The 288358-nt window shown below is 38.6% G+C and overlaps 1 protein-coding gene across 1 annotated transcript; it reads right to left on the reverse strand.

The window, feature by feature from the left end:
* Positions 1-594: 594 nt before the first annotated feature.
* On the reverse strand, positions 595-154831 carry BEGAIN (brain enriched guanylate kinase associated). Its single transcript, XM_051622581.1, is given in 10 exon segments — positions 595-2696; positions 5926-6009; positions 9258-9365; positions 52109-52175; positions 56784-56802; positions 56805-56839; positions 58436-58597; positions 72554-72643; positions 109752-109780; positions 154809-154831. Coding segments are annotated over 9 exon segments (1953 nt in total). The 5' UTR covers positions 109766-109780; positions 154809-154831; the 3' UTR covers positions 595-1322.
* Positions 154832-288358: the final 133527 nt, after the last annotated feature.

Genomic DNA, 288358 nt, shown 5'->3' on the forward strand with positions numbered 1-288358 from the left:
TATCTCTTTTTTGTTTTTCTCCTTTTCTCTGTTTGCTCTTTCTCTTCTGTTACTGTCCAAGTTTTACACTCCTTAGTGGTGAAATGGTGAGAAAAAGAAAACTCTATGGAGGAAAAGCAAAAATTACAGGTAAAATCTTCAGCTTCTCAGAACCAGGGGTGAAGTTCCCATAGGCTACAGAACGCCAGACTTTCCTTATACATTAGCAAAATCTCTTTGTTAGAAATACCAAGCTACCTATGAAAAAGGCAACTGTGGGACATAGCAGTCCTAAAAGACCTAAAAGATTGTGTCAAACTGAAGTCACAAGTGTTCAAGTAATTTTCAGCCCTGCCTAGGGAATTTGAACCTGTTGGTAAACAGTCTGTTTTCCTTTTTAATTTTTCATGGGCTGATGAGAAGTTGTCCTTCTACACCCAGGGGCCACGGACTGAGAACCAGTGTTCTTGAGCCTACAGAGAAAGAGACTCCTTTAGAAAGCAATCTAAACCAGGAGCTTTACTCATTAACTTTTGCTGGACTGATGTCACCCAGAGCAATTCCATGTTGTATTGTCCTGGGTATGTTTTAATGAAGGAAAAAAACACCCCAAAATATCTCCACTGGTGTCTTTTATTAAGTAATGCAAAATACAGTATTAATTGTGACACTTCATGCATTTTAGACAATATAAATGCAAGCCTACAGAAAATGTGACAAAGAAACCCTCAATTACTTTTGAGGTAGTATACAAGGAAAAATAGGAAACCAGAAACACAGTGGATTAAAAGAACAAAATATTAGTATCACTTTGTGCATACATTAGTCACTCATAAATACATTTGTATGAAATAACTTAAGATACAATTCAATTCTTGTTAAAAAATATACTTCTTCAAATTCACCATTCTTGTTTGTTTTGTTTTCACATGACATTTTATGGTATTTTGTCAGGTGGATTTTTTTTTGACACCGCCGTCATTATTTTACCGTTTTCCTCCAAGAGCTTAGGCACAGATGGCCTCATGCACAAAAATAAATAAGAAACCTGCTTGAAGGGAAAAGAATTCTGCTCAAATAGCTTAGGATAGTCTAATAAATACCATTTTGCTTATAAAAATATTTCAGGTTTATAAAAGAGGGGAGGGGACGCTCTCCCACGTGGAAAGGATGTTAAGTGAAAAGTGCTGTATAACATTTTTTAAGAGATCCTGTTTTAAACATATAGTACCATTATGAATATATATTTTATAACAATCCTGTTTCTTAGAACCATATTGTTCACTAGAAGTATCAAACATTGTTTCCTTTTGTTTGTTGTCTTATTGCCATTTGGAAGATGCCTAGTTCAGAAGGGTTCCATATAATTGTGCTTTTGTAAGGCTGTCCTTCCGACTCAAACCAGTACTCCCAGTCCGTTGAAACTGCTGCTGTTTGCTGTGAATACCTGAATGGCTTCCTTGTTCCATGGAAGACTGGTGGATTTCTGAAGCCTCCATTGAACTCTGATTGAGGGACTCTGCTGAGCTGTTGGGGCTCACGTCCACGTATTCTCTTTTCAATACTGGGCTATTTTCAATGTTTTTGCTACTGCATAACTGGACGGTGATCCTTTCATTTTTTTGGTCTCTTGATTCTTTTGTTTTGTAAGTGGGCAATTTGTCCTGTTTACAGCTAGTACTGATGTCAATATTCAGGCCACTGTCTGTTCTCAGGAAGCAAGAATCCACAAGTCTGCTTTGGCAGATATCATCTCCCTCTGAGCAGCTATCTGCTTTGTAAGTAGCATAGATTGGGCTTGTTCTACTGTCTCCCTTCTTAATAGGACTGCTGTAGTACTGCTCTGAAAAACTACAGGGCGACAGCCTGTCAGTGTTCCTGTAAGAGTACGCACCAATGTCCTCCACACTCAATTGCCTCCATCGCCCAGGCAAGTCTTCTTCTGAAAGCTGGGTGCTCCTGCACTCGTTCCTCATTTTCTGATTTGCTAAAGCCTGCTGTGGTGCTATGGCTGAGAAATGAAAAGGTTCATTTGCATAAGGAGGCAGAGTCCTAGAGAAAGTGGGCGAGTTCTCATTGTCATCAGCAAGCTCCATGTGTTGCGCAGGTTTGGACTTGGCAAACCTAGGACTTCCCTGATGCTCATAACCTGCAGGTGACTTTCTTTCAAACAGTTCGTCTCGATTGCTCATGTAGATCGCTTGCTGAGAGGCTGTCAGAGTGTTGGCTTGAGCGTTCTCCTTCTCCTCAGATGTGACGCTGAAGCTGGAATAGGAGCTGGAGGTTGGTAAAGAAGTAATGTACTCTGGGAAGGCTTCATGAGAGAAGCTGGAATGGAAACCGTCTTCTTCAACAGTGCTGTCTGTGGAGTTCTGGGACCGCAGGAAGCCCACGTCTTTCACTTGTGTGTCCACACTCTGCCTCCTCTCCCTCCTCCTCTCCTCAGGGCAGTAAAGGGCGGTGTCACTGCAGTAAATGTCTGACTTGTACTGAGGCCTTTGCCCGAGTTTTCCAGCGGACTCCTGAAAACTGAGATCCCTTGTAGATGGGCTTGACAAGTGTGAAGACAAGCTGTTTGGATCTGGTTTTTCCAGCACTTTGGCAATGACACAAGTGGGTATGGTATCAGCGTAAGATGTGTGGCACAAGGGGACAGAAAGGCTGCACCCATGTTTTTCCAGATGGATGCTGACTCTTTCCTGAAAGTCAGATGGCAGCTGTAACATAAAGAGATAGCAAAGGGGACAGGAGAAAAGGGTACGTCAGTACTGGTGTCACCTTGGGCTTATTCAACATTGATAGACGGGTGCAGTTTATCACATTACATAGCCCACTATATATGGTTCTTTGACTAATGTGAGAGCCACAATTTAGGTGCATTTCTGAAAACACACATAATCAAATGATTTTCATTTATTAATGTTTGGAAATCTTTATCTGCTTTCCCTCATTTAAAAAAAATGGGAAACAGAAATGTTTCCCTCCAAGTTTATTCAGGTCAGAGAGGTGTATGTAAAGGATGTAGTAAACAACAATCTTAAGAAGGCAGGCAGGGAATTACAGCCTACAGCAGCATTTTCCAAACTGCCTGTATGGCTGTGATTTGCAGTTGGAGTGTGGGGGTGTGGAGGTCTCTGCTGGGGGGAAAAAAGAGGAGGAAGAGATCAGACCTATTCTGTTCTTTCTTGCCTTTCTTCGAGCTCATCTTTCTTTGTGCCAAATTGCCTTCTGCCCTCCAGCATTGCATTTGATAAGCAATGCTGTTTGAAGAGGCAGGAAAGTTTTTTTCACGGACACTTAAGCCAGTGGAACTGGCGGCTGTGACAGGAGTGTTCCTTCTGATAAGAAGCAAATTGAACCAGCTTCCCTGGCCCAGCAGTCAGACACTGCTTGTCAGATCAACCATCAACATCAGCCTCAGTGCTGTCCCCTCTTCCAGCAGCTCTTAGATGGCTCCATCTCTAGTTTCTTACTACACTGACAGAAATAAGAGCTAAGACCAGAATTTGCACTATAATTCCTGTGACAGACTAGTCAGAATTAACCTGTAACTCTGTTATGCATCCTAAATCATGTGGTTTTTAGAGAAAGTCAGGATCAGCTCCATGGACAGTGGTTCCATCTGTCAAGTGGACCAGAAGAGACTGAGAGACCACCTTCCTTGGTGCTGCTTGAAATTCTGGTAGGCAGTGCCTACACAGGTATCACCAAGCATGCTTGCCAGTCAAATTTTATCTGTCTTGCTCATTTCAGATCTCTATCAATGATCAGACAGAGATATGAGAGAGAGCTGCACGATGGCTGCCTCTCAGTAGTTCTTGCTGGAAATCAGAACTCGGTCTAAGTTTTGAGTTTGTGACTCCTTTGATATCCTTATTGATTTATCCCCCTTAGGAATTTAGACCTTGAATACTTGGCTGAACTCTGTTTTACTCTGCACTTTCTTTTCATAACTAGAAATCAAATTCCTCTTTACCAAATAATGAGTGGTCACCCCTATAGCCTGAACAACCTCACTTCCTCCCTAACCTTGTTTCTCTAGAGGAGACAACCTTACAAATACTGAAGTAGTCCTCCCTCGCTCTATTTTAGTAAAGAGAAATTTAAGGTCCTTGCTCCTTGTAATGATCTCACATTGTATAATATATGGAGCTCCTCTTTTTTCCTCTTCACTGTTAAGTTTTAAAAATTGGTTTAATCCCCAGAACTCAGTGTATTAAAAATATGGCATGTTATGAAATGACGTTCTTGTTCATGTGGAGTAGGATGAGTGATTTTTAACCAACAAACATTCCAGGATATTTTGGATTAATCATTATGTCATTAATTAGCTCACATCTTCCATTGGAAATAAAGAGTATGATATTGCCAATCTGCTGGCAGACAGCAATATTAGTCATAGTAAGTACAGATGGAAAAAGACTGAATAAACAAGCTGTAAAATATGGCTTCTGTAAATTGCCACAGAACTGAAGAAATACAGTTCATTTAATGTGAAACTGCTGTATGGGGCAGCTATTTTTGAGGTGCCTTGTAGCACGACTGTTTGATCTGTTTTATATACATTATTTAGATTAAAAAATTAATTATGAAAAAGAACATTATTTTCTGGGCATTGCACTGGAAACTAGAATTACTAAAATTATATTACTGTCACACTACTTTATTGTACTATAGTTTAGGCTTCTGCATAATGTACAATACTTTGTCAGGCAATATTTGCATTTGTAAGGAATTTATTGGCTGTGACAGCCATTCCCACTTGTTAAATTAATAAATACTTGGACTTATGAGTGCAAACTTTGCCTATTTAATTGAGCATATGACAGTCTGGGAAACTAGGGAGTTCCTACATTTGTGATAGTTTTCTGAAAGCAAACCACTAAGTACTTTTAAATTCTTAATTCTTGCTAATAGGTAGGGTGCTTTCAAGTGTGAATAATGTTATGATAATTCTTGGATATTAATTGCTAAGGCAAGCAATTAGTAGGACAAAATGACAGGACCAGCATAATGGTTAGTTTGGAAGTTCTATCTTAGTTCTGAAAAATAGTTCCTCATTTGACAGAAGAGCCTTGCCCTGTCTTTATTTACCAGGGTTGTTTAGTGCTCTAAAGCAGTCCACTGGCTTAGAAAAAATTTATAGATTCCACATTCAATTTTGCTTTATTCCACTGAAGAATTGCACAGGATAGACTATTTGGAGGGGCATTAGCCTGATGTGATTGAAGAAAGGAAGGCTTTTCTCAGTGACCTTCACTGAAGCAATCGACACAAGGAAGGTGCCATTGCTTTGTGTAGGGCCTGCATCCCTAAAGACAGTCTTGTTCACTGAGGTAATATTTGCCTACCCTTTAAGAAGACTGTTTCTCAAGCCTGTTTCCTTGGAAGCAAGGATTATTAATTAAAGTTTACACCTTGGAAATCAATCATTCGGTGCTCTGTTTGCTTTAGAAAAAGATATTTTTTCTGTCAGTCCATTTTAAAATTCAGATTTAGAAATTAGCTGGACTGGAAAATAGCTTCAGGAAGAAAATTGATTATATCAGAATCTCTGATGCCTGCAGCTTGTCAATTCCCTGCTCTCACTTGCCGCAACCCCCAACCCCCTCTTCCCCCAGCATTTTGCAGTCTAGAGTTCTCAGCACTGTGGTTTAGCTAAGACCTTTATCTTTCATGTGATCAGCACATGCTACCAGATAGCCAAGGTTTTGGGAAAGACAATACCTCTGAATTGCATCACTGGCTGTGATTTTGTCAGCACCTCCCTCAGCTGCACAGGACACCAGCAGGTGCACAAGCCCTCCTGAAGCTTAACAGAAGGGGGAGGGAAGGGGGGAATCAAAGCCTTAAGGGCAAAAAAGTCTGGAATTGATATGTGTCAAATAACCTGTTTTCCATAAAATATTTATTTATTTGATTATTCACCAAATTCGGTCACATTACCTCAGAAAGCTTATGTGCCCTGTCGTAATTCTTGCTGCACTGGAGCAACTGAGCAGCTAAATTGCAGTCCTTCCTATAGAGCTCCTAGAAAAACAAGAATAGCCTGGTTTTTAAAGTTTGCAAATCACTTGTGGCTTTCAACCTTTCTCCCATACCTGAGCAAATTTTAAAAAACTGACTTTGGGGAAAATTGGAGTATACATTAACTTTTAAATACATGTTTCTGGCATGGTCTTAAGGTGTTTCCCTCTTTTCTCTGTGAGGGCTGATAAAATTACTAAAAAATTAGTATTTTAGAACTGTTACTACAGAACAGTAATCTGAATTTAAAAAAATGGATACTTACCATTAGGAACTGGACTTTGTACTGTTAACATGCATGGTGCTATGAAGGGCAGAATAAATGTGATCTTTTAAGCAAAAAGAAAATTTAAGAGCAGAGTATTATCCAGCTCAGCACTGAGATACTACTTCAGAAAATGCTGAAACAATCATATGAGACTGTGGGAGAAATTCACTGCAGAAGTACACATTGTCTTTTTTTTTAAGAAGTCCTTTTCTCCTAATGGAACTTTTTTGCTGATTCCTGACTCCTTTCATATCTTGCAGTTTGCAGCTATGCAAATATATTAAATCTTACTGCAAATAGTTGATGCCAAGAAAAGGATATTTTCACTGGGTGAGAATTTACCATAAGAATTCTGCACAGGGAAAAAGAGAATATAAACAAGTTGGTTATACTATATTTATATTGAATGCCTCCCACAGCCTATTTAATGGGAAAATCCAGTACATAAATTTGCCCTTCATTTAATTTAACACAAGTGACTGTTACTGTATCTTTCAACCAGTATCTTTGGGTCCCTGGAGGTAAGAGTTGTATGTTGCTTCTCCTGATCTAGGTGCCATTAAAAACAAGGTTAACTTTACCGATGGCCCTATATGAGAAAGGCAAAGCATAAAGATGCTATGGACTCTAGGCTGTGTTAACCTGTAAAAATTAGAAAAAGTTTATAGAGAAAAGGTGTTGAATACTGAAACTATTTGTATTTTCTCTGGCACTGTTGTTATAACTTTATTGCATGCAGATTTTTGCTGTTCCAAGTGTTTTCTAAAAACTGATAGATGTATTCTATGAAAAGGAAAGGTGGAAATGTTCTGTAATAGCAGGTGCAACAAGATGTTCTTGAGAGTCTGTGAGGCATGTGGATAGTAAATGTATCAGTAGTTCATTAGATTTACATATTGAAGGGCTTTAGGTACTCTTGGTTTGTGGGGGTTTTTTTTGTGTTTTTTTTTTTTGTCTGTGTGAGCTTTTATACATGTCACTTCTCTCTTAAATGTACATTTATTTATGTAGGCCTTAAGTTTTATATTAGTACACACTGTTTTTACTCCTGAAACCAGATGCAAACAGTAGGAATCCAAGAATTCAATTTAGAAGAAAAATCTGTTGCATGAGCATGTGATTCTGGTAAGTTATAAGCACATTAAACACATAATATATTGCTGCAAAATGTATAGCACAGACAAGTACTCCAAGTGCTGTACAACATTACTAGGCCCACAAAAATAAGATCACTCCAAAATCTAATCCTTTCTTCAGAAGCTGTGAGCCTCTGTGAGTTTCTGTGCAGCAGTTGTCATGGAGAGTACAAAAACCATTTCTGACACTTTATTTTTAGCAGCTTTAAAAATTACTACAGAAAAATTTCATGTGAGTTGAATGTGCCACATGTACTTTGTTCTCAATATCCTTTAATGTGCATCTCAATGGAAGCCAGCCACATCTGTGGCAACTAGAACAATAACCAGCAATTCATACCAGAAGTGTTTTCCATAGCTAAAACATGTTTCTGCATTAAAAGCATCATCTTTCTCATCTGATAGAATAATAAGGGGAAATACAATCAAAAGAAGAAATATTGGCAGGACAGAATGTGTTCTCCACATGTAGGAGTTGCATACCTATTAGGTACCTAATGACATTTTTTTTCAGTTTTTTATTTAAAAATTTGAAATGAAACCTTTACTTTCATTAGTGATGCTACATAACTAAGGCCAGAATTTTGTCTGTGAATCTCAAGTATGAAGAAGTGGTTCTGTCATTTGAGGCTTCTGGGCTGTACTCTAATATTCAAAGAAGTTCAGAATAATTCCTGGAAGAAGAGTACTTAGTACTCCAGTCCAGACTAAGCAGCCTGTTAAAAACTATGAATATTGAAAATGCTTCTTCAAATGTGGGCTTAAACCTGAATCCATGAAGTAGTGTAATACTCACTGAAAGAGTGTTACAATTTTTTCCCCTTCTATTTTAAATCTGAATAAATCCACTTATTTGAGCTGAATTAGTCTGGCCATACAACTGTGTTTCTATAACCTAAGTGTAGCTTATTGCATTTACCCTGTTCCATTAGTTGCAGCTATTAGAGTTATGAAGTAACTGTCATTTCAGCACAATTTGTATAAAGGTAAAGGGTCTAATTGTGAACTCTTTGTTTCCGTTGGAAAGCTGTTAATCACATCAGCACAATTCACATCAACAGGTATATTAATGGAATCAAATGCTCCCTGCTATGATCAAGAGTTCATATGAAATATGGGAAGATTGAATGTAAGGTGCTGAAAAATAAGTGCTAAGAGAAACATGCCTTCTGCAAATGAATTTTGAATTAAATGTATAAGGAATGTCACAATAATGAACTAAAGGTCTACAATCTTCCTTTCTTTGCTGTCTTTATATATGTAGGTAAATTGTTACACATGAACTGCAGCTGGGGAAATCCTGGCTCCTGCTCCCTGCAATGACCTGAACAGCCAGGTGGGGTAAATCCTACCTTCTTCTAGTAGAGCTCATTTGTGCTGGGCATCCCATCTCAGCAAGCAAAGCAAAAACTGAAAGACCAGAGGAACTGAAGGAAACGTAAGGCTCTATCTACACTGTGCCCAAAATCCTTATGATGAATCATCAGGTAATACATGTGTTCATGTAAGGGTTCTAAGCATGTGCTTCTGCCAGTTTGCTGTACTAGACTGAAACCCATGGTAAAGTCATAGTGGGAATAATGCCATTTCTTAGATTTTTTTTTCCCATCAGTTTTAGGTTAGACATAAGGCAAAAATATCAATGAAATATCTCACCCCAATGCCATGGCTTAAGGAGAGCTGAATTTACAGAATGATGGGAACAACTAATATGAGTTTTAACTGTTGAGGCCACAAGTTACAATGTGTATAAACAATACAAAATTATTCTGTAATTCCATGGGAAGTGTGTGACATAATTTATTTCTGAATATAATCTCAAGATGCATCCATAATTCAATACTTACATTGTCTTCTGACAACTTATCTATTGTCACCTTGGCCTCTATTAAGTGATTATTGAGTGCAATTATTTCATGGCTCAAAGCCCGTTTTTCCTCTTCATAATGTTGACCCTGTGTAGAAAATGGAGTAGTCAGTATTTTTTTCTACTGTCAAAATATTTCAGGACAAGGCGCAAACACTGATGTCATTAAGTCCAGGGAAAAGCACAACTTTTTTTATTTTATTTTTTTCCATTTTCAGACAGCAGATGAGTCAATACACTTTGAAAATACAGAGGTCAACTTGAGCTCACATTAGGAACCTTCACAAAAGACTCTAGCTAGCCTGTGCAAAAGCATTCAATTGAGCACCAGCTATTCCTGCTTCATCTCAAGGCAGGGCTTCTAACCTGGAAGTGACTTGGGCTGCTCTTGACTTTTCCTACAAGAATGTTGCACTTGTACCACGTAACTTCTGTTCTCATTGATGGGGAAGAACAATATTTTAAAAGGAAAATAGCCGTGTTTGAGCCAAATTCTTTTTAGCTGTTGACTGTGTTGGCTGTTTTAAATTGAGGTTGTTAATTTCTCAAGATTAATGTTTGCCTGATTTCAGGGTTAACACTCATTAGCAGAATGTGACCCACTGTGGCATAACAGGAAAATAGTCTGATTCAAGCTTCTTACTGCCCACTAATTTAATCTTGTTACCAATATGTTGTAACACTTTATTATACATGCAAAGGAAAGTGCCACTGGCCCTTTCCATGCTGTGTCCCATTTTCATACTGCAGGGTTTATCATGCCACATCATATATAAATAATTTATTTGTAGCAATAATTTATAACTTTACCTGCAGCCTTACATTAGTATTAAAAAGTATGCTCTCTTCTGAATGATTTAGCTGAGATCAAGGCATCTTCATTGAGCTCAGAGCTGTACAAGACCATGATAACAAGAAGATTTGCCAGTTATTTGCAGGTGTCTTTTAGAAAGCAAAATTGTGACCAGAACAGAAAGGAAGGTAAAGTTTAATGTACATCCATTGTGTTTTGCAAACACAATCCAGTGACAAAGTCACAATTTCACAGCCTGTTCCATAATTTTTAAAGTAATTTGTGAAGGACTTTCTCCAGCAGGTCGATTGTATTAGCTACTGACATTTCCCAGATGCCGTATTTCCAGGGTCACACAAAAATCTTCCATCAACACACAGTCGGTTTTGTCAGCTAATTGACAGCCATGGGAGTTGTATGTTTTGAAGTCCAGACAAATATCAAGGTTAATTACCCAGCTGCAAAACACCAAGCTATATTAAAGAAGGGTGATTAAATTGGAAGTGACAAGTCTCATCCTATGTTGTTATTTAAAAAAAACCCACCTTCTCAATGGGTCTAAGGAAACCCACAGCTTGCTTTAAACAGCACAGATATGATTGAAGTCTCTTTGGGAAGGTCTGAACTGGCCTGTTTTAATGTCAGCTTTTCTACAGACCGTCTGTTCCCTGTTGTTGCAAGACCTCTGTCCTGACAGCCCAGCTGTGCCTGGAGGCTGGTTCAGCCTTGACACCTCTCCTGTTTTCCTTCCCATTGATCAGGTGCTCCTGCTGTCTGCCTGGATGCTGTATCATGGAAAGCCAAGGAGTACCTCTGAGAGCTTGCAAGTGCTCTAGACACAGTGATTTTAGCAAGACACAAGATCTTAGGGACTGTGGCTTTTAGTTAGGCAGACTGACATGGTTTTATATGAGGTCCTTAAATCTCATTGATTTTACTGTGAACTGAACAACTAGGCCCATTGTAAACCTCCTGAACATCTGTGCACCTCTAGAAATCTGTCTTGTTTGAGAGTATGACTGAAGATTACATTTTCAAAGGTATTAAGTTGTGCAATGAGGTAGACAAATGCTATATTGACATCTCCAACTACCAACATACCTGGGGAAAATGTGTTCCCTTAATTTTCCAAGTAATTTCATGATTTTGAAGGATCCAGCCTCACTGAGTAGAGACATAATCTCCCAAATAACCGTTTGTATTGAAGATTTTATTAATCCTTGTATGACAAGTTGTCATGAATGCCAGGGCAGCTGATGTGTAGGAGCCTCATTTGCTCTAAGTCTCTCTGATGCCAATGAGTGTTGTTCTTGTCTAACCAAACTGAACTTGATTCAATATATTTTACAGGTCAGGAAAGATAATCTGATCAAGGATCTTCACCACTGACAGGAAGGCATAGAAAGGCAGCAGGTTCAGGCTTTGGAAGCAGTACTTTCCATTGCATTGAGTAATGTTGAATCTGATGGGATTATGATTTCGTTTTATTTCAGTTATGAGAAATTTTGGGCTGATATTTTCCAGACATCAAGTGTGCCTTTAAAATTGTTTTTATTTATTTTTTTTGAACTGTTAAATTTTTCACAGTCCAAATTTATACTGTACAGGCCAGCAGATAGACACTAAAATCATAAACCTCTCAACAGTTCTGTGGAGGAGAAAGGAAGGTCAGTCCCAGTCTTCTCCATCAGTATATGCTGGCATTTTTCTCTTGAAATCAGTGTTGTTGACAGGAAAATAAAGTCTGTCCCACTGTGGCAAAATGATGATGGACATGACCCTGAAAGGCTTTGGCACATGGACCACATATTGTGTGTCCAACTTTATATGTTCAGGGCTTCAGCCAGATGTTATTGTGGCCCAGTGGTGGCAATAAGAGAAGCTTAATCCTAAAACCATTTTAGGGAAAATGGTGCAGCTGGAGGAGATTACATGGTAGTGCTGAATCACTGCATTAGAAGGATTGCTGGTTACTGGGGACTCCTGAGTGCTCCAGTTGCCATTGGACAATCCTATTTTCAGCATTAGTTACAGATGTCAGAGAGGGATGAAAGCAGGACAGAAATCATAATGTCAGTGCTATGATTAGGAGTTACAAATAGAAATGCTTATTTTACTTTTGGCAGATCCTTCTATGTCTGGTAGTTTTTAGATGCTTGGTTCTCCTGCTCTTCATAAGGCTGGTGACCTGTCCTCTCTCCTTTTGGCAGTGCTTTCCACTGTGCAGGTGCTAACAAACTGTCTCTCAAAACTCAATAACAAATTAAGTTAATGGTGTTATTAATATGCCAATAGCTTGCAGCTGGGCTGAGGGCTCCTGAAGTCTACTTCAAAAGGCCACAGCTATACACTGCAATGGGCTGAGCTTCTGGTGGATTCAGAAATCTGTGTTGGGTCAGCTCAGTGCATCTTGCCCCTGCCTCCACTCCTGGCACAGAGCCAAAACGAAAGAATGCCGATCCAAAGTGTCTGACTAACTTGAGAGAACTGCAATCACTTGCCCATGTCTGAGTCAGATCAAATTTGTACTGCTGGATGACTGGAGCAGTACACAGGGCTGGTATTAATATTGAGGGAACGAAGCTCTTGGAGCCCTTGCTCCTAGCCTGAACTTAGCATGAGCCTCACTGCTTCCTGCTCAGATCTGGTAAGGAATTAGGTATCTGCTTTTCACAACAGGATCAAATGATATAATAAAAGATATCTCTGTCCTGAACCTTGTTTTTCTTATAATTTGTATCTTTCATAGTAACAACATCCCTCATATCATCACAGATGCATAAAAGTATAAAGCCTGACTTTCAAGAGTGTTTAGTATTTTCTAGTACCTTTACCTGTTATCTGTGGTAGAAGTGAGATTAAAAGAGTTTTGGCAGGTTGATACATCATGGAATAATTAATAGATAAGTATGTTTTGGAAAGTAACAGAAGCTGCATAAAAATACCTGCTTTTCTCTTGTACTAGTGTACCCACAAAGGTTCATATTCTAGTACTTCAGCAGAAGTGGAGCAGCCTAAAAGTTGTCTGTCTCTCTGATAATGTTTCAGTCTTCCTTCAAAGCTTTCCAGCAGCTGGAGAGGGTCCTACCATAAAGCAGTGTCAGCCTATTAGTCCAGGCTAGACTGCACACTGTCATCTCTGCTGTCCTGCAGAAGCTTTGAGATATGTACAGACCTTTTGAAATCAGTCTCAGCTTTGTATATGAGCAGTACAGGTCTGTGGAAATGTCAGCCTTTCACACATGGCAAAGGGAATCTGTTCTTGATGTTGCTGTAAGGAACATTTCAATGAACTGCATTGCAATGCTACCATGAGAATAATATAATGGTAGTAGTGACCATCAGGGCAGGTCAGCAACATCCTTTTGGAAATACCCCTTAATAAGCAATGCATGAATGACAGACAGAGAGAGAGACTTGTTTTGTTACAAATGCCACCAAAGTGGCATTCCTGTATACTTGGACAGAGGTTTACTGCAATGTATTTTGAAATACAGGCTGAGCTTTTTTCCCCTTTTTTCTTTGCTGTTGTGCTTGTCCAAGAGGAAGACAGCACTTCATGGGAGAAATTCCCCACTGGTCCAGTAACAGTGTTAACTCAGTACTTTTCTTACAGAGCAGCACTTAAGACATTTTCATTGCAAACGTTAATAGGTGATGTAAGGCATCTGCTAAGCAACTGCAATGTACTTATGGTTGTGCTATGGATTGTAGTTGGTGGACAAGTGCTTGTGGGGATATGCTTCCAGAACAAGGTCTGTATATTTTAAGGTGACACTTTATAATCCTGTTGAGTTATCCTATGAAGGGTAAAACAGAGCAGTTGCAGATAACGCAAAACTGGGAGGAGTGGCTCATACAGCAGAGGATTGTGCTGTTACCCAGAGGGACATTGGCAGGCTGGATAAATGGGCTAACAGAAACCTGATGAAGTTCAACAAGTGGAAGTGCAAAGTCCTGCACCTGGGGAGGAACAACTTCATGCACCAATATATGCTGAGGGCCACCAGCTGGAAAGCAGCTTTACAGAAAAGGACCTGAGGATGCTGGTGGACACTAGGTTTAATATGAGTACAAGACAGATATGAACATACTAGAGACACAGCCCAAGAAATAGCTAGGGAGATGATTAAGGGACTCGAGCATCTCTTTTATGAGGAAAGACTGGGAGAACTGGGACTGTTCAGCCTGGAGAAAAAAAGACTCAGGTGGGTCTCATAGATGTGTATAAATATCTGAAGGGAGGGTGCAAAGAAGAGAAAGCCAGGCTCTTTTCAGTGGTGTCCAGTGGCAGGCCAAGAAAGAGGTAATGCACACCAGCTGAATGCCAAGCATTGCCATCTGAACAGCAGGAAACTGTGTGATTGTGTGAGGTTCTACTGAGCACTAGAAGAGGTTGCCCAGAGATGTGGAGTTTCAATTCTTGGATATATTCAAAAGCTATCTGAATATGGTCCTGGGCAACTTGGTCTAGGTGCTTGAGCAGGCGGGTTGGACCAGATGACCTTCAGGGTTCCCTTAAAGCCTCAACCATTCTGTGATTCTGGGAGTTCTGTAGCAAATTGCGACTATCATGCCTCACTTTTCTGCTGTGTTAAGTGGTGTGCAGCATGTAGGGCTGTTATGATATATGGCATTTTAAAATCTGCTTACTAGCAAATTCCGATATCCGTAATAGAAGCAAATGCTTCTATTGGTATGCAAATATGATTTAAGATATGATCAATGCATCTCTAGGTCCTAATAAAACAGGGAATAAGCATGCATTGAACATGATATAAGTTCACTTTGAACATGGTATAAATTAATGTATGTTTTTCCCTGGTATTTCGTCAAGACTTCAAACAGACCTCAGGTTAGACTTAGTGCATGTGAATGTATATTTTTTTGGAGTTAGCGAAGCAGCATCTAGTTATTAATAATAATTACACTAATAATGGGGGATGAGAGTGTGTTATCTATCACAAAAGAAAGGCACCCAGATGCTCCATACATTCTCAGTGACTGTTCAACTACAGTACTTCAAGGATGAGTAAGGATGAATTTGTTTTATTGCATCTCTCAGTGTATCTCTCATATCCTGTAGAGATATAAATAAATACAGTGATCCCTCATGAAACTGAAGGGGACAACATGCAATAGTGCCTATCACCAGCTGTGGAAACTTTTCACTGTTGCAGAGGGTAATGATGTACCTTAGGTCAAGCTAGTGTGCACTCTTTTCCCCTTCAGGTATGTCATTGTCTTTGCTGAGCAAGGCACAGTTTTGAAGTGTTCGAACTTGCTTGCAAAGTGGTAAATAAAAACTGGGTTGGTGAGGGGGATGACTAGGCCAGGGGCATATCTAACAATGTAAAGAAAACAAGAATGAAAAGTCTTGTGGTGGAAGCAAAACCTTTTCTTCTATCGTAACTCTTGAAGAAAACAGATGTTCTATTTATGGTGCTCCTGCATAGACTTAATGTATCCCATGTTTTAGCAACTGGCTCATAAAAAAGCAGAATGTGGTTTAGATTTGCGGGTATTGTTGGGTATTCTCTGCAGTAATTAATTATTTTAAGCATTCCTTTATGTTAGTTTCTGCTCTGCAGATCTTCATGTTATGATGATAGTTGAGATGTCTGTGTGTGTGCATATTTATGGATGTGTTTGAGCTCTAGCTGTGGATATCCCCCACTCACACTCACTAGCACCCATGGGCAGAAACTGCCATAAAACCAGAGAACTGACAAGATGAGAAGAAGAAGAATGGAAGACGTTTCAATAAATCATAAAACTGCATCAACTGATACCAGTTCATGACATGATCCTTGGGGTGTAGGATTTGGTGCTCATCATTGCTTGAGTGCACCATTGAACTTGTATTGCAGTTTTCATTTTACTTCTCTGCTTAACAATCCTATTTTGGTTCAACACTAAAATGAGTATGCCAGGCAGCTATTCACTTACAGACTCACCGAACCTGCAAGTCTGTTTCAGAATTTGCATCTTTACAAGTAACTGGAGAAAAAGAGCCAAACATTTAGCTAATTTACTAGGTAATTCCTTGTCAAGTTACAAACAAAACTGCAGGAATGTTTAGAAACGTATGCAGGGTCTGTGTCAACATCCTGATTGCACTTCACGATGTACCACTGTCTTATCTTTGCTTCTCACTGCAATAACTCCCAGGACACTCATCCTTGCATCAACAGCCTTTCATGGTGCTAATGGAGCCTGGCTTTTGGGAATGTCATTACATTATGATAAAGAAGAATGACTAATACATTATATTTGTTCTATGGTATATTAGATATTTATTTAAAGTGATTTTCTGTTTTCAAGCTGCCAAGGGTTTGGGCAACGCTGCATTTTTCAGAGACAAATGTGTGGCATTAAGGATTTTAAAATATTTCCTTTTCTTGTCGGATCAGAGAAACTATGTTGTTGATATGTCTTGTGCCAGAAGATTTACCTATTGCAAAAATCTATGTTATATTGGAGTTCTTCCATTAAAGAAGGGAGAGACAAGAATATTTTTTCAAGGCAACAGGCTTTTCTTGTGATGAACACATGGGATGAAAGGAAGCAATTACTGTATGGGGCTTGGGTTGGCTCAGGGAAAGAGTAATTTTTCTGCTCTTGCCATAGTTTAAGTTTTTGGGTTTTTTATTATGTAATTTTATCAAGGAGTTCATAAAAATAATTAGAGAATAATTATATGGTCATAGAGAAATGAAATAATAGAGGCTTCAATTGAGCTACTGGTAAGAAGCAAAATATTTTTCAAGGAGAAAAAGAAGTTTTGTGAATGGGTTTCAAAGGAGAAGGACCACTGATCCAAGCCACACAATGCAGGCTCATCAGGCCTGCAACTTGAAACTATCACTCTGATGACTGATTGTTTGATGCTCAGACTTTCTAGCCACACAAGTTCATCTGTGGGAACGGAGAAATTAGTGGAGACAAGAAATTGCTTAGACTCCACTTAATGGAGCAGGAGGAGAAAGTTCTGTCAATTTCTCTGAGTAAAGCAATAGGCTTAGGAAGGAAAATGTGGAATTCGGAACTTTGGAATATTATTTTTATTTCACGTTAATTTCAGATCTTTTTAATATGCAAGTGAATTCTAATTAGACATGACTACTTAAAGAAGGTCAATTTTACAACCAAACAACAAAACCAAGGCTAGACTATTTGCAGTACTTCACTATTTAGTACTTTGTTTTGCTTTAGGAATTTTGAAATTCAAGTCACCTTATGACATTTTTTTCTTAATAATTAGATATGTAGAAGAAAAATTAAATACCCCTTCCCCCTCTAATTTCTGTCTTAAAATAACTGTTTGGCTAAATGCTGTCTTGCAAATTTTTGTCTCTCTGAATGGTTTGCTATGATTTATGATGCTCCCATGGCAAGGCTGAATTATCCTCTCTAGGTTTACACTTGCACTTGAGAGCACAAAATTCATTCTTGTGCTGAGCCAGATTTGTGTCCGAGCCCTGCTTGGAGCTTCCTGGCCAGCTCAGAGCCAGCCACACAGCACTGCTCTGCCTGCAGCGCTTGTCACAACACTAACCCTGGTATTAGTCTCCTGGCTGTGTTATCCTGTAGGCTTTTGTCACCTGATTGCCCCAGTTCACATCTAGGGCTCTTGCTGGAATGGCTCCTTAGAAACAGGTCCACATTCTAAATGTGTATGCCTTTATATTCTGCTCTTCTCATCTCTTAGATCTGTTTAATATACATTGAAACAGCAACTGGGATATCGATTGGAAAAATCTGGTGAGCTGGCTGAAAAATTGCAAGTGCAGTAGAGGGAATAAGCACAATACACTTGTGTCTTTTCTGTGTGAATTACTCCCTTTTTTTTATTTTTTTATTTTTTTTTATTAGACAAAGTCTTTGGTATTTACTTTGTAAAATTTCATGTTGGGTAAAGCTATTTAAGGTTTGGTGGGTTCCTCCCACCCCAAATCTACCCCAATGCCTTGGGAACACTGTGAGAAAATCCCTATAAGCTCTTTTCAAGGCAGGGCAGGGGAAGTCCATTAAAGTGCTCTGTTCAAATATCTGGCCCTTCAGACTCTGCAAACCAATGTATTTTTGGCAGCATCCCAATTCAAGCTGCCACAAGCAAGTATAATGACTACATTAAATAACTAGTGTGAAAAAAAAGTGTAAGAAGAGTAACTATGTAAATTTTTGAACAAAGAGCATTCCTTCCAATCCTGCTAATATTTTATTCAAGTCTCCTCTGCCTTCTAACTCAGCTCTCTGCAGAGCTGTTTTGGTAGTAGTTGTTGTGGTTTTTTGTCTAGGTTTAACTGGCTCTTTGGAACAGCTGAAAAACCCTTGGTGGCGGGATGGATGGGCAGGAGTAAACTCTGCTGGTATAAGGAAAGGCTGCAGAATGGATCTCTTGGTGTACAGCTTAAGCTTTACTATAAAGGAAGTACAACATTTCCTCCCCATCTGACTGCTGGGATCAAATCCAAAGAAAATAAAACATGGGTCTATTTTAAGAAAGGATTTGTTCCCACAGGCAGATAGGAAGCTCACTGCTGTATATTCCTTACATTGCTGTTCAGGGTGGTCATTTGAACTGTTGTCTCCAGAGTTTGCACAGATGAGAGAGGCTCTGCCTTTGGTCAAGAGAAATGTCATAACATTCCTTCCATGTCCTAAGATGATTGCTATATAAATTGATTGTCTCACCTGAATCAGCTCTACTCTCCTCTGTGCCATTTCAGAGCTATTCTGGAATTTCATTTGTCGCCTTAACTATTGTGCATTATACTGTAACTCCACAGTCCTTTTTTTAGTAGTGAATCTGGTTCAAAAGGACTTTGCTGCCACACAGCAGTTCATGGCCCCATCAGCTGTGCTGACACAATTTTGTTGCCATCCTGAAAGCCAGGCAGGTGAAAAATAACCCTTTAAAATGGAAAAAAAACCCACCCTGTTTGGGAAAGAGGTCTTTTAAGCTGTCTTTGCCATTGAGAAATATGTACCATTGAGAAATTCAGTACCCCTGGTATTTCTTTGTGGCATTCAGACATCTGTCCCACAGACTGAATATCATTCAGTAGTACCTGAAGATTCAGTTTTCTTTAACTCTAGAGCTTTGCAAAAATTTGAACACTGATTTCTTGATACAATTCATTATAGCTATTCTTATATATCCTAATAATATTAAATCTCTAAGTTCCTATTTTCACAGCAGCTTATAAATGTTAATACCCTCCTCAGCAGAGGCTAAGGCAGACCTTCCCTTATTTATATGTCTAGAGAGTTGTTGTCCAAGTCTAAGCTAGTTACCTTCCTGCCTTCCTTCAATTGGCATAGAGAATTTTCAAGGCATGAAATTCCTCATTGTATAGTGATTTTTTTGAGAATTGCCAGAGGAACAGCTCTCCAACAGTGCCTGCTTCTCCCCACTGGCTGTTAGCAATGCTGAGGATAAAAATGCTCCAGACATTTACATGCTAAACACACATCTAGATTTTAGATATCCAAAATTAGACAAAGTGAAGCTTATTTCAAGTAACTAGCTCAATACCATAAAAACCATATTTGGCAGAAGCAAGGACTGAATCCATATCTCCCAGGACATAGGTCTTGTAGTTCACAGGAAGCTTGTTTTTCTGTGACTGTCTGTATGGAAGAGTGGTATGAGGTGATTTTACAAATAATGTGAGTATGGCTAACTTTGATTAAGTTGATTGGAAATGACCTGTTGCCAGTTTTGACGGGAAAACCTCAAGAAGTATACGATATTCTTCTCCCTTGGGTAACAGGAACTCTATGCCTCTGCATTTGCAAACACTTTCCCCCTTTTTTAACAGGTCTGCTTCCTGAGTGCACTCATTGTTCTTATTTTATCTGATTAAAAAGCTGATACCTAGCATATTTTCCCCTGTGAAGACATGTATCCAAGTCAGTTGTCTTTCTTTGCTACACTAAAGAAATACATTCTTTGAGTCTCTTGCTGAGGCAGCTTCTTTCCTTCTCACTCTTATTTTTCAAGTGTCAGTCAGCTTGAATGATTTTCCACATCCTTTAAAAAAATGTAAATGTCATAACTTCATCCACTGTCTTCAGACTGGATTTTCACTGGTCTGAAACAGTGGCAAACTCATCGTTTTACTCTATTCATTTTTCCCATAGTTACACCTGTACTATATTTGTCATCTTTGTCATGAGGTGCTGCTGGGAGCTCCTGTTGAGTTCCTCAGCCAGTGAGACTTTCAGAGTCTCTGACCTTTCCTGAGTTACTGCTTTCCAAAGTACAGCCCCCTCCTTCCATTTCCCCCTCCCTGATTTTTGGATACAGTCTGCAAAGCATCTTTGTAGATTTTATGCTTCTAATTGTCTCTGAGAAAACATATTTTGGCTGGGTGGGCACTTATTTAACCATGTTGCTAATCCTTTTTATCTCATTTTAGCAGTAATAACTCTACATCTATTTTTAGGACATTGTTGAAAACATTGATTAATGCTGAGATTTGTGTGAATCATGGGGATGTCCTGATCCAGCCCTCTGAAATGACGTTTTTATACTGGAAATACCCCAATGCCTACTACTTTTTGAGGTGGCTATTTAATAATTTTGCCACCAACTACTAACTGCTTTTGATGCTCTGTTATGGTAGTTTTGTAATCACAACCCTAAAAAGTGGTACTCATCATGTCTTATTATCCAGATACATCTATTCAATTGCCTTTGCTAAAGAAATTGTAATTTATTTAAAATTTTTCATAAAAACCCATTGGCTTCCATTATTTATACCCCTATGATTTCATTTTCCAGTAGCTGATCACGAACAATCACTTTGTGCTTCGTACAGCCTCTGTTTTCCCAATTCTACACATGACCTCATGGATGTTGGTACAGATGTTGGTACAGATGTTTTTCAGCCTCTCAGAATGTTCCCAACATTCAGAGACTTACTTAAAATAAACCTCAGCTTAACACATTAGTATGTATTTTTAATTTAGCCTGGAGTAGGAAGCTGGGAATCTGATCAGCCAGTTCTTTTTAGGACTCTTTGGTGCAAGCTTCAGTAGGCTGCTGTTTTGGTTTTTTTAAAATATTTTTACAAGTGTTCCCTAAGACATATTGCTCAACATTCCCCATAGGTTGCATTGATTTTTAAAGTTGCATTGCAATCAGCAGAAAAAAAATGTTCTGGCTTAAAGCCAAATGTGGCACAAGAGCTCTGCCTCCTGCCAAGTGCAGCTGAGTAAAGAGGGAAACATGCTATCTGGTTTCTGGCCCATGTGGCAAGGCAAAGACTTGAAGTGGTGTAAAATGCCCCAGTTACGTCAGAAGGACACATTTTCCAGCATAGGCAGCCTGTGACAGTGGCTTTGCAAAGCTGGTGTAAGAAGCACAGGACAGTTACACTATGTATGGCCAGAGGGGAGCTGTTTTGTATTTGGACAACACAGGGCCACAGAGAGAAAGTGGGGGGACTTTGTCCAGTATTATTGCCTCTGAGTTTTTAGGTACCTCAACAGTGGAAACATTTAGTACATCGCTGGATGTTGCATCAACTGATTTTGAAAAACTCTCCTGCAACGCATCAAAGATGGAAACTCTGTCTGTAATGAACTTTTCAGTCTAACCTCAACACATCTGAAAGTCTCACCTCTGTGCCCAGCAAGATCATGGAGCAGATCCTCCTGGAAAATCTGCTAAGGCACATGGAAAACATGGAGGTTGTTGGTGGCAACCAACATGGCTATGCCAATGGCAAATCATGCCTGACAAATTTGGTGGCCTTTTATAATGGGGTCACAGCACTGGACAAGGGAAGAGCAACTGATGTCATCTACCTGGCCTGGTGCAAAGCCTCATAGAATCATAGAACTGCAGAATGGTTAAGGTTGGAAGGGACCTTAAAGATCAGCAGGCTCCAACCTCCCTGCTATGAGCAGACGCTGCACACTAGGCCAGGCTGGACAAAGCCCCATCCAGCCTGGTCTTAAACACCTCCAGGGAAAGCATTTGATACTGTTCTGCATGATAACCTGGTCTCAAAATTGAAAGACTATTAATTTGATGGGTGGACCACTTGGTGGATAGGAATTGGCTGGATGGTCACACTCAGAGAATAATGATCAACGGCTCAATGTCCAGATGGAGACCAGTGACAAGTGGCATTCCTCTAGTGGGAGGTGTCCCTGCCCATGCAGGGGGTTAGAACTAGATGATCTTAAAGGTCCTTTCCAATCCAAATCATTCTATGATCCTATGATTTATTTTTTTAACTGTGGGGTTTCTCAAGTGCCATTGCTCTGAAAGTTAGTTACTTCTTATAACTAATTTAATCACTTTCAGACACAGCTTTCTGGGAGAAAGAAAAAACAAAACCCCAAACCAAATCAAAACTCTAAACTTCCTAGTAAACACACAGTGTTTAAACTAATTGGCTTTAATTTGCTCTTTTGGTAATTTTTTTTCCCCTTCTCTGAAGGTTGGTCCTTCAATCATGGATGCTGAAAGCATTTGACAGCTACTTTGTTTCTGCCAAGGGAATATGAAAGGCCCTGGGAGCCTGGTATGTAAACTATCCTCTGGAATTTAGAAAATTACATTTAAATGCCATAACTAAATCCTCTCTCACTGTCTAGAATAAAAATCTAATGGTTTATGGGGAAAGTAAATACTGGACAGGATGTTAAACCTCTGAATCTGTCAGAAAAGGAAAGAAAAAGATAGACATGCTTGAGAACAGTGCTGGTTGGTGCTTATGGCTTTGATGTTAGGAATGAGCTTTAGGGGGATTCTCTTTAATCATAAAGTTTGAGAAGGAATGAGAAATAATTGCCAGAGAATACTGCCACAAAAGTAAAGGTTGTAGGGCAGACCCAAAGGCACCACTCTAGAAAAGTCTGTGTCCTTCTCTTCCTTTGCTTGCCTTCTGATTTCTTGCACCCTCCATTTCACTGTTGTTCAAACATATTTCTAGAAACATTGTTTTAAATTCAGGGAAACTTTTAATCTAAGTAGCCCGAATTTGTCTTCAACTTTTGGTTTATGACTTTAGTTTGTGACTTGGTTTATTTGCTTTTGATTTCCTTTTATTTCCACAGGATTCTGTTTGAATGCATCCTCCACACAATGTGGTACATTGCATGTACTAATTGTCTTCAGAACTGACATCTATTTTACTGGTAATTTTGCAAGGCTTTCTGTTATTTCATGCTTTAATAATAGATCTGTAATTTGCTTTGTTGAGAGAAACATGCTAATGTGGAAGGACACTGAAATATTGCTGTTTCTCATTAGTGATGAGAAATTTGTGTCAAGGCTTTAGACACAGTCTCTGATTGTCAAAAGAGCTCTTTTATCCTAATATTTGGCTGTAGCTTGAATCTTAACAAACATCCTTTCCATCTTTCTAGTCCAAAATGAGAGAATGAATACTATCCCCATGCATGAATATATTGATGATGCAGCAATTGAGATGCTAAACTTCAGGCAACCAGACAGCTAGGAACTAATGTTGAATGTCCCTGCAGTAGTCTCAAGATTTAGCAGAAGTTATGGGATTCACTGTTAGAGGTGAGAAGATGAAGTACATATTTGAGAAAAACTTGTTTAAATTTCCTTCTCTGTGGAAGGGAAAAGTCTTGGTGTGCTCCAGAATCCAACTTTAGTAAATAGCTTAAAATAATCAGATAAATTTCAACTTGTAACCCTCTCAATTTACTTGCTATACCTGTAGGAAAAAACCAACCTAGTATAGATGTTTCAAAATGTATTTAAATATAGTTTAATACAGGTAAATGCGAGGAAAAAAAAGCAACTTTCATTGTGGGCAATGAGAGATCTATTCTATTTAAACTTCAAAACAGCTTGTTCTAACTGCTTGTGGAGATAAAACTAGGTACTATTGGAAGGTACAGAAACACTTCCTACCACCCTGGCATCATTTCAAAGTCTGTATTTCCCAGCAGATTAGATACAGGAGGTTTATTCTAAGCAATGTCCTAATTGCTATTTGATAGCTAACAAAAATACAACTTAAGAGCTGCCATGAGGTGCCAAGTCAGATTTTAGGTTGTCTAGATCTGTCTTCTGTGAAAATCCAGGCATTCATGAATAATTTAGTCAACCTGGTCAAAACAATGTGTCTTTTAATTAGATTTTCTATGCCAGGAGGGCCACTGTGATCAACTCATGTGATCCACCTAGCTCATGCCACAAAGCAATTCCTGTGTTTGAAGACTCCGTACTTTTTTTGTGCTAGTGAGTAACAGCCTGAAGATCCTGCAGAAAGCTGGCTAACATTTCATCAGATGCTTGTTGTCCAGTTGGAGAAATCTGAGTCAATATATGCCCTCATTGTGTCCTGGTGCAGAAAAAAACACCCTATCTCACTGCTCCATGCAGATGAAGGTCATTATGAGACCAGCTTGTCTACTCTTTGGGTTTGGAATTTTGTGAAAGCTTTGAGCTGTGGTGGACTGCTCTGAATGGTCACATGAGTCTGTCCAGTCTTGCTTGGGAAAGCGTTGGAAGGTGTCACCCCACGTTAGCCTCAGTGAGAAGAAAGGCTGCCATTGAATGAAGCCTAGAGTCAGGTCATTGACATGAGGGTGAATGGGAGTGTGTGGACTGTAGGAGAGGAAATGAAAAATGAAAATCAAACAGTGAGATCTTTAAACTGTACAACATATAAATTGTCACTATTTATTGCTGTCGAGTGACCATGGTCCTGCTAGAAGTTTAGAATTGAAAATCTTTATTCCTTCATAGGAACAAACCCTCATGTATTATTCAGAAGCCTAAAATATTCCTACTACAGGTGACTCAGCTTCTCTATGCTTTATTTAAAGAGTCCTATGGTATCAGTCTGCAGCTATGAAACTACAAACTATACTATGCTTTTTTTTAAACAAATCTCTAATTCTATTTGCAGTCATTGGAAAGAATCCTACTAATGGACTTCAGCAGTATGCATTTATCTGCATCTAGTTCTGTGGCTGTCTCCAGCAGTATTTTGAATATATAGTAGAGCTGAAGGTGACTCCTTTCTAATTTGGAGAATGAAAGCTGGAATAACAGTTGCATTTCTAATGCAAGGAAAGAAATTTTAAGAACGTCTAAGCTCTATGTTAAGGGTTTGTCTGAAAGATGTGGAACAGCATCAGAACTGCAGGTTAATATGCCCAAGTGTTCCGGGACCAGGAAGGAAGAGGTGGAAGTAGCACCGTGCAAATGTTTAAACTATCTACCAAGACAGAGCCCTATCTCCTGACTCAGGCTGGCATTTTAATGTTAATGTAATGCAGATGTTAAAAAAAACTGAACAACTTGAGTTATGGCTTCTCTTCAAGCTTCAAACAGAAAATCACTAACCAGACACCACACATTTCCTACCACTTCAACAACTTCTACATCTCTGGAAGCAGTGTATTTCTTTTGTGCTTGTCGTAGTGTTGCTTAAATAAATTTGACTTAACATTTAAAAAAATTAAGCTATTCCCTCTAAGATTAATTCTCCATTACTTGTGTTGCTAGAAGATTTTTTTCATATTATCCCTATAAAACCTCTCATCTATATTTCAAAACACAGCAGACAAAACAGATTTAAAATAGAACTTGTTTTCCAGGCTTAAAACTGAAAAGGGTTACTCTGTGCTCATAACATGAATGAGATGCACAACATTTCTTTCAAAAGAGCATTAAAATCCAATAATCTCATTGGGAGATACCGTTGTGCCAAAACAGAGTTGATGAGAGAACTATTTTATTAGCATACCTCTTGTTATGAGGATGAACAGGAATTTCCAAATTAAAGAGCCAAGTGTGTGTGTGAGCAGAATCCTTCCAGCCTGCACCTTTTCATAATACTGATGTTAATTTCTCTCCTCTTGCAAATCTCATTTTTTAAAGACACTTTTCAGTTCTCCTGAAAGTGGGGAAAAAAAAGATGATTGGCTGTTTCTATAGTAATTACAGAGGCTGCCACCTCCTGACTGCTGGGAAGAGCTGCTGGGTAAGAGTCAAAATCGAGTCAGAATAGAAAATGTGTTCATTTTTCAGCACCTCAACTACATGCAACAGTACTTATCGATGATAGTTACTATCAGGACTCATTCGCAAGGTTATTCTAAGTTGCTCTGTATATTAGCCTGTGCAAGATTCTGAAAGCCCTGTTGTCCTGGCATTTCTAACTGTGAAAAAACAAGGGTTAACAAATACTGAATATGAGTCTGTTCCCTCAAGTTGAGTATGAAGGAACTTTAATGACTAAATCTGGAAAATAAATGGCCTGAGAGTGCTGAGGAACTACTTAATATTCCTATCTTCTGAAATGCCTGCTGAGATCAGGACAAGTAAAATCTATTTTGCCCTTTAGGAAAAATTAAAAATCATGTAAATTACCAGGACAAGTAAAATCTATTTTGCCCTTTAGGAAAAATTAAAAATCATGTAAATTACAACAGTAATACTGGAAGAAAAAAATGCAGGTGCCATATGGTGTTGTGGCATATGCAAGCACTGCAAGGATGATCACTCACTGAAATGAATAGAAATTTACCACCAGGATGTTATTCCCTAGTATCACAGTCATGCCTGGGAGCCTTATTCATGGACTAGGATCCCAGTCAAGAGCAAAATGTCATGCAGAGAAGAAAAATTAAGAGATCCCAGCATCAGTGGGGATCACTGCAGACCTCAGCTGCTTAAACATACCTGAGCCAAATCCTACGATCTTGTATAAAGGTGCCTTGTATAAAGGTTTTGTTTATTAGGGGACCCCTTTAGGATGCATTCTGTTACACCTGTATCATCCCTTTGGATTCACCCTTAAAAGATGACTCTTATCAAAGACAAAGAATTCTCAGACCTCTTCAGCTGGTGCAAAATCCATCAGATTTCTAATGTGTCAGCTAATACATACATATTTTTTATGAAAAATGCTCAAAGAATGGTGGATGGGGGTAGATGCCTTCCACAGGACACACTGTCATGGAGATGCTGATGCTTACCTCAAAATGTGGTTACATGGTGGTATTCAGAAAAGGAGAAATTACTTTTTGTGTTCATTTTAGGCACTGTTTCTATGTCTTAGTCTGGATTTAATTATTCTGTATCAAAACTGAGTATGTTGGTAACTCACAGTATGTCCTCTTAGCCTTCATAATTCCTCTCCTGCCACTACCTCCTCTTTGCCAACAACCAGCTTCTGTAGCGTTTGCCTTAGCCAGGCTCACCCTGTAGCCAGATGGCTTTCAGCTGGCTCCCTAACTGCTGTGAAAAAAACAAGGAAACAGGGACCTCTTTCCTCTGGCTTCGACTACTTTTGTTGTAAGTCCTCAGTAGGCCTTTATTTCCATTTCTGGCACAGAACACAGTCCCTGAAAGACTATACGGTAAGAAAGAAAAGTCATCATCTGCTGAAGAGTCAACACACTCAAGTATGTGTATCCAAGGAGAGCAGCCCTATGACTGCAGACCACTTCTGAAAATTTGGCCTTTGTCTCTGCGAGGCACGAAGGTCTTTGAAAATCTGGCACCACACATATAAACATATTGAATACAGAGCAACGCTGAGAAAATGCTCTGTTCAGAAGAGAAATGCTTGATGTCAAAGGTACATTGGATTAGAAAGGACCCTGTGAGTTAATGAGTCCCATTCCTGGCCATTGCAGGCAGCTGTGCTGTAAATCCCAACCATAAACTGATCACGCTTCAGCATCGATGTAACTAAGCGGTGGCGCTGCCCCTAATAACAGTTCTTCTAGTCCTCTGGGGATTTGCAACCTTTGTCTAATATTCAGGGCAAATATATTAATGGCTGGTGTCTATCCATTTGTTATTGTAGCAGCAGTGTCTTTTCGTTTAAATAGCTCTTAGCCTGTGCTGAATTTATAAAAACTTAGACTGATGAGTTTATAGAAAGCAGTAAGGATCCCCGCAACCTTTATTCTTTTAGGCTAAACAAGCCAACATCTTTTAATCTCATTTCAGAAGATAAATTCTTCATTTCCTTGATTATTGTACTCCTGTTACACACTGAATTAATCTTCCTTGCATCTGTGTGCCTGGGACTGCATATTGTACTCCAGATGGCCTCATCATGGCCTTGTTCTCTGAAAAGACCTCTCAAGGGACATCTGAAACCAAATTACTTTCCAGAGCTGATTCTCTAATCAAGCCAGAATTTTCTTCCTTTCTGGCACCTTCAGTGGGCGATCCCTAATTTATAACAGATTTTTTCATTAGTTTGAGAACATAGCTTTGTCCTGCCTATGGGTGGGCACATATCTGAGCAAACTGTAGAAGAGCAGGGCCCTTGCTGTTCATATAGCCAGCGGAGAGACACAGCCAGTCACTCCAAGGGATTGATTCATATTCTATCTGATCCTGGAAGTGCCAGTCTTTCCCTGTTGACTATAGCAGTAATTTTCTTAAATAGGGTTACATGGTTATGTGGGCTGAGCCTGGCCAAAGATGTGCACCACACACCTTGTAGTGTGCACTGCAAAATGTCATCTTCCTGTGACCCAGGGACTTCCATGCTCTCATACGCGTCCCAGTTCTCATCACAGCAACACAATTGCTGCAAGTGATCACTGATTGCAGAAAGGCCTTATATTGGCTTTTTCTGACTGTAAAACTGTATCCTTTGTTCCCTAGAATGTTGAAAGTTCAGTGCCTTTTCTCTTGGCATGCTTGTATCCTGCTTCCACATGGTAGTTTTTTATTTCATATCTTCATTTGTACAAGATACTATTTTTGCTTTGTTTCACATGAGTGTCTGCTTCACTTCCTTTTGGGCTATCCTGAACACCATTTCTCCACTCTTCTTTTAGATTACTTCTTTTTTTCTTGTTCTGCTATTTGCATAGACATAGTTCTTTTTGGTATACATTTCACTTTCCCTTATGAAGTCTAACTCACTTTGAGATTTGAGTTTAAACTTTATTTCTATGCTTCATGAAACACATGTTTATACTTCCAAGCCTTTCAGATTCTCTGATTATTCAAAATGTTACCTGGGAGGCAGTTCCTCATTCACTTAATCTCATAACTATGTTTTTTCCCTGTAATTTGCAGTGCGTAATCTCGTATCTTTGATTTCAGGTCTTCCTTCAGCTTCCAGGCCTTTTTCACATTCCACCTTGAATTCTTGAGTCTAGTTGAACAGTCCTTTTAATTTCTCTGAATTATATCAGTCCAGATAAATATTCCTCTTAAATTCTCTGAATTGTGCTGTAAAATCCAAAGCCAGAGTTGTAGGTAGAAATCTGACATTATATTCTCTGTAAGGGATCTCTCAAAAAAAGCAATATTCTAAACATGGAATTATTCTTTAATGACAACTCTTTGAGTGTTTCTGCAGGTTAGTACTGGCTGAGCTTCTCAAACTACTTTGCCTTAGTGTGAATCATATCCCATCTACCACTGTGGGGACCTTTTCTGTGCACTAATATCATGGTGCCATTGTAGTGACTAAGCAATCTCCTTTAACTGCATTCCATGCTGTGTGTGGAAAGTGTCTTCAGTAGATATTCTGATAAAAAATAGTAACAAATAAAGAAGAAAAGAAATAAACTTGTGTTCTGTTGCAATTCTGTGGTTATATCTGTTCCCATGACAATCAGCAAATTACTTTCAGCCTAACTTGTGCCCACTTTTCTATTTTCTGGATTTTACTTACTTTTTTTCCATCTTATTGGGAGAATTGGAGAAGAAAACACTTGTGTCATGGGAACTGTTCTTCCAGGCCACTGACATCACTGTAAGATGAACAGTTTCTCCACTCTTCCTCTGAGTTTATAAATACAGCACAGACAAAGTTGAATGTCTTGACTTTGTGGGGAGAGAATGAAATCAAAAGTAGGTATTTTTAACCCAGATCTCAGTGGTCTAACTGGATGGCCTTCAACTAGAGTAAACCAATCTCACTGAAATTAAGACGTGTAAGATTTTCAAAAGGACTAAGAAAATTCAGCAGTTCATTTATTAGGTTTACGGCAAATGACTACCCCAGCTTTATTTTTTCTTACAATTTATTACCCAATTAGGCCCATTCCTTGGGCATATGTCCTGTCCTACTACACTGGAGACTCAGAAGAGGATCTTTAAAACTTAAGACTTGAGTTAAAATACTCCTGTGCAGATCAGGCCTGGAGTGGTGGAGCAGGCTTATGTTTCCTGGTGACATACAGCACATTCTGACCACTGGGTTTCAAGTGCTCATTTAAAACAAAACACAAGTTACAGACTTTGGTTGATAGATATTTGGTTAACAATGTAATTGTTCAGATGTGCTTGCTTGCATGCTCTTTCTCTCTGCTTGTCTTCTCCCTCCTTCTCCTCCTCTCCACTGACATTAAAGCTAACACCTTGGAGATTCATATTTGATCACCCAGACAAACTTCAGTGAGATGTGTTTGTTTTCTTTCACAGTTTATATCTTGGGATGTTTGGCTGAAGGTAATTTTAGCTCCTTGAACCATGTTAAAGCAGAGCTGGGATTTCAGCTATCCTTATAGGAACTAATTAGTAGGTCATAAAGCTGTCACTGGAAGCAAATCTTTACCCTCAATTTTGAAAACAAGGTAAATTGGCAATTTTTTTTTTCCTCCTCATAGGAGGAAAAAAAAACCCCAACCTGTTACAACACCAGTTCTATGTACCTTTTGATTAGGTTATTCAATCAAGATGCTTTTGATCTGAACATTATTGCTCTCTATTGCAGTCTGGAGGGACTGATCAGTCTGAGATTTAGCTTCCCATGGATAACCAGCAGCTCTTGGCTGCAAAGTAGGATGATCCCTTAAACTACCTGGAAAATTCTCTTAAGAGCTGCCTCAGAACATAGGGATTAATCTTGACTGTGTACTTCAGCTCCATCTCAATTCTTTAACTGTTTGCTCACTGGAAAATAAAAAAACACAACACTTTCCTGCCATTCTGAAGGGCTTTTAGGCAGGCATCTGTGCATTTCAAGCACATAGGAACTTATGTAGAATACAAGGGGGTGATTTAAATAGGGTTGTGGGAATAGCACTGGGAAAAGCTGAACAAATAAAATGGAACTAGTTCATTCATCATTTTAACAGCATTTAGCTTGCCTCATAAAGAAACTGGCAGCTTTTATTGCTCATACAAGGACTTACGCCACTGTTAAGGAGTGATGCTTCAGCTACTTCTGCTCTAAACTGCAGAGTGTGACAAACCTCAGTGGACTGAATTCTATTTACTACTTAGCACCTCAATGGTATCTAATAAAGCAAAGTGGAAGGACATTGTTTAGAAACAGCAATTGCAATATTTAAAGGCAGAAGAATAATGCCTTAAACAAAAACATTTGGCTCAGCATGTTGAGCTGTGAGGTGTTTCCAGATTCAAATGTGTTGACTTCATGCTGCATTCAAATAGCAGTCTTAAAGCTTCATTGAAACATGACTTCTGCTCTAAAAAGCTTGGGTGATGGTACTCAGTCACTGTGGAGAAATCTTGCAAGATACACTTCTAGATCTTCCTATGCCTGCCAGTGATTTTCACCCAATCCCTGCATCCAAACTTTGAAAGAAAAATCGAGCAGCACTGACAAACTATTTAGGCTCCAACAGATTCAGGACTTGTGCTGCAAAAAATGATGGGTGAGGGAAATATGTGAAATCCCTCTTTTTGGCCAAAAATGTAATTTCAGAAGCATTCCCTCCAGAGAACTGCTGTGTAGGTAGCTCCTGCATGCTTCTCCTTTGTGAAATGGGATCCCTGTGCTGCTGATGTATTCTGTAGTCTATTTTTGCTCTGAATCACTGCTGTACCTCAGGGGAACTGTTGTTCATTCAGGACAGATGGTGCAGAGAAGTCAGTGAGACAAGACCCAGATGACAAATCCCTGAGACACTTTGGTGCCATTTCTGATGCAGAGTGTTCAGTTGAGGTTGCAGTCACAAACATAATACCTTTGGATTACTTTGTAAGCATAAAGCTGAAGTTTGCCCTTAAGAATTTGACACTGAGAAAAAAATAAATAAAATCCAACACCATAATTTTGGAGATCAAACATCAGACTGGGGAATTTTCCACTGAAAAATAGGATGATTTTTTTCTTTGAGTCTTATAGGAGTCCTCATAGGTTTTTGTTCTCTGTTTCTACTAAGCTGAAATTATCCAGTCCTGCAGAGAGCATTGTGGGTGTCTGTCCTAGACATTTAAAAATAACATCCAAACCCTGATCAGTCTTTACTGAAACTTTTACTCATGTGTTTCCCCCTCACAAATGGCTTGTGGGATAGCTCCTAACTGAGCCTCTTGGGGTAGCAATTTACTAACAGGCTAGGTAGAAAAGGATGGAACAGGAAAAGCTGTAAGAGGTGGATATAAAAATATCCTAGTAAGGTATCTGACCAGGACGGAATGAAACACAAGCTGTTCCTCTCTCAGATTTATTTTGTTTTCATGGTTTACCCTTCTGGCCTATAGATTGCATCAGCTTACATTTTCCCAGTCAACTATTTTACTGAGACTAATAAAAGGTCTAAACAACACAAAAGTCATACTGATCAGGCCAGAGGTGCATCCAGCCTACTGCCTGTTTGAGAGCAGAGGTACCCAGAGCAATGTACAACAACAGAGCAAGCACACTGTTATAATATCATAGAATAGTTTGGGTTGGAAGGGACCTTAAAGATCATCTAGGTCCAACCCCCTGCATGGACAGCAACACCTCCCACTAGTTCAGGTTGCTCAAAACCCTGTTCAACCTGCCCTTGAACCAACGTAGCCTCCCGGTCTCTGGTAACTTGAAATTTAAGGTCTTCCTTACTTACAGATGATACTATACCAAAGCATTATCTTCTTATCACTTTCTGAATCTAGATATCTAGCATCCGTAATACCCTGTGGCAGGAAGATCTTTATCTAGGTGCTGTGTGGAAGTGCCTCCCTCTTTTTTGTTTTTATTTTTTTCTTTCCTAATTGTCACTATTTACTGTCATTTGTTGTCCTCTGGTTCTTTTCTTGGATGGAATGAGAAACCGTTCCTGGTTATTTTTCCTTGCTGCCCATGATTCCTGGTTATTTTTCCTTGCTGCCCATGACTTTTCAGATATCCTTTCTGGGATCCTCCTCTCTCTGCCATTTTTTCTACACACAGTAGAGTCCTGTTTGTGTATTTTTATTTTATATGGAACACACCCCAAACATTTATAATCATATTGCTCTTTGCTGTATTTTTTTTGTTTCTGATCTATCTTTTTTGAGATGGAAATCTATGCACCATACAAGAGCTTATGGATGAACTGTTGACTTTTACTATAGCATAATAATGTTTTTATTCTGTTCTTAAACCTTCAGAATATACAAAATAATTTTAAGCTGATGTTTTATGAGATGTATCAATTATATCTCAAAGCCCCCAGTAGTAATAGCTAGTTTCAAATCTCTTGGTGTGTGTGTGAGGTTAGAGCTGTGTTTCTGACATGTTGTCAATCACTTTGCTCAAAAATCCTTCTGTGAATTGTCTCAGTCTCCTTTTACCCACATACAGCTCTGAGTAGCTCACTCACATTCCCATAGGGGACTGCTCTCATCACATGGTCACCTGTCTTTTACAGGCTATCTCTGAACATGCACAGGCCTGAGACCAGATCTGACCCTCATTTCTCTTCATTGACTAAGTGTACCACTTTTGCTTTCATTTCCCACCATTTACTACCTCACCAATAGCAAAATACTAATTTATATCCAGCAGTAGCAGTTATATGATAATTATTTAACTACTCACGTCTTTTGTACTTTTCTACATGGAACATACATTTAAGGTACAGCAAGTTTATAACAACAACTTTGGTGCCTTTATTCTAGCTGCCAGTAAGCACTACAAGGGAGTTACCTTGACTTCCACATCATGTATTTCTGGTGCAGGGGATTAGAAATAATGAGTGTGAAGATATGAATCGGGAGATAGCCAGTTTGTTTAAACATAGAATTGTTGTTCCTCCCTCCCATTCTTTTTTATTTTGGAGAAGTCTTAATTTAGCTGTTGAAGACAACTTGGAAAGCAAAGGCTATGACATTGCTCCAGGATCCACCCATCATCTGCTTGGTATCCCATTCTGATTATGTGCACTGCCAACTTGAAGGCTTTAATTTTCATGTTTTGCTTAGTGTTTGGTTGGAGAGGTAGGAATAATTTGCTGTAATAATGGACTCTTCATGCCTGTAAAGTAAAATGAACACATTCATGGGCTCACTTCCTCCTGCTGTCTGTGCAGACTGCTTTATTCAAACTGATTTGCAGTGGAAGCTTATCTGTAGTTTCTGGCTGTGAGAGGAAAGGTAAATAAGCCTAAGCAATTAGAGTAATGTTCATGCAGGTGCAAAGAGCCTTCACAAAGCTCTATTTACTCTTGCCTTCAAGCCCCTTTAATCATCATTGCAGTTGTGCATGAGGCTTTTGTGTAGTGTGTTTCCCACATAGAATATTTGAGTGCTTCTGTTTCAGTATAGAAATCCTCAGCCTTAGAGACATATCTGGTACCAAAATAGCTCCTGGCATCTCCTCAGGCCTTGATGGAATGAGCCTCTTCAGTAAGGAGTGGACAAGCTGTAGTGTCTCTGAGGTCGTTCAGAGGTTTGTAATACTGCTTAGAAACACTGTAAAAAATAATAATATTTTTGATCTGTGTAATTGTACAAACAATAGATAAAGGCAGGAAATGTAAAATAGTGTGAATTGAAGACTCCTGAAAAGCATCAGCACTACATTGATAATTACCTGTACAGCTAATGAAGTGTAAACTCCTATGGAAATCCATTAACTACTGGAATTGTTTTTTCTGCAATTTAGTATTTTATATAGTTCTTTTTTCTGCTTTTGTTAGCTTGCTCTACCACTGCTGTAAAATTGAGCAGTTAAAATTATATTGCAAGGATTTCCCAAAAAAGCTTTATTCATATTGCAGAAATTCACAATAACAGCTTATTTCTTTCTCTTGTGGGGCATCCTAAAATACCAAAGCACAAAGTGAGTGATTTGTCTATTTGGGTTTACATTAATGGTGGCCTAAGGGGATAATTTCAGGCAGAAATGCTATAGTATTTTCTGCAGCAAAGATCTTGCTTTAAGGGAAGAAAAAACGCAAGGCTGTTGAACTGATGCCTGTTCTCTGGTAAACAACAAAAGAGCAATTTTAGCCCATTTAATAAGAAAAGCTTTAAGTGCAAGCAAATATTTGGGCAATGAAGGATATGTACAATTGACTTTGTTATAGATTTTAGGGTTTAAATATAATGTTAAATCAGCTAATATAATCTCTTCTATAAATCAGTTCATTGAATTCCAGTCTTGCACTAAGCCAGATAATAAGTGTTGGCCATAGAACGTCTGTAATGTCTGCAAATTTGCTTGTACCTCCTGTAAAAACAATACCTTGGGTTTTTCTGTTTTGTTTTTTTTTTAGTTTGGTTTGGTTCATATGGTTCCACATATAAGGAACACCAGTAAGAACACCTTACTGGTAGCTGTTTCTACATGCAGGCCATGAGTAGTATCTGAATCATTCAATACTTGAAGAGACACACAAGGCATCTGCTACAAGTGTTGAAGGATGGTAACTCCTGGCTAAGTTGATCTGTACTCTATGGGCTCACGTATTTTCACAGTTACATGTTCATGTTAACCTGACAACTGAAATATAAGATGTATTTGTCCTTTATTTTCTTGTTTGTACAAATATGTTTAAATTACCCTTTTTTTGGTAATGCAAATGTAAGGTGCTTTTTCAATTATGATAAAGAAATTAATCTTGTAGACACCTGTTTTCTTACTCTAATGAATTATTTGTCTTCCAAACCGTTCTATGATTCTGTGATTCTACACTTATTAAGAAATAAAAAAAATATCAGCCATTAGTGAAAAATACATCTGAGAGTGGGGTTGGCTAATGCAAGAAACTGTCCTTACATATCTTGGACATTTTTCATTCTTCATTATGGCAAAATAGGTGTCTGATTGTCAGCCCCAGATCTAGAAGGTTGCTGCAAGCATGCATCACTGATACATAACCACTGTTAAGCTTCAGAAAAGGGTGAAGGTTTTGTATACAGCACATTTAACAGAGGCTTAAGTGCAGCACTGTCTAGTTGAAAAGTACTGAGCACACTGTAATTTTTCTTTGTGAACATACAGCAGCTGGAGAGGTCGGCTCTGGGAAGGAAATCTAATGGACACAAAGAACGGTGGAAGATGTCTGGGAAAAATAATTGTGGAATCCATGGAGGTGATAGGAAAACCACCCATTGAAACTGACAAATGAGGCTGTGCTTCTTCAGATCCAGTTAAACAATGTGTCACTCAACCTCCACAGTCAAATATGAAATAGTGCTTTGAAAATTAGCATCTCCATAAGACATATCCTTTCTCTGGAATGCATTCTGTAGCCTCTGTTTGTGGGAAAAGTACTGCTGAGGTCACATGCAGGATAGCAGAATTCTCAGACTGGATTTAAGTGAAATACTGCTAAAACCCCCATGAAATGTAAATTAATTGGAAAGAGTTTAATTGGGATCACCAGTTTATGGGATATCTCCCAGGGAACTGATTTAATCTAATGAGAATGGATGGCAGTATCTGCTGATTAATAGGAAGAGTGTTAGCATCTGTTGAGCTTAATGGGAAGGGCTTTGGTGAGTTTCAAAGCATGGTCAAGGTTTTTCCTAGCTCAGAAGAGTAAGGTCTGCTTTTGTGTTACTATTGTCAGAAGAGATTCTATTTAGGAATGATTTTCATACAGACTGTTTTTCAGGTTCCCCAACTGTGATATGATAAGGGAAATACATATTTTTGAAAAGTCAGGCCTTCTGTCTTCCTACAATAAATATAATTAGAGATTGGCTGTAAGGTAGCTTGGCAGAGAGAGGAAAAGCAGTTCTGATGTTGATGCACACAGCAGACAAGATAGGATTGACAGAAGCTTGTGATACTTTAACAGCTATGTTCCTAGACTTTGTCTGCCTCAGTTGCTGAAAGATGATTCCTACACTGATCAATTCAGGGACTTGCTATTATATTTAGCTAATATGCTTAGTGTTACAGAATTATTAAAAACCCAGCTAGATAATGTATAAAATGTTGCCTTTGAGTGCCATCTCCAAGATGCTTGTACTGACTTTTCATATCCTTTCCCTTGTGTTCCTTTAAAATTCTGGGCATCCCAATTTACTATAATTCTTTTCTCATGCAGTGCATGCTGTAATAAGGTAGACTTTAATATCCAATGATGTTGGTCTTCAGTTATCTTTGGTTGCTTGTATGAAGTTATTTAGGTTAAGAGCTTTCACATCAAATTTGAAATATCTCCTGATACAATAATGTCCTGCTGAAAAGGTTTTGATTTAAGATCTTCCTCTGATTAACTTGGCTCATGCTTAGATCTTTGTACTGCTGAATTTTAATTCTTTGTACCATACCTAGGGATTCAGGGCAGAAAATTTTGTGTGCAACAGTAATACAAATGATTGATACAGCCTCTACCAAAGTTACCAAACTTGCTAATCTCTATTTTTGTAATGCTAATGTTTCCTATAAAATTGTCAGTTAACTCATCTTATATGGTGTTAAATAACCCTGGCTGCCAGAGCCAAGCTGTGCAGAAGTCAGATACACAGCTATTAAGCACATTAAAAGTAGAATATATCAACAAAGAACATTTCCCTTCCTCCTGGCATCTTTCACTTGGTGCAGGTGTTTGACTGTATTTTGGCAGTTGTAGAAAATCCATGGAAACAGGTTATTCTCCAAGGTGCCATTTTACTAAAAAGACAGGAGTTTATACCACTGTTCTGCTCCTTCTTAATTTCTGCTGTCAATTTCTGTTACTTCTTTCTACTTCACAATCTATTGCATTCTTCCTGTGTGAGACCAGAACTCCCACTGACAAACTGTGGTCATGGAGAAACCATTCCTCTTTTCCCTCTAGCCATCATTTTCTGGCCTCCAGCCTGCTCCCATTAAGGCTGTCAATCACCTGAAGACTTCGTGGATTCAGTCCCCCTGACTGGACTCAAAGCTTTCTTCCCTGACAGTGATACCCCTCCTCAGCCCACTGTAAGCATGATTCTTTACTTTTGTACCCCCACTAATCTCTAGAAAAATAGCTGGTCCTATTCTGTAACTGGGTATCTATGGAGACCACTTTTCTTGTGCATCTCATGCTCTGCTTTCAGCTTTCTTCTACACCAGTGACTCCTCATGCGTTACCAGGACTAATTTACAGCATACATTGCTATTCTAAGGGGAATGTGCAAATACAGGTTTCCTACTCCATAAGAAGTGGTGAAGATTTCTAAGGACTGAGCTTTTACAAACTGTATTAACAAAAATACCTCACCCAAAATCCAGCAAAAAGCAACAACCCCCTGCCAAGACCCCCCAGCCTGATATTCTCTGCATCAGCTGTTTACCAATAGAAGACTTTTATACTCCAGAAGAAGAGCTGTGGGGTGGAGCTTTGTATTTTGAATACAAAATTATGGATCTCATAAAAAAGAAGTATTCATCCAATTACTGAGTAGTTTTCAACACAAAAAAGTTTCAGCTAGGGGTTGACTTTGGTACCTTTTCCCCGAGTTTTGCCATTGAATTCTGTGGATGCAAGCTTATCCTTAGAAATAACTGTTGCATTTGTACTATGATATCTACATTGACACTATTAAAGCTGATCTTGTCTCTCTTCCTCTTCACGTGATTATTTGCTTAAAACTCACTTGATAGTGTAATGGCACAAATAGAAAGTCCTAAGAGAGTCAATAATTGAAAAGACAGTCAGGAATCTTGGTCTCCTCTAATTGCCTTAGGAAATCTTGATGTCATGAGCAAGAACTTCCCATCCTGTGGTACTGGAAAGCTCTGCAGAATTAATTAGAGCATCTGTTGATGCAGGAAGAGAGAACAGGGCCTGAGAAGGATGGGAAAAGATGTGTAGACACAGGGCTACAGCAACTCCCTTGAAAACCAAATGTGCTGCTACAAGGCTGAGCTGGCTTTAGTGTGTTTGGCTGAAGGAGGATTGCAAGCAAAGATGAGAGCAGCTAGAGAGGCTCAGGAAATTTGTAAGATGATCTTTATAGAAATGACCTTCCTCTGAGGCTTTCTCCAACAGTTGAGACATTAGGAGAGGATTATGTAAGCCCCTAGAGCTTATCAGATTCTGATTTAAAAACCCACAGGCTTTAAGCTACAGGGACACCCTTCAGGTTGTGCAAAGCCTTTGTCCACTTCAGGTTAAATCTGATCTCCCCTTTATTATGATTCAAAGCTTTTATAACCCTCAGGCCCTGGTAAAGGAAATGTTTTGTTTAAAAAACAGCTAAGCCAGGAAAGAGCAAAACATGAGATTTTGTACCCTGCTAAACAAAGAATCCTTAGGGGTGTTACTTGTACAGTCATCTATACAAGACCATCCCTCAGCCCAATATACTACCAAAAAGTTACTGACATTGAACATGACCTAGAATTTCAATCTTCTAGAAATTCTCCATGGTTCTCAGATTCCTTAGTAATCTGTATTAAAACCTCAAATACATGTTTTATATGGTAATTTCAAAACCCGAAACTGTTTATAAAGTGTTGCTAAGTTAAAACCATCTCTTTGGTTTTGAGTGTTCCATTTACTTATCTGTGTTTATCTATCTGTGTATCATCTTCATTTACTGTCAAAATACAAAATACTTTCTCATCTCATGATATAAAAGTATTTTATTTTCCTGAACACAAAAAAGCTCATTGACTTCTCCATTACAGCACTAAACCCAATGCACACTCCACCACTCCTAGCATGTAAGATACCAAAGTCATCATTTGGATTTCTTCCAGCAATATAAACTTCAACTGTCTTGTTGTACCTAGTATCTTACAAATTATTTACCTGTATCTTTTTGCTTTCTATATCTCTTTGTATTTTAGGGCTTGTAATTGGTATTGACTGCTACCAGTTCTTCTTTCCACTTCTTACTTGTACAGTTTGCATTTATGCAGAAATTTTTACTTCTTTTGAAGTTCTTTTAATCATAGCTTTCTTCTCTTTTATTCCTAAATGTGAGATCTCTTTTTAGCAAAGCAATGCAAACAATGATTGATAAGTGTTTGAAACCTCTTCTCCCAGATGGTTTTGCTCAAAATAATGATCAGTTTTGCAAGACTCACTTTTTTTTTTTTTTTTTCCCCCCCCCACCTTAAATACTTATATTGTTGGTTTGGATTTTATTCTGTGGACAGATATCAAAGGTAATAAATTCATGATCTCTTACCCTTAAGCTAAAACTCATTTCAGTTCAAAGATGGGTCCCTGTATTAATCATAATGAAGGCAAAGAGAGAATTCCTTTGTGTTTAATGCAGCATTTTCATAATCAGGAAATTGTCATTATTTTTTTTAACCACTTCTCAAGACTTCTGTGCTGGCTGTAAGTGACCATCAGCATAGGTCATTAAAGATAAAGATGACAGCACTTTTTTCCCCTGTGTGCTATAAGCAGCTGTTCATAGAAATACTGCACAACTCAGTGCAATGTGATCTGTAGCAGTCAGACCAGCATGTTATCTGCCTTGGTCTTCTATGAACAATTCAGGAATATTCAGGACTACCGTTTTAGAGTTGCCAGGCACAATACAAGCACACCATTCCCAAGCTCTGCAATCCACTTGATCCATCCTGAATGAGGTAATTTAACCATTTTAGTCACACATGTCTTTCCATGAGCTTCAGTTATAGTCCAAAACAAATGCACATGCATTGTATTCAATTCTTCTAGTTTATTACTAGATTCTTAATGCTGGTATGTAGACAGCTAGAGAGACTTTTTTCATACCCCTTGGTGACTGATTGTTTTTATCCTTGGCACCTTTATTTTATGTCAAATGAGAATATTTTCTTTTTTCCTTACAATCCCTTTTATGTTATTTAGGTTGATACCTGGCTGGTGTAGCTCATCACTTCCACAGATTATACTTTCCTGTTAACATTAGCAGAGTGCAGATAAATCAAGCATGGATCAGGACTCCACAGAGCCCAAATCTGCCACCTAAAACTGCATGCCTAGTTAGCAGCTCTCTTCCTGGGCATCCTGCTTTCTATCTTGTTTTACCTGTAAGAGAAGAATGCTCTCTGACCAGGAATCATTTGCATGGCTCCTGTCTGTCAGCAGTCTAATGGGAGCTTTTCTTTTGCAGACAAAAAGCTAGCTACTGGAAATTACCAGTAAAATTCCTCATTCTAATCTCTGAGCCTTTAGAATTCTGTTAAATCAGCTTAAAGAAGAGTATATGTAGTGAAACTGTTGGAAGAAGAAGACAGATCCCTGATCCTTTAGAGCTCTCTTCCAAAAGGGCTTCTGGCCCGTATTTCTTCTTCCTCATGGAATATATTCTCATTCTTTATTTTTAATATCTGGTTATTTACTCAGAAGACAAATTCCTGGAAGACGAGCATGGAAAGCTAAGCAAGACCATGTAGTGAAGGTTTATCAAAACCTCTTTGCAGCAGATAAAGCCAATTACGTGTATCACCATGGAGTAAAATAAGCTTTGTTCAAATTAATTTTCTCCCTTTGATGTTTCAGTTACTGAACTCCTGCATCATTGTAACTGGGAACCCTGAGATGTAGATACATTAATATAACTACGAACATTCACAGAGGAGCAGAGCAGGTTCTTGGGAGTGATCCAACAGATAGAAATTCCTCCAGTCAAGAGAAGGTGAGACACTTGCTTTCCTTGGCATAGAGCATCTCAAAGGGCTGCCTGCCCCTCTCCAGCCTACAGACTACTTCCCTCCCCAGGGCACTTTAGGAAGAAACATGTGGCTAGGAAAAAATAAATAAATAAGTAATGATTAAACAGACATTCAGCCCAAGAATAAAAAGTTCTGCTTTCTTTGACCTGCTGGCAGTATCCTGTGCAGGGATATCCTTCTTGCAGGGTGGGCTTCTTCCAGGATTCCAGTCAGGGACAGAGGTGTCACCACTCCTCGACTGGCTCCAGGGGAGGGTTTTGCTTTCTCAGCTTCCTCCTCATGTCAACCACATAAAAACAGATGGCTTGAGCTTTAGGTGTGGGAAATCTTAGCACAGCAGGTTGAGATGACCATATTTTGTACTCCTTACATTTTTTACTAGGCTGTTTTTGAAGATCTAACAAAACTGAATGTCTCACAGAGACACCTCTCCTTAGCATCTTGAGTTGGTTATTGAATGGCTGTACCCTATTAGAAGGAATTAAATCTTTCTTGCTAAAATAGTTTTAATAATTGATAGCTTAGAAGTCTCTGATAGCCTTTAATCTGCTTTCCTGGCATATTGTATCTAAGTTAAAGTTTTACTTTATTTGATGTCCTTTGTCTATGCATGCACTGACTTCTTAATATGTCTCTATATCCACACTAGAAACTGGAACGAAAAACTGATGAAATATTTATACAGGAAAGTATAGAAGTTCTGCAAGAAACTTTAAAATACTGGACAGTTTGAGACAAAAACATCCCAGTGTATTGCAGTATGCTCTCTTCAGTAGGTCCCACAAAACAGAAAACTGTGTTTTGTGCCAAAACAGAATCCACACTGCTCTAATATCACCCAACATTGGAACAAACTTCAGAGCTTACTTCAGCTGGTGCATAAAGATTCATTTAGTAAATTATGCTTTAAAAACTGTATTGAGAGACTTAGGTTAATTTTATTAAACGTTTTAATTCTGATTCTCTGCCTAGTATTTGGCTAACTGAAAAAGAACTATTTATTAATTTAAAGCTCATACAGCTGACTGATGCATGCTAATGCATTTTAGATTTAACAATCAGATCTTCCTTAATTGAATTGTGTTTGCTCAGACAAAGCATATAATTAAATCAAGTCTTTTCTAATCCTTCTCATGCCAGATTATTCTATGGTACATTGGGGAAGAACTGTCAAATGTGTGCATTTAGTTAATTTAAGCTCATTGAAAAAATCTGTCATCACATTATGAATACTTGGGATATTAATACTTTTCCTAAATAAAGAGATGGGTTTTTCCATACATATCTTCTGTAGCAATGAATAAGTGTATAGAGGCAGAAAGACTGAAAAATGGCTAAGAAGGAAAGTGTTTTAAGAAAATCCAGCAAGTTTATACCACAGATAGTGAAATCCACAACCCAAAGGACCAGCAAGCTATTCCAGCCTACTGCTCTCAAACACCTTCATGGAGTGGAGAGGGTACTAAGGCTCAGGAAAGGTCACTTGCTTTACCTCTGTTCCATATTACTTTGTCTGATGATGCAAAATTATCTGAGAGAAGACACAGCAAGCCATGCCAAGACATAGCTTAGAAATTACAGAGAGAAGAATGAGGAAATGCTTTACTGAGATTCCATGATGCAAGTGAAGCAACAAGTGGATTCCAAGGCATAAGCGATTAAAAAACCTGGCTTGAATGAAGGCAAAAACTTACTTAGAGTCAAGGGTGCATTTCAAGGTTGCAAGAGGATTTAGTAGTTTAGACATAGAGAGGTTTACTTTTTAAGTACTTTTCTCTGGTTGTTGTGGATCTTCTAGAAGAAGAAAAATACAGAAGTATAATTCACAGTGGGATGTTCAAGTTTGGCATTTTCTTCTTTTTATGATAGATAGAGGAACTAGAGCTATGGATGTGGTACCAATGAGTTTTCTCTGTCCATAACACTTTAAAAATATTTATTCCATGAAACAGAGCTATGGAAATAAACAATATCTTTTTCACTGATAGATGTTATACTGCCTCAAGTCTAAATTACTGACCTGATCTAATTTGTCCACCAAATTATAGAATTTATCCTTTTTAGTAAACGGCATTGACTGCTGATTAAAAAGATGACCTGCAGCAGAATCTGAATTCTCTTATTGATTTCCAAACAATGTAATGTTACCAAATGTAACATTGTGGGGCTGTCATGTTTTATCTGAGGATTTTGATCTCATGCTCTATGGCATTTCACTTGAAGAATTATTTGCGCTTTATCTAATATTCAACCTTGTACTAGAAAAGGTCTTACAAAGATTTGTTTCCTTGGCTACCCCATGTCACAAGCTTGAAATGTAATTCCATAGCAGTAAAAGGGAAAAAAAACCCCACAAAACAACACAGGTATATAATTAATAACATATCACAGAAAGAAATCAGGGTAGTGCTGTCAAGATTCTGCTTGTGAAGTAAAGGCATGTTTTTTGTGATTTGTAAAACATATGCAGGATGATTATTTGCCTTCCCAGTACAAACAAGTACTAATGTTGGTCTTTAATATTTCTTCGTGGGAGCAAACATGCATTGACTGAGGTCAACAGGGCAGGTCAGTTCATTTGACCACATCACTGACAGCTGTAGGGGTTTCCTCCTTGTTTGAAATAAGGGCAACCTCCATGGCATACACTGTGCAAAAGGACATATAATAAAAACTGATTCCATCTGCACTTCCTGCTAAAGGTCTGCTTGTCACAGTGTCATCTGGAAATATTCCTGAGCACCCTGAGCACAATGAGCACCCTGTCTTACATGAGCTGAGGGTAAAGGCACTTGTTGCGTTTTATCCAGCACTTTCAGAATGGAAATCTGAGCAGCAAATTGAAGTTATAAACAGAGAGGCATTATCTAAATTCAGTGAGTGCAAAAAAACATGGCCCTAGGCTAGGGAAGGGTCTGTCATACCTAGCTTGGGTTCTGCTGAGATATTCTCTTCTATATAAAACATGGATGAACAGGGTACCACTGCACATGCTAATTGCTCCTCTAGGCACATCTTTTTCAAGTGCTCCGGACTGTGCTTCAGGCACTAGACATCTTCAGTGGCAAAAAGTTTCTTCCCACTTTATAACTGTATTATCCTGCTGGCTTAGGGCCAGCTCTATGGGAAACCAGCAGATCTGCTGTTTATAATTGAACATAATCAGTTCGTTGCCCAACCACTCTGATTTCGAGACCAACTTGTTTGAAACCAGAAAGGTGGTTTTTCTTGCCATCACCTTCCTTGGTCTCCCAGCATTGCAATTATGTTTGAAAAAAACCCTTACTTATCAGTTTATTAAGAGCCTTTCTAAGCTGGCTAGTTACCTTCACAGGCTGTGCTCTTTCTGCTAGCAATATAGATGAAGCTGACAAAATGTGCCTATAGTCTTTCTAGGTACCTATTGTCTCCCACATTTCACAACAGTGGCATGCCTTTCCAGGGTAGAGTGGTAGGTGGATAATAAAATGCTAAATAAGTTATAGCTGGAAGGAGCAGAGATGGTGTTGATTGATGCTAATTCCCTGAAGTCAATGTAATAGTACCTGCTGAGGCTGTGTTAGTGACAGCGTGTTGAAAGAAGACATGTTAGTTTCTGGGGGAAAAAGAAACAAAAAAAGTTAAAGATTACAGATTATATCTCCAGCAAGTAAAGAGTACTGTGCTGGAGGTACATGCCACTTGTGATAACAAAATTGACCAAAGATCTTATGATCTTGATGAAATAGAATATAGAAACAGACGACAGAAACACCGTACAGGGAACTGGACTAAATGGACCAATACTCTGTTTGTAAATGCTTTTTTCTATTTCTTCTTTCTTTATTTATTTTCTTTAACTCTGATAAACCCCGTCTTTGCCATTTTCTATATATTTTTTTTAAACAGGAGATACATGGCTAGCAGCATGAATTAGATGTAAGAGAACCTTGAAAGTCCTTTGATCCTTTTTGTAGGCTGGGGATTTGGGTAGTGAAGACTTAGGATGTACTTGGAAATTAGTTCTTTGCTTTCTGATGACCTTGGCCAAGACACTTTGCTTTTCTGTGCCATATTTTCTACATTCGTAGATGACAGCAGCTTTCATGAAGGACTTTGAAATGTGGAGTGTCTGCTGTACAACACCTTTTCAGGCTTGTTCTTAATTGCTTTCACTTTGTGGTGAATTGGAAGATAATTACAAAGGGCCAAGGCATTTACCAGGAAGGCACAGGTCAAGGTTACTGAAGTCTCAGAAATATTTTGATTCCTTTCATCTGCTTTGAAAACAACAGCTTATTCTCTTCCCAGCTGGTCAGCGTGGTAGCCCTGGGGGGTGTGCTGAGAGACAGAGAGCAAACTATGGAGATCGGGATGAAGAAAACTATCAAAAAACTCCAGGTATCTGCAATGCATACCAGTGGCCAAGACACATGCTGAGAAGGAAAGAGTTCTGGAGATCTGTCATGCAGTGGAGAGGATTGTGGAAGTGAGAAGTGTCCATCATCACTTTATGATTTCCTTAAGCTGCTGGTGCTTGTGGAAAACATCCTACTAAGAACAAGACACAGAGAAGCAGCTTTTCCATGGCTTTGGAAAAATAGGAAAGTAGATCCCAGAACAGTCTCTCATGATGTCATATTGATCTAAAGCAAAGAGGAAGAGGCTGGACTGCCTCATGAATCTCTTGGGAAGAAGGATCACACTGCCAGCCACCTAATGATGGAATAACACCTGAGAAATTTATATTTATTCAGAGGGAGAGAAAGGACTAAGGATGTGGCATCCCGGTCCCAGGAGGGTTCATTTTTTCACAGAAAGAGTGGTCAGACACTGGAATAGGCTGCCCAAGGAGGTGGTTGAGTCACCATCCCTGGATGTGTTTAAGGGTCCCTTGGATGTGGTGTTGGTGGATATGGCTTAGGGGAGAACTTTGTAGAGTAGGGATGATGGTTGGACTCAGTGATCCCAAGGGTCTTTTCCAACCTGAATAGTTCTATGATTCTGTGATTCATTTGACTGCAAAATTGATGGATCTACTCAGGCTGAGCCTGTGTGTTAATATGTGTGGGTTTAAAATGCTGGTCTTACTGCATATTTGACAATGGTTTTATTTTTCTTTTTTTTTTTTTTCACCTGGGAAATGAGTGTGAAAAAAGTTAGTGAGAGATGGTGATCTTCAGTATAAAATTGCTGTCAGCATAAAAAGATGAAATTTAAAGGCCTCTTGGAAAAATGCTTTTCTTTCGACTGCTGTTTTTATAACTGACTTGTTTCTGTAGCATTTATGGTCATTTCCTTCCTTAGAAATGTTGTTTCATTCCAAAAAACACAGACCTTCTCTTGCTCCTGTCTTAACTAACCAACCAGTATAAATTTATCTTGAAATTCACAGCTGTCTTCACTGAATGTGAGTAAATGAGCCTGCCAGGTTGAGCTGACTAAACTTTTCTTGTCTTTGGGATGCAAATCCTTTTAAGTATATTTAGGTCCTCTCTATCTGATTTTCATGGGACATACAGTAGGAGCGGGAAGCAAGTTCTTCCTCATAGAGGAAAGAAAATGCAAAAGATGTGCTTCAAACCACTCCACTTAAAGCCACTGCCAAAGTCATCATCCATGCAGGAACCTAAACATACTGGGGTTTTGCTTTCCTCAGATTTGTGTCAGAAACAAGCTTTTTATCCATTGCCTTCATCTTTCACTTACGATTTAAGCCATATTAGGGAGTGACTGATAACTGTCATAGGAGACTCAAGTCCAATCTAGTGACTGGTTTAAATTCCAAAGCCAAAGATTTGGGCTCACCCTGGTAGTTAGATGCTTTTCATACCTTTCTGAAATCATTCATTGAATTCCTCACCACTTTCCATAATCTTTACCTTTCCAGTCTGGACACCCAGCAAGCTGCTTCCTTTAAAATAACATTCCCCTGAGACAAAGTCTCAAAGCAACACTTAAAAATTGCTCAGCTCATATTTACTTCATCTTTGGATTTCTCCAGCTGGAGATGTTTAGGTGTATATTACAGCCAGCAGACTGCAAAGACCCAGGTATTCAAGACCTGGATAAATAACTGTTAATAACATAGAGCATCAATTATTTGCTGTACATCTTAATCCTCCTCCAGCTCACGGGTAGTGGAAGAAACAGGATAAAACCAGTGCAGTGCTCAGATAGTGCAGTGATCATCCTTAACACAAATCCCTCTTTACTGCTGATTTATATAATAATTTCTTCTAAATTTATAGATGAGTCACAGCCCCCAACCTGCCCCAATGTAAGTGAAAACTCAGACATTGATGTGGTGTAGTGGTTTTCCTATTGATAGATGATAAAATGTATCGTGCACTGTGTGCAGAGGGACAATGCTGGCTTTGCAGAGAAGGGAATCAAAGCCCCAGTGGCTGGGGCTGTGCTGGGGAGCCTGGTGGGACTGGTGGAGATGCTGCCCAGCATCTCTTACACTGCAGGGTGTAGGAGTCCAGTCACATCTCTCATGTTGGACAGCATTCAGTATTGCCTGTGCTGTCAAAAGATCCTGAACCAGCACTGAGAGAGAATATACAGAACCAAACCCAAGAGGACTGGGGAACACCACTTTGAAGAACCAGAGGTTTTGAGTTGGCAGCAGTCATGGTAGAAATGGTTTGGCCAACCAACACAGTAAGGGTTTACAAAGTGGGTGAATTGATTTATCTGCTGGTTTCACTGGTAGTCAGAAGGCTCTGTTCCTTACCACAGGGCTGTCACCTTCCTTGTCCACCTCCAATGCTGCCTGTGTAGTTTTGTAGTAGATGCAGATAGCATGTGTTTTAGACCGAGCAAAGGTTTACATTCTGGCCTCAAAGGACTTTGCATGGGAAGTGAGCTCATACCATTGAGCAGTCTGGCTGTCAAACTGCTACTTTCTAGTTACAAAAGACATATTTATGGTGTTTCTGGAGAATATGGTCTCATGAGCTCTTTGAATCTGTGTTTCAGAGATCAGGTGTTTCAAGAACATTCAAAATGCAGGTGGAGGAGAAATGGGTGTGATTTTCATTAGTGATTAAGCTTATTAAGCAGCTATGATTAGGTGCCTAACAATTATTCCTGGATGTAGGCACCATTAATAATCTGGTTTGTGGCTTTAAAGGTAAAATTACAGAATCAACTAAAACTGAAAGCCCTAAAGCTTCAGAAGCTTTTTAAAATACATAGCTTGATTCCAGTGAGAATTACATGTGGGATACAGTTGGATTGAGATAGTAAAAATGGTTTCTCAGGATGTGGTTGGGATGACTTGCATAACCTACTTGTAGCTGCTGATTGAGAACAGCAAGAACACAGCAGAGCATCCTCAGGAAACTCAGCTCAGTGCCAGGAAAAGCAAGGATGACCAGTGATACATTGAGGTCTTTAATGTAAAAAGTTCTTTAACTGAGCAGTCCTGTAATGGAGTCACAGTGCAAAATTTAAGGACTCTGTTTAGTCTTTCCCCCATCTTAATGGAAGAAAAGTTTTAAAGCTAAATTATTTAAGAAGACAGCCTGTACATACTCTTGCTTAACCAGTGCTTTTAAGACTGAACAAATCTCTTCTAGTTAATTATTCTACAGTGGTAAGAACAGGAGTTTTATGAAGAGTGAAAGCAGAATTTGAGTTCTGTCCTACATCTACCTCTACCGTGTCATGTGTTCAGTCTTGCCCAGTACACTCCCCAAAGATGTCATTTTTTAGCTCTTAACCAGCACAGTCAATGTGTTTTATATTTTATATTTTTGAATTCTGATAACAGAGGTTTCAACTGGACACTATTTCCTGTTATCAGCAGTGTGCTTTCAATATTTTTGAATATTTCATAGATTAACACTGAGAAGAAAGCAGAGCCTAGAATAAAAATAATGGCTACTTCAGCTTCTTTTCTGTGACTGCTGATGAATTAATGAATAATTTTCACATTCTTTATACTAATAGCAGGTATGAAAGGTTTTAACATTCATGATACCCAAAAATATTAGCAGAGGGAGGCTGAGTTTGGAGTCCTAGATTAGTGGTGACAAGCTGGGGCCAGTCACTAGGAGAGGGGAGGTTGTGGGGTCACCTGTAAGGCAGGGAGAAAGTGGTCTCATGGAAGCATCCCAGGTCACTTGCAGGAAGGGGAAGAAAGGGACCACTGATCCAGGGGTCTTCTTTTTCCCTTCTTATTGCATTTGGATATATTAAATGGTCAAAACTTGAGTACGAATCTGAGTAAATGTATGTGTGTATATACATACATATGTGTGTATAGAGGGATGGGGTAGGGGAGAGAGGGACAAAGTCAACACTTTTGAGACTTTTGGATTTGTATAAAGGTAGAAAAATCAAAGGCTTTTGATTTTGGAATGTCAAACTGACTAAATTAGACAAAAAAAAAAAAAAATAGACACAGCTGTTCCTCCTAAGCAGGAAAGGGAGAGAAAGGTATCCAAGAGCCTAGACCACCATAAGCTGTTGATTAACCAGACCAGCTGTTATTTAAGCCGACTTTATCTGAAGTATTGAGAGGTTTTGGAGTGCCCTGAAAATCAAATTATTTGGCTTATCTAAATCAAACATGGTACTGTTTTCCCCATCTTTTTGTTTTTAATAGAGTTTCTATTTGACATTTTGTTTTGTTTTGTGTCTTCAGTTTCAGGGCTTCCGAAGGCAAAGCGGTCTGGAGGTAAGTGGTGCAGAGCCTGGTTGATCTTCTTCAAACCTCTAAAGCTACCTTCAATGACTGTCATATTAGTGGGATAAAGAATGGTACAGTACTTTGAGGAACCAGCCTTCCTTTTTCTGTGCTGTGCTCTGAAATGATTGCTCAGGATTTTAAGTGGATGCTGAAACATCAGTTTGAAAAGCCTTTCCTTTGATCTGAAACACCTGATAAAAAAGTATTTCTGAAGTCCTTCTTTCTATGTTTCCAATATTTTATTTAATTTAAAAGTCAGAATGCCTCTATTTTATTTATCTTTTGTGGCACATATGGAATAAATACGAGGTCACAGATGAAAATAAAATCCCAATGTGATTTAGGTAAAAGGAAAAAAAAACATGTAACAAAGGAGAAGTGAAGAAAAGAACAATAACATGAGATCAAATGTAATTTATGCTCGTATGTGTTTATATGTATTTATGAACAAACATGAGATATAACCCAGCTGTAACTCTTCTCTGTTGTAACAAACAGTTACAAAAACATCAGTATTCTATTCATTATCAGCTTCTAAAACAGACTCCTGAGATAAGAACCATGACATTTTCAAAAACTAATTTCCCATTTCTTAGTCTCTCCCATATGTTGCCATAATCCCTATTTACTCTCAAAGCACAATAATCTGTCCCCCTCATTTTAAGCTGCCCACCCACGCAAATGTTACATATGAGATGTGTAAATTGTAGCCTTATCCTTACAGCTGTACATCAGGACTCTGCTCCAAGCAGTAAACCACCTACTTCTGTGTGTGCACTGAATGGGGCTGGGCAGGACAATGGGCAGGGAACAATTGACCTTACTGAGCCAGGAGTGGAGGGAAACAGCTCAGGCTGTGCTCGTGACCTGAAGGTCTTTGGAAGTTATTTTTTTCTGTCAATATTACCCTTAACATTTCTTTGTAAATTTTCTCCTAGCAATGAGTGTGATGTCCCTGCAACATTACCAATGAGCAGGGCACTAAAGGCATTGCCATTTCATTTTAACATCAAAATATTTTGAATGAGTGGTGCTGTGTCTTATAATATTAGTCCTAGATGCAGAGCCCATAAATGGTGCAGTGATTTCCTCACTCAGTTGCTAATTAGCCTGTGATATTGACATTGCAGTTACAGACACATGTAGATCGGAGATTAATACACTGAGATTGATAGTTATGACAGCATATAAAAGTCAGACCATCCAAGCTCTATTACATCACTTAATTAAAGCTGAGTGAAAGCATCTAAGAAGCATGAGAAAACTTTGGGTTACCTTATTTAAATTCATTACTTAATGAAAACATAAATATTCTAAACCCATGAAGTTATTAACTAAATTAACCAGAATTATTTTAAAGGTACAACTTACTCAGCCAAATCACCAGCCAATGCAATCTCCATTTAGCTTGATGGAGTTATGATGTCAGACACAGCTTGAACTCTAGATCATGTTACTGATAAAATTATATATCTTTTTAAAGCATACTGAATTTGTAGCATGAGAGATTTTTTTGTTACAGCTACATACACATTTGTCCAATGACTTATGTATCGTAAAACCAAAATATTTTTTTTTAAAAATCACTTATGATAACTTACCATTCTGTAAAGTTTATCCTCCAGATCCTGATTAATTCTTTGTAAGGCTAGGTAATTGTTTTGTATCCTAAAACAAAGATGATATAATGTAATGGAATGCATTGTTTTTAGGTTGTTTTTTTTTGTTTTTTTTTTTTTAACCTGTAATTTTAACATCAGTACAAAACCTTGTCTTGCACTACTTGAAATCTCTTTTCATATCAATCTTGTTGCCAGTCAGTGGTTTCCTTTGAAATGCAATTGCCACCTACTTCCTAAGCAAAATTCTTTGTCACGTTTGCTTACTATTTTCAACGGCAAACTCCATCAGGAAGTGAAAATATGTTTGTAGTTCCGCACTTGTGTGCAGACATGCATCACAGTATGGGAACTTGCACAGAGAGATTGTAGCTTTACATCAGGCTCGGGAATAACATGTCAGGAAGCCTGAGCTGTATGGTTAGAAAGTACAGAAAAAGATTTATGGGGCTCTCTTAATAAGGAGAATGGCAGCAGAAACCTAATGACCATAACAAAAGCAACACGCAGGGATCACCACATGACTTGGAAGAGAATATTCCTTCTTTTGACAGAAGTCCAAGAAATTGCCTCATTTCAAGAGCTAAACACACCCTTGTTCTTCAGGAAATACATTTAGATAGCTTATTCAGGAAAAAGGTGAATGTTTATTTTTATCAATACTGAGGCATGAATGGACTCACAAATAAGACTTCCCTGTTCATTCCAGAGCAATACACCAAAGAAAACCTTCAATCTGCGTAACTTTAGGTTGCTTAGATGGTAACCTTGGAACTGTAATGAATGAACCATGTAACCTGTGTGGGAAACACTACTATTTTGGTAGTAGCTGTGCCTTTCTCCTCACAGAAGGTAAGGAGGGTAGCTCCTGTTTCTTGTTGATACACACCACCTCAGCAGGATGTATAACAATTGTAAAGCAAATGTTAGAACTTCAGCTGTGACAAGTTTGTCTCAATGCATCTATACATTTGTACTGGCAATCTTAGGTCAATGGGGCAAAGTATTTTCAGTGGTGAGTTGATTTTAGGTAATGGACAAGCGTGTCCACTATGAGTGAACTCAGATGTAATACATGCTCATTCAGCAACAAGCTGCTTCCTCTGGGAAGCCTGAGTCTGGGTGTAGTTTCCATGATGATCAGGAAGGGTTTGGGATTAAGGTGGTCTCTTTGACTGATTGTATGGTTAGGAGTGGCAGCTGAAATCAGAATGACCTGCACTGGAACCACACCATGGCTGCAAATCGAGGGGTCCAGCCCACTCTTTCCTGGCAGTGAAGCATCTCTCCCTGCTTCTGTTGCCATGGAGATTGTCTTTCCAGTTAAATGATCAAAATTCTCCATTCAGGGGCAGGCCAGTGGCTTGCAGTGCCCCTCACAAAGCATGCAGAGCTCCGCTGGGGCTCCCAGTAATACCATAACAACATGCAAAGGGACTGGGTAGGAGAGGTCTGTGCCGAGGAGATCTGCTCTGATAACGACATGCCCATGGGTGAAAATCCCTGGAGTACTGAGGGGTAGCCCAGACTCAGGGCAGCTGCTACAAATGTGCAGTGGAGGCCTGGGAGAAAGTTTGGCATCATATATGTTTTATAGAGCTGATGAGCAGAGATTTCCACTCTGTAAAGAGATTCTGTGGTAAAGTGTTAGCTAAGGTGGTGACCCAAAATAGGCGGAAAATCTGTGACACTTGTGCTAACCTACAGTTTGGTTATTACTCACCAGTTCTCACAGTGCCGTTGTGTAAATGTCTGGGTGACTCAAAAGATTGACCAAAGATTATGGATCTCTGCACTGTCCATGCTCCTGTTAGATGCAGTATGTGCTACTAAGCCTCTGTATAGACTCTAGGTATACTTGGTATTTTTACAGCTATTAAACCTGAGTCAACATAACAGAGAGAAACCTTAGGGTACCCTGTACTCAGCTTTTCATGGCAAAGGAGAAGGCAGAGAGGATCCTAGTAAACCAGTGGAAGCAAGAAGACTTAAACTGGCTTTGCCTGCAAACAGCTACTCAGCACTAATGTAGTTATGTTTTTCTGGTAAAGCTGTGTGCCTTCTTGCAGGGAACAAGGATTTAAAAAAATAAGAATGGGCCTGCTGGCTGAACACAGACTTGCCCCAGTATCTTGTCTATCACAGTCTGCAGTCTCTCTCCAGTAAGGCAAAGTAGAACAGGTTAAAAATGCTCTGCACCTATACAGCTTGTGGGCCAACTAGAGATTGTGTAAATCCAAAGTAAACTTTTAGCACCTGTTCAAGTTTTTTATAGCTCAGGCCTCTTTGTACCCCAATCTGTCCTGCAGTACAGAGCTACGTAGAGAGCTCTAGGAAGACATTGAAGGTTCCCTTTCCATATCTTTAAGAGCATGAATTACCAGCAGTAGTTAATTGGATATCTGGCTTAAGATGGTGGGAATGAATCACTGGCTTTGCTCCTCAGCTTCTGTTTTTCTCTTTGATGTGGATGACTGGAAGATTGTTTACTATTAATATAATTGTTCTTGGCTGACAGCACTTCCATGCCATAGTTGGTAGAGGGGTTTTGCATGAACTTATTACAATCTGCTTCTTTCCTTGTAACTTGTTATGTCTTTACCCATCAAATTATCCTCTGTTGTATGTTTAGGTGACAGTATTCCACAGACCTTAGCTCTCTAACATATTGATTTTGCACTGGAAATTACTGACCACTTCCCAGTAAAATAAAATCCTTTCTAAACAAAAAATCCACAGTAAGTAGGAAACTGAGCTTCAAAAAGTGTTTCTATTGAGAACATCATGAAAAGTTAGTCAAAATAAGCACAAACACGTGCACACATACACAAGCACATACACATGCACAAATACACATAAAACCAAGTTGGAAATCCAATGTGCCAAAAGAAGTGTCAGCAAATGTAGATGCCAAGGAAATAAATGGACTAGAAATATAGGGAAGAAAGGGATTTAAAGGGATAAAAGAGGACGACGGTAATCACGTCAATCTTTGGGCAACACTCTAAAATAAAAGAGAAGTAGGGAAAATTATTCCAATTTGAAAATTATCAGATGAGCAAATGGTATTTTAACCTTCTTCACAGAAAGAAGTATACCCAGATAGGTCGAACCATGCAAAGTATGAAACTTTTTAATATTGTAAATCTGACTTATTTGTAGATAAAGTGAAGAATAGATCAGATTGACTACCCTGTGAAACTGTTTTAAGAATATACTCCTCTTAATCTTTAACTTTATATTTTTGATAGCTTTTAGTGTTGTTCATATTATTAGGTGATACTTAGGTGTCTCCAGGTACATATATGTGCATGCATTAAGTGCACATTTAGATTCTTGAATAAATTAGGACCTGTTGAAAAGTATTCTGACCAAATTGAACATTACCTATCTGTGCACTCACCCAGCAGACAACACACTCCCCTCTTAAGACTGCAGATCACCACCAAAGAGGAAATCTGCAAAAGGCTCTGCCTCTGTGCTTTCACTCAGTCTCAAGCCTTCATAAGGCCATGAAATATATGTAAAGTGAAACACAGGCTTGGGCTGACTTTATCTACGGAAGAGAATTTCACCCAGAGTGCAGTTTAACTTTGACTGATGAGTGTTAAAACAGTAACTACTTGTTCAAAAAACCTTCTCTCCCTCTGTTATCATATACAAGTTACAACTTCCTTATGAAAACAAGAGAGTTCTCCCCTCATTTATTCCAAAGCTAATAGAGCCACAGGATTCCTGTTCAGAAGACCCTTCAGTCCATGAAATATCTTGCTTTTTGGTGAAACAATTCTGTTTGGGGACAAATCTCAGTGCTAAATATATGCTTGTACAGGTTTATTACTCATGTCTTAAAATTACTCTCTGGTAAGAGCTAAGATGGGGACCTCACCAGGTTGTCACCCAGGGTAGGGTCTAAAGCAGAAAACCCAGCATGATCTTTCAAGATCAGTTTACATTCCAAGACTGATATTTGATTATTTATTTATTTATTTTGTTTTAACTTTAAAACCCCCATGCTACTCATATCATACAGGACATCACTGTGAGGTATATGAAATCCCCAGTCTCTCTTCAGTTGCTTTTCAAAGCTGAACCAACACTTTAGAGTTAATATTTTGAAACCCACTCAACACTTCCCTGATCTTGCTCCTACTGGACTCAAAGCAAAAGACCACCTCTAAGTGTTTGTAGAGAGGTCAAAAATCTGCCAGTTGAGCCACATAAATGACTGCCCTGCTTGGGTAAGAAAGGGGAGGCCTAAAAACACAGGTAATTCTGGATAAACTAAGGCAATAAAGATTTTCAGAAAGTAGAAAAGAATGGGCATTCAGTCTCTTGGAAAAATTCTGCACCTAACAGTAACTGAAGTTTAATAACAAAAATGTTCTCTAGTACACAAGTGGGATTGTGTTACACAGGGTTTATTTATTAGGGGGGTTGAATTTCTCTCCCTGTGCAGTGAATAAAGCAAGAGACATATTATTGAAACTAATTATAGTTCCTTGTTTTTCTCACATTGATTTTCCTCTGTGACATGTTGCTGACACGCTTTTGGGTGACGGTTTTGTTTCAGACATTATCCTCCAGGTTGAGAAATCTAGTTGTTCAACTTGCAGTATCCCTTGCTATTCTCAATAGAAACATTTTTAAAGCTCACCTCATAAAATATTTTGGCTTCCAATATGATATGTCTTCAGGGGAGTAATCACCTGCCTGAAACATAATTTTTAATGTAAGATTTTTTGTGATATTTTACAGTGCTCCACTAGAATATTGTAAAGTCAGTTCTACTCATCTGAAGTTTGGTATGAGTGCTAGACATGTGCAAAAAAAAGACTTTCAGGCTTGAGTTTTGAAGGATGTTTAACTCAGCAGGGCCCAATGAAGACTGATAAGAGGCTTCCTTCTGACTTTAGCAGAAGTGGGATTGTCAACCCCTCTGCTAAACATGATGCAGGATGGATAGTAGCTGTCCCTGAAATAATGTTTCAGGAGGAAAGAGTACCAGCATTCCCTGTCCTTAAAGATGAAATAGATTGGAAGAAAAGTACATCAAGAGCAAAGCTACTTTCAATAGCTCTGCTCCAAGTGAAGTGATAGGAAAAACATTGTTGGAAAGAAAACAATATGGAGAGTCTTCAGACTGCTTCTGATAGATATACGTAGATTTCAAGTTCATCATGATACCTGCTTATTTTGGCCTTGTTTGAAGAAGCCTGCCCAGTTAGGGAAGCATTTAAGTTATAAGACCACACTAGGATGTTTGCTAATTTGAGATCTTATAGCCTCTTTCTGCTTAAAACTTGCATAACATAACATTGACTCTGTTTAATGGTTGTCTCAGGCTTTGGTTTGGTTTTTGCCTTCTGCAAAGGACAAAATATATTTCTTTAGGTATAGCCCTGGAATGATTAATTCTGAATATAATTTTGACTAATCCAATGAACTAAATCAAACAGTTCAATTACCCATATGAGTTTAGGAAAGTCCTCTCAAGAAATGCAAATACAGTGTTGGGCAAGTGGATAATTTTGTGTTGAGACGTTTTGCAAACAAATGAAAAAATGGACATTAAGAGTCAGTGGTGAATTTAAATCTAGATTACAGACCATTTTAATGAGTGCCAGGAATGTCAGGAGCGTATGATTATTATCATAATTTTTTCATTAACGTTAACTGGGCCCCTGATTTGCAATAGTGCTGTACCACAGCTTCAACAAATTCATAGGAGGTTTTCAATATCATTCCATTCTACTTGGGACTAAAAAGCTAATGATTTGCTATAGCATAATGTGAAATATCATAATCCTATTTGGATTTAACATAGCCTCAGCTTTGGATGATATAGGCCACATTCTCTTCTCTTGTACCAGTGCAACGGAGTGTAATAACTGAAAATTCTCAGCCAAACCATTAAAAAGAAATCCATCTGTGAATATGCAGTGTAAGTATATGTGTAGTATACTTATAGCCCTCATACGTGTAACACAACATGGCACTAACCTACATGTAAGTTTACACATATACAATATCCTGTATCATTCGTACTTACATAGGTATATTTCTATTTGCATGTTTGCTTTCAATACAGACACATCTTACATAACACTTGTAAATAACTTCATGTTGTATGTAATATATATTCAGAGAGATGAAATACATATATTGAATGTGAAAATACAATTTGTAATCAATTAATAATAAATTATGTATATTTGAGACTATATGCTTGTATTCTTACATACGACTTTTAACACAGCCACTTGTAAATTCCTAATAACTGTTTATTTCATAAAGTTAGTTACTAACCTTCTCAGCTTTTCAGTTACTTTTTCAAGTTCCTCCTGAGCACGTCTCAATTCTATTTCAAGATACTGACGTGTAGAATCAAATTCCGTTTCAAGCATTTCCAGCTTATGGGTAGTGTACGAGAGACGCTTTCGTAATTCCCCCTTCTGTTCTTGCAAAGTACTAGAAAAACAAAGACCACAGCTGTAGAATTTAGCTGCTCCCAAAAAGCTTTTCATGAGCCACTCTTCGACCAATTCCCTACAGCACAGGTTGGCATTAAGCCAGAGAACTGTGCTTAATAACTTGTTTACTGCACTTTGAAAATCTTCTGATTTAGGCAGTTGACAATCTTCCCATCTGTCCTTTCTAGCACATTCATTACTAATGTCTCATTAGCCATAATGGAATATTTTGTGAAAGAATCCTCATTAAAACAGAAAAAGCAGTCTAGAGTTTGGTTTCACAATGGAACTTTCATTTACAGTTATCTTAAAATACTATGACTAAAGTAGCAGGTAACAATAAAGCAGAAACTCTAAGTACACTGTGCAAAAATATGTCTTTGCCAGTATTCCAAGTTATAGTATATTTTGTGGATAAAGAAAATATCTGTCTTCTTTGATTAAATTTCCACCCCAGTCCCTTGCCATAACACTGCTAGAGATGTTATTGTTCAGCATTTCCTCAAGAGAATGGTAACCAATCAATATTGTAGTAATATTAAAATTATGGCTCTTTCCCAATTTTCCCACTCATTTGGGAGCAATGACTTCACAGACTTATATGTGGCCCCTAATTTTTCACAGTATTTTCACTAATAAAGAACTTATGCTGTATTTGTAAGCTAGTTTCAGTTACACTCCATGACAAAGCACTAGGCACAGAATTTGGAGAAAGGAGTATTTGGACTTGGTTGCTTTCTCGTTATTTTAGAGAAGACCTAAGATAGCATAAAGCCAGGAGATCCAAGCAAAATTTTTATCGTGAAGATAGAAGTGCCATCTGCAGTCAAATACTCCCTCTAGATGTGCAGCAATGGACCTGGGGATCCCTCTTCAGCTTTACTGGAGCCCGACTGTGTGACTACAGCTGAGCCAGACTTCTCTTGCCTCAGTTCTTGTCTGCACCTTGGAGATCTTTTATCCTTGTCTGTTTATTTTATAAGCTACTCAGTCTTCCAGCATGTTTACCAGTTGCACAGCAGGACAGGGTTCCAGTCACAGCTGGTATGTCTGGATGTCTGTAACTTGATTCAGATTCTGCAACTTCATTATTGAGCTGATCTCTAGTCTTCAGGTGTGAGCTCTGAGGCAATATAGAGCTGGTGTCTGCCATCACCTAGAGATAAAATTGCTACCTCTTGATGCACTCTGAATTGCCTTGCTTATTTTTAATATGATAAAAATAATTCTTCATAAAAGAATGGAAAATCTTGATTCCCTTTGATGTCAAGTGACTACTGCCATCAGTTTCAGTAGAATAATGTTTTGGGTCTTTAATTAGACAAGAGAGTTGGGAACAACATGCCATTCTTCAACAAAGACTTATTTGAGCTTGCTTCAGTGTGACTGCCTTCTCCCCACCAGTTGCAATTGAATCTTCAGTAAGGTAATGCAAAAGCTTTACAATTGTGGCTTACTTGATCCATGCAGCTTAGATCTAGGAAACAGTTTAATGTTTTGCCAACACAGTGCTCTATTTCAATTACACAGATTGCATGGTTACAGTTATACTTAGATTACCACTTGTAGTTATATTATCTTAAAATAAAATATTCTAAGTCAGACATTTAATTATGTTGCAGTTAATGCAATAATGTAGCTTTCATGTTTTACATAGTGAATAGATCCCCCAAACTATCTCGGGAAATGAGAAACTGAACCCATGCTGCTCATTTCCTCACATCCTCATTAATGATGTTGCCACATCATACTGGGTTTCACTTGCTCTTCCTCTGGCTTGTTTTTGCTGCTTATCTTGGGAAAGAAGAGTGGTCAGTTTTCTTTCCTGTAGCCTGGCAACTTGGAGTTTCTGCTGTGAAGTGGGAGTCAAAACAGTCAAAACAGTGAGTTAAAAGTTATTTGATCTTAAAATCTTCCGGTGCTTAAAAATCTAACCACTAGATTTTCAAAAAAGTAGAAAGTAGATCCTCCACTGTGATTCTGTATAAAAATGCCTAGGCTGCTACTCTATGCTGGGCAAGGGCAGATAAGATGCACTTTAGGCCAGATCAGGAAAGGTTACAACAGCTATTGCAGTTTTGGCCACAGGCAGAGATTGACCTCTGGGGGTTGGAGAACCCAGGGGGGTACAAATATAATGGGCATGCCAGGGATGTTTAAGTCATCAATAGCTGGAGACTGCTTAACAAAAGAGAAAAAAGAGAAAAGTTAATAGATTCCACTAACTTAATCTTCAGATTCCTCCTGTAGTACACTCTTGCTTTGGATCTCAGTTGTGTGAAGATTAGACAGGAGCAAAACAACTCATTCTTCAAACGAAGTTGCTTCTGCAAGTACTTGTGTGCCCAGAACTGTCTTTGAACCTTCTGTGGTTCAAAATGTGAATTCTGGGTAAATCTTGATCCTCAGGTGGAAGGCAGAGCTCGTGTGAATATGCTTTGGGGTTCAGGTCTGGATGGCTCGGCAGGTTTTAGCAACCTGAAGCTTGTGCCTGGGCTCCAGTTCAGCAAATTTTTGAAGGATAAACTTAACTTAAAGCTCAGCCTTTTTTCCCTTGGAGTTCACTTTGAAATGTTTGTATACTTGAATTCCTCACTCTAACAATAAATTTTATAATTAATTTCATTAAAACCAAGTCTATCCTATAGAGCTTTACTGAAACAAATCTACATACATGCACTATTTCATATAACACGTTGAACAGTAAAGCTGTAACTTTGTAAATCAATGTTAAAAAATTAAATAATTAAAAAAAGGTGATTAAGGCATAAGTTAGGCAGCTTCGAAGATCAAAGTTATTCTCATTCAGCAAACCATAATTCTGAAAAAAGCTCTACTCATTTTCATGCAAGCTGAAAGATCCTGAAGCCCTCCCAAAATTAGCAGAACTCCTGCTTACTGTGTTCTCTGATTCGTCTGATATACACAAAAGCCACTGGCTGTTTTTTAGAGGACTTATTATTTTTAGATAGAATCAATAACACTTGGTTTATGATGGGATTATTTGGGATGTAGCAGTAGGTATGTAACAGTGTGTTGCTATTAAAATACAAGTAAAAAAATAGAAAAAAAGAAATCATGTTCTGACAAGAGTGCACTGAATGGCAGGAAGCAGATAGCTAACTTTAAGCAATAACCCATTGAGTCTTATGCTTACGATTGGCACAAACAGGGAAATCTTCATGAATCTGGGACTGAAACCTTTGAACGGGTACTAATAGATACAACAGTAAAAGCAGATTTCCCAGGATTCTCAGGGTGGTTTGAAATTCTGCATGACTTGAGCCCCATCTAGATATATTACTGGTTTAAGGTAAAGCCTGTTGTTTTCTCTTGTTTACAGTTGTACATGAACAAACACATAAGAAGCAAAAGTAAGACAAGTGAGAGAAACAGTAGAAAAAAGAACATATGATGTGTCAAACAGGATCTCTAATAACAGGATCAGACGCTCAATTTTTGTTTTATACAAATATAAGGTATTTAATCAGCTTTTAAGTTTTTTGGTTTTGTTTTGTATTGTTGTTTTGTTTCATTTTCCTTTCTCATGAAACAGCTGTTCTTCCTCTGAAAAGCTTCCTCTTACTGTTAGCTTCCAGTAGTATCACATAACACGAATTCTCCTTCCTTATGCTGTGTTGTGTACATTCTTGTTCTAGAAGTCTAGGCTTTTCATAAGGAGTGTTTAAATTTTTTGTGTACCCCTGTAAGTATGGTAGTGGTAATGCAGACAGGGTTGAAAAGAGGGAAAAAATAAAAGGTAAAAATATGGAGACATGAAGTCAAGCACGTAACATTTCCCCTTTACTCCAAAACAGCCAGCTCCAGAAACTACCTAAATGTTTTTCTGCTTGTCACATACCTGTTCATTATAAAAGTTCCCTGCACTTTTTATTTTTTTTAAATGTTGGTAAAGCAATATATTTAATTTAATAATTTATCTTCTACGAGTTTGCCCTCACGTTTCAGGTTTGTTACAGGATGGGATCCAAAGTCCTGCAGAGCAGGATTTGAACCTTTCGCATAAGTGGTTCTTTACTTCTTCTAATGATCTCCAAAGTCCTGCTCCTGTGACAACCAGTTGCAAGTCTTTACCCATTTTGCTTCATTAAATTATTTCTCTAAAAAAAAGGACAGTAAGTACAATATTAAATATTTAGAATGGTGAAAGAAAACCTCTTAAGGGAAGCTAGTTTAAAGGTTATTAAAAACAGGTCTTCAGACCTTGCAAAGTATTATAATTGCCAATTAGCTATGTTTATACTCATTTAAAGCATGAAATAGATATGAAAACATATATTGGTGCAGAAATTTGTGCCCACAGACATTGTAACACTGCCAGTAATTGCTAGGTTTGAATTCTAGAGTTGCTCCTTGCTGGGGAATGTGAAAGCCTCTTCACTCAGGCCGTGCTCCTGCAGGGAGACACCAAGCCTGACTATTGAATCCCACTGCTGGAGCTGATGCTTAGCAACAATTCAGAGGCTGTTCAGGGGAGGTATTACCAGGTGGGAGTTAGCACCATGCAGGCTCTACATTTAGTGGAAAGACGTCTGTTTTACAGAAGAAAGATGAGAAGGCTGTGCAGAAAAGTTTAAATACCACCAGATACTCCTGGTATTAAAATTTTGCCACACCAGCTTGCACAAGTGTTGAAGGACAGATATGTTTGCATTTCTGGTGTCACCTCTCCCTCTCTGACAGACCTCTGTCCACAAAGGATGGTGAGTGGTCAAAAGGAGTCTTTTTTTGTTCTAGGTGTTCCTGCTAGCCTGCACATTAGGCTGAGCATCAGTGACACTGCGTGGCTTCAAGCCCAGAGGAGGGTACACGTGTTGATGAGCAGGACAGAGAAGGACAATGTGTGCCTATCTCAGCCTGCAGCCATCAGCTGGGATTCATCTGTAACATCACCTGGAGAAGCTCCAGGTGAACATATTTCCGCTGGAGCATTTTGGGCAAAGCTAAAATACCATGTGGCATTGGCTCTGTTCTGAAGAAGGTGTGCTAGAAAACAAGCAGGTTTTGATTTCACCTGTCTGATCTGCTGCCAGCTCATCTGCCTGGCAGATGGCCTGATGACAGAAGAGTGTTGGCATGAAAACTGGGGCTGTTCAGCTGCCTGAAGGCCAGAGGATTTCTAGAGCTTGTTAACTTCAGACAGCCCTCGAAGAGGATTCTCCCTGAGATGTTACTCCCTGAGAGATAATATCTATGGGGTTGCCCATCAGTGGAGTGACCTGGAAACCCCACATCTCCACCTGCCTGGTCAAACTGCTTTGGCAGCACTTTCACTTCTACCTGCCACACTGGGGCTTTGCTTTGTAGGTGGTTCTGCAATGTTGTTTGAATCCAGAATAAACCCATTTTTGAGATATTGAAATTCTCTCTGAATGAACTGATTACATTCCTTCACACAGCTCTAGGAGTGAGTAAACCAAAATATGATTAATGGTTTTAGGGGAAAATTAGCAATGAAAGGAATGCAAAATGAGGGCAAGTTAGATGCTTATGTCAAATATACTGAAAAAATATATCAAAGTTTCTCATTTCTGGGTAGTGAAACAGAAGTTTTAAAGCAGCTGTGAAAGACTGAGCCAAACTCATTGTATTCTGGGGGTAAACATCCACTGGGAGAAGCAACATGTAAGTAGGACCTAATCTGGTCTGAGGTTTGGGGCTCTGAGTCTTTGGCTTTGCCAAATATGGCTGGTGTTATATGGGTTGGGTGAATGAAGGTAAGGCTGACCTGACCAGAAGCAAATATCAATACTACTGGTCAGCTCTGGCTCCTGTTCTTAGTCAGTCTCAACAAGCAGGCATTATCAGGATGAGATTAATCTGACCTATTTTAGAAGCCTACTTTTAGATGAGGTGACGCAAATCAGGAAGTACCCATTTCCGTTGCTTACAAGGGAGTATAGTCAAGTAGCTCAGACGTAGACAACGGCATCTCTTCAGATAACTCCCCCTCTTCCTGACTCAGTACTGTGAATACGAGATGAGGCGATAGTATTCCCTTTCTTGTTTGCTAGGTCTGCATGGAGACCGACAAAAAAGAACTACTAAGTGCTTTTAAAGTGTTTATCAGATCTGTTCCATATCTGTGATGTGTCACATTCTAAATACGGGCTTCATAGGATCAGGAATTTGGGACCACTGATGGAAATTTTTAAAATACATTCTGGAGCAGAATTTCAAAATGTATATTTACTTCTTCCACCCAGTGGGTTTTTATCTAGAGAAAAGTCTAAAACAGTCAGCCTTACACAGGTGCCTGCTGTGAGGGAGTGTGAAGAGCTAGAGAGGCTCTCTGGGAAGGGCCAAGAGACCACCTGTGAGCCCAGCCATGCCATGCCAAAGTAGGCCACTAGTGCCAGGCAGGGGCAGTGATGTGATGGGCAGCCAGAGCGGCTGGGTTCAGGTTTGTGTACTTGCTTTTCTGGAAATACTTCCCCAACAGTGTGAGGGTGCTGTGGACCTCTGCAAAGAGATGGCCTGTTTGGCTCAGGGGGAGAAAATGGCCACATCCCTGATTTTGTTTCTGATCTTCGAATGGAGTCTATTACCACAGAGACAAGGGCAGCCAGCCAGCAGGAGGAAAGGCCCTGAGGGACCTCTTCCTGACATGCAGCTCACCCTCCCCAGAGCAGCAAGCTGAAAACAGAGAACTCTGGGGACTCTCACAGCTAGCAGAGACGCCAACAGGTCCTCAGTGCCACTACATTGTTACTCAGTGGAGCTGAACTGCATTGCCAACGTAATCTTGGGCCTACCAGGGAATTTTGGCTTCCTGCTGACTCATGTGTGGATTACCCAGGTCCTTTTATTCCAGCACAGCTCTGCTTCTGGTCATAGGGCATGGTTCTGGTGTGGGACATAGCTCTGGCACGGGTCATGCTAGATCTGTTGCTGAGGGTGGACATGCAGCAAGAAAGGTGCCCAAACCTCGTCTTTGGAGGAATAGATTCAAGATGATAATTGTGTCATTGAATCTGACCCCCAACAGTGTTTTTTAGAATTTTAGTTGTTGGAAAATCAAGTCCAAGAATTTTACAAGTGTTTTCTAAGTTAATGACAGACCTTTAATGAAGCAGTAATCGGGTTTCTATGTTAATCAAATGTTTATTATATGTTACATGTTTAGGGTAACCATATCAAAAGGGTAATGCCAAAACTATCTTCCTTGTCTGCAGCTTTTGTCATTAACCTTTTGTTTGCTCCATTTGACTAGGAGGGGGATGGGATTGAATGACAAAGTCTACAAACTACTGCAGACTTGAAATTAGTTTTATTGATGAAATCAATTATGTTGCTGCAGCTCAGACCCTCAGTCCACAAATCCCAAGAGTCTCATGCTCTTTATTCAGCAGCTTAATTTTTAACCAAAAATGCCTTGGCATTTACAAAAAAAAAGAAAAAAAGCCTTGGCAAATGTGTATCCAAGTTCTACAACAGGCATTTTCCTGTAAATTCAGGCTAACATACACTCTGCTCAGTTCATCTATTTTTTTGCATATTTTTACCAAGGTCTGTCAGGTTTTTGTTTTTATTTTTGTTTGTTTGTTTGTTTTGGTTTTGGTTTTTTTCTCCACTACTTTCAAAGTAGTTTTTAAATATTTGAAACTTTGGAGTATGAACAGTTTTCCTGTCAAATTGCATGTGGATCTGGCCTTCCTATAGATAAATATGCACACATATACACACACATATATATCTATTTGGTTTTGAGTATTAACAGTTTGAATTGTCTTTCCAGAAGTAATTTTCACAATAAACAACTGGAAGCTGGGTTTGGATTGTGAGAGGGAAGGCCTGTACATATTTTTCAGAACTGATGTGTGGGTGATACAAATCTGGACCTCAGATAGTTTCCAGATGACTGATGGACACATAAAACAAGTAACAGAGTCCTTTTCCTTTTCCTAGGTTCCAAGCATTCTGGCAGAATTCAAACTAGAGAAGAGGGATGCTTTATCAGAAACATTAAAGACAGTAATTTGAAAGGGAGGTGAGGGGGAAAAAAAAAAAAGAATAAAAAATTTAGCAGTTGAAGTCCAAAGTGTTGTGGAACCTTAGTGTGACAGCCTATTTACAGCACCAGGAGTTTTGACACAGATACCTGAAAGCAGAAATATCACTGGATTTTGAAAGATAGCTTTTCTTCACTTAGGATGGGAGTCCCTGGCTGTTGCATAATTTGTATAATTAAAAATTCAGACCAGGCAAGAGGTATTATGTGGTAAATACACCTAAACTGTATTTGGCTTATTTGTAAGAGTAGACAAATAAAGCTGAATTATGTGTTGTTGAATTATGTCTTGTTGTAACAAGAGCATTCAATATTGATCATAATATCAGGTGATTGAGATATGAAAATTGAGTTACATGGTGACATAAAAAAACCCTTAGAGGACCAGCTGTCAGCACTGAGTTGTATGAAGTGAGTGCCACTATTGTCAGTGGAACGTAGTAAGATTTTCGAAATATGCTCATAATAAAGACATAAAATTGTCCTTTGTTTAAAGGTAATATCCATAACCTAAGGCTCTGAATGGATTAAATAGAAATACCATGAATAAAATTACAGCTTTTAGAAACAGACACTAAAAGTGTTTTGATTACTTTAAATGAAATCTCTTCGCAAGCAATTGTGATTTGCTGCTGAAAATGAACAGTGGGAATGAACAGGCCTGCAACAAGGAAACAGATTATTGTGCAGGAATAGGAATCCCTAGGGAATCCAGGGTACAGAGCAGCTCATGGAGAGGGAAGAATGTGGCCTTAAAAACGGGATGTGCACTGTCCCCCAGGCACAGCTGCACTGGCTGGCCCAGGGCTGCACTTGGCACAGGGCTGCACAGAGATGGAAGAGCTGCGCCAGCTCTTTGCAGACTGATTTCATAGTTCTGCTAAATTGATTTGGTTCTGGAGTGGTCAAAACACCATTCTGCTTCCTCTTAATGAGATGACCACTTCTGGTTATGAGACACTTTTGAGGAGAAATACCTGAGTGTGGTTAGGCTGGCTGTATGTTAGAAATTAGTGTAATGCCCAGTTTCAAAGGTGACTAAATCAGAACGGCCAGTGTAGGTAGCAAGACCTGTATGATCCTGTCCTTCTTCCAGGCTGTTAGACTCTCTAAAGTCTGTGGGTACTGACTGATTTCAGCTCCTGCAGGTAGACTGAGAGTCACTGCCTTAAATGCAAGCTCTTGATTTCAGTAAGTGATCATACAGAGGTTTGAAGAGACTGTCCCTGTTCAATTTGTTTCTCTGTGCTGCTAGAAAATGAAGAGATGAACAGGTGTAAAATAGGATTACCAGAGAAGAGAAAGAACATGCAGTTCAAGAAAGAGTACATAATTTCTGACCTCTAAAGGTGAAAAGTATGTTTATTTTCTCATGATAATGGAGGATGCTGCTCATGTTCATGCCCTACTCTAAATTGTCCAAATAGTCTAAATGTTGCCAAGTGCCCTGGACCACATCTGAAATTAATCAGCTGGTGAAGCTGGGAGAGAAGGGAGTTAAATTCTGCCATGGCAAACTTCAGCCAGCACTTGTTCAAGAGGGCAGAGATGTACCTACCTTAACCATTCCTAGGGACCCATGAAGGGACCTTCATAACGCTTGCTGCCCAGACTCTGCTCTTGACATGACTCTGAAGAAGGTTCGTCTCTGTAAAAGCTGCTGTTTTTTGGCTTTCCTGAGGCATATACCTTTGCATAAAACATTGGGCTAAAAGAAATGGTGATTTACAATGTAGAGTTGTGAAAGTGTAAGAAAAAGCAGGTGAAGGGGCTGACTGCAACAAAGAATTTTTGCTGTAACAAAGGCTACTGGGGGGGTTGCCTCCCACAGAAAGTGATTTGAAGTTGCTGAACAGACGTTGCCTGCTTTTTACTGTCTGCCAGTATCCTAGCATTCTGTACTGCATCTCACTAGGGAATCCAGACTACTAAGCAGTGATGAGAAAGGAGAGGAAAAAAAACAGTGAGGTATTGAAAAATGAAGGCAGCAAAATTAGAGGTAGACTTCAATTTATTATTTGGAAGCCAAAGAGAGCTCTCCAGGTGATTGAGCAAGCTGCTTTTGGTTGCAGCAGCTCTCCTTACAGCTTTGAGTGGCCAGCTTCTCGATTGCTTTGGTTTGTAGTCATGGATAAGCACTCCCTCTGGAAATTACTGAAAGCAGCCTGCCACACCAGCTCACAAGCTTATAAAGTTATATTTTAATTGTGTTATTAAACCTTTCTCACTTTTGCTTTTGTCTGTTTACCTTCCTGATTCATCTGGATCAACCTGTGCTGGAAGAGGGATTTGGTTCCTCCTGAATTGTGCTGTTTATTTGTAACAGGACATGTAATGTCCAAAAGCAAGCTGAAATTTATCTTACACTTTCTATTCAAGGACTGAAGGTGGAGGTAGGGGAGGGGAGTGCTATAGATACGCTCTTGAGTAGTAGGGAAAGAATTTTGTTCCTGTTTTATTTGTTATATCCAGACATAGGTTGATGGACACAGGTTATCACCTCTGTTCTCACCTTAGCTATTTCCTTCATTTCCCAAACCTTTTCTCTTTCTTCTGATTTGAAATTCATCTTTGTCTGGCTCCAGGGACTCATTTTGGTGGGCTATCTTAGCACTTCCCATGAGAAATTTTATGGCAAGCAGTTGAAAAAATTAAATATAATCTTTTGGCTCCAGGAGCAGTCAGATAGAATTGCTACAGGGACTGGAGGGAGGAGCAACTGCAGATGCCACTGCTTTTTTTTCCTTTATAAGCAGTGAATATTACCCCCTTTGAGTAAATTACTTGATTTCCTTTTTAATTATATATGGTCACATTTGCATTCTCTTTTGTGACAGAAGTCATACAAGACAGAAACTCTTGTTGTATCTCTAACTTGAATCCATAGGTGCTGGCCTTTAAAAAAAAGCTGATGCTTGCCAGATGTTATTACTAAAGAATATGAAAGATAATGCTGCTGCTACTAAGAGTGAGACACAGCACTTTCAGAAACCATCAGTGCAATTCTACTGCAATCTCTGTTCTTTATCATTTAGCTTCCCTATCACACACAGCTGTATGACATTACTAAAGCAACATGCCACAAAGGTGAGCTCCAGGGACATTTTGGAAGAATTTCTGGCAGTAGAATAAATAATTCATTTATTAACACAAGAAAGTGATTAAAATATATCAATAAATCAATTAATACATTGATTAAATAATACATCTTAGGCTGGACACACCCAAATTCTCAGCTGTGCACATGTAATTCACATTCTGAGAGAAGCTATTACTACACACAGACTCATGTAGAGGGTGTTGAGCAGGAGCAATGGGAGCCACCAGGTGCTATCTGAATGAAGTTATTTTGCCTGAATATTGGCCTGAAAGATATTTTTAGTTTTCCTACAATAACAAACAATCCTCAGCTCTTTGATCAACTTGATTTAACAACAAAAGAGGAGAAGGAAAAAAAAACAACAACAAAACCAAGAGGAATTGCCATCTGTCATCTTTGGCTAATTATTTTGAGCTCTTCCTCATTTTATATACTGCAACACCCTAGTTTAGGACTTTTTATCTCAGAAGCCTTCTGCTCTGCAAGATTATAAATGAGTTCACCTCTAGGAAGTTCTCCATGACTCAGCATGTTGTGCTGTTATTTCATACAACCTTCCTCCCAACCTAATGTTATGATTTATGAGTTCAGTCAAGTCTACTTTATCCTGCTCCCTCAACTGAACTGGCTTTTCAGTGGAAGACTCCACTTTGCCGCCTTTTTTTGTGGGTATATTGGGAAGGAGGTGGAACAGGACTTCGTTCTTTCAAACTCCTATTAGCAGTCCAGCACCTTGGCATTGGAACTTCTGTAGTTTTTGGAGGGAGACATTAAATGAAGGAGATCTCTGCAAGGGTGGAAGGTCCAAATCAGACAGCAGGCATTCATCTGAAAAGATCCTTGAGGTATCTGTGTGAAAAGCAATACATAATGTGTTTCTGCAGAGGGGACCCTGGAGCCCTCTGCTTCCACCCACCTGTGGATGTAGCACCCTGCAGAGTCATGAAAAGTGAGGAAGCAGCTTCATTTTCTATAGACTTTCCCAGAAACTCCTCTTGTGCCCTGATGTGGATTAGCCAAACAGAGAACATATCGTTTTACCTTATAACTAAACTACTTCAGAATTCAGGGTGAATCGAGACTTGATTTTTTACCTCTCTAGCAGAAATATTTGTTACCTTCTCATTAGTTTTTTAAAGGCTAAGGTGCATCAGGCTGGGTAACATAGAATCTATCCTCATTTTGTAAGTGCTAACAGTTGTCATACTAACTATCTTTCATTTTCACAAACATCTTGATTTTTTAGTTGCTTCAGCAAACTGATGCTTTTTGGAAACAAAGTTTCCAGAATAATTTTTTTATGTCTAGATATGTTGAAACAGTGTGATTTAGATTAGAGTTAATAAACTGTAGGGAAACAAGTATGCTTTCAGAAACTACTAAAATCTCTCTATAAAAATGTAGATCCTTTTGAGCTTTTTAAAAAGTGGGGGAGAATTGAAATCTTTCAATGGCTGTTTATTTATTTTATGAAATGACTAAATAGCCTGAGCTGAACTGTTGGATTTGTGCATTTTAAGCTTTGGTATAATTAGAGATAAACTGTGGTACTGTTCTCCATAACAGTAAGCTTATTTTCTTTTGAAAATAAGAAAACACAAGTGCACAGTGATGGTAGGAAAAGGGTTTGCTTGTTGTTTTAGGTTTTTTTGAGATAGCCCTGCAAAAAGGCTGCTAAATGTCACCCGAAGGCTCTGAACTTCTCCATAGGCATCCATTTAAAACCAACAAACTCAGTGATTACAGTGTCTCTGTGAATCTGTTCTGATTTTAAGAGAGTTCCAAATATCCAATCAAATTGGAATCAGGGTCAAACATTTTCAAAAGCAGTTTTAAATGCCCTGATTATATTTCACTTTACTGGTCATTTCCTGTTTTTAACAAGGAGAAGCAACAGAACAAAGTTGAACAAAACCCAGGTAAATGTTGAGTGTGTGTGCAGAGTCTCAAGGGACTGGAAAACAGAAATTCGAATCACTTTTTTCAAGACTGTTGGTTTTTTTACTCCATAGAGTGTAGACCATGTAAAAAATAGTAAAAAAACCTCACATGTTTTCCTGCACTAGTAGCACTCTTTAAGATGAAAATTCACACACAATATTCAAAGAAAATCAGTAGACTGCAAGAAGGTAATCTAAAGCTTAGCCTGTGTTTATTTTTTAGAATCTGATTGATTTATCACTTTAAAACATATTTCAGTGTTTCATTTGTCATTGAAAACTATAGGATCAGTGAATGACGTTTCATCTACATACCTGCTGCTTGAAATAAAGTTAAACAACAAAGAACAAAGAGTAAATTCTGGAGAAAAGTAGGAGCAAAATATGGAGAAATGAGTCATTACTTAAACTTACACTATGTGTTACATAGAAATGTAAACTAGAATCAGTCATAACTCCTCCATCCTTTCAATATGTCTGTATTATGGCACTGAAAAAATCCATGCTTCAGGAGACCAAAGATTAATGTAATCTTGATAAAGGAGCAGAATATAAACCTACCAGCAATTAAGAGAGGTGGGTGAACTATGCAGGTATCTGTAGCATCAACAATTATATTCAATGCATCTCTATTATAGGAACTGTAGATTTTTCATCTTTTAAAACAACTTTGAGATTTTATACACAGTAATATACACATTAGTTATTACAGGCTTGGCTGAGGCAAGTACTATAAAAACAAATCTGCTGTCCTAGTTCAGAAAACACAGTGCAACTGAAAGATGAGAGACTACAGACTGATATGAAGAAATGAAACATTTTTACAGACATCAGAAAGTTGGAAAGAAAGCATAACTTCACAAAATATCTCTTATTAGTTACCTGTCCCAGAGAGTAGGTGAAGATTTTGCGAGCCTGCCCTGGAGAATTCTAGGTTGCCATAGGCAGGTTGGCACCCAGGAATTTCGTACCCTGCAGCATGAATAGAGGATAAACCATGGCTAGGGATGGCTCATAAGACATACGAGTGATAATCTAGCTAGATTTGCTGCATATTGGTAGGTTATGGCATAATTTGGCACTAATTACTATTCAGGATATCTTACTTTAAAGAAGTATTAAAACTACTAAGCAAGGTGATGTTACCCCACACACATTTAGTGATTTATTCGTACAACTACTGTAGGTCAGAATGGGCATCTAGAATTGACCTTATCATGGCTGTAAATGGCTGTTACTCCATCTATTTTACTGAAGAATCATTTGCCCTTAAGATTTGTGAATCAACCTTATATTTTTGCCTTGTAAAAACATCATTTTAATCAAATTTATGCTTCATTGAGAAAGGGTCAGCAAAATTCCTTCTGAGCACCATAGTGATAACATGTTTAACAGTTTCAATTAAATCTGGGCTGCTGTTCAAGTTCCACATACCAGGTTCCATGCACATCTACCAGCAGAAGAACAACAGCTGCAAAATATTTGTTGGAAATTAAAAGCACAACGAGAAGCAATCTGAACTGACAATATAAGCTATGAATAAAGCGCAGCAAAAGCAGATCCAGAGCTCAGAAAAAGACCAAGGATGCAGGAAACTTAGCTATTGGAACTGTAGCCCAACATTAGTATCAAGCAATGCTGGTAAGATCCAAAACATTCTGTTCAGTCCTTAGTCAAACAAATTCTCACTCAAGTCAAAGGCATTTTTTCCTGAGTAATATCTGAGTAAGGACTACAGTACTTGGCCATGCAGAATACCTCATACAGTATTGCTCTGTTCCTTTGCAATATCAGAAATGCAACATGATGTACCTTGAAGGATAAACTGAATAAAGGAATATTTTTTCCTCATTCAAGCATATTCCTATTTATGAACCAGAATTTTTGCATAAGTTTCCCTGTGGTCAGTGATCACTACACATACAGAAAATCCTACCTTCCAGTATTCACCACCAGTTACTAGTGGGTACTGCAAAGCAGGGACCTTTTGGACCTTCTGGACTGTGAACACATCTTTACACACAAGAACACGTTTCAGGAGTCTTTGAAATCTTAACTTGAAAAAAAAATATATCAGTGAATTCAGACACAGGTTTTTCCAAAACCAGTGGTGATTTTTCAAACTAGTACATTTGCTTTTTCCACATGCTTCACAGAGAAATCCTCCATTGTAGCTTTTTAATGAAATAACAAAATTTTCAAATTCTGAGGTGGATGAAATAAAAACATTGGGCTCTTCAAGCCCACAAAATTAATTCAATTTGGACTCTTGGAGCAAATAAGCCATTTGAGCAGGCAGAAATCTCTGCTGTCTTCAGATCCATCACCATCTCTCTTCGATGTAGACCTAATCTAACCTAGCTCGTACTTTTTACTGATATATAACAAATTGAACAATAGAATTGTCAAGGTTGGAAAAGACCTTCAAGATCATCAAGGCCAACCATCCACCCTACAACTCCTAACCATGAAACCATCTTATGAAACACCATATTCACCCCTTTTTTGAACATCTCCAAATATTTTACCTCCACCACCTCCCTAGGCAGCATGTTCCAATGCCTCACCACTCTTTCTGTGAAGAATTTTTTTCTAATGTCCAGCCTGAGCCTCCCCTGGTGCAGTTTGACCCCATTTCCTCTTGTCCTATCGCTGGTCACCAGGGAGAAGAGGCCAACATCACCTCACTACAACCTCCTTTCAGGTAGTTGTAGAGAGCAATAAAATAATCTTGACAAAATATTTTAAGGATATGAGATTGTGAGATGTTTGGACAGAGAGGAAGGGGTGTGAATTCCGTTGTAGTTATCTGCTCAGTGTTTTTCTTGACACCTTTTCAGTAGTAAGTCCTGTGTAATTGGTCCATAAAGGAGCTAACGCAAAGAAAAGCTCTCTGCTCTAAATGTTGTGGGTATTTCAAAAGCTCCTCAAGGTATTTAATAACATTATTTCTCAGATAATCAGTATCAGCTGTAGTCACTCTAGTCACATTCTCATGTGCAAGGTTGAAAAATAATTAGAAACTGTAAGATTTTTTTATTTGCCTGATATAGGACAAAAAAAATTGTCAGCTTCTTCAGTTTACAGGAGATATTTTAAATGTTGAAAAGAACAAAAAGAATATTGTATAGTCACAGTATACAAATAGTAGTTTACTACGGGGAAAACATCAGTCCCAAAGACCTGATGTTGAAATCTTTCAGATTATCTGATTCTAAGATGACTTTTTATTGTGCAGTAGCATGATGAAGTAACTCATGGCTGGATGTGGCATTTAGTGCCATGGTCTAGCTGATGTGGTGGTGTTGGTCATAGGCTGGACTTGATAATCATAAAGGTCTTTTCCAGCCTTGGTAATTCTGTGATTCTGTGTGATTCTGTGATTTCACTCCTCTTTCTGCAGAGCTTCCCCTATCCATTGCTGATGTGATTGAGACAGACTGCAGTGTCAAGTGAGGTTTGAATTTGGACATATTGTAGTAGCCTGTGTTTTCTTGTCTTTCCTAGATCATGCAGTATGTTACTTCAGATATTGTCTGTGGCTTCTCTGACAATAGCTATGGAAGATACTGACAGTCTTATAGCAAACTTGGGGAAAAAAAAAAAAAAGGTGGATTTCTCAGTGAAACACGATCAACACTTTATTTCACTGTCTAGAGAAGAACAACTAACAATTTATCAGTTTTGGTGGTGCATGGTGATGGATCCATTGTGCCTAGAGTAGACACATACTGACTGCTTTGTCTATTTAAGAAATAGCGTTATGAGAAAAATAAAAACAATGTCCCCTCTCTCCATATTTCATAGGGGAGGAAAATTTGTTGCATCTGATATGTCAAAAGATCCCTGGTTTGCATGCTACTCTTCAAAAACTCTACTCTTTCTATGCCAGCATATACATTATTATTTTATAAACACCAGTGCAAGTCTGAATGTTTTTTCTGAAATAACATTTTTCAGAAGTTTGAGAATTTCAGGGTTACTCCACTCGTGCATGGAGAACTTAGTGAATTTACTTTAGCAGTCTGTAAGCAAAAGCCACCCCAAATCCTGTACCTGTAAAAGGGAGAGGGATTTTCTGTAGAGTGGGAAAAGGTGTGTCATAGTCTAATTTTATCCTAAACTCAGTGTTAAGACCTGAAGGGGATTTGAAAGTCACCCTTAAACTGGGTTGCGCTGTTACAATTTCTGTACTTGCCCAGTTTAGCCCTATTTTACCCCAGTATGAAGAATTACAACACAAGAACTGCTATTTTTGCTTCTATTAGCACCACACAGCTATTTTAAGGTTATGCCTTTATAAACATTAATGAGCCCAGATGAAACACTGACAGGACAGGCTGGAAGAACCACAAGGACACCTTGGAACTTACTGTCACGACTCTACCTCCAGATTCTGTCCTTATTGAAGAGGCACGTGACAGTGATGCTGATTTAGCATCACAGACTTGCAAGATGCTGTCAGCTGTGCTTGCTACCTACTTTCCTACTACTCATGTCAGTGGAGGTAACTGGCTGTCATCTCCGTGGAACAAAGACTGGAGCTAATACAAATGTCAAACAATCCATTTTCTTTGAGGGGGTGGCAGTTCTGTTCCTAGAGTTAGCCAGAACTATCTATGACCATGGTATTAAATAATGTAAAACTGCTGCAGGGACTGCAACAGTGTGTCTTAATGAATATTTGAAATATAATTCCCTAATTGAAAAACAGGGTCCTAAGGAACTGTGCATCTTCTTAGTTGGGGTAAGCTGCAGGGACTGGACCAGTAGCTTCACCATGCAGACACAGATGCTAACAGAATACCTGGGAATATAAGCAGGCTAGGAATGTCCATTGAGCAAAAAAGGGAGAAAGATGATGGCACCATTTATGAGCTAATTTAATACCTATTTTCTCTCCATATAGGAATACAGAGAAGTTGCTCTGATGGATCAGTTTAACACACTTTAGGAGAGAGTGTTTCACTGGCAAAAGGCCTGCTGGCTTGGGCACCTCTTGGTGTCTTTCTGACCAGGCACAAGAATCCACCCTTTATTCTCACCCTATTTCCTGTACTTTTTGCCCTGATCTTCTACCAAGCTCCTGCCATGGCCTCTCTTCATCTGCATCTTTGCTCATCTGTACAATTCCCATCTAACATGTTTCTAGTGTTGCCATTGGTTCCTCTTGGATCATCAGCTGCTGCAATACTGAAGGTGAAGACCACTTCCATGTTCCCGCTTGGGAAGCTAGACACTACAGCAAGCTTCATCTGCTGGGAAGAGGGTTAGGGATGAAGTCTTTGTTCAGTCTTGAAACTCTGGAACCAAAAACACTTGAGGTTGAATCTATGTGTGGTTTGGTTGCCAACCTAATATGTCTTGATTAAACAGGTATGATTTTTTTCTTTTGAGGATACTTTCGAATTGTGCCACTTTGAATGTTTATAAAAATGTTACAGCACTTGAAACTACGTAAGGCTCCTTGAAGTATTTTATGTCCCAGCTCAAAACCAGGCAGGCTGAGGATTTCTTAATGAAAAAAGTAATGAGCTATTTTTTTGCTATACCCTCATTTTTTCCTTAGTGATATTTTCAGAAATTCGTAACACATTTTAACATAAAATTATGGCATTCAGAATTCCAATAGATATAGTTGAATTTTCCAAAGTATTAAGCAATCTGTCAGTGGAAAAAATTGGTTGATCTCAGTGACTGGTGATGTTACCAGGTCATCATGTCTACCTCACCTAACTATTTATCTATCTATATTTATCAAACCATGTGTTTTGCCTTTTGTGGCATAAATATGTATGTATACACACACACACACACGTGTATGTGTATATACATACTTTAAATACAATATTTTCAGAAAATATCTGTGGTAAATAATCTATAAAATCTTTAGAGTTAATATTCTGTTCTTGGACTATAAATATGTGGGTGAGTAATTATTATTGTATTAAGCACCTTGACAGAACAGTTGTGGTAGGATTGGAGCTACTTGCAATGTTTAAGTTTGTTGACATGCTAGCCAAAACACAAATTGTGTTTCATTCAGACACAAGACAGTTGGCTTAGTACAGGTGTATCAACAAAATTTAAGGATTTATGACTAAATGAATTAATGAGCTTTCTGTTCTCAAAACAGTAAGACCCATACCCTTTATGAATAACACTGCAGGAGATGACAAGCTAATAATTTTTACATAAATTTGTAACAGTTATAATCTAGTTTCAGCTCTCAAAAGCATCCCTGGAAATAGTCCATAATTTTCCAAACTTTTTCTAAGTTCATAACATTAATTGGATAATGTAGCTTGCATATGAACATCCACCTTTGGCTTGAATCCAGAAAAGTATTACAACAAAATTCAAGATTGTATGAAGTTTTGAAAACTTGGTGATCATTTCTCTTGGTATCACTGTGGTGTTTTAATGTGGCTATGAGTTCATATTTTGTCAGTCTTAAAATGCATGAAATATAATAACTGATCTGAAATTGAACAGCTGGCTGAGTACAATTTTACTGATGATTAGATTTGGGGGAAGAGAAACAGGTGCAGAAACACTCCCTTCTGCAACTACAGAAAAATATTACAGGAATTAGTCATTCAGTATCTGCATGGAAATAATCATGCATTGTTAATAATATTTCTTTTTGAAAGAATATTTCTTCTACTTAGGAAACTGATCATCTGCATACTGTGAAAAGCATTAGCTAGCTTGACTGTCTTGCATCTTATAAACCATTGGTATAGAATAAAACCAGTCACACTTTTCAGGGTTGTACTTCATCTTTGCCATACAACTTGATGATGGTTGATAGTTTGCATATTGCTTAAATGCATTCTGTTATTTCCTGTGAGAAACAATAGTCATAAATATACTGTGTATTTGCCAAAATATACCTGTTGTCTGTATGCATTCCCCACTGGAACTCCACTTGCTTTTATTTTTTCTGTGCCTCATGAAGTTTCAGTATTATTAGTACTGGGTCTCCAATAAAGTCAATGATAGCATCCAGCAGCTTCTCTGAGGCATTTATTTTGATGATGAACTTGTGTATGATGGCAGAACTCAGTTTTCGTGAGGAATGGTTTTCCACACGCAGGAAAACAAATATCAAATCGACTTATGGGCTGTCCTTTCCTCCATTTCCCCTGCCCTTTTTTTCTTCAGCTAGCTAAATAAATGTTGTTTATAATGTAATTAGCCCATCGTCAACCATTTCTCCCTGACTTTTCATCTGTCATAAATGCTTTGCTCCAGTGTCCCAGCAGCACACCATATTTTGTCCTTTTATATGGTTTGACTGCAGGCAATGTTTACACAGCTCCAGCCACCGTCTCGGAGTGCACTTAACAAAGTTTTGTTTTACAGAATCAAAGAATTATTGAGGCTGGGAAAGACCTCTGAGATCATCAAGTCCAGCCAATGACCTAAGACCACCACACCAGCTAGACCATGGCACTAAGTGCCACATCCAGTCTTCTCTTAAACTCCTCCAGGGATGGTGACTCCACCACTTCCCTGGGCAGTCCATTCCAAAGTCTAATCACACTTTCCATGAGGAAGTGCTTCCTAATATCCAACCTAAACCTCCCCTCGTGCAACTTCAGGCTATGCCCTCTTGTCCTGCTTCTAGTTGCCTGGGAGAAGAGCCAGACTCCCACCTGACTACAACCTCCCCTCAGGTAGTTGAAGAGAGTGATAAGGTTCCCCCTGAGTCTCCTCCAGACTAAACAATCCCAGCTCCCTCAGCCTATCCCTATAAGATTTTCCCTCTAGTCCCTTCACCAGCCTTGTTCCTCTCCTCTGGATCAGCTCCAGCACCTCAATATCTTTCTTGAAGTGAGGGGCTCAAAACTGTACACAGCACTCAAGGTGAGGCCTCACCAGTGCTGAGTACAGCGGGAGAATTACATCCCAAGTACTGCTGGCCACACTATTCCTGATACAAGCCAGGATGCCATTCGCATCCTGGACCACCTGGGCACACTGTTGGCTCATGTTTTGACATGGAGAACATCAGGGGGTAGCTGGCAACACCTATTCGTCCAAGAACACATCTGTGTTTAGAATGGAATTTTTATCAATCTTAATGAAACAAATTTGGGAAGATGGTTTGGTTTCCTAACATGGAACTGAGGACTGTAAATGCTTAAAGTATCAGCTGCATAAATTTGCAATACTTTAAAAGCTACCAAATCCTTTATTGCCAGTGTAATTCTCCCTTTTCCCCATTTTTCCAGTCTTTTTTGGAGCCTCCAAGTTTGGGAATTTTGGATAATCACTGACTCATTTTGTCATCTAGGAATTAACTATGTAAGAGGACTTTTCTAAATATATGAATATATTTACTGCAGAAATCAACTGTGCTTGTATTTATATTTCATACCTTTCCCAAAATCTGCTCTGATGTTTTTAAGTAGGCTTGAAAATGTGTGAAAAAATTCATACTGAATATCGAGTAGAATTAGCTGCACTCAGAATAGCAGCTCTTTTGTGCAAATACTGATCTGTGCTTGCACACAGTTCTAGCAATCTATGTGTGGTGCCTCCAGAGAATCTGAAAAAACTAGTAATTACAAGACATTCCTTCTAAAATGGCACTTACATTTAAGACTTAAATATACTCATTTCACCCCAAACAGATATCAGAAATTATATTCTATAGCTCCACAGCTTTTATTTGCTCACTGAATACATCGGCTGAAGTTCTGTTTTCTAAGCAGCTCCATTCAACTATTAGGTGACGTGTTTCAGCAAGAGAAAGAAGTGCTGGCATGCTGGGGAAAGGGCAGTGATGTCTCTGGGAATGTTATGCAGAATTTCAGCCTCAAGAGAGGGATTCAGTCATGAAGAAATGCACAGAAAAGGCTTTTTCTAAGACTGAAGAGGCATCTTAGAAAACAAACTCAAAAGCAAGGCTGGTCTAGATCAATCCAAGAAAAGAAAGACTGAGTGGGGATGTAGCTGCCATTATAAATATAAAAAGGAGGGGGAATATTTCATCTAAAGAAAAGCATTGGCTAAAGATCAAGTTAACAGAACTGGCCATGATTATATTTTCTTCTGGAAATTAGAATACTTCTAATGGCAGAACAACATGATTCTGGAGTAGCCTTCCAATAAGAGTAGCAGATAGAAAACCACTTAGAAGATGGAATAAGCAGTTGCCTGTAACTTCAGACAACTGGTCCAAAATGTCTGTGTTCCTAAATGTTTTTTTTCCCTAAAATTCCTCTTTCGCAAAAAGACTATTGTCAATAGATTTATTCTAACAATGGATCTCAGCCCTTCCAAATCTTACTCCCATAAGTTTTCAGTGGCATTCAAGTAAATTGGTACTTGTAGGAGAACAGAACCAACCACCAGCTCAGTACTGCCAATGCAGGAGTCAGAAATAGAAGAAACCTCACTGAGAAAGCCAGGGTCGAGTCCTAGCTTTTAGAATCTGATGTGACTAATGAATTGGTCATTTGATCTCTGCTAGCAATCCATTTATCAGTCCTAGAGTTTCACGTGTTTATAATACAAATGCAGTGCAACAGAACAGTTGTATTTTCAATTGAGAATACTAAGATTAGAAAGATAGTGTCTAGAGAAACATTCCGAGGAGATGCTTCCAGGCTGCTTAAAATCAATCAAAATTATGAGTATTTTACATCTCTTCAGCTTTTGCTTCTTGTTTGTCTACATAACCATTATCTCTTACCCCTGAAGAGAATGGGTGCTTTTGCTGTGGATAGATTTTTATGTTCCTTTGGCTGAGAAAATTAAACACGGAGTGGTCTCTGCTTCAGAAGTCTGCTCATGAGAGAATTGTTAAGTATGCATGTGAACAACTGCCCTAGAGTATAATCTGAGCTATTTTTGTGTTATATTTTGTTAGGTTAAAAGAAGGAACTGATTAAAAGAAACACACAAGAAAAGATACTAGATTTTAGATCAGAAATTGTTTCTCTGTCTACTCAGAAAGCCAGTCAAGTCCTCCTCTCCCGTATGCCACCATAGACTGAGATTATTTTTGCTAAATTCTTCTGTTAGTGAAGAAGTTATCCATCACTGACTGTACCTCCAATGAAATAATTTAGTGGAATTGCCTGGGCTGGTTGGCATGGAGTTTATCCCTTGTATATCTATACCGGTTCTCTCAGTCAATTTACACTCTGTGGGGCTATCTGAAATTGATTCTTCCTAGTTTTATATGTCTTCCATTATAAAGGATGGATTTTCTGTTGTCTTAGGCTATAGTACATTAATTTTGAAAACACTTATCTATGCCAGCCACTGTTACATTGGACTCTTGGATATGTCAAATAAACAATATGGTTCCCTATGTAGGGAAAATCAGATCACTTCCCTGTCGCTCGACTTACTTTCCTACCCTTATCCCTTCTCATCCATTTAAAGTACCAGATCATTGAGGGAGGGGAAAATCTCTCAGGATTCTGGGACAACAGCATGCAGCATAATGAATCTTTACCTCAGGATGAGACGTATAGCAATACAGGAAAGAGAAAATGAGAGGAGGATTCTAGTGGGGTACCTTGAATGGAGGGTCTTTTGAGAAAACAAGCAAAAGGCTACAAAGAATAATATCTGAGGGACAGCAGTCCATACACTCAGATTTGTTTGAGGTTAAATTTCAGATGAGCTGACAGGAAGATCTGAAAATTATTTAATTACCCTGAATACTATTTTAAACCTGACAAATATAAATTAAAAGGGTTGAATCAAGAATAATACAGGTAGCAGAACAGGCTCAGAGCTAAAGACAAGACAGAATTTCCCCACCCTGCGGATGAGTGTTGCCAGAGTGCAGTGCTGTGGTGAAGAAGCAGGCACGGTGCTCCTGCTTCTGCCAGAGCAAGGGACAATGCTGTTTCTGCAAGAGGGGTGAGCAAGAGCTTTCAGCCTACTCTTAACATCCTTTCCCTTGGCAGTAGCAGTGGCAGGTTTCCGGCAGAAGCAAAGTAGGCAGCTGCCCCAATAACCACATACTTTATCTATGTCTGGAGCTAGCTCTGCAAATCCCATTCCATTATTTCAGGGCTTGAATCCTATACTATACCTGGCACAAGGCCTATTCTATGCTTTAAAAGTACTTTGGGGAAAAAAAGATAAGGCAGCAAACCAAAATTGCCAGGTGTGACCAATCAGAGCACAATTAAATCTATTATGGATGGAAAGAATTATCTCCTTAAAAATAAATAAATAAATAAATAAATAAATAAATATTAGCTGTTGTGGAACATGTCTCATTTAGCAATCAAAAAAAGTATATGTTCAGTTGAGTCTTATTAGTGCTTGGCTAACTCCTGTCATGTGCTTCTTCCAACTGTCTCTTGCTAGAACTGGCTGTGTTTCAGAAAACAGACCTCATCCAGATGTACATATGTGAGTCACGGGCACAGGACTGCTCTATTCAGCATAGACAATGTCTCTCAATGATAACTGCAAGCTAAGATCTACTTTTAAAACTAGGGAGATATAAATGCAGACTGTATAATGGCAAGAATTCAATGACTTGTAATACACTTTTCAAAGGGAGAACACTGAGGATTAAAAGTGAGACAGGCTCTGAAGTAATACTTGGCTGAATTGCAGATCCTGTTTTCAAGACATGAATACAGAAAGGTTATTCTCTCTAACCAGTCTCACAGACCTTTGGGTCTCTGGAGTGCCCTGAGAGGTTGGACAGACACCAAGATGTTGGAGGCCAAGTGCTTGGGTTCCCCAGCACTGATGTGATTCCTCTGCAAGGCAAGAGGTACAGGTCCATGAAGGTGCTTGACCCTTTCATAGAGCTTCAAATCCACCTCAACCATACAGATGGGCACTACAGAGCTCAGTCCTGCAGCTGGAATCTCTTTGTAAGGACCCAGTGCTGATGGTATATATTGCACACTTTTGGTGATTTGAGCATGGAGCACTGATTTGTTTCAACTTAAGAGACCTCAGTCCTGCTTCTACTTTTTCTCAGCTTATACCCTTGTTGGGTGACTATCAGCACAGATTTCCATGCCACCCATTGAAACCTGGTATTGGATAACCAGGAGTACAAAATCATGAAGTCAGGAAGATAGAAAGAAAAAAACAACAGTTCTGTAGCTCTTGTTTCCTTGACTATGTGGTGTTTCTCTCTTTCTTCAGCTGTTAAGGACTCAGGGTTCCTTATTCAGGTGGTCTGAAAGTCCCCTCTGGGCTCAGAGATCTCTTCTGGAGGCAATGCAATGACTGGATTTTCTGTATGTTTGAGTACAGAATTAAGAGAGCTTTAACTTTCCCTAACTTTATACACACGTACAGCACAAGATCACAGAAAGGAATACAATTTCTGTTCTGCCTGAGCAGTAGCTACCCTATAGGAAGGGTGACAACCTTGAATGTTACCAGAGGCTACTCTGACTCACTGCTAGCTACTGTACCATGCAAATGGTCAGCGTCCAAGCTCTTGGTATTAGAATTCAGAAATTTTTTTACAACATAATTTTTCCTATTTCTCTGTTAGTTACTTCAGCAGTGCTAGTCACTTTCAATCTATCCATTCTGTTTTGGAAATAAGCTGCACTCTTCCATTGCTATGGGAAGGCTTAGGCTTGATCCTGGCAGCTCTTTTACACCTTTAGATGAGCAACCTTGAATACTCACAGGAGAGTTCAGTGAAGGTCTATATAGCTTCTTCTGACAGATTTTTTCTTCCTGACTCTCTTCTTCCTTTGCAAAGTGCATTTCAGTATCATATCTGAACTTCTGACTGGCAACTACCTTTTTGCTGGGAGGTGACATCCTTTCACAGTCTAATGCCTTGTGTCTTGTTCCTGTCTTATTTTCATGTAATCTGTTTTGAGTAGCTCTAGACATCTTGGCAGGAGGGCTGAAGCACACTCACTAGCTGTGTTCTTGACCTCTTTCTGATGAGACTGAAGTTACTCTGCTCCCTGTGGACCCTTGAATGAACAAAGTGGTAGGGAAATGCAAAATCATAGAATCATAGAATTGTTTAGGATAGAAAAGATCTTTAAGATCACATCCAACCATTAACCCAGCACTACCAAGTCCACCATTAAACCATGTCCCTAAGTACCACACCTGCACATCTTTTAAATACACCTAGGGATGGTGACTCAACCACTTTCCTAAGCAGCCTGTTCCAGTGCCTGACAACCCTTTCAGTGAAGAAATTTTTTTCTAATATCCAATCTATACACCCCCTGCCACAACTTGAGGCCATTTCCTCTTGTCCTAAACTTGCACCCTGGGAGAAGAGATTGACACTCACCTCAACACTCACTTTCTTTCAGGTAGTTGTAGAGAATAATAAGGTCTTCCTTCAGCCTCCTTTTCTCCAGACTAAACAACTCCAGTTTTTTCATCCACTCCTCACAAGACTTGTGCTCTAGACCCTTCACTATCTTTGGTGCCTTTCTTTGAACACTCTCCAGCACCTCAACATCCTTCTTGTCGTGAGTGGCCCAAAATTGAACACACTATTTGAGGTGCATCCTCACCAGTGCTGAGCACAGGGCAACAATCACTTCCCTAGTCCTGCTGGTCACACTATTTCTGATATAAGCCAGGATGCTGTTGGCTCTCTTGGCCACCTGGGCACACAGCTGGCTCATATTCAGCCAGCTGTCGATCAACACCCTCAGGTTCTTTTCCACCAGGCAGCTTTCCAGACAATTGGCTCCTTTGAATTGCTTTTCTTCTCAATATATTTCAGAAACATTTCAAACAAACTATTTGTCTTGAACACTTAGACTGAGGTAAGGTTACAGACATGGGAAACTGAGGGAGAAAAAGGAAAATTTTAACATTAGCTAGTGATGTGTTCAGGTAGCTGTGTACATTTCTGGTTTATAGGATGGGTTAAAAAGAATTAGTACATTGAGTATCAATAGTAAGTTTGGGAATAGCTCACAAAAAAACACGTTAATTGTATATACCTTGTAGAAAGCTGTGTGACTATTTCAACCTTTCTAACTATTTAATTAAATGTTGAGGAAAAGAAAATTATTTTGATTTGTAAGGGTTTTATATTCTGGTGTGAAAAGGTCTTTTCAGACAAGTTTTTCTCTTTGATTAACTCTTATGGATAGGGTGACAGTATTAATAGATTTTTCTATCTTTGCCTCACTGATGTTCAATCTCAGGTTTTTTCCACCTCTGCACTTTTTTAGATGGCAGTAATTTGCTGAAGGAATTCTTGGCAAGTTGGTGTCAATCTGATCACAATTAACAGTATGTTCCATTTCCATTTCCCTCCTTTAAATGAGGTTGAATGATGGTAGTACAAGTCAGAAAGGGGATTTAAAATAAGCTGAGGTCTCTCTAGATTTCTGTTAATACAAGACTCATTATTTTGTGGTAGGCAGCATATATTTTTTAATCTATCCCAACATTTTTCTGTTCATTTGGACCTGACAAGGCAAATGAGTAATAAAAGTGCAACAGGAAAGGCAGATGCAAAGAAAATGCAGTTGTCTGGATTTATTGAGCCCATCTGACTGTGTTGAAATTATTTTTTCTTCTTTTATAGCCATTAATATTTTTCAGGCCTGTTTGTATATGTCAAACACCACATAAATGAATAAAGAAACAAACCTTTCTTATGTGATAATGGAAATGATGTATTCTAAAATTAGTGCACCTACTGCAGCACAGAATAATAGATACTGAACAACTTGTTCTCTTCTCTGTAAGCTGAACTTAAATATAAAAATGAAATCTCACAGCTTGTAGTTAAAATGGGCAGTTCCGCTAATTCTGAAGGTGGGAACACATTGGCATCCTCACTAAAGACAAATAAAGAGAAGGCAGGTGAACCACTACAAGTGCTGAGGAGGTGGCACACAGACCAGATATATTGGGGTAGGGTCTCAGCAGCACAAGGTGCCACCAGATCATCAGACTCTAGTGGTAGCAGTGGGCTAAAGGAGTGATTTCCTGGGAGACTTTGACCTGCAGGTGGGCTGTGGGGACTGATCCCAAGGCAAAGAGGCTCACTCTCAGCATCTCCTCTCTCTAGCATTTGATGAGGACTGTCTGAAGCTCTTGAGATATACCACTAGGATTTGGGAAGGCTGCAGAAAGAGATGCCTGACATGCAAATCCTGAAAAGGCAGTCAGCAGCCTACTGTGTGTGCTGCTTTAGATGAATTGTGATGGGGAGAGGTCTGAGGAATCTCCATTTGGAGAGACTGGACTGACAGAGAAAGGCTAAAGGATGGAACACAAGACAGAGAAAAAGAGGAAACATTCCATTCTTCAACACTTTGCTAGGTAGTTGTGCCTCCTTGTACACCACAGTTGAGGTGTTTGTTACCTGGGGCAGATGTAGTCTCATCTGCCCTCTGCAAGGTTGGAAAGGAGCAGTGAGTGAGCTTTCAGGCACTTCATCCCTCTAAAAGCAGAGACCTCTACCCTCATGGAGCCTGACACAAGCAGTAAAACGTAGACACAAGGTCCCCTGCAGAAAATCTGTAGGGTAAACCCTGAACTCACAGGACTGCTGTTATTGAACCTACAGTAACTTATACCGGGTAAGCTTCTGGTAATGGTATTTCATGCTGCCTTAAAAAAAAGGATTATGTTATAGCTTCAGGTTTTTCCCCTCATCCCATTCATTTAGTGTGACTAGGAGTAAGAAAAATCTGATGTAGGGACATTTTAAGTATCTGCAGTCTTGGAACAGTAACTCTACAAGGAGGTATCATTGGTCTGAACTATTCCAGTATGTTAATCTAGACAAAAAGCTGTATTTGAATTTTGATGCTTAAGGTTGGGGCTGCTTGCAGAACCTTTGGCAAAATTTGTGCTTTTGATACTGAAGCGTTGATGGCAGATAGAAAACACATGTTCTTGTGCTAAATGTCAGACACAAAGGTTTTGATTAAGCAAAATCCTTTGATGGACTTTCCCTCCCCCCAGTTTTTGTACTTTTTTCATACTACATGGAAGTTATGCTTGTGTCACATGGTTAGTGAGGAAACCCCTGCATTTAACAAGATAGATGGTATTGGTTTTTCTTTGCTGTGACCCTGAAACGCTTTAGGTGTATGAAAATGTGAAATGTGTTAAATGAAACACTTTCAGATATGCACTGTAGTGAACTGGCTGCAAACACAGTCTTTGGGCCTAATATACACTGGCATGCTGGCCAGGATGTATAGCCAGTACATTGCTGCTGTTAAACACAAATACAACATGGTATTTTTACCTATTTTTCAAACATAAGAGTAGTTTGTAATCACTAAGGAGCAAATTATGGCTGATTCTGTATGGTAGTATAGCAGAGTATGCTTCATTATTTTATGAATGACATAAAACATCACTGGCAGTATTTGCAGAATGCAAGTGAAGTGCTTCATTTTTCCCATCTCCACCATGCTGGTGAACATAAGGCTTTGAAACTGCAGAACTAATGGAAAGATGGCATATATCATGACCCCAAATTATGAGCACCTTTAGACCTGTTGTTTTACATGAATGAGGTACAGCAATAGGTGTGTAATGGAAGCTCAACAGTGAATTACTTGGGTACTGCTGCCAGCGTTAAAGGTAAATTGGTTACTGCTCTAATTTCCCTTTCCTTTACTGTTCAGGATAAAGAAAGATCATGCTTGAAAGTATATCAGATCCTTCTTTTATCTTATAGTGTGAATAGACAATACCTCCCTCTGCTAAATTATCTGCCATCCAGTGCTGTCTGGCTGCTGCACCTTAACCCTCTCTCTCTTCGTTCAGCTTCTCACCCAATCAAAACTCACAGGCAATCTACACAGAAAAAGAAGCATAAAGAAGCAGACAAAAAATATTTAACAAAGTTTATGGTGATATAAGACTGAAACAAGTACTTTGGACCACGGACGTGTGATCCCTGTTATCATGTTCTATAATCCATTTAATCAACTGGTCAGGATTTTTCTTAAAATTAATTTTCTTTTAGTCTTTAGCCTAATTTTAAAGGTTAAAAATAGTCTTTCAATTGCAAGAGTAAATGTATACCTGATCAGTTAAAATAATTTGTTTTTACACCTGTGGTGCCCTGTAACTTCAAGCATCCATTTCCCTCTCTGCTTGTTAATAACTTTATTTTACTTATGAAGAACAAGATGGGAGTGGAGCAGGGGGGAAGGAGGCAGACAGAAAAACTACTTGGAAATAAATGAGGTTTAACAAGGAATCTCCAGGTAGTTGAGGTGTTTGGTGAACTTGGAGATTGACCTTTTCTTCTCATTTGTCCTCTTGCTAGTGTTGGTTTAAGACTGTTATATCTACTGACTTGGAGATTTATCTCTGTGAAAAAGGAATCACAGAAATCCAACTGAAGGGAATGTAAGGACAACCTGTAACACCTTGCAGGGGTGAAGTTAGAGGGAACTGAGTAGGTCAGGACAGGGTGCTGGCAGGGGTGGTGTTGACCAAGAGTTGTTTACTGCTCCCAACTTCAGGGCACCTTTATCACCACAGTAACAAAGCAATGAGGTATTTCAGTGCATCCTCTCTCCCCATAAAGGTGAGAACACTGAGACAAAGTGACCTGGGCTCAAAGCCTAGTGTCGAAACCAGGATGGGAGCTAGGAAATTCCTGCCCTGAATACAATGCTGATGTGCCACTTTCCATGCCTTTGTCATGCTTTGCAGGCAGGCTTGGAGAGGTGGCCAAGAGGTCAGGGGAGGTTCAGATTAGAAATTAGGAAAAATTTCCTCACTGAAAGAGTGGTGAGACATTGGAACAGACCACCCAGGGAGGTAGTGAAGGTTCAAAAAAGGATAGATGTGGTGCTTCAGGAGATAGTTTATTGGTCACGGGTGTAGGGCTGATGGTTGGACTTGATGATCTTGAAGGTCTTTCCCAATATTAATTATTTTGTGATTCTATTAAATGAGAAGGGTTTAATCAGAACTCACTTTTTTGAAAAAGCAGAATGTTCCCTGCACAACAAAGCTGCTTGCTAACCTGGAAGAGAAGAATCTATCCCTTGGATTAAGCTATGGTGCTTCCAAAGAAGAAGCCTGTTCTGTGGCAGAAACACATGTTGTAAATGCCAAATCACTGGAAGATTTATATTCTGCTGTGCTGTCTGTAGCACAGGCTACAACTATTTTTGATTAAAGTAATACATCTTGGCTGAGGAGCTGATAAGGAGAGTCAGATTTATTTACTTATTTTTCTACCTTGCAAATACTTTTTGTGTGACTTAATCCCTTCCAGTCCTAAGGAAAAGCTTTGATCTCATGTATTCTCATGAGTTGCACAAAATAATCTCAAATAAATTTTTGGTGTTGTGAAGTTTTTTGTTAGTATTAAGTTCTCTGCCTTCACTGGTCGAGTGAAGTACTCTAGGGCAGGCTAAAAATCCTGGCAGTGGATGGTTGTATTTGTTTGCTTCAAGCAGTCACACTGACTGCTGGACTCAGTGACAATTCTCTGATTTTTTTTTTTTTCTGATGTTTGTTATGGCTTGTTTTTAATAGCACAATCTGTTCTCTGGCAGATGTTTTTATAGTGCTACAGTCAAATAACCTTTCCTCTTGTAAGATGTTCACAGACTGAAAATGTTGTTCAGATCTGCATGCTAGGGAAACAGCATTTTTGTGAAGTCACAGAGTGAACACAAATCTTCACTACACAAAATTTGAACGAAAGACTTATTTCAGGCTGCTTTGAAGGCAGGATGCTGGCTGGGCAGGGATTTTAAAGATTTCCTTACAATGCTAAATCAATATGGGTTGCTGTAAGATCATCTTAGGAGGAGATTAAAGCTTCTGGCTTTCCAGATAGGTGCTTCTTATAAAACTGAAATTCATATGAAAAACATTTATTGAGAAAAGTGTTAGAAGACACAGTGATGGAGAGGCTGATTACACTATACTGGAAGATCTATTGGTTGGGCAGTGCATCCAGTTCAGGATGTTTAACCATTTTCACCTTTGAGCAGGCTGCCTTGAAGCCCTGAGTTACTTCTTGCCTCCACATGTCAGTAATGGAATAAATGCAAAGGGCTCTGAGGGATTCTTCAACCTGAAGAAACATCACGTACTACAAGTAATAATCTGTTCTAGGCGGGTGTGTACAGCTTGGGTAGTGGGGTTTTTATTGTTATTTTATTTTGTAGTATCAGGTCCTTAAAATCTGTGCCTGGAACCACACTATTCACATCTCTGTTGTAAAGCATGACTATCCTCTATCTGTTAGTGGTAATGGCAGTGCCTTAGCTATACTAGCAGAGGTGATTGGAAGGGATGTCTCTGTTAACATGAAGAATGCTACTGTTTGGTTCCAAGCAAAAACCAATTTTATACAACTGCACACCATCCATCAAGTAATTCTCTCCCTAACTCTGAGCTGTAGCTAATCTATGTATTTGCATCATCCCTACTAATGCAACATTTAAACATTTTCAAATTTGGTACTGAGAAGTGTTTGATGTTTATTTAACTAAACGGAGAAAATACAGACTATCCACTTTCATAAATGAATGAGCAAAAAATTAATCAAAGAGTAACCACATTATTCTGAAGTATTAGATCAACTAAGTTAAAGTGGAGTTTCACACTAAGATTAATTATGCTCTGTGCTTCCTGTTGAGTAATTATGTTCAATAAAAATCATTCCATTCAATTCAGTACAAGCTGCCATTACAGCGAGTATTTAGTGGTGTGTAATGGACTGAGATGCACATGGTGATGTGTTTTATACAAGAGATTTTCACAAGCCTGTTTCATTTAGTCTCTGAGAAGGGAATTCTGCATGTTCAGGGGTAATATGGAGCCTGGCTTACCTGGCTCTTTGGGAAGTACTTTCCCCCGGGCAGTGGCTCCCCAAATGGGTGATTCTTCCCCTCTCCCATGAAAGTGCATCCTAACGAAGTGACTGCTTAGGGACTGGGAAGCATGCTCAGAATGGACTGAGAGAGATGATTGTGTCAGGAATCACACAGAATCACAGAATCTTAGGGGTTGGAAGGGACCTCGAAAGATCATCTGGTCCAACACCCCCGCCAGAACAGGATCACTTAGAGCACATCACACAGGAAGAACACGTCCAGGTGGGTTTTGAATGTCTCCAGTGAAGGAGACTCCACAACCTCTCTAGGCAGCCTGTTCCAGTGCTCTGTCACTCTCACAGTAAAAAAGTTTTTTTCTGATGTTTACATGGAACCTCCTATGCTCCAGTTTACACCCATTGCCCCTTGTCCTACCACTGTACATCACTGAAAAAAGCCTGGCTCCATCTTCCTGACATATTTGTAAACTTTGATGACAGGACAGGAGTGTTATTGTGAGACTGTGGTGAGCAGAGGCAAGGGGAGCTTTTGACTTTCAGAAGCTTCTTGGGCATTTACTGTCATGACAGCTTCCCATCCTTGGTTGGCACAGAGGGACAGAGAGAAGGGTGTTCACGAGCCAATGCCGCCACAAAGGTGCTTTCCAAACTGGCTGGCTGGAGCAACCTCCTCTCTGAGGCTTCAAGTTTGTTCCTATCATCTGTTATCTACTCTGTTCCTTGCTGTTTTCCCTGAAGTCCCTCAGATCTAGTCCCCAGATGACCAAGCAGCCCTCAGATTGGGTCAGATAATACAGCCTATTATCCTGCACAAATGTTAACCTGCATACTACACTTAGTTATCTTAAGCAGCTTCTTTTCCACAATTGCATTTGTAGAGACACTTTCTTGATGGGTATCAGATAAAAAAAAAGATTCATAAAGATTTTTCTATATATTTTTATATTTATCACCCTTTAATTTGTTGGCATGAGAGGGATGAAAAGGTCATCAAGTGTTGGAACAGGCTGCCCAGGGAAGTGGTTGAGTCACCATCCCTGGAGGTATTTAAAGGAGGTATTTAAAAGATGTGTAGATGTGGTGCTTAGGGACATGGTTTATGGTGGACTTGGCAGTGTTAGGTTTACAGTTGGGCTCAAACTTAAGGGTCTTTTCCAACACAAACGATTCTGTGAAAATAGCATGTACTTGCATTTGCCCCCCTCCTTTTGGTTTGGTCAAGAAGACAGTATTTCTTCCAGTTGTGTGCTTTTCAGCCGGCTCTTCTCAGTCAGCTGCAGCACATACTCGTTCTCATTACAGTTGTGTCTCCTTTGATATCTCTTTAATTGGATGCAGGATACCTTCTCTGCTAGAGCAAAATGCCACAAGCAGACAAGGTGCTCACAAGTGAGCAAAAGCAGCCTGATCTGCAAATAACTTTCTTCAGCCCCACATAGATTTTTATTTTTATTTTTTAATTTTTTTTTCTTTTTCCTTCTCTCAGTTGGACAGATAAGACTTACTATTAGCACTGCGGAGTGCAAGCAGCTCTGGTTTAGCATTATTTTTAGGAATAACTTTTTAAAGTGCATTTTAGAAAGATTCTAGTGATAGTTAAAAATGGACGTTTGTATAAGCACGTGTATACATTGACAATGTAACCAAGCCCGATGCTTGAACAGTTGCAGAGCTGGGATGGTTCCTCTCTTGGAAACCAAGAGGAAGCCAGGAGGGTCTGACTGGGAGCCACTGATAAAAAAGGTGCATGTCTTAGAAAGCAGAGCTGAATGGAAAGACAGAGAGGGAACCTGGAGTGTAGGGTTCCCATCGCTGAATCCTGGCACTGAGTGCTCTCATGGGCTGCCCAAAGGCTATGGGCTTGGAGCTGTCACTCATAGGCTCTTAGATGCTGGGGTAGGGGAGCTGCAGTTGCTGAGCTTATTCATGTAAGTGCTGAATGTTTTGTTTTAAATTACATGCTTAAAATTTCCATTTGTTCCCATTTAAATATACTCCATTCAAACCTGCCAAGATTTGTGTTCTAAAATGGGAACTGATGTCCCATTCTTTACAATCACTGTATTAGCACTCAAATAGTCTTGCTACCCAGCTGGAGAGTCCTTGGAACAATTAGAGCACCTAAATATGGGAAATCCATATCAAGAATGCAGTTCACAAAGCAGAACTTTAAGTCTAAACAGTACTTCTGAGAATGGGGGCAAAAGATACAAATGTCAAAAAACCTCAAAGTAAAGTGCACTGTTTCTTTTCAAGTCAAAGTAAGTGTATAATTTCAAATGGGAAGAACTACACAGTACTGCAAGACCATATTTATCTAATGAAGACTGAATTAAGTAATGAGCTTTTAATGATGTAACATCAAATAACAAATATTAACTCATTACTCAATGACTGTTCTGCAGATTTAAATCTTCCTCTGATGTAGTAAAAGTCAATAATCTCCCACACCCTACCTGCACCTGCTATATTTGAATTAGATAACCACTTTATGAAGGCACCTCATAGCTTTCTATATGCTTAATTCACATTGTCTTTTCAGTCTGGAAAAGAGGTCTCCATTAGCCCCATTTTACAGATGAAAACTGGGGCCTAGAAATGTTAAAGGTCAGATTCATACAGTCATTTGAATCTTGAATCCCTTCTGAGACGTTTGCAGTATCTATTTTCCTGTTGGTTGTTTTTCAGAGGTAAAGGAAATTTATTAAACTTGTTGGTTCAAGATTTTTCCCTGCAGTGGTGTTTCCATCTTGCATACAGAGTTTCCTCTTACTAAACAGACCTTTTGGTTTCTTTAACCTTGGCCATTTGTACCTGTAAGAAGGAGACTGTGTGATGCCCCCTACAGCATCCCCAGTTTTCTGCCAACAGCTGCTGCTGTTCTCCTACTTCTCCTGTCCAAGTGCAGCATGGTTACCATCAGTGACTGGGCAGCAAAAATGCCTTAGGTTTTTCCATGTGCAAGAAGGCTCACTTTTAGTGTCCTCTAAATGACTCCTCTAGAGGTCTATGCAAGAAGAAAAGGCTCTGAAAGTTTCTTTGATTGATGTCTCAATCTGTCTTTTGATTTCTCCTGCTGCCTGTTTCACCTAGTTTCTGTCACTGATAATTTGCTTTTAAAGGTAATGGATAAGCTTGTGAAACATCCATCTCCTCCTTTAACAACAACTTCTTTTAGTGTATTAATGACTGAAAAGTTACATTTGTATTTAATACGAATTTACAAAGAAACCTTTACATAATCAACAGTTCTAATATTCTGACATCACTGAAGATATTAGAAGAATAAATCAAAGATAATTCTCCTGCTGCTGTGTGCACAAAATGGGGAGACAGATAGGGCAGAGGTCCCAGTACTGAGATGCTACACAACAGCAATTACCTTAAGATGAAAAGGGCATAGAAATGGTAGGCAAAGTCAGGCTTCTCCCTCTGAAGCTGAGACATGTCAGGACGAGGGGAACTCACTATCGAAACTGAAGCACGTTAATTGCCTTCATATCACACTATGTTTCATATTCCTTATTGGTTGTCAATTTTATGTTATTATTTTTTATACATAGGAAAACATCAGAATAAATTAAAAAAACCATATCTGTAGAAACTAATAAGTATTTTGATCTGAGTACAGTTGAGTCTCCTTACACTGAACTACTGCTATTAGTACTTTGATTGCAAGACTATATGCAGTGATGCCTCTCCAGTATCCCTAACCGATTTTAAGAGCCTGTATTTGTACAATGAGTAGCATTGGTTTTCCGGAGATCAATTTTACTTGGGGACAAATATGGGCATGTTTGAGTATCTGGATCCTTTTCTTTATACTACTGTACTGTGAAGAAGATAGAGTAATGGGGAGAAAAACAGTCATAAATGTCTTTTGAAATAATTTGTCAAATAGAGAAGTAGCAAGCAATGCCGTAAGAGTTTTGATTTAACTGAGGAATGTGTTTTGAAACACAGTCTGCTTCTTGGTTGAATGAAATTACTCATTTCAGAAAGAGCTATTGTTCTCTTGGAGCAACAACTGGGTTTTCTTGCTCTGTGTTCTCTGCTCTCTTTGTCTTAAGGCAAATAACTTGCAGGCACTTCCCTGGCTTTGACAGAAGACTGTCAAGACCTTGGAAGAGTCACATAACCACTTACAGTCTTGCCTTTAAGAAGGCAATAATGCTTGTAGGAGCCACAGAGGGTTTCTGAGACTTAGTTGACATCTAGAAGTGCAAATGTTCCTTTGTTGGCCAAACAAACCTACACAGTGCAGAGGCAGAAAGTAATGATTGCAGATTTATCTTTCCTCTCTCTCTCCTGTGCTTCTGCTCTTTGTTCAAGGAAGGGAAGGCAAAAAAGGCATGTTTTATGTTTCCTTCACATTACAAATCCAATACAACATTTAAAATTTTGATGCTTTGCATGCTGATTTGGGGGTTTTGGATTTTTTATGTGACTGATATTCAAGTACTTTAATCATTGCTTGCGTCACTCTCATTACGGAGGTAAACAATGTATTTACCTTTACAGTGCAGACAATGCTGTACAGCTGATGAGGCTCCAGAATCATTAGTAACTTGACCTTCCTGTCTGATTCATACTTATGAATCTAATAAAAAATAATTGCATGTGGAAGAGTCAATAGAGAAATAATGTAGCACACTTCTTTTGGTACACTAATTCCGCAGAATAAACCATGAGAAGCATTTCAGTCATTTACTATAGTAAGTGCTCTCAGCAGCTTCTGTATTTCAGCTGTTTGGTGCTCCAGCATGAAGATAATTATCTTGGTAATTAGTTATATTGTTATTTAATAGTCCCCAGACAATATTCTATTTTTTGAAGGAACAAGTCTTTTCTTCTATATCTTCCTCCTGCTTTACAAAAACTGTTTTTCTATGAATCGTTCTCCTTGACAATTTTATTTGTCTTCTGTTTACTACTTTTGGGGGTTGGACTAGATGATCTTTTGAGGTCCTTTCCAACCCCTAGGATTCTATGATTCTAGGATTCTATGATACTTTCTCCAAAAAAGATCCCAGTTATTGAAAGAGCTTCTGTTTAGCAGCTGCATTGATGGAGCTGCAGGAGGCTCCCTCTTCTTGTGTCTGTCTGTGAAAGCCACAGGAACTGTTCCTGAACAAGCAGGGCTGGCAAGGGAGTGCAGGTGAGGGGAGAGCAGCAGTTGACAGCAATACACACAGAGATACAGAATTATCCTCTAAAACCTGGGTTTCTTCTCACTTGGGCTTCTAGGGAAGTAGGTAAAATGAGGTTGGTGAAAGTACTGATGTTGAGGGAATCTCACATACTCCAGTTTGATTAAAAATAATCTTTGTTAGAGGTTTCATGAACCTAGGCAGGGAGTTTTTAACTGTTTGTAGAGTAAAAATGGTGAAAAACAACAGTATGAGAGTAGTAATCAAGATCAGAAAGAATGAGCTACTTCCTGGGAGGACTTGGTAGCTTAAATAAGAAATTAATCTTCCAAAAGTTGCTGGAGTGGGAAAAGTCTGGAGCTAACATTCTGCAGACCTAAGTCACCATTTGGGGATGGGAAGGGGTGAAGCTATTGGTGCAACATGAGAAGAATCCTACCAGAAGGTGAAGGGATGACAAACACCTGAACAAAAGACACAAGAGAAGGGAGAGATGGGGAAAAACAGTGAAGGCTTCAGAATTTGAGTGGAGGTGGCTATGACATCAATAAAATGACACTTCCCCCAATGTAACCATCTCTCTCAAAGTGATTTTTATTCCTTCTGTTTAAGAAGAACAGACTGTCATCTCTCTTTTTTTCTGTCTCACATCACTCCCTCTGTGATACTATTTCTTACAGCCTAAAGGGAAACAGTTTGTTTGCATATACTTCTTATAATAAATAACATAGCTTCTAGCTTATTTAATGCCTCCAGTTTTTGTGCTTTCTGAGTACTGATCTTGTTGCAATTTTCCTTTCAAACAACTCCAGTACTAAGAAGACAAGTTTTTTTCTCTAACTTTTTGTCTGTACAGAAGATGGTTTTCTTTGTGTATTTTGGTTTGGTTGTTTCTAATTTTTATTTTGTTTGTTTGGGGTTTTTTGTTTATTTGTTTGTTGGGTTTTTTATTTATTTATTGGGTTTTTTTATTTTGTTATGTTTTGTTGTTGGGTTTTTTTTAATTCACTTAGTGACTCAGACTCTGCAGAGTATCGTTCCTACTTCTCACCAGCTGGTGGTCCATATGCAGGTGCATCTCTACTCTTGTAAATACAAGTTTGAAGTCATGGTAACAGATCAGACCCCTGGTGGTTAATACTACAATATGTTAAAAAGTCAAAGGATGCAGAATGAGTGAATAGGCAAGTGGGATAAACTCAACAGTACTCTGCACAGTTGTAAGACTTTCCTTCCAAGGGGTTCCTGGTGATTTGCAGACATCAGGGTTTTTTTGCAAGTCTGACAGGGGTAGCACAGGCCTGTGATTTGGGATCCTTGGCATCTTGAGAAAAGCATCTGTGAGAGGCAGTGGCTCCCAGCTTCTCAATGTTGTCTACCAACATATTTAAGTTCTAAAATAGGACGAAAAAAATAGTCTGGCACATTGCCCATGAAAGATTGCCAGCTTCTAGCTGAAACTCTTCATTATTCTAGAAAAGGTGGTGAATGAAAGAAGGTGGAAGTTTGCAAGTTAAAACAAAAAAAACAGAAAAAAAAAAAAGAGAAAAGGGAAAAATATAGTCCAGGCAATGCATTGAACCCTGACAGTGCTTCAGAGAGAATCCTAAGGGCTGTGGCCGTAACCCATGTTTGTAGAGCAAGATTGTAAAATCCTTCAAAGCAATAGACCTCAGTCCACATTTTCAACTCAGTAATGTCAGCACCTTCATCACTTGCATTTCAAGCAGATGTACAGTCTCTGACCTGTTTTAATTCTTCCTTCCATTGCATACTTGCCCTTAATTTCAGCATTCATACCATGATTCCATAAGTCAATGCCCTTATTCAAGTGCTGAAAAAAATAGCATAAGAAAAGAAAATGCAACTAGTAGTTTCCTGTAAAAGAGCTGCCACTAGTAAAGGGATAACTGGTTTTGTTGATTTTACTGATTCTGCTGTTAAAAAAATACCTTCTGCCATTGTGAAAGTTGTAGTTAACTAGCATACAGTTCACTGGCACATAGGAAAGTTATAAGGAGGTAAGTTCTAAGTGGATTTGGAAAAACTTGAATAGTTTCTTCTAATAGTTTAGTCAGTTTGTGCAATGAGTCCATGCTGTAGAAGTGTGCCAGCTATTCTTCCAATCAGTGCAGACTTGTAGCAGGCATCATTCTGGATATGTGTGACAGGAGTATCACATAATTTCATGAATGTAAAAATGTATAAATAACATTGCCTTTTAGATAAAAGAATATTTTGCTTTCTCAAGTCCCTTTCTGATTCCATTAACCTCTGCAAAACTGTAGTTAACTCTTTTCAGCTTTTATGTGGGCCATGTACACCAACACATAATGTAAATGATCTATACATAATCAGGTAGGTAACACTCAAAAAGGAGTTGTAGTTCTGGGAAAAAATTGAGTCCTCCCATGATGCAGTGATGAATTTATTTATGTTATTTGAATTCAGCTTGCAACCATATCTATGTCTATTTATATCTTAAGATACTTTCTCAATGTTGTGTATTCAGAGATGGTGAATAAGGAGATGGGACAGTCTACAAATCCAGGCTGGCAATTTGATTGGAACTGTCTGCTCCGTGTGCCATGGTAATTGACAGTTCAGAGTTATAGGGACCTTAAGATGAAAAACCTGATAAACTTTGCATTTACTGCTCAGTAGGATTTGGAGACCCCTTCAGGGGATGGAGATGAGAATGCAAAGCAACTGCAAAACCTCAGTAGAGAAGTCCAGTCCACATTATTACCAGCCAAGTATTCATTAGAATTTTACTATCAACACTGTAAGGAAACCTTCCACATTCCTTGAATCCAAGTTGCAGCTGCTGTTGCTTATTTGCTGCATGTTCCTAGGTTATAATAAAAGTTGTTTTCCACAGTAGACCATGGGAGGCTTTAAAAAAAATGGTTTTAGATGAGAACAAATGTTCTTCAGTGTTAAACTGGCTAAACTAGATCTGTTTTTCTCAAATGGCTCCAAGTGCACTGTGTACTGGAATTAATGGGACATTTCTCTCAGAGGTATTCTTGCTTATAGTTACATGATATGCAGTCTGGGTTTGTAAAGAAAACCTCCAGAAGCTCACAGCATGTGAAACTCATCAGTTCTAGTAACTGAATATACTGAGGCTTTGTCAATTAAAAGTTAAAACACAACTAAAGGAAAGAAAGTTCTACAGTTAATGTAAAGATCTGCATCAGCAGCTCTGACAAGGTGGAGGGAAAAAAATGTTCCTGTCATCGGAAGTTATGAGAAACATTTGCATCATGTACAATAGACAACTTTACTCCTCTAAACTGACATTTGTTAGCAGACTACCTGTTTAGTGCTAAAATTTCATGAACTTTTAATTTCTCAGAAAAAAATTTTCATGACTTGGAGGTTGTGATTTTCTTGTAGATGGAGAAGAAGTGAAGATGAGGGGGAGGAGTAAGTGGCTTTGTTAACAAACTGTATAGGTCAGCTAAATTTGGCCCCAAAAAACTCATTTCAGTCTTCTCTATGACCAATTTCTTCCCTCTCCTGCCCATATGCTCTGCTGTCAGAGCTACCTCTGATGTTATACAAAGGCCTAATTAACCTTCCTTAGAGAAAAGCCAAGACTCTCCAATTTGGCCATTCTTTTACATGGGACTGGGGAGGCTTGTGTATCTCCTAGAGCTTTTCTTTTCTTGGTTCCTCCAATAGGGAAGGAGTTTAATAAATAACATTTCATATAAAGAGAGGACACAAACTGGCTACATCTTATGAAGAAATACAACAGGACCAAAGGAATACAAAAACATGTTTCAGAAGACTCCACAACTGGGAAAGCTATTTTAGCAAGGGGTTTCTAGCACGTACCACAGCAGTTCCAGCTGCAGGGCAAGGGGACTGCTTTGCCTTCTACAAGTGGGAAAATAGAAGCAAATGATGGGGATTTATATTAGCCATCTTTACACCTCCTGTCCTGCCTCAGCTTGCCAGATATTTAGGTGGTCCAGAGCAAAGGCTGGCACTAACTGGGCTATCCTATGCTACATTTCAAACTGAGGGCTGAAAATCTCCTCAAGAGCCTGCTTTTCATGCCTGTGGAACTTGGTGGCATTGGTACAGTAAGGACAGGGGTAAGCCAGGAAGATTTTGCTCTTCCTAAAGGCTTGTGAGGGGTGAGAAATAAAGTGGAACTGCTGAGGAAGGGTGACGCTGCTGATGCGGGTTGAGAAACCAGGTGCTTCCCTGAATGGCTCTGACTCACTCTGTTTGTAAGGCTGCAAGTGTGTGGCACAACTGGGGTACTAGGGTCAACTGCTGTGCAGACTTGGACAAAAATAAGTCAGCCCAGTCATGGACTCCTTCTATCAAAAGCCTTTCTATGAATTCAGCACTGGAAAGGTGTAGGACTGAAGGCCTATTTGGACTTGTGTAAAAACTTCTTCCTCTGTTTTTTTGACCAAGACAATAAAATTTTCCTTTGTGTTGAGCTATAGCATTGTTTTCCAAGTAATTGACTTAAATATAATTGCTGCTCTGTCTTTCACCACTCTACTTGCATTGCTTTGCAAGGCTTTGCAGGGCAAGTTTGCTGGATTTTTCATTTTTCACTAGCCTCAGAGTGTTTGACTTGCTTGATCTTTCACTCTTTAATTGTTGATTGCTCAACAACCTAAATCAGAATGTAAATACAAAATAAAAATATAGCTATTCACAAGTTGAGAGTAAATACTAAGCATACAATTTTTTAAAATTAAAATATAACGCTTCAGTGCATGTACTTTGTTACTAGTTCCCCACTGAGTTGTTAAGAATATTGGGTAAAGCTGTAAAACATTTCTTTTTCAGCCACTCATGGCTCTGCATTAAGTCTTGAAATATATTTGGTAGATGTTGGACTGTACTGCTTCTGATTAACTACCTGGAAATATTCCTTCTTTGTTACAGAATACCAAGAGGAAATAATATCTCAAAGGGTAAGTGACCCAGCAGTTACATATTTAGTTAGATATGAGTGTGCAAAGTCATTTGCCACGCTTTTAATGCTACTTAAATGTCATTTCAAGCACCTACAGCTGTAGGAATTCTTGGCAGTAGGACCAATTATACAGATATATAGACAATATCTTTTTATATCTGTAGACTGCTCTATACAGGCAAAGCATTGAAAACTGCTAATTTGTACAGTACATTGGTTCAGGGAGATTCCCTGAGTTAAATAGCCCAACATTGTATCACTTTTTAAGCAGAAATGCACAGAAAAGAGGAGTACTGATTTCTTATCTCTTCAAATTGCCTATTGCAAAAGAAGCTCTGGGGGGGTGGCGAGGAAAAAGATTATGTTGCCATTAATTGTTGGGAATTCCAACACAGCTTTTGGAAGGCCTTAACAAAGAGCAATTCCTTGAACTGATCCTCTTGTCTAAACAACAGTCACAGGTAACAGAAACATAAAATGTGTTCATTTGTCTGACCTGATTTGTACAAAAACTTCAAAGTTAAGGTCCTTTGCTCTGACATGGGTATGAAACTTGGTCTTGTTGAACAGAGCAGAAATTTAGAGCTGTTGAGTCATGAGGGCTCCTTGTGAACATGAGGGTCTTTGTAGCACGGTAGAGACTCCCTGAAGAGCTCAGTGGCTCCTGGGAAAAGCCTGAAGTGCCTCTTTTCTCCTAGGACACCCTCCTCCTCTTCCTAGTCCTTCTTTTAAAGATGGACGAAGTCAAGGCAAGATGATCAAAACTTAAAATTTGCTTTGAGTAGCTGAAATGGCATTTGTGTGGTCTTGATGTCCACGTATGTCAGCAGTCAGTCAACTACTGTTTTGCTAACAATATCCTCTCAAATCCCATCTGCCCTCCTAGGTGCAAGTCTGCTGCATGAGGTTTGTGTACGTTCTCTTACAGTTTCTCAGTTATGGTTTTGCTGACCTGGTGATAGCTGTGCAAACTCAGGATGAAAGCTAGCTTTTCCAGTGCTATTCAGACCTTTGCAAACACATATATGAAGAAATTCATGATCTAAGAGGCAATATAACTACATGTGACATGGAGGCCCTTTTTATCCTGATATAAACTTTGATACAAACCAAGCAATGCACAGGGTGTCTGTGCACAGTTCAATGAAGTGGATCTTGTCACTCCTGAAAGAGTTGAATATCCAGAGTTGTGCAGTTCATGTGAGTGGTAGGATGATCACATACATTTGAGAAATCTAGCAAGGAGTTACAGGCACTTATGATCCTGCTATCCCACTTGAGGGCTCTAAATTATACAAGCCTCGTATTCATGAATTAAAAAAAAACATTAATATAGCTCACTGTCTCCTGCCTATTTTTCAGCACATTGTACTTCATGCTAAGCTGGCTCCAGGTCATCACTAAAACATTAAGACAATTCAGGCCTTTCAATTTTTTTAATGTGAAAACTTAATAGTTTTGATATATTTCAGACACTTCTGATTTTTAAAGAACATTGAGTCAAATGTAGCGATACAGAGTTTTATTCGAATGCATTCTAGTCACTTGTGTGTAAATCAAGAATTGATCAGTAAATTAAATTGCCTAGGCCATGCCAGCAGCAGCAGAGCTGCCTATTGTAAAAGCCTGTAATAAAGTGTTGCAGACAAATTATCTCCTTCCTTTTATCAGTCTGTGTGCTATAGCAGCAACAAGCATTCAAATTATATTTGATTTCACTACAGAGCAAACTCAAGTGTGGTTCACAAACTATACTGCCCTTGAACCATCTGGGGTTTGCAGCTTGGAATCTCTTATACTCTTCAGTTTATAAGATTATTTTGTTAGTACTGCAGTCATTGCTACTATTTGCTTTATATGCCGCTGCTTTCACTGTTCAGCACACACCACCCAATAGCTTTGGTCAGACCACTTACATAAACCGAAGCCTAGTTGCTGCTAGCAATATAGGAGATGCAGAGAGCATCCGGTTTCTCCACCTTTCAATTTTTTGATCATCAATAACCATTCCACCTTTGGAGGAGAGAAACAAATTCAAAAAAACCCAACAAAAACAAACGAAACCCAGCCCTGTTCTGGAGGCTCTGCTCCTTATGTTTCAAAGTTTTTGAACTAATCACAAACACTGACCTTTTTTTCTTTTCTTAAATATTTGTCCAAAATACCCCCTCCATTTTTTTGCTTAACTATTTTTTTTTCCTGAGCAGCTTGTAGCATTGCTCAGTGATGCCATTTTCCTTTCAAGAAAGGGGTAGGTAGGCAGAGCCTTTTTTGTAAGCTTGGTATCACTAAGGTCCAGCCTCTTCCCCATGACTCACTGCAGCTCTTGGTTGATGGCATGGCTCATATCCTCCTACTTATTTTCTTGGTCTCTTCAGATGTTTGCTCAGCTCCAACTTGTCCCTGCAGGCCACTTAACACAGCTATATCTGATTTCATTCAAGTTGAATCTATTCTGCCCTCTGTTCCTGATGCGTTTCTTGTTTGCTGGACACTTTTACTCAACTCAATATTTACCTTGAGCTAAAAGATATTAAAAGACAACACCTGTTACAGCAGGTGACTACAGATGATTCCTTTCATTCTGGCATCACTGCCTTTTAGAGCGTTCTTCCAAGCAGCAGACAACAGTTCAGGATAGGAGGCTGCAGGGGCTGTAGGACAGCATAACAGTAATCCCCTGCCTCAGCTAAGTAGTGCTAATTTGACTGACTAGCACAGGGGACAGTACAGTGGAAATGAAATGGGATGGACAGGGGCAGGGCATATTGTCCCCCTGGCAACATTGATAAAATTCCCTTGCTAGTATAGGTGCTAGTATAGGTAGATCAGCATGACTGCAACCCAAACCATCCCAGTTCCAGGGCTATAGCTCCCTTGCAGGCTGTGAATATATCTTTGTGTGTCCATCACTGCCATTGTTTTGGTTGACAACCACCAATCTTAAAGCTGAGTGGGATCTAAGGGGGAAACAGGTGCAGTAAAGCTGTGCTGCAGTCATGCCTGGGAGTGAACAAACCAGATGTGCTGAAAACAGCACTACAGGGCTGGAACTGCTGCTGGGACTGCCTGGGAGATGAAAACACCTTGCAAAGCAGAGAATAACAAAACAGCTTTACCTGTTTGAATACGAGGAGGCAGCTCTCTTTTCCTTTTTTTTCTTTCCCCCTTCAAAATAGACCAAACACCCACCCAGTTAGGTGTCTTTTCTACCATAACTTCTAATGACCCCAAACTCATACCCCTTTCATCCCAGTCATTCTTCTGAGCCTTCCCTGTGCCCTCTTCTTGCCTGCGTCCTCAGCTGGGATTTGAAGTCCCAGCATTAGCTAGATCCTGCAGACACTGCTGAGCAGATGCTGGAGCTGCTGCTTGCACAGTCTCCCTGCTGTCCTGTGGCATTGTGCCTCTGTTCAAGGCAGTGGCTCCCAGCCCCTCAGCTGCCGATTTGAAATCAAGATCTTGAGTAAAGCAAACCATGTTTGTTGGTTAACTTTCTGGAAAAAAATCCTCTCCTTGTGTTCAAGTAATTATGGTAAAATTAATGTAGATACAGGCTGAGAGGAGGAATAAGGACAAGGTAAGGATGGCAGGAAATTGCAGTGTGTTCATTAGCATATGAAGAGGGCTAAATTTATACCAAGTGCAAGGAAGGCAGCATGATCTAGTGGGCATTTAGGAAGGTATTCTCATTTTCACTAAACTGCCACAGAAGCTTTTCCCTAGGACTGCACGTGCCTCTGATGTTCCTTTAGAAGTGACTGATATTCCTTCCATGTTGCAGATCAACTCAAACATGCTTGAGAAAAGTCTAAGGCTGAGCATTCAAAAGACTTGGATTGAGCTGCTGACTTACTACCAGCTGTGTGTGTGCAAAATAAATCACTTGGCTTTCATATGCTCTGAAGCAAGGACTTCAATAAAATGAACTTTGTTGCCTTACAGGTTTCTTGAGATATGGATCACCCTTATCAGAGACCCCTGGATGATTAGTAAAGTGGCACTATATTGCTACCAAAATAAAGTAAACCTCTGTTGGAGAATACCATTGTTACATTGCAATCTAGAAGGTCAGTTTCCTTACCAAGCACTAACTGTGTGACCTGGCAGTTGATGGTGGTGATGATGCCTCTTGATCTGTGTACTTTTAGATACATGCTTCAGCTTATTGTGGATCTTGAAAGTTTAGGATTAGAATATTGATTTACAGAGTTTCTGAATTGTCACTGAAATTTTAGGGTTGTATTTTTAAAAAGAGCTTTTATTGAACAATATCTGTCCCCTTACTAGGCATTTCCCATGGAATGAGATACTCTTCTGTGTAAGAAACACTGAGAATCTGGTCAATATTTATGTACAAAAAATATGTCTGGAGGTCTTTTATGCTAAACCTCACAACAATTACTCTTGAAAAGTTGAATGTTATAATCTGTATTTCAAGCAGAATTAAATGGAAGCAAAGAAAAAGCTACTAGGAGTTGCAATGGAATTGGGTTTTTTTTGCACATCTAGCCATGCTATGGATTAAATCTGACTTGAAGAAGTAGTTTCCAGAGTACTTGCAATTTTGTGCACCAGACACCACAGATCTGCAAGACCTCAGACTTGAAAGTCATGTGCTCCTCTTGACTGTATGCTCTGGAGATAGCAACACTGCTAAGAGTCAATAAGATAGTATAGATATATTTGGAATTTATTATAATTAACTAAGATTTTTAGCCCTTGTTTATAGAAATTAAAAATAATCAGATTTAAAAAAACCCCAAACCTGTATTTAAAACATTGTAATCAGAAGTAATTAATGTTTATAAAGTGACTGTATAACCATACACAGCCAACCTACATAAGTGCAGATCCTCAAGAGGTTTGTGATTATGTGATTAGTAGTTAGCCTTAGTTCCTGCCTAATATAATGGTACCTTGAGGTGTTACAAGCACTATGTACTGCTAAGAATTGCTCTCAGTGAAAAGACTTCATTGCAGTAACTGATTCTTCTAGTCAAAGTTTTAGCACAAAATAGCATCTTTCAGCCTCTAGAGGAAGTAGTCCCTGTGTCCGGCTAAATACTGACAGCCTCCTACCTCTGCTTCCTACTGCTCCTTCCACCTGTAATGCTGTCCTGGCAAGCCCCTGCTGAAAAGGTCAGGATTTGACATTGCAGGTCACAACAGCTTCTTGGTCTGCAAAGGGAATTATTACTGCATTACGTGAGATGAATTGCATCTTCCCAGCTAGATTCTGAGCCTAGGAATGAAACATTGAGATGTACTAGTTTGCTGTGAATTTGGGGATCAATAAGGCATGGGTCATCAGTAGATCAATTTTGCAGGCTCCTGTACTTGCCTCTCTGTCTGAATGAGCTTGGCCACCCCAAGTCTTGGGGGTGCACCAGATGCACTGGGTTGGAGAATGTGCAAAGCTCACCCAAAGGCTTCCAGAGCTGTGTTGTTAAAATGCTTGGCCTGTGGGCTTCCAAGGAGTGTCAGTATGGAGCAGCTCCTCTGAGAAGTGTGATTCTCTGCACCTGTTCTTCATATCTAAAATACTTTCTTATTTTGAAGTACACTGTGGAGTGCAAACCTGGATTTCTCTAATCTAGAAGGTTTTCAGCCTGGCTGCTAGGTTGTCCTGTGGGTATCCACCTTGCTCCTCATCTTCTATTTCTTGAAAAAGGCTTTGGTATATTTTCTTTTTGCAAATTCCAGACCCTCTTCTCCTCCTTCTTTTGGAAGAGTCTTGCACCCTCTGGTCTTCCTAGCTCTACACCACGTGTGGGCTCACTCTCTAGTTCTGAGGCCAGCACCCTCCCAGCTGGTGTGGGATGGCATACCCTCAGCTGGTTGCAAAAAGAGAGTGGATAAGAACCTGAGCCAAGGGTATAGGGTAGAACAAATTCAAGTGTCGTGTGAGAATGGCTGTTCCTGAAATGTTACACTGTTTTTCAAATGTGGCAAAAAAATCCCCAAAACCCTCTTTCCTCCTGGCCTGCTCTCTTCCCTCTTGCTTCTCTATTCCTTCCCTTGCCTTCAGGCTATCTCCCTTCACAGCCCCTCTGAAGGCACTGTGCCTTGAAGAGACAAGGTGTTCTGTTTTTCACCTGGGTGCCAGACTTGGATAGGTTTAGAAAAAATCTAATTCTCTGAGGTCTGTGGGTTCACCAGTATTTAAAATAGTGACTCCATAACTGAATCCTGTTTCCTTAAACTGTTGAGTGTTCTCTCAGTTTGCATCCAAGATTATGAGTATAGACAGGGATCCTGGAAAAGTTCAGGATGGAGCAGGGCAGCTTTTGCTCTGGCTCCTGCTGGAGCTCCCCCAGCCTTGCTCGCTGCTCCGCTCAGGAGCATGGGGAGCCCTTGCACCAGCTTGGGTACTGGGGACCAAAGTCCATCAGAAGAAACTCCTACACACAAGAAGTGTAAACAGAAAACTTCATTTACAGACTCTTGACACAGCCTAACTGACGCTTCTCTTGTTGGAGTAAACAGCCAAGCTCTCAATTCTTTCTGCAGGGCAGGATGGGCTATTCCATCCCTACAGTGCTCAAGGAGGCGTGAGGTGAGGAACTGCTGCGTGCCTGACAGCTGCAAAAACTGGAGTGCCAGGAAAACGGAGTGCCAGGAAAATGGAGTTTTATGGTTGTTTACTCTTGTCATAGCAAATTCTTTCTTTTTCAATACACTCCTGAGCTCATTCTCCTGGGATCTGCAGCCAGTTATTGCAAAATACTAAGAGCAGAGGCCAAGGCATACGCAGGGAAGCATTACAAGTATTATATTGTGTTTCTGCACATACGCTTATCAAGCAAACGTAAATATATATTTGCTTGCATCTTCAAAGAGAATAATTCGTGACATGAGTGTGCATAAACCATAGGTGATTTTGTTTGGAAATTTTACTAAATGCAGGACCACATACTGAGGTGTTTTCTCAGTCGTTACTCAGGAAAAACTCACAGCTTTAACATTATAATGATTATATGCATACAAAACCATAATACCTCACACAGGGGTTTTCTTTCAGCTCAAAACGTAGAGTACTTTCATTATCATGAGACACTACAAAAATTTACAACTGAAGCACTTTATAAATAAATGAAATTAGAAACTTTCTGACATGCATCTTCAAGTCCACTGTAAGAGACTTAACCTTCTCCTCAAATGAAAAACAGGATTTTGTTTGTTGCCCAAAAAGTCATTAAACACTCAGTCAAATCTCTTTTTCCCCAGTTATTTCCAAAATTTTAGAACTTTTCTACATTTCTTATAACTCAGGATAGCCATTCCAAAAATAAGGAATTTCAAAAGTTGTTCTTGGACCATAGTTGTTAGCAATTAAACTGAATCACTAGGTTCAGAGAAGGAATTTGAGCTTGTCCAACAAAATAAATTAAGAGTATGGCTGCTGGTTTGGGTTATTAAAATAATGTCCATAAAGTATTTAAAAGGTGGTAAAAAGTTCAGCTTTAGCCTATCAATTTTATAATACCTGGGGATTTTAATAGATAGAATTTTTTTTTTTTTAATTTATTTTTAAAAAATGTCTAGAATGCTTCTTCTTTCTTTTTCTTTCTCAACAACATACACAAAAGCAATATCCCCCAAAGCAGACTTGCACTCAGACATGAGATGGAAAACTTATGTTTATAAAAGCCATCTCCTTTTGCTTAAAACAGAGAGATGTGCTGAGAAACTGGTACAGAATGACAACATTTTAAACACAGAGGAGACAAGATTTATCTGGCTGGTATACAATATAAAGAAAAAAATTGAACACCAATGTTAGACCATTATATTAAAACAAGCCACAGTAATTAGATGCTTAGAAGTCAAGCCTATATTTTCTTCAGTTTTTTTCATGAATTATTGATCCACTTTCCCCATTAAATGGAGTGGCAGGCTCTTGCAGTAAATGGACAAGTGACTACAACATTTATATAATCAAATATCCTCCGCATCTAGCAATAAAGCATGTTTGTGTGTAAAACATCCTTTCTGAATTGACTTCCTTGCAAAACAGATTTACTAGAATAACCACATTCCTTTTCTTTTGTCTCTAAAACACAGCTTCCCTTGCATCATCATGCACTCCACTATTTTATACTGATTGTATTAAGCCTGTATCATCCGTGGTGCAACAGAACATTTCTTCTCTATAATGAGACGTAAATAAACTGTCTCACTTACCTTATTTTCTCCATCTCTGTCGCAGAGGCCTACAAGAAATCAAATAATAGGAGCAAGTGAATGAGAGAAAACATTCACTCTGCAGATTTATGCATAGTTAAGGGTTTCCAAATGGTTTTCGACAAGTGTCTACACAGCGACGGTAAGCGAACCCCACATCTGCATTAGCTGAAAATAACACTGACAGATGAACTGGGGAATAATGCAGCACGCTGCAGGAGCACTGTGTACCCACGAGCCATGGGCAACAGAATGACTCAGTTGTAGCGCTGAGGCAGAAAATGGGGAGGGAAAAAAAAGCCAGCAGCAGCAAGTAACAGGTTACTGTGCCTCCTGGGTGTCAGAGGAAAAGTTGAAATGCGGTGCTCCCCTCGGCACGGTGGGCATGGCAGCAGCGCTCGGCTGGCTGGGAAACGGTGGTGACTTCATCACACGTGAATTTTGAGTTCAATTCATCATCTTTCACAGAGCCTGGCAGATGGAATGGCTTTGCAAGAGACACAAGCTTGCCTCCTGGGTGGGAGGTTGGAGTAATCAAATCACTTTCCTCAAGTAATACGCTATCTTGACAATTAGCATCTCAATACATGGAGGCTTTTTCTTTAACCCTTTCACCACCACTTACCCGGGCTGTAGCTTACAACTCCGGGAACTCCGGTCCCTCTGCGCTGCCGCCGGGTCCGCTAACCCGCTGACAGCAGCCGGCATTCCCGGGCCCCTGAGCGTTCACATCCCGGCACAGCTGTGGGTGGTCATTGCACTCATCTGTCTGGTTTCTTCTGACCCTACAGATGCTGTAAACCCCTAATTCTCCATAGCACAGAGACTCATTAATCTCTCTGACACTACTTCTGTCAAGGCAGTTTTGTTAACCCTTTTGTTTCCATGTAATAATCATCTTGTATGGATCCTTAATAGCTGCTTCCATTTCATTTTATCACTCCACTGGCACAGAACCTCATCTGTCCTCCTGGTCCCACTTTATTTTAACTAAGGAATGAGCACTCAAAACAATCCTGCAATCTCTAGAGCCAGATAAATACCAGCACCACAGAATCTCTTATTTATGCTGAAGGCATTGTCCATTCATCATGGAGACTTTAAACCTTATTGATAAATGACTAGCAATCATATTGGAGTATGAAATAAATTAAAGATAAAAATAGAGAAATGTAAATTTAATCAGTTAACCAGCAGGAAATTTGTCAAACTGCCTAATAAAACATCCCAAATGACAAATTGTTGGTGGTTCATCCGGTCACTCATCTTCCCTTTTCCTCATCTATTTTTGATTTGTCCATTAGAAAAGTTGTCAGTCAGCTGTGTGTTTGCATGATCATTTCTGATGACATACAATAAGGATTTTAGGCTTTCACCATAACTTGGTACACAAGCAGACAGCTGCAGGAAAACCCCTTCTCAGCTTCCCTGTAATGGATGGAATACATGTTTATATGGTTCCTGCATGTCTGTTAGATGAACAGGGTTGTCCTTGGTAAACCCCAGATTTTGAACTTACAAATCTAACCTAGGGACCCATAATGGCCTTCTCTAATTTATATCTATTCATCAAATCCATGAGTATTTTGTAGAATACAGGAAACTGTTTAAACATTGCTAACCAGAAAAAGCCCACCGGGGCTTTCTACCTGCGCAGGGGAAGCTACTCTCAAAAACTGCCCTCGTCATCATGTTCCAGTCATTTTGGTGAGACTGGACACAGTTTTCTCCAGGGCCACTCACTATTGATTTGCCTTCAACTGTGGGAGTCACCTATGAAGACAGACAGAATACTTAGAATTTATTTCAATGCTTTTATCCACAGACGTAAGGGGAAGCTGCCTGGCCTTGCTTTTGCCTGGTGCTTTGAATATTGCTGTACACAGGGTTGGGCTGGGGGCTGTTTTGTGTGTTTTATGTGATTAAAGTGCAGGATGGAGAAGAGGACCTGTGGGCTGGCTTTTTGGCTACACTCATCTGTGAATGCAGGTGAGTCATTGGCCTCCAATCCTGACTGGAAATTAGTGAGGAAAAAAGGCACAGCAAGCGCCTGACATCAAAACAAACCAGAAAATTAAACCAAGCTTCTACTACTTCATAAGAACTACTCAACTTTTTTCAATATATACTTTTTTTTTTCTTTTTTTTTTTCTTTTTTTTTATGGTAGAGGGGCTTTTTTTACCTCCTTCCAGTAAAAGCTACTTGTTTTCTGGACTGTGGCCAATTTTTCTTTGGACCATCAAGGATGTTCTCTTCTACTTTTCCTGAAAACCTGAGCAGTGAAGAGAGGGCTCCTGTCTGATGTGGGAGCAATGAATTCAGCTCAGTCCTCCTTGAGGAGGATGCTCTGAACAAAGGTTAGAGCCCTCTCTGGGCTGTGGCACTGCAACAGTTCATTACTTTTTTTGATGTAGATTCACTTCTAGTAAATAAATAGGAGCACACAAAAGAACTGGACTCTGTGTGTTTTTTAGGAGAATGACCTACCTTTCAGCCTAGACAGTCAAATGAGCATATGGGAACTTGAGATGGTGAAAACAAAGATAAGAGCATCTGTAGAAATGTAGCTTTCATCCCAAGCAGTTTATCCTTTCACATAATTGTGCTCTTAGGAAGGTAATTTTCACATAATTTTCTTATTTTCTTTTCTTTTTCTTCTTCCATTTATTTTTCTTTTTCCTTTTTCCTTTTTTTTTTTCTTTTCCTTAATTACTTCTTTTTCCCTAAAAAATCTTCAGCAATTAAAAATTCTTTTAAAAGTCTGCACTTTTCTGAAACAGGTCTCCTTTCACAAGGTAATATTTTTACTCTGGCAAAATTGCTGTTCCTTGGTCAGATCCCTGCCATTGATACAGCAAGGAAGTTTGGAGGCTACATCATCCTCCTCTCTATGAAGGCTCCTATCTGAGAAAAATCTACTGAATTTATTTTAAAATATATTCTAAACAGCTCTGAATCTGCCAGTTCTGAGATCAATCTTGTCCTGAAAGTTTTGTGGGACCTATTTTATGCAGAACGACTGAAGTAAAGATTGGTATAAGAATGAGTTTTATGGTATGTCATTTATAAGTTGTTGCTTGGTAGTAAGTTAATTTATTTCAAGTGCTTCTTGGTGCCTGAACTGAGCTGTATGATTGAAGCCGTGTGATTTTTTTAAAAATAAAATATTTTTAATTAAGATCAGTAATTACTTTAATTACAGAAATAGCAGATGTGATTTAAATACCTGTTGGTTTATTTTTTTTCTCAACAATATCAATGCAGCTTGAATAATGAATTTATTTAATCAGCCCAGAAATAACAATTTTTGCTTTTAACAAAAAGATTGACCTGGGTGTATCAATATCCTAATTTTTACATAAAGTCTCCTACTGAAAATATTGAGACGAGTTTGAAGATTTTCCTTTTTACAGAAGTATTTGGTCTGGTAGCTTTGCCTGGAAGCACTTTCAGGTAATACCTAAGAGTACTAGTAGAAACTTGACTTGTTTCCGTGTACTTGAAGAAAGCAAGTGTATACCAGAACAACTAATAATATTTTCCTTTTTTTTAAGTGCTGAGCATTTAAAAGTCCATTTTGGAACTGGCATTCAAAAGTAATTTTTTTTTTTTTTTTTTTTTTTTTTATAATCCTCTCTTCTCCCTCCCCCCTGTTTATTCTAGATTGAAACTTGTTATTCTTTGATATTCTTTGAGAACAAAGTCATTCACTGTCTTGAATGAAAGCAGGGATGCTGTTAATGGAAACCCCAGGAAATTGTACTGTGACTTTTTTTTCTCTTTAGAATATGATCACTGTTTTCCAGACAGCATGATAACCTCTCAGTAGTTTTCAAGTCAACAGAGCAAATGAAAAATACTGTGATCCCCTCATTTTTTCTTGCCTTGTTGATTAATGAGTTAAACAATCTCAAGCAAATGGAAGAATATTATTTGTCATTGACATGCATAAAACTTAATATAGTGACCAAATTCTTTCATTTTTGTTTTTCTATAATTGGTGCCTATGATGTTGATTATTGAACCAAAATACTTTTAAATAAAATAAGAATTTATGCTGATAATCTATCTACCATAATATTCAAATCACATGGTGATTGCATTAGTAAAATACTGTTTATAGTTTATTTCCTTTATTGTATTATCATTTTCTGAAGTACAAGCAATCATGAAATTTCACATCTTCCAAATGTCTAATGAAATTTCCTTCCCCTGAGATCTTCAAGACAATTTTCATACTTCTGCATCTCCCTAATATATGTGTGACAAAGGAGGAATACTGTGGAGGTGAAAACTCTTTTTTATTTTTCCTTTGTTTTGTTTTGTTTTCTCAGGAAGAAATGTTTCATTTTAGAGAGAAGGACAGGACCTGGAGTCTGGCTCAACGCTCACCAGTCTTCCTGTTGAGCTCAGTGGATTTTGGAGAAGCATGTTGGCTAGTGGCTACCAAATGTGTAAGAAAAGAGAGTAGCAGGAAATTACTGCTGCACCTTCAGTCTGATTGTTATTACTTTGACTTTTTTCGCATTGTGAAAATTGCTTTTATTTCTATAGTGAAGAGAGCAGTAAATGAAACTTCACTCATAACTAAAGTAATCTGGACTTTGTGGAACATTTTCAAACTGCCACGTATTCAGCCACAACTGTTTCATTTCAGCATCTCTTTAGTGCTTTCAGTGGTTTTATTGATAGAAATGACTGTGTCCGTTTTCCTTTTTTTTTCCCCTGTAGGATGAAAAGTAAGAGATTTGATTTAATAACATTTACAGACTACATAATTTGATAGGATCAGTCTTTAATTAGACTCTTAATCAATTTTTAGAGATTTCCTTGTATAGGCTTTAAAGTACCACTCAAGTGATGCCTGAAGAAAGACTAAAATTTAATCTATAGAAAACTTAATAGAGCTGGAGGAAGTGTCTGTCTTTATTTGATTTAACTTCATGTATTGAATTTGTCTAGGAGATGTTTGTGAAAGAAGAAGAATCTTTCTGTAAAACTCTTAACTGAAAATGTCTTGGAGTTGCAAAGAAAACTGAGTCCAGTTCACTATGGCTGTGACTGTAATATCAGAAAACATCTCCTCCAAGTTTACCTACACACCATGGACCATGAAACACCTCCACTAATCTCAGAGCATCAGAAGCCAGTTCACACATAAAAGGTGATAAGGCTTCATAATGAGGGAAGAAGGTAGAAGAGGTCAAGGCTAACATGTTGCTGCAGTACTAAAGGACTTATTGGGACCATTGGATATTTTCCACTGGAAAGAGGAACATCATGGATACTAGAAAGAATGGGAGAGTTTTATTAAGCTGTGGGGTTTTTGTATGTCTGACCTGAGGAAAAGCATCTATCAATAAATTTAGAGACAAGTAACCACGAGTAAGAAACACCGTATCTCTCAGCACCACCAAGAGCAGCACTGCACCTTCCCAGCATTCTCTCCCTATCTGGGACCGACTTCGGATGATTCTAATTGTGAAAGAGAAATCCTCTACAGCAAAATTAGGTGATAAATAGAAGTCCAGATTTTTGGGACTAACTGCATACAGCAAATATATGGCATAAAGAGACTCCACTCAGTAAATAAGTAACATGTCTTTTTAATTTGAGCAGATCTCTAAGTTCAACACTCAGAATTTTCACACAACACCTGAATGTGCATCTCCAGAACACCACTACTCTGACATGCAACGTCCATAAGGCTGCTGGGCTCCATCTTGAAAGAGTTAGATTTTTTTTCCCCCTGTGTGTTCCCAATCACTACTAAACTGAACGAAATCAGAGGGTGATTCTAACCATGTTAAATTTTGTATGACCAGTATATCTCTGTTTGATGTTGTATCAATTTTATGTTTAAAGCTTACTACTCCCACCCTGTTTTCAAATTCCCACATGCGTTTGTGAAGAGATGTCTTATTTGAGAGGGAAAACAAGACATGATTCTTTGACTGCCCTCAGAAAATTTTACTTTCTTCCTTCAGCCACTTCAGTAGATCCATTTCAGAGTAACTTAAACTTCATTTAAAAGTGGTGATCAGAGCTGTATATCATGTAAAAAAAACCTTGGCAGTACCTTGTATATTAATATGAAAACTACAGTGACTCTTAAAGAAAATGTATCTGCAGTGCATCTTAGGCTTGTCTCCTATTTTCTGTGGTTCCGTCACACTGAAGGCTCATAGCTGTTTTACCATCTAGATCTCTATTTCTCTGCTGTCTCCAAGTGATGAGCTCCACACCATGAAGTCTTTATGTGTTAAATTTGAGCCTGTGTCCATTATTCTGCTTATAAGTAAGACACTTCTTGTATGACCTTCCTAATAGTTGTGAATACATCCAATCAGCTTCATAATTTAGGCAAACCTGTTTATTGTCTCAGAGTCACTAACAAGTTTTTTATAAAGTGATGTGTATAAAAACTTCAACCAAAGTTCCAATAACCTCTTCCCAGCCTGACAGACTTCCTTTTAAATATGCTTCTTTTTTAAAAATACAATTTTCATTCAGGTTAATAATATTGAATTACTGTTAATCAGTTTTAGACAGTAATTCTGAGCCAAGCACTTTATGAACTGCTTCATCCAAATCCACATAGATGGAGACACAGTCCTTGAGAATGAAATAGGTTCTTTGAACAAAAAGTTATTTTTGCTAAAAATGCTAATTTTTATAGCACTTCTCTGCATCCTTGATTGCTCAGCTTGTTTGACCATGAAGCCTTCGTTCCACTTCATGTTACATTTTCTCTTTACCCGTTAGAACATAACTTGGGAGTCAATGCACACAGTGAAAAGATTTGCTTCTGAGCTTGCCACTTCAATCAATCAGGATTTTGGGCTGGGGATTACCACAAGATTCCTGATATCATGAGGCTGAATAGGCTTAGTTTGATCTTGCCTTAATTATGGTAGTTTCTGTCTAAACCTTCCTCATTCTTAACCAGATATCCTACAATTATTCCCATGTTCACTGTCATTGTTACTGAAAGATGAGGCAAAATATCCTTTTAATAACTGGACCAGTTTATGTCTGACCTTCAGCATATGCTTGGTCTTCTTTTTTTATTTTTTTTTCTTTTTATATCTGTATGGTTGAAGATCATTTCAGCACTAGACTTTTCAAATTCCTTAGTAAAGTCCAACCTCACTGAAATTTTGGCTGAAAGAAACTGGGGAATAACCACAACAGAAATAAGATAAAAAAAAATCTTGGGCATTTTTCTCACAACAGGCCCTTAAGTCCTCCACAGCATACAATGCATTTGTGAACAAATATCAAATAACCACAAATTAAATCGAAACTATAAACTACAGACTTTGCATGCTTGGGAAAACATTCTCAAGCTGTTTTATTTCCTAATATTTTACGATCTTTGTTTTGCTTCCCTAGTTTCATTTTCACTCTGTAAAGTTTCAGAGACAGATTCTCAACAGGGGTAAATTAGCAGAGCTCCAGTGAAGTCACGCCTTGCTGATTTATATCGCTAGAGGGTCTGCTCTTAAATGGCTGTTTCAGTGAGTCAAGCTGATTTCTGTCATACCCAGTACTCTCAGCTAGCATGAAATGTCCCTTTCAAAAAACAGTCCCAAAAGAATCCACATCGCCTCTCTATGTCTCTTGGCAAACCATCCAGCAAAACCTGAACAAAGGCTGTGAAAAACAGGAGTCTTCCTGCCTTAAAGTGACCTTTCAGATGCCACTTGAATTGTTTACTAAGTTTTTTCTGAATCAAATTATTTAAATGTGTGCCTGAAATAAATGTGATTAAAGTGCTTATTTGTATTAAAACAGTGCTCGTAGTCAACAGCAGAGATGAGGATCCATGGTGTTAGGAGCTGTACAAACCTCTCATATGAAGAAAGCCTTTCCCAGACAATCTGATGAGCTAAAATAGAGACAGATACACATAGTATTTTTATTTCTTTTATCATGCAGAGACACAGCAGCACTTTTGTCTTGTAGGAATGGATTGATGGAACATATTCTTTGCGGTTGTTCAGCATCTTATGATGCTATAGAATTAGAAAAGGGTAAATCAGTGAGATGAACCACGCTGCTTGGCCAACTGACCTTCTGTACACTTCATTTCAAGCTAGCTTGACTCCAGTGTGACCCCATCTGCTATGGTATAACTGTAAACATTGTAAATGAGTAGAGAATGAGGAGCCAGACGAAAATGCAATCTGGTCAACTAACTGGAGTTTGGGTCTCTTAAGCTAGTACAAGGCACTACTGATTGCACATTGCCAGTATACTTATGTGGGTGTCTATATTGCAGACATTGGTAACTGTAATTCCAGATACTACATTAAAGTATTTAACAACAGCAGTTGCCTTTAAAAAGCTCCCGTTTGTAAATAGATAATATAAAGAGATAAAGGAAGCAGTTAACCTACGATATCCCGGTTCACTGATTCATGACGTGTTAAGGACGGCCCTGTACTCAGTGGGACCAAAGGATGGGACATCATGACCCAGGATGGTGTATGAATTCTAATATAGCTAATTCTGCACAACTCTGTGTTTGTATCATTATATCTCTGCATATGTCTCTACATACTGGAGATATCTTGTTCGTGAATGTTGGCAACAGCAATTAGGAGAGAGAGACAAGAAGGGGAGCAGAACTGCAAAATTCTTACATCCTACTCTTGTAGAACTTTGTTACAAAACATGCATTTTCTGCTCTAACTACATCTACATTTATCTAGATTATAAGAGTAATCACCTGTGGTCCTGTTAAACAGAGCTTCACTTTCTGTTTTTCTTTTTGTTGTCACTAGCTTTTTGCCCTATTTTCAGCGTAACTCCTAAAAGAAGAGTTCAGAGGATGGCAACCAGAATGCTAAGACAACTAGAAAACACTTCCTAGCAAAACCAAGACTGAAATTGTTCTCAAGCATGAAAAACATGACTGCAAGAGAAAGGAAATAAATAATTTTCCATGTTCACTGTGGATTGAAAGGGAAGTAATGGGCTCAAAGTAAGGCCAAAATATTTAGAGAAAATGTTAGGGGAACAATTTTAATCATAGTTAGTTATATACTGAGAGGACTGTCCGTAGATGTTGTCGGATGTCCCATAAAGTTTGGAAGGATTTACACAGAAATTTCCTGTCTTGGGGCAGAAGGACAAACTAGACATCTTTCATGGTCCTTTCTGACTCTTCTGTGACTGCCCCTCCACAAAGAAAGCAGCATAATCCAGTGCAAACATTTCTTCCATGAAATGGAATTTTCTCTCTGCTTTACTGCCTTCAACATGAGTCAGTTCCTAAGGCACCATTGCTTTCCTGGGACCCATGAACTGGGGAGCTGAGTGAGTCTCCTAAAAATAGGACTTTGGTCTTCATGCCTTTTATCATTTATGAACTTGTCTGTGGACAGGGAAGGGTAAAATAAACAAGGTGCAGCAAATCACCCAGACAATGTCACAGATATTTCCTTGAAAAACAAGCCAAACTTCAAAGCTTTCTGTTCTCTTGTCACACAACACTGGTGAAAAACAATATCTGTTTATTGATTCACCTTATTTTTTATCCCATTTCCAACCAATGTCTGTGCTGCTTCAAAGTCATACTACTGGGGCTGTATCTATTTCTGGAACAACGGTTATTCCAGTGAATAAAAAGTCATGGCCTGTGATAGATCATTTGGATTTGTGCCTGTAATTGTTTAAGAAGAGAACTTTAGTCAAACAATAAAAGAATGGGGGCAGAGAATAATATTACGGAGATCTTTGATCTTCCTCCTTCAAGCCAGTTTCTCTCTTCATCAAAGGAACAGGATCATCCTAATAATATTATGGGTGATATTAAAATAATAATAATTAATTTTTATTATAATTATTATAATTTATTATTATTGTTATTATTGTTATTGTTATTATTATTATTATCTCCCCAAACCCACAGCAGACTAGAAGGGAGTTAGGATGTTACTTGAATCAAATGTACTGGTCCTAGTAACCACCTTGGCTTACATGCCAGGAAAATTTAAGTATGGGGAAAAAAAGAAGTCAAGTTCCTAGAAATGCTGTTGGTTGATGCCAGTTTTCTTTTTACCATGAGCCACCAGTGCAGACCCTACTCAATACATTTGAGTCTTCAGTGATGCTGGGAAACATGCATCTGTAAACTGGCTTAAAATCTTGCATGCCATCCTTTGCTGTCAAAGTTATAATGTGACTTTTGCTCTCTTCCTGGTCAAGAGATGATGAGGGACTATTATATATTCATAATATATATCTCTATAACTTGTAGATGTATTTATAGGGATAACTCGTTGACATGCTCAAGGTGGTGAATATTAATTACCATCTAACTAATCTGTGAGATATGACAGGGCTTAGGTACCTATTTTACAAAAGCCTTGAATTCCTTAAGGGAGTCCCAAGGTCAGGCTGATGTTAAAAGGTACAAGAAACTTGAATATTAGTCTTCCACCTCTTCAGCCAATTTGCTAACTCCTTAATCTACCTCTTTCTTTATCTCTTCTTAGACAGGGAGCAAAAGTAAAAAAAGCTTCTTTTGCCTGCACCTCTTTGCACTCCTGCATAAGAGGCTACCAGATTCTCATTCCAGTATTGTCTAGTAAAGGTAAAATATTTTGGAAGCTGCAGTGATTGTGGTTTCTGCAAAGCCACAATGTTACTGGTCTTTGTCAAAATAACTGAGTCCAGTTGAGTCACTGTAGTAATTTTAAGTATAAGGTGATTTCTGTGCTGGATTTAGATGGTGTCTTAATTGCTACAGGGTCATAAGAGCTCTTTATATATATATATATATTTACCATGCTCTGCATTAACATTCTTCTCTGGAGTTCTTTTCTGCAAGTTTTAAGAAGTCTGTTCTTACTCCTACACAAAACGTGGAATTGTTAGACTTTACTGTGGAGACATTAAATCAGACTCTGGAGATTCCTTTGTCAAAAAGGAAGCTGTATTGTTAAAATTACATCTGGCTTTTGCACGTGTCACATTTCACAGGAGCATTGAGCCTGTATTATCTAGTGGCTTTGCTTGCAGTCTTTCTTTATGCAGTGCTATTTTTAGATTCTCATCCTGTTGGAATTCAATAGTCTAGTTGTCAAGGCAAGCAAGAAAAGATAGCTAAGGTTGAATTTGTCAATGATTCAGCCATGTTCATTGTTACTATTACTATATAATCTTACCATAGTGGGGGGACAAATACCACATTCAGGACATATAATTGCATGGAACTGTCAGGTTTTAAACTGAATTTATGAAGTGCATAAATATAATTACAAACCAGGTTTGAATCATTACAGAATAAGCAGAAGGTTATCAGAAGATTCTGGGGGAAGCTGTATTTTTCCTGAAAGGAATAACAGTCCCCTACACTTTTAATTTAGTAGGGATTTTGTCCTTTTTCCCTCTCTCCTGCCCCTTATGTTCCCATGGACACTGTCTTTCATATACGTTTACTGGTACATGAAGGAAAAAAGAGTTTGGCTGCGGTGTTAGATTAAGACAATGAAGGAACAGATCAGAACATTATCCTGTCCTGGTGCATGGTAAGAAATGAAGGCATTTGCAGTTAAACAGAATCAGGCTCAAAAATCCCTGACAAAGCTGACTCGCGTGGGCTACCGATTGGGGTTTAATACTGTGATTTTACACTGAGCAACTGAAAAGACATGAATGAAAAAACAGACAAAATTCTTGATAGATGAATATCTTTGTAACATATACCTGTTTAAACAGTATTAAAAGCAATGACCCAGCAAGGCAAAAAACCCATATGCAGTTCTGATCACAAGTGTTATTTCACTGGAAATAGTGTGCTGTGATGCTTAGCATAGCTCCTGGGTCATAAAGAATATAGACTTTTTAAAGATCACCAAATCATAGCCCTCAGTGATTTCCAAGATACTTACTGTGGCCTCTCAGACACTGTAACAAAACCACCTTGATTTGGAAGATACGGGATATTTCCTTTAATTAAGGTAAAATTAGGAAATGGAGCCAATGTCATACACTGTCACAGTGTATGTGTCCTGAGATGTTTAGGTGTCAGGGAGATAAATGCAGTTGCTCTTGCTGTATCTGCAAGCTGGGAAGGCCTCAAAGGTGCAGTACAGCTGGTAATGGTGCTGGTTTGAGGCTGCTCAGGGTGCTGACCATGGGCTTGTATGAAATGGAAACAGCAGGCCTGGGGATGGCATAACTCTCTCTCTGAACTCTCTTAAATGAATTCAGCACTTTCTATGCTGGCTGAAACCTGTCAGCACACTGAAACAAAGTTTCTACAAATTAGATATGTGAAGTATTATTGATTAAAAAAGGATTTACAGGTGGCATATGATAGAAACAAATTAAAATACCTATTTGGAGAAATCCAACAACTCTTAAATATTCCTGTTCTACAAATTTAAGGTTAAATCACAATTTTTAAACAATAAGCCATAAACTTCAGTTTTTTGAGTGCTGTCTGGCAGGAAAACCTGGTTATTGCTAGTTTGCTCTTTGCAGTGTGGAAGATTTGCAGGACTGAAGTACCAGTCTCCTAGCAACCAGAGATCCTCTAAGAATCTTCTCTTTGATAGTCCCTAAAATATGTTAATGCCACTAGATATTGCAAAATAAAACATAGGGACTCACACCTAATGAAACAGGGAATTTTGTTCATATTTTCAGTTCAGAATAACAATGCTCTAGCCTGTAACTAGCCCAGTTCCAACAGTGACTCAACCCAGTTTGGGTTGCTAACCATTTTTGTTTTGTTTAATTAGATTCTCATTACTAAATCCCAAGAATGCAAATGCTTATACACACAACTGCGTACATGAGTAGTCCCAGTGAACTTCATGTGACAATTTATGTGTTTAATTACTTGCTGAACTAAAGATTTACTGCCTGAATTTTAGCAGACAGTACTTTAAAGGATTGCTCCTCTCTCTTCCTATGGTTATCTACATGCATCTTATTGGGAGATTATTCTCTGACAATCTGTTACACATATGCTGAGAAATAGAGAATTTAAATCTTGAAAACAAAGTTCAAAGCTGACATTCTCATGGGATATTTTGATTCAGCAATTATGTTGTCCTCAGAGCATCCACAGAGTGTCTCATCCCTCCAAAGTGCAGTAAATCTTTCAGGGTGCAGCCCTGAGAGCAGGAGGGAATTAAAAAAGGGGCAAGCATGCTAATCAATTCAAATATCTACTAAAAGGGACAGCTGCAGTAGCGTGCCAAGATACATCAAAAAGGCTACACAGATGTAAGCCAGCCCAGGAATCAAGACTCTGCATTTAATGTAGAATCCCAAAGGATATATTCATGCTGCTGCATTGCTATTTTTAATGAATGAAGCAGGAAGGATTGTAGTGCCAGGCAGAACTTGTTGGAAGGGACTAAAATTCCAGATCTCTGAAAAATAAGGAGGAGAGTTCACAAATGTGTTTTAAAAAATAATTAATCTGCCTCAACTGTGCCTTGTGGAAGAGACAGAAGAATTCAAAGAAGAGCAAACTGTATGAAACAGGTTCTTAGGAATCTTGGAATGGATCTTTCCCTAGGGACTTGTGCTATAAAGGCACATGTATGGTAAGTCTCTGTAGGGCAGTTGTGATAATTACACAAAGGATATAATTTCTCATCCGTTTCTACTGATTATTGTTTAAGTGCCATAGAATCTCATTAGCTCCATCTTCATTACCTTCATCATAGAGGTTTCACAAAGAAGAAAAAAGACTTCCCTTTATTGCTTTTATAGGAAAAGGACAACTGACCATTTGCATTGAGAGTATCCGATTGGCTTATTTCAGAGAGAAGAAAGAGATAATTGATTCACAGAAATTAAGTGCATGAGAGGCATGGTTGTGTCTGCCTCCTCCAGAGCAGCCCTGCCTGAGCTCTCGAGTGCAAGAAGGAAGGGAACTTCACTTCTATTTAAAGCACTTCTATTTGCAGCATATCGAAAGCTGTCACTAATTTCTATGCAAGTAATCAGTAAGCAGAGCTACAGTAAAGTGAAGGGAGATCCTCCAGGTAATGAGCTCCTCTGTAATTGAGGACTATGGCCTTTCTGAAGTTATTATAAACAGGTACTTCTAGATCTTCTAGATTTCTGAAACTTCTAAGAAACATTGCAGGCATGTGATTGTGTCCTTGTACAGAGCTCTGACATTCAGTATCTTTTTAGAAGTTAATGCAAAGGCAAGGAAACATCTTTCTATGAGTTCTCCAGTGTTATCACTAAATACAGCCAGTCAGATGATTACTTCAATATTCCAAAAGGAAACCTTTTAACAAATTTTATTTATTTATAAATGATATTATAAAGGGAAAACAAAGATCATAATTGGGCTTAAAATGTTTCTCTATTTTTGTCCTACCACTTAATTACAAAAAAAAAATAAAATATGGAATTTCATTACTGTAAAGAAATATCTTATTTCTCTATTCAACAAGATTATTTCTTTCTTAGTGCCCGCATCATTCTTTAACACAAAAGTAAAACTTGTCCCCACATCAGGGAAGTTATTTGATTTCTTCTTATATGGCAGACACATCATACAGGCAGACCTCCTTTATGACTCCAAATGCTTTCTAAGCCACAGACCATATGTGAAACAATGCTATTGACCAAAGTCAGTCTATCTTTTGTTCACAGCCCAGGTGGCTGCCATCAAGACAAGAAAAAGGGACTGAAACCTAAGGAGACCCTACCAAAAGGCTATAGAGAGGAGAAGAATGAGGGGTATCAAATAATGACAACCTACACCTGCAAGCATGTCATGTTGCACTGATGAAATTTGTTAGAGAAGTATTATTACCTTAATAATGTATCTTCCAGTGCTTTGCTAGGCTAATGTTTCTCTGCTGAATACCTGACAAAGACAGGTAGGTAAAGGAGAGGTTCTGACCTTTCCTGAAAAACAAAGACACTACAGAACTGCTCTCTTTCACCAAAGGTCTACAGAAAGTCACTGGACTCTGAGTCAAAGGGAATTTTCTCCACTGCCACCAGAACTGATGTTTTGAGGGTTGTTTTAAATAGTTTGCATAATTTCAAAGGGTCTAGGACAACTCTCCACTGCCAGCTCTCTGTGAGACAGCTCTCTCCTGCCAACTCTTCACTGGGACATCTCTCCACCAGGACATCAGCACAGCTCTGTGTCACCTGCCGACCCGCAGAGAGTTGTTCTAGCGTAGGGGTGTCCCAGCGTAGAGATGTCCTGGCAGTGAGATGGCCCAGCAGAGAGCTGGTGATGGAGAGTTGTGCCTTTCTGATTTCAAAGGGGTTGGGCACTTTTTGAACTGTGTTATGTCCATCACTACTAGGAAAATGGCAGGCTTAGGCATTAGGAAGACAAATGCATAAAGATGAACAAGTACGGTCACTCACAGAGGCTCAAGAATGTTGCACAGGTTTGGAGAAAAAAGGGCGTCTGAGCAGAACCATAATAAATTACTGAGCAGTGCTTTATAAATAGTTTCACCACATGCTGGCTTTCTAGTCAAGGTTAAATGAAGACAGTGACTTTCTTTTAAGAAGTCAGCTGAAAAGGGAGCTAGTGTTTAAAAGAGCAAAGGAGATGTTAGTAAACTTGGTTCATTTCCTTAATCTACTTCACATTTCCTTTTCAGTAAGCCTTTTGAACCCTACTATTGCAAAAATAATTAAATTTACCCACATGTGGAGGTTTAGGGTCTAAATATTCATCTATCCTGTAACTTACAGTGTACCTGCACTAGAAATGTGACTGTGTCTCCCTGTATATTTAGGTAGCAATTCATACAACAACTGCAATACCAATTTATTTCCGTTAGGAAGGCTGTATTACTGTACCGATTTGATGAAAGAGACCAGGAAAATATAACTAATAAAGATTCAACTTGTTAAGCTCAATAAACTGAAATACAGTTAGTGTCTTTTAAAGGTTTTTTATTCTATTTAAATTGAATTTTTGTATAAAAGAGGGAAGATGTTGTTGTAGTTCTAGACTCCATTGCAACTAGCTTCCCAAATCTTGCTTTTCAACCAATTCTTTGTGTGACAATGGGACTAGTCAGGAGAGGGATTTGGGTCTCAGTGGCTCTATATTGATACCTCTAAAACAAAGGTTGTAAACAGTGCTTCCTAGTATCACCAATACGCAGAGAGAATAAAAGAATCAAGGACTGTGAAACCTTCAGAGCCAAAAGGAGCTGGACTCAGTAAAAAAAAAATCACAGGCAGTGTCATATCTGTAGAACAACTATGAACAGTGAAACATGTAAATAAGTACAAAGTATGTAAGGGTATCTTCTTGAAATAGCTTTCTGAATGTGCAAGAGAGAGTCAATGTGAGAATCTGAAACTCAAAGTAGAGTATTATCATCTCATGCTGTTCTATATTTCTTCTTTGAACAGGGTAAAGATAAGGAACTGAGGGAAACCCAGGGACAGCAGCATTGTCACTAGTGGGGCAGAATAAAGAATCCATTGAATAAAAAATAATCATATGAAGCATAAAATAAAAGGGAATGAGATAACTAAGTAGGAAAATAGTTAAAAAGCATATGTCTAGAAAATCTAAGAGTAAATGGAAAATAAAAGGCTCAGCAGTCAAAATATAAATTTTTGCATACACTGTAGGAAAAATCCAAAGCCAGTGAGAGAAAGTGCATCCTCTGATGCTCTTTTTCGACTTTGTAAGAATCTAAATTTATAGAGTGAAATTCTGTATCTATTGTTCTCTGTGCGATTTTTGCTATTCGACTTGACAGTTTCCAAAGCTTCATTCAAGAGGCATATTCCTCTGGGGTAGAAAATTCACTGTAACTTCCACTTTAATATTAGTATTTATCAGGCAGAGGATGACATCACTCTTCCCCCGCTTTAATCACTAGAAATGGCTGTGAGGATCATGTCGTCTTTAGGCTGCAATGAGGTCAGGCTAGGAGCCCTGCGATGAATATGGAGGCAAACGAACACTCAGAGATAAATATTTCATGCAGTCAGGCCATCCTTTCAAAAAACAAAGCTGCTTTTTTTCTCGTTAGAGCAATAACCAGCAAGTATGAAATGAGCTAGCCAAGTTTTATAGGGAGAATTAATACATTTTATTACACCAGTTGGTACATTCGAAGAGGCAAACAAAAAGCCATGATGTTCCTGAAACTTCATTTGGAAGAAACAAAGGTTTAAACACATAAAGAGCATTTGTTCTTGTTTTTTTTTTTCCCCCAGCTGTATCACTTGGCCCAACAGATGAAGTTCTCTTACCCTCCAAATGCTTGCTTACATCCTATTTTCAAGCCCTGCCAAAATATGAAAGCTGTGTGTCCTTCCATATTTGGCTACCACTGTATATGGTTGCCTTCAGCTTGGTGATGACCTAAGCACTTCCCTCTTTCCTAATCTTTCACATGAATGGTCTTGAGGTGCATTTTGGAATGTATTGCTTATAGTATTGTAGCATCTAAACTAAGCATCTAAACTCTGTTTCACAAGAAAATGTATGAAGTAACATACTAAGTGATTATGGAATAACCTGTGGGTAGGAACTAACTTTCTGACTCCTGTCAGGTAGAACTTGGATTATATTTTGCCACCTAAGGATTTATATACCTTCAGATAAATGTCTAACTTTACTCTGATTCCCATCGATCTTTTAGACTTTAGGGTTGTTTTGTGACAATGAGCTCCATATGCAACTTATTTGTTTTTGTATCACTTCTTTTGATCAGTTTTAAATTTATTGCATTTCTGTGTCATTTCATTCTTTCATTCTTGTATTATGAATGTAGAAACTGGAGCACCTGGCAATCATTTGACTACCCATGGTTTTGTATGTTTCTGCTAAACTTAATCCATTGTTTTTGCTGCCTCTCCCTAAATAAGTCTTTTAACTACTTTTAGTTTCTCTTTCTTAAGAACTCTCTTTTTCTGCCTGCTATTGGCAAGATGAAGATCGGAGATTTTTTCAGTACTCTAGACCAGAGTTACATGGTCACAAAACTTAATTTTTTCTACCAACTTTTTTGACACAGTGATGTTCAGCTCATGTTCCTACTGGGATTTCCATGAGGGTTTTTAATTCTGTTCCTGACTTTTCCCTCTATGATAAATTTATACTTCCTTCCACCAAGCACACTTGAATTTGTCAGTATTGAATTTTGCTTCCTCTTGTGCTATACCTCCATCCAGCTCTGTTAGTCCTCCTCAAAATCTATAATATCTTAATTTTCCTGAATACTTTTGTGCTGTCTTTAAGTTTTTCTTCCCTTCATTCTTCATCAGGTTTTCCTACCTTATTCCAAAAGTATGACTCACTAGTTACTGTGCTACCCTATCATTAGCTTTTAACCTGTATCAACCTTTTGGACTATTTAGTCTTACAGTTTCTTCTTCTTAGCTTGTTCAAATGGTAACAAAACTTTACTTCTCTCTCACTCCTGTCTGACTTCTTGGTTCAGCTCATAGGAGCTCATTTTCTCTACAGAACTCCCCAGGACCTAGCAAATGTGGCATATGCAATTTCTGGAATGATTTGGAGAACAGTAACTTTAAGAAAACTTTGAGAAGGAAGTGTTAGGGAATTACACACCAGTCAACCTTTCCTCTCTGCCTGGAAGGACCATGGAGCATACCCTCTCTGGATTCATCTCCACACACACTAATTTATTCTGGTGTGGGATAACTCAGTTCTCTTTCTGATGCCACCTTGAATTTTTTGCCATTCTTTCTAACACTGATTTTTTATTCTGTGTTCACATGTGAAGATACCTCTTTAACATTCTTATCTCTCTAGTTTTAAATCCAAGGTTATGCTAGCTTCTTTTTGGCTGCTTAGTTAGATCTCCTTGACCCTCGGAAGAGCCAATTTTACAGTCCTAATCTGAAAGTATGACCTTTCTTTCTAAGACCTACATGTATAATTTTATCATTGACTATGTTAATGTTGTTTCAAAAAAATAAAAAGTGAGATGTCTTTGTTTGCTCTGACCTTATCATCATTTACTGCATCACGAATGTTTGTGTTATCCATGAATTAATCATAATTTAGAAAGTCGTCCTTACACTCACTAATGAAAAGGTCTAATATTGTTAGGCCTGATTTCTGAGGTACTTATAAGGTGATTTCCCTCCAAATAAGCCTTTAGAGAGCTGTTACTCAGTTCTGTATTCACTGAAAAATTGTTTTATTGCTACTGTATGACTGCATAACTTTTTAAAGGAAAACATCATGTCATATTAAATCAAGTATCTTTAAAATACTGTTACAGCTGCTCTTTTAAACTCCTCAGTCTTTCAGGAATTTTCCAGAGTGTGAAGCTGACATTGTCAATAGGGATAGAAACAGCACAGTGCTTCTTATCAGAATGGTGATGGTTTGTAGAATTTACTTTGAAAAAAAAACAGTTTTATTCCTTCCTTCCAACCTTCTGTGATTCTGCAAGGCTCAGACAGAGAAATGGGTTGCAATTATTTAGCAGCATAAATTGAGACTCAGGCTCTGTGAGGACTATGTAACCAGTCATCTGAGGATGCTCTTTGGTCATAATCTCTCTGTTCAGATTTGGGATCTGATTGAAGTATGCTGTTGCTTCCTTCTGGAATGGGCAGCAAGATTTTTCTCCCATAAAAAGTACGACAGGATAGCAGTTTGAAGGAGGATGCAATCGGATGTCTCTCATGACATAAAATCAGGATTACTGGGACTTTTATGTGGGCACAGAAGCATGGAAATTTGCCTGAAATTAGCATCAGGCAATAGGCAACATTAGTGATTCCATGTCAATATGAGGTTAATTCAGGAGGAAAAGCTGGCTGGGAGGGGAAATGCTAAAATAAATAATGAAAATGTGCTATCAGATAAACAGCCTGAAGGCATAACACCATTAAGGAAAAACAACTGAAATGCTATTCAGAATTCTTGAGAAAGATATGCCAACCTAAAATAAAAAAGTATTCTAAAAGCATAAACAAGGCAAAAAAAAGGCCTATTCATAAAAGAAAGAGACTTCTTCCCCCCCACCACCAGAGGAACCAAATGGAATGGAAGCATGCTTTGTTTATTTAAAAAAAAAAAATGCACCAAGATTATTTTTAAAAATATTTTTAAAACCAGCTATACAATATTATTTCAATTCACTTCTAATTAATAACGTAAGTATATAGAGTTTTAAACAAGCTGTTTCTCTGAAGACTTTCTTACCTTTATACTGAGTAGTTTAGTTGAATAAATGATCAAATATAAGGCTGAGAAGTTCTGAACATTTATGAAAATGTTTCAAGTCAATGCTTGGTAAACTATTAATAACCAAAGTCATAGGAGCAAGCTATTTTTAACCAAAGGGAATTCTTAACATTCTTTATAATCAGAAATTAAAGCATCTAATTCTTGGTGAAATTATGCAAATCATGTTGTCTACAAAGATTGTTAATAATGCCAATTTTTCTCCTGTGGCTCCTGAATGGAAAAGCAACATTATACTTTTCCATTAAGAAAATATAGACTTGGATAAATGTGGCCTCCAAGGCATGTGCCCTGCCCGCTGATTCCCGTGTAAATTTTCTCCATGACCATGACAAGAGCTGTGAATAGACAGTTTTCAAGAAGTTTCAGGACTGATCAGTTCAAGTGCAGTACCTGTGCTGATGGGATGTGCAAGAGGGTAGCTAACAGCAGGGGTTGAGGATGGTCTGTCTCCATAGGATAGAGAAGCTTGTGGGGGATGCTGCAAGCTTACCAGACCACCAGGCTGACCAGCTCAGATGTGATTAGATCCCAGGGAAACCACTGCCATTTGCTTCATGTGAAGCACTCCCAAAGCTACTCCCCATTTGCCTCCAAGAAGTATCTATCTGTCACATGCATCTCCTCTGGTTTCGGTATACAACTGATACAATAAGGAAGAGTGGTGACTCCAAGCACATGCAAATACTCATCCACCTGCACTTGTTTCATTGTCTAACACATCAGGCAGCACGACACACAGTGAGTGGTCTGCAAGATTAAGCTCCCAAACCCTACTGCTTTGCCTTTTACTTCGGATTTCACTAATGTTCTACAGCAGCTATAATGTTTTATACATTGATAATAACAGCACAAGCATCATTATTTTATTAAAATAAAACACTAACATGGCTGTCACTGAAGTTTAAATGTGTTCTGTTAAGTGGAAACAGGTGGAAGTGCACTGCTGACTAAAGACAGGTACTGTAAGCGCAAAGTGAACATGCAACACCCTATTGCACCAGTTGTACATAAAAAAATACAGAAAGCATAAAAGGAGGCAGGTCTGTTAGACAGGATATTTTTGGAAATACAGGAGACAACTGGAAGAGATTTTAATGGTGCGCCTATAGTCTGCAAAAGTAGGGGATGACAATGGAAAGCAAGATAATCAAAAGGCAGATTTATTTCCAAGAGTAGTAAGTTCTGCTGCACTTTTACTGAATTTAATAGTTTCCAGCTAATCCAGACACAGTAATTTAACTGGAAAACTGCATTACAGGAGTTTGAGTGCTGTACTTGACATAGAAATGTAAGGTATTTTTAACTTTGAGCTATAAAAGGAAAAAGTAAATATAGAAAGTCTGTGGTTGAACTGAGTCTGAACTGTATCAGCCTCACCCTTCAGGGAAATTGCAAGTCCTGGGCTGTGGCTGGGAAAAATGGTACTGACAGCTAGGAGACTCAAGACAAACCTTAGACAAGAGAGTTAAATTTGCCCCATCATGAAGGTATGCCATGTAGATCAAACTTTTGAGGGGTTTACAGTGCACTAACATTATAAATGCAACTAATAATTCATGATGTTGAAAGAAACAAACTTGATGAAGCTCTTGACTATCAACCAAGAGTTGTGTTGAATTAGACCTAATGTAAAGATAATCACATGCTTGGACGTAAGTGATAGAGTATTTTGTGAATTATTTGGGAAAGTCTAAAAGCACCAAATTATATATGTGCTTGACAAACAAGATGGCAGCAGCAGCACAAGTTCAGCTGTGTGGGTGATGCTGCAGCAGAAGACAACTAGGCAGAGAACTGGACATTGTTATTTTAAATCTGAGCTCAGATCACAAGCCTTGGGAGTCTAGAAACATTGTTATCAGCTCATAGATTAAAGCCTAGACAGTGGGAGGCAGAAGTAAAGACAGAGGGTATATATATGGGTGCAAAAAAAAAAAAAAAGAAAATAACAAATACACATAATAATGAGTACTTGTGTCAGGCATTAGGAAGTATAGTGTATTGTGCTGAAAATATGTTTAGTTCTTTGGTGTATGGGAGAATTGTTACCTGGGAGGAAAGAGGCAAGGATCCAGAACAACTGAGAAAGTGTTTGGAGAGGACTGTTAGGCAGCAGAGAAGCTCAAAACAGGCCCAGAGAAATGCCAGTACCACACAACTATCCTGCCATTTGTGTGTCTGGGAAGAATCCTAGTGTGCCAGAGGCCCAAAGAAGACCTGGGTGTTGTGAGAGTCAAAGGGTGGTTGGGGAAAATAGATGAGTAGTACAATTACTGAAGAGAAAAGAACTTGATTTAATTTTTGGCTACAGACTGCCCAGCTGAAATTACGTAAGTAAAAAGGAATAATTTCTTCATAAAGAGTAATTTAAATAGCATACATCAGGTTAACATTTTCGTAGATTTAGATGCCCTTAAAAGTGTTACAGATATTTTTGTGCACTTCCAACACCTTTCTTGGAAAGTGTTATGTTTGATACTCAATAAATCTCCCTAGAAAATGTAACACTTTTGCCATTACTAGAGATGATACCCTGATCTGGAAGAAAAATAATGAGTTAACGTGATAATACAGTATAGGTGACTTTAGGAATAACCAGACTTAATGTTCTGGACTGAAGAACAGTTTACTGTAATTTAGAGATTTTCTTTTAAACAAACCAAAGCAATCTAGAAGCTAGTCTTTCCCTAGTTTCTTCTTTCTGTCATCCAAGAGGTACATACATATGCCTTGAAAGATTCTGTTTTGACTATGAGGTTCATAAGCTATATTGAGTGTGAAGTAACCAATACGTATTAGTGTTACGATTCACTGTCAGCTTGTCTGCTCTGGTGAAAAAATAAAGTTGTACAGAGGTTTGGGGGACAGGTTTTGGCAAATGCGAGTCTAATCTAGTTATTGTTAGAAGGACCTGGGAGTGACACTCAAGCAAAACTGAAAAGGGGCTACTCACTTTAAGTAATTTTAGGAAACTGAGGAGTTAAAGAAGCAGTTGCCCATGTCTTGAGGCATTATGATAGTAAGTACAAGCTTCAGTTGTCCCTCAGTGCCTCAACTCCCACTAAACTAATACTTTCACCTATAAGCATCTTGTAGTGCTACACCTTTACCTTGCTGACCAGACCACAAACAGTCCATATAGATTTCCTATCAGATATAAAGATTATATGACACTTTATCACTCATCAAAATTAATTGTCTATCCTGGAGTTCAGGAAAAGTCACAGATAATATAATGTTTTCAGAACAGGCTACATCTTAAAACATTTTAACAAAAAACAAACAAAGGCATAAATACCTAAGAATATCAAGAACAGAAACACTCCTAAGCAGCACAAGTCAAGTACTTTGGTTTTATATTTGATAAGCACTACAGTGGTTTTGGGAAAATTTCCAGTATACGTTACCATAAGGACTCCTCAGTCTATGCAAATAAGGGAATGAATTGCGCATTCTGTGAGGGAATTCCTTCAACTTTCTGAAGTACATTAGTGCAACTCATAATTTTATGAAAGGACCTTGAAACACCACAAAAAACGGATTACTTTTAGAGTTATTTTACAGCTAGGCAAACTGAGTCAGTAAAGATGTGCCTTTACACACAGTTACACAATAAACCAGCCAAGGCAATTGTGAGAAAAGACACCATTAGCACCTTCCATGCTCTGACCATCTCAAGAAAGATTTCTTCTGCCTCAGGAGCTTCCCTTATTGTCTAGAATTAATTGTAATACAAAGGTCTCATAAGTAGCCATAAACAATATAAAACTATGTCCATATTTATCTAATTTTGTAGTAATGTTTATCTGGAAAATAGTTATTGGTAAACAAAACAACAGTAGTCACCGGAGCATCTGTGATGTTAACATCTGTTCAACAGAAAGGAAGGATTTATAAAGACTTTTATTACAGCAGTACACATACATCTTTGTAAAATTTTGTTATAACTTAGAGGACACATGCTAATATTTATTTTAGGTATTAGACTTCATAGTTTTGAGAAAGGCAGTAATCAGGTTATTGATCTGTAGTAGTAAAATAACTGAGTTACTAGAAGAGGAACCTCTTGTTTTACTTCTGATGATAGAAGTCTAATAAGAGTGGAAAATACTTAATCTCTAGTTGTCATGATATTTAGTTAATTATTATGTTATTAAATAGTGACTCAGCCAGAAGGGTTATTTTGTTTCTTTCTTGTCAAGGAACTGGAGAGGTTATGCAATGAGAAAGTGAAAGCTGAAACTTTCTTCTCAGCACACTTCACTTTGTGACTAACGTTTCCCAACACATTGGAGAGATTTAAGATTTATTTCCTTCAAGGAAGGAAGGAACACTCAAGATGTGAATAAATACAAGAAAAGCAGGAAACCAACCACGGCTGTCAATACACTATTTATAGAGCTGTAACACTGCTGTGGTAATATCAGACAGAGACACAATAACCTGTAAAAAATATTTCTGCAGACCTGAGCTCAGAAATGAAGCAGTCAGCTATGTTAGTACCCAGCATTTGTTCTGAAGGCCTGGTGTTTGAAGAACAAAGCTTCTTCCCTTCTCAGGTTGCTTCCTGCAATATTAGCTCCTACACTCCAAAATGGGTATGAGGAAGGAACAGAAGAGCTGCCAGTAGCTTGGGAGTGGAGCAGCCTTACTTATTTCTGCCTTTGCCTTTTTCCAACATAAATAAACAAATAAGTAATAATTTGCCAACAGCTTCCCTTCTGCTGTAGGGGAATGTTTCATATTTTGTTGTAATAATTAACAGGCTTTTTGTTATTTTCCACCACCATATGCTTCTTTCCTGCTGTGTATTAGCAGCTCTCCAGTCCAGCTCCCTGTTTTACAGCTTGGGGATTTGATCAGAAGACTGGTTGGGGAAAGTGGGTAGAGCAAAGGGAAGGTGGGAAAGGGGGGCTTGTGCACTTACACCCTAACACTGGAAAGACAACTTGGAGCTGTGTATGGTCTGCTGTTGTAGCTATCAATGAAGTAAAAAGCCATTTACTTTTAACTGGGGACTGAGTGCCTCGACAAATGAAGCAAACTAATTTTGTTTTAATTATTTATTGTGTTCCAATTCTCAGTACTGTTTCTGGTTTAATTGTATTTTTAATTAACTGCATTGATTTTAATGGACTGTACACTTCCCTCACATAACTTTGCTGACTGGTTTAGCATTCATTTTGGTTTACTACAGCACCAAAAAAGAAGGAAGAGGAGCCCTCAAAATACTGACAAGTGGAGAAGATGGACATATTTAAGGCAAATTAAGGCTCTTTTCTGCACTTTACTGCTTAATATGGGCACTCATGTAGAAAATTTTAGCAAATTTTTTTTGCTACCAATTTGTTATTCCATTTAAATTCCTTATGATGAGTGAGTAACTCTGGCTTTGTATGCTTTGCAATATGGTGTTCACATTTCCTCCCTGAGATAACCTCTCACGTACTGGGCAATATTTTCTACTGCTGTTTGGGGATTGGGGCTGTTGAAGTGTCAGGAGGTGAGTGTTTGGCACAGCCCTGCCTCGATCACCACTGTGTTTGTGTGCCCTGTTGCAGGCTGAGGACTCCCTGAGGCCCACCCAGTGGCTGCAGGACTTTCTTGGGATCCACCAGGGCAGGGTGAGGGACACCTCAGGTAGTCAGCATCATTAAAATCTACTGGTGCCCTCCGGCCCCTGACTGCTCACCAGTGGCAGCTGCTGTTTTGTTTCATCCGGCTGCCTCACAGGCAGTCCTGTTTTTTGTGTTGCAAGACTATGATTCAGCTCTGAGTCTCCAGAAATAGGAGGTGTCTTGTGCTTTCTGTGAACTCACAGCACCGTGCAGCATAGAAAGTGGTGTGAAGGACAGGTTGGCTGCTGCTTAAGCAAGTGGTTGTGAACCTGGTTTTGAATCCTCAATAGCTGCTCGTTTTAACTGTGTGCACACAGCAGCTTTTTGTTACTATAGTTATCTAGGGAATAGATTTTCTTTGGGGGAAATATCTCTTTATTGTCAAGAGAACAAGTGTTTCTGTATGAACAGGCCTAGTATTTACACCTCATTGTCTTCTGTTTAGAATGCTCTTTATATCCAAGCAGAAAGCAGGAGGCAGAGACTGCTATAGTGATCATACTTGCCCAACTAACATAAAATATTAATGGTAACAGCTCATAAGCTTGACAGGTACAGATGCACGTTTGAATAACTTTAGTTTATCTTTGCAAGTAATGAATTTACTGTCAGAAACTGAGAGCTGGTGGCCAACATTGTCTTAACAGAAGGCTTTGGTGACTATAGTCTATGAGCTATCTGTTCAGCAGCAGATACTCCAACGATGTTGTATCCAGCTTACTTGAGTTTTTTCAGCATTAAGCTCCCAATAAGTTCTGAAATGTCCTTTTGCTAGTGAAAAAGGAAACAAATTAATTGTGGATAAAGTGTCGATTTCAAGGATGAGTGACATAGTGAGATGTTTAAACAGCTTCTCTACAGTCTAGATACTGAATATTTTTTCTACAATATAGAATAAAAGACTTGAAGGCTTTTCCACCAAGGCTGATTTTCAGAAATGGGAAAGCTTCCTATAAATTTGTTAAGTGCCTTCTTACTGCTGGGGAGTTCTCATTTTGGAAATTTCACAAGTATCCTCTCAAGACTATTACACAGGGGTATAAATGTACTACTGTTGTTGCAAAATCAGACAAATGAGCAGAACTGCATGTTTTTCCTACTCGCTGTAGCTAGAAACGATGGTATCTCAAAGCATATACATCTGGTTGCTAATATCAAATAGCATTTGTCCCCTTGAGAACCCACTCACAACTGAATATTATGAACTATCATCTCAATAAGATTTTCCTATCAGTTTTGCAGCTACCTTTTAATATTTTTCTGGCTTGTTTATGAGAATATCATGGAAGACTCTTTTAAAGCCAAGATTTATGGCATCTGCATTTTTTTTTATCCAGAAGATATGTTTTTCTGTCATCTAAAATTCCTGGCACTGAGGAGTTTCATCTGGGAAGGTCAAATTTAAGCTCTGTTGCAAAGAAGTCATTGAATGTCTGAGCTAGTCTGTGAAAATGCCATTATTTTTTTTGAGCTTTATGAAAAAATATGTATTTTATAAACATAAAACAGCTTCCAAAATGGGGTCTTGCTTCTCCTTATCAGACATGAGGTTAAAGCTGGTAGTTCTGAGATATGAATCATAGTGTTGGGGCAGGCAGGCGTCATTTCTGAGGCCCACATTTAGTAAAAGCCCTCCAGACCATCCAATAACTCCATCCAATAAAAATTTCTGCTCTGAAAATCTTGAAGTTTCTTTAAAATTCTTAAAGTTTCAATGCTACAGTGTCTGATGTGATACTAAAAGCTATGGAACACCAAGACCTGCAGAGAAAACAAATTATTTCAAGTGCATCTTTGACACGGTAATGTAATGTTACATTGCTTATCTCTTTTCTACCCCTAAAATCCATGCTGTGTTAGGTAAATATTAAAAAGTTAATTTCTATTTCACTCAGGTTATGTGTTAAAGCACAGTGGGAAGGGGAGTAATATTATGTCTGTGTTTCTGTTAATTGCAAGCAGTGTCCAAGTGATAGACCCAAACACCTTAGAATGTATAGGGCAAAAATAGCACTCACAGATAAAAATTAAGTCAGAGCAATCTCTGGCTCTGGGCAGTGCCTTATACTTGAATTTTCTTTTTATAGAATTCAAAGTTTTTCATTATGTTGACTAGACAAAATAGTTGTGTTAATTATTACATATGTCTGTTGGAAAAAGTCACTGAATGCTGAAGTCTTCTGCTCCTGTGACATACCAAAGCCATGCTATGGCAGGGCAGGAAAAAAATATATATTTCCTGAGCACATCAAACACAGCCTGGTGGGTGAAGGAAGAAATGAAAAATGGGTTGAAACACCTTAAAAATCTTTTTATCATAAATGACACAAAATGGCTTTTAGGTCAAAACTAGGCCAGAGAAGAAAGATCTATTGGTCTTTTCTACCTCTTGCTCTTTTGCCTTCCCATTTCTGGCTCTGCAGTTTTCAGTCATCTCTGCTGATGGTAATTGTTATAAGCCTGTTGTAGCTTCCATTACTCCGAAAGTACCATTCCTTTCTAGAGGCACCCAAAGATAGAGAGTGCAATTGAGAAGTGATTTTCAAACTCAAAGGAAGGAAAAAAGTAACATTAACAAAAATCACTGGGAAAGGAACACTAAACATTTTTGATTGCCAGTGTTGTTTCCTGTGGCTGGTGCCAAGAGATATCAAAGTCAATGTGAACTGCATGCACTCAGCATTTTTCTCTGGCTGAGCAGCTGCCCCTCTGAAGGCAAATAGTAGATTTGGCTGGAAAATAATTTTGTGTTCTGTTTGGAGCCCTGAATCCTGTGCAGAAATTCATCATTATAATAATGATGTCTGTTCCTTTATGCAAACATCTCCCTCCTCTCTCACTTTCTGACTTGGTTCATCCCCTTCTTCTCTAGAAATGAAGGGGGTGGCAGAGAAAGGGGAGGAGAGGTGGGCAGGGCTGAGAAGGAGGACAGCCCAAGTACAAACCCTAACTTGATTGATTTGATCCCATTGAAAATACATCTTTTTATTGTCAAGCAGCTAGGATTGTCTTTATTTTTTCCTGTCTTGGATAAATAGCTTACTCTTTAGAGCACTAGCGTATAGATGTCTATGCTCTGTAAAGAACATTTTTATTTAATTTGTATTTGATAAGCTGAGAAGCTGTAAATGACCATATGCATCGTCTTAGGAACTGTATCTTTATGCATCATGTTCGAGCAGACTAAGGATCCATTAGTGACCCAATGGAGGTGTTTTAGAGAGGGCAAGCAGGACTCTCTAAATACCATCTGCTCATACTGTTGCTTGTAAAACGATGTCACATCTGCTGCTCTAAAAGCATTATGCTGATCTTTCCTACAGTACATGGCTGCTGCGTTCGTCTTAGCAGTGGAAAAATGACACATTATTGGGACAAGAGGTGTTAACTGTAGATGAAATTGCACATGGCCTTCTTGGCTTCCTATGTCTTGTGACTGTACTATACATTTCACAAAAAAAGGAAGGAGAGGATTCAGCATTTTATATTCAACTGATTAAACTGGGTTAATTTTTGGACTGTTAATCTGTACTGAGCTCCATCTTGCCCTAGCTTGGCTGTTGTTGCTACAACTCCTGCTACTACTAACACAGCCAAGTCCTCTCAGAGATTGTGGAGATAATTAAGATAGATTGATTAGTGGAAAATGAAGCTTGTCTTTGATTTCTTTCAACCATCAGAGTTTATAGCTTAAGAGTATTTGGCTGCCTAACACCTATGAGGTATTATAAAGTTAATTTACCTGCTCTGCAAGCTTCTAATGTACACATCTGTGTACATTTGCAATACTACTCATTATGACTGCATCCAGAATGACAATTTCCTAATAGTGATGTATAGAATTAGAAAAACTGTCAGTGTTGGTATCAGAAGGAGATAGGTTATGATGATGCAATAGGAATCCTTGGAAGTACTGAGGAATTGCAGCCCCAGTTGACTGAAGATATAATGCTCAGCTTTCCACACCCAAATTCAGTTGTTTTGGTCTACAATTCTTATACAATATTACCAGACACAGAGACTGTTTTCAGAGATCTACACATGTAGAAAAAATAACAGAGTGAAGTTGTTACAGTTTACACCGCTAGCAGCTCAGTGCTTATACTTGCTTCATATGGTAACAATTTTAAAGCTAGTAAGTCTGAAAATTGCTGTATTTGTCTAATGTCTCTGCATGGTGAAAAGAAGTGACCAACATTTTCTCTTAATCAAGTTTTTGATAAGGGAACTAAGTAATGTATTTTAATATCTATTTTGACAAAACACTTTCAGACTACTGACAGCAAGATGATCATCTCCAATTTGCAAGGCAGAGGGGAGCAAACTTTTAGGTGTTGTCATGCAGGATAGCATGACAAGAGATAGGCCAGGATGCCAGGAAATGTGGCCATGTGACATTTTCCACTGCCTTGAGACTCATATGAGGCCTTAATGATATGATCTGTCATGTACATGTGGTGTGATAAAGAATTGAAGCATCTGATATTGTTCTTTTACCTTCCTCTGGTAGCCTTGAGTTACCAGAGCTATGGAACAGAGCTTCATTATTTCTGCTATTGTGGATAGTTCTGTATTGTTCTGCCTGTTAAAAATAGCAGGAAGAGACCAGAAAATAGGGCATTGGAAGGCTTTTCAGACCTGTGATCTGCTGCTGGCTTGATCACTGACCTCCGTCTCTCTGTGTTTCTGGTGCCATGTGTGGGAAACTGTTTTTACTGTTTCTCTTGTGTACTGCATGCACGCGTCAGTGAAATAATAGTTACTTTCAATTATAATGTGTTTGAACCCAAATCTTACTTGTAAACATCACTGCACTGTAAATGGAAAATAAAGATTCGGCATTAATCCAAGAACAAAGCAATTGCCTCTTTTAAGGCATGGTAGCTGGCTGGAAGGGGTGAAAGAGAAGAAATTCTTTTATAAAAGAGCTTTGGCCTACAGCAACAAAAATTAGCATCTTGTCTGTTCTTTCAGTGAGATTCTGTTAGAACTTGGGTGTCCTAGAAACTGAGTTTCTTTAGAAATGGAGGATTACTTACATTTTCCACTGCTGTGGCATGCTATCACAGCCTTCTCACCAACTGCCCAATTGAGGCATATTTTATAGCATCTAAAGTTTTAATTTCCAAAATGTTTTGTACAAGTGCCATTATTCCAACCCAAGCTTGTTTTTTGAGGCATCCTCTGCACCATATTGGAACATTGTGTTGCTAGAAACTCAGAGGGGATGTTGCAGCTTACTAAGTCATTTGTCTTGATCACGTTTGACCTTGTTTATTCTGTGTGATGGGGTCATGTCATGACCTTAGGTGACGTGCACAATTCCTTAGGATATGTGTGTATGTAGTTGCAGTGATTAAGTTAATAATGAAATATTCCTAAGTCTTCTTGCACACACAAGGAGTGCTACTGATAGTTTCTTGCAAGATGGAAAGATACAGCTCTTCTATGAATTAAACACAACTGCTTTCCTGTGACCAAGGAAAATCAATGTCTAATATTGTGTTCTCATGGTCCCTTGCACAGGCAAAAGTAGATATGTAAAGAAAAGATCTAGTTGCAAAGTTGATCATTGTTAATTTAAGACTAAAGTTAACAGAAGTGTAATATTCAGGTTGATTCAAACTTTGAAATGCTGCAGTCTTACTCAGGTCTGAAGCCAGTCTCCTGTGCAATTATTTAAGAACTAAACTTTTACCCATAATTTTACCCTGGAACAACAGCAGTAGTATCCAGAGCTTTCCTGAACGCATTAGTTACTTGGAGCAAATGTATTTAAGATAAAATGTGTATTAAAAGACAGAGACAAGTCTCCTCTCATGCCTGGCTTTCTTTGAAACACATCCTGAATTTGTGGAAAATACATTTTGTTTGAACCCATCCACACTTCTGTCTGTGTTGGTCTGTCTTTTGATGGTCTCTGACAAGAATGTCTTTTCAGTTCTGAGAAACTTTCCATTGTGTACAACCCTTTTCAGACTTTTCCTGCATTTTTCAGCCTAGTCAATTGGTAGTTCAATTTTGGCCTGAAAGTATGACAAAGCCTTGAGTTGTGCCTACTCCTCTGCTTTGGTGAATCCAGAGGCTTGCTTTCATCTAGTTAGATCATTTTGCTCTCCTGCAACTCCAAGTTTAGATCAATGCACAAAAATTAGAAATAATTTCATCCTGCTGGCCAGTTTACTAAAATATTTAGGCTATAGCAATATCATGTCCATCATATTTGGTAACTGCTTTCTCTTTAACTTCAGTCACTAAGTGGAGCATCCTTATTGATATTGTTAGCTGTCTGGAAATTGCTCTGCATAGGCCTACAGTGAAGGCTGTTTCTCTGTGAGATGTCGTGTCAGTGACAACTGTTTGAAAAAACATTAAATACTTGCTGAAGAAATGTCCCTGAATATTTTGAGCAGTTCTCAGAAGTCTGTAAGTTGAAAATCACTTTACTGGGTCTGGATCCAATGTGGACACATCAAATGCAGTGCAGACACAGCTGTGGAGACCTCAGAGGTCTTCAGACAACATGACAAACAGGAGGCAATGTCACATCACTCCTCTTCTGTGACATTTTTTTATTAGGTGCTTGTTTCTTAACCTCAAACTTTCAGGCATGTTGTTTCATGCTCTGCAGGATGTGTGTTATATACATTTACTATCCTGTTTTTTCTATATAAGCCAACGTAACCAGATCAATTTCTTTCTCTCAAATATTAGCTTTTGCATATGAATAATAACTTGGCAACTAAAACATGAAACAGTTTTAGACAATATTCTATATGCTTATTCAAATGAACATTACATAACTAAGTACTTTTAAAATATCTTTTTTAATAATGGCTCCCTAGATTGTCTGTACAGTTATCCTTTTGCTTCTTACTATACATGCTTCAGGTGAGGACTTGTATTCAATAAATTGCATTGAAGTAAAAGCTTTTGCATGCAGGAGACAGGAACCTGTAGATATGGCTGAACATGTTTTGCTTTTGTTTTTCACCCTACCACTCCTTTCTTTTCTCATGTTGAGCTCTGCAGGTTGAGGCATTGCCGGTTGAGGTAAAAGTCTTGGTAACTAGTGTTTCATTTAGATGATTAGATTTAGAGCAGACTGATGCTGAAATTTGAGTAGACTGATGCCTGCATTAACCAAGTGGAATTACAGATCATGCAGGAGTATTTAGTACTTGATTGGTTGGATGTTCAGTATGAGCAAGTCCACCGGAAAAGATGCTCTGACAGATGGCTAATTGAAATGTGAAAAAAGCATATCCTACCATGGACTCAGGCTGGAGCCTCCTGACCCCGTTGCAGGATAGCTCCCATTGTGGAGCTGTGACACAGCAGTATGCATATTCTGCCTGTGTTTCAATGGCTTTCCCCTCTTATCCCTCCAGCCATATTTGATAGGTGGTAATTAAAACATCCAAGGACATTCTATAAAATCCCAAGCTTGGACTGCTTCTTAACACTGGGATGCTCTCTCACTTGCTACAATCCTCTGAAAATAGAAAACATTTTGTTTCTTGGCTTTTAAAGTGAAACAGAATTTTAAAAGTATAATGCAGCAGTAGTAGTTCCCATTTTAGCAATGTCTGTGTATATGTGTATAGTCTTATGCAACAGTTCCTGGACCTTTATTGTTTTAGTAAGATTGCATCGACTGCTCTGGAGACAAAATAGCACAATGTATTAGTTCAAGGTTTGGCAGCTCAGGATTTTTGAAAATACCAAATAAGCAGAGAACAACAATTTCCCTTTACCCTCCTTCATAGATGTAAATGCCTCTTCCTCAACCAAACAAGGAAACTCATAAGAAAAAATTAAAAACATAAATATTTTTTACCAGACCATAGAAGAAAGTGTCAGCCTTTTTTCTTTCTTTTCCAGATCTTAAGGGTTTTTTTTTAAAGTGAGGAAAGAAATTATCAATCTAGGTGTATTAATGCAGACACACAAACCATAGCAACATTTTCAGGATCTTAGAGGTCTCACTAGTACTTCACCACACTAAGCTGTTTAGTGTAAAGATACCTAACCAAATTCTAAGCAAGTGATCTTGACAACCTGGGTAGTCTGCCACTCTACCCTCTTCACCCGTTTCTAAGGGTGCCTTGATCACTCATATGGAGCTGACCCAGTTACATACACTCTTCATTGTAGTGCAGGAAAACCTTTCTTGTTTGATCTCTTGAAGTCTTCTCTTAAGACAACAAACTAAAAGGACTAAGGAGTTGTATCCTGTCTTTCCTTCCTCCAGTACCTCCTAGAGCTGGTTTCTTCAGCTACATTTTTGCCACCCTGGAGGAAAGTTTTGTACACAGTAAGAGCCCACCCAGGAAGACAGAAGCACTTCTCAAATAGTCACATTAATGCACACATACTTGTCACATATCACGCCAAAAAATTATTTGAGAAAGAGCTCACCATGCTTGTACTTCTAGGCAGAGATGCAGATTTTGCGGCTGGCATTTTTTTGCTTTGAGAAATCATAATTTCTACAGGCAAGGCGGATCTAGTTCCACATGAAGCACCATTATCAAGTGACTTGAGAGAGGGATTTGTATCCAGGGACAAGGATTTCTCTAATTTGCGTGTTCGTGCTCCAGCTGCAATGTCATCATCTACTTCTTCATTGGTTTTCCCATCTGGAATGTTCTTTTTCCAGCTTTCAGGAGACTTTCTTTTAATATGCAAATCATCTAGGCTTCTCACACTGAATGGAAAGGTATTTTTCAGTTTAGCAGCTCGGTATGCCTTCAGGCTCATGGGATCAAGTACTCTGAAAGTAACTTCATTAATAAACTGAGAGAATTTGAGTTTAGCTTCTATTTTTTCTTCCACAACAGACAATGAACTTGATGATCCTTGACTCACCAAGCTTAAATCAGATGCAGAGGAACTGCTTTTCTTGTGAGTCTTCTTCTGCTTCTGGAGCTTTTGGCTTGTGTTTTCCACTTCTGCTGGATATAGAGAAGAGTGCTCCAATACATGGGTTTTTTCACCCCCTTTCTGGCAGTGCTTTGATCGATTAGGTCGATACCCTTCATCCTTATTTTTGCTTTTAACAAAGCTTTTAGCTTCTGACCTTGTGCTACCCTGTAACTCAAAGCTGTCCTCACTTGAGCTGCAGCGTTTTGAATAACTGTTCATTTCCAAATCTCCAGAGAGTTTCCTCTTCACATTAGCTCCTACTTCTGGTACAAGTACAGCAGTGGATGCACTGCATATTCTTTCTTCAGTCACTCCGCCAATCCCCTCTTGCTTGACTGGTCTTCCAGGCACAGAACCCTCTGGCTTAATGGGGGCAGTGGAGCCCTTTGACAGTGACTCCATTTCTTTTTGTGTCTGTATGTCAGCTGGCATCAGTGAAAATGGCATTACCATAAATCCTCCTCTATCTTGTAAGACAACAGGCATGATTTTGAAAGGCATAACAGTGTAGCTACCACATTTTATCCTATATACATCACAAATTATGCATAGGTTTCATAATTGGATCAATAGCACAATCACATTATTTTAATTAGCCTTACAAATGAGCAGAATCTATAGGGCATGCAAATTTTCCAGGGCACTGAATGTTTACTGGATGAACATGGGCTTTCATTGATCCAAAGCAGCATATGATATATTCCTCTCTGTTGAACTGGAAACCAAACTACCATGATGTAGATCAATTCTCACTAAGTAAAGTCCAGGATGGTTCTCTTTCAGGGCTTTTTGAAATCCGATAGTAGAGAAGGTCATGTTGCACTGTCCTAATATGCTACTAGTGTTTGCTATTCTATTAGAAAGCTTAGCGACTGATCTTAGCAACCCAGAAAAGCAAAAAGAGAATGTGATTCTTACTTTCTACCTGCATATTCTTACCATAATTTTCGTTCTAAAACAATTTTTAAAGGTTTGAATCCAAAACAAGGTGCAGTATTTCAGTATTGTAAAATAGTCTGGAGTAGTAATGATGGGTTCATAGAATCTTAGAATGCCAGGTTGGAAGGGACCTCAAGGATCATCTGGTCCAACCTTTCTAGGTACTAGTCTAATTTATATGAGATGGCTCAGCACCCTGTCAAGCTGAGACTTAAAACTGTCCAATATGGGGGAATCTACCACTTCTCTAGGGAGACTATTCCAATGTTTGATTGTCCTCATAGTGAAAAATTTACCTCTTGTGTCCAATTGGAATCTCTCCAGGAGTAACTTGTGCCCTTTCTTGTACCTTGCATGTGAAGCTTTTCTCTTTCTTCACTGTATTTATAGAAAGGCAAGTCTGAACTATGAAGTGCAGAATTTCTATCTTTGCTTTGTATATTTGGGAAACTAAATACTAGTTGCAGCAAGGTTATGGACTATAGTCTGACTTCATAATCAGCGTGAATGTTGGGTGTGTCTCCCTGATGTGCTGACACAGGAACTGGCCAGAGAAGGAACTGACTGATAAATTGTGTTTTTTTGCATCTTCTTATTTTAGCATAAGAATGAAGGCGAGTAGTTTAACTCTTTTTGTTTTGTGCAAACCAGACTCTGCTTACTTCACTGTCATGGCTATCACTATGGCTTTCTGACTGATAAAATGGAGCAGGAGGAGAAAGGAAAATAAGTGAATCACAAGCAAAAACCTGATTGACCTCCCTTAAACACAGATAGGGATACATGAGGATGATCCCTCAAAGGGATCAAGGAGCAGGAAAAGGTGATAAGGAAGGGAAAGAAAGTCAGTGAGGAGCACATTTATACGGATCATACATAATTGACAGATGAGTAGCAGCTGGGGTTGAAATGTAGTTCCATGAGTTTTTAAAGAGGACATTTTATTTAGGTTTCTCATTACAAGTGAGTTTACTCACCATGCAGAATTTATTGTCTGCATGTTGGTAATTACAAGACTCATTTAAATCATAGTTCATAAAAGTTGCTGATGTGTTGCAAATCTCTCAAATTAAAATAGTAAGTGCATTAAATTTGTAAATAACAGTGGGACAAAAAGATTCTTCTTTTAACACATCAGAAATCAATTGCTTTTACTAGAATTACTTTCTGAAATGCTTCCATATTTTCTATGGGATTGTGCTATTTCATTCTATGTTACAAACATTATCTGGATTGCAGGGACAATGTGGCTTAGAATACAGAAATCCTGTTCACATTGTCTTGTTTCAGATTAATTTATTCCTCTCTCACTTGAATGTGAAGGGTGACAGTTTAAAGGACTGGCAAATGCTCTCTGTTGTGAATACAAAGATTTTCATGACCTTTTCAATGCAGTAAGGGAAAAATATAGCACTAGTCCCTTCTTGAAAAGCCAGAATTTAGGGCTTTTTTTGAAGTGTCCTAATACAGACTTCTGTAAATGTATGGTTACTCATTGAGTCAAACAGGATTCCCCAAAGAGGCAGGGTCTACACTAATGCATCTCTGGTCTTTTGCCTTCCAGGATCCATTAGAACTTGGCAAAGTGTGAGTTCTGCAATTTTAATGGTCTGTATTAATATGGCTCTTTCAGAAACCGAGTAAGTCTTATTCTTGAGCCAGAATCTGTAATGACTTATACTTATTTGGAGAGAGCTTTTTAAATTTATGATTAATTTGGCTTATTTGTGCATGAACAAAGCTATGTTAGCTACAAGCACAAATTCAGCTCTCCATTGCATATGTGCAAATTTTAAGGTGTGAATCTCACAGAAGTCTATGGCATGGCCAACAAAAATGGCTCATATAATTCTTGTCTCCTGTCAGGAATAAGCCCATTTGTTCTGACATATGTTATTTGTATAGCAGTCAAATATCTATATATGTGTATGTATATATATATATTTAAATAGGAAAAATATCAGGTTGTAGGTTATAGGTATATCAAACTTTTGCCTTTTTTTATACTGCTGCTTCTCTTTTTTTCTTTTTTCTTTTTTTTTTTTTTCAGATTACTTCTGCCTAATGACTTTAGACATATGAGATAAACATGCAAAAATATTAAGAAAAAAAATTAAGCCACAGCTACAACATTACAAAGAAGTCTTTTTACCTGCATGTTATAGAACTTTTCAAATCAATCCCTCTAAGTCTTCATTGGAATATATGTTATCAAATTTTATAGAAAGACTAATTATTGGGTGGACTGTCTTAAATTCACCAAAACATTCTCTAGAGACTCCCTGAATCACAGAAATTATTTCCACTAGTCACATGTAGAAGTAGAGAAGCTGAACATTAAAACAAAATGTGCTTAATAATCTGGATGTTTGAGACTTTGAACTTTTCTAATGATTTGACATTCATTATGTATTTTCCATATGTGAAGTGACTTAATGTTTACAGTCTTAAAATTCTTTTGCTTTATGTATCTAACTCTCTTTGAAGACATTGCTGATAAAGAGAATTTCTCATTTCAGTGCAAGCAGGTATGTCTGTGAATAGCAATGCATTGCTGCAGTAATGTGGGCTGTACTCTTGAAACAAATACCTTCAGAGCTGTATTAATGATGACATTCTTCTGTTAATTCTTGCTACAACATGCTTCTTCTAGGTGGATGATTGCTTTATTTCTAAGTTCTTCTAAAACTGTGATAGTGACATTAACATCATCCGAAGAGAAAAACTTGTGTATTAGTTTTGCCCTATTTTAGGAATTGTGGGCATGGTTCAAGGAATAATACAGTATGGCGGTGCAAATCAGCTGAAAACTGTCTGACCTAAGGGACAGACTTGACTGTAAATTAGATGTCCTTTCTTAACAGCTCTGCCATCACCTTTTAATTGACCTTTGGTCAACACTTTCTTCTGTATCCAACATTAACTATCCTTAAAAGCTGGGAGAGGACTGTCTTTTTCTATGCATTGGTACCTTGCAAAATGAGATCGTGATCAAGGTGACTATCAAGACTCACAAAACGATAATTCGTAAGTGAACCATTTCTAGGGGGTTTGAGTGGATCCAGACTGTAATTTTGTGTAGTGCAATGGCTAAGCTGTTCTATTATATTTTAATATTATTGATATAAGAATACAGAGCAAATAAGAATAAGAGCAAAACTGATGCTTTCCTACTAATTGACTGACAAATCTGAAAAGTTTATAACAGAATGATAGCTAAGATTGTAGCTTAAATGGGACTTTCATAATGATTCAGTATTTAGTTTGACAAGACTGAAGCATTCAGGGACTTGTCTAGTAAACTTGTTACTTAGACAAACACATTAATATTTTTCTAAAGGTTAATTTAGGCTTAGTTGTATTCTGTCATTTCACATAGACATTATTAGAATCTGCATATTTTGTGTAAAAATGGAGCATAACAGAGTTACCTCTTGATGCATGACTTCATGTAATGTAATGTCTCCACATTGACCAGTGTTTGAAGGCTTTAAAATTGAAATATTAATTTTGTGGGAATTAAAAGAAATTTAATTCCCCCTTCCCTTTTAAATAACATTTCTGTTTTTTTTTAAACTTCAGGAGGTTTTAATTTTTTGTAATAGTGTTGAAAACAAATGCAAGCTATCCATGTAGGGAAAAAAAGCTGCAGTAGGTTGTTATGACAACTGAAAGTTTGTGTAGAGCTCTGGGAGAGATGAACATTTTTGGGTCAAAGCAGACAATGTTCAACAGTTCTAGTACAAAGGAAGTCTGCAAAGTTTTTATATACCTAAAATTACACTTTTGATACATTAATAATAATGTATTCAGCAGTTATCTACATTAAAAATTAGACACACCTAAAGGTTTTCTGCATTTTGAGATTCAGAAAAAATATTAGGCTAATAACAATAATAGTAATAAATGTAACTGTGATTTTAAACAATACCGGGGTTTATTTTAATTCCAATTAAGATTGGTTCCAGAGCCTTTTGTAGTCAGTGAGTAGACTCCTGGATTCTGGCTCAATAATCAGTAATTACACTGGTCTCTGTACTGTTCTTGCTGCCAAAAAGGGTGAGTTTTTCCATTACAGTGGAGTGTATTTCCTATAAATAATTTTGTGCTAGACCTCAGCCAGCCTTTCAGCTGCTCAGAAATACTGCTGAAGCACCAGAGCCAAGCCCACCAGAAGTGGTAGGAATTACAATTCATTTGATAGTTGTCAGTTTGCCCTACAAATATGTAAATCCTTCAGCATACACTTCACTCTCAAAATAGGTATATCCCAACTCTTCTGGTGTCCATCCTTGTTCAGACATAGTCTTCCCTCCTGCCTTTAATGAAAATTTTATCACAATTTAACCACTACTCTTTGCACCCAATGCAGTTAGTTTTCGAGTTTTTTATGGAACCTTTCTGTTTTGCAATTAAATTTATCCCTTTAAATAATACAGATATTCCACTATATTTTTTGTTTTGTTTTTGTTTTGTATTTCTATAATGATTGCCACATACTCTTTTGATTTTAATACAAGGCTGTCTAGCCCAATTTCTTCAGCAAGACAGTGTCGGCTAAAAGTCTTCTCAGTGTTGTTTTATTTATTTACTCCCCAGAAAGTGTATCACATTTCCAAGCTAATGGGAACAATGTCTATTTCTAGGACGTTGGATGTTGCTCAGCAGAAATTCCATTTCACTAAGTACTACTTTCACCATCCTTTTTTTTTATTATTATTAGTTGTTGTTGTTGTTATTAGAACAAGTCATTTCTAATGGACAGGAAATGCAGCCAGAATTGCCTGTAGTCATTTTACCTCACTAAGTTCTGCTTTAAAGTTTTCCGGTCCTAACGAAAATTCCAGCAGATATTTGCTCTGACTCTGTGCGATACAGCTGCCTTCAGGACCAGCAGGTTGAAAGCTTAATTCCATTATTTTATTGAATAACTTCTAAAAGGAAGGAGTTAAAAACTCTTAAAATTAGTTTTTCCTTTCTCTAGCAATTGTTGGCAGCTCTGCATTATACAACGACGAACTGAAAATTAGGTCCGTGCTGCCACCATTAAGTTACTCTGGATTCTTAAAAACTGCTACATTGTATCACAGAATCACAGAAGTGTCATGGTTGGAAAGGACCTCTGAGGTAACCAAGTCCAACCACTTATTGGCATGTAAAGTTCCTGTGCTATCTTACAGACCAGAGACGTTTAAGAAACTCATGCTTCTATGCAGGAGTATGCATGGTGGGCAGCATCTGCACTCAATCTTGAATCTAAATCTAAAGGATGTAAATTCCTCTAATTTCTCATTCATCTACCTCCACTACGATGAGGAAAACATTCATCTGTCTTACAACTGACCAAACACATTGCAAAAATTTGCTGTGCCATCTTTCTTGCCAACAGTTGCAAGTCTGATTCATTTAATTTGTAGCTGTATACCAGATGGTAAAAGAAGTGTTGAGGATTAGAGGAGAGATGTTTTTAGCATAAAACCTGCACTACCCTGAAAACAGTCATTGTTCTCTGACAAAAGCTGCAGTTGCAGTAAAACTAGAGCCAGCCACCCATTGAATACGCAAACTATATTTATAGCTTTAAAAATTATTTAAAAATTAAGGAAGAGAAAAATGTAAGCACAAAGTGGTTTAACATACCAATTCAAAAATTATTTTCATAGCAATACAAAAGAAGAAAGTAGTCTTTCCATTCAACACAGGTTCTTACTACATTCAGTATCATTCTGACAGAATGGCCTCCACTAAGGTGTAAGCAAATTAATATCACTTGTAAGCTGTTGACTGCTGTGTTGCCTGCTCCCTACCAGTAGAAAATGGCACTGTGAGCAAATTACTCTGTGTGCTTTTAAAATTCCCATGGGAATTTTTCCCTTTCATTCTCCCATGAAGAGCTCTTCCTGAAAAAGACAGAGAAATGAAGCTCCAGTCAGTGATATTTTTGCAAGGGTTTTAAGTGATCTTTTATTTATCCACAGTTCAGACAATGGACTGCTTTGAAGAGAGAAATGAGTGTCAATCTACAATGTGAGGAACAGATTTGTGGTCTAGTTAGGCTGAGCTTCAGTGTACATACACTATAGCATTTCTCTTTGTTGGAACATCTTAACACTAAAAGCTTTTCATACCAAATGAGAGATTTTTGTCCTCATCCAAGAGAGAGGGAGTTTCCTAGCTAAAAGAACATAATAGAATCTGTGAATAACAGTTTATTTGTCAGATTAGTGTCTAGTGACCAACAGCAGCTGGGTACCTTGACTGTGAATGAGTCCTCAAAATGCTTCCTGTCTTCTGCCAACCTCATTTTCTTGCTCAGCTTCTGCTTTAGCCAGCTGTTTCATGAGCTCTTCTTCACATGCTCTGCCTTCTTCATAGCCGTGCTGTAGGATAGGTAGAGCTGTAGGTCATCTGCATTACTCTAGCATTTGATTCTGTGTCTCCAGTTCACTTTGTAGTCGCTTGGTGAAAAGACTGCAAAATACTTGATCCTTCTGAGGATACACAGATGAGGAGTCTTAGTTTCTTCCACTTGTCCTTGAACATTTGTGTTTTTAGGAAAGTGTCACATCCTTGAAGTCTGTTCTTTAACCTGACCTGTTTTGAGGCAGGATGGCAGTGTCATGTGGCTTTCCAGATTGGGTATGCTCTTTTCCTCATTTTACTCTCCATTTTCTCTCTTCCTGTTTCCCAGTCCTTATAATTGTATTATTATTATTATTATTATTATTATTATTATTATTATTATTATTATTATTATTATTATTATTATTATTATTGTTTGGCAAAAGAGTAGGAAAAGGTGTAAGAAGATTTACTACAGTAGAGAGAAAAAGTGAGGGAAAGAGTAGAATTACTTCCCCATGCAAAATTAGACATGGAATAACAATACTCTTTTTCCGGAGGAAAGAAAATATTTCCCTCCCACTGAATTCTGCTTGATTTTAAAAGACTTAGTTTTTATGTAAATTTAATTTCTTTTACTTAAATCCATTCCTAATTTGATGGATGCCACAGCCTGCAAGACTTGCTGTCTCTGAAATCATATAATACCCCTTTTTGATGTGCTATCACCTTACTAGTGAACTAAGGCTACCCAAAGTCCATTCCTGTAATATTTTTTGACATCTGCAGGAATATGTAATTCTACTAATTAAATGTTAAACATGTAGGAAAGTTTAAGACTAGGAGGAAAGTCTTTGTTGAATGCATAAACCAAAAAGGAAGAAGATATTGCTGTGATATTCACTTTTATTTCCCCTCTCTCATGACCTTATTCAAATTAGTAAATTCTTTGCTAGACTGAGTTGTTCAAGATTGTATTTCAAAAATTCACAGTTTTTTGTGGAGGGTCAAATCCCTGGGAGCTTTGACTTTCATAAGGACAATTGACCTGTATTAGATTTGTGGGATTTCATTAAGATCATTCTTTTGAAACATTAAAAAATCACAAAGCATAAGGAAGGAATAAGTCTTTTCATCAAGGTGTCTCCTTGATCATGAAGTCACCGCTTCCCCCTAGAGGCCTTACGAATACAGCCTTCCTCCTGCACCTCACCCTCCTAGTCTGCCTCAGAAACAGTTACTTCCCCTTGTTGCTGAACAGTAATTGCTGTGGAAGTGATCAAAGCTTGTTAGTGATGTTACTAGTCACCGATGTCTCCTTTAGTCTTTCAGGGGTGGTATCATAAGTTGTACTGCTTACTGGCCTTGTTACAACTATCCCTTGCTTTCCTGAGATCTTGTAATAACTTTGGGAAGGGTTGTGGAATGTCAGGCTAAACCTCTCCTTTGCTGACTTCGAATTTATTATGCTGTTCAGGGCCAGCCCTAGGAAGCTTAGTGTTGCTTGCCAAAGGAAGTATGTATTATTGTTCACCATAACTCTAACACAGTAATTTTGTCATTTTGTTATCTGCTTTCATTCTTTATCTTTCTATATGCTTAGTGTGCCAAAGACTTTATACTTCTGTACACAGTAAATAAGGAAATGGTTGTTCCAGTTCAACATGTCCTGGAAAAGTTTGCTTAAAAAAGCTTGCCTGCATATAAATGAGTCGACTTGGCAGAATGTTTTTAAATTTGTCATTATGAATAATTTGAAAATAACTGGGACAAATAAATGTTATTTTCTTGATTTTTGTTGCCATGGGGTGTCGGGGGATGGAGAACTTCAGCAAGAAGAAAGTACTTACACAGTTTTCTGTGGATGTTAACTAAACAATTTGATATTGCAACATATTTTTCCCTACATAAACCAGTATGACAAATAATAGTATTTAGTGATACAGCTCAGTTTTGTGTTAAAAGTTTCCAAGAAATCAGTATGAGTTGCAATGTCTGAGATACAGCTACAACATAGTTTTGCTGAGTGCTGTAAACCTTTGTGTTTGCAATCAGAGTTGCATGTCATGGGAATCGGTGCTAAGCAGCTAGGACTAAATAAAAAAAGAAATAAAAGTATTTCTTTGCATGTGGATATATGTGTATTTGCACACCAAATACAAAGGTAGCCCTGTGGGTTGCCTGGTCCTAACTCCTTTCTGCTACAACAGTCACAATTTAAACATGAAGCAAAATATTGCTATTTTTTTTCCTTCAACTCCTTTAGTCCCATCCCATTTCATTATATTAAAAAGACATGTTTATCAGAGCTGTTTAAAAACTCTTGCAGAAAGCATGCTATGGTAGGAGCTTTTTGTTTTGGCAAATGGTATGTATTTTTGTTGTTTCTCATACAAACAATTATTTAATCTATACTCTGCTGGGTTTAACAATGATTGACTAATACTTTGTGTAATTATAAAAAGTCATGCATTACAAATATTTTCCTTCAGCATTTAATACAAATCTGAGATAGATTTAATATGTACATATTAGCTTTATTAATAATATTAATGCCACTATCTTTTTCCTTTATTAAATATGTAAGTGATTTTGCTAATTTCATACTTAATGGGCAGTAACATATTCAGAATACATGTTCCAGTTCTGATGAGATCAAATAGACATGTTCCATGATGTGCATTATGCAAATAAAAGATACATAACGTCTTAAAAAAACCCTATCATGACAAGTCAGTAATAAATCGTTCCATTAGCTTTCTAGCACTGCAGCTTTGAGAAGCTTCATCCATATAATTTGCTGTCTTGTAACTTAATGTATTAAATATTTCCTTTTTAAGGCAGCAATGTCTGCCAAATGAAACAACAGATTTTGTTAATTCATGTTTAAGCAGGCATTCAGTTGTCATATTGCAGCACCACTAATTCAATGCTGAAGACTCCTTTACTATCTGCTATGTATTTTAAATGAAAAAACAGACATGTTGTTAAGAAAAAGCAATACTTACTTGAGAAGGATTCTGCAAGCTCTGTTCTGCTAGTCCACAGACTGAAGTGATGGAGCCAGATTTAGAAGTAGCTTATTAGGTGCATACTGCTTCAACAGTTACAGCTTTTCTCTCTCTCTTTTTTTTTTTTTTTTGACTGAAAGACAGGATTGTTTTATTTTAATGAAGCCAGCAGAGAATGATGTGCTGTCCATGTTGCTATGAGAGCATAAACTTGCAGAATGAAGTCAAGCAATTGCAGTACAACTTATCAAGGGTCATTTGCTATCAACTTGCCAGTGCTTTTCTGTGTAGCCACAAACTTCAACAGCATGAAGGAGGGCCATGATATGTCACAAATGCAGGCAATTACTAGTTAGTCATGTACACTCGAGATTGAAAGTGATGGAGTTGGTATTGTTTGTGAATATGAGCAGAAAACTGGGTAGAGCCAAAATCTTTATTTTGAAGCATACTCTGGCTTCCCTTAAGGGGACACAAGGCTCTGATTACAACTGAAGTGCAGAGAAATAAGTGTAGGAACTGCCTCTGAGCGTTCCCACAAATCTGAAAAACTGTCTTTTTTCTTTCTGGTTGATAATCTATAATATTTTTTTTTTTTTTAACCATCACCATATTTTTCAGCATACACCAACCATTATAAAGGCATTTGATTATGGTTATAAAATCTTCACATGTAAGCCATACACACTTTTGGAGTTTTAGTGATGTCACCATTTAAAGTATTTAAATGTTTTTGTTAGAATTCTACCTGTGGGAAGCTTAACATAAATATGTACATAACGATTCAGTAGTCAATTGTATCTCCAGTACTGCACTGCAGAAAAGAAGCCATTATTTAAATTTAGCTCTTCAGCTTGAATCATTCCACTTTAAATGGTCTTTTGCCTGAGAATGTTTTTTGACAGAGAGAGATCTCATATATATTTATCAATTGAGAATTACCATATATAGCCAGGTTTTGGCTTATCAAAAGCACTGAACCTTTCGTCTCTAATGCCCATGAAGACAGAGGTGAGGTGTGGTGTCACCCAAGCTCTCTAACATCGGCTTTCCAGCCTAAGGTGGGGAGATGGCCAGTGGTTGGTCAGACCTCCGCTCCTTGACTTGAAGAAAAAAAGGTGTTAGAGGAAGGAGGACAAATGGGTACACTAAGTTATTGCAATGGTACCATTGACTTCCTATGCACATCCCACAGTGGACATGCTCAGGAGCATCCCCTTCCAGTTACTGCCCATCAGCTGTTAGGATAATTGAATTTATTGTTCTCACTGAGTTTTGAACACTGAACAGTGTGCAAAACCTGACTGTTGAAGGCAGCAGATCTTCCCAGATTCCTAGGGGTGAACTCAACATCAGCACCTTCCTTTAATCAGGAAAAACAGACCTTGCCTCTTAAAAGGCAATTATTAATGCCACTGGACTGACTCTTGAGTTTAAAACTCAGCAGAAACTGCTGAAATCCAGCACTCCTTGCTTCTTACAGTTGCAAGATACAAATGTAGAGCAGAGGTCTCTTGCTCACGAGTACTAGTATGGCTCCTGTAGTCATAGGACCTTGTAATCTCATCCCTGCTTGTGTTCCTGGCTTTTGTTTTTATTGTATTTCTTTGCTTTGTTTTTGGAGGGTGATGGGGTTTTTGGTTGGTTGGTTTTTGTTTTGTTTTGGGTTTATTTTGTTTTTGTTTTGTTTTGTGTGTGTGTTGTTACTATTTTTCCAGACCAGCGAGGCCACTGTGTAACTCTGTAACCAGTTTTTCCGTGGTAAGATGTTTGACTAGCAAAAGCCTTCCCCTCAGGCTCCATTGTATCTTGGGAGCAGACTGATGAGTTGAAGCCAGATGCAAATTAGCAGTCATATGCCAAGACATCCAAGACATGCATGGGGAAGGCAGAAAGAACATTGCATTTCTTATAAGAAGTGCACTTTCTTCCAGTGACCTGACATGAGAAGAGAGGAAATATGATTTCATTTGTAGATTTTGCTTTAGCCACTACCATGCTTACAGTTGGGAGGTTAGAGAGACAAAAGATTCCCAGCCATGTGTGTATACCCCTTTTTCCTTTGGCTCTTCCTAGTGTAAAAATGTTTTTCCAGCTATTAGTGGTCAATTCCAGACTGGCCCAACAAAATTCCAGTTCCAGTTTCCAAATGAAAGTAAGGCCAACCTGAGAAACTCCTAATTGAACAAAATTTCTGTCATGAACTAAAATTTAACTCTCTTTTTTCTACCTCCTTTTCTGTTTCTTCATCTTCTTGGCTTGCTTTTCCTTTTGCATGCTATGCAGTGCTGCACTAAACAAGTCTCCTTTCACTCCCTGACCCCATTTGAGCAGAACTTCCTCCTGAATCCGTAATCCTGTTGTGAATTCCTCTGCAGGAAACATGAAGCATTTCAGAATGAATGGCTGGCACAGCCACTGAACTTCGGGAAAGATACAGAATTTATGATCACTAGCCTGGCTCAGAAAACAGTAATATGATTGATTCTAAGTATATCTTACAGAACATTCCTATCTAACCACTTATTCTTTCTCATTTTTTTCCCCACCTCCCTCTTCTCTCAGTAAAATAATTGCTAACAATAACCTCAACAGCAACAGGAAAATAAAATACAGTCAAGGGTCTGTAAGTGACAAGGCTCAAGTAATGTGACTGGAATCTTTGGTCTTGCTCTTTCATGAGGTTTGAACTGGATATTTTAAAACTCCTTCAATGTGAGGGGAGGAGGTCTTAGAAGGGTGAGCTGATGAATGCAATGAAGCAGATTGTTTTGGAAGCTGGTGCTCCAATAGGTAAGAGCAAAAGTCTAGGGCAAGAATGATAACATTGTTCAGTTGGTCATTTGTTGCATAACTTGATTTGTTGCTAATTTTAGGAGGAAGGCATGCAATTTTTATTGCACTTAAAAGAATAAGGATTAACTCCTCCAGTATATTGCAGCTCAACTTGAATGAATAAAGTGTTGCTACAGAAATACCACTGGGTAACTGCAAGTACTGTAAGTGTCTGTGAAGAAAGAGAACATCTCCAGGTGATCCCAGGTAATACACATGAAAACATTCACAATGCTTCAAAGAAAAGAGAAGCTGTGAAAAGTTTAATCATGGAATCATGGAATCATAGAATATACTGAGTTGGAAGGGACCCATCGGGATCAAGTCCAACTCCTGTACCTGAGTAGGGTGCCCCAAGAATCACACCATGTGCCTGAGAGCATCATCCAAACACTTCTTGAACTCAGGCAGGCTTGGTGCTGTGACCATTTCCCTGGGGAGCTTGTTCCAGTGCTCGACCACCCTCTGGGTGAAAAACCTTTTCCTGTTATCTAACCTATCCCCTGATTCACCTTTGTGCCATTTTGCTGAGTCCTGTCATTGGTCACAGGAGTGAAGAGGTCAGTACCTACCTCTTATGTTCCCCTCCTAAGGAAGCTTTAGACTACAATGAGGTCACTCCTCAACCTCCTCTTCTACAAGCTGAATAATCCAAGTGACCTCAGCCACTCCTCATAAGTCATCCTATCCAGGCCCTTCATCATCCTTGTGGCTCTCCTTTAGATGCTCTCCAGTAGTTTGATGTCCTTTATATATTGTGGTGCCCAAAACTGCACACAGTACTCAAGGTGAGGCCACACCAGTGCAGAGTAGAGCAGGACAATCACTTCCCTTGACTGGCTGGCAATGCTGTGCTTGATGCACCCCAGGACACAATTGGCCCTCCTGGCTGCCAGGGCACACTGTTGGCTCGTATTCAGTTTGCCATCAACCAGGACCCCCAGGTCACCTCTCCACCACACTGCCCTCCAGCCACTCATTCCCTAGTCTGTACTTACCACCAGGGTTGTCCTGTCCCAGGTGCAGAATCCCTTGTTAACCTTCATGTGGTTGGGGACTGCCCATCTCTCTAGCCTGTCAAGGTCTCTGCAAGGCCTGCCTGCCCTCGAGGGAGTTGATAGCTCCTCCCAGCTTTGTATCATCAGCAAACTTACTTAGAATTCCTTCAAGTCCTGTGTCCAAGTCATTGATGAAGTGCCTATTAGTGCCACTTTCTTTCAGTGTCAAGTTTTAAATCTTTGTTGTCATAAATACTCTCATCAACATAAATCTAGATATAAAATAACCAAAGGTTAAAAGTTAGAAAACTATCCAATGCAATTAAAGCATTACTCTTAAACAATGAAAGCAATATTCTCTCAGACAAACCACTGTGGTGTGTGATAAATTTTTCAGCATTTGGAATTTTTACTAAATTTGTAAGTGTATACACACACATATATACATAAACATACACGTCTGCAGGTATTTGTCTCCATGGGAAAAAAAAAAACAACTTCCTTTTTTCATTTACTTTTCCTCAGACAAAGTTATTGTTAAGAGCAAGGTTGCAGTAAGAGTACTGATAGCATATCTGATTGGTCTTGAAAGGAGCCTACTTTGTGGTGTTCAGGCACTTAATTTTCTTCCCATTAACATGTTCATAGCTTGGAAATGTGGCTTTTAAAAATCTTTCTTTGCTATGCCATTGGAAAAATGTCATGGAAACAGTAAAATGGAATGGCCACTTGTGTTTAAATATAGGTTTTTTCATTAAAGTTACTGATCATTACGGTGAATTTAATGTCTTTAATTGGTCTTGCTCATCCTCTCTTCATGGAGCAATATAAGCAGGGAGTTCAGAGAAGGAAGCTTACTCAGTCCCTGTGTATGGGAAGTATTTTCCATCTATTATTTCCATAGATAATGGAAGAGGCTGGACAATGGCCTTCAAAATCCTTCCCTGACAGTCCAATAACCATGGGTGGAAAATGTCACATTCTCCAGTCTTTAACAGGGGAAGAGAGGTAAAAGGGGCATTGATGTTTCTTTACTAACTCAAAACCTACAGAGGACCACTGTCGGGGTGCAGCCAGGGCTGGGGGCTCCCAGGGGTGAGGAGCCACAGAAGCTTCCCTGGGGCTGGAAGGGCAGGGCTGTGGGAGCCTCACCAGCCAGGGACTTTTGTTTGTTCTGTAATGCCTGTGTACATCACTTCAGACAGCCTTGAAGAAAGTCAAATGCTCTTGGTGACTCGACTGGCTCATTAGGACCAAAAGTCTTAGGAAGGATTACCCTGCAAATGTCTTATGTTGGTGCAGCAGGACTATTGAACAAATTCATCCCTTAAAAATTGAAGAACTGGCCAAAGCTATTTGCAGAATTTGACCTCAGTCTAAAAGTAACCTCAACTGTTCTGAACCTGCATTTCTAAACAAAAAAAAAACCAAAAAAACCCCAAACAATCAACAAAAAAAAATTAAAAGCCCAGTGTGTATCCTGAAGACCTAAGCTGTACCTTGGTTGGGGGATTATTCCCTCTTTCTCAGTCCTCTGAGATTGTTCAGCAAAATAAATGTGTCATCTGGCTGCAGTACTCAACATTCTGTCAAGAGTGATCAAACAGGGAGAGAGGAGAGGGGAGATAACCTTGAGAGAGGGGGCGTGTTGCAAATGCAGGCAATATATAGCAAGTTCCCTTTCACCTGTACACTAATCTTTTCTCCTACCACATTTATCGTTCTCCACACATAGCCTGCTATCTGCACATCAGTCACGCTCACCTTTCAGTGCAGCCTGGCTATTGCACACCTATGCACAGTTTCCCACAGTGTTCATTCATTTCACATTTGTTTCAGCATCTAAACACCTCTACAGAAACCCTAGCATACACAGAAAATGAATATTGCTGATGACTGCTGTTGTGAGGAGACCTCTCTTTTGCTGGGAGATGATAACTCTGGACACTTGTAGTTTAGATTTTGCATTCCAGTAAAATTTGCCTCTTTTATTATTTTTTTTTTTAAAATGCATGGAAATGTCACATGCACTGACTTTCGAGGAACATAAACTTTACTTGTGTCAAAAGAAACACATAGGAATTTGACAGTGTTACGCTGAGAACATTATTAAAAGTAGGGAATATAATATGACTGTGTTGAAGATATTGACTGCAATATAGCTTGAAGCAAAAAAATCATTAACCTTGTATCAGCACTGCTAAGAACACGACCTGTTAGCAATTTCTACCTTTAAATTTCAAGTGTATTTGGTTAGCTCTGGAAATAAAGTTACTAAGCTGGAATGCTTTTAGAATTTATGAACTATTTTTATAACCCATTATTTTTTTTTTCTGTTGCTTTGAGTCCTTACGGATTTTCAATGAGATAATCCTCTTTATATCATCTGTAACCATAGTTCTTTCAATATGTTGCAAATTCTGCTTCTCTCATTATTCTCCTAAAATTGCCTCAAGAAGACATAGGGAAGGCAAAATAGAAAAATCAGACTCCAGATGCCAAAATGATTTACAGAAATGCATATGCCTATTAAGCTCTATTTAGCCAGATTTTGCTAAGTGTATTTGTTGTGCATTGTTAAATTTGACTCACTTGGAAATCAGTCTCTTTTTCAGACCCTTCAAGGTAGAAAAGGGACATTTATAGCTGTATAGCATGCTAGCTAATGTGAGAAAACAGGCCTTCCAAGATGTAAACATTTGTCTTGTTTCTGAAGACAGAAAATGTAAACTACATCTTAGAACTGCCTCCGTAGCCTTTTTCTAACTAGTCTTACCCAATCTTTATCAAAAATATGAATAGAAATTAAATAGTATGGAGTATTATAATGCATTACAGGTAGGGCAATGCACTTGCAATTTAAACATAATGCTCTCAATTCCTGGCATGCAGAAGTTGATCAGCAGCTAGGTCCAAAATAACGTTTTCTTGCTTGAATGACTTAGGAAATACGTATTGCTTTAGGGTGCATGTTTCAGCCCAGGACATAATATGGCTATTGTTTTAGAGCTTTACTTTGAACAACCTGTTTTTCCCTTAGAAGGGAATATGAAGGAAAAACAGATGTTTATAGGGACTTTAAGTGACCAGGATCCCTATGGAACCCTAATCTTGTCCAGAAACCAAGCATATCCATCAGCTCTGAAAATAAAAAATTCTGTTTTGGGGCAGGTGTCATTAACATACTGCTAATGAGACGTGACTTCCCGTTCTATCAGATAGCTTGACACCTGCAGGGTTGTAATAATGTGAGATTTTTTCTTTGCTAAAATGTAATCTCTCCTTCAGGGACTGATGGATGGCTTCTGTCATCAGAGAACACTGTACTTACTCAGCAGCTAAATGGCAACAGCACAGGATCAGCATTCTTAAGGTAACTCTTATGGGGAAAGGAATTTTTCAACAGTTTATACCACCTATCATGTAAACCAGCACATTTTCTTAATCTCAATGGTATAAAATATATTGTAGTTTAAATACCCCACAATTTCTATAAATTTCAGATCATGGAATCATGTGATTATTTAATTTAATTTTTAAAAATGGAAGCTGTGCTTTAGCAGGAATACCTGCCAAATGTTGCATCTGCAAAGATATACAAGTGGGAGATCCCAAACAAAGACTCAATGTTTATTTTAAACTGCAATTAATTTGTATCATGCTTGACTCATAAAACTGAAGTTTTCATTAGCTGGAAATGATGGTTTGTTCATATTGCATTTTGCAGTTTAAAGATATTTCAGGACACTGTGTCAATGATATAGTTGTGACTCCTTAGAAGTAAAGATCATGCTATAATTAGATCTAATGTGTTGGAAAGAGCTAATCTAACCTAAAGCAAATCAGTCTTGAATGTATTTGATTCTACTGAGGAAAGATAATAGTATCTGCTGCAGTAATTATTAAACTCCAAAATGCACCTTCATGTGATCCCCTGTAGATGTATGCATACAAGAGATACTTTTAATAAGTTTTTGATAAGTTTGTGGCAATGAGTAGGCTCAAAATTTCATTACACAAATGGTAATGTGCAGACTAAATTTAATTTTTTTATCTTTCCCAAAATCAAAGTAGCTTCAGAAATTTAGCCTCAAATTGTGATTGAACTGACAGATATCCCATTTAGGATTGTTACACAAGAACACTGCTGGATAGCCCTGATGGCTTAGCAGCAGTCTGCCACACAGTGTGGTGTTTCAGTTTTCCACGCGGATTTTAGCAAAGCTGTGTTTTACACAATAGCCTATATTTCATGTCTTAACCCCTGAAGAATTACTTTGTTACTGCTCTCATCCTCAGTGAATTTCCCTGGAGAGATATATTGTTTAAAGAAGCTTTCTTCTACTAAAATGTCTTATTTCTGGCAGCTAGTAAAGACCATCTCTTACTTCTGTGCTGTCAAAGGGATTATAATGAGGCAGACTGCATTAAAAGACCCAGGATAGATATTCACAATCAGTCTGGCAAAAGTATTCATATACTGGTGATGGATTGTAGTGATAGACAGTGGACCACCAAAACAGCAACCATGATTATGGCATAAACTCTATTTTTTTGCTGTACGGGATGCTTTCTCTTACCTCCTTGTGATTTTTCAGGATTGTATTTGAGTATTCATGTTTACTTAGCTCAATAGAACTGTGAATAAAAGTCTTTCTGAGAGGAGAAAGTTTGTTTCTGTATGAAGCTGGATGTGCACTTTGATACAGTCTGTTGCTCTAGGATTTTGAGAATTAATAACTTCTACCTGAATTCCTACTAGAAAAACTAAAATGAATCTTCTATCATTATTGCTACAAAGTGTCAACAAGTGCAAGGTTCTGCACCTGGGGCAATCCTGTGCACAAATACAGACTGGGAGGAGAATGGATTGAAAACAGCTCTGAGGGGAAGAACTTGGGGGTGATGGTGGAAGAGAAGCTCAACATGAGCTGGCAATGTGCACTTGCAACCCAGAAAGCCAACCATGTCCTGGGCTGCATCAAAAGAGGCGTGGCCAGCAGACCAAGGGAGATAATTCTCCCTCTCTACTCCACTCTTGTGAGACCCCACCTAGACAATAAATTCTCATCCAATCTAGCATACTTCCTATATAGAAATCCTGATATTTTCAGGGCAATATGGATGAGGTTGCTTTGTTGATCTGAATACAAAATAAGTATTAGAGGATGACATTAGAGGATGATAATTTTCAGAAGAGCTCAATGCTACTGCCATTGAAAATGCAATCAAATCCCTGATATTTAAATATGGTAGCACCGAAACATCCAACACTGGCTTTTTCTGAGTCCCACTAATGCACAGAACAAGATGCCTATTGTATCCTGGTTGTATTTGCTGCCCTGAGGCATCAACATTTTTCCCAGGGGACAGCAGATCTCCTTGCTTTAACAGTGTCTTTGTTAATATAAACAGCTTCGCTTCTCAGACTTCAAGGAGGGGTTGCTTATCAGAGCCATAGTGACCACCCCAGATCCTTTCATCTCACTCCTTCGTTTGCATATCCAATTTAGCCAAAAGTCTTCTGGTAAAATCTATCATCTTTTTCTTTTTTTTCCAGGTGTGAAAAATACTGCTGTTTTGATACTTGTCAAAGCAGAGAAACAAGAGAATGTTTGTTGAATACTTGAAGTCTGGCAGACCTGAGTTACGCTCCATGAGCTTCTGCATGACAACAAGTCAACTCTAGCATGTCCATGAAGAACTATTCAAAGATGAAACCCCCACAGGGAATTTTTAGAAAAACTATGTATGTCCTACATGAATGGAATTATATATCTCAGTTGAAGCATTGTGCCACACCAAATTAGTATGCTCCGGGGGAAGGCAAAGCTTTTTCATTGCTGTAGCATATTTTCTCCAGTTGAAGATACCCAGATACTATATCCTAGTAAACAATCATGCTTAATAATCTTACAATAAAGTATAAGGGCTACATGTGAGGTACTTAATGAAGTCAATTGCTACAAAGGAGGAGATGATTGGATTGTGGTAATGACCTATTTACAGTTACCTGTCTAATGCAGGATAAGTAAATGCAGGATCAGCAGAGTTCAGAATTTGTCAAGAGTACAGAATATCTAGTTAATGCAATTTTAAGTAGGTGAAAAGCCCTCATTAGATTTTGACAGAAATACACTAGTTATAAAAGCTAAAGTACTGTTTATCAGAGCAAGGTACTATAATTCATACATGAAATAGATGATGTCAGGAAGACAGGTTCCTGTTATACTCTGACCAAGAATTGTTTAGATTAGACCTACTGTCAAACTGCAACTGAGGAAGTTTCATTTTCCCTTCCTAAGGCTTCCCTATTAATCTCGACTTAAGGAGATTATTTTTGTCTGATTCTTCTCTAGAACTGCTTGTGTAGTACTGTGCTACGAAGCACTTCTGATGTACTTTCCTCAGGTGTCCACAGTCAGTTAAGGAAATTATCTCTGTATAAAGAAGAGATGTATTTCTGTTTATTAAATGGTGTGGATTCTCATTAATTACTTGAAATGCCATTACTGTGCTCAGCATGGTTCATATATGCACCTTGTTTCAAAGAAAGGAGAGCTATAACTTTCACTGTGAAATGCTTACTTGTGTTAGCAACTGGCTAAATGTTCCACTGCTCTGCTCAAGATGGGTTACCCAGCAGCTTCTCAGACAAAACATCTGGCTGACAGTTACAGTGCAATGTAGCCTGCTCTTCTGTGCCCATCATGCCTTTTTGTGAGGCAAAGTGCTCCTTGAGGAGCACTTTGGAGACCAAGCTTTTTCTCACCTATGTTAAACATGATTTACTCACCACATTTGTGCTGCTAATACCTCTATTTTGAAATACCTAATTCACTGAACTAATAATAGAACCTTTTTTTTCAGCAGACAGTAAAGGTGCATTATATATCAGTCTTCGCATAAGATAACTTACATTCCTCATACATAACCAAATAAAATAATTCTTTTGAATTTTTCTCTGGACCACTGCAGCTCAACAATCTTTGGCTCCAAATTCCACTAAAGTGATGTGCAAAACTGCTCCCAGGGTTGGGTCTGCAGACTGCCTTTGTAGGTCAGACTGGCTGTGTCTATATACTAGTAAATTAACATATCTAACACTGGGACTAACTGGCACAAAATAACTTTGTTCATACTGTTGATCTCTCTTAGCCTCCAAAACAAGAATGTTATTTTCAAATTTCCTACTTGGACTATTTCTTTATCCCTATTAATTCCTAGACTGTGCCCAGGAACTCTTTAGGAAGTGGCTAGTTATGTTGAGTCAAAGCTGTGCCAGGATAGTGTAGACGATTGTTTCATTGCCTAAGAATGTTTCTTCATACTGTTCAATAACATAGGTCTGATCTACCAGGAAGTAACTTCTTGTACCTGTTTATTAAAAAAACACAGGAGCTCCATTCTGTCACATTTCTATTTCTTCTCCCATTTTCGGCTGTCTAAACTCAGCTAAGATAAAAGCCTTGCTAACAGTTGTGCTTTATTTCACAAAACTCTGCTGTTTCACCTCTTTTCATTATGTCTTGGTCCTGAATAATCCGATGATCTCTTAATCTACTGAAGAGTCACAATGTGGTTTGGGGATGTTTTATTTAATTTTTACCTAGCTGATTTCACTCAACTTCAATACAACTCAGTGTTTCCCTGAGTTCCATGCAGGGTGTCCTCTTGGGTAGCTGTTTCTTTTACCTAACATGCATTTTTCAATTCTATGGCACCAATTTCCTGGTAATAGCTTTAAATTCATTTTTTCATTATTTTCATTCCTCTTTTTCCCACCTCAACACCTTCCCTACATTTTCACACTCAGTTAATTCAGTTAATTACTTATAACAAATAGAGTCTAAAATCAGTGCACTCTATTCCTTAGTGCATGGATTAGGAATTCTAACTTCAGATACATAGGCTTGAACATTGTGTCACTCCATATAAATATAATCCACACCTAGGAATTGTGTAGCACTAGAATTCATAGGTTTGTCATTCTTGGGGATAAGTAAATCCTCCAAAACATCTTTTTTCTTTTTTTTTGTTACTTTTCCAAAGAAAGTTTGCCATAATGTTTCTCAAGCTATATATTTTGTGAAACTTTCAGGAATGCTTTCTTGACTTCTTGACCGGGAAAATTTATTACTTTATACATAACCTAGTTTAGGAGTTAAATAGCTCTGGAATGTATCCCATGAGCTACGTCACCATTCATGATTGTAACCTTGCAAATCCTTATATGACCAAGTGAATAGCCCTTAAATACTACTTTTTATTGCATAGAGACAGATTTAAGAAGATTAGGGACCAAGTTAGGTGCACTGTGTGTATCTACAGCCACTGCATTGGTCATTCAAGAATTTTGGACATCTCAAAAACATCTCATCGACTATGCTAATTAAAAGTTGTTTCAGCTGGCAATCTGCCTTCATTACAATCTTTTGGCTGCAGTGAATATGGCATTTCAAATTCTTCTCAGATTCTCATTTTCACTTCAAAAATATTGGTTTGGGGGTTGAAGATGAAAGATTGTTTCCTACTTTTGAAAGGCAGATAAGGAAGTGGTAGCATAGAATGGAAGAGCCCAGGTTAGAAAGGGCCTTGAAAGATCATTGGGTCTGTGGGAAAGGGAGCCTTGATGACATTATCTAGCACCCTGCCCAATCACATATTGAAAGCCTCCAGTATCACCATGCCTAGAATAATTTCACATAAGTAATCTGAAAATAGCTGGAATTTTTAATTTTATTTTTAAGAATGTAGTGGTCATTGCTCTAAGTTTTCTCTATTTAACAATTTGGGTTTATTTTTACAGATTATTTTTTTTAAGTGAAAAATGGACTTTTAGTCATTACAAGAAAAGCAAAATTTTGTGGGTTTTGGGATGATATTGCCAAGATGTAATCTGGCCAACTGGAAAAAAAAAAAAAAAAGTCTTTGTACAAATGGGTACAAGCTAAAATACAGTCAAGCAAATAATATAAAATACTCTAATTTAGCTGGGTGCACTAGATACAGCAGGACAAGACACTGATATCAACGAATAAGTTATTTTAAGGGAAGGCATCATATTTCTATAAAAACACTGAAAGAGTTAAAATAGTACAAAGCCTGTGTGGAACTCAGGCTGTCCTGTAAGGGACAAGTTGCTCTGGGATTTAGCCATTCTCACAACAAGAAGATTTTTCCTCACATTTAAAAGGATTTCCTTTATTTCAGCCTGTGTCCTTTGCCTCTCATTCTGTCAATGTATCACTGAGAAGAATCTTGGTCCATTTTCTGTACTCCCCTTTTATACAAAAGGAGAAGATTACCACCCTGAGCTTGTTCTCCAGGCTAAACAACTTCAGCTCATTCAGATTCTTTAATATCACACATGTTTCAAACCTTTAATCATCTTTATTGCCCTTTGCTGAACTAACAACCATAAGTTTCTCTTGGATTCAGGAGCCCAGAACTGGACCTAGCACCCCAGGTGTGTCTCATCAGGGCTGAGCAGAGGGGAAGAATCACTTCCCTCAGCCTCTTGGCAACGCTCATCCTAATGCAGCCAAGGATGCTGCTGGCCTTCCTTGTCACTAAGGCACATTGCTGGCTCATGTTCAACTTCTTGTCTACCAGGAACCTCAGGTCCTTCTCTGAAAATCCACCTTCCAGCTTGTTGGAACCCAGCCTGTACCAAAGCACAGATTATTCCTCCATAGGTACAAGAATTCCTTCACATTTCCTTGTTTTGAACTTCATTCCTTTCTGCCCATTTCTCCAGCCTATGTAAGTCTCACTTAATGGCAGCACAACCATTTGGTGCATCTAACACCTTTATCAAGTCTGTATCATCTACAGACTTGCTGAAGAGGCACTCAGTACAATCATTCAGGTATAGCACTATGACCTATCTTTTACTAAAGACAGAGAGGACCAATGTATTTTCCATGATGAAATGAGTAGAAAGAGTAAAGAAAAGGGAAGAGAAAAATGGAATTTTGCCTATAGTGCTTCTAAGGCTGCCCTTGCTTAACTGAGAGACCTTGGTATTTCCTGTTTTGCTTTCTTTCCTTAAAGATCAAAATCCTGTAAGGAGTGTATCCATATGAATTTCAAGAAGTTTGTAGAGAAAGGAAAACTGTAGACTTTACATGTGTCTACTGTATTGAGATACAGAAGCAGTTTCACTTACTGTGGAAGCTCCTAATTATTTCAATCTCTTTTTCTGCTAGTGACCCATAAACCAGGGTGAAGAGGAAAGCTGACAAAATTCAGATAAAGAGTGAGATATCCTGATATGCATTTTTTGTATCCAGATCCTGACATCATCAAAGTATGGGATTTTATTTTGGACCATTTTTAGTGAAGACTACTAATCAATTAAGAGAGTTAGTTTGTATATTACACTGAAATTGAATGAGAGGCCTGTAGGTTAGAGGCCTGCTGGGCCCTATAACCAGCAGTGTCCCCCAGAGGTCAATACTGTCTTGTTGAACATATTCATCAGCCACCTGAATGAGGGGACAGAGTGTATCCTCAGCAAGTTTGCAGATGATACCAAACTTGGAGGAGTGGCTGACACTCCAGAGGGCTGTGCTGCTACCCAGTGTGACCTGGACCGGTTGGAGAGCTGAGCAGAGAAGAACCTAATGAGGTTCAACAAGGGCACCTTGGTTCTGCACCAATATAGATAAGGGGTGGATTTGCTGGGAAGTGGTTCTGAGAAGGATCTGGGAGTACTGATAGATAGTAAATTATCCATGAGCCAGCAATGTGACTATGCTGCCCAGAGGGCCAATGGAATCCTGGGGTGCATAAGGAAGAGTGTGGTCAGTAGGTCAAAAGATGTCATTCTTCCCCTCTGCTCTGTCTTTGTGAAGCCACTTCTGGATTATTGCATCCAGTTCAGGGCACCCCAGTTCAAGAGAGACAGGGAACTACTTGAGAGATTCCAGCAGAGGGCAACAAAGATGACTGGGGGATTAGAGCATCTCTCATGAGGAAAGGCTGAGAAAGCTGGGACAGTTTAACCTGGAGAAGAGAAGGCAGAGGAGAGACCTTATTAATGCCTACAGTTATCTAAGGCTGGGTGGAAGAAGGCTGAAGCCAGACTCTTTTCAGTAGTTGCCAGTGGCAGAATGAGGGTCAATGGGCACAAATTGGAACATAGGAAGTTCCACTTAAACATGAGAAAAAACTTCCTTCCTGTGAGGGTGACAAAGCACTGGAACAGGCTGCCCGGGAAGATTGTGGAGTCCCCATCTCTGGAGATATTCGAGAGCTGCCTGGATGCAGTCCTGAGTAATGCGCTCTAGGGGATCCTGCTTTAGTGGGGGAGTTGAACCAGATGTTCTCTAGAGGTCCCTTCCAACTCTGACAATTCTGTGATTCTGTGAGATGAACAGAGATGACAGCAACAAGTCAAAGTTGTAGGTATGTATTTGTCATTTGATAAAATAAATGTATTCTTTTCCAGCACAGTTTCTGAACTTTTAAGAAAGGTCATTCACTCATTGCAATGGAAATTGTCTTTCAATCAAGTCCTCTCCCAGCTTCAGCTTGATTTATGTCTTACCATTGCAAGTAACATCTGAAAATGAAAAATAACATAATGTCATAAAGGTGTTATTGGAAAACAGAAAATAACATCACTTTCATTATTGTTGACATGAAACAAAACTGATCTGTAAATAAAAGTATTGCAGCTGATCAAAAGATCACATTTTGTTGTTGCCACCAACACACTTTTCAAAATAGCATCTCTCTTTGTGGTTACTTACTTTATTTTCACTTTTGTTCTTACAGAAATTCTTTCCTGATTCTGGGAACAATTAAGACTCATTATTGGCCTAATACAAGCTCACTGTTGTGGAGATGCTTTTGGCAATGAGATAAGCACTGAAGGAATAATAAAGGGGGAAAAGGTGTTTCCCATGTGCTTACATAGAATTCCTTCCAAAGCTTAGAAGGCAGAATGCAGAAGGAAGAGATGAGATGAGATGAGATGGAAATAAAGGATCAAACTGTATAAATGAAAAGAGGTGTCTAGGTAGAAAAAATGGCCTATATAATGTGTCCACACCTTTTGACTATTTACTGAGTGAGCTTGGGAGAACCAGCCAGTCTTTCGTACCTTGGTTATCCATTTCCAAATATGTAAATACCTCACAATGATGAAACTATGCCAGACAGTGGAATACCCAGGAGCTACAGAGAAATCCCAAGACCCCATGGCACAAGAGTTGGAAGAGTTATGACACACTGAGAGCAGACAACCAGGAAGATGCTGAGAGATGTTCTTTAGTAGGGGAGGAATGAAAACAAAACACAGGTGTATACTCTGCTGCTGTTTATACACCACTGCATTGAGCAAATTGGTTGGGATGATCCGCCCAAACAGATTCTCTTAGACAAATTAGAATACAGGAATATCAGGAGTTAAAAATGCTGAATCATCATCTGAAATGGATGATTTTCAGAGCTATCTGTTTTTTAATTTCTTCTTTAAAGAGGGCAGATTGGAAGGAAACACTCTAGAGAACTGGAAAAAAATGCACTGTTTTGAACAGCTGGCCACTCTAGCCTTGTACCTGGGCAGTATGGTATCTGCCAATAATATACGCTGAAAAAGAGTGCAAATGGATCCTCAGAACAAACTGCAGGAGACAAAACTACATAATTACTAAAACATGATTAGGCTTCATTCCCCAAAGCACCTCTGTCAATCAGCAGGTATCTTCCAGTGACTGTCAAAGATGTTGACTGAATATAATTAATAGTTTAATCACAGTTTTGAGATGTACACTGTTACTAATACATTATTATACACTCTTGTATTTTGTTGAATTTGATTATTCATAGGTCAAGACACAGGTTTTAGCTGAAGTCTACTACTTGGATCTCAAGTTTTCCTTCTAAAATGTGGGATATTTTGTTTGTTCATTCATATTAAGCTAAGACAAAGAGCGTTGCCTGTCAGCTTTCTGTCCCTGTGATCATTACTAATTCTCTTTTACAGACAACACAAAATCCCTGGCTCATCTTTGTAAAGTGACTTGTAATCTGTTGCTCCAAAATAATATTTAGCAATAAACATGATTGTCAGTCAGGTCATCAAACAAGCTGCTATAAGACAGTTTGAATATCCTATGAATTGCATGTTTCTAACATTTTCTCTGAAATAAAACACAGAATACAGTGCAGAATGGAAGTTCTACATATGGCTTTTTTATGACAATCAAATGCCAGCAGTACAGTAAAACTCTTTCATTTTGTGGCTTTGGAAATATAAATAAAATAAATAAATAAAAAAGGAACCTGCTGTGTTTAAAACCACTGTTGAGTACACAAGTTGTCTTTCTCCCAGTATTTATTCAGCACACATTCTCTGTGTGTTTGGAAATATGAGTATTCACTGATGAGCAAGTCTGGCTAGATAGAGAAAAACAGATGACTGACACCTAGCTTCAAACATGGATAATTCTTATCTTGTACAAATACTGATAAGGAATCTGACATGGTGCCGATGTCTACACAGTAATAGCAGGAGATAAGAGACTGCAGTATAGTGAAGTTGACTTCTGAACTGGAATTTCATCAGAATTTGGACAACAGTTAAGAATCTTACCTGCCCAGATTGGAGCCTGACCAATCTAAAAGGAGTAAAACCAGTTTCACACACATGTTATGTGCATGTATGACAAGACTGCTTGTCTTTTTACTGGATGTCTTCCTTCTCAGGATGACTAGCAGGATTAAAGTATAGGATGCAACTGTGGACATGGAAAGGAAACGTAATTTTCAGTATCAGTATTTGTCCCTGCACTTCCTGGGGTTTTCTTGTGTACTGGAACAGAAGACATTTGCGAATAGGCTCTTGTTTACTACTGACTTGATTTTAAGTAACCTAAATAGATATGTTATGTTTGTGTTGTATATACTAAATGATAATAGGAGAAGAACTAATTTAATGGATTGTTTAGATAGGGATTGGTTTTGCTAGTTCTATAGAAGAAGCTGATGTTATATTGTAAGGGTAGGTTTTGATACCTCATTCTGCTGATAAAATATAAAAAAATACTGTCTGGAAATGGTTCATGGTGTGATATGACTAAAGCTACAGACAGCTTCAAGTTCTAACTGTAATGGGGAAGGCTTTCTATGGAAAAAGCAGTGCCTAGAGACTATAGCAAAAGCAGCCTCTTCCTCTTGTCCTTCAAGAACTACAGGGCGAAAGGGGATATAAATGAAAAAGATCAATATATAGGCTGGAATCCCTCTTATATTGTTGTATTAGGTTTGGGAGACCATCCTCTTCAAAGAGAAAAGAAAGCACTTCAAGTGGAGAAAAAAATTGTAATTCTAATAACATTTAAATTCCAGGCTAACTGATTAACATTTTATTGTGCCTGGGATGAACTGTCAACTTGAAATAAGAAAAAGATTAGAAGCTATTGAAATGGAAATGTTCCATCCTGCAATGGGAAAGAAGGTAGGAGACGTTCCCAGACACAGGAGACTTGCAAAGAAACATCTATTCAGACCTCTCTGCTGAGGGACTTTTAGTCTTCAGTGTTCTGTGGGTGGATCAAAGCTAAAGCAATGAAGGCCAGCGATTAGCTAAAGTGAGAAGGATTATCTCCTGGGATTGGGTAGTGCAGAAGGGAGGGAGACTGGAAAAGAGTCTAGGTAGCCAGCAGCATGCAGGTGGTTCACCATAAAATCAGTGGCAGCCTCTGTTAAGCTTTGTTGACAGGCAAGACCTGACAGCCTTCAACTGTGAATTAGGCATTGCCCAAGATTAAAAGCAACCAGCTGGCCTTGGCAGACGTCAAGACTGTAAAGTAGCATTGGTTACCCTGTAGAATTAGGCAGTGTTCCCCTAGTTATCTACTGTGTTGGGGCTTTCTTGGCTTCCTTTGAAAAGATGTAGCAAAGGCTATCGATTAATGTTTGCAAATGATGAAAATTAGCCCATTAAACAACAGGTTTAACTTTCTTAGGTTATCAAGAGGCTCAGGACAAAGTTTTTTTTGCAGCCATTTAAATCCGAATCTGGCTCTTGTTGCTGCTAGTCAAGATTTATCAGAAGAGATACAGCTGCCTATATTTATCCCTAACAGAAACTAGTGTAACTACCAATTCAAAACACTGAGACCTCTTGGGCAGAGTCAAAGGACTCACAAAATGAAAAGTAAAATGGTGGGGTGTTTTATTTAACACAACTGTTTTACCGAAATATTTTATTTAAAGGCAAATAGGAATGGAAAAGGAGAAAGAGATTTAGAGGAATGCTAAAAGAGGAAGAGCTTTACCAATCCTTTCACTACTGATCACCCTAGCAATTAGGGTTTCAGGCTTGAGAGAGCTTGAGGCAATTTTCTTCGTACCTGAGATGTCCAAGCTCCTCTCAGAGTAATGCCCTAGCGACCATACCAACAGAGCTTCAGAATTCAGTTACCCTTCATCTTTCCTGTTAAAATTCTTCTTGTCCTCTCTTGATGGGGATGAATCCCATCTTTTGAGGTATGTAGGTTGATACTTAACAGTGTTACAGTTCTAAAGTGAATATACAGCACTGTGGTTGCGAAGTGTAGTGCTGCAATTTCCTTGAGAAAAAAATAATTAGCCTAGTGATTTGGATTTTCACCAGGGGAATGAAAGATTCTTTCTGTTGCTGATTAGAAAAGCAAGTAAACACTTTTTAGAAGTGGAAAAAGACCAAAAAGAAGAATAACAGAAAAACCATCAAATAACTACTCATTTGAATCATGCTTTGAGAAGCTGGTAGTTAGGGAGATGTGGGCTCATCTCCCCATATCACCAAAGGAGACTGCATGTCACACACCCAAGCTAACCTGCAAAGGAAGGACACAGTTGTTCTTACTTCCTCCAGGGATGCTGGCCCTACTAGTAGAACCAATGTTTCTAATTCAAACTGAATTGGAATATTTCCAGGGTAACTGCATTGTTCATTGAGTATGCTGTTTTCCTTAAATAAAGACATTAAGTGCCTCAGACTGGAAAAGGTGCTGTCCGTGGTAACACTCCCTCAAGAGCACGTTTGACATGAGTCTCATTTGTTCATCTAGGCAATGAGGGAGCTGTACCAATGAATTGAATGCTGAAAGGAGAAGAATGCCTGCTCTTTATCTCACCTTCAGGAAAGAGGTAAGAGGGCTGACAGAATGCAAGATAGAGATGAAGCACGTGGGTCATGCTACAACAAGAAACTGTCTCGTCAGGTAGCGAGGATGAGCTAACTAGTGTAGCCAAGGATTCTTAGATATACAGCCATTTTAGCTGGCTGAGGAGGAGAGCTGCCAGCCTTCCTTGTAGACTACACAGGGAGCCTGCATTTCCTCTGCAGCTGGAGTGCACCATGCTGGCTAACCCACAGCTGCTTTCCCTTGGCTTAGAACTGGGAGGAGGCAGTTGGTGCTGTAACCTAACTGGATCTGTGGAAGTTTCTGCAACTGTGAATTTGTATATGATCAATTATAAAACCTGTATGCTCAATGATTTATTTGCTGGCTGGGAAAGTAAAAAAGACGTTGCTCTGAATTCTTATGTTTCCAAAGTAGTATTTATTCAGCTACTAAATTAAAGCAATATCACCGGTATGTAGGTGTTGTTCTAATCAGTCATTCATTGCACCCCAGTAGAGAAGGTCATTAAAACCTTGACATTGCAGTTTTTAATTAAGTTTTCTTACTCATTTAAGGCCATGTATTTCAACTCCAGCAGCAAGTGCTAGGTTCGCCTTTACACAATATCGTTAGAGAATAAATTGCACTATGTACTTTCCTCAGTTCTAATAGTCTGGAATTTTTGAGCTGAATTAACTTGACTGTAATTACAGTGCTGTGGCAGAGGCAGTATGAAAAAGAGATGGTTTACATAGGCATTTCTTTTGAAGAAACATTCCGGTTATTTATATGTAATTTTAAGGTAGAAAAATGATGCTGACCCAATATAGCTTTTAATATGATGTACTGTAGCCTAAACAATGCCTGCTTGAAAAATAGAATTCCATGGCTGGAAATCTTGATGGGCAGAGCTGGCTTACTGGCTCTCCTTTCAGCTGTTCATAATGAGAAGATAAGACTAAATGTTGACTAAATGTTAAATGCTAGTTATTAGACTCAATCTTGGGAAAGAATACATTCTTAAGATCATACTTAAATTGAAAATAGGTCTGGTAAACTTGAAAAATATCAATAAGCCCTTGAACTGTGATTTTAAATTTTGTAGCAGTGCCTATTATGTCAGAATGTGTCTTTTTCAGTGCCTAAAATACAGCAGAAATTCAGCCAAGGTACAAGTCTTAAAGTAATGGAAGTTTCCACAAGCTCAAGAGAAACTTCAGTTTTATTGTTTAATTTGTCCAAATATTCCATAATGATTCAGCATTGTTAGGCTCAGGCTACAGAAGCAGTGTGAACTTGATCTGTAGTAGCTGTTCTGGACCAAGATAGGCATGGACACTAAGGCTTGAAGCAGGGAAGCTGTCTGTCTTTTTTCATCTTCTGTGACATCTGTGCCTGCTTCTGGTGAAAGAGGGGGAGAAAAAACACCTGATAACAAAAGCTGCACTGTAAAATGGAAAGATGGGGACAAGGAGTCTTATGAAAGTGGGATGAATAAGAAATAAAGTTAAATGAGAGAAGTTAAATGAGAGTTAATTGAAGTGGGAAAGAAATTAAATACAAATGAAAAAGCAGATAGGGAGTGATTAGATAGAGACAAAGCATTAAAGTCACAGACGTAGCTAAGGATTGCTAAAGTGTAGTTTTCACATGGAGCTATGGGGTGTTCCAATGGGTGGTATAAGTCCCCAGTAGAGGCTGATATAGGTCTCCAGTGAGGGATGGTATAAGTTCCCCATTCTAGAGAGATTCCAGAGAAGGGCAACAAGGATGACTGAGAGACTGGAGCATCTCCCTTATGAGGAAAGGCTGAGAAAGCTGGGACAGTTTAGCCTGGAGAAGAGAAGGCAGAGGAGAGACTTCATTAATGCCTACAATTATCTAAGGCTTGGTGCAAGAAGGCTGGAGCCAGACTCTTTCAGTAGTTGCCAGTGACAGGACGACAGGCAATGGGCACAAGCTGGAACATAGGAAGTTCCATTTAAATATGAGGAAAAACTTTACAGTGAGGGTGACAAAGCACTGGAACAGGCTGCCCAGAAAAGTTGTGGAGTCCCCTCTCTGGAGATACCTAAGACCCGCCTGGATGCAGACCTGAGTAATGTGCTTTTGGGCATCCTGCTTTAGTGGGGGAGTTGAACCAGATGTTCTCTAGAGGTGCCTTCCAACTCTGACAATTCTTTGACTCTGTGAAGTACTTGCAAAAGAAGCTGACATAGGGAAGAGAATCTTGAAGAAAAAATATTGAGTATTTTACAGGGCAAAATAGAAGACAAAGGTAGATTAAAGTAAAATGTACCTGTTTTCTACCATGTCCTCATCTGAGAAAACTTGAAAAGTTATTAGAATTGAGTAGCCTTCTACATTTAGCTTTAATTTATTTCAGCCACATCTGCAAGCATTCAAAGACACCTGGAAATCCAACCCTGTGACACTCAAAAAATGAGGCATGTAGTGTGGCCACCTTATGATCTTTTGTACAGCATGAGCACCACTGCGCTTCCTGGTAAGTGTGTAGGAAAGAACAATACCCACAACACATATTCAACACATATTCCCTCTTGGGAAAGGCTGCCTCTCCTCAACTGCAATATCCACAGAGGAGCCAGGTGCTTCCTTTAAATATAAACTTGCCTCTTGGCATGAGCAGGAGCCACAGGACAAGAGATCTCAGCTCCCCAGCAAGAAGGAATTCCTTTTCACAAAGGAGCAAAGGTGAGGCATACCTAACAGCCTCTCACAGGCAAGGAGGAGGAAGTAAGAATAACAGAACCATAGAATGGTAAAAGTTGGAAGGGACCTTAAAAATCATCAGGTTCCAACATCCCTGCTATGAGCAGGGACACCTCACGTTAGACAAGGCTGCACAAAGCCTCATCCAGCCTGGCCTTAAACACCTCCAGGGATGGGGTGTCAACAACCTCCCTGGGCAACCTATTCCAGCACCTTACTACCCTCATGGTGCAGAATTTCTTCCTGATGTCTAACCTAAATCTACCCTTTTTCAGTTTAAAACCATTACCCCTTGTCCTATCACTGCCCTCTCTGCTGAAAAGCCCCTCCTCAGCTTTCCTGTAGCCCCTTCAGGTACTGGAAGGCTGTTATAAGGTCTCCCCAGAGCCTTCTCTTCTCCATGCTGAACAGTCCCAACTTTCTCAGCCTGTCTTCATAGCAGAGCTGCTCCAGCCCTTGATGATCTTCGTGACCCTTCTCTGGACCCTCTCCAGAAGCTCCATGTGCCGAGGGCTCCAGAACTGTACTCAGTACTCCAGGTGGGATCTCACCAGAGCAGAGTAGAGCACCAGAATCCCCTCCCTGGCCCTGCTGGCCACACTTCTTTTCGTGCAGGCCAGGATGTGGTTGGCTCCCTGGGCTCCAGCACACACTGGTGGCTCATATCTCATCTACTCCCACCCCCAAGTCCTTTTCCTTGGGACTGCTCTCTAGCCATTCTCTGTCCAGCCTATAGACTTTTAGAGAAAGAGACTTTCTCTAATCAAGCCTTGATGCTAGTGCTTCTATTTTTGAAACAGGCTTATTCCATTCCTTGAGCTTAAATCATAACAAAGCTGGGGTCCTGTGAAGCTAAATGGATTATATTGTCACAACCTCCTGTTCCAGCAGCATAACTCCTTGAATGGTTTTTCATTATTTGATCCGAGATAAAGACATCAGCTTATTACTCCTGTGTAGCAGTTCTCCATGTCTGTAACTTCAATCTTTAACATTTCCAAAGGGCACTTTGACCACTTCATTTGCAATAAGCTTTTTATCTAGACCCTTACAGATAAGATTATTTCTTTTCCCTGAGAACAGTGCAACATCATAGTTCCAGTAGATGATAATCACTAAAGGCTTGAACCATGTTTATCCTTTGGAACATTACTTGTTTCTTCCTCAGTATCTCGGATTTCTCATTGTCACATTAAACTGATTTTTTTAATCTGCAGCTTTTTTCCAAACTTTCCCTTATTATTTTGAAACTCCTATAATTGAAGGAAATCCTGATTATATGCCTAGTATTTTCTCCAGTATTAGCATTTGGATTTGTAAAACCCCGGTGAGCAAGTTATATATTACAATTAGTGCAGTGGGAAAAAAAATGGCTTGTTTTATGTCAGCTCTTCTCCTTCCCTATACTGTCCCCAGAACCCACCCACAAGATTTTTGTAAAACTATATGATGGTCCAAATGATCAGCATTTTTTTGCTAGCTGTTGGGAAACTTCAATTGATTAAATTCAGTTGTTTGTTTCTGACCTTTGTGTCTCTATTCTGGGCTCTGCTGATCAATATACCCCATACTGAATGAGTTCAAAATGGTGCAGACGTGCCGATGTGTTTTGGCAAAGTATTTGATTATATTTAAATAAAGGGAGAGCCGTTTTTATTTCAATCTCTTCCTTTGCATTTTGGGCTGTATAATTAACTGTGGTCCATTATTTAGATTTTACTTTATCAGGATGTATCAACAAACACCCTGGCTCTTTGTTGCAGTATTGGATTCCAGTTGTCTGAAAATCAGCTATGTTCCCTCTTTCCTCCTTTTCTGTGTGGTCACCACAATAGAATAGTTTTGAAATCTTTCAGTATCCAGAATGAAATTTTTTCCTTTTCTGTTTTATTTTGGGTGGAGGTTTTTGCCAACTACCTCAATAAACTAACTGTAATACTTCCAACTTTCATTTTGCCTTTCTACACTAACAACAGGAGTAGTAATTCCCACCAGCAAGATTCATCACTTATTTTTATTTCAAAGCTGGCTGACACAGGAAGAAACCTATTTTCTGGTGTCACTAGGGAAGCATCCATAACTTTGTTTCCAACTCTTCCCAAATCAAGTTTGATGTTTTTAGAGGTGTTAAGTGCATAAACCATGTCTTAAGCATCAATCATTTATTTTGTCATATATAACTGTGACTCTCTTACATCTTGCCTAGGGCCTTCACTACCTCAGTCTTACCATTTCCCTGCAACCTTTTCCTGCAGTTTTCTGAAAAATCCTCTCTGGTGAATGTCAGGGATAATTTCTGATTTCTGGAATTACCTTTGCATTATTTAGTCATGTTCTATAGATCTGTTCAGCATCTATACTGTTGAAGATGATTGCAAATATAGAGAAACACTTTCTGTCCATCCTGAAAAAGTACTTTGTCTCTCAGTACATTTGTAAAGTCAATAAACATGTCATTACACTTGCTGTTCATGTCAGAAAAGTGCAACACAAAAGAAACAACACATTTTCTAGTTGCATAAGGCTTTTCTGAGGAGCTGAGAATTGAACATTGGTTTCCAAGATTTTGTGTATTTGCTACAAGTAAGGGAGATGACCAAAGGTCAAGCGGGAAAGGCACTGGGGTGTTACCTTAAGCTTCAGCAGTGCTGTAGGTGGCTGAAGGAGAATGCTGTGAGCTGAAAGGCTCTGCCTTTATTCAAATAGCATCCGTTGCATGTATGTGACTCAGACTCCTACCTGCTCTTGATAAAAGGACATTTTAAACACAAATTATGGTGCTTCTTGTACACCTTCTTCCTCCGTCCCTCAAAATAAGTTTCTAAACCTTTGGAGTTCCTCAAAGTATTCATTTGCAGTACGTTGCTATGAGTTTAAATGTCTCAAAAATTACACACCTTTCTCACATAGGAGGGGTGAGTACAAACTGACTCAAACAGCTACCAGTCAGGCTTTATTTTTAACATGGCAAGTGATATCTACCAGATTTGTGGTACAAATGTTCACACACAAATCTGGCTCAGATTAGTTGTGTCTTTAGTCTTTCAAAATTGATATGCTGTCATTACAAATTTTTTTGATGGAAAACAAGCTCACTACTCCCCAAAATGGACAAATTGTATTTTTCTTGTATTAATATTTATGATGCTGCCCAGAACAAAAATGCACATTATTTTCTTTATGGTATTTAAAGTGGGATGATTACCTCAGGAATGATTCACAAACATATGAAGACTTTTAAGTGGGTTTTTTTTGCCAAGGAAAGCTAATACGCCTCTGTCAGAATTTTAATCTTCTTGCACTCTCTGTTTTTTATAATAATGATGTTGCACATTGTATACATTTTACAAAATAACAGAATCACCAAATAGGAAAATTAGTTCCAGTGCCCAGTGGAAAATGACATTCAAGCATGACTTTCAAGCTAGTGCTCCAAGGCAAGATGCAAGGGACTCTGACTTGGTTTCAAGTGAAGGAAAAAAGGTATCTCCATTGCTCTCTCCCCAGAAGCTGCATGTGGACATCTTTTGTTAGGCATGTCAGCCCTCCATGTGGAAATCAAGCCAGCAGAATCATCCTGGTAAGGGATTGTTAAAGCAAGTGCCTTGCCAGTGGGAAAGGATGGCTTGAGTCTCAGCCAGAGAAATTAAATCTGTTCCTGCCATTGGGCTGGACCTGTTACCCAGTGCCACACAGTGGAGAGACCAGCACTTCTGAAGAACACAGTGCCTTCATGTGATGATGCCTCTTCCTCAGGCAAAGCTTGGCAGGAGCAATGTCCCCTTTCGCAGCTTTCATCATCAATGATTTGTACTACCCTGGTGTCACCTGGCCAGGAGACCAATTGCTGTCAGAGGAACTCTTGTGGCTGCCAGGCTACAGCTGTGGCCACACAGTGTGCCAGAGCGGCTTCATCAAGGTAAGCAGTGTGGGATTCCAGGGGTCACAGTTCTGCCACTTTCTCTAGGTGCCATAGGACAGGTGCTGGCCTTGGGCACTAAGGAGTCACCCTCTGTGACTCATTTGCTAGCCATTGCTGTAATTTTCATCTCTCCACACAAAGAAGGACATTGATTAGGGACAGGTGAATCCAGCCCCTTATGTCAAATTGAATTATTGTCCCAGTGACACCTGGAAAGCTTCTGGTTTCGAGTATGCCAGGAGGCAAATCTATGCAGAGGATTGGGGGAAAAAAAAAAAAAAAAAGGCATAGGCATTGTGTTGAGAACAATTTGGCAGCATCCTTTCCTTATTGCAATCAGGGTAAATTTTCACTTGGTTGGAGCTGTAGTGTAATGCTGCAAGCAAGAGGCCAGCAGAAACAGCTTGGATTCAGGTTCCATTATCCTGAGTACAACACATGAGAGAGATGCTAAGGATTCATTGGAGGGGGGCCTCTAAAATCTCAGTGGGAATTTTGTCTGAATGAGAGCTTGGGAAAGTTTCAATAGTGGGCCAGGATACAGGAATGCAATTAAGTCCCCAGACTGTAAAGGAGCACTGTGCCTGTCAGACACTAAAATAACAGTTGCTTAGAGCCAACTGAGCCTCTATTTATGATATAAAGATTAATAATCTGAGTGGCAACCAAAAGGTGAAGTGATTCAGAAATCTAGTTTTCAATTTTTAGAAATATGGAACAGCCTGGCTTTTACAGCAGCAGATGTAAGAGAGGTGGAGGAAGGGGCAGGGCTGTGAAAGAAGCTGCAAGATGTTTTTTAGATTGTATGAAGAGCATTTGGCTGTAAACCAAAGGAGAGAATTTGCATTTCCCCTCCTCCACCCAAAGATAACCAGGGATCTATAGAATCAAAACTCATGCAAGGACAGTTTTTATGGCATGAGGTCAAAAGCAATCATGTGAACATGCTAAATAGGCATCCTTTGTAGCCCACCTGTAAGGAGATGGGGACATTAGCTCTGCAGTTTCTAAGCAGTGCTGGCAGGTACTCTGCAATGTGAAAGGAGGGCATTGGGGCAGCATGAAGATGAAGTTACACTGGTCAGCTGAAGATCTTCTTACTTTAGTCCTAATTTAGGACTCTTATAGCTGGTATGATGGACTCAAATTCCAATAAAGATGTGCATTATTCAGAGGGACAATGAATCTCTTGCAGTGCTTGGCAGTCCTGCTGCATGCTGTAGTTGCTCAAGTTATCATTAACCTAACTGTGGTCACAATCACTCAGGGTTTCTTTTTCTTCATGAGCCTTCCTTTAACCTGTCTCTCTCACCTATAGAAAGGTGATTACCTATCCTGAGAGTTTATTGAGGGAATTGCTTTGGGCTTGTTCCTAATTAAGGGTCAATGGCCATGCCGGGTGCATGAGCAGTGCCAAAAAAAATTGATCATGTAGTGTTTAGAAGCACATGCCCCAGCATCAGCATGAGAGGTGTGTTCCTTGCTTAATCAAACACAGAGAAATATTTATAAATATGTTTTAAATTGCTTCAAACTTTTAAGTTCATGTTTTCAGTCACAGTCTTCAGTTTTGTATTCGTGTTCTCATATACACTCCTGTTTTCCAGGGTGAAGAATGCTTACAACATGCAAAATTTCCCATTTTGAGTGTTATTCTGAAATAAGTTGATAAAATGATCAGATGGCACTGGCAATGGTAAACAGTGTGATTTCCAGAACCAGGGGAAGGTTCATGAGTAGAAATTCAGCTGTACATGAATGCCAGCCAACTTCAGAAGACCTAAACGCACTCTGCAAGGTTGAAGCTGCAGCTGACAAATTCGTTTCCCATAGTCTGTCTTTGTGATGGCCCTTATTAAATTTAAGAAAACCTTATTTTTAATCCCTGAATTGTTGTTTTCTAAGTAAATGCTTTGTACAAGAACTGTTCCACAACAGAGTTAGATAAAAACAGGGTTTTGACAACTTCTAACACCTTATGGAAATACATCACAGCCTGTACACTTTCTCAAAACCAGAGTGGAGCTTCTTGCTTTTTTCAAAAAGCATCAGGGATTGGATCAGACATTCAGTCATCTTTTTTTATAGCACTCAGTGCTGAAAACTATGGTGTGGAGGCACCATATGCAGAGAGTTGGTTTCAGTACTCAGCACAAATTGTGTATTATATTTGGATTTTTTATGTCATAGAAAGCCCAACAGATTATTAGGTGTACAGCATGTAAAGGGTTCTTCAATAACTTTAGGTTCCTTTAACATGATAAAATCTGAATACAGCTGTCAAAGCTGACCGGTCACGAATTCCCTACCTACTAATTTAAGCAGTTTTTCCCATCTTTCCTCTTTCTGCCAGATGCTTCAGATGTGGACAAGAGCAAGCTGAGATATGAAGGTCATCCAATGTAGACTATTCCCAGGCAAGGTTCTAGGCTCCATTCCAGTACAGCCCAAGCTCCAAAATGGTGCAGGTTCAAATTTCCAGTGCTCAGCACTCAAAGCTGTGGCCAGATGTAGCACACTCAGCACCTCCTGGCATCCAGCTGCAAATTTCATGGCTGCATCTCTCAAAAGTTTTCATTTATTTATTAATTTATTTATTTTCTTAAAATATTAGCTCTGCCCTTTAAACCCTTTTTTTTTTTTAAAAAAAAAAAGATATCTTAAAATGTGTTTGCCAGCCAAATTATCTGAAAATGACCCAAACAGGCAAATATTGGTTTTCTAAATTGTAGAAAAATGTGGCAAGAAGCTTCTGTTAAGCAAGCAAAGTGAGCCTTTCTTTTCCAATTGATTGATTGGTTGATTGATTTCCATTTTGAACATCATACAATTGTGATTTCTTGGGGGCTTTTTCCCACTGTGGTAATTTTATTGCTTCATTATTCAAACAAGCATATATAATATTTTATTTCTAGTATGGCATGTATGAGTGTGCTGTTCTTGCCACTCCTGATTGCTGTATTCTGATTCTTCTCTGAAGCAAGCAATTAAAATAATCACATAGAAGCCTAAATCAGCCTGGAAAAAGTGTGACCTTTTTTTTCAATAAAAAAGAAATTTAAGTGAATTAGTGCTATACATATTCTCTGGTCTTATGGGGCATTGAAAGGAAGAGTGAGTGCATAAATTCTACTAAGAAGAAGTTTGCTCAGAATCATATAACAAGCAGACTGAAGATTGTAGATGGAAAGTTCTGTCAAGGGTACCACTCTGAAGTTCTGACAATAGAAGCCTTAATTAGTCCTGGAGAAATCTAGCTTATTTCTGAGTAGATGTAGCATGGGGAAAGGGCACGTAGAAAGGAGAACACAGATTTTGATTACTTTATCAGCCTTTATCTTGTTTATTTCCTCATCATAAGTGTTTTAGACACAGGCAAAAACTTGGGGGTAGAGGGCAGATTCCTGCCTTAGCTTTGTCCCATCAGTAGGTGACTTCTGTAGACATTGGAGAGAAATGTTCTTTGATGGAATAATTCAGAGCAGGAGCTTTATCTACAGGCCTGAAGAGGGTGACTGTTTCCCTTGACCAGAGGACAGAGATCAGCCTCAGTACAGTAAAGTATACTTTCCTGAATATTTGCAGACATGGAGCCAGTGCTGAGTGCTGGTTGAATTGTACACATCAGAATTCAGAGTTACTAATCAGTAGTTGGGCTATTAGAGAAACCACTTTTTAAAATTTCAGATAAATTAAATGAACATAAGGGGAAGAATAGAAAGAAAGACTCTGGCAATCCAGGGCTACCTTTACAATGCAGAGGTTGACTGTGAAGGAGTGACAGCTGATATTGGCCTGACCACATGCACCCATTTGCCTTCATTAACATACATCTTTCAGAGTATGTTTCCTCCATGGAGAAATTACAGCTTTCAGCTTTTTATGCTGCAAGCTGTGAGATCCCTGCTAGATGCATTGGATAACAAACGGGTGCCATTGCTACTGACAAGAACAGTCTGAGCATTAACTGCCTTCTCAGTGGTTGCACTGCTGCTGTGAGGAGCATTCAAAGCCAGAAAGGCTTCTTGACCACTGTACTTCCAGTAGGGAGAGAGAAACAGGCTTCAGAGGAGTCCATATGTCTCCCCAGTCTCTATGGCCAGCCCTTTGCCATGGCTGATTCAAGGCTCAGTGCTACTGTTCTCCTTCTGTCTCGGACATCCCTCTGTTCTCTACCATGGAACAACCTGCTGGGATGGTTTTTTTTTGCTGTTGGGATTTTTTCGTAGACTCATAGAATGGTTTGCACTGGAAGGGACCTTAAAGATAATTTAGTTCCAACCAGTTTTTGGTGTGTCTGGTTTTGGGTTGTGGTGGTTTTTTTGGGGTGGGAGAGGGAGAGGAGCAGGGCAGAAATCCCAGCTAGTTGGGCAGAGCTTTGCATGTTGCCTCCACAACTAGCTCATACTAGTGCTGAGGTAGTGATAGCAAGACCTGCTGTGCCACATAACATATATGGCTCTTTCCTGGGGAATTGCTCCCTGCCCTCCTTTGGAAGTAGCTTTCAGCTCTAAGGATCCAGTGGCCAATGGAAAAATCAGGTAATCTGCCTGGGTTTTTCTGTTTATTTATTCTGTGGATGGGGAGACACACTGTCGCATCTGCTCAGTTCAAGCCTTGCTGCAGTTTTCTACTTGCAACCGTGAGAACAAAGTGCATTATATTATTTTAAATTGTTAATGGAAGTTAAGACATCCAAGCTTTTAAGAAGAAAAGACTGAAACTCTAGGAAAACAGGGACACAAATGAACGAAAAAAGCTTAGCAGATCCAGTATTTACTTAATAATAAGTTAATAATATAGTCAGATTGCAGCCAAGGAATAGATTTGGAGGCCTGATCCTTTAATTTTGCAGAGACATTCACTAATACTCACCTTTATATTTAATGTAACTCTGGATCCTCATTTGTGCTTTCCTGGTGCCAATTTACACAGTACTTATTTCACTGATACAAAAGGGTTGGAGAGAAAAGAGACAGAAAGAGTGTTTAACAGTAATAAAGAAGCAAGATGTTGGCCTACATTTTCACCATGAAGAGAATAAAAACACTTGCCTGGGACACAGAGAGATCATGTAAGTTTTTAAAATGATTTTACGTAGCAGCTTAAACCACATCCATACTGGTTGCACAAACCAGCAAAATTAGTCAGAGATAAGAGTCTTTCCTCCTTTTTCATTCCAAGTTTAGAAATTATACATAGATTGAGAAGTTTAAATTGTTTTTATTATCAGAAATCAGTAATTTAAAACCAAAAATATGAATTTTGGATTTTTGCAAAGGCTGGCTTCTTTTTTCTTTTTGTCTTGAGGGAGAAGATGTAATCTGCCAGTGTGGCTAGACTTGGCTCATCATCTTAATGATGCATCAAGGGATCTGTAAGGTGCATTTTGCCAAAGATTTGCATTCTCTGTGCCTGCTGTGAATTTTCTGCTGTCTGCCCTTTGGGCATGAGATAAACAGTGTTGGTTTCAGACATTTCTGTATATCAGGATGCTCATGTGTTTCCCACAACTGATGCAACTGAAAGGTCTCATCATCTTTTTCTTCTTCTCTTTTGGTTTTAACTGAAAATAGAAATCCATATTTTAAGCCTTCTTCCTTCTATAGCCTTTAAAATCTTCATGGAGAAAAGACCAAAATTTGATAGACTATGAACAGAATATTTAATTACCAATTTCTCTGTAGAATTCTCTGAAAATCTGTATGCTGGCACCAGTTGAAAAAATGACTTTTCAGCTATGGAACCTTTTAATTAAATTATGTATTGAGTGGCATTTTATATATGGCAAATGATTGGCACATGATTCCTTTAAATTTCCTTAGATTTTGAGTGTCTGAGTCCCATAGACTCCAGCATAAATTTAAAATGCTGACCTTCTCTATCCCTAATGGCTACATGACAGTTAAATATTTGCCTCAAATTATTATTAGTAGAATCACAGAAATGAGATGTGTATAGCTTGTCCAGTTTTTAATATGATTAACCAATGCTGCAAATATAGTAAAAAGTCATGCAGGAACAGGGCTGCATTAAGAGAGGTCATGTATACTGTAGAGAGATATCAGACATAAGACTTGCTGGAAGTGTTTCAAAACCGTTTAAAGCAATATGAATACTTTAGGAAGCCTAAGCCAATAAATAAAAACAATAATTAAAAAAAAGGCACACTAATTTTTTGTGTGTATTTTTATTTAGCCCTTGAAACCTTCTGAATTCAGACAAGTATGTTAGATTTTACATGATCAAGGGGTTTAATGACATGTGAGTAAAGTAGTTAACTCAGTTTTGTAACATTTTTAAGTTAGGAAGTTTAAAGGCATATATGGCCTAGATAACACTGCAGGCTTTCCTCTGCTACAGTATCTCCTTCAGTTGCTCTACTAAAACTAAAAGGATGTTTAGGTTCAATGGATTTGCTCAGGCAGCAGATCTGACAGGTAACAACTTTCAACCATCCCTTTCATTGTGATTTTCTGCAATGTTATGCAGTTTCTTCTTCTCTTTTGCCAGGGAAAATTGTGGGGAAGAGTCCTATGGGACCTGCAAGCTTGTGCTTTTTGTTTGTTGGCAAAGGTCAGTCTGTAGCTTGCTGCTAATACAACCCTGAGAGCAGAGCTGGGAGCAATGCCAAGGGCAGGGGGACCAACTCATTCTGTCCTGTTCACTCTCAGGCCAGAGGCATCTAATATCTGCTGACATATGAGGAGATGTTTCTATCTACTCACTGAGGCTAACCCATGAACTCTATTTCAAACTGACATCTTTTCTAGGGCAAAATATCCCTCTGTGCCAGTGCAACAACATTGTCAACAACCACCACTTGACAAATGAATGCATCTGCTCTTGTGTGCACGAAGTGCAAGAGCAGGTCAAAGAACTGAGACAGTCTATTTTTTAACTCTTCCCTTATATGATGCCCAGACTGGTGATTCTGCTCCAGAAGCCACAGGCTGCCCCTACTTAAAAGTTTCCTGTCCTATTTTGTCTCTAACTGAAAAGACCAGTAGATCTTCAGAAATAATAACTAATATATTTGTGTGCTTGTGGTAAAATTTGGAAAACAAAACCACTTAAAACAAAAAGTTATGCTTTCTTTCCTAAATTGCTTAAAATGACAAACATGATTAAAGAATTTAACCTTGATGACTGGCTTGAGACTGATGTCTCTAAAATAACAGACTTGTGAGGAGATCTTCAGCACTTCTTTGATACCATTCTCAGCTTCAGTTCCAGAGCCTCAAAACCAGACCACCCATACTCACTTGAGTGGTGTTCTTAGCCTTTATTTGAAGCTGCCTGCTCTTGGGGACTGTTGCAGCTGGTAGTACACAAGCTTATGTATTAGCAAATTCGTTATGTTTGTTGTGGCCTTCTCTTTGCAGGGAGAGATTTAGGCTTCTGTATTGTCAGCTTAAGTAGGTGATCACTTGTCATAATGGCTAAGGAGTCCCTGAACTCCACAGTAACATGAACCCTCTCAGATACCCGATTGATATGGCAGAACTTTGTCCTTCATTTACATGTACAATGGTGGCAGTCTTTCCCTTACATGTTGCCATGCCAGGATATGTGTATTAGGCACATAGGTCTTTAACAATTAGGAATCTATAACCTCAAATAGGCTGGGAAGACAGCTGGAAAATAAAGTGGACTACAAGATTACTATGCTTTCATAAACATGGCCTCAGCCTCTGCCAAGAATAACCTTCAAAAAATTCTAGGGATGACCAAGAGTCCTGGTTTCTTGTCACTTCTAATCCAACTCAGAAAAGACAGATATTCACTTGTGCTTTATTTTAACCCAGAGAGCATCATTAAAAAAAAAAAAAATAAAAATTGCTGAAAAAGATACCTTTTCCTTCTCTTTCACAGTCTGTGTCTCCTGATCAGTTCCAAAGAAAACCCCTTTGATAACAGAAATCAGACAGTGACCTCACTACAGATTAATTGCAATTTTTTTAAAAATTCACATAGCTCTCAAAATGTGTGGTCAGCATCAGCATCTTGGTTTGCAGCTAAAGGTAAGATTTAGTCTATAATCAAGGCTAGCAGATCACTAGCTGGTAGGTACTGATATTGCTGTATAGAAACTACAGACAGGAGACCGGTGAATGTTTAAAGAGAGCCAACATTTGCACTGATGGTATCATAGAATCATAGAATCATAGAATCCTAGGGGTTGGAAGGGACCTCGAAAGATCATCTAGTCCAACCCCCCTGCCAGAGCAGGGTCACCTAGAGTACATCACACAGGAAGGCGTCCAGGCGGGTTTTGAATGTCTCCAGCGAAGGAGACTCCACAACCTCTCTGGGCAGCCTGTTCCAGTGCTCTGTCACTCTCACAGTAAAAAAATTTTTCCTGATATTCATCTTAAACCTCCTATGCTCCAACTTGTATCCATTACTCGTTGTCCTATCACTGGTCATCACCGAAAAAAGCTTAACTCCATCGTCTTGACACTCACCCTTTACATATTTGTAAACATTGATGAGGTCCCCCCTCAGTCTCCTTTTCTCCAAACTAAAGAGACCCAGCTCCCTCAGCCTTTCCTCATAAGGGAGATGTTCCACTCCCTTAATCATCCTTGTGGCTCTGCGCTGGACTCTTTCAAGCAGTTCCCTGTCCTTGAACTGAGGGGCCCAGAACTGGACACAATATTCCAGATGTGGCCTCACCAATGCAGAATAGAGGGGGAGGAGAACCTCTCTTGACCTACTAACCACACCCTTTCTAATACACCCCAGGATGCCATTGGCCTTCTTAGCCACAAGGGCACACTGCTGACTCATGGTCATCCTCCTGTCTACCATGACCCCCAGGTCCCTTTCACCTACACTGCTCTCCAGCAGGTCAGCCCCCAACCTGTACTGGTGCATGGCGTTTTTCTTCCCCAAATGCAAAACTCTACACTTGCTCTTGTTAAACTTCATCAGGTTTTTCCCCGCCCAAGTCTCCAGCCTGTCTAAGTCTCTCTGAATGGCAGCACAGCCTTCTGGTGTGTCAGCCACTCCTCCCAGCTTGGTGTCATCAGCAAACTTGCTGAGGGTACATTCTGTGCCCTCATCCAGGTCGTTGATGAAGATATTGAACAACACCGGTCCCAGTACCGACCCCTGAGGGACTCCACTAGTCACAGGCCTCCAACTAGATTCTGCCCCATTGACTACAACTCTCTGACTTCTTCCTTTCAACCAGTTCTTGATCCACCTCACTGCCTGATCATCAAACCCATACTTGATCAACTTATCTACAAGGATGCTGTGGGAGACGGTGTCAAATGCTTTACTGAAATCAAGATAGACCACATCTACTGCTCTACCATCATCTATCCACCTAGTAATTTCCTCATAGAAGGCTATGAGGTTAGTCAAACATGACTTACCCTTGGTAAAACCATGTTGACTGCTCTTGATGACCCCCATCTCCTTGATATGTCTAGAGATAGTGCCAAGGACAAGTTGTTCCATTACCTTTCCAGGGATGGAGGTGAGGCTGACCGGTCTATAGTTACCCGGGTCCTCCTTCTTGCCCTTCTTGTAGACTGGAGTGACGTTTGCTATCCTCCAGTCCTCAGGCACCTCTCCAGTTACCCATGACTTACCGAAGATGATGGAGAGTGGACTAGCAATGACCTCCGCCAGCTCCCTCAGCACCCTTGGATGATGTATAAACACTAAATAACCTTATGGAATATCACCTTAATTTCAGTCTTTCAGTCTTTGAATGGACTGACAATTTGTGATAGTACCTCCAAAATGCATTTGCAGTTCATCCTTGGATTTTGGTAGACGTGCTGATTTACATTAGCAAGGCATCAGACATAGGTTTAAAAACTGAACATTGTATAAATCACATGTAATATTAACTTCTGAGTCCCTCAGAACAAATTTCACAGTTGTGTTTTCAGGATTCATGTGTTTTCCTAGATGTATAAGAAAACCCTGATGGTCTTCAAGGAGCAGTTTACTTGAAGTGAGGATGCCTGATGTTCTCCCCATATGTATTCCTGACTGGAGGGGGGAAACTACACAGCTCATCACACCGGCCTACGTGTTGTATTTCCTTGAGCCATAGGAATCCTAGGTTAGGATTCTTATGCTATTGCACTGTTATAGTCAGAAACCGACATGCATTTGAATGAGGTGAGTTTAATTCATTCTTCGTGTAAGGAGAGGCAAACATTTATTTCAACAGCTATGCCTACATCATAGTTACCCTGCAGAGCATGCAAAATGCAAATACATCTTGTTTAAACTGAATAAATTCCAGCAAGTGTAGACTTTTCCTGAAAGCCCAAACTCACTAATTGTATTATTCATCAGTCTACTCCCTTAAGTATAAAACAATACCTATTACATCAAGTAAAGTGAATTCTGAATAGGGAAGGGAATTTACAAAAAATATGTTGCACCTCACTGTATGTGAACTAAGAAATGTATTTCTGAATTAATTTTTTATTTGCCCTTGTCATTTCTGATCTTAACTGCAGTTGTAACCATCTTATACCCATCACTTCTGACATAGACCAGAGATTCAGACAGCAACCTTGCTAAAAGTACTACTTCTCTTTCCTCTCTCCTGCTTCCCATCTGTATTAATAAAAAACATTTACTGGGACAGTTGCCTTTCACCGGAATGAAGCTGGCCAGAGTTTCTAGTCATCCTTCTCTGGTGATGGCACTTGTAACTTCTGAACCCCTCTATCCTTCCAGTTTTGCACACTGTGGGAATTGTATCATCTCCTCTACCTTTGCACAACCAAAGCCATCTCATAGCTAGCTGCTGCCAAGAAGTGTGATCTTGTTCTTGCCCATCCCTTTCTGATTGGACTTTCAGTATTGTTCTTTCTGCTGGCCTTGGTGATCATCTGATCCCAGAAGTACGACAAGAAAGTTAAAGCATGAGAATTATAATAACATTTTGTCCCTTCCCTTCCACTTCCCCTTTCCCCTTCCTCTTTCCCCCTTCTCTTTCCCCCTCCTCTTTCCCCTCCTCTTTTCCCCTCCGCTTTCCTGTTTCCCTTTTCCCCTTCCCCTTTTCCCTCTCCCTTTTCCCCTTCCCCTATCCACTCCCCCTTGTTCCCTACCTTTCCCTTTTCTCCTATCCCCTTCCCCCTCTCCTCTTCCCCCTTTCCCCTTTCCCCTTTCCCCTTTCCCCTTTCCCCTTCCCCTTTCCCTTTGCCCTTCATCTTTGCCCTTTCCTTTTCTTTCCCTCCCTCTCCTCCATATTTTTTTTTTTTTTTTCCTTCCTTTATGGTTGGCTCTCTACTGGGTAAACACCATACACCATCTTGTCATGCCATTGGACAAGTCACAGGGGGGAATCTGAAGCACTTGGCCAGGCCTGGAGCTGCAGGAGACTGATGGGACTTTCCTTGTGCATAACAGCCAGATGCTGAGTTGTCTTGGATGTCACAAGCGGCACATTCAAGTCCCTGAATTAGCTTGGTCTGCTCTCAGCACTAAAGTGGAATAAAATAAAATTAAAAAAAAGCTCTCAATTCCCATTAAGCACCTTTAAATATTCAATTGTTTAAATATTTAGATGACCTGAACTGCTTCTAAGAGGTTTCAATTGAGGAACAATATTCTGCTAATTCATGTACCCATTCCTAATGGCTCGAGCATCCTCCCTAAGTAGACAGAAATACAGTGATTTCTAATAGTTTCAGAGTCCATAACAGCATTTTTGTTTGGAGCACTTGTGTGGTTTTAAAGCCCATTTCCCAGCTGTTCCCACTTTCAGTTGTTGGTTCACTTCAGGATATTGTTGAAGACAATATTAATGATAATTTTTTTCCTTTAAATAATTCAGGTTTACTGTTCAAGCCAGAGATGTTGTAATGGAGTCCATTTATTATTTGAATGCTATATGAGAGATTAATTTGGTCCAGATACATAAAATCCATTAGGAAATATTTAAATTAAGAAATACTCTACTTACTGGATTAAATTCCACTAAAAGACTATGAATACACAGAACAAGTAAGGGAAGAATAGCTCAAGTGAGTCGACATGCAAATCTTTCTACATTCTTTGCATTTATCTTCAAATGACACTATTCCACTTTTTAATTTTGGTTATTACTGGGATAATGGCATTCAGATTGACAGTGCAGTATGACAATTACAGCACAGAAATTATCTTTAAATCTTCTGAAGGAAATTCATCATTGCCTAAGACATCAAATAGCTCCTGCCACCATAAGGAGAAACCACTACTTTTATTCAAATGACCTGGTAAATGCTACCTACCACATCAACCAGTAAAACTTTGTCTTAAAATTAGCTCTTTATGACACTGTCACTTACCTGGTGTTGTCATCACTAGACCACCTACTTTGATTTTAAGTCCTTTTTGGTGGAAAGAGCTTATCCTGGTTTGAGCCAGGATTAAGCCAGTTTTTCTTTTGCTGATTTTTTTTTTTTTTTTTCCTTCAGTGAGCTTTCTTTTAACTAGAAACTGTGTGTTCTGCTAGGTTGATAAGACACTGGAATATTTCTGTAATTGCTGGGCCTTCAAGGTCCTGCCTTCGCTCTGCTGGCTCAGACACTGCGGGGGGACCTGTGGCTGGGTTAGACGGACAGCAAAAATAGGCCAGAGGTATTCCATTCCATATATCTACGTAGGCTCGGGGGAAGGTCGGAGATCACAGAAGACAACTTCCTTCCTTCTTCCCTTCCCTTCTCTTCCATCCATGGCTGGCCTCTGGGGAGGACTCCGTCCATCCATCATCATCGACCCCCGACCTTGAGCTCTCCTGACCCTCATAACTCTCCACTTTTCTCCAGCAGCAGCTTTGGGATTCCTCGGGACTCTCCCATCTGAGGAGAGCGCTGTGGAAGTTGCTGGGGCTGGGGGCAGGCTAGGGGCTTTTGCCCACACCTGTATATAATTGTATATATTCTCATATATCATTCATTAGTGTCTTAATTAAAGCTGTGTAGTTTAGTTTTCAATCCAGCCAAGTCTCTCTCTTTTTCTCTCTCTCCTTCCCTACCTGGGTGGGAGGGGATCAAGAGCATTGTTATTGGACCTGAGTCAAACCGTGACAGAGCTAACTTAACATCTTCTAAGCTTCTTCCTGGCTTCTGCCTCACATTGCTACCTAGTCCCATCAGGTAATGACCCAGTAACACAACTGTTTTCTAATAAGGTCTGATTTTTGTGAAGTCCATAGTTTGCCTCCTATGGGGTAGATATAATTTCAGGCAATCTCTGCTCTGCTTGAGGTCCTTCTCCTAATTTTAACAAAATATATGCTTCTGTTCACCCAATGTTTTTGGCTGTAGCTTCTGATGTGAAGAAATCCAACTGAGTAATGATTTGAAATGCTGAATATTTGGTACTTTTTTTTTTTTTTTAAATCTCTAACTGGATCCAGGAACAGAACAGATAAATCTGTCTCTGCTGTTAAAATCTTCATCATCAGGGCTTCCCCAGGCTTTGTTTCTCCTCCTTGTCATTTCATAACCAAACAAAATTCCTGACTGACATTGGGTTGTTTGTGTAGAATGAAGAATTTAGTATACATTTCTGTATGTCCTTCACATGAAAAAGTAATTTCCTGAACAATTTCCTGGATTTCTGAGGGCTTTGACAAAATTGACAACTGTGTGTCAAAAAGACTCAATTAGTTCTAGTAAAAATAACAATAATAATAAAAACATTTAAAGAAAGGGCCACCTTCAGAATACATCTTCGTTCAGACTGTTAATTTTAATTTACTGTGAGACTTAATGTAGTGAGATTGTCAGTCTGATGAAAATCAAGAGTGGCTATAGCATTCTTACTGCTTTTAGTCCTATTTATTTTAATGAAACATATTATCAAAAGCTGAGGGAGCTCAACAGGTCATTCTGGCCTTACCCATCCCTAGGTCATGATGATCTACACTTCTGTCATTCCTGACAGAATTGTCCCTTGCTCTTCATGACTCACGGTTGTGGAGATTTCACACTCTTCTCTGACAGCATATTACATGCCTACACTGTATTTACTGCTAAAAAGTTCCCCTAATAGCAACCTTGAATATTCCTTGCAGTAATACATGCCCATTGCTTCTTGTTCTTCCCACCATGGACATCTGAAATGGCTCTAGACATCTCTATGTGGGTGTCTGAATAGAAGTCAGTATTCCAGCCAGGGCTTGGACTGGAGGATTGCATCACATATCTGGTGAGCTGCTCCTATTAATAGATCCTAATGCAGCATTTGCTTTTCATTGAAACAGCATGGCACTGTTGACTCATGTTTGGATGATGGCCCATATCATCCCTGTAATACTTTTTTTCCAGGACTCCTTTGCAACCAATTGTGTCCTGGTATTTATTTGTGCAGTTGACTGTTCCTGCCTAAATGCCTCTTACACCAACACAATGACCCAGCTGATTAAGATTCCCCACGCACACACTGCAGCAGTACGTCAAATTAACAATGCAAGTTAAATGCATTTTTCCCTGGCTCTGCACTCCAGTCCTTGGCTTCACATTCATTACATGGGCAGCTGATGTCTATATCTTGACACTCAGATCTTTGGGAAGGTAGAATGTGTTGTGTCAGTTTCTGAAAGTGAATTTTAAAACTTCAAATCGTGTCAGTTGTATCCATGGAAACATCACTTAAACATATGGGTATGCAGTTTATCCTCTAGCCCTCTGATTAGGATCTGATTGTTCTGCAGACCGAGTCTTTCCAATTAAAAAAATAAATAAATGGGAATATTTGTTGTATCCAAAACAGTCTGTAAACATAAAGGACACTCCTAGACTTAATTGATTCGATCACAGTTTAAGATACATCTATACATGTAGTATTTTGTTAATTCACTATTGAAAATGTAGTTTAGAATTCCCAAGTCATCCAATTTTTCGTATCTGTCATTGAGCTCTAGTGTCACAGGAACTGAGCTAGGAAGCAGAAGTGTTTGGACAATTTCTGAGAATACTTAGCCAATGAGGGTGGCACCTTCTTTGCAACAGTGCTTGAAGAGCAGACTGGAATCCAGTATTCACCATATGAACTGATACAGATGCTGCTCTTGGTTTTTATTCTACTAATTATGAAGCTGTTAGAAAGTCAAGAGCAGAGATGTGAGAGAACATCTGATCTGGATTCTATTCACAGTTCAGATACTAATTTGTGACCTTGTTCAAGATATTTTGTTTGTGCCACCCAGATTTGTTGTCAGACAATGGTTAACGGCTTCCTGTTCAGAAACTTCTCACTTTGACATCAATGACAGTGGAGAATAATTGTAAGTCTTAATCTCTGTGGTTTTCAGTGAATAAAAAAGATGGGGGTTTTTGGCCCTGAAGAGAAGAAAATTACTTTCAAAATTAACTTTCCAATATAATATTTCAAATATTTTTTCCTATCAATTAAATACTTTGCAACTGTTTTGCCAAACATTTCCATCACTGAAAATATTTAGTGATGTGAACTCAGAAGAAATTTGAATGCTGCCAAGATAATTCACTTCAAATGTGAATGGAAGTGTACATATTATACTAATTCCATGCTCAGCTATGAAATTTGCCACAGAATTTCAAACATTTTCTACTTTCCAGTAAAAATTTCCAGGAAGGAATTATCTGCAAACTGTTTTCATCATGTCCTTATGACTTTTCTTCTTTAGGAGGTGACAAGTTTCAAATTAACATGTTCTGCCAAATCTGAAGAGAATTCAGGGGAAAAAGCAAAGACATGTTTGAGCCACGTATTAATTCTGCTAAATACCAGGCTGTGACAGATAGTTGCAGTATAAGAAACTGTCAAGCAAAAGCTCACAAAAATCCTTAGTATGAGAAGCTACTTGGGTTCACATCAGATCAAGATGTGCTCCACATCTTGATGTGCTGTATGTGCTCCATGAGCTATGTGCTCCACAAGATCAACTCCACTTATACTGAAGATGACTTTTCTTTCTACTGCCGTGAAGCTCTGTGTAGGTGCTAGAAATTTAGTTCAGATTTGTATTTTCATTGCTAACTGACCTTTTGGCATGAGCATTGCTAAGATTTTTTTTTCTAAGTATAATGTTTAAATAGTCTTGCTTACTATAAAAAGGAGAATGAATTTAAATTTTCATAACAAAAACCCATAGAGTGCACCGGCATAACAATAAAGGTTTCTTCTGCTTCTTTTTGTCCTATAGGCTTTTTCAAGAGGCTGATATAATTCTACTACTATTTACTTTATATATTTTGATATATAGAATTGTATTATTAAGATTTACAGTTACAATCTTCTTTATTAGACAGTTTCATATAGCTCAGTAATTTGATAAATAATTTGATAAAACTTATGGGAGGAAATACATTCTGAAACAAATATAGGCAGATATTTTTGTACTTTCAACTACAAAACCTAACATTATTTCATTAAAATGTCTATGCTTAGAAAAAACATCACATGATGTGGCAGAAAATGTAAGATGAAGAGAAATTTCTCCTCTCATATGGCTCTTTACAAAAGTTAAACAAAAATTAAATGTGCAATACTGGTTAAAAAGGAATATCTAAAGCTTGATTTTTAATTGATGCAGTAATAATTCCAGAGGTAGTTTCACTAGAGATTTCAGGCTTTGGGGATTCTTCTTTTCCCTGTCATAGTAAGGGAACTTGCCTTTCTCAGAATACGTAGATGTTCTTTGTCTTTTGGTTGTTTTCGGTTGTGTTTTGTGTGTGCGTGTGTGTGCGGGAGCCCTAGAGTAAGCTTTGCTGCCCATGAGAGAATTGCATTCAGGTGGCATAATGGATACCTATAGAAATAATGATTGCAAAAAGCAGAAAATGTAGATTTGTTTTATAGCTTAATATTGCTACTCCATTCTGTTGGCAAAATGAAGGTAGTAAAATTAACTGAATAAATTTTTAGAAGGCTATCTTCTGCCCTTTAGTTAAGGGCATAAATAAACAATTTCTAGCCATCATTCTCTGAAATGTTTCCTTGTGGACACTTTGCCTCATGAAAAGTCATGTTCCCTTTTAGACTCCATTAGTGCTGCTGAAATTGAAGGACGTATAAAGAAAATAAAACTCTTATTGATGTCTGTAGTCCTTCACCCAGAATGAGTCTGGTTGGATATGTGAGGAGTTATACAAAACCTGTAGTCTGTAGAGGTCTCAGTAATGAGTTGTGACTACATACTTATTAGGCCAAATGTGGTAGCTGTAAATTGGTTAGTCTAATGCGCTAGTGAAAGTACTTTTTGGACACTTACGATGCTGTTGAAGTTTGGTCAAGATTTGTTTGATCTTTGTTCCTGTGTGACATTGTCGGGATTATACTGTCAAGATGCTCTAAAAGTTGGATTTTATGCACCTTTCGGTTCAAGACTCAGTTTCTCACAATAATCTTGCCATTTTCTGTAAGAGAGTGTTTGGTTTTTGTTTTATTGTGATTGGTTTTGGTTTTTTGTTTTTTGGGTTTTTTTAATGTATCATCGTTTTTACTCCTGGTGGCTTGTCATTATTCAAACTCTGGAAACTTCTATGAGTAAGGAGGAAACTGACATTGGTTTCAGAATCAGTTGCCATAATTTGTAGAAATTTATTAAAAGTTTACACTAGAAATATCTTTTTCCCTACATCTTCATTTACCCTAATTAATTCATAAATCTTATCATAAAAGGAGAGACAGAGAACCTTGAGATAAATCTGATTTTATTTCTTGGCTGCCCTGCTAGCAAAATATGTTGTGTCAGACCACCTGTGAAACCAATGGGCATTAGTCACTTGTTTAATTCCACCTCTCCTCTTGTTAAAAGGCTATCAAGCACTCTGATATAACTGAGATCAAGTTTTGGCTGCATGAAAGGCTGCCATTGTCTCTTTCTAAAACTCTTTCATGTCAGCTGTAGGGTAAGAAGGAAATAAGTGATAAATTCACATTAAAAGACTTTGATTGCCTCTTTGTTAGGACTTTATGATTTTCCGAGATCTAAAGGGGAGTAGATGTCCAGCTGTCATCAGAAGTCACTGTGAGTAAGACAGCTAATTCCCTTTGGAAACCCTTGTCTTAATATTTTGAAATTACTATGGTATCCATGTGATCTACAAAGCATGCACTCAATTCAAATATCTTCTACAAGCACCTAAAGAAGTCATAGCACCTTTAAACATATTCCTAAGGCTTGTTTGAACTTCAGGAATGTAAATCAATATAACCTCAAGTTGTCTTTGTTTGCACAAGGATCTAAGAGATTTCTTGTGACAGAGTGAAAGCAATAACTTGTCTTTCAACAGACAACGGGCCCATTTAATAGCACTTGGCATTTGCATACTTTTACCATGTCTGCAGTATGTTGGCAGCTTTTATTGTGCCAGAAAGGTCACTGGTCTGAAATGAGTGGGTGATAAGAACAGAAGAGCTGACTGTGAGCATCCCACATGTTTGACAGCAGCGGATTTGGGTGCTTTTGAAAAGGCCGATATTGACAGATGCTTCCAGGATGTGACTTCTACATTAAAGAGCACAGAGGTACCTGGGAAGATGTTTCCATCTGTAATGACAGAATAAGCATTGAAGTCATTTTCTATAGGGGTGAAAATATTGTGAAGCCAAATGGAAAAGATTGATGTGTTGAAAAGTAGAGTGAGAAAGTGCATGTTGTAAATACACCTATTATGGCTATCAAAAAAATAAAGATATTGTGCATTTAATTTTCCAGTTTGTCCAATAGGGTTAGAGAAAACTGCTTGTGCCTTGATATTGCTTTTCTTAGGTGCCTGACAGGTAGATATTTGCCACCTTTCAATCACATTTCAGTTTGCTGCAGGAACAACAGTATTTGCTGGTGGAAATTAGTGATCAGTTCTCTGTTGTGAAATAAGCTCTACAAGTGGGGCAGGGCTGTGAAACCATGACTGTTCCTACTTGGGATCAGTAAGGTAACTGTTCTAACTTGCCAGCTCAGCTTGCATTTTTAAGCATCTATTATTTAGCCTCAAGAAAGTATAACTTGAGTTCATATTGATGGAGTTCTTCTGGTCACTCTGCAACTCAATAAGATGCTTTATCTCATGCTCCCTATCTCGGTTCTCATTACTTCCAAGGTACGTGTCTTCTCATGAACTCTTGATCATCATTTATACCTGTGCAGTATATGTGCACAGGTTCTGTGTTTCTTCATCAACATGGCAGCACATCTTTATTTATCTAAGAAATACTTTCAAAGGGAAAAATGAGGACAGCTTTGCTTTGCAAGCATGTGGAATCCTTTCAGATGAAAGATTCAAAGCAAAGCATGTCGAGATTTGTTTCCATTTGTTTAGACATCAGAAGTCTTGCTAAATTTGTGATGCTGGCAAATTACCTGAGTTTAGTTTAGCACCTTGCCAGTGCTTTCTGATTTGGTACAAGTTTTTAAATACTATTTATCCCAAAAAAGGAACTACAGATATGTAAATATTCTTGTTCAGAAAGAACAATGCTTTGACTTTTTTATAATCTGTATAAAGGCTTATGTTTAGTTTGGTTTGTGGCTGAAGTGATAGCACGCATTGACTCTTGTTTTATCCAACCACATTTGCTGGTCTTATAAAGATGGCAATTTGTCTGCTTCTAAGAAAGCTTGCAAAGAAAGTACATGATTACAGCATTCTGTGGTGCACTCAGGCCTATCAAGCCTCTCTTATTTCAAGGAGATGATTAATATGATAGTTTGATACTGTGCATAATGGTGGGCTTTGACTAGTGATAGGGGTAAACAATCAAGTAGAGAGGAGTTGGGTCTGCGCTGTACCTCCTTCTAGGAGTAAGAGAGATAAGGCCTGAATAAAGGAAGATTCATTAGGCAGAAATATTTCGGTAACAAAGACATCAATGCAAATAGTAGCATTGAAATTTTGTACTGATGTCTTAGTGTCAAAATAGTAGTGCATAATTGAAAGTGCAAGCTTCAGAAATTAATGTGCATCTCAAATGTTTGCATGTGTTACTGGCTTTCTGTTCAGCAGCTCTTAGGCACTTGCTAATACCTGCCCTTCGTGTGTATTCACAATGGGAGGATTTGTAGTTAAGTACTGCCATTTCTGAATATTCAGGCCCTGATCTGAAGACCCAGGCTCTTGGCCCTGAACAATGCGTAACATGAGTTTCAGATGTGCAGCCAATTAGTTTCAGACTTTGACTGCAAAAAATTACATTTAAAATGCAAAAGACAGAAGTAATGTTCACTGCTGTGGTGACATAGATTGTAGGTCTGTGCAGAGAATGGCATTTCTTGTCCCAGATCAATGATACTGGAAATTCAAATGTATAGTATCTTAGTGAAGGGGGCTTTATTCTGTCCAGCCTCCTTGCCTCCAACCAGTCCTTCTATTTGTAACCTCAGCTTTGTCCATTTCAATGGCTATTTTCTGGTTTATAGGGATGCCTGTTGCTTTGCGTACTGACAAGAAGGCAACACAGCTTAATGAGCTTGACTCCCTGCTACATTTGATTGTAAGTGGCACTCACAGTATAAATCGCTTTTCGCTGAGGGCAATGGACATATTCCTTGGGAAATTCTTCAAGATTTTGCAAAAAAGCACTAAGACAAGAAATCCTGAGAGGAAAATTTACCTCTTCAGGATGGATCATTCAGTAATTAGGAGGAACAGAAAACTGCAAAACTGCAAAACAGACTTACAGACCTTAACTTTAGGGACCAAAGAGGGCATTAGACCACATCACCTGGTTTTCTTTGTAACATGAGCAATTACCTCTCACTCAGTTATCCCAGTGTCAAGCGCACCTTCTTGTTTGCTCAGAGTTTCATTTTGAGGTTTGCCACTTTCATGGTCCTTGTTCACTTAATGCGTACTGTAGCAAGACTGTATAGAGCTTTTTTTTTTTTTTTTTTTTTTTTTTTTTTCAAGAGAATGCATTAATGTAGAAAAGCAATTTGACAAGTCAGGCTTCTTTTATAATTTCTTAGGTACAACAGACTTTTCCCTTGAAGTTTGAATCAGATTTATTGTGCTAACAGTATTTTGTACTAAAAGAAGTTGATTGGCACCAGTTACATTCCTGTCCTTTGTCAACTAAATGACTGTTCTATTATTTTGGCCATGATTGACATTAGACTTATTAGCCCATAGTTGCCTAGGTCATCTTGCTTTTCATTGTGAACTGTTCACAAGTATTAAGATTCTTGTCTGTTTAATTTCCTATTTATTCCACAATATATTTCTAAGATGGTAATTAGTGCTTAGGGCTCAACATGGAGAATTTGTAGGATTTGGGTGCAAGTTCTCCAGAAATACTTGTTTAAAAAAAAAAAAAAAAAAAAAAAGAGTTAAGCACTGATATATTTTATATCCCTTTGATCTACTAGTGTTCTACAAAATTCTCTCCCTGGATAGGTATATCATCTGCTTTTTCTTAAATTATTATAGATATTTTCAAATAGTGTTGCCTTCTCAGTGTCACTGAAAATTCTACCATGTCTCTCAGTAATAGGTGTGTTTTATTGCTACCAAAAAATATATCTTATGCATGTACATAAAAGTATAGAATCTATGTTTTCAAAAGTATCCATACCATTATTTTTATTGCTAGATTTTGTTTTTTCCCTTATATCTTTAGATTTTATAATCCGTTTCCTATATTTTATAAATATTAATTTACACTATTTCTCCTGTTTCCCTTTCTGTCTTTTCCCATCAATGGCAATTGCTGCCTTCATTCATCCATCAAGTTATAGCTTTTTAATACTCTGATAAATTTTGTATATTAATAATTCCCCATATATTTTAATATTCTACTCACTAATTTTTATTGACATTCTTGAGTCTTGGCAAAATTAACCTTCTTTATGAACTGTGTTTGTGTGTGTGTGTGTAACAAGCTGTCCTGAGATTATCCTGCTTCAATCAATATCAATGAGTTATTAACACTGATTCCAGTGCATCCTTCAACAACAGTCCAGTGATTAATTCATTAGGAGAGAAATGAAACCATTCCAGAGTTAAGAACTGATAGACTGCCCTATAAACTTGAATAATATTTTGTACTTTAGCAGCAGAGTGCCTCCTGTGTCTGCTTCCACGGTCCTTGCTAATAAAATTTCATTTCTTTCCAGGTGTATAAACATGGGCTTAAGGACCAGCTCACCGTGCTATCAGTTTTGATTCTGTAGTGATTTATGTATACTCCAGTTTCTGTAGATCAGGGCTATCAGTAACTCAAAACAACTGATGGGATTTTTAAAACAGAATACAGCTATCATCCTTTCCACTCAAGCCTCCCTATTTCTATTTTGTATTTGTTCTGTTCTTCATATCTTAGCCATAAATGAACAGGATTGAACAGAAAAGTGCTTAGATATTTATGTTAGTTTCTTGCTGCTGTTGCAAGTCCATATTGAGGGTTGTTGTTTTTTTTTCCCTGGTGTGCTGGCACTGAAGTTCATCATGATCTAATTCTTAAGAAACTAATACCAAAAGGTAGAAACAAGAAGTTGAACTCACAAATTACTCAAAGGGGTGAAGTCAGAATTTCAATGTTGCAACTCCCCCTTCGAAATGGAAGAGCCAACAGGTTCATCTCTTTAACAGAACAAAAGAGGAAGTAATGCCAATGAATATTCATTTCCTCAAAATCAGAGTTTCATTTGGTATATCACATGGTGTTCAAGAAGAACTAATGAATATTCCAGGTCTCTGAGGTCTCCTGGATAGTGAACTCCCTTTCTAGTTGTCTTTCCATTGCTTCACTGCCACTGAAAATGTTGGTGAGGGAAGGCTGCTAATGTCTTCCACAAATGTAACCTCTGCTTCCTACTCTGACAGAGTTGAAGGTACAAACTACATCATACATCTGAGCTTGTGAAGAAAAACAAAGATCTTTTTGCATCCTTTTCATATTTTCAGTAAGTGTTTTCCAATAAGCCTATTTCTGTTAACAGCAATGAAACCATTAAGGTTCTGTAAAATTAATATTTGTGAAAAATAATAAATTTACTCATCTCCAAAGAATATTAATTCCTTCCACATAATTTCAGTAGTTAAGACCAGACTTTCTACTTGATTATCAGACTCTTTTCTTAGTTTTGACTATAATAGGGACTTGAAAATGTATTTGGAAATTTGTTCAATTTTTTGCTTTTTGTTGGTATCTGTATAACATGTCATATGTCATTGGTTGGATGAATTAAAGGGACTTCATTGTGAGTTTTATTTTTGTTACACTGGAAAACTTTTATGGCAAAAGCAGTTTTCACAGGACCTCTTTATAGTGACAAAGGCTATATTTCTGCCAATACTTGAGACTGAATTTTATTTTGGCAGCTTTCACGACACTTTCTGTATTCATTTTCCTGTCACAGTTTGAGCTCCTGGATTTGACTGTTGGTGAGCCACATGAAAATCCCAGCAATTGCTGACTGAAAAAGAATTTTGAAATTAAAACCTGCTAGTATTATTCAGTGGTGAATGGACTGACTCCAGACATCGAAGTTGAGAACGAAAAGAAATGTGTAGCAGATTGGGCAAAGCAATATGTGATGAACTTAGAGCATAGCAACACTGTAAATCTTTTTAAGGCAATTAGTTTCTTGGCCTTCGTAAGAACAGCAAGAAATCTACCCAGGAATTGTAATGCATATATGTATAAAAAGAAGAGGCTGCTAGTTTTCATCTTCTTACTTTGGGATTATCAGTCCAACACACTTCACCTAAGTTCAGTTACAATTAGAATTGAATTAAGCTGTAACTTGACTAGAACCATGGGAGTTTTTTAGTGTTTCCTAATATAGTTTCCTATATCATGAACCAATCTATTTCTAACTTCAGAAAAAAGAACTCTATTTTAAATGATCTCCATGTCCTATACTTTCTCTTGGCTGTTGTACTTCCTTTCAGCTGTAACTAGAAAGAATGAAATAATTTATAATTCCTCTACAAGAGCAACTTCCATTTAATTAAGTTGGTGTGTTCTGCAGCCTCCATGTCAGACTCTCACAGCCTTTAGAACTGCAAGAGGAAAGGAGGAAACCAGAGCAGCCATGCAGTACTCATACTGTAACACCTACCAGCTCTGCAGGGACCATCCTCACAACTGTGTGGATACAGAGACATAGTTAATTGGCAGCTTTGTAGGCCATCTAGGGACTAAGTGAGATATAACTCATTCAGGACAAGTCAGTCTGCCTAATGTAAGCACCTCTAGGTGAAGGACAATGGCTTCCATCTGCAAGACATAAACATGTCTCCAGCTGGGTTTCTGAGGGAAAATCTTTCTCTGGCTTCAGGGAGTGAAGGGTGTTGTACCTTTGCAATAAGGAGATCTAACCCTGTTTTACACCGCCTTTACTGGGAACCAGGGCACTTTATTGCTCATTTACTTTCACAAACACCTACTCATTTTTACCTAAAACATAACCTTCCAATCAGGTTTTCAGGCTGCCAAGAGGATGGTCAAAAGAGCATTGCTGAGAACAGTCTGCCAGTGAAGGCTGGCTAGTCTTCTTAATGTTGAAATTAGTTTAGTCCAAAAGCCTATGGCATTTATTTTAAAGCCCCTGGGGTTTGAGGAAGATATTAACAATCTTCTGTGGGATTTCACTGGCATCAATCTGCTCAGGGTTCCCCTTCTCAAGGATTTAGGACCCAGTGTATGGCCTCTCCTTAACACAACCATGTCATTTTCTCACCATTTAAATCTAGATTGTGTTATTTCTGGGATAACACTAGTAGAGTTGCTGCAGAGAAGTATTGTCTATGGACCCATACACACCTGCTTGCCTGTCTGCGAAAAACACTATGACTGCCAAAGAGAGACATTGAGATCTGAACAGGTTTCAATGTGCATTTGAATACTGGAGGAGGCTCAGAACAAGGAAGCAGTGTAAAAATAGAGCAAGGATGTTATTTCTCTTTACTGTAAAGAGTCACCAAAAGCTACATGGCAGTATCATGACGGTTGTGTTCAAACTGATGTGTACAAACATTGGCATGAAAGCCAACAATCACCTTAAAATTAAAACCTACTGCTAGAGGAATAATGTATTTTAAGAAACCATTGTGGCTTAGGTATGCAGTTGGGCAGGTAGGCAGAGAAAATGGATCTTGACCACAGGTGGGATATCCAAATTGTTTTTGCAAAATACCATTTGTGATGTTGCAGTAAATTCCTTGTCTCTGACAAAATACAAAGACCTATATCAGGTATTAGAAATGATGAAGGAGTTCATATGTGAAACAACATACTATTTATACTCAGCTGTGCTGTGTAGCTGTTGTGAGGGAAACTTCTGCTTTGCCCATTGCATACTGAGTCGCTCAGAGCCATGCAAGAAGGGGAGTTGATTGATACTGAAATTATGGCTTTCCTCACCTGTTCTTCAGATTCCTGTCAGCAGCAAGGAAGTGTAGAACAGCTTTACAGAGCAGGCACTCAGCAATAAAATCTCCAAACACCACATATCAGGTAGTTATTTCTCTTAGCTTGATTCTAATGTGAAGCATATTGCTACAGGTCTGGTCTTAGATACAGCAGAGGCAGTTCATCATACTGTCTTGCAACAGTGTAATTTACTCCTTTGGGGGTCTTTTATGCCTTTTCACGGGTCCAGCTAGAACATTGTCATCCAAATGCAAAATACAGTATTTTACTGTTTGTTTCTTCAAGCATGACTAGTAGTCGTTTTGTTTGGGTTTTGTTTGTTGATTTGCAGAGTTTTTTTAAAAGGATAGGGGAGGGAGGAGAAGATTGACTTTAATAAGGGAAAATATATGATAAAGTGATAGAAACAGATATACAGAAAAGGTACCACCACTTAGCCAGCTGTTCTGGAAAGTAGAATAAGAAGTAGTATGAGGCCTAAAAAAAATTTAAACAACTTGGACAAGCAGAGAAAAAAATGAAGTGTTATATCCCTTAAGATGATTGTTTCTTTCCCTGGAACTACAAACCTGTAATTATGCTGACCTTTTCACTGAACAGGTAATCTAAGATCATAATGCTCCATTTTGGATGTAACGTAGAAAGAAAAGATAAAATTATCCTGGAAAAATATCAGCAGTGATCCTGATATTTAAAAAAATTATTTCAGAAAGTGAAAAATCGTGGCTCTCCAGAGCAGACGAGTATTTTACTCCTCTCATCTGCCACTTGCGAAGAGGTATTGAACACTTATTTTCCAAAACTTCCCAGAACTGGTAATAAATTGTCAGAGCCAATCATTCATACCTGGTGACTTTTTAAATAAAGGTTTAGCACTTCAATATTCCCTTTCTCTCCAATATTACTCTGTGAGCTCTGCAAGAAGGAAGTAATATGTAAAAGATACTGTAGGAAAAAGGTAATTTGCCCAGTGGCAATGAGATGTGGACAAGTGATTCTAAGAGATGCTTTATTTTCGCTGCCTTCTGCTCTGTGTATATATAGATGTATCCAGGTGTGTGGAAGAACTGAGGGAGACAGACTGTCAGAACTGCCAGCTTTTGTCAAAGTTGTTATTGAGGACTTTTGCAAGCCAGCGGATTTCTGACAGAATCAAACTGTTGATGGGAAATTATACAAGGGATTATCTTTTGCTATTCCCAACAGGAGTGTGTTCTTAGGAAACAAACAAACAAACAAACAAAAAAAAACCCCAAAACCTGAGGTACTCAATAAATGTGCACGGACCTTCCTTGCAGGCTGGTTTGGAGGCAAAGAGCAGCCCTGTGGGGATATAAATGAGCATTCTCTGTTGCTCTGCAACTTTCCTCTGTTTGGCAACTGTATTTTCAGTCTGGGAGTACTGAAGAGAGAGAAATGTGGATATAAGAATATTTCTGAAAAATAGCATGTTGCTTTTGAAAGGTCATTTAAAAGTCTGTCCTAGGGAAGGATGCGCAGTTTCAGACTGGCGTCTGTCCTGGGTGTGAACATGAAAAGTATTCTCTGTGGCTTTGTGTTTTTGGGAGCTGTGTTTTGCTCTTTGGGAGCTGCCCTCCTGCTCTCAACTAAATTTCAACCTTTAAGGTCAAAACAGAAAGTAAGGAAGTTTACTTGTGTTTTATGTTCTCTGTTCTCCCATACTGCTCTCCTGTGATGAATGAGATGCCAAGAGTACATTGCACACAGTAGAAAAAATATGAGGTGACTGAAAACCATTTTTATCCCTGCAAATCCTGGTTCCTTGTTTTTTGGATGGATGACAAAGCTCTCGGGATGCAGAAAATGGCATTTCCAGAAATTCTCTGCTCTGTGTGCAGGTCTTGTCAAAAAGAGTAACTGCTTTTTAGCATGAAGGCTGGAATTCTTGCTGTCACCATGAAATGCATTATTGCAGCGAAGCTGTAACTTGGATGGGCAGGTGTGCAGTTAGAAAGAGTGGGGATTATATAAACAAATGGTGCATTAATTGCTCAGATCTTACTGAGAGAAAGTGCCAGATGAAACTTTCTCCTTCCAGACACTGAGTAAGGACACCCCTGTACAACTGATTAACTCCACAGTAAGAAGCATCGCACCTGCGTGTACTCAGCAACTGGTGATGGATGTAATGACTTCCTGTGACTTAACTGTAGGGGCAACTGAAGCATGAAGTTGCAGTAAAAAAGGGACAGTTATATTCTGGTAAATATATTTGAAATGGCTTCCAGTCCTGCTTGGAAAGCACAACTCTAAACCCTCTTCACCGAGTCTTTATTTTTCCCTAGATATTTGATTGAATTTTAGATACCTGAAAACATCTGAAGAAAATCCAGTTGGAGAGGGAGAGAGAACATTAACTCTGTGGAAGCTGACAGAAAGTGGTGGAATAATTTGGTTTCTATGGGGGTATTAGGATATGTTGGGGAAAAATAAATGCATTTCATTACAACCCATATAGCAATGAGGTTATATTGCAGCTGGCACCGCAAAAACTAGTACCTTGGTCTAGTGAAATGAAGCCTGAAGGTGATCAGGCCATGAAATATTTACTATAACATGATGAAATGATCAGCAAATCCAGTCTGTTTCTATGGAATTAGTGACAAGGTACTGAAAGTTTATCAGCAGTGCAGCAGGACTTTGGCTCCAGGCAGTGATATTGCAGAATCTCCCTGAAGCACAGAGTTAGAGCATGGAAAAACATTTTTCTGAACCTGAGGGAAAGGGGTTGCATTGACTGCACTTACTGAGGTTCTGCTGCCATCTGCTACTGAGAAGACATGATCATAACAGAAGGGCTTGGTCATAACCTGAAGTGTATAATAATATTGTGTAGCAATAGCAGAGAAGTTTTCTCCTTCAGTCTTCCTACTCTATACTTGTGTCTACAGCAAGATCTATTAATCTCCTTTTTTCTTTCTGGAGAAGCAAAGTAAATCATCGGCGATCTCAGACCTCTAATAGCTGCAAATTAGCTCTTGTGTCCGTTCCTCTTTCTTCCTTCTCAGTTATTATATGAAGCTAGCACCCAAACTGTTCCAACTTACTGCTAACACTTCAGGTGCAAGGAAGTAATATAGGAACTGGGCAGTAAGGAATGCCCCTAAGTCACAGTACTTCCTGATGCAATTGAAATTGTAGCAATTGAAACAGTAGCAATTGAGACAGCCTCTGCAGGAAAAGATAAGGTTACTCATGCCCTCCACTGTTCTGTAAGAAGATGATCTTTCGTGGCCTCTACTATAATAGCACTGTTTTTAATGTGTACAATTTATTTCAAAAGAAGTTCATCAGTGCATATTAGAGACCTTCCATCATGTTATGGAAAAGTCTGTAAAGCTTTTCCTTAAAATACTGTAGAAATTGAAGTTGCTTCCTTGTTTTTATCATGAGGGACACTTGCAAAGTATCAGCAGTTTTGTTGCTCAGAAGTTGTTTGTTCCTCACCTAAAATGAGTCCTCTCTTTGTAACATTTAGTTGCTGTAAAGGTGATTATAGGACTGCAGATGGTGTGTTATGTCACTAGGAGAAGAATAAGTACCAATAGCAGGTCAAACCTCCCTTGAATTCCTCCCTGAGATGTATTATTTCTGGCAGCTGGAGCACAGGCTCTGCTCTCCAGAAAAATATATTTAGCTGTTCTTATAAACTTATCTACCTGTTAAAAAACAGACCATATGGTACTGACTCATATAGAAGGGGAACATGGGTATTTCAGTCAAAGACATTTTACCTCTAGATCAACATGAGAAAGCAATGTGTCTTTGAGCAAGAAAACAAGGGATGTGTATCTATCTTTTACTGCAATGATCTGCTTTGAAATAAACACAAATGGGCAGGGTCCCTCGGCACTCTTAAGAGACATGGCAAACATTTTAGAAGATAAAAATGAAATCTGTAACAGCTTCTAAAACAATTTAGAACTTGTGGGAATGTTTACATTGTGGATCTCATTTTCTGAAAGCTCAAATACAGCAGAATATTTTATCTGAATTCTCCTATAAAGTAATAAAATCAAGTGAAAGAAAATGCTTTCTTTATAGAAAGAATTGTTTCATAAATGTAAGTATTTTTAGGTGCTACCACTAAACAAAATTTGTAACTTGCAGCTGCCACATAATGACAAACTTTGAAAATCAAGCAGTAAGTCTGTGGTTTGTTTCCTGTCAAAGAAAGGGGAAGTTAAAAAAAATATATATCAGATTTATCTGACCAGTTAAATGTCACCACACAATTCTATGTAAAGAAGTTTGGAATAAAATATATTGAGGACAATGTTTGCTTAGTGATACAAGTGGCTGTATCTGATATATGTGTTTATGAATACAGTGTCATAGAAATCTGCTTCATATAAGACTTTAAAAAAAAAACACAACAAAAAACAAACCACACAAACAAGAATCACATAGGACTCTACTATGAAATAACCTGAAGAATCCTGAGTAAGAAGTGATGTCTTTTAAGTTATCCCACTGAGAAACAAAGAGCTGTGCAAAGAAACTGACTCAGAACAACTCCCATTAACATTCTTCCCCCATTTAAAAGCAGCTTACATGCCAATTGTTTGGTTCAGCTTTGAGAAGGGATTTATTTAGTTTTTTATTTTGGGCTGAAATGCTAAGATGTGAAAGGATTATGTTGTTGACTTAGATGGGAACTTCCTCTACAACTGTTTTGTTGTTTGTTTCATCAACATGGGTAATCATTATTCTGTGGAAGTTGTAATGGATTTTAAATTTACCCTGTTGGGTGAAACATAGTTACTTGTAATGATAAATAGTTATTTATTTTAAGTTACTAACAGCAGCATCCTCTGTGTTGCAGGATGATTTTCTCTCATTCTCATGCATAAACTGGGTGTGTATCAGGTAATTTCCTGTAATTCGAGGACTGAAGGAAATATTAATAAGACAAAAGGGCAGGAAATCCTTTGAATATCTGGTTGACTAAATGGGCCTGATATTTTTTTTTTTCAAAAGCTTAATTTGTGGCCCAGTAGACTTTAAAAAGTATTCCTACATGGGAAACAGAAGATCAATGACAAAAACTGTCAGTACTGTTGACTTATTTCACACCTAATATAAATATTTTTAATGCTTTTGATTATTGTAGTTTCTGTAGTACTTGTTTTCTTCCCTGTGCATTCATAGTAGGCATTTTACTAGCAGCCCTGGAAAGCAGATATTTTACTGTATCGTGCAAGCCTGCTGTGTGGTTTTCAGCCTGATGCCAGTTTCCTGGTACTCTTTCCTTTTGCAGGCTTGCTGAAGAAACCTGAAGGAAGAAAAAGCTACCATCTGGCCCCCTTCCAGGACTTGTCTCCTACAGTTACGAATAGCTGATGTTTAAGAAAGCAGAAAATGCATAGCTCACAAATACTGAGTTTCTTTCAAATTTAATGCCAAATCCATTCTGATGAAGGTGAAGACAGGGCTATTCATTAGCTGCCCATTTTCTTCGGGAGGCCAAGCAATTGCAAGGGTTATAGAGCTGGAGATCTCATGGGTCAGCACACATGGATTCGAGCGGGCAGGTATTGCACTCACTGATCTTATTCCTCCCATTCCCCAGGGATCCAGAAGGGCTCAGTGCTGTCTCTGGTGAAGCTAACCTAGCTAACAGACTGCAGCAACTGTATTTAAATTCCCATGGAGCTACCATGGCAAGTCAAGTCATTTTCTCCTCCAGCAGAGGCAAAAGTAAGTTTCTCCTCACAGTGAGGTTTTCTGGCCCAGATAGGTGTGCTCTGCACTGTCCTCCTCTGCTCAGCTGAATTTGGCCCCTTGGCTGCAAGTAGGAAAAAGCAAGGCAGCACCACAGGAAAAAGATTTGAAACCCCCCCTGCCTTGAGTTTCTCTGAAATGACACTACTGAGAACTGCATCCAATTTGTGGCTATTGATATGTAGATGTTACAGTCTTTCACTGCATCAGGACAAAGATGACTGCATTTCCATGTTGGTTTTGCACATAAATATGTATATTACCCCAGTGCCCCCGCTTCCATCAAAATGATAGCAATTGATGTTCAAGTAAGACAGGCTATGGGAGACAAAAAACACAAATAAATTATGCTTATGAAATATTCTCTTCCCTTTCCTTGTTTCAGATTTTTCTTTTCCTCTGCTTTACACAAAGCTCAGACCAAGCACGATCCCTCTGGCTAGATGTGTGGGCGGCCAATCTGTTTTTTTTTCCCAAGGTGACAGCTGCTTGGTTAAGGAATATGACTGCCCTCACCTGGTGAGAACAAGGCTTGGAAACTTGCCATCCCAGTGATCTCATTGCATGTGAGCATCCCTGTCACTTATGACAGCTGAGCGATGTCTGCAAAACAAAGGGTCACCCCCTACCTAGGAGCACAGTTGCTAAAAGGAGTTCTTTAAAATAGCTCCTTCTGTCTGACTTAAAATGCAAACATGGTAGATTCGATATTATTAGATTAAATGAAAGACTGTTCTGGCATTTATTCTATTGTTACAGAATTGAAGGCATTTAATAGCCTAATTTTTAATCCTGTCATTGGTTTTTGTGGTTATTCACTGAAATAAAGCTGGTTAGTAAGTATTTCTATCCAAAACTGCTTAGACTATTATACCTGATGAGATATTAGTTTGAAAAAATTATCTCAGGGTGTAGTTTGGGTAAGTCAAAAAAGGAATATGAAGAATGTAAGAAAAAAATATTAAAATGTTTTTCATTTTACTTTACTCAATATTGATGCTTTGTAAGATGTGATTTTGCAATATTAAAAGTAAAATTAAAAAAGCAACTTCATCGAAACATTTCTCATCAACTGAAAACAAATGCCTTTAGTCCTGTCTACTGTGGAGAATTTGGGAATGGTGGACTTTCATTTCTATCTCTAACACATATCAGAAATCTTCAGGACCTTCTTGAAACAAGAATTTTGCTCTCTGCACAGGGCTAGGTCATGAATATAGAACAAGACCAGAAACTGAAAATGCTAGCTGGAGTGGCAGTTCAATTTTTCACATCCAGTAAATTAATTTTGCCACAGAATGAAAAAGAGTAAGTATTACAGTATAAGATCCAATTTTTGAATTGCTCTCTTGGAAAATGTTGATAGATGAGGAGCTGTTTTCCCCATCGCATTCAGAAAAAGCTCAAATGCAAGAGCCCATGAGATCAAGTTGACTCATAGACACAGAAGAGGAGTCAGACATCTTAGCTGGATTCAGAAAAATTCCTAGCACGATGCTAAGCCTATCCACACTTAGTAAAGTGTTTGAAGTTGATCTTAAGCATTTTATTCAGCTGGGGCCATTTCCTGAGTTTGAGTCTTCTCAGACATAGACCCCAGAAGCTGAGGACAGTGCCTGTCATTGCAGCATATGTTCTCTCATGAATAGTAAGGATATGAAAACAACCTTCATTTCTGGAGACCTTGACCATTAATCTAATTAGTAATGTTGAACTGTCCATGCCAAGGTTGTGTTGGATTTGGTTGTTTATGCATGGAGACTGTGTATCCCATGAATCCTTGTTTCATGTCATTAGGAACTGGGATTATTTATCCAACACAGAGAAATTTATTTGCAGTTATAGTGAATCTTTATGTGGTCTGCCAGTCATCTTCAGTTCAATTCAATTTATGTATACATTTTTGCTAAACAGAAGAGGTTTCAAATAAGAAAATCTCCCTCACCTGTCTCACTATTATCACAAGGCTTTTCTAAGGACCATGCTTCTTTAAGTTTCCTTGGCATCTTGCTTTTCATCTCTCTTTGGGTGTTTCTTAGTTAATTTCTTGCACATACCCCTTAAGAAAACTAAATTCAGTGTAGACCTTCATCTTGATTCTTAATGTGTATTTTCTGTGTTAATGGTGACAGGTTGTGATGTGAGTGTTTAGCACAACAGTGTTATCATAACAGCATTCGGATTCTACAGATAATTCACTGTTAATTGTTAACTGTTTTGTATCTTTGGCAGCCTCAGAAGCAGCAGTACCCACCCACCAGTTTCAACAGGAATTACCGAAGTCACTACACCACTGTACAGCTCAATATCCTGATATAAATTAAAATAATGACATCTGAACAACACTTCCCAAATAAAATGGCATAACAAATACAACTGGTGAATCACAGCTAACTGGATATACACAAAGTATTTTTACGCCTTACCAGCCAAAACCACCACCACTCTCCCTCAAGTAACATCAAAGAAGTCCATTTCAAAGTATAACAATGTAACAATTCCTTTGGGGCAGAGAATTTTATTGTGGTTTGTTTGGTTTGATTTGTTGGTTTTTTTTAGAAGAACCAAAGCTAGTGTTGTGACAAGCTATCAGCACTCTCAGGCTTTCCATTCCCTCCAAAGCACAGAGCATTAGCCCTGGTTCTTAATGTGAAAGGGAAGAAATACAGCAGCAGTACTTCAGGCTTCTTTTCCACCCCAAAAGGATTCACTCTTTGTGTACTTCAGAAAGGCTGTGCTGATTTTTGCCCTGCTCATGCAACCAGTGACAGCGGTTTGGAAACAGATTATTCCACAAGAGGCTCAAGACCTTCCTGGTGGTTTTGTGCAGCCTGTTCTTCTAGCTCAAGTTAATCTGGGGAAAGGGAGTCTGAGGGTCATTAAGTGCCCTCCCAGGCCATGTCCTCAAGGTAAAATTGTCTTTCTTCTGAAAAAAAAAATCACTTACATTTGGGTAAGGATTGCGAATGAGGGCTGCTTATAAAAATGAATTCTTGTTGAAAGGTTTCACAGTGTATTTGTGTCTCCTCTGGAGACATCCAGCCATCTGACTGGCACACAAGACACAACCAGCCATTGAAGAAACTTGGTAGTGCATTATATCAGCTGGAAAACAGTTCTTCATCTTGTTAGAGGCCTTCTGCTACAAGAGCAGCTTTTTCCTTGCTCTCTGGGTCATTCTGTTCTGCCAGAACTCATTGGAAAGAGTCAGCATGGAAAAAGAGACTTCAAGCCCTGCCACAGCAAAGGTGCTACTTACGTGTGGAAGTAGATCTGTGACTCATTTTAGTGGCTCAGCTACACTCTTTTCTTACAACTTCTGATGTGGTCAGGAGTTCTGTAGTATCTTCTATAACTGCAGAGCTTGTGGTTATCTGCAAACATTTTTTGCAATTCCCAGTTTCTCTACAGACCTGAGCAGTGCCACTCAGGACTTTGATGCACTTCCCCAGGCCTTCCATCCGTGTGTACTTGAGGGCTGACATGCTATTGCATGTCTCAATTTATTCAGCCACTTCCACAGACATTTGCATGTCTTTCACTTCCCTCAGTGTATCCATATCTGCAAGCTAAGGTGAAGCAAAGACCATATAAACTGACTTATAGGCCGCTTTCATCCTGAAGTTCAAAGCAATGTACAAATTTTCAGAGGTCCTCTGCCAGCTTATGTAGCCACTTCTTTTTCCCCTCTAGCTCTTAGATAGCCAAAACACAATGACAGGCTACAAACCATTTTATTTTTGTCTCTATCAAACATCAGTCATTTCTGCAGCATTATTGTTCTGTGCACCAAAGACAGCAGTGACAAACTCAGCTTTGAGGTTGACTTCCTTGGTAATTGTTAAAGTGATGCTATTGAATTGAACAATGTTAACCAAATTAAACAATTTTTTTCAAAGATAATACATTATCTGAGACAAACTGTACTCTTTTCCCTGAACATCTTCAGGTTAGAAATGGGGTAGAAAATAGAAAAATAAAATCTTGTCAATCTATCCACAATGATGTTTGCATCATGCTCGTGTACAAAATGTTAGCAGCATGAGGATTCCACCCTTCAAAGACATCACCTCCGTTAGCAAGAGTGGAGAGGGAAGGAACATGGAGAAGAGCTCCTTAAGTCATATATGAGATTGGAGATGACCTAAGTGTGAGCTGAGAAAAATAGGAGCTTCAAGTTTGGTGTAAACTACAGAAATTGAGAGGAATTAATAAGGTCAAGGTAGATGTAAATATAGCTGGTTTTCAGAGGGGATCTTAAAGGGCACATTGTCAGAAGTAAATGTAGCCAAAAAGTAGTGAAGAGACTTTTGTTTCAGCAGAAACAATCCTGCACCAATTAAAAATGATGGATTTCAATTTGCATAATGTGACTGTCACGTTTAAAAGGTTAATAGAAAGAGTACTTTCTGCAAGTCTCTGTTGGTGTGTTGATTGTACTTGAATGACACACATGGAAGCCCTTGAACAGGAACAGATGTGTTCAGAAATGCCCTGTGAGAGCTTTAGTATTGCTATATGGAGAGGAGAAAAATAGAAGTCTTCTTTAAAAAAGGTCATTTTTTGGTCAGTGAAAAGAAGTAATTCCACATGCAGGATATTAACTTTGCAGAAAAACAAAGCAGAGTTCTCCACACCTATGGACATTCTAAGTGCTTTTTCTATTGTTGCTACTGGTGTGGAAAACTGGACCCCCCTCATGCCTTTCAGCAGCAATTAAGATGGCTGAGAAAAGCTATTGCCTGTGTTAAGTCAGAGAGTAGTTGAACTGAGCAGTGAAAGGGGTTTAGTGAGGACTCTGTGATAGAAAGGAACTTCCAGTGTGCTCCAAGGGAAAAAACAGATACTATTTTAAGTCAAGTGTGAAAGGAATATTGTGCATAAGAAACTACTTGGATTTATTCAAAGAAAAAGCGCTTCACAAAAAATGGCCTTATATAAAGACTACTTGGGTTTGTTTTTTTTTTAATTTTTTTTAATCAAAACACCCCCTCAGTTTCTGCTCATGGGAGCCACCAGAGAGTTCTGCCTCACTGCTCTTGTGCAGATAGACAAGAGACAATTGCTTCATTTTATACGAAATATAATAGACAGTGCTGTGTGTTTGGGAAGGATAAGCACTTCCCATTTTACAGTGGCTTCTCTCCAGGTGCAACGTGCTGTGGGAAGGTAACAGCAGCTCTGCCAGACTACTTTGAGATGTCTGACATGTACTTGCTTTAGCATTCTGCTGCTTGAGGCAAGAGCATTTTCAGCTTTTGTTGAAGGAGAGCTCTATGCTTTCCCAGGAGACTTTGAAACACTCAATCCATTTCAGAAGAGAAGGCAAAAGGAACACTCCCCTTGACTTCAATGAGAGTTGGGTTTAAGCCCAAACAAGGGCTGATGAAAGAGCTGAATCAGCTGCAAGTGTTTGATTCTGATGTGATTGCCATCTTTTATGTAGAGCTGAAAGGGAAAGGGGACTGGGTTTATGTCCTCCTTTCACTACCTTCTGTATGTCTGCTTGAGAAAGCACAAGAAGGGGACATGTTTCACCTCAACCCTTTGCTCTTTGTTTCTTTGCCAATCACTGCAACAGAGCACCAGCAGCCGTTGTCTCCTTTTCTCCTGCATTGCAGGCCTCTATGCTGCAGATCATTAATTACCTGTTCTTAGTGTAGTCACTGTGCACGTTCCATGTGGTCTGCATGTGTGTGTTCTGGCTGATGAAAAGTGCTAAACAGATTTCCAGTCACATATCCCATTCATGTTTTTCTGTAAATCCAACTACATTGTTCATTTATCCAGCTTTCTCATACTGGCCAATAGAATATTCATTATGTTGTTCTGAGGGCAAAGGGATTTGTTGTGTATTCACTGCTCACTCTCACAACTCTCTTATGAAAAAAATCCACTGGGAATGATAAGGGTATTCAAAAATCAAACATTTTTTTGTTAAATATAAAATGTGTTTAATCATGTCTACACACATATTAGCATATTAGTTTGACTACACATGTTCTGACTAAATGTTGTTGGCCACAAAAAGTATGGACACACCAACTATTGGCAACTAAGCTTTAGAAACCTGTAAGGTGTATTTGAGCCTGATAGAACTGACACTGCTGAGCGCAGCATAGCAGTGTTGTGTTCAGTGGAAAAGTTGAATGGATAACCATGCACAGCAAAAAAATGCTAGTTCACATCTGTAGGCCTGTCACATTTGAGATTGTGCTAATCCTTGGGAACTTAAGGGCATTTTATTTTATTTTTTTATTCAGAAAAATAACATGTTCTTCCAGAAACTTGCAAAGAGAAGTTGCATGGCACAGGAAATTGTCTGCTGATGTTCTGCTCTTTTATGTTGTTGAAAACGAATTTAGCATTTATGAATGGTAGATCTGACAGTAATGAAAAAACAGTGGCACAGCTGCACATAGAGCAAAGACAATAAAGTTTCCCAAACTGGCAGTGGTGGTTTGTCTACAGTTTGTTTTGGAAGGACATTTTTCTGCAGAACAAGAAAGTGTTGGGCATGAATTCTTCTGTCCAAGACAGCCAACAGCTTCTGCATTTCTTGCCATCACATTCATTTTAAATTTAATTTATTTTAATGTACGCCACGAAGCACAGATCAACACACAATGTATTTAGCCACTCTTTGATAACTTTGTCACAAGGCTTTTTAAATAAAATTCTCAGTGTTCACAAAAGTGGATTTTAAAATGAATAGCTGTGATTTCTTTTTCCTTTGATTTTTTATACAACAAAATTTAAAAATGTAGGTGGCATGAAATAAAAAAAAAAAAAAAAAGAGAGAGAAGTAAAGAAACTGGCATTTATACTGGGTGGTTTCCAGTCTGGTCTCTGGTGGGAAGTGATTCCATCTCCTTTTCCCCAGCATAATCTTATTTTGCTTCCTAAACTGACCATTATACCAACATGTGAATGGAGATGGAGATCATGGACTAGGTTCTCTCTCTGATCCATGGTTGCAAATCTTGATCGAGGTCCCCCTGCAGCTTACGTGGTCATTTGGACAATGTATTTGACTTGTGCATTTCTCTGAAATTATTCTGTTTTTTTAAAAGAAACTTGGAAAATGAAGTTCGACTTTAACTGACAGTTAACCAATGTTAGTGCAAAACCTGTCACCAGTCTAAAGCTGGTCAGACTGGGGTCTTTACTTAGTTCATGTCAGCTTTTCTGCACATAGAGATTTCTAAATTTTGACAATTGGGATATTATTTATGGACATTTATATCCTCTGGGAAATTAAATCAGACAACAGAAGTTATTTTAACAAATCCTGGATTGTCTAACAGCCAGCAAAGAGTGAGATTTTAAATCAACATTGGTCTGTTAGATGTGTGTGTGTGCATGTGCTCAGATACTGTATTTTCTTTCGACAATCTGCTGAGTTGCATTTGTTGGTCTTCCAGAGTGACCATTTTATAAATTACTGTCAATGTTACTTCTGAAAATGTAGTTGATGTTGTCTTATATTTAATTTACTTGTATGAGATAATTATCCTCTATTCTTTCTTCTAGTTGTGCTCCATACACTTGGCACTCTTCTGAGCTTCTGAATCAGAGCTCTCTCATTCTTCATCGACCTGATTGTCCATTAGGAATCAATGGAGCCTTTCCCTGGTATCGCATTGTGTTAGGTAAGCACTTATTCAGAGTGCACTTTTATTCTCTGTCTCACTAAACCTTCCATCTGTTTTCTAAATCTCACCAGAAATTTCATTGCTGTCTTACACAAGTGTAATTGCAAATTGCCATAGTGACTCACTTATCACCTGCATAAGCAAAGTGATTAGGTTCTCCTCCCAGCTGCAAGATATCTAGAAGGCAGCACAGGCCAGGCAATAAGAATGATAGGTACTGCCCTTTTTTCTTGTTAGGCCATGGTCCAATCACTATTAGCTCACTGTAAAATCAATTCAATTATCTGTGAGATGCACTGAGAGCAAGCTCTATGAGCAGGGATCAAGTACTTAGAAATCTGTTTCAAAATTGTTTTAATTTTTGAATCCTAAGTAGTGAAATTTGACAGTTCATGCCTTCTCAGCTTTGGGGTACTTTTCCTTCCATTTTCCTTATTCTCAGCTCCTGAATTTTTCAGGCATTTGATATCAAGAGTTGGGGTTTGAGGGAATGTGCTTTTTCTTCTGTACCCTCACTTTCCAAGTCATCACCAATAGTTGAAGTATTCCATAGATTGAGGGAAAACTTTTATTTATTTTATTCTGTACTTTTTAAAAAAGTAAAGTTGGAACAAGTTCAAAGCTATTAAAATGAGGAAAAAGGGGACAGTTTAGGCAAAGTCACTTGGAAGTCATTTAGCTGATTGCACTTACTAATGTAAGTGAAAAAGAAAAGGGAACAGAAGTAGTCTCAAAAAAACCACAATCAAAAAACCCCATTTAAGTGACTGATTTCAGGAAATAAAAAATATATTTCAGTACCTAAAAATAATAATTAAAAAAAAACAAATCACAATTTACACACTGATTTCTCCTCCTTGACCATTTTTCACTGTTTCTCAGTCAGGCGCTCCCGGGCATTTGCACTTTGTTGATAGCCCAGTGGTGCAGTTTCTGTGAGAACAGCCACCATTATAAGAAAGTGCAATGCAGATTCATAGTAGAAATTGCAAGTCCAGAATTATGAGATTTTCTTCTCCTATGCTGTGTAGGCAAGGATGAATCACTGCCCCAAAAGCCATCCAGAAGATTAAGCTCCTCTTGAAAAATCCCTCCGTACTCTGACTCACTTGTTTTCCTAAAAAACTTCTGACAGACAAAACATTTATTTTCAAGAAAACAAGTACGAAAAATAAAATAAAATTAAATGACTGATAACCAGTTTCCAATGTGAAAAGCATCCTTTTTAATGTCAATTGATTAATTCATCCTGTTGGATTAATTAGCTATGCTATTCCTGTTTGAAAATAAAATGCTTTTAAAATACATTCTAGCTGCTTTCAAACTCATAAGAATATTGATTAATCAACATCATTTGAGGAAGAGTATTCATGATCAGGAAAGAACACAGCAAAGAAGGCTCTGAAGATGATGGCCATAGCTGGCGTTCTGGCCATACATGTCTTGATGTAGGACAGGAAAGGGTGCCACCGTGGACACAGAAGTCAGCAGTGGCTCAGATTAGATAGGAGAGAGAAAGCGTTCCTAGCCGTATGACTAAGTGACAATATTTATACTTGTGTCCTAAATCAGCATACCCATTTCCATGCAGCACACTGGCTTCTCTCTCAGTAAGGTAGGAACATGACTTGGAAAGGATTTCAGGATGACTTAAAGGTAAACCATGTGTAATTTGGGAAGACTAGAACAGTCATGTTGCTAGTTGTGTCATCAGCCCTTGGAAAGGCTGAAGTTTACATTTAAATATTTGGATGTTGATGACCTGGATGATTACACTTAGAAAAACATTAGAGTTAATTAGACACTGTATACAACCCCTCATACTAGCTGCTGCACTGTCTCCTGCTGGTGTGCTGTAGTTTAGAAGTTTATCTATTACTGTAGCAGAGGATATTCAAAGTGGCTTTTGCACTGAAGAGTCCTCTGAATTAGAACAATTTACACAAATGCACAACACTACATAATGACCAGATTGGAGTCCTAACTGCTCAGTTTTTCATACGACTCCTGCAGTTGGTGACTGTTTTCATGGAGCAGCTCACATGAGTAATAGCTCAGCACTGTGAGTAAGGGATCTGCAATCTGTCTTTCTGTTATTAATTACCTAATTATAACCTTTAGTACTGAAATGAAGATCTGCAGTAGAACATGAACACACTCACCTGAAGGTTGCATAGGTACTGCTCAAAGCAAAAAGACACAGTTTCTGTCCAAGAAAGTTTACAACCTAAAAAGCAGTTGTGTGATCAAAATCAGGAGAATTATAATTAAAATATATGGAATTATAGAAGTTTAATCCAAGTCAAACAGAGATATAGGTAGGGTTAGGAAGCAGACATGGAGAGCATCTCTCTTGGTCTTGTAATGGATAGTGATATAACTTACAGAAGTATCTTAGAATATACTTTTATAACCAATTGAGTGTATCTTATTATTATTAGACTTTGATAAAAACAGTACAAATGCCATTGGCCTGGCCAACATAATCTGGTTTTGTTTTGTTTTGGTTTGTTTTTATTTTTTTTTTTCTGTAAACTGTTCAAAGAAAAGAAATTTCTAGGACTTCATGAAGGAACAGAAATTAATTTGGTCCAAGTAAATTTTATAAAAATTCTCTGCAAAGACAGCTCCAGAACTTTCTACATGGGTAAATACATTAACATACATATTTATTTTTGTCTTCATGCACTTTTGCATTTGCTGTTAACACAGAAATTGATGGCAAATTTGAAGAAGCCATGTTAATTATTCTTTGTAGGAAGAACATTTTTTCACTTACCTCAAGCTGTTTGAACTGATAATTCTAAATGATGTTTCAATGATTCTGGATAGTTTAAATGGCTTGGAAATACTTCAGCTAAAACTAGTTGTTCGGCTGAGAAAAATACAAAGTTGGCCTCCGTGGAGGAAAAAAAATTATTTTTTTCTACAAACTACCTGAAATTTGGTATGGTGTCTGGTTTATGCTGGTTTTGCTCTGCAATTCTCTCCAGACTGGGTTTGCTTATAGGCCTTTAAAAAGCTGCAGTTGAGATGGAATCTGTAGATGGTTTGAACTGGTGTTTTAGGAGCAAAGATTGGGACTGAGAGGAGAGGAGCATGAAATGAGCACCATGATTTGGCTAAGACAAAAGGCTGCAAAAAAAGCCAGTTTGGAGAGGAGAGGGGAGAATGGGAAATCGGCAGGAAACATTGAGACTTTTAAGAGAGCACTTCAAACAAGTGGAAATTAATTGGGAATCATCATTTCTCTGCTGTCACAAATATCTGTGAAAAAAAAAGCTAGTAAAGTGTTCATTCCTATTTAGAGCTGATTCAGACTGAGACTGACAACCTAAGATTGTTATCCATTATTCCATTAGCTAAAATGACTGCAATTGCCCTAGCAGAGCCAAAGGCTTGAGCCCTTCTCTTGAATCACATCAGTGTCCGTACAGTCCTAGATGACGACATCTGTGGCTCTGGCTTTTAAAAGCCAGGGGTGACTCTGGAAAAATGAACTTGGAATGGCTTTGCTGAAGATGGCATTCCAGTGTAAACCTTTCCTGAGCGTCTTCATTTTGGTACCTTCTCTGCCTACAGAGAACTCAGGAGGCAGTAGTGGAGGCTGGATTCAGTGAGCAGCAGGGACAATGCTCAGTTCAGGAGAAATTAGTCAATATTTTATTTATTTCTCTGCAGTTCAGTGCAGGAATAGAGTTTTTCTGAGAGCCAGGTGCCTCTGCCCACTGACACCCCTTTCTGTGCCCCAGGACAGGCCAACCAGCTGGCTCGAGGGGACATCCTTGCCTCGTTCAGTGAGCAGCTTGCATTCATTTACTGCATGGTGTTCAAGCTCTTTGCCCACACAATTGCTTCCTCATGCATTTAGCATTTTAATTTTTCAAATCATGCCCACTTTTGTAGTATTTGAGCACATCACAAGCCTTAATGATTTATTTTTCCTGACTGTGAAATCAAGAATTGTTGTTTATTTGTGAATGACCATAATATGGATTTCCAGAAAATGAACCTGTTGACATGCTCAAAGCACAGGTCCCATTGATTCCAGAAACAGTGAGAAGTAGCCAGATTTCCTATGAATATAGATGTTTAACATCCATAAGCAGACATACACAGCTAGAACCCATCTTGATATTCTCAGTGTAAATGACATATTCCACCACATGTTATAGTAGAGGCAGATATTTCTCTGAGGCAGTATTTAAATCTCTTAACCATAAATGACACTTGCTCTGGCTGGAATCCCAGGTCTCATGCATCATGTAAGTTTCCACATCTGCTATATGAGAGGAACATTCCTACACACAAAATATTTTTTATATTAGAACCACATAATAGTCTTATGGGTATAAGTCATTGTTCTGGGAAAGAAGTAGTGTAGGCATGAAATTTAGGACTGCATTGTAATTCCTCAGGGTTGCATAGGTACTCTTAAGTTTTGTTTACTTGATTCTGCAACACTGATGGTATTAATGCAGTTTGTATACGGAGTGAGAGAGACTCTGCAGACACCTGTGTAGCACTGATGAAATCTCAATAGGAGGATTCAAAAGTAAGCATCCCATCTAATTTAAGCAGACCAATGATCTTCCAATTATATCTTTTTGAAGACAAGTTCTAAGTTCATATTTTTATGCTAGTTATAAATCAGTATTTTATATTTTTATTTAGATATTGACTTTGTTAATGTTTGAAATTTAGAACACTTATCAGTCACTCAAATACGTGTCTAAACAAGTCCAAGACATAGTCCAAAGCACAGCACTGAAGGTCCAAAACACATTACAGAAGTCCTGAGCCTGGAAAAAACAGCCATATATTTAACTGAGGCATTCTGTGTACGTGAACACAAGTGAGATTTATCAGGTAAACACATGCTTTCAAGATCTAAGAATGTTTAAATAGCAAATAACAACTTCTGAACAGTTTTCAAATACGATGATAAAATCTGATATATATGTTCTTAGTGAGATGCTGGAAACGTATTATAGCAGCCTTTACCACGTAATTAATATCCTTTTGAATATGTCAAAACCAAAACCAAATAACTCCTTGCTGAAAGAGGAAATACCAATGAACTTTATTTGGCAATTTTAGATTGAATTTCTACAATATACATAATAAATAAAGTGGTTTAGGGGTTGCCTTAACTAAGCATATTATTATGCTTCAACAAAAATACTGTAATTGTTTCTGGTTCAAACACTGGAGCACTGCAATTGCTTCTAAGTGCTATTTCCTTGGCAATGGTTGAGGGCAAAACAGCACATTGTGTAAAATTATTGATCATATGATTTCTATATTAATGTTTGTTTCTCCTAAAACTGAAACTAATGGTAAGATGCCGGAAAATGTACCATAAATTAAAATTGTAAAATGCTACAGCTTGTTTAATTTTCCATGTTTAAAGGCAGGCTGAGTACCCAAATAGTTCCATTTAAGTTGTGTTTGTGTAGAGGAAATCTTTAACCTTGATAAATTATTGAGGACATTTCATTAGCCCTTTGAAACCAACAGTGCACTTGTCATGTTTAGAGTTACATTGGAAAGACTTGCTGAAGTTGGAAATATATTTTTACACCCTTTCTACAAGACGTGCTTAAATAGGCTTTCTGTATTTAAGGAACATCTAGATTTCTTTGACACGTCGTCCCAGAACCATGAAAGATTTACTGCTCAGAATGATTCGCTGGACATAGTTGTCTTCATTTACTGCTTTGTACAGGCATTTTAAAGTATGCCAGAGTTGGAGGGTAGCTGTTCAAACAACTGAGAAACATGGTTCCTGATTACAGTATGCATTTTTTTTTAAAACTTAAATAGGTTAGCAGTTATTTTTTGAATAATTTATCAGAAGATAGATTTTCTTTGCACAAACAAGGTGATGGGAAGCACGTATCACTGCTTCACTGTTCAGCGACATTACTCAGTTCTCCAGAAGAGTTTAAAAAATATTCTTGTGCTTGGCAGTATGGCTGTTCTTATCAGCTTTTGCAGTCAGACAGCCCAGATACTGATATGCACAGGCAATTTTTATTAATTCCTATGTGGGACTTTTTAGTACCACACACTTCGAGCAGAGATTGGTTAATTATTGTGTCTAAGTCTCCTGTACTCCACTGAGCTTTCCACTGAGATCCACAATTTTCTGGGTTTTTTCCAGTTGAAAGATTGCATCTAAAGAATTCATGAAACTTTTCAACTTCATATCAAAATGGGATTGCATTTTTTTTCTCTCACCAAGCAAAAATAAATCACAGAACTGATGTTCCAGCACATCTATTTTTTGTGTAAATAAAAGCTTCAGTTCTGAAGTCTTAGGGTCTCACTCAAATTCAGAGCTGAATATTCATCTGAGGTAAAAATTGCACTACATCATTTTCAATCCATGGAGATCAGACAAGCAGGGGATCTTTTGGACTAAATTAATCATCTGGCTGTGGAGTTTTAATTTATATTTCAAGCTGATATAAACCAAAAAGTCTCATGGTAAAAATGTAAATGTAACAGCAGACCCTTAAGCACTGCATAATTGTGAATCAGGCTGACTTGCACAGAATCTATAATTCATATTGTAGGTGATCATCATGCATTATGCATTTTCTTTTTTAAAGAGACTTGCTGTATATTTCAGAGTTTGTCAGCACTTACATATTATAAACATAATTCATGAGGTCTTGCTAATTATTTCCAGAGGCATCAGACAAAAAAAGATGGTAGCAGAACTCCTTAAGGAGAACTCAAGTGGTTGGTGTTTACCTGGTCCCTAACTGCTAGTGGAAACATGAGTTGTCTCTGTCTATGTATCCTCTGTGTGCAGTTTTCACAGCTGATAAAATTACCTTCTTGTTTGTGTTTGTGTAAGCTAAGAGTAATTTCAGTCAGGGCTGTGTAATGGCTTTTTTGTGAAATTATTCTTTGTATAGTCAACCAAATTTCTTTTTCTTTATGATATCTTTTCTATTTAAGAAAAAGTTTATCCAATTTGTACTAGAAACCTCATGCACAAACTTAGTGTTAGATTAGCAAAAGAAGACAGAGGAACTACGTTCAGTGTAAAGTCTGAATTTTTATTACAATTGAAAGCCCAACTAAACCATGAAACCATGAATTCTCCATCCATTTTTGGAGGTTATTCCAAATCTGGATTGAAATGCTCCATCTCTAACCTGATTCAACTGATTTCAGGAGCATCATATTATATTAAAGCTCATTTCAGTCATCTATATTAGAAGTTTGTACACTGGCTTTACATTTATTTGTGGGTACCTGCACCACAGGGGTGTTAGCTCTGTACAATGACGCCCAGGTGTCAGGATTGAGTGAAGAGCCAGGTGTAGGGTCAGCTGCAGTCACCACACAGGGACAGTGATAAAGTCCACCCTGGCAGCAGGAATCATTGCAGGAAGCAATCTTAGGCTTACTGTCAGTGTAATGCTGGCTGCTACCAGACCCTGCCTCAGCTTTATAAGTATACTGGGCATGTCTATGCTATGGTATTCTTGTCAAGTTTTCTGTGCCTGGTATATTATGAAAGTTCTTTCCTTTTCTGCTAAAAGATGCCACAGTGCTTCACCACAGGAGTCAGTGGGATTGCCTGCTGTCCCAAGCATTTTCTAGAGCCTCAGGGGTACTATCCTTTCAAATAAGAATTTGTATCTTTAGCCTGATTGGGACATCCTCGAGTTTTTGTTGGTCATTGCACAACTCGCTAGCATGAGCAAACACCAGCTGTAAACAGGCTTCACAAAGATGTAGAGATTCTGGATAACTTTTCTGAACCTGAGTTTTCTTGTGTAGCCTGCCCACAGCAAGATGAGCAAGAAGACTTCCACTCCAGCTTTGCTCAAAGCTGTAGTCTGGGTGCTTTGGCTCCATATTTAAAGTAGAGTGCACATGTGAGAGAAAGTGGCTGGGATGCAGGGTCATGGGCAAGCATGAAGACATACTGCTCTGTAGAAAATGTTGGCTGATATCAGGTCTTTGAGATACAAGGAATGCTCCCCTGTGCACTTGAATGTGGAGGTGGCCTGTGTTATAAGGGTTCTGGGAGATTCTCATGGCATTTTGGGTGGGGAAAATTCACAAGTCAGTGTGCTTTAAGGAGAACCCACACGAGCCCTTGTGTGTTGTCAGTCAGAAAAGGCAACTTTGAGGCTGCCAGGAGAGCTGCAATAATGTGGCCATGGAACCCTCCCTAAAATGGGGGAGTTCATAACAATGAGCAGTGCTTAAACACCTGCAAGGAGAGAAATAACTGTCAGGCACAAACTGAACTGTGTAGCCTTGGGGTTTATGTACATTTTGTACAATGATGGGAAGTCAAAACTTGTTACTTAATGCCCCTCCCGTTCACTGAATGAGACAGGCGATCAGAAAGTAATTATTCTGTAAGATGCCTGAGTAAGGCTGTTATAAAGCATGTATTTAAACAGGCAAAAAAAAAGGATTTTTAAGGTGATTTTCAACAGATCTTGCCCAAGTTTTAGGTTTTGAGTGTTTGACTTCAGCTGCTGTTTACATAGCATTGACTGTAGTGTGATATTTTTACACAGTTAGCCTTCCAAATTGAGCTGAGAATTTGGTCACCCTCATAGTAAAACACAGTTTTCTTGGGAATAATTGTCTAAAATAGTAATTTTCAATAATCACTTCAAAGAGTTTTACCAGGAGTTGCTCAGTGACATGCTGTAGAGTGAAATAGTCTCTCAGGATCTGATCAGAATATTAATTTGGTTGCATATATTAATGCACAGAAAAAGATAATACATTGAGAATATTGAGTGTTCTTTTACTCCCATAGCTGTAGAAATGTTGGGGGGTTTTGTGTGCCAGTTATAAGAACAGACTCTTGGCTCCTCCACCTGGTTACTATCTACACATAGTGAAGTAGTTCACTAAGGGCTGAGCATGAGGCAAAACGTACTGTTGTGCTATTTGTTGTGGGTTTTTTTTCATTTATTCCACACTCTGATTTTCTTTATACTAGAGGCAGTGCTGTGGAATTCTAATACATTCTATACAACTTCCATAAGAAATTTACTGTGAAACAGTGCAGTTGTCTGACTCTGCATATATTCTCTTGCCAGTCTGACCTATCATTCAGGAAATACTCAGGTTTTATTCAGAACTATGTCAACAAGTTTTTGAAGACTTAGTAACAAAAGCAGTGGGAAAAGCTGACATTGTTTATTATATTGTGAAGACATTCAAAGTCATCTTATATAATCATAAAACAGCCCTCCCAAGAGGTCCCTTGAGAGATTAATATGGATGTTATGGTGCCTCAGGATAATAATATGCATTTTCAGTAACTGTCTTTGGAAGGCTTCCTGCTAACAAGAAACACAAATTATTATTTTTTTGTACTTTATGTTTAAATAATTTGGGAGGTATTATAGGCATTAATAAAGACTGCTCATATGTAGGCCATTACTGTGCAGCAGAATGCCCCTGTGGTTCTGGAACCCCTTAAGAAGACAAACGTGTAGTGTCACGCTCACCCTCTTCTGCAGGCTGTTCTCCAATCTCCTACCCTCTTTTGTCTGTCTGTATGATTTCAGTGGGTTTATCAAATCTATTGAGTCTTATTACTCAGCATGCAGGTGCAAACATGCAGTAAACATTCCAGCTGCATATAGTTAATAATAACTTACTGTGCTAGATGACTGCTTTGCCAAATAAACAATGAAAAATGACAAAAAAAAAAAAAGGCCATGGCTCATAAAATATTCTGAAATATGTGGCAACAATTTAGAAAGGCCTTGAAGAACAGGCTATCAGTATTCTATGCTTAGCCATTTTATTACATGTGAAGTGTTGATTTCATAAGCTCCAGTATATAATTAAAACTTGCACAATTCAGAGATAGTGGTAAAATCTATTGCCTGCAGAACTCACCATTGCTATAGTAAAAATGATAATGATAGTTAAGTAGTCTGGAATGACATTTTTACTGTCCTAGAAATAAAATTAGTGAAAAATGTTTCTGTGTCAAAGGTTCCACTATAATGGAGTCATAATGGTCTATCCACCACTAGGCAAGTGCTAAAGTAGGACACACTGATCTAGGATAGAGGCTTTATCATAAAGACATCGCTGTCTGAGATGTTATAAGAGATAGTTGACTCCATGGACCCCCTGAGTTTGTTGTTACTGTGCAGCTGGCTCTATCCTCTAAGAACTGAAGAATGACAAGAATGAGATAAATTGCTCTTCCTGATCCAAATGGAAATGTCCCTGATTCCCAGGTGGAAAAGCCAATGTCAGCTTTAATCAGGATGAGAACTCTGATGACATGACACAGTGTCATGGTTGAAGCCCAAAACCAGGACACACAGTGAAAGCCAGTTGGCAGGGGGGAGTGATGCATTCAGCCAGCACTAGCAGAGAGCTTAGTTCCTTTCTATGGAGCCTGGGCTGGGTACTAAACTAATTTTTCACAAAACTGGAGATTGACATGGATTAAAACACAGGGCACAGTGGAAAGTTGCAGGAGAACAAATGCTGTCACTCAAAGTCCTGACTTGTCACCTTCTGATTTTAATTGTAAGAACAACTATTATTTAGTTTTATTAATAAGAATTTAAACCTTCAGTTTCTTAAAAATAACTAATTATATGGTAGGTGGTACCTCTCCTCTTTTAGAATTACATACTGTATTGACAATTTGTGAAGTATTAGCTGACAGGCGGCTGTTTCACAGAGTAAGTCTTAGTTGATTTAATTATATTCTTTGAATCGTTTTGTTCTCAAATTTCGCTTGCTGGGCCCATACAACTTTAACCCAGACAGTTCAGTTTTCACAGGGTTTATTAGGGACATGGGATGAAGTACAAACCAGGCCATTAAACCAAGTAAGCTCATGATGAATGTAGTTAATTAAAGAGTCACTGGACTGCAAAGAAAGTCTTTTTCAATATTTAAAAAAAAACAAAATTTTTCCAAATATGTTTTCCATTTTTCCTTTTTTTCCTTTTTTCCTTTTTTTTTTTTTTTTTCCCTAAGATAAGAACATAACAGAGAGAGGCTGAGCCCAAATACTGCAGCTATTATCTCCAGGGAAATATTTTCTTAGATATTGCAGTTGCTTGCTCTCATTTCAGGGGGCCAAGGCAGCATGTGAGGATGGAATACTTGGTAATGTTACACATACTGAGAACCTGACAGGGACCAGGATGTCTGGTGGGTTTTTCAGACCCAGGAGCCGTGTGTTGGACATGCTTCATCCTCTTTTCCAACAGGCACAGCTGCTGTGTTTTCTCAAGCAACTAGGCAAGGAAGCTTTTTATACTATGTGAGTAGCATCCTTCTTTTTATTCATGCTCAAAGCAAGTTTCTGCTAAGAGTTATTCCTTGTAACAGTAACTGCTCAAGTCCCTCAGGGTTGTGGGAGCCTGTGGCCTTACTTGCTGGTCCCTTGTGCATATTTTTTAAAGAGACAGTTATCTACACATCAAAGTATCTTTGGATAACTTGTATAAACCACCTGGGCATCCTCATCCTTTAAGTGTTCTTTCTCCATCTTTGGGAAATTTTCTGTACAGTCCACTGTATTTCAGTCTTTGCTTTCAGGCAAAATTTTGTATTTTGGGACCCTGTTTCCACACAGAAGAGTTTTTTGCAGTTTTTAATATAACTTTTATGTCAATTCGTGTTATTTTACAGATATCTTTTTAAAAACCTGACTCTTGGACACTTGGTGTTTAAAAGAGAATATTTTTGAGAAACGTAAAAGCAATTTATCCAAAAGTATTTTGTAGATATCTGGTCAGAGACACTCTCTGAGTGCTTTTTTTATTATTATTATTATTTTTTAATTATTTTTGACATTTCTTTCTGCTTATGTCTTTTTTCTTTTTTCTTCTCCCTTTACTGTTTCTGAAACACACCCACAGCTCCACCACCCCATGCCTGGCCCCAGCATTTGAATTCACCGGCCCTTATCTGTGTTGTGTGATGTTCCTCTTGTTTCACTTAGCCATATAGAAAAGGAAGAATATAGGGGTTTTTGTTTTGTTTGTTTTGTTGTTTTTTTCTCACAAAGTGCAACATCAAACATTCAAATCATAGAACTAATTTTCTCCCTGTGGAAAATGACGTGTATGAAGAAATAATGTCAAGACATCATAAAAGAATTTCTAACTCTGTTATGTTTTATACCTAAATAACACAAGAAAGGTGAGACATTTGAAAGAAATACATATCCCCTCCTCATCTCCAGCCTCAGTTCTTCTTCCTCTCCAGCCTTAACATTATTTGAGATTTATTACCTAGCCTGGGAATACATCTTCTTCAAGAGCACCTCTTCCTCCTTTTTTCTGCCCATCTTGCCTTTTTGATTCCTTTGAGAGTGGGATTCAGATAAATTCTTGTCTTTTTATAACTTGTCCCTCCTGTAGGTGATGTTTTTCCAATTCATCTTAAAGTCCATCTGGGAGACTTGATTCTTAACAATCATCTTGCCCTAGGTAGTATTTGGTAGCACTTTACTGGAGGTGCTGCCCAGTTGAATGGATGATGAAAAAGCAGGACATTTTTATTTCATTTTGATGCATCTTTTCTTCTTACTATTGATGCTACAGAAATAAGATATAGGTATAAGAAGTTTTATAGTCAAAATAGAAAACAAAGGGAACTATTTAGAGTGACCTGAAGATATATAGATGTTATACTGACCCATCAAACTTTACACCGACAAATTAAATCGATCACTGAATACAGTGAAATTACACTTAATGTAACTTTTTATTGTCATTTCCAGTAGTTCCCTATTATTTTATTTTGTGATTGAAATATTAAACTACTGATTTTATCTTTAACAATTTACAGCTACAATTTAAAGTTCAAAGTCTTTACACATTTTTTCTCTGTAGCATTAGTAAAAGAATTCTGTTTGGAGAATTTTACATTCTAATCTGAAAAATATTTTTTTGGGTTCTTTCAGGAGAACTAATTATTTAGAAATTATATATCCCTGGTGTTTCTATGGAAACACTTTCAGCTTACGCTATTATGAAATACAAATTATAGCAAAACAAAATCTTGTCTTTTAGCATAGAAAAGTATTAGAAAATATTTTAATTTTTTTTTGTAGATTGGAATAGTTTAATGCAGATACTTAGTCAACTCCAGTCTCTCAGTATAGCTGTCAGTGCAGATTCAGAAATGGGTCACATTCATCCTAAACAATGTTAAATTCCAGAAACTGGATGGATTGCCATGAGGGTAAAAGAAACATGCTGTTTACTGGCAATGACATGTCAAAGTTCTTTATTTTAATCAGAGTTTAGGCATCTGGGCTCAGCAAGCACTCTGTCTATGCCTGTTTCCTGCTGCAAATAGCTTTTTTTTAATAGTTTTTGTCCTATCTGACACAAAGTAGCTAGCATTCACCCATTGTGATAGCTTTATTCTTCCCAATACTGGAAGCAGGAGGTAAGAGCTGGTAGCACAACCATCATAATTAAGTTTTATTCCCAGTTCTACCACTTTATAGCTCTGATTCCTTCCTTTGCAACAAATAAAATCTCTTCTGACATAGGTGACAACTGCAGCAGCTTTTCCAGGATGTCTGGGTCCTCTTTGGGCTAGACTCACTGAAGATTGTGGGGTGGCTCTGAAGCAGGGTGCCTGGGTGGCAATCTGGTGGGGAGCAGAACAAGCTACATCCCAATGTTCTTTATTCACTGCAGTGGACAAAGCCCATGCTGTCTTCACCTGTGCTCTCAGGCAGAAGCTGCTGCTTGGGCATCGTGCTGAGGGTCTGATCTGGAGGGCTTTGTATCCAGTGAGGTCAGCTGTGATCCATCACCACAGGGCACAGGCTGCCCCAGGCAGTTGTGGCCAAAAGGATAGTCTTTGTCACAAATATTTGCAGCCCTGTGGTCCCAATTGTCCTAAAAGACCATCTTGGGAAAATTTTCCAAAATTTTCTTTGTCCTGAGAGCAGAAGGGGAGAGAATTGTTGGTGCTTTTGGGGATTTATTGTTTAATTTTGTTGAATTGTTTTGTTAGGGATTTTTTCTGTGAGGACAGAAAGTGCAGTCTAAAAAGTCTTTTTATTTTCATAGAATCATAGGGGATGGAAGGGACCTCTGAAGATCACCGAGTCCAGCCCTCCTGCTCCAGCAGGAACACCTAGGGCAGATCACACAAGAACTCATCCAGATGGGTCTTAAAGTCTCCAGAGAAGGCAAGTTCTTTCTCTTATCACAACAGAGAATCAAAATTGATCAAAAAGTATCAACCAATGTTATTTTTTTAATCCATTTTTATAAGACGTGTTCTCTCTGATAGGTTCTTTCAGAATTCTTGGTTAGCAGTTTTGCTTGAGTTGCATTACTTCCACAAGAAGAAATGATATGTAATCTACCATTCTCTGTCACCTTAATTTTACATTGTGAAAAGTACTTCCAGACTCTCTTTACATTGCAGGAGATTAATGCTGCTGGATAAAGGCCATGCACTGGTATTATTAAAAGGACCAGAAGGATTCTGTGTCCATTTTCAGTAATATAAAGAGCTAATCAGAGCAGAGAGTACTATTTCCTATTTATGGACATGACATATACACACAAGAATTATGAGTATTGATTTTGAAAACAAAACATCTAAGTGCTTCTTTGCATGTGGCGTTACCTCATTCAGTGTGTGCAAGCATATAAATCGACATGCAGGGGTGTGCCTTCTCTTTACCTTTTATGACATTTAATAAGAACTAAATAAATTGTTCCAGCAGGAAATTAATTTTAAACTATATAACAGATCAAACATTTTATTACATATTATATTTCTGAAGGTATGATATTTTGGAGTATTTCATAGCAAGAAAAAAACATACAGGTACAGTAAGCTCTAACATGCAGCTATTTATAGAAGAATGCACACAGTGCTGAGCACTGTGTCTGTAGTTGGAAATATTATGTATGCTTGGAAATACATATATCCTCATGCATTAGCCACTTATAAAATTAGTTTGGGAGGGTTACATTCCCCTGCTATTTGTTCTTGAAAAACTTTGAAATCACTCAACAACACTTACACAACTTATTTTGGTTTAAAAACAAGCCAGGCAACACATCTGTCTCCCTCATTCACACTAAGAATTGTCTGACTCATTAGGGAGTTTGGAGCTTTGATAAACTATGGAATAGCTCCCCTAAGAGCAACCATGAGAGAGTCATATACAAACTTAACAATGTGTTGCTGCCAGATGCCCTGCACAGGTTTTATTGACAACAGACAGTAACTATTAGTCTTAAAATCATGCAGGTAGTAGTTGAAAAGAGCCATCAATAGTGGGGAAATAAAGGTCAGAGCTCCTGCATACAGCATTTCATATGTAGATAATGTTTCTGCTTGAGTGGCTGCTATTTGAAAAGAGCTATAAGGAGAGTAAGTATTTATTCAGTCTTTATTAGCCTAGATTTTGTTCATGTAACTGATGTTAACAGACTTGAGGCCTTTGCAGTTACACAGGTAAGAGAAAAATATAATCTGCAGCTCAATTAACTATTGCTGAATTGTAGTGTTGCTCTTGGTTAGAAAATTGAGAAGAAAATTTGCCCTGAAAACATGAAACAAACAGCCATCAGTAGCCTCAGGAAGAAGCCTTTGCTGGTAACTGTTCAGCCAGAAATTTTCTGCCAATTCAGCCTCCTGCTGCCACCCACAGCCAGCTGTGCTTAGAAGCTCTTCAGCTAACAACAGTCAGGAGGTGAAGGGGTTTTGTGTGTAAGGAACACAAAGTCTGGAGAAAAATCAAAGTAGTAATGAATTTAGAAGAAAGAAAAAAATGTTTTAAAAAAATTTAAAAATTGACAAAGTATCATTTTATGGTGTCTGTGTTCTCCAGACTGAGAATAGCAGCGGCTGTTGTCTTTCTCTTGATCTTCTCTGTATATGTACTGTATTTCAATTGCAGAGTATTCAGCATGAGTTTCAATCACTGGAAAAAAGGGTTTACTGATTGCTTGGGGTCTTGGACAAAGCAGCTGCTGAAAGTAAAGCTCCTGGTGCTGTATATTTTCACTGACCTTTACGGCCACCAGTGAGGCAATTCAGCCCCATTTCACAGCTGGAAGGAAGCCGTGCTGAACCAGGGCTCATCCAAGGACAGGCTGTTGCATCTAAAGTGCCTTTTGTGAGGGTAGATTATGGTTCTTAAACTGATTGAATAAAAAAATAATAAAAATCCAATAAATGACACATTACAGCACATGACTAATGATACACCAGATCCCCTAATAACCCTGTGAACCACAGGGTTGAAAGTAACTTGTGTGTGGAGCAAGATTTCTTCTTTTGTGGAAAAGAGGTTGGCGAAAATACATTCATCTTCACAATTGCAAAGGTTTTTCTTTCCTTCTCTTGCAGCACAACATGAACTGTTTATTCTGAATAGTTAAAGATAAAAAGCTTGCAGAGGTCAGTTTGATTTGACCTCGTTTCCCAGGGAAAGGAGGGCAGATCTCCCCTCAGGCTGTACTTTGGTCTGTGATGAAACGCTGACATTTCATGGGTGCTTAGCAGGTGTCTCTAAGTGCAGTACCCTCTTACGAAGCCCTGTGTAGCTGAAGAAGTGCTATGAGAAAGCAGAAGTAGAAGAAGAGTGCTTCAGCAGCTTGCCCAAGACCACAGAGGTTATTTGTCTTAGCAGCTCCCCCAGCTTTCAGCCTGAGGATCAGTTGGGAGTTCCTCCCTTGAAATATTTCAATCTAAAGTCTTAGGCTCTCATTTCTGCTGTTGTATCACCATTCCTGTCTCTTCTTTTCATTGAGTGTGTTCATCTGGACAGAAAAAGGTCCTGATGGGAATTTATTCCAAACACCATACTAGATTTGTTCATATGTCAAGAGATGGGGGCCAGGGTTGGCAAGAAGTACCTTTGCTAGGGATGTCAATATAATTTTAGCAGGAATGTGCCTCACTTTAACATAGACATATAAACTACTCTGGTTCATTGAATATGATATTCTGTTTTTACCTTCAGCTTCCCCATTACAATTTTAAATGTTTGGCTGGCTAATTACACACTTTCCAAGCTGTGGCCAGGAAGAAAGTTTATAAACGTCCTCTCTTGCTTGAGAACAGTCAGTGTGGTGGGAATGCATGGGCTGCACAGTAAGCACATGAGCCGAGCCACACTAATGTGCTTGTACAAAGCTGGAATGGCAAAATGTCTGACGTGGGTGATTGTTTGACATGTAGCTTCCTGCAAAGGTGACATGATACCACCCCCACAAACATAATGGGTTTTGGTTGAGTTTTTTTTGTTGTTTGTTTGTTGGGTTTTTTAATGCTGAATACCTGACTTGGTCTTTCTTTAGAAATAATGCCCAGAATCTTCTGTGAGTCTTCTTCTCAGAGCATCTTTTATACACATAAGTCCATGTTTTTTCTCCAGCCAAGGGCCTGCTCATTATTAGCAGATAAAGACATAAAATCCTTCAGGCTTGACAACTAGCTAGTACATACGGCTATGTGCAGAAGAAACACTGAAGCATAAAATCACAGAATATTAGGGGTTGCAAGGGACTTCTGGAGATCATCAAGTCCAATCCCCTTGCAGGACCACCTAGGGCAAGTCATACAGAAACACATCCAGATGGGTTTTGAAAGTCTCCAGAGAAGGAGATTCCACAACCCCTCTGGGCCACCAGTGCTCTGTAAACCTTACATTAAATAAATTTTTCCTCATGTTGAAGTGGAACTTCCTGTGCTCCACTTTGTGTCCATTGCCCCATGTCCTATCACAGGGCATGACTGAAAAGAGATTGTCCCCTCCTTATTGACACCCTCCCTTCAGATGTTTGTAAACATTAATAGGATCCCCTCTCAGTCTTCTCTAGACTAAACTGCCCCAGGCCTCTCAGCCTTTCACCATAAGACAGATGTACCAGTCCCTTAATCATTCTTGTAGCCTTCCATTGGACTGTCTCAAGTAAATCCATGCCTCTCTTGAACTGGGGACCCCAGAACTGGACACAATACTCTAGATGTGTTCTCACTAAAGCAAAGTAGAGGGGAAGGAGAACTTTCCTCAACCTGCTGTGCACACTCTTCTTAATACACCCCAGGACACCATTGGCTTTCTTGGCCACAAGGGAACATTGTTGTTCCATGGATAACTTGTTGTACACCAGGACTCCAAGATCCTTCTCCAGGGAGCTGCTTTCTAGCAGGTTAACTCCTAATCTGTACTGGTGCATGTTGTTATTCCTTCCCAGGTGCAGGACTCCACACTCACTCTTGTTGAACCTTATTCTTCTTTGCCCAGCTCTCTGTCCACATCTTGCTGAATGGACATGGACAGAGGAAGGGACATTTGGAAAAGAGAAAGAGCTACAAACTTCCTAAGAAAGACAGTCATGTGGACAGGGAAAGGAGGGTGCAATTGTGACACAACGGTAGAATTAAGCAGCTGTGTTTTTCGGTGATTGTGTGCACCGGTCCCTAACGCTGATGCTTAACAGGGTCTGTATTTCATCTGACCTGTCCTTGTGATTAAATATTAAGGGGAAGAATTACTGGTGGCTTGCCACTAGGAGATGGCCAGAGGGGAATATTAGAAGTGTCTGATTAGATTTCAGAGACCCGCACTGGTATGTCACCCCAACCTCCATACTCTGGAAATACTTTGGGGTTTAATTTGCTTTCTGTGGATGTGTGAAGTAAAAAAACATTCACTCCAACCTCTTCTGCTCATCGGTGTACACTCTGGTGTACATGACATTTGTGTTATATGTTTCCCTCAGAGTTCCAGCTACTCACCTGTCCAAATGAAGAATTAATGTGACATGAAGACAACGGAGAATCATGCGTGAAGATAAATTAATGTCCCTCAAGCACTGATTCATTTATTGGTGCTACACAGTTTCTAGTCATGTACCGAGACTAAACTAATTTATTCTACATGCTTTTTTATATCTAACGTTTCATGACAAAGACCACTCTTTATTGCCAGCATTGTAACACAAGAATTAATAAATATGCAAAGTTAGTTGTTATTGCTCAGAGTCACGAGTAATGAACATCTTGTATATTGCACTGTGATGGCTGTTCTTGTTTATCTGTCTTTGGCTGCTGTACTACTGAGATTATTTGCTGTTATCCTTGCTTTGTAATTTATATTTTTGCCTTGTTTTGGAAGTTCTCTTCTGTAACAACTGTTGTGCATGTCTTTTGATCTCAAAGATGTGTTACAGTGCACTAAATCTGCTCATTATTTTAAAATGTTTTACATAGATGCTTGGCAATAAAATATATCTCATGCATTAGTAGAAAACACATTTTTGTGTGTTTGGCTATTGAATAGTATGTTCAAAGCTGGACAGAAAAAAAACTGAAAAAAATGAACTGAGGTGGCTGGTGGTTGATTTGAGAAACAATGTGATTTACCCAAGACAGTTTTCTAGTTCATATCCAGTTGTAATTGGGTGAAAAATTCCTGTTACTTTGTAAGTTGATCCTTACAAAAACTAATAAGCATAAAAAATACCTCTTGAAGCAACATTCTGAATGTTTTCCTTGGGAACTTTGGTCCCAGAGCCTAATTTCCAGAGCTGAAGCTCTCTTAATGGCAAAGTTTCCTTCTGAACAGCACAAACTTGTTTTCTCAAAATTATTTTAATTTTTTTCTTCATCCTACTCAAATAATTTTTCCAGAACGTATCACAGGCTGCATAGTTTTCTCAAACACCTTGATTTTCTCTTAACTGACTAAGTAATATTTAAGCAAAACTTGTAATCATGCCAACTATTCAGTCACAGAATCATTTAGGTTGGAAAAGACCTTCAAGATCTAGTCCAATCATTAACCCTACTCTACCAAGTCCAGCACTAAGCCATATCCCCACAAGCCACATCTAGACGACTTTTAAGCACATCCAGGGGTGGTGACTCAACCACCTCCCTGGACAGCATGTTCCAATGCCTGACAACCCTTTCAAGGGACAAGTTTGTGCAGCCTATATTACACAGGGATAGACTCCAAACAAGAAATTGTCACATTCCATTTAATTCTTATCCATATAGCCTGCCTCAATTTTTCCTGGTCTTTTTACACTTTCTTACTCCTTTCCTCTATTACTACATATCTGAAAACAGATTTTGGTAAGATGATTCTTTAAATGCCTAGTGAATTTGGTAAATAATAAATTTGTACATAACTAGGGTTTTTTAATGCTTTAAGATGCCAAAAATAAAATAAATCACCTCATTTACCACCAAAATCCTTCAAGGTGAAAGATGATATCTGACTAGCAATACATAATAATGCTTAAGCAACATATTAGCTCAGAAATATGTAATACCTTCCTTACATTTGAAACTGAATTGGGTCAGTAAAATACCATCTCTGATAAGATTCTCGTATAGCCCCTGACTGCAGGAGCTTTTGGGGTACTGGGAAAGGAATAGCTGTGGACTCCAGTGGGGCAGCTGGGATTTAAGGGGAGGGAGTGACACAAGCAGGTCACCCTAAGGAGACATTCTTGTGTTATTTAGGATTTTTTTATTATTCATTTTACATAACCAAATCAGATGCCAGGAATGTGAATTTTGCCTGCAGGTCTCAGCAACTTCCGTACCAACCAGTTGAGGTTTATCCAGTTTGCATCTGTTTGGATAATGTCATGTTTAATAGTCAGGAATTTAAGCCAAACCTCTGGAGGAGGATTCAAGCCAAAATTCCTGGGAGATGTGGAAGGAGGAAGGCGGTATGAGGGTGTTTAACAGTGAGGAGTGGCCTTGGGATGAGGGTACCCACCTAGGGATGTACTGTGATGTGAGTGGGAGCACTGGGTGTGCAGAGGTACCTTGTCAGCCAGAGCTACAGCAAACAGATTTCCTCTCAGTCAAACTCTTTGAGTAGTCACCAGCCACACTGCTGGTGTGGGGAGTTGGTGCCTCCATGGCTGGGGAGGCAGTGCAGGCAGGCAGACTCTGAGCTTGCCCCTTCCCAGCTGCTCTCTGCCCCTTTGCACAGGCATGCTGTCTGCCTCCTGCACAGTAGTGGCTGCATGAAAACCTCTGTTGCCCCCCTGGAGGCTTTAGGCAAGAAGGGAAATGCCATTTTGTGTTGGGGTAAGGGGGCTAAATATCAGGTAGAAAGCTCAAGTCTGGAACAAACGCCAGAGGCTGTTGAAAGTCCATCTTTGACGAGATTCAAATGCACCTGGATGCAGCCATAACTGACCTGTCAGGAATTTAAGCCAAACCTCTGGGGAAGGATTCAAGCCAAAATTCCTGGGAGATGGGGAGGAAGGACCTTCCAACAGATGTCGTCCTGAAGCTCTGTGACTTGGACATCTGCGGCTGCCAGGGTTCTGTTTGTCACTGCTTCCCTGCCATGGGCTTTCCTTCAGCAGGAACAAAAATTTTAAATCTGCTGCAGTCAGATGTGCAGTTCTTCCTAAGAAAAACACCAGTATTTGGTCACTCTACCCAGTTCTACCTTTTTATTGTGAACAATCTTTAAAATTCCCTGCTCTGGATTTTTTACGTTTTTTTTGGTCTTGAAGCCATGAACTCTGAAGTTCTGCTTGAGGTGTCTGTTTGCTGACTGCTGGGATGAGCCCACTTTGTTCACTTTCCTGGGATAGTCCTGTTGAAGGAGAGACAGGTTTGCTGACATTGCTGAGTCCCACATAACCTGCCATGTGCTCACTGGGGCTGCATGGACCTCCCACAACTTCTTGCAGCAGCCTCTGGTTTGTGACTTTCTGTAAGGAGAAAATGAGCAAATTCTGTAGGAATACAAAAATTTAAGAGATGGTCTCCAGTATTTTAAGTGTCTTTAAATCTGAAAATAAAAATACGTTTTGGCTTCTGTTAGAAAAGGAATTTCCAAAACATGATATTAGTGAATATCAATTTTATTTTTCTGTCTAAATTAACTTCAAAAAGTTTTTGACCAATGTTTCTCATGGAATGCTATTTTAGAAACCAAAACTCATCATGGAATAAAAGAGAAGATCCATTCCTGTTTTAATAACTGGTTAAGGGGTAGGAAGCAAAGGACTAGAACAAACTGCAGTGGAGGAAAAGTATCAATGGCACCCCACAGGGATTAGTGAGGAAAACTGTGCTGTTCTGCATGTCTGCTGGTGACAAAAATAATGGTGGTAAAAAGTGAGGTGACAAAACTTGCTGATGAGAGAAAATTATTCAGTATAGTCAAATGACAATCTAGTTGTGAAAGAGAAACCATACACAAGTGACTAGGCCATAAAATAACAGAGGAAATTCAGTGTTCATAAAAGCCAGTTGAACTTTCAGGGAAAAATAACCCTAACTATACACACATGCCAAATATCTCTAAATTAGCTCTCACCATTACAGGAAGGAATCTGGGAGTGTTTTCAACTAGGGCTGGAAACATCACTGTATTACTCAATTGTGGTCAAAAAAGCAAAATAAGATGGTAGGAAATACTAAGAAAGGAGTAAGGAAGTAAGCAGGAAGCATGGTTATGCCAGTATTCAAATTCACAGTGCACCTGCATCTTGAACAATACATGCAGCTTTGCAGTCGCTCCCTTTCAGGTTACAGAGGAAATAAAAAGCAATAAAGAATGACAGCAACAGTGATGGGAAGCTTCTGTGAAGGAGAGACTAACTGGATTAGGACCTTTTACCTGAATAGATATCACAGAAGGCGGATATTCTAGATATGATACAGGGAATGCCACATAGGAGAAAGGTGGGGAATATTATTCACTGTTTATCAGAAGATAGTAACAAGGGAATGGCTGGTTTCTGCTTTGAAGGACATGGCAGGATGCTTCACTGCACAGTTATCATGTTATCACCCTGTGTCCCATGCAAAGATTGGGGAAGATAACTGTTCTTTTATTCTCTAATAAAAACATGTTCTGTTGTTATTCAGCTTGTCAAGGGTCACACCTTGCTAACCCAAGAACAAGTTTTGTAGTATCACAGATCAAACCCCAAACTCATTGAGTCAGTGCAACATTTTCGCTGACTTCAAATTGCTCTGCACTGCCTTCTCAGACGAAATCTCAGCTCGCTCACGAATTTGTCAAAATGGATGGATTTAAACAGGTGAGGATTTCACATAGGTTCCTAGTATCCCTAAAGCATAAGAGGAATGTCTTGATTAATGCAGCTGAGTTTGAACCATGAGTTTTTATGAGTTGGGGAGTAGTATGTTGCACATTTGAAAGAAAATTAAATACATTTGCCAAGAGCTGAGGTCACTGAGATGCATTCTTCAGGATAGTTCAATGTCTTTCAATCAAGAGTACTGTTTCAGACATTCTTAGGCAATTAATGCTCCCCTAAACAAATTACAGCCCTGATGAAACAAAGGTAGAACAGCTTATCTGGACTCAAGTGTCTGCAATGCATCTCTTTCAGCTGATTTCAGATGGAGAGTTTTTAAAAGTTGATAGGACAAAATATTATGGGCCAAAGGGGGGTTAATCATAATTTAAGGTATGCTTAAGATGCTATAAGTACAGTTTTCTTTGACTTATTTTGACTTTTCTGCTTTCCAGGCCTAATTACAGCCTTTCTGTGGGTATGCAAATAAGTAGAGCTCCTGGGCTACCATTTTTTGTGCTTTAGCTGGCTGAGATACAGGAGGATATAGGGTTATAACCATCTTTCCTAAGGCCAGCAGACAGCTTGGAAAGCACAGCTGTGAATACCGCTCCCTATTGTGTGGAGCTTCTATTTCTTCACCCCTGTTGAGCACTGGAAAGATTTCAAAGATAGCTTTGTTTTGTGCTCAGTAGTAGGAAACATCTTCAAGTAATAATATTGCCTTACACCTAAAGACAGTGAGCTGTGTTAATCTAAGTTGTGGAACCAATTTGCTTGGGAGAATTAATAAATCTTAGTTTGTAAGTAAGCCTACTTCTACTATAAATAGTTCCTCTGGGATAGAAGCCATCTTCTATTGTACAGCTGACAGAAGCAGTGCAGTATAATGACACAAAAGAAGGATAATTTACCAGATTTTATTGGCTTAAATAATATCTTAAAATATTTTCTGTGTAGAGATAAGAAAACACATTTAGTATAATTCACAGCTACAACAAGCTAAGCTGTTACACCATACTTCATGAAAATCTGATTCCTTTATAGTTTTATTGTGCCTGTGGCTTCTATAGTTCTAGATAAACTTGTAAACAAAGTTAGGCAGCTGTAGTCAAAGTTAGAATGCCACAGTGAATGGAATCCTTTACACGCAGAACTGCTGAAAAGATTTGTAAAAAAGGGCTTTGGTTGCTTTAGTATTGTATACAAGTCTCCTTTTTCTCCCTTTTCTATTATATAAGAAAACTCAAACCTAATTACTACAAAGCATACTTCCTAATGTTAGGTAACTGATTAAACAAACAATGGGGATCAAAGGAAATGCCATAATTATGCATCTAAGTTTGCTTCTAAGTTTTAGAAACCCCATGTTTTCAAATGATGAATTATTCATAACTCTAGATGAAATGGGGAATATTCCAACTTGTGTTTTTGAAGTGTCATCATCTTAATCTAGGTCACTTTATGCACATCTATAGTCTTTTCATCTCTGGAGATCTCTGCAACATGGTGTGTTCTTGTCGCTAAATTTCTTTTGGCAGACAGTCAAGAAAGAAGTATTTTTAAACTTACAGTTTATTACTATTGTGATTCAATTAATATTCAAGATTCCTAAAGGAGCTGTGAATGATACAATCTTTTTTCTTTTTCTGTATTTTGGGACTTACATGGTTTTTGTCAATCCCCTCCAATTATTTTATTTATGCATATTTGTTTAATGAATTTTTAAATAGTTGCACTCATCCTTAGATATTAATTTTAACCTTTTTTTTTTTTTTTTTCTCCCTGCCCCCATTCTTTATCATCCTAGTCAGGCAGCTTAAATGTAAGTCTGTTACTTAGAATACATATAATTCAACAGCTGGGTCCGAAGTAAAAACTGAACCGTTAAGAAGAAAAACAATTGAGAGAAATCAGCTCCAGATGCAAGTTTTTCAGACAAGTCTCTATTTTTGCAAGATTTTTTTTTTTTTAAGTTAAAAAGAAGGGCAAGCAGGAAAGCTTGATTCTAGTGCTACAGATTTGTGTCTAATTTAAAACTTTTATAGTCCTTTTATCAAGAATGAGGTATATTTTCATTCAAAGCAGTTCAAAGTATACTCTTCGTGGCTTTGTGATACTAGTCTCTTACCAAGCAAGTGTGGAAGTAACAATACCACCATGGCATTAAATGGGAGAGCTTCATTGTGCCTTTACCATAACAAAAGCCATGAATGACCAGTGGGCTGGCCACATTTCAAAATGTTAACAATATGCAGCAGGGGGCTGGAGTTAACGCACACCTGCTGATGCTGGGCGTGTAGGGGAAGATCGGAGCTGAGCTTGTATTGTGTATTAGGTGTGTGATCCACCCCTCTCAAACTGAGATCTGATCTGCTCCAGTTCTCAGCTCCTCCAGTCAAAGTAGCTTCTGGCTCATGCAATGTCCTCAACAACGCCCCCCCTTGCTCCATGCAGTCACAGTGACCTTCTTCCTGCCGTAGAACCAGCTGTACCTGAGATTTTTCCTTCTACTCAGAGTGCCTCTTCTCACAAGGTCAGCCTTCCTCAGATCCGTCTCCATGGAGCCTCAATCCTTACCTCAGCATTTTTTCCATGAATGCACTCAATTAGCTATTTTTAAGTTTTGGATTTTCATGTATTGACAATATCAACTACTAGATTTCTTTATTATTATTTTAAGTGAAATATGAGCAAGGTTGGAAAAGGAGCCTATAGCAGGAGTGCTGTAATAGACTGAGCTTCCTATCTGAACCTCCCACCCCATTATGATTCCTGGATTCTTCATCACCTGCCACTCCCTCCCCTCTTTCCAATGTTACGTTTAAGATAGAAACTTCCTTGGTTTTTGCACAAGAATCTAGCAGACTTCAATGAATAGTATCTCATCCATAAACACTGCAGTGTGATCTTACAATATGCTAATGACCTGCCTGCAGAAATTTCTAATATGACCATCCACACAAAGCAAACTGTGCTGAGCTCAGCTGCTCCTCTCAGTATAGAAAGGAAAGGAGCCTGAAGTACCGATCATCTACATCAGCATCAAAATAATGTTAAGAGTCTCAGAACTGCTCACAGTAAATGAACTGTGTATAAAGAAATACTTTACAATTCTGATGTTTCCTGAGTACTTGGAAAAATAGAATTACTCTTTAATAATTCTCAATCAAAGTTCTTATTAACATCTTTCTTTCAAATTCTTCATAAACATTTCACAAGTGTTTCAGTAATAAGATTTAATTTTCGGGCTAATAGAGATCGTCTTAATAATTCTCCACGTGAAGTAGTTTCTTGAGTGAATACCTTTGCTTACTCTGAGTAATTCTATACTATTCAGGCAGTTTTATTCTAGCTGAAGCATATATAATTTCCCCTTAAGGACACAGTGGACTAAATTTTGTGTCCACAATGCAGGTCTTACTGCTAGAAATGGTGGTTGGTTTCAGAAACACATCAGGCTGATGAAGGTGTTTCTTGCCCATCCCTTCCTCTCATTTCCATCAAAAGAACAAAGAATGGCCTCATGCAGGAGAAACATCTCCTCCTCACTTACCAAAGGCATAGCCATATGAAACAACTTTAAGGAGAGAGAAAATGTAGTAGGTGCTAAATCTTTTAAGTGCTGAGACTCCTTGGTACAAAGCATACACTTTGTCAGGAGATCCCCAACATAAACCTAGCAAAAAGCATACAAACCTCACTGGGTGACAAAGGTTTGCCAACCACTGATAAGACTGGAAAGATGAATACAATGCTCCATTCTTGCTTAAAGGTAGATAATTGAAAGCTAAGTTACTTGGCCATCAAAAAAATCTCACGAGTTCCTTCCTTTCCTGATTAGTTCAATCTTTCTTTCAATTGTATTGTGTTAATTCTACAACAAACTTTACATTTGTCTGAAGTATGCCAGGCTTTCTGAATGTATTGCAAAGAGACACCAGCTCCAAAGATGACCATAGCAGCTTTGAGAAGACATATTTTCATAGAAACATAGAATCATTAAGGTTGGAAGGGACCTTAAAGATCATCTAGTTCCAACACCTCTGCCATGAGCAGGGAACCCTACCACTAGACCAGGTTGCACAAAACCTCATCCAACCTGGCCTTAAAAACGTCCAGGGATGGAGCATCAACATCCCTGGGCAACCTATTCCAGTTCCTCACTACCCTTATAGTGAAGAATTTCTTACTGATGTCTAACCTAAATCTCCCCTCTCCGTTTAAAACCATTACCCCTTGTCCTATCACTAGGAAAAAAAAAAGCCCCTCCCCATTTTCTTCTGAAATTTATGACCATTGCAGCAACTGAACTCCTGTGTGCTGTCTGCCAGAATAAAAAGAAGGATTCAGTTTTATTATTAGCAAATCTGCCTTGCACAGATCTGACCCTGCTTGCATGGTACCATCTGCATGGTCTGTGGGGAAGGTGAGCACATAGGTGGGTTGCACAGTCATAGCAAAATATTTGCTGGAGTCATTATGCCAGTTTATGTCAGATCACTTGGACAATCAAGTCAGGAAATTTTGTCTTGTCAAGTGTTCCAGTTCCTGTTTATGCAAGTAGAGTTCAGTGCTACCTGCAGCTGTAGGTTTTTACAAATTGGATTTATCTGTATTTCTGAGCCAAATTATCTCATAACACTCAACTACTTCCTTGTGTGGGATGATTCATTTTATGAATTTAATAGTTTATAACTACATGTGTCTTTTGACTACAAGCCAGTTAACAAAATAAACAGAATCTATGCAAAACAATTGCAAACTAAGAGGTCTATTCATTAGAGGTGATCCATGGGTTTTACATATGAAAGAATAAGAATGTAAATCTGCTTTACTCCTCACAGTCTATTCATCTGAACTTTTGGCAGTGGACAGAGGTTTTCCTTGCTGTATGAAATTCTTAGAGTCAACCAGTTTAAAATGTAGTGTATTCAGCTGTTAGGGACTGGAATCAATAATGGCTCAAAAATCAGCAGCTTTTTGAAGACAAAAGTGTCTTTCCCTGACTGCTGCCTTTCTCTTAGTTTACACATGTTAAGAAATCTCTGCTTCTGCTTTATGTGACTTAATACAGGTGCTTACAACTGGGATCAGGAGTTTTTCATGGAAAAAAAAAAAAAAAAAAGAAAAAGATAGTTCTTTTCAAATTATATATATTCTTTGACTCTTAAGTTGAATTAAATATCTTCCTCCTCACCTTTACTTAGGAAACTAGTCTAATTTGAAAGCATGCCAGCAGTACATAAATAGACACATGCAAATTAATGTTATATATTTTTTCTTTACCTTTTGACTCCTTTTTCTTATAAAACAGTCATTAGTGTTTTGTCACATGAAATGCTAAGTGCATTTTTCTGTCATTTATTTCTTCTCTTTTTGCATATGAAGACATCGCTGAGCAGAACTCAAAAGCTGTTTCAGACTTTGAAATAATATTTCATATCCTTATGACTGTTGCCACATGAAGAAGACAAAGTAATTTAAAAATGTGAATTATTTCCACTTCCAAAGCTTCTTTTAAGTGACATGCCAACTGTTGATTGGAAAGTTCTGTAGTGTACTCTAACTCCTCATCTATTCTCAGGAGCAGCTTTTAAGACCTTTTGGAACACAGCAAAAACGTGTCTGGACCAGTCTAGAAGTGTAACAGTAGATGTTCCTTTGAATGCTTGAATTTCCTGGTATAGACACAAGTGTGATGTTGAAATGCATACTGGGCAATTTGAAGGATTGTTCAGCTTTTCTCAAAATACACCCCATTGTTGTTGTTTTTTAACACATGAGCAAGAAGCACTCAAAGCAATGTGAAGCAGCTTTAGTAGATCTGAGGGAAAAATATGCATGAAGTACTTGAAACATTTATTCAGCTTTGATCAAGCTATAGAGGGTGCACAGCATATTGGTCGTCAAGATTGGGTATCCCTAAAAATACAATGATGAAACTGCCTCCTATTGAGTTCCCATGAAACCTTGCTATTCCCCAGTGAGATTTCATGCATGTTAGACATCTTATTGGCAATGAGACCTTTTGGGTGTTGCAAACAAAATAACCAAAGCCATTTGTCATACACCACTAACTTGAATAGACACCATCAGGCTATGACTACAGAGAAAGATGAGTTGGGTCATCTGATAGCCTATTCTACCTTTTCCTTATGATTCTACAAATGATGCATGCTTTTGAAGGTATGCAGTGCTATATAGCAAACTATTTTTAATGCAAAGCGATCTATTTCAGGTAGTTGTGAGCTCTGAAATAGAACATAGAAGAATGAAGCTGTCAGTTTCACTGTTTGCCATACTGAATCATGAGATGTGCTGCTGTGAACTCAAATCAGTTTTATATGCACAGAATCTATTTTAAAAGACCATCAACTAGAAGCTTCCCTTCCTAGGAAATACTAGATGGTCTCAAAAAGTCAGCTTGGTCCCTGTGCATGTAGAATATTATTTTGTGTCCTTTTTTTTTTTTTCTATCTCCCCTCTCACAAGAAAACCACTTCCTCTTGATTTGCACAGCATTAGTGTTGATCTCTTAAGCAAGTATTTTACTATTTCCCTTGTGTCCCTGCTCTGTAGTATCTATTATTCAAGTCCATACCTGAAGACAAACAAATTAATTACCATATGGAAAACTTCAAAGTTTCCAATGACTTCTCATGGAAATTTTTTGTTTCCCTTGAAATTGATGGCAAAAGTTTTCAGCAGCACAGTCAAGGGAAATTAAGTCAATTTTGCATGGAAATTCAGTGCCTGGTTGTTCTCCAGTTTGGGCTCACCTGTCTCCTAAGAAGAACTTTGATGCCCTGATGGAGTCTTTGAGCAAGTCTTTCCAGCTTGGCAACTGAGGTGGCAGGCAAGCCATCAGGAAACAAGCCAGCCACAAGACCTGTTAGATCTTGAATGAAAACATACTTTGAATTATTAACAATTATTATTTTTTATTATTTTTTCCAGATAGAGTTATCTTTTGTTGGATGTTCTCTAACCACCTCTAAATGCAAAATACTGTACAGACAAATCCAAGTACTTGATATACAGCTTTGAGCTTCATCCATTTTGTGAAAGAAAAGAAAGACTTGAACAATATTGCTCACCATCTTGTAGCTTGTATTGTGCATAATGAATATTCAGCATGTTGTGTTTCCAGGAACTTTGCTAAAAATAGCACAATATCCTTCTTTTAAAAAGTGATTAGCATAACTGTGAAAAATTACTTTGATGCTTTTCCTTCCTCTTCTTCAGTCTGGTTTGTTGACTCCTTATATGATAACACTTCAGCTCACCATCAAACTGCCACTTCCTCAGCTGACAAACCAGAGAAGCCTGAAGGCACAGACTCATGGAAAAGTGAGGCTGGAAGGGAGTTCCAAGGGTTTTTCCCTCTGCTCTCAGCTTTCGGTGGGATAAAATATATCTGGGGCACTCTTACCGTATTTTCAACTAACCGGTTCATCAAACCATAGACTCAGAAATTGGTTTGGGTTGGAAGCGACCTTGAAGATCATGTAGTTCCAACCCTCCTGCTGAGGGCAGGGACACCTCCCACTAGACCAAGTTGTTAAAATCTCAGGAAATGATGCAGCTCTGCTTAGCACTACTTATATTTTTCATCATACATAATCTGCTGGAAACAAATATAAATCTAAATCTGTAAAACTGCCTTTTTGTCCTTAACTAAGTGTCCAGGGCTTATGGAATCCTCAGCCCTCTTGTTTCTTTCCATTAGATTCTTTCCAATTTGTGATGTCTTTTGGTAAATCATAGTGTTTGATTCAATCTTCCAGGTGAGTGCATCCCAACAGCAGTTACACTCAGGCAGTTTATACTTAATCTGCAGTGGTTCTATTGACACATCTTAGAACAACGTTCGTCTCTCTTGCACTAGGAGGTCCGGTGGTCCTGTACTAAACTGTGCTCAGTTTGCCACCCAATAGAACTCCCCCACCTCAGATCCTTCCTCCTATCCTGCTCTGCCCAGCTTATATTATGTTATTTATATTTGCTATTACAAGGACAAGGTTTCCTTTGTTATCTTTTTGTTTAAGTTCATCTTATTGATAGATTTTATACTTTATCTGCATTGCCAGTTCTGATTTCCTTTTTTCCCCTTAGAATTTTCTTCCAAAGGGATTCTACCAAAAGTCCCCAGAGTCTCTCAAAGCCTACTTTGGGAGCTCAGTACCCTTATTGTGTGAATTTGCTCTTTTTTGAAGTTTAGAACTGTGAACTCTACTATTTCATGATCCATTTCACTTCACTTCTATCTTCAGATTCCTGTACAACTCCTTTTTAATTTTCAGGATCATATATAAACCCAGACATTTGTAATAGTCTACCAAAGGAAGTGGTAGATTCCCCCACACAATTAGGTATATTCCCCCAACAGTTTTAAATCTCAGCTTGACAGGGTGCTGAGCCATCTCATATAAACTATAATAGCACCTAGAAAGGTTGGACCACCTTTAAGTCCCTTCCAGCCTGGCATTCTATGATGCTATGTTATAATTTTCTTCACATTCTGAAACAGAGAGGAGCTGTCAGCATCTTCCAGTGCATTGGAGGTGGCCAGAGTCCTCTCTAAGTAATGAATGATGCAAGTTTAAGTATTTTCTCTGCCTCATATTGAGTAACCTTGAATCTGAGTAAGAAGCATCAGTCTCTAGTGTCACTCTCTGAGGCCTAGTGGATATGACATCAAAAGAAATTTGGAGAACAAATCAGTCTTTGTCATCTACTTTGAGATACAATCCTGCGGCAACTGTGTATTCTGACATGAGTTATGGGTCTGTGTGGCCTTCAGGATCTGTTTGATTTTCCCCATGAAAGTGTCAGTGAAACAAACATTTTCTCGTTAAGAGTTTCAGCTTCAAAACAATAGTATTGGCTAATGTTGGAAGGAGGGGCAGGGCAGGCAATCTGAGTAAAAACATTCCTAACCAGGATAATTTTTATTTAAACAGTACAGATCTACCTTCCAGCTACATGCGTCAAGTGTTGGCTTCCACACAAAGAAGAGGAAGTGGGATTGTTGTTATCACTTCAAATGCAATGTTGAAGAATTCATAAAACATCTCCAATTATGGAATATAGCAGATGTCACTACTGGGGTGGATTTTTGTTGAGTTTTAAAGTTTGAGGTGTCTGATTCTCATTAAGAATGGTGAGCAGACAGAGTGGTTAGACAGGAAAGATAAAGAGCACCCTGAGCTATAGTTTTAAATACACTTATTTAAATAAATGCACTTCTCTATCACACTGAGACCTAAATGGATACTAACAAAGACAATAAGGGTGTGCTGTGCTAGCTTTGGGTACCTGCACTCTTATGCTTCATGCAGAGATGAAATCTGGGAAATAAAGATTGCATAAAATTAATAGTGTTATTTAGGGCTTAGAGGGACATCTGGCCCTTATTTTAGATAAACTGCTTCTGTTAATGTCTCCATCCCTATCAAATGGTTGTCTCTGCGTCTTTAGGCTTTCATTTTCAATTGATCATACCAGGGTGCTCCTTGCATAAACCTTAACACATGTCAAATGTAAAGATACAGAACAATGCACAGAGTTCAGAAGGCTGCAGCTGAACATCACGGAATTATCATTTTACAGAATATTACTAAAATAAGTGCCTTTTACAAGAAATACATGCAGGGCAAACCTCTTGGGTTACATTTTACCTTGTTCTAAATGGCTGGTTTCTATGAAGCAAAAGTTTCAGATCTCAGCATGTAGTGGACATGCATGGATAGATATAAATTATGGAAAGTTAGAAATGTTATAGCTCTGTTGACATTATCATGGTTGAAAACAATATTATTTTTGGTTGTGTTGTCTTCTGCTCAGAGAAATTAAATTTCACTAGAAAAACTGCATAATTCAAAAATTTAGTATTCATGTATGTGCCACTATTATTCAGCTCACTTCTATATAAAAGTAAAATTGATTTATAAGCTTTAGCATCTATTGAATATGAATAAAACAATAAGCCTTGAACATCACTGTTTTGGGTGTTTATAAATGCTTCTGATGGTTTGTGTTTTTATGAATGATCATATATGCAGAAGGTTGTGTTTGAATCTGCAGCTCTGAGCTCAGAAGGAAGTGATCCAGAAGAGTGAGAGAATGCAGGATGAGGCTGCACCTTGCAGCTCATCCCTACACAGCTATGGGCATTGTGACAGCAATGGAGGCACCACTGTAGTTACAGGTCAATGAAGTTTGTGAAGGAAATAAAAAACAATGACAAAACAACAACAACAACTAAAAAAACCTTCTTCCTTGAGGAGGGAGTAATGTTGCAGGAGAAAGCTGAATAACTATCAAGGATATTGAAAATGGAAGCACCTTACATTTTCCTGCCTAGCTTTATGGATTTTCAAGACAAAGAATTTTCTGGTCATGCACTGTATAACATTTTATGTTATGAACAAATCTCCACAAGATTCAGGAAAGCTTTATGAAAGATCTAGTCAAGGAATCATTGCATGAAGGCACTCTTTCCACTTCTTAACTAAGATTTCACCAACAACAAATGTTTAAAAGGCTAGGTGTGTCCACTGCAGGGTTAAAATCATAGAATCATAGAATCATAGGGACTTAAATGGACTTAAGGCTTCATTGAATTAAACGTGGACCTGATGAAGTCAATTGCACTTTTCACTAACATCAGCAAAGAGAGATTATTGTCTGTTTAACTTGAACACTGTAACTGTGATTAATCTTTTCCCTTAAAATTCCATTATCAATTTCAGCACATTAACTCAAATTAGACATCACTGAAAGTTGCTTTGAAGCAAATGTTTCGCAGAAAAATATCTCTGTTCCAACAACTTGTATTTGCTGTCATCAAAACTAATCATCAAAAGTTCAGTGCTGGCTGAGTATATCTTAATCACTGTACATTGAATGGAGATCTTTGGTATTTAAGAACCATAACACTAACATGTTATTTTCTCTTGACAGATTTTGATTCTCTTTAACATCCTTTCTTTGATGTTTCCAACCACTCTGTGTCATAGAGATACAAAAAATTTTGATACATTCTCATAATTATTTCATACTTTCATAAAGGAGCATATTGTATATTTTGACAATTATTTTCTCTTTTTCTTCCCTCTATACTTCCAGGTGAAAACTGCACATGGTTATCCTGTTTTAATCAAGGATGTTGGTAAGGCCTTTATATATGTGTATAGAAGAGTGACAATAGCAGCCTCCTTGCTGACTTCTGCCAGTTCACATGTCCTGTGTTGCATTACAAGTTTATCTTCCATATGAGTCTAAAGAAATTTCTTACCCTTTTCCAAAGTAATCAAGTGGCATTTCACAGTGCTTCTGTTCATTAGAATCCAAAACCCCTTTGTATCATACTCTTTTCTTATCCTGCAGTATTGGGGAGAAAGCTCCCATCCATGGAAAAGCACATCATATAACCTATGTGTGGGCTAGTACAGCAGAAAAAAGGCCAAAATGAGCCCTTTTGTTAAAGCTAAATTCCCTTTTATCTTCCCCCGTCATCTCTAACCACTCCTCCAAATTTGTCTCCATGAATCATCTGGAAAATATATTTTTCATGCCTTACAACAGCCATAGATATATACTGCTACCTCATCCTTTCTCTGCTAAATTCTTTGGAGGATCATTGCTGGTCACACTTTTGAATATGCACAGTCAGGTTGTAACTGTTTTCCATCCTTTAAGAGAAATAGATAGGAACCACCCATACACGTCAGAATTATGAAAGACTATTTAATTTTTCATTCTTTACTACAAGGTGATCTTCTACCAGCCTTTGAATTTCTGATTGATTTTATGGACATAATCAGATGCATGTGGAAAAGGAGAGCCTTAGATTATGTTTAGCCTGTAAGTTGAGTATTTGTTCTCCAGAGGTGAAGTCCCTTTTTATGATATCTTAATCAGCTGTGTATTTTCACCACTAGAATTCTGTAATGACTTTACTTGGCAATATGGTTGTTCATGAAAGTCTGTTTTGTTAAAGAAAGTTTTGTTACTGTGATTCTTTTGCATCAAATCTAATACACTGAGAAGTTATTTCAGTTCCTACAGTGATGGGTCCCAATAAAATGTCGTGTTAATAATTAGATCTTTTTTATAAAAAGGGAACACTTTATATATCTTTTCAGTATACTGACTGGAAGGCTTTAAATGTATCCTAGAATCTACCTTCAGTTGCTCAGACAGTGCTTTTGATGTGAGTCACCCCAGATAGGTGAATGGATATTATCCATAGACAGGGAAGCCAAGACAAATATAGGGTCTGAGTTATCACAGTGCAGAATAATGACATGACAGATTCCACTGACTTCAGTTGCTGTTACTGGTCATCACTTCTAAAGATCAAGCTACCTGTGCTGACTGTTAGACAAAGATAGGTTTGTTTTTTAATGAAATTTGTCCTTCTAAAGAGTCACATGAAAGCTACTAAAATTATTCTGGGAAATACTGTATTTCTCTCCATCAGAAACTTCGGGGTATAAGTTTAACACTTTCATTAATATCAGGTGAGTATTAACAAAGTAAATTCTTTAGTAGTCATTAACATATTTGCAAGCTCTCTGGCTAAGCAAGGACAAGACAAATGACAGATTTTAGAGGTCTCATCTTCTGCAAATGACTGCATTTTTGTGTACAAAGTCCTATGCCTATTTTTGCTATGACAAATACTCTTACACTATTACAAATACTAGCACAGACTTCAACTAGTATCCGAATGATCTAATGCTTCTATGTCTCCTTTATAATTCAGAGGTTCAATAATAAACAGCAAACCCCTTGCAGGGCTGCAAAGCTGTTAACCAGTTTCTTAAAGCCCTCAGAGTCTTATGTACTTCCACTTGCACTTAAATGCTTTGCTGAATAGGGAGAGAGTGTTGATCTGAGGCCAGAACATATTGCCTGGGGCCACCAAAGTTATTAGTTTCAGGGCCACAATCAGAACTTGAGTTCCCTGCTCCCAAGCATGTATGCAGGTCACTAAACCCTGCTTTACTTCATAGTGGAGCTGATTCTACTAATACTGGTATAACAAATCAGAAAAGAATAATTTGATATGGAGAAAACAGTTTCATAATCCAATTTAATGTATCTTTTTTTTTTACTTCATGAGTAATTCAAATTTCTTATGAAAGCAGTGAGAGACTAAGTTTCATAGATATTTTTTCTTTTCTTTTCCCTTGGGTTTATTGCTGGGAAGATGGAAAGGGGGTGCTACTGCTTTTATTTCCACATACCTTTGATAATGATATTTTTTAATTTAATAAAATTAAAGTGGGAGTTTTTCCTGCCAGCAAAAACATTCCTTCTTCTCACAGAACCAGAAGACAGTGGCTAGAAATTAGCTCATGTATGTGATGATGTACAGATCACATAATGAATTAACTATTTACTTAAAGTTATATCCAGTTTATCCAGATAACATGTCCTCTTAAAAATAAATAGATAGATAGATAGATAGATAGATAGATAGATAGATAGATAGATAGATAGAAAGAAAAGTGGAAGGTAATTTCCAGCTGTTTTTCTCTTAGTGTGCCAGACTCAGTTAATCTCAATAAAATGCAGGAAAAAAAAAAAAAAATCTGCAGCATTGTAAACACTGGACTTTAAGAAATGCTTTAGAAATCTTAAATATTCTCCCTCTCAGCATAGCTGCAGAGGCTGCATTTCAGCCCCTTGCCAGAAGTGGGAGTGCCTTCAAGGATCATGAAGGCAGAGATCAATTATTCAAGGCTGATGTATTTAATGAAGGATGCTTAAAACATATTCCCTCATCACCCAGATGGAATCTGCTTTCTCTGTGATGAAGGCAACTTAGGCACCGATTCAGTAAAGTACTTGCAGGTGTCGATTTGACAGGGCAGAGGGGCAAGAAAGAAAAGATTGATAAAAATCTTATAGAGATAAAGCAAAGTACCTTGTATCACATTCCTGAAGAAATAGCATTGGGATTTTCTATCCAAATTACAGAATTTTTGTTAATAGCTAGTTGCCAAAACAGATGCCCTGATTAATGAGAACAGATGGATTTCTCCAGAGGGTCTGCAGATTTAAACAGTACTTTCACTAAATTAAATGCTAATGATCTGGCACTGTGCTCTTCTGTGTGGATTAGATACCAGTAATACTATTTTATTTGTATTTGGCAGATTTAGAACAACCTATTTTGAATTTCTCAGGTATAAACTTCCAGTATTTTGCATCACCCCCATCTCACTAAGAGCTGTATATAAATGACCCAAATGCGTGTGCTGGATTTCACTACTTGTAAACTCTTCTGATAGATTATATTTTCTTAAAGGTACTTCTCAAGATCTAGAGGAATATCTGGGGTTTGCATTTTTAAAAATGCAGTTTCCCAAGGCAAATTAATCACTTGATTAATTTTGATAAAAAATAAGATCACATTAAATACTTTCACTGTCATATACAGCACAAGCTATTTTCCTAGAATTTCTTTCACCAGCGTTTTCATGTAAAATCAATCTGAAAATTTTGTAGAACAGACACTGTGGAACTGATCAGTTTTGTTCCCCATTAATCAATATTTCTGTTACTAAAAGAAAAGAAAATAATTAATAGACATATTTTTAAAATGCTAATGAGCTCTTCTTCAAAGAACTCCCTTCCTCTTTAATCTAAAAATTTTCCTTGGTTAAAGGAATTTTTTTTGTTGTTTTTATTATTCTGATTTGTCAACATGGCTCTTTCAAGATAAATCTGCTATTTGCACAGTTCACACCTGCCTAGCTATATCCTTCTGTCATCTTTCTAGCTTTCTGGAAAGACTGTGAGTGAAATAAAGCAGAATAATTCAATTATTCATATGGATATTTTAGGGCTAATCTGACTTCCCAGTAGAAAAAAAAATAATCTCATGAATCTCAAAAGAAGGGTCGCTAACTTTTTCTTGCTTTAGAGAATCTTCATCTACAGTCTAGCAGGTATGTAAGCCACGAAAAGATGATTTGCACTTGTAAACAGATATTTTTGCTAAATATTATTCCTTTTGGAGTCATAAAATAGGAGGAAATTCCTTTAAGAAGTCTTGTAAATGTGGGCACCAGAGATAGGTGTACAAATCAGATACCAGAACTCTGAAGTCGACAGGATGATACAATAGTATAGCAAAGATAAAGGCACTTGCAAATACAAATCATCACAGAGACCAACAGGGAAATTTGTCACTGATGTTTTTCCTAATAAATAAATACATTCCCATGTTCAGGTACTGCTTGCACTGGAGTGCCTATGTTCAGGACTGCTGGCGAAGAGAAAGATGAATCAATAATAGCCAAAAGCGACAGTACGTTTGGAGCAGCAGAGTCTGAAGCGAGATCTGCTAATAATATGAATCAGTGCTGTAAACTGTGTCTGCAGCTGAAGTATGCCAGCATGGCAGGGATGCCAGAGAATTTGTTGAGTGGTCTCACAGGACAGCCTGGCAAGTGGCAGGCAATCTCATTTTTTTCTATCACTTCACCATTGGTTATTTGCCAATCTGTTACTTTGCATAACATTTTGTCACAAGTATAAAATTTGTGGCAGACTGTCTAGCCCATGGTACTACACTGAATAAAAAAGGACAGCTTAAAATAACTGAAATTTGATGCAGAGTTTCCATATTTTAATTAACGAAAGGCCGGGAGACCACTTGGAGAAGACATTTGATGATTACATTTCTTTCAGAATTAATTTTCCATGACAGTCATCTTGCCCCTTCTAAATCCATTTCACAGGCACTCCAGTTTCTTTTCTTCTTCTTTCTTATTCAGAGCACTGTGTGCTATTCTGCTCATAGACTCTACTAAAATCTAAGTTACATTGACACTATTACATTCACCAACTATATTTATCCTCAAAAAAAAATAAATCAGATTTGACAGCTTCTAGATGCTATGAATTCATGCTGATTGACATGAATTATATTTTCTTCCTTTAGTTACTTATTAATCATATAATCTTCTTATTCACTTTTCTCCTTCTATGGGGTTGTGTAGGACTTCAGATCTGGGAAAAAAAAATCTCAGAATAAGGCAATGTGGGATGATGTGATTGCAACTTGATAAACTGGCAGAAATAACAAATTCCTGGAGCTAAAGAAGTAATTTTGCCAACTAGCCAGTGCAACTCCTCTGTTCTCATCCCTCATAGTAAACATGTCAAACAACCAAAATTCATCTTCATGTCTTCATTGACACTACTTGGAGTGCATTAACATGCATCAAGTTGAAGGCTGGCTTTAAACTTTCAAAGAGATTCTAGTTGGTGCAGCAAGCTTGTCCAACAGAAAGAAGGCTGTGGATTGAGTCCTGTTGCATGTTATGCTCTGCTTTCTCCACTGAAATTCAAGCCCTTGACTTCAGAAATGAAACATGAGACCCATTTTGGTACTGGTGCTGCAGACCATGTGCTGCTTACGCCTCATTAAACACGACGCAAAGTGACCACGTTGTCATAAGTGAGCCCTGTATGTGGGAAACATAAATCACTTCCTTTATCTGTAGCACTCCAAAAGCATCGGGAAGTGGGTTTTGTATTTGAGCGGAATGTGGCCATAAATGCAGCCATCTGTGCTGCTTGCTTTGCTGCCTGTCATTAAAGGATAACAATAGTTGAGCCCTGATCATATGATATTTATGCTGCATTAACTTCCTGATTGATTCCACATATGTTCAGGCCAGCAGGATGAATACTGAGGATCTCTGCCCTCTTTTCTCCTCCCAAAACAGTGTGGAAACATATTCTCTTGGACCCAAGTCTGTGTGGTGTTGGAACTGGGCATCACCATCCTACTGAGAAAGCTGACTTCCCTTCATGGGACAGCAGATTTTCATGGAGAGGCAGCTCTCCACAATGATCCTAATGTGTGATGGAGTAGTCTTGGGGTTCTCTCCCACTTCAAATGGAATTCCTTCCTTCAGGAAGGAATTTTGACCTCCCTGAATTAGCTGAAGTATCTTAAGAGGAAATGGTGCTTTACTAAATTTTCCATGAAAGTGTCAGGAGAAAAACATTTCAGAAGGTAGAAAGGAAATTACTGGAAAGAAAGAGGGAGCTTAAAGTTGTCAGTCTTCTGTAGGTTTTGATTTTAGCTCGATTCTAGCCCTATTAAAATTACTCCATTAAATGGTCACCTTGTAGTAAATAGCTTCTCTGGCAAATTACCATAAGAATTATATAAATCCTTCAAATTCCCACATGAATCAAAAAAGCACTCTACCAGATCTGATTTTTTCTAACATAATCTGTGTTGGCTTCCCTGTTTGTACAGTTTGTATCAAGTTAAGACAGCTGTGGCATTGAAGAAAATGTTAGGGTATAAATTACTCAGGTCTCACTCGATATCAGATTGAGTATAAGCACCAATTTTTCAGTTCTGGACACACTCCAGCAGCTTCTGACACTGGTGGAAAGAACGCTGTGGGCTTTGATATGTCTACAAACCCAGCTCAGTCCCTGAAAGAAATCTAGTGAGATAGAACTAATACTTATAACCAGATAATAATTAATGCAAACATCATCTTTAAACATTTCCATGATCATAGTTATGTGACAACTGCAAAATATATTTGTACAGTTTACAAGGAAAAAACATTTTTATTTTCATTTTACAAACTCAGCCGGGGATTAGAGACCCAGGTGGATTTTTCCAGCTCATGCATCAGCTTGGAAAAAAAGTTACAAATATACAGCAGCTACAGCTTGGCTAACAAGTCTGTAAGTGATGCATAAGGCAGAATTTTAACCTAGCTCTTGCTCTCAAAAGTTGAATTGGCTCCCTGGGACAAACTGTTAAGAAAGGAAACATATGACTCTGGATGTCAGGTGGCCTAAAAGCAGTTTCAGACCAGAGGAAATGTAATCCTCAGCTCTCTGAATTACTCTATTTGTGCATCTTGAAAGCAGGATTTTATCCTCAATTTGTGAGCACACAAATATTTGCAATTTAACAGACATATAAATAGCTGGAATTTACATGCCACTAGGTCAGATCCTCACAGGCTTACCCCCACCTTGTCACTACAGGCAGTACAGATAAGTCATAGAATCATAGAATCATCAAGGTTGGAAAAGACCTTTAAGATCACCAAGTCTGACCATCAGCCCTACACCCCTGTGACCACTAAACCATCTCCTGAAGCACCATGTCTATCCATTTTTTTAACACCTCCAGGGAGGGTGCCTCCACCACCTCCCAGGGCAGCCTGTTCCAATGCCTCACCACTTTTTGTGTGAAGAAATTTTTCCTAATATCCAATCTGAACCTCCCCATTTCCTCTTGTCCTGTTGTTAGTCACGAGGGAGAAGAGGCCAACACCACCTCACTACAACCTCCCTTCAGGTAGTTGTAGAGAGCAATGTGATCTCCCCTCAGCCTCCTCTTCTCCAGGCTGAACAGCCCCAGCTCCCTCAGCCTCTCATAAGACCTGTTCTCCAGACCCCTAATCAATCTAATTGCCCTTCTCTGCACCCTCTTCAGCACTTTGATGTGCCTCCTATCCTGGGGTGCCCAAAACTATGCAGAGTGCTCAAGGAGTGGCCTGACCTGGGCTGTCTTCAATAGACACATAAGGAGACACTGGGGGACAACTTTGTTACTTGGAACAGGCTGATCCTTATTTTTGCCAAATTGCTATTTTCAAACTCAGAGGTTTTTTTCCTTCTTTTCTCTTCAGATTCTCGTACCTTTTCAAGTCAGCATTTCTTTCTTGAGACTTTGAGTTACTGATTATCCCACATCAGCCCTCTGAGTCTAGTTTTTTTTTAATCTTACATGGTCTTGCTTTGTAGGCTCTTTCATTTACAGATTGTCAGTGTTTGTTGGCAATAAACCTGAGCCAATGTCATGTAACTGAAAGACAAAAAAGTGGATCCTTGCTCACAAAGGCACAGTTTTTCAAGCGGACATTGAAGAACTTTAGACACCTCAATTAGCCCCTGTTTCCTCTGTTCTTGTGCCATCCTCTTCAATAGAATTCCTGAAGGGACACAGTTATGAAGACCAGAACACATCAAAGGAAGGGAGTAGTGGTTAAAAGCTGAAGGAAAAAAAGAGCTGTGATTATCTATGTCCATTCACAAGCGATACTTTCTGAGAAAGCAGATCTTTAGAAAGAAACAGTTGCTGCCAGAGACCCGATTTCCACATCTACACACATTTCAGAGGTTTACTTCAAGCTAATCCTGTTCTACTCCAGTGACCCATCTCCTGCTGATGGCTGAGGTGGATTACACAGGCGGCTGGAGCCCATCACAGGTTTGGTTTTGGTCAGAAGCAGCACTGCTTGCATGCTCCAAGACCCAGAGCACAGTAAGTGGAGTAGAGTAAGTGAGTGATTCACTTCAAACAACCGCTGCTGATCCAAATGTTCATGCCTAAGCAGATGTACAGTATACTAAAAACCAACCAAACAAACAAATAAAAATCTTATTCTCACAGATCTCTCTGCATAGAAGCAAAGCATGGCCATTCTTAAAATACAGGATTGGAAGGCATGCTTTTGGTGTGGAGTGTTTCCCTACCTAAACACATGAAGTCCAAATCTGTGACCCAACGGAAGTCCAAACCCATCCAACTAGATGTTTTTTTAAAGTCTGCAGTGTAGAATATTGCTGTATATTGTGTTCTACAGTCCCAACAACAGATGTAGAAATCACCAATGCTCTAGTTTCCCCCTCCTTCCTCCAGCACACTTAATCTTCACTACAAATATCTTCTTTCCATTACAAAATTCAGCTTACAAAACTAATTGTTCTGTTAACCCTTACAATCCTGCCAATTAAAAGTATCAACTCACTGTAGCTACTAAACTGTCCTATTATGTTTATTCCACTACAGAATTACTGAAAATTCATAGAATTTTAGTTTTTGTGAAGAACTGGTTTTGTAAATAGGACAAACAAAGAATTTATATTTACTGTGTGTTCATAAGGGCATCATATAAAGCACCCACATGTTAAACTTCTTACTATCTTAAACCAAATGATTATGAGAGCCAGATCCCAGTGAGGACCCATTGTGGTAAGCATAATTGCATTGTCAGTTAAATTTTCATGTTGTTTTTAAGACTACAGTGTTTCCTTCATATTTTTTTTTTTCTTCATCCACCTGTCATCATACAGCTGATTAAATTGTTCTGGATTTCATGTGTTGCCTAAACCTTCTTATATCTAAGGAGATGGCAAATCTTTGTCTAGAAAGAGGAACACGAGTTATATGTACATTAAAACATTACAATTTATTAAAAAAACATCCCTCAGTACCCAGTTGAGTCTCAAATTGTGGCTTCATGAGTATTTGGAGCAACCTAATCTCTCCAGGCATAAACTAGGCTGTCTGTTCCATACAGCATGGCACATTTCTCACTGGCACAAACCGGACCTGTTAACTCCAGCACATACACTGGCCAATTCACCTGAGCTTCAGCCTCAGACTTAATTTATAATACTGGTTACTGGTTGTAATAGTCATAACCAAATCAGGAAAGGGGAAGGAGAACAAAAGACAGAAATAAATAAAGATTTCCATTTTTTGTGTGAAATAGATATCTAAGAGCCATCAAGATGTGTAAACTTCCCTCGCAGCAGCACGGATGCACAAAACAACAGTATGTACTGCCATAAAAATAACAAACACATCCAGATATAATCAAGGAAAACGAATGCTGATGCTGTGGTCCAAAGTATTTTTTTCTAGCACATAGATTCGAAAAGCCTTGACAACACCCACAGATGCTGTGACAACTGGAGTGAACTCTTTCCCTGTGCTTGTGCAGGGGAAAACTTGTTTTTTTTCTCCAGTCCAGGAAAAAGATTTTTTAGAAAATATGAAAATAATTGGGGACTGGACACAGTCTTATTCTTTTCTTCACCTTTTTGATTTTTAATCTGAGACAGGAGGAGGGAGGAACACTGTAGTCTAAACCCAACAGAGGTCATCGGGAGCATGGGCTGGGATAGGATTCACTGCTGAGAAAAGATTGCTGAATCTCCTTTGTTGCTCTTGCTCATGCTTATCTACCAGCTTCTGCTTCCATAAAGAACAGATTCAATGCACAGAGATAGGCATGTTTTCTTGTGTACAGTTTCAGTTCAGGACTTTGGATTTATGGCAAAGCTGGAGAAGAGTTTATTCAATTGTTTTCACAATGAGGGTAAACTGTTTCTGAAAGTGGGAATCAGTTTCATTATTCCTGGCTCAGAGATGGTGCCAAATTATCATTGAAATTGAAATGACTGATGAACCAGGAGCTGAAGCAGAGGGACAGTGCTGTGTTTTAATTAGAGAAGCCAAATGAAAGTTGATTTCCCTCATGAGCACAGTGCTGCTGCAGGGCAGGTTGGCTGTCACTTGCTTTCCCTTCCAGCCAAGGGCTGGCTCACAGTCTTGCCCATGCTTTCTCCCCTTCCCTGACGGATGACAGACTGGAGGTTCTATGAGAGTTGGAGTGGACGCCTACTTCTACATGGCAGTTCTGCCCAGAGCCAACTGGCATTACAAAAGAGATGAGTATCAATGGTTTGTTACAGCTGAATGACACTTTTCAGGGCCAGGCACCATATCTTTGTGTTTTTTCCAAATACAGACCTTCTCCTGAGCCTTTTTAGCTAGCTGGCATCTGTGATAGTGCCCAGAACCTTTCCAGCTTTGCTGATTGGCTGGAGTTAAACTACTTCTTGAGTTGCTGATCTCTTTAGCCAGTTCCCATGGGGAAGAACTTGTGTGTGTGCAGCTCTAGCTGGTATTTATGCAGGTATTAAGGAAGTAAGGGAAGAACTAGTAGAGCCCTTTCCATCTTTGTTCATCAAGTAGTGTTTTTCTAGTGCTTTTTATTCTGCAGATCCAGCATACATCCAGCAAATCCCTTTTGCTATATTCTACGGAGTAAATCTGGCACAGTAGTGGTAACTGCGGTCATCATCACTCAAAGATTATTTGTATTTCAGCCTCTCTGGAGGGTTCCTTGTCATGAACTAACAAGAATAAACAAATATGGGTTTTTAATAAGCTGTTTTCTCAGTCAAGTTAGCACATTCAGAAATCATACTGAGCATCTTTGAAGCTGTAAACTGTCCAACAGTGGGAGTGTTATGTGCAAAGATTGTGATGCCGATTAATGTTAGCCAACTTAAAATCAGACTTGCACTCCCTTTTGTGATGCAAACGTTATGACGTTTCCAACAGTACCTGTATTTCCACCACGGCAGATACAACCAGATGAGAAGGTTGCTACCACACTCCCATTTTTTGAGAACAGTAATATGTCTTGCAATGGCTGAAATGCATTGCATTCTTAGTCTGCAGTAGTAAAACACAATAATAGTCATTGGTCCAATTCTGAATAATAAATGATAACATCATGAATAGAGTAGATAATCAATGTTTGAAATGTCCTAATCGCACTGATTCTGATCATACCAGGTGTGAGTTTGGATTATTCCTCTCTTCAGAATAAAGAGTTATGAGTAACTATGGATGCATACCTGTAAGAGATCTAGAACACTTCTGAAGGGAGTCCTATTGACTTCAACAGGTTAATACATCTCTGGGACCTTATTCCATGACTGCTGGAATTAATAATAATTTGGCATAATACCTCTTCTGCTGTGTTTCTTACACTCACATTATTTTCCTGCTATAACTTGATAAACCCTCCAAAGCTCCAGGACAAAATCTAATTCTCTGCTTGTTACAAGTTAGGCTAAAGTCAATTACTCCTGTTCCTATTTTGTCTGGGTAGTATAGTCCTGTATGGACAATAAACCAAGAAAAATCCTGGTAATTGCAAAGCTGATCATGCAGTGTTTATTACAGATGATACAGGCAGAGGCTTAAATTTTAGTCTGATTTTTCTTTAGGGGGTTTGTCTTTCTATTTGATGACATCAGAAACACAGTAGGCTAGATTTTCTGCCAGGTAACAGGGTGAAACTGCACCCATTAATGACAGCGGCAAATTTTGTTCTGAATTTTTAAAGCTCCCACAGCAACGTATAATTTATGGATGTCTCTGTAACTATGTTCACTGTTACACTGTACATCTGAAACAAAACAAACCTTTGTGAGACAGATGGTTCTTATTATTGGAACCAAAACAATTTCCTAAAAAAATCACATCCACAATTTTCCGAGAAAGTGTCAGTGGTGTTATTATTGGGTTTTTTGGCTAAGGAAGAAAAACTAAGCACATGAGGAATGGGAGAAGTTTGTGCCAAGTTTTCAAACTATACTCTCCATTGTAAAGCTTTAAGCTGCAACATGTATAAAATCTGTCCTCATGTAACCTAAATATTGGCCTATATAAAGATCAAGCTTCGAGGTTCAAAGCCTTTTAAAAAATGGTATGTTCTTTTAACTGTGGCTTCTTTGCCTTGCTGTGGAGGAAGAAGGTACTGATCAGCATCCTACAGAGCACAGAAAACTGTGGACCTACAGTGTCTGCTTTTAGCTTTGCTGCTTTTCATGTCTATCTTCCAAACTACTAATGTATTGAAACATTTCAAGGCCTGTTTCCTTTGCTGCTGACATCTTACAATGGTACACCTAATCTCAAAATGAAAATCAGTCTCTAGAAAAGATCACGCCAGTGAAACACTTCAGACAGGGCAAGGGGCAAGCACAGATCAGGGCAGAATGGCACTTGGCAGGAAATTCCACTGTTCAGTAACATTTCATTTCAATTCCAAAGTAAAAAAAAAAAACAACACAAAACCAACACAACAAACTGCAGAAAAAAATTCCAGAGGTGCAACTACAGTAATTTTAAATTAAAAAATAAATCACATATAATTTCCAGCATGTTTTTCTCCAAAATGAGAGATATCACCTATTAATTTAGGACGTGAGCAAAATTCCTCTTCTAACGGGAAAATCATTCTGGTGCCCTGAGTCCATCCCTCTGAGGTAAACAGTGGTACAGATGGGAGGAGGAGTAAGGATGGCTTCATGAATCAGTTATTGCCCATGGTATTATCATAACAAGAGAAAACTCAAGGTGTGCAAGTGGAAGACCTAGAAGCTATAAGCCATATCTACCTTTTACTTTTTTTTCTTCCAGGAGTGTTCTATCCTTTGGAGAGATTCGACTGCCCACCTTTACTATATGCAGAGCCTGGAGGATCAAATCCAGCTCTCAGAATAACCTTGTTAATTCTGTGAAAGGAACGTGTTTCCTATCTTGTAGAATATCAGCATCCTCACTCCCCGAAGGTAAGCACGATTTACTCTCTCATGCCTAGTTAATTTTGAGCTTTGTGTTCCACAGAAAAAGAAGGAGCTGAAGAAATATCAAGAGAGCTAAAGACGTTTTTGCAGTCAGCTTCTTCAAAAGAGCAGGAAAGGGACTTTCCTCCAGGATATTCAGCCTGTAGGTGGTGGGTTACATTGGAAGGTGTACTTTCCCTTCAGATTAGTTGAACGATAGGCACTCCTTTTCTTCCATACGATGTGGTCTCCATTTGAGAGATAATGACAGTTGTGACAGGATCACATAACAATCAAAACAATGAGTTCATGCAAGTGGCTGAGCTCTTGGGGCTTGATGGTAGGTGACCTTCGAGGATAAGAGTATGTAATTGCATATTGGCAAAAAAAACTAAGAAAAATGTGAAGTCATAAACTAGTTCAAAATCCACCCTTAACCTGTGTGAGCTGGGGTGATATCATGCCTGGAGTATTTGGCTAGTAGAGTTTTGTAAATGCAAATCTGTTGTGATCAATTCTCACTTCCCTTTCTCACAAAGACAGAGGATTTATTTTGGGATGGCATGTGGAATAGGATCTTTTTTTCTTGTGTGCATGCTGCGTTTTTAGCTGTGTTTGCTTTGCTGAGTGTAAGCAAAAATACTTTATCACTGGCAGAGAAAAAAAACTCTTTTCCTGTATGGCAAACCAGCATAAATTAGAAAGTAGACTTTTATCTACTTTTAGACGAAACAGATTGATATTTTTGCATATAAAATTGTCTCCTTTGCTTCTAGTATCTCATAATGGTACAGCCAGCCTCAAAATTTAAAAGCAGTGTCGATCCAGAAGCGATAGTGGATATACTGAGGTAAGCCTGGGAGAAGCATAGGTACTAAGGGTTTTTGCAAAATGTTTATTGCTTTAGGCAAGTTTATAATTTTCAGTGCTTCATATTTCTGTGCTCAGAAGAGCTCTGTGACAGAAATATCTGCGTAAATTGTTGGTCATGTGCATTAACATTTGAGAGAGAACATAGTTGTTTCTCAATTGTTTGTTCCATATGGAAAATTAAGTTCATTCCAAGTATAGTAAAGATGAATACATTGGAGAAGGCAGGTTTCTCTATTGCAAACTTAATTTCTGCATTGAGTGTTTATCTGAGCATTTTGCAAACAAAAGTCACCTAGGACAGCAAGCCAAATACGCTGTTTATCATCTGATTGTACACACAAATCAGGCAGGTAGGGACATGATGATTCAGACTGGCACCTCGAGGACACAGATGTTGTTGGCTCAAATGGTACCTGGAAGAAAGCAAGCTAGTGTACCAAATTTATTGAAATTTACTAGTTTATAATTTACTGTCCATAAATGGACCTTCTCCAGGAGAAAAAATGATCTATACTTTGAGATGTAAGTATCAATTTTTAAAGTGCTTTTCTTTTGTTTAATTTTGCAGTTAGGGCAATAACTAAAGCTCAGCTGCAACTAAGCAACTAGGTGTGGATCTTTTTCTTTGAACACCTCTGTAGAGTGATGACAGATCCCAGCTACAGGCCATTCTTTCTGTGTTTCCAGTCATGTCTGAAAGGGATCAGCTACAGCTGCCCAGTCGAGTTTCAGGTTAACATTTTGCTTGACACATACATCATGATGATGAGCCTTGTCCCAGAGAGGCGACAGTCTAATATAAGGAAAAAAATGAAAAGGCAAAAATGGTAATCTCTTACTTTTGTAGGATGCCTCACCCAGCAGAAAACAACATTTTTTTTTTCTTTCTTCTACTATAACTTATACAATTTTCTAGTCCTGTTTAAGCCATTCAAATTATCATTTGAAAACAGGTTTAAAAGTAGCTTTCCTGATGTCTAAATGGTTTAGGAATGCAAGCCCAACTGGAAACCCACTTAATAAATACATTTCTCATTTTTTTAAGATAATAAATAAATCCTGAGTATGAAAGGTAATGCTAGTAGAGCCAGAACATTTATTACGACAGTGTTCTTAGATGGTGGGACTTAACAGGAAATTAAGTATTTTTATACAGGCACCTAGAAGAAAATTCTGCAACTGAGTTGCCCTTGTTGTTGACGTGTCCAGATGTTTCCTTTATTTTCATCTTTGTAGAAGCAATGACTAATGTGAGAAAAGAGAATTTTTCAAGAACTACCAAACATTGACGTAAGGCTGGGGGAGTCAGTTTATCATTAACTCAGAAAAGATCACCCTGACAACCTAGTTATATTTAGTTTTACCTTGATTTGATTTTCATCTGGGGAAATATTTTATCAATTTGTCATTTTAAAAAAAACCTCTTACTTCTAATCAACAAGATGTCTCCTGAAAGCATCTTCTACTTCAAATGCAATTGAACTGCAGGACTTACAGACTTTGCTTAGATATTTGGCCAGGGTGAAAAGGCTTACTTCACTGCTTTTTTGAGAACTCACCCAGTTTCATGACATGTTCAGGGATTTACATTCACGTGTGGTCTACCTGACCTACCCCTATGATAAAGTATGCAAGAAATGAGGTACCTCATGCTCCTAGCTCCTCCCAGTGAACTTGGCAAGTGGCAGAAGCCCAGGCATTTTCAGCTAATAGCTTACTCTGGTTTGATTCTGTTTTCTTCCCACCTTCCATGACGTTACCTATGTCCTAACAGAGAATCCCAGCTTCAGAAAGTACATCCTCATCTTGAAATCCCCAAAGACTGAGAGTATTTTAATTTGGACATTTCAGTCAGTCTGATTTCTTCAGAAATCTGATTTTCTGCAGAGTGCTTTAATATGCACTGTTGCTTTTGAACAAACTGTATGGTAAGTAATATAAATAGCTATTCAAAGAATATATGATAATCACTCTATTAGTACTTAATTGTTTATTTCAACCAAATACTAATTCTGACATATAAGCTGAATTAACTGTGTTTAATGGTGTTTACTACTCACAAAATATCTTACACATGCAATCTTAAAAATTGTCCTTGTTGACTGAGCTTTACCCCAGGTGGACACCCTTGTATGTGCTCTAAATCCCACTGCATTTGATTTCTGACTGCAAAACTGTTTCTAGTTACCAAAAGTATTGTCTGAGTCTTTCTTCTTATTTCATAGATGTAAACCAGAAGAGCTTGTAACTGGAGACACAAGCAAACATCTTAATGGAGAGAATGGAGAAAAAATATCCGTAAACTCAAAGCTCATCTCTAAACACCATCCTGACCAACCCACTTTTAGGCACAACAGACCTCTGTCCCTGTTTAATCACTGTTTGGAGCTGTATTTGGTCCCTTAGGATATGTTCATTAATCACTTTGGTACCTCTCTTTGTAACTAAAGCAGCTTAGAAGTAATGAAACACCGAAAAGAAGGATCTCTGACTAAAAAATATTATTCTGGTCTTGACAACGTTGATTTCCCATCTCATCATGACAAGTGTTGTGAGGTTACATCTGTGAGAATATCATAAAGAACAGGTTAAATTCTCCTGCTGAGCAGTTAAGCAGTGAGAGATCTCTTAAAGACAATCCCTTACAGATAAGAGAAATTGGAAATTTGTTTGAGATGACAGGACAATAATAACCCTAGTGTCAGAAAGGACACATTCACTGATACTCTAAGGACAAAGATGTAATTAAGTTACCCTTATGAGTATGATTAATGTGATTACTACACATATAATCTTAGCATGTACTTGACTGAAAGACCGAAATACATTTTGTGCATTGCATGTTAGATTCTTTTCCAATAATGCTTAGCTTCTCTTTCCATGTCTTAAACAAAACAATAGAGACTTCTCAAAATTTTTATGTTAAAGATTGTTGCATTTAACCTGAAATAAATAACCATTCAATCCCTGTCCAAAATCCATATGCATTTAAAACTTCTGGAAATCATAAATCAAAGTTGAAAAAATTCTATCAGCCTCCAAATACTTTTTTTAACTCCACGTTCCTAACAATTTTAACTTGACCACAAACTTAATATGATGAATTTTTACTCCAGCCTCAGCTCCAGACACACATTGAGAAACACTCCCTTGACTTTAATAGGTTTTGGACAAAACACTTCTAAATATTATTAAGATTTCCTTAATATGAGTAATGAGTGATGTATGTTATTGTTGAGCAGAATTGAAGTGGATGATTCAGGGAAACATCAACTATTCCTGCTTTTAATTTAATGGTCATATTTCATTATAATCTGTTGGGGTTTTTTAATGTTATGCATTACGTATATTATCCTTTAAAAATGTTTGCTCAGTGAGGTTCCCCATTTTACACCATAGGAACAATTTTATTTGTGGATGAGCAATTCCTATGAACACGGTTAAGACTAACCTCCATGTAAGTGACTGGTTTTGAAAATAGCTTGACCATGTGGCTACTATGTTTACATACATCCTTTCTATTTGAAGCAAAAGTACAAGTGAGCAACTAGTGAATGTAACAAACTAAGTTATTTCATATGACTGGCATTCCCAACACTTTCTGTGCTCTCCCAGGGACAGCAGCCCAGTCTGAGGAAGGACTCATTGGAGTAGTCTGTGAATAAACAAAGAACACACAACAGCTCCTCTTTCAAAGACAAAGGAAATATTCATCCATATATCTCAGCATCCCAACAGTCTAACCTCTTCATTTTTGTAATTATTGTGGGTGTTACAGAGCAGAATTGTTTCCTTAATGAACACTCCCTTACTGACAAATGTGCCTGTCTCCGTCTTCTTCCCTTGGCCTCTGCCTTTTCTGCTGGATGTAAAGCAGTCCCACACTTCTGCTGCTTTGTGTGAAAACCCATGCATTCTCTCCAGAGAAGGATGCAGCATCAGCTAAACCTTTGATAAATCTTACACAAGATTTTAACCTGGACTGGTACCCATTCAGCATTTATCTAGGTCTGCTGTTGGCCTGCTGAGGTGTCCAGCCTGTTGGGATACAACTCTGCTTTCGGTCTGACCATCCATACTGCAAGGCCATTTTGCATTATCACAATTTTTGCTCTCAGTGCATCTCTACTTGGATGTATCACCGGAATTTCTTTGGTTGTTTTCCACAGCTCTTTTACCTGCAGTAAATTCTGTAATGTTCTGTAGCATTACCTGCTGGCAGATAGTGAGAATAAAATGTGTCTTTTCTGAGTACTGTGGGAAGCCAAGATTAATCCTTTCAGTTGATTAAACTTTCCATCTCATTGTAGTATAAACTGCAAGTAACAGTGGTACCCAACTTTTCCATTTAAGATAGGTGAAAAATATCACTATGTTTGTAATGATTTGTTACTTTTGTAATTGATTGGCAAGGTTTTTATGGGATAGCAATGCCTTCATTCTCAGGCACTTGCTCTTTTGTCAGGTCCCACTACCATGTAATCCTATGAGCAGCACTGTTCAGGAACTGTGAGATTCCACGTACATCACCACACCATGCCGTGGTCTGAATCTATCTCCAGCAAGTCCCTTCCTTGCTAGGACAGCAGTCCACTACGTTTCTTTTGCTGATGTTTGGCAGAAGAGAATCTTGCTTTATTACAACTTTGCAAGCCTACAGGTTACCAGTTTTATCTATCAGGGAACTGGAATAGGGTGGATGGAAATGAGCAGTGGGAAGCAGTGGCCATCAGCAGGGCAGCTGGCTCATTTTCACTGCTTGAACCTGGGTTCCTGTTAAAGGGTGAAAACTGCAGCTACAACCATTCCCTGTCTCCTTCTGCTTTCTTGGCTGGAGTGCTCAATGTTTTCTCCTGAACCACTTTCAGCCACACCTAAGTACTAATTGTTTAGTAACGAAAGTTCTAATTATCAGGCTATTACGAATTTAATTACTAGGAGACTGGCAGAGACTGAGGTCACACTACCAAGATGTAGTATTTTTTATTACCAGGGAATCTGATTTCTGTTCATCCAAGAAGAAATCTGTTTACAAGCATGATATATATATAAGGTTTTATTCCTGTTCTAGTCAAGATTTCTGTGAAGAATCATGAGGCACTTCTTAGATTAAATATGAGGCCAATTAATTTGGATTAAACCTTGCAACAAAGATTTTATCTTTTGGTTTCTACATTTCCAGAAGGTCTTATCCAAACCTGTTTTAAGTATATAAATGTTCAGGCAAATAATTGTCTATAACTAAAAGATAGAGCAGCTTAGAAAATATCACCTTACAATGAAAAAAAAAAAATTATACACAGGATAGATTGCTGCAAAGAGAAAGAGAACTATCTATTCCTTGTATCTACAGTGAACAGGACAAGAAGTAATGAGACTAAATCAGATCAGAGAAGATTTAGGATAGACATTAGGGAAAACTCTCTAATGGTGCTGAAAATTAATCACTAAATGAGCTTACCTTGAAAGAACATGGACTTACCACAGTTATGGCTTTTTAAGGACAGATTGAAAGAGCATCTATAAGGGGTGGATGGGGATTCCCTGTTCCTTGCTTACTGTGGGGTGACTGGATGTCTTCTTGCCATCTTGCCTGTATCCTTATCAGCAATTAGTCTGTGAAGTCAGAGTGGGACTATAGATTAAATTGATCATTGCAATTTTATAATTAATTAGATGCAGGACTGGTGACATAGATGTATTTATATAGTGCAAACCTTTTGACATAATGGCAAAGCAGGTATTGCCCTTCTGAAACACATACTAGAATCTGAACTGACTTCTCTTGTTTTCTCTCTAGAAAACAATGCCAGTGTGTTTGTTTTCTGGACATTCAGAGATATGTTCGTAAGGTCTCTTGCCATGAATCGCAGTTATAAGTTCTCTTCTCTGTAGACTATGAGAAATATTTTCTGCTCTATTTAGAGCAGGCTGTATAAAACAAACGTACATACTTGTTCTCTCATGAAGACAGGACTTTTCTAATTTCTGGGCATTGCACCAATAATCTAAAATAAAAGCAGCATATATCTAATCACAAATGATGAAAGAATAAACAATCTTTTTTTACAAAGGTATATCCAGGTGTTTGGACAGAATCTTTAAGTGTGACCTAATCAGTTGCATTAAGGAATATTCAGATCAGTCAGCAGCTTGCACACTAAATGCTTAGAAGATTCTTTTTACTGCCAGTGTACTCTGTGAGCTGGCTAAAGCAGACTGTCTCTTGCATAGATATTAAGACAATTTTTCCTGTTTATATTTCTGTGGGGGATCTGTTGCACCTGCTCCTACTTGCAAATAAAGCTTTTCACATTTCACAGGAAAAATTATGTATTGGTTTAATTGAAAAAAAAAAACAAACCAAACCAACAAATCACTTGTTACATAAAAATGTTACCTTCTTCAAAGGACAATTGATTTTTCTGCCAGTAGGGCCTTATGGTTTTGCAAAAGCAAATTAAGTCAGAAATAAGATCAGCTTCTTTCAGAGTCAGCAATTATTTTACAAGGGGTGGGCACATCTGTGTGTGTGTCTAAATAATTTATTTGCAGGAAGATTGTTTAAAGGATAATGTGGAGCTGTGTTTCAGCAAGTGATCAGTGTGAGGACAAAAAACTCAGCTGGAACACAAGAAAGAGAATTCTCACAGGTAAGTAAAACATCAAAGGAAAAGCAAAGACAAGTGGGGAAGCAGAGAAAGAGGGAACGCTTGTTAGAAGGAAATAGAAGGAAGGGGAGTAGATGAAATGGAAAGTAGAAATATGAAGAACTTCTAGAAAGACCAGATGCTCAAACTTGATGCCAAGGGTAATGAAAAATAATCAAGTAGGAGTCACATTATTCAAAGTGACAAATATACAAGGCTGAGTAGTTTCAAGAGCCAAGGCTGGAGAATACAGTTCCTTCTGGATATTTCTAGGGCACTTGTAGAAACCCTCTCCAATCAATGAACATAAACTCAGAGGAATGTTGAACCAATTGTAGAGAAGCAAGGTAGGAGCTGGAGCAGGTAGCATGAAAGAGAAGTTGCTGTGATTAGGAGTGTTTGCAACATCTTCCATTTACAGACTCCCACTCTTCTTCATAGGGCAAGAAAATCACAGTTCCAGGAAATTCCAGGATTTGTCTCTAGCCAGGCTTTAGGCTTTTGAACCCTGTGTCAGCATCCACATTTGACTCCATCACAACCAGGCCATTTTCAAATGCATAAAGAGAAATACTTGGAGCCGTGAGAATTGCTCTATTATGGTGCTCTGAACTCAAGAGAATCCCTGGCCATTGCACACTTTTTTCTTTTTTTTTTTTCCTAGCAAGCCTTAAGAAAACTAGTTTCTTTTTAGTCAGCTAAAGAGTTCAATATTGAAATCTAAGAGCTGTTTGCTGACTGGATATATGGGTTCTATCCAGAGGCTTTATAAAATTTTAATGAGCATGACTCTTATTTCCTCAGTAGACTAGGAAGCAGGGATTTAGGCAGCTAATTTATTATCACTTACACCAGCATGCAAATGAAACTGCCATTTCCTAAGCCTAAAGTAAGAGACATGAAGTAAACCATTTTTGTTACATCTGTGATTCTCCTTTAGCTAGCCTCTTATTTTAAAAGGAATATATGTTTCCTGCACATACCTTCAAGCATATTGATGTGTTTGTTTCTGCCCCTTTGCCTGGGACAAGTGTGGAAGAGAGGTGGCAGAAGAGCAAGTTGGTGCTAGGCCTTCCAGACTGCGGCTACTAGGCCAAGCACCTCTGCATGGTGTGTGTGCAGGAGCTTTCCACTGCTGGCTTCACATCTACAAGCAGAATCACAACCTACCATCAGTGGGATTCTACAGTACGTAGATACCCAAGAAGCTTGCCAGAAATTAAATATGAAATGAAATTTTGGTGCAGGTAATAACTGAAAAAATGGAGAAACTGTTGTAAGATCTGAGAAGAAGACCTGAAGAGGGTAGGAGGGAGGAGGGAATACAAAAGCAAAGGAAACTGGTAATGGAGAAGGGGAAAAGGAAGTGGGAAAGAAGATTTAATCCACCTAATTAACATTCAGTCCAAAAGCACTGAACAGGACTGATGTAAAGTGCTCACAGTAGCACAGTGTAGTAGTACACCATAAAGTAATAGGATTTGCCAGCAAGTAATTTAGATTCAGTGTTAATGAAGCTAATGAAGAATTTGCTAGGAAGGAGCATCACAGGCGGATATCTGCCAGAATTACAGTATGTCTACAAGTGATGTCAAAGACAGTGACTGCTGAAGATTTCAAAATTATGTCAAGAATTCAAGATCAAACAAGAGATCTGAAGCTATATGAAACTGAGGTCTCTTCTAGTTATATTACTGTCCTTCACTACCATGGCAAACTTGCTGCTAAAAATGCAGTTAAGCAAGAGAGCACCAAACCCAGTAAACTTCTAGTGCTACACTCGTATTATTCTTCATCACTTCCCACTGCTCCTTTGGCCAACTGCAGCCCAGGTTTTTTAACTCCCAGGTGATACTGGATTTTCAAATCCAACAGGCTAGCAGGAGAGAGAAGGAAGGAGATACTTGTAGTGGTCAATTGTTGCAGAAGCTGGAACATGGTTCTGAACTACAGGTAAAACACTATTTTGTCACATCTTTCTTACAGATGCCTGGTCTTTACCTACCCAAGTTGTAGGAGTTGAGCCTGAGAAAGCTGTGTGTGAATGTTCAAGGTCAGCCAGGCCTTGCACAAACTACAGCACAGGTTTGTTTTTTTTTTTTCATAACCCTGCTGAACTAGTACGGATGTTCTTTCTTCATTTAAGTGTATGTTAGGTCATAGGTTAAAGAAGGAATGAAATGTGTCCGTCAGGTACTTTTATTCCCTCCCTTCCTGCCATTAGTTGTCCCCACTAGGACTCTTTTCCTCCTTTGGTCCTTGTATAGCTCCAAGTAGCTCCAGGTCATAGGAGAGGGCAACAGGAAATCCTGAAATAAGTTGCATACATGCAAAATCCTATGCCCACATTAAGCACAAAACTTTATATACAGAAATATAAGAACTCTGATGACTCTCTCTGTGGACCCGATTTCAATATATCTGGTTTTTTGCAAAGCAAATAAATTGTTAAACATAAGAAAGTAATCAAAATTTTCCATCCTCAGTATCCCTCACTAAGGATGTGAAAAACTAGTATTTTTGTTGTCAATTATCAAATGTCTTTACAAAGTTCTCTTGTTTAGGAACATCAAAATGATGTAGTATGAAGCTCTGTGACTTCTGTGTCCTAACTTCTTTTGTCTGTTCAAAAATCTTGCCTTTTTGACACCTCTTTCAGTCAGCACTTCGCCCAAAAAAATGACAATTTTAGTGTTCTGCTTTTGGCCAATCTCAAAGAAATTTCTTAAACTAAAACTTAAGTCTTGAAACAGCCTTTTCTCTGACTTGGTTGCTCACCCCTTCACTGGAGCTCCTGCATGGGCATCCTCAAGCCAACTGATAGTAAAAATACTTAAGAGTCTTCATGACAGACCAACCAGCTTTGGCACCATAGTGCATTGTTATAGAACAACAGCCCCTACTGTGGTAGTTAGTTTGTTAACCCTGTCTCAGTGTATCTTTACATGCTACCACAAGGTGCACTCTTTGCAGTAAAAGGTCTAAATTTATGGTGAAGGAAATTATTTTTTTGTGGCAGGATCAGAACCTGTTTATAAACGTACCTCAAGGTCTTGTGGCTACAGCAGTCTACCCATTTCAGTGAGAGTTAATGAAAACTATAATGTTACTTTGTATTGCCTTGAGGGTTTTTTTTTTACCCTACAATTTGTATAATTTTCTTGGAGAGTAGGGTTGAATAAATCATAATAAGAACTGTAACTAAAGCTATTATGCCAGCAATAGGCAAAGCACATTGCATTTTAAAACACCAGGGAATTCCACATGAAGCATGTGCATATGGTAAGAAGGATCAGAATGAACATTTATAGTAAGGGGTTATCATTTTCTCATACTTCTTATCTGTTGTTTGGTGTAGATGTGAGATAATTATACCACCTTGTGCCACAAATTATTTGTTGTAATTATTTGAAACTACATTATCTTTAAGGTCCCTTGCAACCCTACCCATTCTATGATTCTATGATTCTATGATTCTATGATTCTATGTTATCAAACTGAATCAAAATAATTGATTTTTATTGAATGACTGAAGTTGTTTTATCACTTTATAGTAAGTATTTTTCTTTAAAGTATTGTAGAGTTAGTTGAAGACAGAAGAGTTATTGCAGATCAAGTACAACTTCTGTAAAAATAAACATGGAAACTAAAAAGAATTTCAAAGCCTGGCCACAACTTTCTCTAGTTTGGGGCTAATTTCAAGTTTATATTGAAAATTGAAAGTTCGCGAGAGCAGATATTTCTGTTTAATAGAAACCTACTTTTTCCACCAAAAGTACTTCATCAGAAAATTTCAACACCTTTAAAAGATCTAGTCAAAAGGTAACTTATTTTTCTGTCTCATGTACGTGTATAGAAAGAAGGATATTACATTTTTAGCTATGTAGTTTTGATGTCTGCCTGGCAATGTACAGGAATTGTTAAGAGCATGCTGGATTTCCTCAGGAAAGAGAGCCAATATCCGCAACAGTATTGTGTATTTATTAAAAGACAGAACTGAGTGTCTGCATCACCCAGGCTTTTAGTGTTGCAGAAGGTCCCTCCTTTTCCTTTTTTTTTTTTTTTTCCTTGGGGTGTGTGGGAAAGAGTAAGTCATTAGCTAATTGTACTTTTGCTCTTCATTTCTGGAGTTGCTTTGCAGAAGACAACTCAGTTTTTTACATCCCCAGTAGTGGCATTCATAGAATCATAGAAAGGCTTGGGTTGGAAGGGAGCTTAAATATTATCTAGTGCCAACTACCCTCCATGGGCAGGGACACCTCCCACTAGACCAGGTTGCTCAAAGCCCCATCCAACCTGACTTTGATCAATCCCAGAGAGGAATCATCTACAGCTCCTCCAGGCAACCAGTTCCAGTGTCTCACCACCCACACAGTGAGGAATTTCTTCCTAAAGTCTAACCAAATCTATCCTCTTCCAGTTTAAAGCCATTGCCCCTTGCCCTATCACTACATGCCCTTACAAAAAGTCTCTTTCCACCTTTTATGTAGGCCCCTTTCAGGTACTGGAAGGCTGATGTAAGATCTCCCTGGAGCCTTCCCCTCTCCAGGCTGAACAACCACAACTCTCATCCTGTCTTCACAAGAGAGGTGCTTCAACCCTCCCACTGTCTTCACAGCCCTCCTCTGGACTCCCTTCAGGAGCTCCATGCTCTTCTTATGTTGGGGGCTCCAGAACTGCACACAGTACTCCAGGTGGGGGCAGAGTAGAGGGAGAAAACCACCTCCCTTAACCTGCTGGTCACACCTCTTTTGGAACAACCCAGGATACCGTTGGGTTCACTTAGGGTTATCTTCTTGCACTCAATACAAGTCAGCACAGAATATAGGAATGCATTCCCAGATCAGCTGCCAGGGAAGGTTTCCAGTTGCTCTAAATCAGTCTTTTGAACTTCTCCATAGGTGTAAAAGAATCACTTGGAAGCAAAAAAAAACAACCCACAACACTATTCTTTGAATATCTCCCTTCCTCCATCACCCCCTTGGATGTGAGGTTTGTGGGTTGCTCCAACCCATACAGACGACTGTCACAGTCATTTTGGTTAAGACATCTCTCAGGCAGTCTTTTGTCACACACGGGAATGAAAGGAACAGGCAACTGAGGGCACTAAATAAGAAAGGTAGGCTAAGTGTCAGTGCACTTCCAGGAGCTATGTAGTCCTGGGGGAAAGCCCTCCTCCTCTTAAAAAAGCACGTTGTCACATAACTAAAATCCACCCCTATCCAACCAGTATCTTCTTTTCCTCTTTCTCCTGTCTGGCTACATAGTCCTTGCACCAGAGATCTCTTGAGCCTTTGAAGATCTGTCCTTGGGTGATGATGGGGGAGGGTCAGGGCTGAAAAGGGCAAGGCTACCGTACAGATCCTGAGGTGATTAAGTTGGGCCTAACCGGGCGTTGGCAGCTGTGACACTGTAGCCAGGCTGGTTCCTGTCTCTCCTCACTAGCAGAAACTGCAGACATCTAGTGTGACATTGTCCTTTGCGTGCCTCCTGCTTCAGCAGAGCTCAGGCAGAGCTCACAGCCGGCCAGAGCCAGCCTGCAGCATATTGCAACTGTAGTTCTTCCCTTTCTTTGTCTGCTTTATCTGTATGCTCCTCTGTGTGTGCCTCGGGAAAGCTGGCTGAAATCAAAGTTCCCTCTTTCTTCCTCCAGCCACAGTGTGTCAGTCATTCAAATTAAAGGACAAACGTGCTGTGAAACAGAAAGTGTTCCCCAACTTGCAACGATTTCTCATAAAGGTACTGTACCAATCATTTCATTACCTGTGGCCTCCTACTAAAGGTAAATTATATTTCACAGCAGCTAACCGAGCACACAAGGATGTATAAATTAGGCAAAATGCATTTTATTTGCCTTCTGCTTTTAAGTGAACATTTTGTGTGCATAGAAATACAAATGGATTTTTTTTCTTAAAAAAGAAAAATAAGGTAGCCAATGAAAATACCTTTTTTTTTGTCTCCAGTACACGTGAATTCTTCCACTGATAAAACTTGGTTAATTTTCTATCTAAAATTCAGTTTTCTATTTGAATTGAAATTTGTATTTGTACTGAAATCTCTCCTTGGTAACTAGCAAAGAAATGTGTCCAGTGCAAAATCACAACCCCCCTGACATAACCATCATGACATATCTCAGTAAAAGTTGTTTTAATTATTTGGGTAAGATTGGATGTTGAGTAATACGGACTTCAAGAACTTTATGTGCCCCTTGAAGAATAATAATGCAGAAACTGCTAGCTTAAGTTGGAATTATTATTTCTGAGTTCTTCCAAGGAAACCTATCCTAACAACTTGCAGAGAGGTGGTTTGGTTTGTTTTTTTTTTTGTTCCATGGGACAGCAACTATATGCAAATTAGATTCACCCAAGAGCTCAGGTAGAAATTCCATTGCCTTCCATTGGAAATCCCAGTCACATGTCTATGCCCTTGCCTTCTCTAAAATAAAAGTATAGCTGGAAAATGACTTGAAAACCTCAGATGTACAACATGAGTTCTCCTTATGATCAGAAAAGGCAAAAACCACTATGACAGATACCAGCTGTAGTAGCATACTGTGTACTGTACCACTAGAAGGCATGTGGATGCTGCACTAGCAAGAGCTGCTTCTCTGATGTTCTGAGAGAGCAAGGCCAGAACACTCGGTGCTTCTGCTGACCTTTTATAAGATACATATGACCTTTTCTCCTAAAATATCTCTTCCCAGTAGAGTGAGCATTCATATACTTCACATTTCTCTTTACAAATCTTAATTATTTATCCCTCTAATTATGCTTCTTGGAACAATTCCCCTCTGATTTCTTAAGATGTCTTGCATTAGGACAGAAGGATTTTGGTGCAAACTTATGCTGTAATCAGAATTGGCAACTTTCCTGAACTTTCTCCATTTTAATGAATCATACCTTTGCATTCACCAAATTCCATTTTCTCCATTTTTCCCTGTACATATCTCAAATTCTGTTTTTCTTTATTGAAGGTTAAGGTTTTCCTGTGCTTTTAGTTGATACATTCCTGTGAAGATATCACCTAATTCCAAAGCACATGAACCTGATCCTCATGTTTCGTAAATTAGTTAATCGCCATTAAATCTGAAGATCAAACCTACACTTTCATTTTGTCTTTAAGGTGAAAAAGAAGATTTTTTTTTTTTTTTTCACATAAATGGTTTATATAAAAAGAAACTTAAATGTCATAGCGAACATTTATACACTTATATATCTTGATTTTCAGCTCTGGCCGAAATATCTCCACCACAATGACAAGCACATAGTTATATTTTCTTCCACCAACCTATGTCACCAGGTTTTTTAGCCATTTTTATCTCTTCTATATCTTAAAACCATGTCTCTGACCTTCACACAGCAGCCAGCACATGAAACAGGATAAGCATGTTTCTCTGGCATGCGGGAAGATCTGAAGAGGTGCATCTCTAGTTTATGGTCTGCCCTGTTGTGCAGCCCTGTTCTGTGCTGCACAACAATGAAACTCACAAAATTCCTAAGCCAGCAACTGTTGGAAGATAAGGGAACATGTCACCACACAGTAATGACTACCCTGTTTCTTAACCTAACAGATACTATGAATCTCCAGGTTCATCCAGCATAGCTATTTATATTTTAAACTCAGTGTTGGATTGAGACTTAAATAATTTTTAGGATTAAAACACTGGGAAACTTCTAGCTAAGATCATAAACAATTTACACACAAAACTGAAACTGAAAAATGTAAGTTGGAAAACAATAAAAAATCCTTGTATTGTCCACCCCAGAGAAGCAAGAGAACAAACAAGTTTGAGCCCTATAATAACTAATAATTTGAAGGCTCAGATGAAACTAGTGTGAATTGAAGAGATGAACGATGAGAAGTAGTGTGCTTTAATGATGGAGTGATGTTCAGTGGATGGCAAGAGAATAGCTGCAAACACTTGAAGCAGAGATGAATAAAAATGCAATACTGAGAAATGAATGTAGTACATCTCAATCTGGCTCATGTCATCAGAACTCAGTTATTTCTTGGCTGTCAAAAAGGCATCTAAATGGCACATAAAATCTGGTAGATTCCCTTTGAGGACATAACCACCATAAGATCTGCTCCACAGAGGAAGTCCAGTCGTAGCTGCCAAATTATCAAGCTGTCTGGCCATGAATGTAAGTTAGAAAAGACTAACTGTTTTTTATAATTGATCATGGTTATTAAAGGACATTTTGTGAGTTGGCAGCAGGTGTTTCCAGAGCTTTCCTGCTAACCCAGTTCCTTGTCAGAAGGGATGTTCACTTTTGTCAGTTGCTGTGATGGACAAGGTCTGTTTGGCTGCTTGATTCTAGTTTTACTTTATGTTCCTTAAAAGGAACTGGGTGAGGCGGACCCCCACAATTCCTGCTTCTCAGGGACAAAGTTTGCTCATAGAAGTGGAGTTTCTGTGACACAAGGGAGCTGGTAAAGTTTCAGCTCAGAGCAGGTAGCCCACAGCTCATGCATAGATTGAGAAACTATTTAGATGAACAGAGAGCAGAAACCTGGGTCTGTCAGATGATGGGAATAAATCCTGCAGGGCCAGAGGCACTGTTTGGGGTTTGTTGGAACTTGGAAGTATTATGTATTGATTGAAACCAATCCTGGGAGCAACAATATACTTGCAAAGTGACAGTGGGCAGGAGTCATCTTGGCTATAACAGAAGGACATCAGCATTGCCATGTGAAGCCAAAAGTTCATTTCACTCTGTATCTTGTCTCTCTTGAAAAGCCTCCTACATCACAGGTGTAAAGTTGCAGAAAAAAATAAAGACTGTATCTGAAGCATTCTGAAAATCTAAGGATTTATCCATCACGTCATTCTTATCCATGTGTTTACTGGCTTCTGGAAAGAACTGTAAAATTTTGTAATGGAGGGCTTCCCTTTGAAAAAAATATACTGGCTTCTTCACAAAAAAACCCAAACAAATAACAAAAAAACCCACAACAGGTTGACTTTTGCCAGTCAAATCAGCTGTACCTCATTTCCATCAGTTTCCTTCTTTTTTATAGCTTCTACTAATTTACTCTATTTATCTATTAGGCTTTATAGGCCTGCTGATTCCCCATAACTGCTCTGGAAACATTTTTTTTAAGTAAACATCTTAGTGTCACCCCTGAGTCCTCAGGTATAGATGCAATTTAAGTAAGAGGACATAAACCATGATTAGTCATTCAGCTATTTCATCCTTGACTTCCTCTGGATCTCATGAGTGAATACATTCTGGTCCTGGTGGTATGTGATAGTTAATTTTTTCAGTCAGTTTCAGCATCCCTTCAGTTTCTCATGAGCTCCCCTTAATGATTTTTCAATAGGAATATCCCTCGTTCCTTCTGCAATAAACACTGACACAGCAAAAGTCTCTGGAATTGCTCTGTGTTCTCTTAATCATGTCTGTCATGTCCAGATCATCAGTAGGCCCTACAAAGTTTCTAGCAGGCTTTTTGTTTCTGATGAGTATTTGAAAGTACTTTTTAATAGTTTTGATTACTTTTGCTAGTTGTTTTTCGATGTCCTGGTTGCTGTTTCTTGTTTCTTGACATAAAAAGGGTGTATATGTCTGCCTATTTAAATTCTTCCTTACCTAGTCATTTCCAGGTTACTCTGTTTTAAAGCTAATATTTTAATCCATGATCCAATAAAACCTAGTTTATTTGAGGTTTAAAATAGTTTCAGCCTTTGAGAAATCATTACAGGAGAAGGTCAGGGGAAAGCAATGGCCAATTTAAGGTACCTTCATAATGCTGCTTCTTCCTCTACATCCTACAGGGTCTAATATTTTTTCTCACTTCTCCCAAGTGGGAGTCATCAGCAGCCCACCATCTGCACAGATCAGAAGGAAAAAATATGTTTCTAAGGTGCTTCAGGAATGCATTTAACTTCAGCAGTTCCTGGATAATAGGCAATGCTTCCAGAACGTCTCTGGCAAAAGTGTTTATGCTAAGTTAATAATTGGCTTTTGTTTTCAAATTTGCAAGTAAATATTTATTTGATTCTCTTAAGTACCTGTTCTTTTTCAGATATTGTATGCTTCTTGCCACTGATTCTTCCACACACCAGTGTAAATCTCAAGACAGAACATCTGTTACTAAGTTCTCTGTGTGTGAACCTGCACTTTCATTTGAAGAAACAGCACAGGAAGTTAGACTCTGCTGTTCAGTTTGCTCTTGGTTTCCATGTGGCAGTTAAAAAGCTTTAAGGTCCCACTGCTTTAGAAGAATACACCAAAGCCACATCCTATCTGACAGACTGAAAGCTTACTGCATGGAAGAAGTAAATACTGATGAGCTGAATTAGAGTAAATTATTAACAGGACACAAGTTCTAGGTTGCACCCATCTCAGAGCCAGTAGCTCTAATCTTCCAGAGACACAAACTCTCTGTGAGAAAAAGCCTGCAAATCGGATGGGTCATCTCTATTCTGCAGCGACCTCTCATGATGGCTGCCCTAAGAAACTGTTAAGGTGTGGAGGCTTGTGAATGTGTGAGCTCAAATGAGACCACATTTTTTAAGCAGTTCTTGGAAACAGAGTTAACCACAAGCTTCAACATTTTCATGTCCAAATGTAGCATTCATTTAAATTATTTTGTTTCCCTTCAGTCATTTATTTATTACACAAGCCGCCTTCACTCATCCTATATATGCAGACATAAACAAATTAATTAATGGTTTTCTCCAACAGCCTCAAAAAGGAAAGAGATTTTCTGTTTCTAAATACTTGGAAGCTGCTGCTATAGAGACATGAAAATTACCAGTGAGAAGAAAGAAGCAAGCCTTAAAAAGGGAAAAGACATCATATTTCCTCGAAACTTAGGATTTTCAATAGAAGTTTAATCATTCTTCACATGACAAAGCTATCAGGAGAAAGCATGATGGCTGTAAGAAAAATCATATGGTAGGGATAAAGGCCAAACACTAGAGAATCTGTAAACAGTGGCTTTTTTACTAAAGAGCAGGAGATGTCACCGGACATCTGGATGCATTTCTGGACAAGTCAAAGGCATGACCTCTGTTGGTAACAATTATGTTAGGCAAATGTGGAGAATGTTTACCCACTAAATTTATATGGCAGGACTAGGAAAAAAAAGCACACCTGAGAGATAGATTCTGGGTCACTGAATCCCAGCACCTTCAACAAAAGATTTCTTCTTTATTATATCAAGATCCCCCTTCACAGTAAGTGTGTTTTATTTGTCCTTGACACTCATCTAAAAGGCTCTTCCCTACTCTGTTTTAAACACTTTTCAGATTTCCAGCCAAATATAATTCATGTCCAATCTAAACCAATCTGGCTTTGTGCTTGCTTGGTCCTCTGTACAAACAAGTCTTTCCTGTCCTCAGTGATGTATTTATGAATGGCAGCTCTTCTCAGCATTGGCTGAGCTTGATGGTCTCTTTGGTCATATTGGTTGCTCTCCAGATCTCACCATTCTCTCCCTTCTGTAACTGCCACAGCTCAATAGCATATCTGGGTGAACATATGTAACTGAGTGGTTGGGTTTATGGGGACACTGATAACTAACAAGAACTCGCAGTGCCCATTTGTGGATTGTTTTTCTGAGCAACCGTATTTCTCTAGCAAGAGTAATGAGTTACAGATCCACAGCTGCTCTGGTCCTTCTTCTCAGTCATTTCTCATGGATGAGCTTCTGACTTTCAAAATCTGAGTCCTCAAATGAAAAAAATTTGCATGCCACTTATTTTAACTGTATCTCATGTCATCTTCTGTTAATTTATTTACTTCCTTGTGTCTTATTTTCTTGTATGGAGATCTTATCTTATGAGATCTTGACCATTAGCAACATAAAGTGTTTTGTCAGCACATTTCTGTTTTTCATGCCAAGATCATTACTGAAAATATTAAACAAGGTTGGTCTGGAAAAATACCCAAGAACTCCAGTAATTTCCCTCCATCCAGCCAAATACTTTCCCTTTCTACTTTTCCTATTGCCACATCCCGTCTAACCAGCTTCTTACCCCAATTACAGTTTCTGCACTTCTATTCCTGTTTTTTTCCACTTAACTAAATTCCCATGTGTAAATGATTTGTTGATATCCAGACAGATTATTTCATTCTCTTTCAATTGTCTAGAAAATCAATTTTCATATTAAAGAAGATAAATATTTTTTCTTATGTTAACTATGTTTGCCAAATTCCTTTTCACCTTTCCCAGTTACCATGATATTCAAAGTATAAAAATCCTTCAGGAATGGATTCCCTTAAAAGTGGGGTGAGAAGCTCTATATTCTTGAAGAGCAAATCAAAACTGGTGAGCAAAAATCGTGCCAGACACTAGGGAGAAACCCATGTGCAAGTCTTCATTGTTTCATCTCCTATATGAATGTGTATGCAGCACTTTCCTTTGACACTGTTTTTGAGACCATTAAAGCAGAAATTCCAAGGAGAGACCAACTTGTTCAGTTGGCAGCAAATACACAGAGCGAGGGAGGAACCACTCCAGGAGTGTTACACAGGGAAATTGCTTGTTGCTAAGAACTGCTCTTTTCGTGTACAGAGATTTGCAAAGCACTTCCCTCCCTGTGACAGGAAGAGATATATACCCCAAAATGTTCTGAATAGTAGAAATAAATCATATCTGGTCTAAGGAGACACATTATATACTTGCTTCTCATGGACATACGTGAATACAGTTCTGCTCCTACATCTATAAGCCACTGTTGGTCTCCTTACATCTTCTGTTTGTGGTATTACACTGGCATTAGAAATTAAATGACTGCTCTTTGAATTGCAAATAAATAAACAAATAAATCCCCATCTCATTCATCCAAGTCCTCTTGGGGAAAAAAAAAAAGAAAAAGCAATAAAAACTAAGAAAAGCTACATCCGACATCCTGAGCAACAGACCTTTGACCTCCACGAGACGAGACGTGCAGCTCCTCTGAAGTGACAGTGTGCTGCATCCCAGTGACAACTGACAACTCTCTCACGTTATTTTTTTTAGAGTATCATCAGCCCACAGCAGCCAGGCAACAAGGCTGCTCAGAGCAGCTCTCTGTGCTGGGGAACACATTGTCATGGCAACCAACCAAACGGGCCATCCCGCTCCTGCTCGGTTCGTTGTTTCACACTGTGTAAGAGAAATCGCAGCACAGGCTTGAATGTGTCTTTGAGCTTCTGTGAGATTGAGCCAAATTCCCTTCCTAATGTGCCTTTGGGCACGGTACTTGTCAGGGAGACACTGGGCTGGCCAGCCTGCTCAAGGACATGCAGATGCTTAGGTCTCTGAGCTCAGAGGAAGAAGACAAGGCTTTGGAGAGAAAGGAACTGCCAGGAACCAGTGATGGTCTTCTCTTCTCCAGGCTAAAAAGTGGGAATGGCTCAGCCAAGTGCTCGTGGTGGAATA

Source organism: Apus apus, chromosome 5 (assembly GCF_020740795.1).
Source record: "Apus apus isolate bApuApu2 chromosome 5, bApuApu2.pri.cur, whole genome shotgun sequence".
Taxonomy (NCBI): Eukaryota; Metazoa; Chordata; class Aves; order Apodiformes; family Apodidae; genus Apus; species Apus apus.